The sequence below is a fragment of the Erythrolamprus reginae genome, chromosome 1 (genome assembly GCF_031021105.1).
Source record: "Erythrolamprus reginae isolate rEryReg1 chromosome 1, rEryReg1.hap1, whole genome shotgun sequence".
In the NCBI taxonomy this organism is placed as follows: Eukaryota; Metazoa; Chordata; class Lepidosauria; order Squamata; family Dipsadidae; genus Erythrolamprus; species Erythrolamprus reginae.
Genome location: NC_091950.1, coordinates 149,291,489 through 149,522,744, shown reverse-complemented (window position 1 = coordinate 149,522,744; position 231,256 = coordinate 149,291,489). Strand labels below are relative to the sequence as shown.

The 231,256-nt window shown below is 41.5% G+C and overlaps 4 protein-coding genes across 11 annotated transcripts; 3 read left to right on the top strand and 1 right to left on the bottom strand.

The window, feature by feature from the left end:
- The first annotated feature begins 26,608 nt into the window (after positions 1-26,608).
- CTDSP1 (CTD small phosphatase 1) lies at positions 26,609-69,464 on the top strand. Its single transcript, XM_070729448.1, has 7 exons — positions 26,609-27,381; positions 53,084-53,232; positions 56,439-56,540; positions 57,426-57,482; positions 62,087-62,179; positions 63,628-63,813; positions 64,488-69,464. Exons 1-7 carry the CDS (start codon positions 27,315-27,317, stop codon positions 64,614-64,616), a joined length of 783 nt encoding a protein of 260 aa, XP_070585549.1. The 5' UTR covers positions 26,609-27,314; the 3' UTR covers positions 64,617-69,464.
- Positions 69,465-83,278: 13,814 nt separating this feature from the next.
- VIL1 (villin 1) lies at positions 83,279-150,081 on the top strand. 2 transcript variants are annotated; one of them, XM_070729388.1, is made up of 22 exons: positions 83,279-83,372; positions 97,183-97,286; positions 97,385-97,522; positions 102,601-102,694; positions 109,303-109,377; positions 113,261-113,457; positions 116,758-116,866; positions 118,195-118,305; positions 121,344-121,546; positions 123,218-123,296; positions 125,212-125,310; positions 126,111-126,264; positions 127,550-127,650; positions 129,620-129,757; positions 131,776-131,934; positions 136,513-136,692; positions 137,795-137,940; positions 139,523-139,667; positions 142,026-142,214; positions 143,044-143,112; positions 145,577-145,717; positions 148,927-150,081. In XM_070729388.1, exons 3-22 carry the CDS (start codon positions 97,401-97,403, stop codon positions 149,038-149,040), a joined length of 2,625 nt encoding a protein of 874 aa, XP_070585489.1. In that variant the 5' UTR covers positions 83,279-83,372; positions 97,183-97,286; positions 97,385-97,400; the 3' UTR covers positions 149,041-150,081. The 2 variants fall into 2 exon arrangements, with proteins under 2 accessions (XP_070585489.1, XP_070585497.1); XM_070729396.1 differs by lacking the exons at positions 83,279-83,372; positions 97,183-97,286; positions 97,385-97,522; ... (1 more) ...; positions 109,303-109,377; positions 113,261-113,457 and adding an exon at positions 115,261-115,428.
- Positions 150,082-150,615: 534 nt separating this feature from the next.
- USP37 (ubiquitin specific peptidase 37) lies at positions 150,616-203,153 on the bottom strand. Of its 4 annotated transcripts, none has more exons than XM_070729348.1 (24): positions 202,856-203,153; positions 198,728-198,936; positions 196,618-196,786; positions 192,971-193,071; positions 183,300-183,475; positions 183,055-183,126; positions 182,418-182,515; positions 181,085-181,169; positions 179,717-179,872; positions 178,055-178,186; positions 176,836-176,959; positions 174,247-174,452; positions 173,197-173,314; positions 168,609-168,688; positions 167,223-167,387; positions 166,744-166,809; positions 164,537-164,675; positions 163,455-163,707; positions 162,118-162,284; positions 159,520-159,583; positions 158,189-158,304; positions 156,301-156,370; positions 155,038-155,176; positions 150,616-154,128 (listed from the first exon to the last, which is right to left on the bottom strand). In XM_070729348.1, the coding sequence occupies exons 2-24, from the start codon at positions 198,881-198,883 to the stop codon at positions 154,053-154,055; spliced, it is 2,928 nt and encodes a 975-aa protein (XP_070585449.1). In that variant the 5' UTR covers positions 198,884-198,936; positions 202,856-203,153; the 3' UTR covers positions 150,616-154,052. The 4 variants fall into 4 exon arrangements, with proteins under 4 accessions (XP_070585449.1, XP_070585466.1, XP_070585459.1 ...); XM_070729365.1 differs by having other exon boundaries at positions 159,520-159,580; XM_070729358.1 differs by having other exon boundaries at positions 202,486-202,869.
- Positions 202,867-217,879, top strand: CNOT9 (CCR4-NOT transcription complex subunit 9). 4 transcript variants are annotated; one of them, XM_070729413.1, is made up of 8 exons: positions 202,867-203,307; positions 206,482-206,661; positions 207,065-207,180; positions 207,340-207,449; positions 211,594-211,703; positions 213,501-213,599; positions 214,833-214,924; positions 216,281-217,879. In XM_070729413.1, exons 1-8 carry the CDS (start codon positions 203,284-203,286, stop codon positions 216,447-216,449), a joined length of 900 nt encoding a protein of 299 aa, XP_070585514.1. In that variant the 5' UTR covers positions 202,867-203,283; the 3' UTR covers positions 216,450-217,879. The 4 variants fall into 4 exon arrangements, with proteins under 4 accessions (XP_070585514.1, XP_070585505.1, XP_070585532.1 ...); XM_070729404.1 differs by having other exon boundaries at positions 203,191-203,307; positions 216,275-217,879; XM_070729431.1 differs by lacking the exon at positions 202,867-203,307 and adding an exon at positions 203,349-203,736.
- Positions 217,880-231,256: the final 13,377 nt, after the last annotated feature.

Genomic DNA, 231,256 nt, shown 5'->3' with positions numbered 1-231,256 from the left:
ATATTAATGGGTTTTTAATCATTTTTTATTATTGGATTATTATTGTACGCTGTCTTATTATTGCGGTTAGCTGCCCCGAGTCTCTAGAGAGGGGTGGCATACAAATCCAATAAATAAAAATAAATAAAATAAATAAATAAATTATTTGTTGAGGAGCATAACAACATTTTAAGGTTTTGTACTGAACCCACAAGGGTTAACAGGTTAGGCAAGTAGCTCAATTTTCTTTAATTGCTGTAAAAGATCAGTTCCAGATAATGATTGCAATTATTAAAGCGTTTATGGGTAAAAACATATTATTTATTTCCTATTTTAAAAAGTAATTAAGGATCATATTAAGGTACTAGAGAAGGAAGGACAATAAAAAAACTATTAATATTCAATAAATAGTGCTCCCCTAGAGCTGAGGGAGGGTAAAAATGCCCTTCCCCATCCCCCCCGGAGGCTCTCTGGACGCCAAAAACGCCCTCCCAGAGCCTGGGTGCAAGCCAAAAATCAGCTGGCCGGCATACACATTTTATTTATTTTATTTATTTATTATTTACATTTGTATGCCGCCCCTCTCCGCAGACTCGTTGGAGCTGGGCTAGGGCAACAGCTCATGTGCCAGCAGATATGGCTCCGCATGCCACCTGTGGCACCCATGCCATAGGTTCGCCATCACTGATCTAAACCATATTAAAATACATTTGATTTGGGATTAAATACAGGTAGTCCTTGACTTACAACAGTTCATTTAGTGACTACGTGTTCATTTAGAGTTAGTGGGGGGGGGGAAGTGACTTATGACCAATTTTCAGTTTCAACCTTTGCAGCATCCCTATGGTCCTGTGACAAAAATTTGGATGTTTGGCGACTGTTTCATACCATATTTATGATCTTTGCTATGCCCCAGGATCATGTGATCACTTGTTGCGATCCTTCGACAAGCAAAGTCAATTGAGAAGCCAGTTTCACTTAACAACCGTTATACTAATTTAACAGCTGCCGTGATTCACTTAATAACTGTGGCTTGAAAGATCATAAAAATGGGGCAAAATTCAAAATGTTTCACTTAGCATCAGAAATTTTGGGCTCAACTCTGGTTGTAAATCGAGGACTACCTATACTGAGTTCTACAAAAGCAGGATCGCTCCAAGTAAGTTACAACGGCACTGAAGAAAAGTTAGTTACAACTGGTTCTCATACTTGTGACCAACACAAGATTCACGTAATTGTGATATCAATGCTTGGCAACCAATCCACATTTATAATGGTTGCGGGCATGTAATTGCAATTTGCAACCTTTCCAGGTGATTTGCAAAAAGCAAAATCAATGAGGAAGTCATCAGGGAAGGACAGGAATCATGATATTGTGATCTGTTGCTTAATAATTACAGAGGGGAAAAAATTTAAAAACTAGGTACAGTTCGGTGATGTTTTGCTTAGCTGCCCTGCTTAATGACAAACTTTTCAGTCCCAAAGGTGATCATGAATCAAGGACTACCTGTACAGAAAAACCTTTTGTACTCCTTTGCAGATATTTTAACAAGAGCAGGGCTGCATCCACACCAGAGTTATCACAAAAAATAATGGCATTTATAACCATTATAACTATAACAGCCAAAGCACCAGAAGGTCAGGCAAGGAATAATGGATGGAAGCTGACCAAGGAGAGATTCAACTTGGAAATAAGGAGGAACTTTCTGATGGAGAGAGCGATCGACCAGGGGGACAGTTTGCCTGCAGAGGTTGTGAGAGCTCCAACACTTGAGACTTTCAAAGGGAGACTGGACTGCCATTTGTCCGAAATAGTGTAAGGACTCCTGCTTGAGCGGGGGCGGGGGGGGGGGTTGTTGGACTAGATGACCTACAAGGTCCCTTCCAACTCTAATAATAAATAAATAAATAAATAAACCGAAACAATCTATGTCCCACCTCTTTTTAGATATAGATTCAACCTAACCTGAGGGCATCTAAAACTTCTCTGCAAACTAAAAAAAAAGTTTTAGTCACATATTTCAAACCCAAATATTTCCAACATTTGTACAGCTGGAATAAATTAAGCATTCCATTTTCACAGCATATTCTAATTTCAGAATCTGAGAGTTCTCAGATTCAAGAGCACTAAGCTCTAGCCTTTTTCTCCCACTTAACTAAAATATGGTCTATTTGAGGACTCCGTCCAGATGCTTAAACAGCTTCAACTGCAGGAGGCTAGAAAAGTTAACAGCGCCCCCCCCCCCAATGGGATAAAAACAGATTACCCTAAGAAAGATGACATGGGCCATCGAACATTACTGGGGTTTGTTTGGGGGGTGGGCAGGCTTATGCAAATGTATCCTAGAATCAAAGGGAAAAAAAGGAAAAGGTAGATTATGGTACATTCTCCACGTACCCCAATGCTCACCCATGAAGCATGTTTTCTTTCCTTCCTTCCTTCCCTCCTTCTGTTCTGCCGGACTCTCTGGTAGGAGCCTCCCAAAAATTCAAAGGTACAAATTTCAGACACACACACACGTTTGAAAATTCAAAACAATGTTCTTTATCCCAAAATTCAAAATAAACTAAGCACTCTTTTTGTATTGCAAAGAGCACTCTTCCCAAAACAACCTGGTAGTTTGTACAAGTCCCTTATCAGTTCGTAAGTACTTAGTTTGCAGCTGTGAAGAAAGTCACAGCCCTTCTTCTTCCACAAAGTGAAACACTTTGCTCTGCTTTGGTTTCAAAGTGCTGAAAAGTCAACAAAGGCCGGATTCAGCAAGACATTCATGAAACACAAGGATCAGATAATTTTCCACAACTGTCAAACCCACACACTGCTATTTATAGCAGCAGCACTAATTACAGCAGCACCACCCAACCACAGGTGGCCTCATTTACTTTTGTAATAATCCTTTAGTTGTTGTTTCCTATGCATCACTCTATGCATGCATGGATGTGTCATTAATTCTTGTTCAGAATCCAGAGATGATACAGATGATTGATCTCCTCCTGGGCTGTCTGCCAAACTCTCCTCCTCCCTGTCATTCAGGCCTCCTTGGTCAGAGGAGACTTCATCGGCAGATACCACTGGGAGCAAAACAGGCCTGCAGCATGTGGATGTCTCCCCCACATCCACCTGCACATTCCTTGGGGCAGAAGCTGGGCCAGAGCTAACCACAACACCTTCCTTCCTTCCTTCCTTCTTTTCTTTCTTTCTTTCTCTCTATTTATTTATTTATATTTGTCAAACAATTATAGGATGATCATTTGTATAAACATAACATTAGAAAAGTAATGATAAAAAGTAATGATAAAAGACAATAAGACAGTAGGACAGGGACGGTAGGCACACCAGTGCGCTTATGCACGCCCCTTACAGACCTCTTAGAAAGGAGGAGAGGTCAATTGTAGATAATCTAAGGTTAAAGGTTTTGGAGTTAGGAGTAAAAACCACAGAATCAGGTAAGGCATGTAAAGCTAAAGTAGCATATCAGAGGAATCATGCTTCGGCCTAGTCCTTTTCCTTTTACGTTACTGTATGGACCGCCCTGGGTTCTTCCTCTTGACCTTTTCCACTGGGAAAGCATTTCATAAAAATAATCCCTACTTTTATAGCTTAAAATGCAAATACCATTCGCAACGGTCCTTTGCTGTTTGCGTCTCCCTAGACATTGAAACCGTGGGCTCTGGTTTTTTCCCCGACACAGGACAATTCTGCTGATGCAGAATCTCACACACACACACACACACACCAAAGGCCTCTGCATCCACATAGCACTACTGTTTACCCTGAAAGAGCCAGGCCATCAATGTGGGTATTGTACGGAGAGTCAGGAACTGAATGGAGAGAGAGGGAGGGAAAGAAAAGCCAGGAATTGCTAAGCATGCAAGAGCCATTGATTCGCTCTTTCGCTCACAAGCCTGGAGAGGGAAGAAAGAAGCAGTTGATGGAATGCAACCAGTTCAGAGCCCCCCCCCCCCCAATTAGTGGGAATAGGCAATGTTATGCCCTGAGAAGCTGGGAAGTTTTCACTCCAGTCCGACAAGGAAGTGGAGCAAGGAAATTCTGATTGGCTCCTTCCCAAAAGGGCTCCCTATGTAAACCCATCAGCAGGGGCTGATGTTTGCTTACTATAACCAATAAAGAGCTGAAGTCTCACTGCCCATTTCCTGCCTCTTCAGTATCTGAACTCAACATTGGCTACGAGGATGGGATACGGAAGAGGATTTGTAAACAAAGACAATCCAGCCCAGACGGAAGGAAGCGTTGGATCACCAGGCGCCAGATTCAAACCGATCAAAGAAGAAACAGCCAACTAGAGCACTATGATGTCATCCTATCAATTGATGAAGAAAATGAAACGTGGGACAATTACATAGCAAGGTTTTGCTGTTTCTGGGAGCTAATGTTTTGGTGAATCTTAGAGATAACAGGAAGAGGGACAATCGCTGCCAACCTGCCTTCCATTGAGGATCTGTATACTGCACGAGTCAAAAAGAGGGCGGGGAAAATATTTACTGACCCCTCACATCCTGGTCACAAATTGTTTCAACTCCTACCCTCAAAACGTCGCTACAGAGCACTGCACACCAAGACAACTAGACACAAGAACAGTTTTTTCCAAACGCCATCATTCTACTAAACAAATAATTCCATCAACACTGTCAGACTTTCTACTAAATCTGCACTTCTATTCTACTAGTTTTTCTCATCATTCCTATCACCCATTTCCTCCCATGTTGACTGTATGACTGTAACTTGTTGCTTATATCCTAAGATTTTTATTAATATTGCTTCTTCATTGCTTATTTGACCCCTATGACAATCATTAAGTGTTGTACCACATGATTCTTGACAAATGTATATTTTATTTTATGTACGCTGAGAGCATATGCACCAAGACAAATTCCTTGTGTGTCCAATCACACTTGGCCAATAAAAAATCTATCTATCTATCTATCTATCTATCTATCTATCTATCTATCTATCTATCTATCTATCTATCTATGTTCCTGAGCCATTGTGGGGCCCAAGGTTTTTGCTAGAGCTGTAGCATTAACAGAGCCTGAAACTATAGAAACAGTTACGTGGATGAAGCTACAGAAGGTATTCAAGTGGTTTTGCACATGACCATTGCAGGATTCCCAGGCCGTGGTGGGCAGCAGCCAGTGTAGTCAGGTGCTGCGTCCTGGTAGGAAATTCTGCGCACTCCCATGCAACATTTGGCTTCTGTGCATGTGCAGAAAGTGAAATTTCACGTGAGGACACTCATGCAAGATTTTGCTGATTTTTGCCAATTTTTTGTTTCTGCACATGCACGGAAGCAAAAATATCGGTGAAAATAACTGAAATCTCGCTCGTGCATGTCCTATCACAAGATTTTGCTTGCTGTGCATGCGCAGAAGCCAATTCTCACACCGATGGGCAAACCCCTGCAACAGCCTTGCTTTGTCTAGTTGGTGTTCATGGATTCTCTCTCCTAGTCTTCTACCTGTCTGTGTCTATTACAGTTCTTATGATGTATGTTGTAGATGGAGAAGTCAACTGTATTGTACAATCACAAAGCGAAGGATGTACCAAAGGAGGTAAGACAAGCAGCCCTTCACTGCCCCCAGAGTCTTGTGATCAACATTTGGGCCCATGGCAATTGGCATGTATTTATGAGTGTCGCAGGATCCTGGGATCATGTGATCACCATGCCCAGCTCTTTTCCCAAAAGTAAAGTCAATGGAGAATCCAGATTCACTTCGTGACTGCATAATTCACTTAACAACTGCAGTGATTCACTGAAGGAATATAATGTATCAAAACAGAATTGTAAAATATTAATTATTATGTATACAGTATAGATAAATATTAATGTCTGAGGTTGTTTGTATGTTGGTTTGTCAGTAAAATAAAATTAATTAAAAAGAAAAAAGAAAGACTGAACAGCTAGGGCCAAAAAAAAATGTAAAAATGAGGCCTTCGCCTTCCTTGTTTTTTTTAATAAATAACCCAAGATGGGGAACATAGCTAATATTGTCTTCCTCCTATTTCCTCCCAAAACAATTCCGTGAGATAGGTTGGGCTAAGAGTGAGTGACTAGCCCAAAATCACCCAGCTGGCTTTTATGCCGAAGACACACTAGAACTCACAGTCTCCCGTTTTTAAGTCTGGTGACTTTAACAAGCATTTTTAAATAAAAGGTTTGGTTTATCACATTTAAGAAACATATAAAAAAACCAAAGAGGACGAGGCAAAGATTAATAATTACTCAAGATAAGGAAATGGCAAGGCATAATGACTTCCTTGTTTCTTCTTCTTACTTTTCATCTTTTGTGAGGTCCTGTTTGCTTACAGATGTTTTTAATGCTCAACTACGTAATGTTATCAGTGTAACAGAATGAGCAAACAGATTTGTCTCACTTATATGCAGTAGTCTTTCATGCCTGTTGGTGTGGTTTGTTTTATCTTTAGAAGTTTTTGATAAGGGTATTGTTTTCTGCTTGTTTGTCTAGTGTTCATCCCTGCTTATCTGGACATAGGTTGCTGGAGAGGATGGAGGATGTACTCTAGTTTCCTTCTTGGCTTTTAAATTCTTTTTTGAATGGTGGAAATTTGATTTATTTCTATGTGTCTATTGATGGCTGATTTCTCTGGATGCCAACCCTTCCAGAAATTCCCTAACATTTTCAGATTTAGTTTGAGCTAGAATGCCCAATTTCCCAGTTGAAATTATGGTTGATTCTCACAAAACTTTCGCCAGACCCATCCTAGAATACAGGTCCATTTGTTTGAAACCCATACCGCATCTCAGACATTAACACCCTCGAGAGATACTTCACCAGAAGAGCCCTGCATTCCTCCCCCCGTAGACTTACAATCCTGGGCCTAGAAAGCTTAGAACTACGCCGCCTTAAACATGATCTAAGTATTGCCCACAAGATCATATGCTGCAACGTCCTGCCTGTCAATGACTACTTCAGCTTCAACCACAACAACATAAGAGCACATAACAGATTCAAGCTCAATATTAACCGCTCCAAACTTGACTGTAAAAAATACGACTCTAGTTGAAGCGTGGAACTCATTACCGAACTCTGTAGTATCATCCCCTAACCCCCAACATTTTGCCCTTAGACTGTCCATGGTTGACCTTTCCAGATTCCTAAGAGTTCAGTAAGGGGCGTGCATAAGTGCACTAGAGTGCCTTCCGACCCCTTGTCCTATTGTCTCTCCTATATCCCATATATCTTCTCTTCTATCCTTTTATCTTTCTTCTATTCTCTCATTGATTTATTTTATCCTATACTCTCTTCTATTCCTTCTCTAATTTTTTTCTCTTGAAGGTGTCCTCTACTACCTTCGTTGTGTATTATTGTGTATTGGACAAAGATAGATAGATAGATAGATAGATAGATAGATAGATAGATAGATAGATAGGACAAAATTCACTTGAAGACTGTCTCGCTTAGCAGCAGAAATATTGGGCTTAACAGTGGTGGTAAGTTGAGTACTACCTGTCTGCGTGGTGCACAGCTGAGCTGGTGGAACTGCCCGCTACAAGAGACAGTCGCGCAGATGAACAGCTATAGCGTGGGAATTAATCATACAGCAATTAGAGAGGTGGAGCCCCCGGGGACATAAGCAACAGCAGTCATTATGTCAGACCCAAGGGCCTGTTCTGCTCTGCCTGGAATCATAAGGAGCAGCAAAGTAATAGAAATCTTCACTCCGCTATCCAGGACCACAGACGTCGTTGTGGGTCTATTTTTAGGCCTTCTATCCTCCAGCACTTCCGGCGAGATCTGGTAATATAATACAAGAAGAAATCTATCCATGAAGTGAAGTGGGGTGGAGTAGATGCCACTGCGCGCCCTTCAGTCGAGAAACCGAGATTCTGAAAACACAGAGAGAGAGAGAGAGACAGAGGAAGGGAGAGAGAAAGAGGGGAGAGAGAGAGAGAGAGGGAGGGAGGGAGGGAGAGAGAGAGAGAGAGAGAGAGAGAGAGAGAGAGAGAGAGAGAGAGAGAGAGAGAGAGAGAGAGAGAGAGAGATGCTCGCCATGGGCGGAGCGGCGAGGTTCAAGTTCGAGAATTTGGCCCCGTGCGTCTCAAGGAAAGGGAAAGAATTTGCCACCGATCCCTTACTGTAGGACCGTCTCTATGTCCAGGCGAGCGGGAATCCAGAAAAGCGGTGCAAAGGCAGCCGGGGGGGGGGGGGGGTGTTTAGATTCTTCCTGCAGGGATTCACCAACTGCGACGCTAAATGAAGCGTCGGCAGCAAACTTAGTTAAGATTCAAGAGTCTGCACTCTTGAAAAAGGGTCATTGCAACCTTTCGCCGTTTGAAAGAATTATTTCCCTTTCTCTCCCTCTCTGCTTCTCTTCCTCTCCTTCCCCCTTCTTCCCTCTCCCTCCCCTTCCTCATCTCCTTTCCTCTCTTCCCATTTTCTCTCCATTTTTCTTCCTCTCCTTCCCCCTCCCTCTTCTCCTCTCTCCCTTTTCCTCCCTCCTTCCCCTCTGCCCCTTTCTCTTCCTCTCCTCCACCTGCTCCTTCCTCTCTTCTCCTTGTCTTTTCCTCCTTCTGTCTCTCTTCTTCTCCTTCTTCCTCCGTCTCCCTCCCCCGCACTCTCTCCACCTCTTCCTTTCCTCTCTCCCCCTCTCTCCTTTTCTCCCTATTTCCTTCTCTTTTCCTCCTGCCCTGTCTCTTCCTCTCCTTCCCCCTCTCCATCTCCTCCCCTTCCCTCTACCCCTCCCTCTCTTTCTCTACTCTCCATCTCTTTTCCTGCCTCCATCTCTCTTCTTTTCCTTCCCCCTCTCCCCCTTCTTTCTCTCTCCATCTCTTTCCCTCTCCTTCTCCCTTTCTCTCTCTCCCTTTCTGCCAACCTCCTCCAGGGCAACCTTAGATGGGTTTTTTTAACACGATTCCTTACAATGCTTCATCTTTTAAGTTGGGGGTAATCTGGGTATGCCAGCCCCAAAGGAACAAAACGTCGCAGGCTGTTACGAAGCTGCGGATTAGGCTTTTTTATTATTACTGTATTTTGTGTTTTTTTACACTCAGGGCGTCCCACTTCCACTGCTCGCCTCGCTATACCTCCTGCCCGCCCCTCCACCCGTCCCTTTCGTTTCGTCCGCGACTGCGGATCTTTCTTGAAAGACGCTCCCTTGGCCGTTTCAAGTTTCCCCTCCTCCCCTCCCCGTCTTTCCAAAAGCGCCGTTCGGTGCCTCCCAGTCCGCTGCGCCCCGGATTTGAGGGCCGCTTTCGCTGCAAAAAGCTAGCCGTTTCTGGGAGGACAGGCACCCCCGCCTCCCCTCACAACGAAGGCTCAGCAGCCAGTGACTCCCTCGTCTGTTTTCCCGCCCGTTCCTCTCGAATCTTCCCAAGTCCGGAGCGTCCACCTTCCAGGCCCAAAAGCTTGTTTATGCGAAGAATTTCTCCTCCCTTAAAAGGGCGATGGCCGCCTCGCACTAGGGACCCGCCAGAAGCTGCTTCGTGTTTGCGCGCGCACTCTCTCTCACACACACACACACACATACACACTCCCCCCCTCTCCCTCCCTCACACACAATATCTCACACAAAATATCTCTCGCAGGCACACACACACAATCTCTCTCACACAAAATATCTCACACGCTATGTATGTATGTATGTATGTATGTATGTGTGCATATATTGTATACACACACACACACACATATATATATCATATATACACAATCTCTCTCACACAAAATATTTCTCTGTCTCTCACACACACTAGAGACCTATAGATTTAGGAACGTCACAGTCCCACTTCCCAATCAAGTGCAGGTTGAACACTGCTTGATTGTAGTACCCTAGATGGCAGCGAGGCTGGAAAAAACATGGGGGGGGGGGGGGGAGAGCAAAATGTGGTTCGGCCATTTGATTTTTCACCGTAGCAACCCAGCTTAGTTACAGGCATTAGGAAAGTAATTTCCGGAGAAACAACCGCGCGTGCTTGCATTTTACTGCACGCAGACGAGTCTTTTAGGATATAAAGTTTGAGGGTGAGCAATTGCTCGTTGTTCCAAGCTGTTCCGTGAATGTGTGCCCCCCCCCCGGTTGAAAAATTGGAGAAATGTGCTTTATGTTAGAAAAATAAATAGGAATCCCATTTCGCCTTCTGTTGCCCCCAAACATCCGTCAGTGTTTGGGAGATACCAAAGATAATTCCTCAGGATAAAATTTCATAAGAGAATGCATATAATATACAGAATAGAATAGAATAGAATTCTTTATTGGCCAAGTGTGATTGGACACACAAAGAATTTGTATTTGGTGCATATGCACCAAGAAAAAGATATATTTGTCAAGAATCATGAGGCACAACACTTAATGATTGTCATAGGGGTCAAATAAGCAATCAGGAAACAATAGAAATCTTAAGGATATAAGCAACAAGTTAGTCATACAGGGAGGAGCTGGGTGATGGGAATGATGAGAAAAAACTAGTAGTAATGGTAGTGCAGACGTAGTAAATAGTTTGACAGTGTTGAGGGAATTATTTGTTTAGCATATATATACCCCAGTGTTGATGTATATCTAGGAAGGTAACTGTTCTGTGTTCAGAAACCTTGCCCAGGCTGTTAGCCATTTAACAATCAAAACATTTGACAATTTTGTAGGATGCTTTGAAAGTGGGCTGAATTAAAAACAAGTCAAGGAACAAATTTTAGTGCTACAATGTATAGTTTAGTGCTACAATGTACACCTCTGCTGTCAGGCATGGGGCAACTGAGATGTTCTTTCCCCCTGGGCCTCTACAGTTTATCCATGGTATGTCAGTATGTATGTCTGTTTTTTATAATAAGGGTTTTTAGTTGTTTTATTATTGGATTGCTACATATTGTTTTTATCACTGTTGTTAGCCACCCCGAGTCCACGGAGAGGGGCGGCATTCAAATCAATCGATAGATAGATAGATAGATAGATAGATAGATAGATAGATAGATAGATAGATAGATAGTTTAAAAGCCAAAAACTATGAGGTAGTTTTCTTCAGTGTCCAGATGCCAGCCTGCCTCTAAATATGTTACCAGGGGAACCTGTTGGGGAAAAAAACGATGTCTCAGCTTCCCACTTGTAAACACGCCAGAGTAGAGGTCTCCAACCTTGGCAACTTTAAGACCTGTGGACTGCAACTCCCAGAATTCCTCAGCCAGCTTTGCTTTGCTGGTTGGGGAATTCTGGGAGCTGAAGTCCACAAGTTTTAAAGTTCCCAAGGTTGGATACCCCATGAGAAACAGAATGAGATACTACCCGTGGGCCATGGTCTGATCCAAATGAGGACTTCTTAGATTGTTCGATTCTACTGCATTAAACTCCAAACTATACTTCTACTAATTGGGAATACAGTACAGTGGTACCTCGAGATACGAGTTTAATTCGTTCCGGACCTGGGCTCTTAAGTCGAGCAGCTCTTATCTCGAACGACTTTTCCCCATAGGAATTAATGTAAATAATTTTAATTGGTTCCAGCCCTCAAAAAACTCACAAAGTTAGTCTAAATTATGCAGAAAGACATGTTTTTAATGAAGAAATGTACATGTACATATAAATGAATAATGAAGTTTCTTTCACTTAACTTGTAAACTTTCTTAAACTTTTAAATTTACATATGTTCAACTTCTCTGCCACCCAATCCTGTAGGACAGAGGTCCCCAACCCTTTTTGCACCAGGGACCGGCTTTAAGCGATCAAGAGAGGAATGGGTGAATGAATGGACGGAGGGTGGGAAGGAAGGAAGGAAAGAGGGAAGGGACAGGAACAGAGGAAGGAAGCAAGGAAACTTATGAAAGGGGAGAGTAAGAGAGGAATGAGTGAAGGGAGGGAGGGAGGGAAGAAGGTGGGAAGGAGAAAGAAAAGAAGAAATAGAGGAAGGGAAGGTAAAAGAGAAAGAAAAAGAGCAAGAAAGAAAGAAAGGGGGAAGGGACAGGAACAGAGGAAGGAAGCAAGGAAACTTATGAAAGGGGAGAGTAAGAGAGGAATGAGTGAAGGGAGGGAGGGAAGAAGGTGGGAAGGAGAAAGAAAAGAAGAAATAGAGGAAGGGAAGGTAAAAGAGAAAGAAAAAGAGCAAGAAAGAAAGAAAGAAAGAAAGAAAGAAAGAAAGAAAGAAAGGGGGAAGGGACAGGAACAGAGGAAGGAAGCAAGGAAACTTATGAAAGGGGAGAGTAAGAGAGGAATGAGTGAAGGGAGGGAGGGAGGGAAGAAGGTGGGAAGGAGAAAGAAAAGAAGAAATAGAGGAATGGAAGGTAAAAGAGAGAAAGAAAGAAAGAAAGAAAGAAAGAAAGAAAGAAAGGGGGAAGGGACAGGAACAGAGGAAGGAAGCAAGGAAACTTATGAAAGGGGAGAGTAAGAGAGGAATGAGTGAAGGGAGGGAGGGAAGAAGGTGGGAAGGAGAAAGAAAAGAAGAAATAGAGGAAGGGAAGGTAAAAGAGAAAGAAAAAGAGCAAGAAAGAAAGAAAGAAAGAAAGGGGGAAGGGACAGGAACAGAGGAAGGAAGCAAGGAAACTTATGAAAGGGGAGAGTAAGAGAGGAATGAGTGAAGGGAGGGAGGGAGGGAAGAAGGTGGGAAGGAGAAAGAAAAGAAGAAATAGAGGAAGGGAAGGTAAAAGAGAGAAAGAAAAAGAGCAAGAAAGAAAGCTGCAAGCCCCCCCCCCCGAGCCCCCCAGGCCGGCTGCAACCTTTTAAAACACGCGCGCCGCTTCGCAGCTGTCTCCTGAAGCCGAACGCGGAAGTTAGCGTTTGGCTTCAGGAGACAGCTCCTTGGCGCTTGTATCTCGAATTTGGGCTTGTAAGTAGAACAAAAATATCTCTCCCCTCCCAGCTCTTATCTCGAGTTGCTCTTAAGTAGAGCAGCTCTTATGTCGGGGTTCCACTGTATAGTATTTGCACTCGTTTTCTGAAGGGAAAACATAACATTCTTGAAATATTGAGTCGTCCTGTTTGCTATTCAGCTTGGCTAATTGGGCTGCAAATCAGCAAAAAGTATTCAAGATCTATTGCCCTGTGCAACACCACAAATGGAACTGCCATACTGTATCTATGAGTCTATGCTACATATTTACAGAATTTTTCTCCTTCCACAATCTTAATCCTCCCTTCAAATATACCCGTAACCTTTACAGTCAGCATCTTGTGTGATTATTTCTGCCTCATCTCCCCCTCTCCCCCTCCCACCCTCCTGTTTGCTCTGTTTCTGTTCATATGTACTTGGAAATTCCTTTGGGCCAGGATTCCTCTTAAGATTTAGATGCAGTGAAGGGCTACCGAAATTTTTGCTACCACATGGTGGCCGTGGCTTATGCATTTTCTTTCAGTGCAAATTGGGTGCTCAGGGTGGAGCTCCATTTTCGCTACCCCATTGTGTCTCCCCCCTCAATCTGGGCAGTAGCCCACCCCTGTTTAGATGCTTCGTTTTCAGTAGTCCTGCTCAATTTTCGACCTGATAGTGTTCCATCTATAGCACATCTAAACATGAAAAGGAATCTTTCATTCTTTAAATCCTCTCAAACTGGAAAATAAGCTTGTGTATACAAGTAGGTAGTACTTCAAAGACTGCTCCTCCAAGTGCATAAGATACTTGCATTTGGCTAAGATGACAGAAAATATTTTGCTTTTGTATCATAGCCATGCTACTAAAACTGATTGCAAACTTAGGAAACAAAAATAGAATGTAATACACATATACACAAACACAATCCAATATCTTGGTGTCCTTTTCCTGATTCTTTTTCCTTCCTTCCTTCCTTCCTTCCTTCCTTCCTTCCTTCCTTCCTTCCCTCCTTCCTTCCTTCCCTCCCTCCCTCCCTCCTTCCTTCCTTCCTTCCTTCCTTCCTTCCTTCCTTGACATTATAGGGCACTGCACACCAGAACAACTAGACACAAGGACAGTTTTTCCCCAAAATGCCATCACTCTGCATAACAACCAAGACTATCAAATAATTTACTAAGACTGTATTACTATTCTTTTCTTCCTTACTCGTATCTATCTCTTCCTACTTATTATTACTGTATAACCATGTTGCTTGTATCTTTTTATTTGTTTCCAATTTGATAGCTTATTAGTAACCTTGACTAACACTAAGTGTTGTATCTTTTTATTCTTGGTGAATGTATTTTATTCTTCTTATATACACTGAGAGCATATACACCAAAGACAAATTCTTTGTGTATCCAATCACACTTGGCCAATAAGGAATTCTATTTCCTTCCTTCCTTCCTTCCTTCCTTCCTATTCGGTGCAATTGTCTCTAATATTTTCTTGCCTAAGCACAAGCTAGGAGGGCGGAGGCAAATGGGATTTGTGATGACACAGCCACACAAATGCTGTGGCTTACAACTTTGTGTCAGATATCATGTCACTTACTCTGTAATGGCATGTAATTTGCATAATGATGTCATCATCTGCAGGGTTTTCCCCCCCCCCTCCTTTAGGTATTTTAGGCACTGCTGCCTGCAGGGGAAAGAGAGGATAGGATTGGATCTCTGCTTGCTATTTCTTCATTATGATTTCTATGGTTCTGATCTTTTTTTTAAAAAAAATAAATATTATTAGCCACCGAGTACCGTATTTTTCAGAGTATAAGATGCACCAGAGTATAAGACGCACCTTAGTTTTGGGGGAGAAAAATTGGGAAAAGAGTCTGCTTACCAGATATTCATCTGGCTAGCATCCTTACTCTGGTCAGCTTCAGGACATTATTTTATCTCCTGGTTAGGGCTTTTAAAAAATCTTTATTTGGAGAGAGTAACAATGAAAGAACTTGCAAGCCAGTAAGAGCTGGGAATATCATTAGCACCTGGAAATAAACATTCAGCAAGTAGAGCAATGGGGGAAAAAAACCTGCAAAGACTTAGGGCTTGGAAAACATTCTTTGGAAAGAGTAACAATGAAAGAACTTGCAAGCCAGTAAGAGCTGGGAATATCATTAGCATCTGGAAAGAAACATGCAGCAAGTAGAGCAATGGGGGAAAAAAACCTGCAAAGACTTAGAGCTTGGAAAACATTCTTTGGAAAGAGTAACAATGAAAGAACTTGCAAGCCAGTAAGAGCTGGGAATATCATTAGCATCTGGAAAGAAACATGCAGCAAGTAGAGCAATGGGGGAAAAAACCCTGCAAAGACTTAGGGCTTGGAAAACATTCTTTGGAAAGAGTAACAATGAAAGAACCTGCAAGGTAAGAGCTGGTAATATTATTAGCACCTGGAAAGAAACATTCAGCAAGTAGAGCAATGGGGAAAAAAACCCTGCAAAGACTTAGGGCTTGGAAAACATTCTTTGGAAAGAGTAACAATGAAAGAACTTGCAAGCCAGTAAGAGCTGGGAAGATCATTAGCACCTGGAAAGAAACATTCAGCAAGTAGAGCAATGGAAAAAAAAAACCTGCAAAGACTTAGGGCTTGGAAAACATTCTTTGGAAAGAGTAACAATGAAAGAACTTGCAAGCCAGTAAGAGCTGGTAATATTATTAGCACCTGGAAAGAAACATTCAGCAAGTAGAGCAATGGGGAAAAAAACCCTGCAAAGACTTAGGGCTTGGAAAACATTCTTTGGAAAGAGTAACAATGAAAGAACCTGCAAGGTAAGAGCTGGTAATATTATTAGCACCTGGAAAGAAACATTCAGCAAGTAGAGCAATGGGGAAAAAAACCCTGCAAAGACTTAGGGCTTGGAAAACATTCTTTGGAAAGAGTAACAATGAAAGAACCTGCAAGCCAGTAAGAGCTGGGAAGATCGTTAGTACCTAGTCAGGGCTGGGAAAGAAAAGATTAAAAAAAAAGCTACCTTCAGAGTATAAGACACACCTGAATTTTCAGCCTCTTTTAGGGAGGAAAAAGGTGCATCTTATACTCTGAAAAATACAGTATATAGAATTTGAAGTGCTGCTTTGTTCTGAATCTGCACTGAGTGACCCAGCCCTACTCCCATGGGGAGGGCTGGATAGCCTGGTCAGTTCTCCTCCCTGCAGAACTGCTGCATGTCCAGCTAGATCTGCTAATATGACTTCTTTTAACCCTGCCTGATTTCCTTCTCATATTTTGTGTGTCTTCCTTCCTTTGAAGGAAACCAGGCAGAAGTGGTTTTGCTTCCCCATCTGTGGTTGGGGAATGCAATTATTGCACCAAGGAAAGTACAGACATTGTGTATACCCAAATGGCTCGAGGTGGGGTAGGGGTGTGTGTTAATCCTTAGCCACTTTGGCCAAGCTGGAAATGCCTCTGTCTCTTTTGACACAGAAAATCTCTGCCTCAACAGAGGACACGGAAATGACCAGCAAACAGATTGGCTGAAGTTATGCTTAGGCCACTGACCAGACTGGACTCACATATCATACCAGGCCATCATCACGTGACCACAACCACCATGACCTGGATGATGGAGAATCTCCCTAGACCAGTGATGGCAAACCTCTTTTGGTTTGTGTGCCAAAAGGGGGAGAACACGGGGGTCACCCACACCCATAAATCCATGCACCACCACCCCGTGCATGACCCCCCTCCTCCAAGCACACAATGGCATGCCTGTTTTTCGCTCTTCCCAGGCTTCAAAGCCTTTCTAGGAGACTGGGGAGGGCAAAATAGCATTATAGCATTTAGACTTATATAGCGCACAGTGCTTTACAGCCCTCTCTAAGCAGTTTGCAGAGAGTAAGCATATTGCTCCCAACAATCTGGGTCCTCATTTTACTGACCTTGGAAAGATGGAAGGCTGAGCCAACCTCAAGCCTACTGAGATCAGCAGAAATACAGTAGCTCTAACCACTGCACCACCGAGGCTCTTCTGCCCCTGGAGGCTGAAAACAGGCTACTACTAGTAGGCCCAGAAGGCCCCAAAATCAGCTGCCTAGTGCGTGCATGTGCACCAGACCTGAGTTCGCATGCCTATTGATATGGCTCCGTGTGCCACTTGTGGCACACATGCCATAAGTTCAACATCATGGCCCTAGACCATCATCTCATGCCTTTCTTGTTTGTGACGCATAGGCTCTTGTCTGGATTCAGCCACGTGATGCGGTTTCTTCAACACTCCGTGGCTTGCACTGGCTGCCGATCAGTTTCCGGTCACAATTCAAAGTGTTGGTCATGACCTTTAAAGCCCTACATGGCATTGGACCAGATTACCTCCGGAACCGCCTGCTACCGCACAAATCCCAGCGACCGATAAAGTCCCACAGAGTTGGCCTTCTCCGAATCCCGTCGACTAAACAATGTCGTTTGGCGGGCCGCAGGGGAAGAGCCTTCTCTGTGGTGGCCCCAGCCCTCTGGAACCAGCTCCCCCCAGAGATTAGAACTGCCCCCACCCTCCCTGTCTTTCGTAAAGTACTCAAGACTCATTTATACCGCCAGGCATGGGGAAGTTTACATATTCCTTCCCCCTAGGCCATTACAAGTTATGCATGGTATGTTTGTGTGTATGTTTGGTTTTATAATAAGGGTTTTTAGTTGTTTTATTAATTGGATTTCTACATGCTGTTTTTATCATTGTTGTTAGCCGCCCCAAGTCTGCGGAGAGGGGCAGCATACAAATCCAATAAATTATTATTATTATTATTATTATTATTATTATTATTATTAACTTTTATGGTTTCACTTGATGAGTGTAACCCAATGTTCTATAGGTCCTTCAACAAGCTGTGGTTGAACAAAATTTACCTCAGCAGCTCTGTATGGGAAGGGCAGAGGATGAGCTTAATCTGACAGAGTTTTTTTTCCTACAGTTTTACGTCTTTAATTTACAGCCACACTAAACTATCGAACTCCATGTACAGTGGTACCTCTACTTACAAACTTAATTTGTTCCGTGACCAGGTTCTTAAGTAGAAAGGTTTGTAAGAAGAAGCTATTTTTCCCATAGGAATCAATGTAAAAGCAAATAATGCATGTGATTGGGGAAACCACAGGGAGGGTGGAGGCCCTGTTTCCTCCCAGGAGATTCCTAGAGAGGCCCCATTGAGGCTTCTCCCCACCTTTTCTGGCCCTTTTTCCTCCCAGGAGATTCCTAGAGAGGCCCCACGGAGGCTTCTCCCCACCTTTTCTGGTCGTTTCCTCCCAGGAGATTCCTAGAGAGGCCCCACAGAGCTTCTCCCTGCCTTTTCCGGTTACAGTTTCGGGGGCTCGGGTTTCTAAGTGGAAAGTGGTTTCTGAGAAGAGGCAAAAAAAATCTTGAACACCCGGTACTTATCTAGAAAAGTTCATAAGTAGAGGCATTTGTAGGTAGAGGTACCACTGTACCTCATTCCTATTAATCAAAGGAGAAAGAGATAATTCAGAAATTTAACTACTAAGAAAACTGACAGGGTGTCCATGGACATTCTCAGTCATCCAGGTCATGGTTGTCCCAAAGGTGGGATTTTTTTTCCCAAAAGGCAACTGGATGTTCTGTTTTTTCTTTGACAATGTTTCACAACCCATCCAAGAAGCTTCTCGGATGAGAAGTGAAACGGTCTTCAAAATAAAAACAGAAAGTCCAGTTGCCTCTTTGGAAAAACAGACAGGGTATGTCCACATTCTGTGTGTCAGAAACTACAGAATGACAGATACTGTTTTCTGATGAAGACTTGTCTATTTTGTATAAAATCACATCATCATGAAATAGTACCTGCATCATAATATACATAATATGCAGTATCTGCATCATGATATACATCCATCAAATGCATAACATTCTTTTTCAGTCAGTACAACACAGGGCTTGTATTGTTGAGATAGGCAGACGTAGAAATGGACATACTGGTAAATAAAATATGAGTTAAATAATGTGTGAACTCAGGCAGTATAAGACACCTTTCCACATCAAGAGTCCGGTATTCCTTGAAAGACAATTGGGAATGAAAAAGAGGCATACAAAAAAGGACAGACTGGAGAAACCTCTTCACATCTGTGAGGGGAAATGGGAGATTCCTAAGGAAATTCCTCACATTCCAGATACTCTGGAGGCAGTGAAGAGATCTGACAAAAAGGACAAGCTCTACAGTGGGCAAATTCAGTAGCTCCTCTGATCCTTTTCTGGGTTGGAGCAAAGCTCAACTTCCAGCCTCTCTCTGTCTAGTAGATGATTTTGTGCATACGTATCCATGTGTGTTTATGCAAATGGTCCAGCAGAATCTCAGCTGCTTGACTTCAACTTGGAGCAGAGTACAAACTGACAATATTTACCTAAACATACAAGAATTATTGATGGCTGCAGAATAGCCCACTATTTGGTTAGACTGGCAGAACAAGAACTTGTGCCGTTTCTTCTTCTTCTTCTCACGATCAGTAACATGACCTTATGCATTCTTGCAGAAATAAAGCTTGATCCTTCGCCAGATCCATCCTTGAATACAGCTCATCTGCTTGGAACCCATACCACATCTCGGACATTAACACCCTCGAAAATGTCCAAAGATACTTCACCAGAAGAGCCCTTCACTCCTCCACTCGAAACAGAATACCCTACAAAACTAGACTTACAATCCTGGGCTTAGAACTATGACACCTTAAACAAGATCTAAGTATTGCCCACAAGATCATATGCTGCAACGTCCTGCCTGTCAACGACTACTTTAGCTTCAACCACAACAACACACGAGCTCACAACAGATTCAAGCTTAAGTGAACCGTTCCAAACTTGACTTCAAAAAATATGACTTTAGTAATCGAGTTGTTGAAGCATGGAACTCATTACCGGACTCCATAGTATCATCCCCTAACCCCCATCATTTTACCCTTAGACTATCCATGATTGACCTCTCCAAATTCCTAAGAGGTCAGTAAGGAGTGTGCATAAGTGCACCAGCGTGCCTTCCGTCCCCTGTCCTAATGTCTCTCTTATGTTTCCACTAGCTCCATGTATATGTACTGTATATTCCCAATGATTATTTATTCCATATTATTCCTAATGCCTTATCTTCTATTCTTTTATTGATGCATTTTACTATGATTATATCCTCTGAAACCTACATTATGTATTGAAAAAATAAATAAATAAAATAAACAAATAACTCCTAAAGGTGTACAGCGCAGGCAGTGAAGGGGTACCAAAATTTTTACTACCACGTTGTGGGTGAGGCTTATGCAGGACGCCCTGCATTTTCTTTCAACTTCTTTCAGTGCAAATTGGGTGCTCTGGGGTGGAGCTCCATTTTCGCTACCCCACTGCGTTCCCTCCCCCCATCCGGGCAGTAGCCCACCCTGCCCTGAGCGCAGGTAACAATCAGAGCTGGAATACACATTGCCAAAAGCAAAGGTTATGCTCCAATGTTGGTTTCCCGATCTTTGCTTTAACAACTTTGAAGACTATTCTACACAGAAGACCCGTGTAGCCAGAAATGCTTATGCCATCACACATCTGGAGATGTCATCGAGAGCCACGCGATATGTTAAGAATAAGCCATACAGCATGTGAGGGTAAGTTGCAGTGATGTGATTTGTGCTTCTGTGGTCAATGATTCCAGACTTTTTATGGGTCAATATGTCAGATAAACCAGAAACCTATTTCTGGTCATTTCTTGACCTGACCATAAGCAATCTAAGATTTAATCAATTAATGCCCTATTGTGTTTCCAGGATAGATGGGGTTTGTGCTGTTGAGAATGGATAGGTCATCCTGGACATTTTATCACAATTGACACCCGAATTCCCATTGCCAGGTAAGGTAGTTATTAAGTGACACCCAATTTAACCACTTGTTTTGTCATGGTTGTTGGAAGAAATGTCCACCTGGGTTCAGTTCCAAGTGGAGAGAAAGACACTGGAAGCATGGAGACTGCTTGAAAAGATGGTTTAATGGTAGGTAGGACCACCTGGTTTTACGGTCCTGGGCAAAAAAAGGGACATGGAGTGGAGAGAAGATATATAGAGCACCCACTCTTGGGCCCTGCCTTAGAGATTTTTTTCTTGTCTTCTCTTTATTAATTTTCCACTTTTTAAAAAAAAAAATACAAATATAGATACAGAAAGGTCAAAGAAAATAAATAAATAAATAAAATTAAACAAATCCAAAATATGTACAGATATAAATTTTAAAGGCACTATACATTTTATAGTAATTTGTGTCAAATATATACATTTTTCCCGATTCCTAATTTCTGTCCATTTGTAAAATCTAAGCTTTGATACATACTTTAAATTAGAAAGAAAATAAAGATAATAAATAAACATACATATTAAAACATATTCGTGTACAAGAAAAGTATCCCATTGGCTGTCAGACTCCCTTGAGGGCTGAGGTCTTAGCTAACTTTGCAGACTGTCTGTGTCCCAGGCTTGGTTGAGCCTTGCTGGGTGATATGATCTTCCCAGGTGCCATGTCATGAGATGGGTTGAGGGCTAATCCTATCATGCCCTGAGGGTCATGTCTTAATCCATGTCTCTGAGTCCTCGGAGAGGGACGGCATACAAATCAAATCAAAACAAATCAAATAAAAAAAAACAATAAATCAATAAATCAATAAATCCCATCACCCTGGAGCTGAATGAAGGGGAGCTGATTTGTCTTTAAAAACATGTTTCTCAATTTTCTCATCCACAAAAATATAATATTCTGCCTTTTTAATATTTATTCTTCTAGAAGGGGGGATGGATGCTAACCTCCTACATGGTCAAGCCAATTACTTGCAATTAACTAATTGTGTGATTGTTAAGGGAATCCAGCTTACACATTAACTTTGCTCATTGGAAGCTGTCTGGAAAGGTTGCTAATGGTGCTCACATGACCCCAGGTGGCTGCATAAATACATACCGGGTCGCCAAGTACCCAAATTACAGTCACTGGGACAAGTGACTGTAAATCACTTTTTTCAGTGCCATAAAATGGAATGGAACAGGACAGAACAGAGCAGAACAGAATAATGGGATGGGACAGGACGAGACAGAATAATGGGATGGGACGGGACGGGATAGAACAGAACAGAATAATGGGACGGGACAGAATAATGGGATGGGACGGGACGGGACGGAACAAAACAGAACAGTACAATGGGATGCGATGGGATGGGACAGGACAGGACAGGACAGAACAATGGGATGGGACAGAACAGAACAATGGGATGGAACAGAACAGAATAATGGGATGGGACGGGACAGAATAATAGGACGGGACGGAACGGGACGGAACAGAACAATAGAATAATGGGATGGGATGGGGCAGGGTGGGACAGAACAGAACAGAATATAATTTTATTGGCCACATATGGTTGGACATACAAGAAATTTGTCTTGGTGCATATGCTCTCATGTAATTCTGTAGTTTTGAATGTTTGCTAATGAATGCGCGGAAGCAAAGAAATAGCTGAAAATATGTGAAACCTCGCACGGGCAAGTGTCCTTGACTGAGATTTCACTTGCAGCCCATGCACAGAAGCCAAATGTGCCGACACATACATGTGCATGCCAGACGAGCACGCACTGGTTTCGGAGAGCGCACTGGCAGCGCCGAAGACGAGCAAACCCTTCACCGGAGGGCATCACTCAAGACACCAGTTAGCAGCTGACTGAGTTGGGAAAGGGCCCTACTGCAGAATCTCAACACATTCTGGCTGCTGCAAACGCATTCCTCTGTATCTTTATGTGTAAACTTTACGTGTAAACAATTTCAGTTTCTAGCTCAAAAGTACACCTGTGTTTATCCCTAGATATGTGAGCCAACAAATTCAGTGAGCTGTTCAGTATTTGTTACTGAAATGCGTGCTCTGGTATCAAACACATAAATGCTGTGCGACCTGCTGTCATCTGTTTTTAACAGGGTGGTGGTGGTGGAATCTTAAACTTTAGTTTAAAAACTCAAGTACAGTGTTCCCTTGACTTTCGCGGGGGATGCGTTTCAAGACCGCCCGCGAAAGTCAAATTTCCGCGAAGTAGAGATGTGGAAGTAATTACACTATTTTTGCCTATGAACAGTATCGCAGGACATCCCCTAACACTTTAAACCCCTAAATTACCATTTCCCATTCCCTTAACAACCTTTAGATTATTACTCATTATTACTGGTACTCACCATTGAAGAAGATACTTAATGATCCTGATATTCATTAACATAATTATTTATTAACAATAATTTGGCAGTGACATATGACATCACGGGCGGGAAAAACCGTGGTGTAGAAAAAACCGTGGTATAGACTTTTCACGAATGTCGGACCCATGAAAGTCAAGGGAAAACTGTACAGCTAGTAAAGTTCCTCCTGAGAAAACATCACTCACCTTCCTACGACTATTCTGCACTTGCCCCAACTATGCTAAAGAGCCTGGCAATCTCTTCCTGCCCCCTTCTCCTCCTATTCTATCCCCAGGATGTTGCTCTCAAGAGATGGCATTAAATCACACTATCTTAAGACCTTCCACCATTCTTGTAGCCCATCTTTGGACCCGTTGACAAAATTGAACAGGTCCAAAGACGGGCTACAAGAATGGTGGAAGATCTTAAGCATAAAACGTATCAGGAAAGATTTAATGAACTCAATCTGTATAGGCTGGAGGACAGAAGGAAAAGGGGGGACATGATCGAAACATTTAAATATGTTAAAGGGTTAAATAAGGTCCAGGAGGGAAGTGTTTTTAATAGGAAAGTGAACACAAGAACAAGAGGACACAATCTGAAGTTAGTTGGGGGAAAGATCAAAAGCAACATGAGAAAATATTATTTTACTGAAAGAGCAGTGGATCCTTGGAACAAACTTCCAGCAGACATGGTAGATAAATCCACAGTAACTGAATTTCAACATGCCTAGGATAAACATATATCCATCCTAAGATAAAATACAGAAAATAGTATAAGGGCAGACTAGATGGATCATGAGGTCTTTTTCTGCCGTCAGACTTCTATGTTTCTATGTTTCTTCCTTGTTCCGATGCCTGTCAAAGGCCGGCCTCCAGGTGTGTAAAATCTATTCAGCTTTGTCACTTTTTAGCTTGGAAGATGGCCAGGAGACTGGCAGTGGTTGGAAACCGGTGCAATAGAGGCCAACTTGGCAATGACACAGGTGCTGTGTTACGCCAGTGACTGTATGGTGGATCAAAGACGGACAGCTATTCAATCCTCGGAAAGGTCCTTAGGTGGACACATTTTTTTTAACTGCCAAACCAATGCATGATGCTAAAATGCCAGGTGAATTTCTGCAGACCAATTCATTTTATTCCTTGAGGGTCCCTCGCCATTTCTGGCACCCATCAAGGTCAACCTGAGCTCTGACAGTTCTTCCTGAGTAAATCACAGAAGTGTGGAAGATTGGTGAATTACTCTTTAAGGCAGTGCTTCTCAATTATTTTCTGTTATGCCCCCCCCAAAGAAGAAATAAACATTTTGCATGTGCCCCCATACCTCTCCGATCTTGGCCCCAATGGAATTTTAGTGTTAATATTTACAGTATTATTTTACTTATTAGAAGCTGCAAGAAAACTGTTGGCTGGGGAAGGCCGCTCTACCCACTTACCTGGGAGTAAGTCACACCCAACTCAGTGAAGCCTGTTTTCGGTTTGGCAGGTCTAGGCTACCATGGTTAGGGCCCTCTTTTGACACGGGGCCAGGCCAGCTTAACCAAGCTGATGTTTGGAGGTTGCCGGCCTGGACCATAAGCACTGTTTCTGCCAGGCACTCACAGTGAATGGTGTGGAAGGAGGCTTCAGGGTGCCATTCAAAGCTTTTGCCCAGCTGCAGAGGATGTTCCTCCTTGTCCAGCAGTAGCTTCACCACACTGTTCATGGCTACTGTGGCGCCTACTGAGAGTAAGAACCAACACAGCTGCCCCATCCCGCCTGACCGCCTTCTCTTCCGGGCTTGGAGCAGCGTGCAACTGGGAAACCCCCCCCCCCCCCCGTCTGGGGGAATCCATCGAGAGGGACCAAACATGTTCCCTGGGGTGTGCTCTCCCCTGGCATCACTCTGTGCCTCTCCCACAATTTGAGAAGCACTGAAGATTGCTATTCTAGAGCATTAACCCATCTGGCTGGCGAACACTTGGAAAGTCCTTTTGAAAAGGATGCTCAGGCCTTCTCAGCAGAATCTCAAACTGGTAATATTTGACAGAATGTCCAACAGACTCTCTGCTTGTTTCGAGGAAACCATCTCCACAAACGAATCCCACAAGGAAACTCCCATGTCGTCCCCCTTCCTGTCCCCCCCAAAGGAATCAAGACAAGAACAAGCTGATGGATAGAACAGAATAGAATTCTTTATTGGCCAAGTGTGATTGGATGCACAAGAAATTTGTCATTGGTGCATAGGCTCTCAGTATACGTAAAATAAAAGATACATTTGTCAAGAATCACAACACAAGGTACAACACTTAATGTTCGTCATGGGGTACAAATAAGTGATCAAGAAACAATCAATATTAATATAAATTGTAAAAATATAAGCAACAAGTTACAGACATACAGTCATAAGTGGGAGGAGATGGATGATAGGAATGATAAGAAGACTAATAGTAATAGTAATGCAATCTTAGTGAATAGTTTGACAGTGGTGAGGGAATTATTTGTTTAGCAGAGTGATGGCGTTCATGAAAAAAAACTATTCTTGTGTCTACCGTGTTTCCCCGAAAGTAAGACAGTGTCTTACTTTCTTTTTACCCCCAAAAGCCCCACTACGTCTTACTTTCGGGGTATGTCTTACATTGGAAAAAAATTGAAAGGGTCGCGTTCCCGAAGGCATCTCCCCAGAGTCCAGAAGGGCAGCCGCGGGACAGGAGCCTCGTGAGCCCTTTTCCAAGTTCAACCTCAGGGCTCCAAGCGACGTGCACGCGTGGAGCCGCAGACGCGTGTTGGGGAAGCGTGTGTCTGGAGGGAAGGAGCCGCTCTGCGCAGTTGGGCAGCCCCACCTGCCTGCCGGAAAGGAGGCGGGCGAAGGAGGGCGCAGCTCCGGCCGCTCGCCTCGGAGCCGGTCGGCCTCGCTGGCCGCTTGCCTCGGAGCCGGTCGGCCTCGCTGGCCGCTTGCAGCCGAGCCTCGGCAGGACTCGGTTGCTGGGACGAGCGCCTTCGCTGCAAGCCGCCGCCCACTCGGCTCACTTCGGACCAGCACCGTCCTTCGCTTTGTCAAGCCGGGGAAGAGGCGGTGGCGCCGCGGCGAGGCGAAGGCGAGAGGCGCGCAGGGAGCTTGGAAGCGACGTCATCGGGCTCCCCCCCGGCAATACCCCCGTGTTTCCCCGCAAGTAAGACATATGTCTTACTTTCGGGGTACGGCTTATATTAGCCGACCCCCCTGAAACCCCCGATACGTCTTACAATCGGGGGTGTCTTACTATCGGGGAAACAGGGTAGTTGTCTTGGTGTGCAGTGCTCTGTAGCGATGTTTTAAGGGTAGGAGTTGAAACAGCTTATGTCCAAAATGTGAGGGGTCAGTAAATATTTTCACGGCCCTCTTTTTGACTCGTGCATGCATATACAAGTCCTCAATGGAAGGCAGGTTGGCAGCAAATTATTATTATTATTATTATTATTATTATTATTATTATTATTATTATTATTATGCGGCTCCAGCAAACTGGGATCGCTCCGAATAAACCGACGCCATCCCTAGAGACCAGCGACGGATCGACCGATTCTAAATCTTGCCCCCCACCCCTCACCCCGACGCCCTCAAATCAGGCGAGGCGGAAAGATTCCCCCAACGGATCCAGCCACACCCTCCCACTCCGGCCTTGTGGCTTGCAGAAGGGGCTTTTGGGGGGGGGCAGAGAAAGGCAAAGAGAGTTTGGAGAGTCCGCTCGGGAGGTGGGGGGAAAGCAGATCTAAGATGAACCCAGCAAACCCCGCCGCCTTCCCCTCGTTCCGCGCCCAGAGCGACCCCAGACGCGTGTCAGGCTGGGCGTGGGGACCCCGGCCTATCGGGCGAGAGACTGAAGCGGGCAACGTCGCTTCGTTCCCGAAAACGGCCGCCGGTAGCTCGCCGTCCCGGGCGGCCTTCGGGAAGCCATTGCCCTTTTAAGGGGTAGCTTGAAACCGCGCCTGGGCTCCATGTTTGTATCAGAACCCGTGAAGAGGGAACTCCATGTTGTAACAAAGTTTTCCTTCGGCGCCGTCTTTTTTTTTCTCCCCCTCCCCCTTTTTTGTTTTTGTTTTGCTTTTTCCCCCTTTCCCACCCCGCCCTTCCCCCACCCTCTCACTTCCCTTCTTCCGTTTTTCTTTCCTTTTTATTTATTAGTTCCTTCCTTCCTTCCCCCCTCCCCCCGCTTCTCTCTCGTTCCGTTGCTGTTGTCGCTGCCGCGGGGATAGCGGCGGTGGCGGGAGAAATAATAATAATATAGATAGATACAGTATATAGATATTTGTGGAAGTCCCGGAATTTCCCGAAGCGGCGGCGACGACGGCGTCGGAGAGACAATCGGAGGCGGGAGGCGAGCTCTCTGCACGTCTGGGCTAATGGACAGCGGACCCATTATCACCCAGGTTAGCAAGGAAGAGGTGAACAGTCCTCTGCAGGAGAAAGGTAAGCGATTTTAACAAACGCCCCCCCCCCTCTTTTTCTTCCTCCCCCTCCCACGCGGGACATCGACGCCGATCCTTTGGGGGTTGGCGCGCCTAGCCTGCCCTCCTCGGGGTGGGGGTGGGGAATGCCCGGGGCGGCGTGTGTGTGGGGGTGGGGGTGGGGGGTCTACAGGTCGCCCAAAGCGGCGCTGCAAGAAGCCCCGGCGGCCCTCTCGATTCGGGTTTGACAGATCGTCTTTTTGGCCCCCCGCCCCTCGGAGAAAGAGAAGCGCTTGGGATCACCCTGCGCGCCTTCGGTTGCCAACGGCTCGAAGCGGGGCGTTTTGCAAAAAAGCCCTCAAGCTTTTCTTGTGTGTGTGTGCGCGAAAAGCTTGCAGGGTTTTCCCACAAAAAGGGGCCACCGGAGTCACTCCGAATTGAGAGTGTGGTGGGGGGAGGGAATGAGGGAGGGCAGACGGAATGTCTTTAACGCGTGTTTCTTTTGGGCTCGAAGATATTACACACAACACACACGCCCCACCCGTCCCGCCGAATTCCAGCCGTTCCCTACGGCGGGGCCCGGGCAGAACTGTCTTCAACCCGGGGCCCGTGGGATGTGACACGGTTGGCGGGCCCTGCGCCCGCGAGTGTGTGTTTGTAAATGGCGGTGGGATCCGGCAGCCTCAGGCATTTCGGAGGAAGCAAAAGTGGCGGGACCCCCTCCCGTCGTGTGTGTGGGTGGCTGGGGCAGCTAAGACATGGGCGCCACCGCTTTTGCACACGTGCGTGTAAATTTTCTCTCAGGAATGGTCGGCGAAGCGGGCGCACGTTTTCGGAACCTAACCCGTGCTCGCTTACTGTGGGGAGCTACCAAAAAGGCCTCGTTTGCCATGAGCAGGTCGCTTAATACCTCATAGTCTCTGGAAGGGCTGGTGAAGGGCCCACATTGGCCTTGACTGCATATTTAGGGTCTTTGGGCGCCTCTGCTGCCCCCACCTCAACTCCTTTGCCCCAGTGTGAGGTCCAGCAACAGGTTTTATTCAGACAGCCTTGCCTTCCTCAACCTGGTGGGTTCCAGGGATCCGATTCCCATTTCCACATCCTTGTCAGAATGGGAGTTGTAGTCTGAGCCCTCTGGAGTAGGGGAGGGTGAGACAGCTTAGTGCAAACTGCACCTTGTTGTATGCCCACTCCCCCTCATATCCTGGATGCCTCGCCCCTCCCCTCCAAATGTCTGTCAGTCACTGTAACTGGGCCGTTGGCAATGGAGGTGCCTTTCCCAGATGTTTCCAGCTGTGCATTTCCGCTTGTTGTTCCGCTTTGGAGGGATGGAAAGTAAGGTAACAGGAGGGTGGGCAGTGATTGATTGACTTTTGAATTGAGGATGGACAAAAATCTCCTGCCAGAGACTGCCTACCAGCCAGTTTTGTGCCAGGTATTATTAGTAAATCAACCAGAAGGCTCTTCTGGGTGGATGGAAGCCAGAGGCGCTGAACGGGGTGTTTTTAATTGATGTTTCAGGATTGATCTCTTAATTTGCAGGGATCCAGAGTCTCCCTGAATGGTAGGAAGGGCAGCATTCTCTCAATCTTTTGACATATCCGCCTCCCACCTGCTTTTCCTTCCAATGTGGCCCGTTTGTAGCTACCTAGAAAGGAGCCGCTAGGATGTTACGTCCAATTGTTTGCGTCCCCATTTTGAATCGTGAACAGAGGTGGCAATCTTAACAACAACAACCACAAGAGGGGGGAGGGGGGAGAGAGTGTGTGTGACCCGTGTCTTCTACTACGATTCCTCTAGGCTTTCTACACCACTTCCTGATGAACATTGAGGAAGGTGCTGGTTAGCAAGACATCTGAGGCTGTCTTCGTTTAAGAAATTCAGACCTCCTGCCCATCAGATGCTTTGACAGTGAGGCAAAGGGGAAGGAAGGGTGGTTCTTCACCGCTGAGCAGACTGGGCTTGTGAAGGAGGCATTCCTGGCCATTTGCAGCAATATGGGGAAATGTAACTGTTTGATTCTCCCTTCTCTGATTTCCACCATTTGAGCCTGGATGTGTCAGGCCAATAAAGACGGAGGGGAAGAACCACTAAGGAGGATGGAAGAAATGGAAAATGGATTTCCTTCCAACCACAGTTTGCCTGACTTTCCAGAGGGAGCCATGGTTGAGCTGGGGTCTTGGAAGCTTTCTTAATGTATGTCATTCACTGGAATATAAAATAATGCCTGGTTAGACTACAGGGTTGGAGTGGGAGAGAGTATCAGGGCTGTTGTAAGCAGAGAGGTTTGCGTCAGTTCTACTCTAGCAGCTAAAGAAACCCCACCAATCTACCTGAAAGTAGACATTGGTTACACATCTGAGTAAGCAAACCCAACCTGAGGCTTAATGAGCTGCCAAATATAGCCTGCAGACTCTTTGCAGTTCAGGAGTCCCATAAGGCCATGTATTCCAGGCCTTGCAATGATTTGGGGTGGTTAAAGAATTTGCACCTCTCAGTGGGCTGTTTTATGCTGCACTGAGCGATTGCAGAAGGATTATTGTCTATAATTGGGCAATATAAAACAAGGTTAACTTCAGAGCAACAGTCAAGCAAACAATACCCCCAATCAAGAAATTGCCGAAGAGCCATTATTAGTAAACAGCCCAACTAAAGAATTTCTAAGAGCTTTGCCTCCTCCGCCCCACCCACAAAGACAGGCAAGGCTCCAGAGTATAAACAGAACAGCAAACAGCACTCATTACTTCCTAGCACTGATGATGTTACCTAGTTTGGGTATTGAAATGTCTGCAAAAAGCCAAACAAGCACAGAATGCAGCAAGGACCTCTCATTGTCTATAATTAATGTTAATGGAATTTTCAGGGCTCAGGTTTCAGGTTGCAGGGTTTAGGCTTCAGGTTTCCATCCTCCCTGAATTCCTCGCTGTTCATCCTTAGAATCATAAGAGAGGTGGGCCCAGGGTCTTTCCTTCCATCCCATGGAAGAGTCTTGGAACAAAAACAAAACAGTAAGGTAGAAAAGGCAGAGATACAGGCAGAAAATAACCCACAGGAATGCAGAAACCTCTCAAGTTAAGTTTTAAACAGTTGCCATTTAAAAAAAATATTCTTTTCTTTCTTTCTTTCTTTCTTTCTTTCTTTCTTTCTTTCTGTCTTTCTTTCTCTCCCCTCCCCCCTCTCTCCCTCTTTCTTTCCTTCTTTCTTTCCTTCTTTCTCCCCCTCCCCCCTCTCCCTCTTTCTTTCCTTCCTTCTTTCTTTCTTTCTTTCTTTATCTCCCCTCCCCCTCTCTCCCTCTTTCTTTCTTTCTCCCCCTTGCCCCTCTTTCTCTCCCTCTTTCTATTCATCTTTCTTCCTTTCTTTACCAGGGGTCTCCTGCCTTAGCAACTTTAAGCCTGGTGAACTTCAACTCCCAGAATTCCCCAGCCAACAAAGCTGGCTGGGGAATTCTGGGAACTGAAGACCACCAGGCTTAAAGTTGCTAAGGTTGGATACTCCTGTTCTACACTATCCATCTTGCTTAAGTGACTCTGGGCAGTTTACAGGAAGTCCTCGGTTTAACAAAAGTGATTTTTGACCCAATTTTCAGACTTCGTTACAACCAATTGCAGGCACTCCCAGGGTCACATGATCAAAATTAAGATGCTTGGCAACAGGCATGTATTTCTGACGGTTGCAGTGTCGGTGCAACTTCCTGACAAGCAAAGCCAATGGGGAAGCCAGATTCACTTAACAACTATGTTACTAGCTTAAACAACTGCAGTTATTCACTTAAACAAGGCAGTTTGTAAAACAGGAGCAAAACACACTGAACAATTGTCTTGCTTAGCCATGGACATTTTGGCCTCAGTTGTAGGACTCCCTGTGCATAAATTTAACAATTGAAAGGTGAACAGGGCAATAGAAAGCCCCTGCTAGTCAGAGTAGACAATGCAGATTTGAAAGACAGCCTAATACCGAGAAATTTAGAATTCCAGAGAAAAGAGCCTTCAAAACAGAACTTAGATAAAAGATTTCAGTGACTTTCAGTGACTGGTGATTCCCATGTAGGAGAACTGGGACCTCAGGATTCATGCATAATATTAAGTAGGGTCCTTAATGAGCTTGGTTGTTTGACTTACAATATTGTCTCAAACCATTTTAGCCAGGGCGTTTTTTTTTGTTCTCGTCTCCATAAAGCTGAGCCTTTATGGTTGAATTTGTCTTTCACGTTAAGCCAGAAACAAGTGAATCACATAATGGTTTATTGCTGTACTGTGTCCATCAGGTGCACTTGGATGGCACCAGAGGAAAAAATGTGGCACACGACTTTGTCCATTCTTCTTCTCTTCTAACATTCCCCTGAAATACCTGCAGGTTCTGTTTTTAATATGTTTCCATACATGAATTGGATAATACCCAGGCTGCTTGGAGGAGGTAGGTGTTGAGTAGGAGTTTATCTGGTTAAATATTGTTTCCCCTGAAAATTGTCCTAAGTCCAATCTAAAAGGTTTATTTCGTTCTTCACAATGCTTTGTGGATTTTAGTGAGAAAAGGCTCATGTTTAAAACTCCCATTTAGTTCCTATTTCATCCCTTTTGACAGGATAACTATATCAGGGTGAAAAGAAATCGAATTCTAGCTCCCTTTCTCTATTTTGAAAGGTACTTAATCATTCTTCTCAAGCCTGTTGTGATAATTCCTTCTATAAGTTGAGCACATTCAATTCCCATGGAATTTCACTGTGGAGAGAATTTATAAGCTCTTATATAATAGAAATTGTAATAGGTCTTCGTCTGCTCTCAGTATCAGCTCTCAAAGTTCTGTTTTCTTTTTTTTAAATATAATTTATTAATTTTCAGTCTTTTTTTTATAAAAACAGTAATACAATAAATACAGTAAGTGATTCTGCCTTGTTACATCATTCTGTTTTCTGTTATAACTTACCTATAATTATTTCTTTGCATATTTATTTTTATTCCATTGTTATTTTTAGTAATAACTCTAGGCCGCAAAGATACCTGATACTCCTTCCTCCTCCTCTTTTCCTCACAACGACAGCCCTGTGAGGTGGAGTTGGGCAGAGGAAGAGTGTCTGGTTCAAAAATTGTATAATATTTATTATATTCATAAGTTATACTAATTTATTTTATAAATAACATATTAAATATAAATAATATATTTTATAAATGACATATATAATTTATTTTATAAATAACATATTTATAAAATTTATAATTATAATTTTTTATTTAATTTATAAATAGCATTTATCATTTACACTAAAAAATACTTTATTCTGCTGCTTTATAACAATTGCATACAGTCCTATAAAAGACTCAACCTGAGACTGAGCTGGGAATCGGGAAGTCTCAGATTCAAATGACTTGCAAGGTCCCTTTCAACTATACAGTGGTACCTCTACCTAAGAACGCCTCTACTTAAGAACTTTTCTAGATAAGAACCGGATGTTCAAGATTTTTTTGCCTCTACTTAAGAACCATTTTCTATTTAAGAGCCAGAGCCCAGAAAAAATTTCCAGGAAATTTGAGAGTGGCATGAAGGCCTGGCCAGTTTCTGGCCATTCCCCCTGGGTTTCTCTCTCTGTCGCAGTGTCAGGGAGGCAGCCTCACACCGGGTGTGTGGGAGGCACTTGCTCCTCCTCGCCACCTCAGAGTCCCTCTTTTTTTTTTTAAGCCTTAAAGTTTTGGATTTTATTTATTCCCCTCACCTCACCTTCTTCCTTCAGCAGCGACTGTCCTCCTCCTCCTCTTCTTCCTCCTCCTGTTCCCACCCAAACTCCGAGCTTTTATTTCTTTCCTAATGGGTTTGCAGGCATTATTTGCTTTTACATTGATTCCTATGGGAAAATTTGCTTCTACTTAAGAACGTTTCTACTTAAGAACCTGGTCACGGAACGAATTAAGTTCTTAAGTAGAGGTACCACTGTAATAATAATAATAATAATAATGATGATGATTATGATAATAGTAATAGTAAATAATAATAATAGTAGTAGTAATAGTAAATAATAATAATGATAGTAGTAGTAGTACGGTAATAGTAAAAGTAAATAATAATAATAATAATAATAATAATAATAATAATAATAATAATAAAATTAATAAATGGTCAAACTTCATCAGGAGAGCTTCCTCGGTGAACCATCTCTCTTAGTTAACCCATTTCCAACATGGAAGCTCATGATAATCGTTTACCAGAGATGACCTGCTACTGGAACGGTCAAGTGCCCTGAAGCACACACATGAACCCCCATGCGAGATTTGGCTTCTGTGCATGCGCAGCAAGTGAAATCTAATGCGAAGATGCTCGCGCAAGCGAGGTTTTGGTAATTTTTGCCGATTTTTTGTTTCTGTGCATGCACGGAAACAAAAATATCGGCAAAAATCACCAAAATCTTGCTCGTGCATACATCCTCACACAAAATTTTGCTTGCTGCACATGCCACAGAAGCCAAATCTCGCGCTGGCACGCATGCGCACCCACAGCAACCTTGGAGGGCACACCAGTAGCCCCGAAGATGGCAGGCCTTTGCTGTAGTTTATCTCTCAAGGGTAATTGCCAGGATAGCAAATGCAAGTGAAGTCATTTATACAGGCGAATGTGCCATGCTAGGATAATTGACAATTGTATTAATGTCATGAATTTAAATAAAGGCAGGATACTATAAACAGTTCATCCCCTTTGTATGTTAACGCTCAACAGAGAAATGTGTTGCTTTTCTTATTTTTTCTTATTTTTTTAGATTATAAGATGCTTCTATTTCCTTCCCCCCCCCCCCAAGAAAAAGAGGCTGGAAATGTCGTGCATCTTATACACCACGTACAGCCATTTTTGGCCTCCCGAAGCCCTGCCCTGGACTTGTTTTTTGCAAAAATGGGGTGCACAGAGGGTTTGGGAGGTTTGCAAAGTGCTTCCAGGGACTGGGGGCTGGTGTAAGGAAAAAAACACTCCAATTTTTGCAAAAAAAAAAGGGGGGGTGAAAAAATGGGCCATTGTTTTGCAAAAATGAGGGCATTTTTGCCTTCCCCCAGCCCTCAGGAGCACTCTGCAATCTTCTCAAACCCTCTGTGTGCCCCATTTTTTGTAGAAACAAGTGACAAATGGGTCAGCTTTTGCACAAAAAAAAAGGGTTTGGGAAACCTGCAGATTGGGGAAGAGGAAAACTTTTTCCCCCTTCCTTTCCTCTTTGAAATCTGGGTGCGTCTTATGGTCTGAAAAATACGTTATGATTGAAGGCTCAAAAAAAAAAGATACCCCTACTTGTGGTAGGCCAATGGTATTATGATGCAATTAAGAGCTATACCACTTAATTCTGCACCAAGCAGAAGAAGCATAAAGCAAGACTCCAAGAAAAGCTGGTTACAAAAAACTGATTTCATTTACGCTTTTTTATAGGTAATAGGAGATAAAAGTCCCAGACTTCTAAAATCTCCAGAGGAAAGCCCAAACTGCCTCAGTGGTCTTCAGGGCACAGTGAAAGTGTGGTTGGAAATAACAATAGCAACAGCCCTTGGACCTATATACCATATGTATATACCATACAAGATAGATAGATAGATAGATAGATAGATAGATAGATAGATAGATAGATAGATAGATAGATAATGCTTTGCAGCACTCTCTGGGCAGTTTACAGAGAGAAAGCATATTGCCCCCTACAATCTGGGACCTTATTTTACTGACCTTGGAAGGATGGAAGCCTAAGTGAACCTTTGGCCAGTCAGGATCAAACTCCAGGCTGTGGGCAGAATTAGTCTACAATGCTGGCATGTTGCAGTGGGAGGCATAGTTTATAAGTGTTCAGCTGGTTATATTGGGACTGAAAACTGTATCAGACGCTTGGTCCTTTTTAAAAAAGAATTTGGAAGGAGGCTTTAATGTGGGAATGAAAGATGACTGCTCCCCAAAGGTTAAACTAAATGGACATTTGTCCCTACCCTTTGCTGACCTCCTCTGCCTTCTGAGTGAGTGGGAGGCTGGTCTGCAGAGCAGAGTCCTTCAGTCCTGGCTCAGCTGGCTTAAGGTTTAGGGCAGATCAATCCATTATATTATACATACATCAGATCACTACAGTTTGTGTTCTGTGTGCAAAAATAAAAGCCTGGCTGTGAATTCAGTCTGTATGTTAAAAAGATAGGCCAGTATTGTATCTCGTATATATTTGGAGAGACAGGGTGAAGCAAGCCCTATAAACCTTACCTAACATCCATTAGCAGTAGGGGACGATTGGAGCTGCAATTCAAGTACAGCTGGAAAGCAACATGTTACCCTCCCCCCCTTGGCATAGGGCCATTTAGTGACTTCATCGCTGAAGTAAGATTTCTCGGACCTTTTAGCCACTGCAACCTCTCCGCCTTTAATTTATTGTTGGCTTATTTATTTATTTTACAGCCTGTCCCCTATTCCCAAAGTTCTTGGCAGGTTACAACCACATTAAAAATATTAAAAACAACAGCAATAAGAATAAATTCTACCCCCCCCCCCCAATTCCCCCAAGATAGATGCCAATAACAACACTTAAGTAATCTTTGGGGCTTGGTGAAATAAAACTGTCTTCAATGATCTGCTAAATGCGGCGAGAGAAAGAGTAACAATGCGTAGCAGCAGTCCAGGGAGAAAGGGAATTGTTGGGAGTCTCGGGTAGCATATATATTGAATGGATTCAATTAAAAGGACAGCTCTGGTGTCCATCTTATTGCAGCTCCTTTTTAGGTCTTGGCAGCAAAGGAGATCTGTCCAAAGCTGCTTTTGAAGGGCCAAAGCAGAAGCTGAAATTGAGCTGAAGAAGCTTCTTGGGTGAAAAGCGAAGAAAAGTTGCCTCTTGAAAAAAAGCACCTTTGGGAAAAAGCACCTGGATGACTTAGAATCTCCATAGACATCTCAGATTTGAATCTCATCCCAGTGCAAATATCAGAAGCTAGTATATATTCCCTTTATTGCCATCAATATAGAGTATGGGGATTACAGAATACTAACCTGCCTTAGCGGGCTGCTATAAAGCTTACAGAAAACAATAATTGGAACAAAATGTACTGTTCAAAGTATTATGATTAATGTCAGTGGAATGCGGTAAGTTAGAATCTGCTACGAAGCTTATTGGGTGACTTTAAGCCATTGACTGGGTTGAAACGTTATCCTAATAGTTTATTTAACAATGGTTTGTGAAATGAAGCAGAGTGGCCTTATACACCCAGAACGTCCCCATGACATAAACCAGTGATTTTCAACCTTTTTTGAGCCGCGGCACATTTTTTACATTTACAAAACCATGGGACACATTGAGGGGGGGGGGAGTAAAAAAAGTTTGGACAAAAAATTCTCTTTCTCTTCCTCCCTTTCCCTCTATTTCCCTCTCCCTCCCTCCCTCTTTTTCTCCCTTTCTTTTTTCTCTCTCTCCATCCCTTTCTCTCTCTCACCTTCCCTCTCTCTCTCTTTCTCTCTTGCTCTCTCTCTCTCATTCTCTTTCTTTTTCTTTCTTGCTTTCTTTCGCTCTCTGTCTCTCTCTCTTTCTTTCTCTCTCTTGCTTTCTTTCTCTCTCTCTTTCTCTCTCTGAGCTTCGCGGCACACCTGACCATGTCTCACGGCACACTAGTGTGCCACGGCACACTGGTTGAAAAACACTGACATAAACTATGGTTCATTCAGTGCCACAGCAGCAACATACACATGTTTGTGGTGAGTCAAAACCAATCAAATCTTGCTATAGTTTAGTATAAAATAGACAGTGTTTAATCAGTGCCACCAACAGTGAGTCCTTCGGGATTGGGCGGCATAGAAGTCAAATTGAATAAATAAATAACTGCCCAGTCATAATTTTCCTTGTGATAGAAGCAGGAGAAGGATCAAGTGGCTTCCCTCTTGCATTTGTTGTGATGGGAGTGCGCTCTGTTTGTTTAGAAATAACTCTCTTATCTTTTTGGAGCACTGCCCCAGAGACTAAATTCCAGAAAGTCACAAGTGAGGCCAGAATAGGAACTGAATTCAATTTTGTTATGCTTAAACACAATCCAAATTAAATGCAATTGATATGATTGCATTCCAGTTATATGCTTAATCATTTTCTCTTTTGTCACATTAATAATTACAATTGGATGAAAACATCTGGAGGCCTCTGGGGGATTATATGTTTTTTAATATTAGATTTGTTCTACTATAATATTGTTTTTATTATTGTTGTGAGCCGCCCCGAGTCTTCGGAGAGGGGCGGCTTACAAATCTAATAAATAATAATAATAATAATTATAATAAAGGGTGGGGGTACAACAGGGGTGAAATGCTCCTGGTTCGCTCGTGCCTGTCCGTCGTCGGAGAGCCGGTCACAGAGGCTCCGCCCACCTGCCCAGACACCCCCATTTTTTGAGTTCTTTTACCCTCTATGCATGCACAGAGCATGTGTAGAGGGTAAAATAACCCAAACGGCAGTTTCCGGAACGGTAGGTGGAGCCTCGCGCTGCTTTCACAACCAGCTCTCCGACGACTGACAGACACGAGTGAACTGGGAGCATTTATTCCCAGGGGTACAGGTTGGAAATCTCTGCACTAAGAAAACACTGGAATCTTAACTTCATTTTTCTTTTTCACTCTATATTGATAATTGTAATAAACATGTAAGCGTGCTTAATCAGACTTCTTGTGCAACTTCCTTAGTTAGATAAATTCACGGTAGGCAGTTACGTTCAACGCTGATAAATAATGGCTTAGTGTTAAGTCTGAATGTGGCCTTTATCTCAAAGAAAGAAAAAACCCAACCCTAAGACAATTCTATTGAAAGGGTTTTCGAAGCTTAGGAGGGGTGATCACTGACTTAATAGTTGCTGAGAGGAAAGTTGTGTGATCATTGTGCCCCACCTGCGGTTTGCTAGTTGGGTAATACCAGTAGGGGTAGAAAAGTAGTACAATGGTACCTCTACCTACAAACTTAATTTGTTCCGTGACCAGGTTCTTAAGTAGAAAAGTTTGTAAGAAGAAGCAATTTTCCCCATAGGAATGAATGTAAAAGCAAATAATGTGTGCGATTGGGGAAACCACAGGGAGGATGGAGGCCCTGTTTCCTCCCAGGAGATTCCTAGAGAGGCCCCACGGAGGCTTCTCCCCGCATTTTCTGGCCCTGTTTCCTCCCAGGAGATTCCTAGAGAGGCCCCACGGAGGCTTCTCCCCGCCGTTTCTGGCCCTGTTTCCTCCAAGGAGATTCCTAGAGAGGCCCCACGGAAGCTTCTCCCCGCCTTTTCTGGCCTTGTTTCCTCCCAGGAGATTCCTAGAGAGGCCCCACGGAGGCTTCTCCCCGCCTTTTCCGGCCCTGTTTCCTCCCAGGAGATTCCTAGAGAGGCCCCAGGGAGGCTTCTCCCCGCCTTTTCCAGTTACAGTTTCAGAGGCTCAGGTTTGCAAGTGGAAAATGTTTCTTGAGAAGAGGCAAAAAAATCTTGAATACCTGGTTCTTATCTAGAAAAGTTTGTAAGTAGAGGCGTTCTTATGTAGAGGTACCACTGTATTTGAATTGGACCATAAGGTCTAATTTGGGCAGTGAGATATTTTTGATTTTTACAATGCCTTTCATGCCAGCTTCAGACAAGTGACCTGCCAATGATGGTTTATCTCCCCATTACTAAACCATTTTTGCAGTTCAAGGTTTCATTAAGCCCCCTGGGGTACATGGGTGGTGAACTGTGGTTGGTTGGCTTGATGGGTTGAAAGACAGCCAGTCGTGTTGCAGTGTGAAGTGGTGATGCCGTTCTTTTCCTGAGCTCGTTCCTGCTGGTTTAGAATGCAGGCCTTGTCTTCTAAGGCAGTGTTTTTCAACCAGTGTGCCATGGCACACTAATGTGCCGCGAGACATGGTCAGGTGTGCCGTGAAGCTCAGAGAGAGAAAGAAAGCAAGAGAGAGAGAAAGAGAGAGAGAGAAAGAGAGAAAGAAAGAAAGAGCAAGAGAGAGAGAGAGAGAAAGCAAGCAAGCAAGAGAGAGAAAGAAAACAAGAGAGAGAAAGAGAACAAGAGAGAAAGAAAGCAAGAGAGAGAGCGCAAGAGAAAGAAAGAAGGAGAGAGAGAGAGAAAGAGAGGGAGGGAAGGTGGGAGAGAAAGACATAGAGGGAGAGAGAAAGAGAGCAAAAAAGAGGAAAGAAGGAAGAGAGAAAGAGGGATGGAGAGAGAGAGAGAGGAAAGAGGGAGGGAGAGAGAAATAAAGCGAAAGGGAGGAAGAGAGAGAGAGAACTTTTTTTAGCCGCCCCCCCCTCAATGTGCCCCATGGTTTTGTAAATGTAAAAAATGTGCCGCGGCTCAAAAAAGGTTGAAAATCACTGTTCTAAGGCAATCTCTGTGGCCACCCTTTTTGCATGCTCAATGAGTGCTGGTCTCATTTGTATATTCACAACTGTGACATCATTTGCCACTGCCATCCTATGTAGGAGAAATCCGTGGAGTCGGTGGCCCTGCTTGCTTGGACTTTAGCCTTCCTGGTTAAATCTGGAGTAAAGCTGAAGGAAGAACTGCAATGAGCCATTTTATTTATGAGTTGCTTTAAAGCATCTGTACTTTACTCTTTGCCCAGAAAAGCTCTAGTTGTTGCTAACAGATCAATGAAAGCAGAACAGGCTGTCCTCAAGTTTTAATCAGTACAGACACAACACACAGAATTTGAAAGGGAAGGGAAGGGACGGAAAATATTTTAATATTGTTTTCCTCTCTCTCTCTCTTTTTGCAATGACCTGCTGAAATACAGCAGGACTCTTGATATTAATACTGTACAACAGTTGGAATAGAAATTGTGCAGGCAGGGGAAGTTACAGGGCTTTTTGCTGAGCTGAACTAAGAAGTTTCCTTTGCTGGGCCTGTTGTAAAGAGGCCTGGTTACTAAATGTAGCCTTGACTAAGTGCCATTGGCAAAAGTCACTGTATACTTGGAATGTTTTATTCAAGCTGCTTGTGGCATTCTCCTTTGCAGGGACGAGAAACTATCTTCTTTGATTAGTAACAACCTCAGAGACCAGGGGTTAAATATCACTCACTTACAGCAAGAACTCCCTTAATTCTGATCTCTGTTGAGTAATTTGGGAGACACCTTGTCATTTGTTGTTGAATTCTTCTGGGCCATTCCTTTGCCGTATTTGCTATGGCTAATTTTAAACTCTTGGTTGAAGAATTCTGGGAGTTGAAATCTACAAGTCTTAAAATTGCCAAGTTTGGAAATTAGAGTACAGTGGTACCTCTACTTAAGAATGCCTCTACTTAAGAACTTTTCTAGATAAGAACCGGGTGTTCAAGATTTTTTTTGCCTCTACTTAAGAACCATTTTCTACTTAAGAACCCAAGCCTGGAAAAAATTCCCAGGAAATTTGAGAGGGGCACGAAGGCCCGGCCAGTTTCCTGCCATTCCCCCTTTAATCCTGGCCATCTCGGGGTTTTCTGGGCTGCCAGAGGAGCCTTTCGGTGGGGCTCAAGGAAGCTTTGGCAGCCCAGAGCGAATGGAGCATTTTCCTTTCTCTGGGCGCCGTCCCAGAGTCCCCCCTTTTTTTTAAGCCTTAAAGTTTTGGATTTTTTTTATTCCCCTCCCCTTCTTCCTTTGGCAGCGACTGTCATCCTCCTCTTCTTCCTCCTCCTCCTTCAAACCAAATTCCGAGCTTTTTTTCCTTTCCTTATGGGTTTGTACGCATTATTTGCTTCTACATTGATTCCTATGGGGGAAAAATGCTTCTACTTAAGAACTTTTCTACTTAAGAACCTGGTCACGGAACGAATTAAGTTCTTAAGTAGAGGTACCACTGTATTAGTGACACACACAGGTGGGTTCCTACTGTTTTGGGCTGGTAGCGGGAACTCCCCCCCCCCGCTCGCCAAACTGGGAGCAATGGCCAGCTGGTCCCACCTCTGAACTGGCTCTCTTGGCAGCACCATAGGGGCTGCCATCTTATTTTTCAATATATATTTTTTGCTTTTATGCATGCGCAGAAGCCAGGTTTTCCAGCCCTGTTTCCTCCCAGGAGCGGGAGGAAGCAAACTGGTGGCACAGATGGCAGGGGGGGGGGGGGACCCAGAGATCTGGTAGGGGTCAGAATGGCCTTGTGACACATAAGATTTTGAGATTGACCTCTGATTTCCCAGGGAAAAAGTCCACATCAGCCAGATAATGTTAGTGCAACAATATGAATTGAAAAAATCTATACTGAACTAATGTAGAATTGATGATATGAGCATTCGGAGGTCCTTGGCTGGGGCTAAGAGAGAGGTTAGAGTGATGTACCATTCACCACTGTCTGTCTTCATGGCAAATTCCTCAACCGCAGCTGGTTGAGGAATTCTGGGAGTTGAAGTCCCCAGATCTTAAAGCTGCCAAGTTTGGAGAGACTCCTGCGCTAAAGTACAGTGAGATTTTGTTTCTCATTTAGGCTGGGAAACCGGAATTGGGGCTTTTGAGCCTGATGGTTCTTGGCAAATGACAAATGTTTTAGTTTGTCTGGTAATCCGTTCAGCATTCAGTGCTTTGCCCGAGCAATTCTGTGTTTTGTATTCATGTGGAGCACCCCAGATCTCAAGTTTCTTTAAAAAAAAGGATGAATGGTTGATGAGCTGAGTCTGCTTTACTTGCTGTGCTGGTTCGGCCCACCTTGAATTTTCTTGTCTTTACCTGATGAGGTGTGTGATTTTCTTCTTGTTGCCCTTGTCAGCAAAAACAATATTTCCAGTAGAGAACTGAATCAGAAAGAGCGGACCTGAATAGGGATATGTTCCTCTTTGAACGTGTTTACAATGTGCAGCTGCCAATCAAAGTGGAGAGTGTTCCTGAAACAGTCTGCTGAAAGTCTCCAGGGTGATGGGGGAGGGTTGCCGCTGTAAGGAAGCCAATGGTTCTTGAAACCGAGGGCTCCTGGAAATTAAAAGCTTCTTGTGGTCTGAGAATGGCCTTGTTCTGTTCTCAGCTGAGATCAGTCCTTCACAGTTACTGACTCATTGGGATCTGCTTTGGATTCCTTCTCCTCACAGTGACGGCAGCTCTATCATAATGGCCCTCGATTATGGAGGGGGGATTTATTTATTTATTTATTTATTTATTATTTAGATTTGTATGCCGCCCCTCTCCGCGGACTCCAATACACAAATACATAGGAAGAAAAATAGACATGTGATAATATAAATGAGGGTGAAAGTGAACTTAGAGGAGAGGATATATGAAAGGAAGAGAATATATAAGATAGGAGGAAGAAAAAAAGACAATTGGACAGGGGACGAAAGGCACACCAGTGCACTTATGTACGCCCCTTACTGGCCTCTTAGGAACCTGGAGAGGTCAATCATGGAGAGTCTAAGGGAGAAGTGTTGGGGGTTAGGGGTTGACACAATTGAGTCCGGTAATGAGTTCCACGCTTCGATAACTCGATTGTTGAAATCATATTTTTTACAGTCAAGTTTGGAGTGGTTCGTATTAAGTTTGAATCTGTTGTGTGCTCTTGTGTTGTTGCTGTTGAAGCTGAAGTAGTCATTGACTGGTAGGATGTTGCAGCATATGATCTTGCGGGCAATACTCAAATCGTGTTTTAGGCGCCGTAGTTCTAGGCTTTCTAGGCCCAGGATTGTTAGTCTATTTTTGTAGGATATTCTGTTTTGAGTGGAGGAGTGAAGGGCTCTTCTGGTGAAATATATATTAGTGATCCCAGGCTCACTGTGAACTACTTTGGATGACCCTCGGGGACTCTTCTGCTGAAAACTGTCAGCCTTTCCTCCCATGCTGTAGTGTAAGCCCTTCAGGTGTGTATATTAGGGTTAACAAAAGAAAAGGAAACTTTTCCCTACCCACGTGTGCAATGTGGAGACATTCGTCGCTAGATTTTACAGGGGCTCTTGACTATCAAAATCCTGCCTGCCTCCCAAGAAAAAATAATAGAAAACAGGGTAGGTAGCTTACAACCTATGGTCCAGACGGGGGTTGCAACTTACCTCCACTACTGGTGCTGATGTGCGCAGGTCAGGGAGAGATTTGGCTTCTGCGCGGTGAAGGGCTACCAAAATTTTTACTACCACACTGTGGGCGTGGCTTATGCATTTTCTTTCAACATCTTTCAGTGCAAATAGGGTACTCTGGGGTAGAGCTCCATTTTTGCTACCCCACTGTGTCCCCCCTGTCTAGGCAGTAGCCCACCCCTGCTTCTGCGCATGCATAGGAAGCAAATCTCTTGAGAAGACGTGCAGTTATGTGAGATTTCGGCGTTGGTTTTTTTTTGCTTCTGCGCATGCCCAGAAGAAGAAAACTGCCAAAATCTCACGCACCTTTGTGCCCTCTTGCAAAATTATGCTAGCTGTGTATGCAGCTCCATTTTTGCTACCAGAATGCCGTTCCCCCCCCCCCGCATCCAAGTAGGAACCCAATACAGTGTTTATTTATTTATTGGATTTGTATGCTGCCCCTCCCTGGAGACTCGGGGCGGCTAACAGCAATAATAAGACAGCGTACAATAATAATCCAATACTAAAAACGATTAAAAACCCATTAATATAAAAACCAAACATACATACAGACATACCATGCATAAAATTGTAAAGGCCTAGGGAAAGAGTATCTCAAGTCCCCCATGCCTGGTGGCAGAGGTGGGTTTTAAGTAGTTCCCTCGATTTTCGCAGGTCCGAACTTTGCGAAAAGTCTATACCATGGTTTTTCAAAAAATATTATTAAAAAAATACTCTGTGGGTTTTTTGCACACCAAGGGTTTCCTGGGGCTGCCCGATGTACAATACTGTGTGTTTTAACTCTCCTCCTCCCTCCCCCCTCCACGTCAGCCATCCTGCTTCTTTAAATAAAAGCTCCGTTTCTGCCCCAGCCTTTCGATCCCACCCCTTTAATTCTTGGAGTGTTGGTACGCTCCAATTGAAGCCGAGCCTTACTGCCGCCCGCCACTGCCGGAGCGAGCACAGCAAAGCCCCCTACTTGCCACCCCATTGCCCCTGTGGGTTGTGGGGGTAAGTAAAACCAGGAATGAAGGAGGGAGGGGGTGGAAGGAAGGAAAGAAAGAAAGAAAGGGAGCATCTCTACTTTGCGGAAATTCGAATTTGGCGGGCGATCTCGGAACGCATCCCCCGCGAAAATCGAGGGAACACTGTACTGCTATGGTCATGATGGCGAATCAATGACACGCGTGCCAAAGGTAGCACGCAAAGCCCTTTCTGCTGGCACATTTGCCGTCACCCCAGGTCAGATCTCCATGGTGTTTCTTTCATGAGCTTGTGTTTACCTGTAAATGAAACAGAAGCTCATGAAAGAAAAAGATCTTACCGCAGTGCCAATGTAGGAATGCCCCACCTACCACCAGCCAGCTGGTCTTTGGGTCTCTGCTGCGCATGGACACCTTTCAATTTGGGCATACAAGCATGCGCTGTTTAGGCACTCGTTGTCTAAAAGTTTCGCTGTGACTGACCTATGGTAATGCCCTTCTCCTACTGCACTGCTGAAATTCAGCAGCAAAGTACAGAAGTTAGATCATTTGTTCCTATAAAAATAGCAAAACAAAATTCTCCCGTAAGATTGGCAGGCCTATTTTGGTTTTAACACCCCTTCAAAGAGGGAGAAAAAGGGAGAGTTGCTGCATCTTTTCGAGGCCACTACTTTTGCTTCAGAAGCTCAACGTTGTGTATTTACGGTCTGTTTCCTGCCATTTGTGTTGAGCAATATCCTTGTGGTGATTGCACAGCTGGCTGAATAAAATGTCTGATCCAGCAATCTGTATCTCTTCGTTTTCATCATAGTTGGATATTCAGATTCATAGTCAGCTCACATAGCTGGTGTTCTTCAAGAAGATAGGCAGGTTCCTACTGCAGTCGGGCCAACTTGCTTATGTGTGCCTGTGAGAATGAACAAAATGGTAATTTAATTTAATTTAATCTAATTGACTTTTAAGCCGCCCAACTGCTTGCGGACTCTGGGCGGCATACAGTAATAATGTACCTGTAATGTACCTGCAGGCATGAAATACAACTTTATGTTTATTTTGCGGTGAACACATTACCATCAAGTGAAATGGTCGCTTTGTCCCAGTCCATGAATGGGAAGGAAGTCAAGTGCTAGGCCTATCTTTGCGACTGCAGTTCCCACCAGGGCAGAGATGGGTTCCTACCGGTTCTAATTGGTTTTTTAGAACCACTAGAAAAGCAGCAATGATGTCACGAATCCAGTTCTGTTGATGCTGGTCCGTGGAGGCCACCATCTTGGATTTTGCTTCTGTGCATGTGCAGAAGCTATTTTTTGATTGCTGCAGGAGTTTGCTGAGTAAACCGGCAGCAAAACTATCCACAACCCACCCCTGCACCAGGCCCATAATGCACAGCAAGAAGCAAGGGATTTTAGGAGTGTTAATCAGCACCTTCTCGAAAGCACCAAATTGCCTTCTTCTACAGTAGATAAATCCATGGAGAAGAGTTTTATGAGACCTCGTTAAGATGGGATGTTCATGTTTCAGAATAGCATGCCACTCATTATGATGATGGGTCAACTGTAAGAAGGCCCTCCCTGTGAATGTCGACATTTTTCATTTAATTTCCAAAAGATCTACCTGTGGGTCTGACCTAGTAAAGTGACACTAAACATTTACTCTGTATCCGTGATGGCGAGCCTACAGCATGCATGCCGGAAGTGACATGCACAGCCATTGCATGCATAGGTTTCTCCTGCCGGCCAGCTGATTTTCAGCCCGTTTCCAGACTTCTGGGAGGCCTGTTTTTCGCCCTCCACGGGATCTGGAGGTTTTCCTCAACCCTCTGGGAGGACGAAAACGATCTCCGGGCTTCACGGGCCCTCCAGAGGGGGCAGGAGGAACGCTTGCACATGCGTGGGGGCAGGGGTCATGCAGGGGGCTGCACACACATGTATGGGGTGAGGTGTGGGGGGGTGTTGCATGCACATTGCATTATGGATGACGTCATGCTTTCAGCATGCAGCGAGAAAAAGATTAGCCATCACTGCTCTATATGTTCCCCTTTGACATTAGTTTTCATTAAAAAATAGTTTATTGAATATTAAAAATTAGAAAACAACAAAGGGGAAGGGAAAAGGGGAATGAGGGTACATATTGTACATAGTTGAAAAGTCAAACAGTTGAAACAACAATTGTATATCTTTAAATACCGTAATACATATAGCAGTGGTTCTTAACCTTGTTTGAGGTACCAAACCCACCAGTTTCATATGCACATTCACCGAACCCTTCTTTAGTGTCATCACGAATTTACATAATGAGTCGGGTGTGTCTTGACCTCCATGGTGGAGGCTCCGCCAAACCCCTGAGACCGACTCACCGAAACCCTAGGGTTCGATAGAACCCCAGTTAAGAACCACTGACACATAGTATAAAGTAAATAAATAAAGTAATGGAAGCAGTAAAGGGAAAGGAGTTTGTTAGGGGAGAGGGGAAGAGGGGAAAAGATGTCTGCTACCTGGCCGACATTTCGGAGATATAAGACTTTATAATTTAGTTATGTGGTGGGTGTATATGGTAAAGGGTATTAGATCAGATGCAAAATTATAGCAGTAAGTTTGGGTGTTTGTGTGCGGATGCAGATGCAAACTACATTAAAGACATTACTTTTATTGCAAGAAGGCTGGACTATGACAATCAGGTTGACAGTAACTACAAAGCTGAACAAAGAGAAGATCGTTCCTCTTCCCCGTGAGACACTGAGCAGTTCCAAGGGCCCATTTATTTATTTAGTGTATGGCAAAAGTGTTTAAGAAGCACATCACAGTTACATCCTCAATGAGCAAATATGAAGCTATTTTACCTTCTTTAAAAATTCTTTTCTAAATATATAATAGATTTTTATTGTATTTGTCTAATTGAACAAATATTCATAATTTATACATAGCTGTGCTCATTTACATATCATTTACATACCATTACATTCAAATTCAAATGTATTCTATAGACTTAGACTTTACTTCTACTTGTATTTATCTCTTCTTTTTAATTTTTTCTTTTCTCAATCTAGTCGTACCACTTCTTCTATATTGCAGAATATTCTGAATCCATTTGCCCTTTCCGTTCAATTGTTAATTTGTCCATTTCAGTGCAATCAATTTATTTTTATTACTAAACTTTCGGAGGGTATATTTTTTTTGTCTCCATTGCACAAATGCTATTCTTGCTGCTATTATTATGAATAATATAATGTACACTGGTACCTCAAGATACGAACCCCTCGTCTTACGAACAACTCGTGATACGAACCCGGGGTTCAGAAAAATTTTGCCTCTTCTTACAAACTTTTTTCAAGTTACGAACCGGCGTTCGGAGACTGCTGGGAAGCCGCGCGGCTGTTTTAAAAGGTGACAGCCGGGCGGCGGGGCTTCCCAGAAGCCTCCCGAACGCCGGTTCGTAACTCGAACAAAGTTCGTAAGAAGAGGCAAAATTTTTCTGAACCCCGGGTTCGGTTCGGGAGGTTGCTGGGAAGCCCCCCAGGCCGGCTGTGACCTTTTAAAACACCCGCGCCGCTTCCCAGCTGTCTCCTGAAGCCGAACGCCAAAGCCGAACTTCCGCGTTTTGGCTTCAGGAGACAGCTGGGAAGCGGCGCGGCTGTTTTAAAAGGTCGCAGCCGGCCTGGGGGGGTGCTGGGAAGCCCCCCAGGCCGGCTGTCACCTTTTAAAACAGCCGCGCGGCTTCCCAGCAGTCGCCGAAAGCCGTTTTTTGCGGGGGGTTTTTTGGTTGCACGGATTAATTGACTTTACATTGTTTCCTATGGGAAACAATGTTTCGTCTTACGAACCTTTCGTCTTACGAACCTCCTCCTTGCACCAATTAAGTTTGTATCATGAGGTATTACTGTATATGGTTCTTTTACTTTATTACCCTTTGAGAATTCCTAATAAAAATAACTCTGGAGTATATTCTGCCTGAAAGCCTGTATCCATCTATGAATTTTTATCCATTTATTTGTTTCCGTGCAAAACCACCATGTGTGATAGAAGGTATCTTGCTTTTGACCACATTTCCAACAATTTGGTTCAAATTTGGGTACATCTTTGCTAATCTAGCGGGTGCCATATACCATTGATAAAACATTTTGTACTGGTTCTCTTCATAGGACAGTCAGTTTGATATTTAAAGTTTGGCAACTCTGTTATTTAAGACTCTGAAGCTTCCTGTATTCTTTGTACTATCGTCTTCACAATCCACTCCACCTCTATCCATTTTTCTACTTAGTCACTCGAGTTCAGCTTTCTCAGTCCTCTTTCCTCTCCGACTTTCCAATGTCTCTTTCTAGTGTTTTTACATTCGATCCTGGTCTCCAGATTGCACAAACACTGTCCTTTCACATACCACAAATCTCCTTGATCAGACACCTCCTTCAACAGCACCTTCCTTAAACCTTCAGCTTTCCTAGTCATTTCCAAACTTTTTGCCTTTCATTATTTTTGTTCTCCTCAGTCTCCCATCCGTCTTTTGATTTAGATCATGCTTTTCATGCTCTAATTCTCTTACTGCAACAGGGATTTTGTCTTTCTCCTACTCCTTTACTTTCCTCTATTATCTTACATTATGCCACTTTCATTCTCACTTCTAGTGTCTTTTAGACCTGCTAATTTCTCAGCAACGTTATTTTAAAATAGATCTCGGCTCTTCTCTTTCAGTCACTGCTAAGTTTCTTGCCCGAGCGTTGTTCCTTTTGCCCAGTATTGTTGAAATTACTCGGTTCAGTAGTTCCAATCACTGCCCATATAGAAATCGTCACCAACGGAAATGAGCACAGTCTGCTATTTACTTTTTCACTTCCAAAACTGTTGTGGTTGTCGTGGCCTCAGGTCTGCCATGTCAAAATGACATGACAGGTCACATTCATGCCAGGTTAAAGAGGGATTCGCTCGTTCCAGCAAGCAGTTGCTTTCCACCTCACTGTCCCCAGGGTGCCCTTGAAGGGTCTTTGGACAAGAAAAGTTCAGAAGATGGAGCTCATTCTTTTCCCTCTGCGCTGCCCCGACATCGCCACCGGAAGTTCCCTATTTACAAATTAAAAGATAGACTACACCAGGGGTAGGCAAAGATGGCTCTTCTATGACGTATGGACTTCAACTCCCAGAATTCCTGAGCCAATCATGCTAGCTCAGGCATTCTGGGAGTTGAAGTCCACATGTCATAGAAGAGCCAACTTTGCCTACCCCTGGACTATACAGTCAATACAGGATGGAATTGCATGCAGAAAGTCTATCTCCAAAGCAGACAGTTTGACGTGTCGTGGAACAGGGGCCCAAACTTCACAGGACAATAAGGCAAAGTGGGTATGGCCAAGTTACACATTTGGACAGAGCAAGGATTTTCCATTTTTTCCTGAGTGTTTGCAGGGCATGGTAATGACACGATAGTCTTGGTAGTAGATGTGCTATTCTTTTCATGTGTTTTCTGCCTTCAGAGTAGCAGGATTCAGAGTCTTTGGAGATGTTCTGGTTTCTGGTAGAAGTTTAGTAATTACAAATAACTCTCATTAAATGCATCATTTCATCAAATAAGCAACTCCATTTATTTCTCTGCTCTCTTGCACTTCAACACATTCCAGACATCAATGGGTCCATTATCTCTCTTCTAGCCGCATATCTCACATTCCTTTTTCTGCTTCATTTAAACAAGATTTATTTCCTAAATACATAGCTTCAAAAAGACAGCATCTCTAACTAAATACAATACAAAATACTTTGGCTTACTTTAGCGTGGTGAAAACACCTCCATATTTCCTTTCATCAACGTTGAAACTCCACCCTTCTTCTCCACTAGCCCCCTGACGTGTCAATTACCTCACTACAATATTTAACCCATTCCTCTCCTTAATATCTTCTTCCAGACCTTTGCTCTCTACGTTTCTGAATTCTTCTGAATTTAGGATTAACCCAGGGAGCATCTGATTCTCCCTCGCTAGATCCTGAACTCACAGCCCCATCCTGTGGCTGGCCTCCCACCTGTTCTACTACCTGTAACCCCGGGCCCCCCACTACTTCATAAACACTATCTGAATCCTCAATATCTTCATCATCCTCCAACTGATCAGGAGTATGTACAACAGGAGAGGGGCAGCATAAAAATACAAACAAATTAACAAATAAATGGTTGTCTTTTGGCAACTGTACCACTGACATTTTGAGATAGGATTAAATGGAGGGGGATGTTTGTGTGTGTGAGTGTGTGTGTGTGTGTGAGAGAGAGAGAGAGACCAGGTATCATGTGCTCCTGGGACCTCTCTTACTCTAAATAAGTTCTGCTTACATCTGAACCTTGACCGTTCTTTTTAAAAATAAACAGGGTAGAATTATTTTGCAAGTGTTACTTCGAGTCTCATGAAAGCAACATCCCTTCTACCACAGAGGTATGGGTAGGACTGAGATGAACTTGCAACAAAGTGAGTTTAAAAACCCCAAATAGAACTTGTGACTCTAAAATAGGGTTACTGGGAGTGAAAATGCTCCTTTCTTGCTAGCTAGGCTTTCTGGCTATACGTTAATCTGACCTAGCATAGCCCAGGTCCAGGGCATCTCAGAGTGAAGACAATACCATGATTTAGGGCTGGGTTAGAAAGCAGGAGCCAGGCATAGCATAGCAAAGAGATGAGATAGGAAAGTGAATCTAAACTTAAAGCTTGGAAGATGATGCATGATTAAAACTGCCCTGGGGTTTTTCTAGTGTGTGACTCAGGAAAATGTGAATGGGACGGGAAGGGGAGGGAGAATGGGAGGGGGAGAACACACATATATTTTCCATTTCCATATAACAGGTGCAGACATTTGTGTGGAACTTAGGAAGTGGCGTTGACGTTTTGTTTTCCTTCCATCAAAGTATGGATTCAGTTGTCGTGGTCAGAAAATCAGAAATATCAATATTGAAAAATTCAACAGCCAAAATCAGATCCCTTCAACCTGGTCTCCTCTCACTTCAGCAGAGTCCTGAATAATCTTTCTCTCTTCCATAATTAAGCCTAGTACTTTCATACCCGCTCCCCCTGCATTCAATCATACCCACGCACACACTTGGTCTGGTACTTTTCCATTTTGGGGAAAAACTTCGTATCTTCATCAAGGATCCATCCTGCTTGATTTCTCCCCCAACCTCCTACACGCTGGTTCTGTCGAATGCATGAGCTTTTAACCCCTCAGTTCCCTGATCAGATAGCTGTGTTGGTTGGTTGGCAGGTGGTTGAAGTCCATCTGGAGAATGTCAGCCTGTGGGAAGCCTGTCTTAAGAAAAGCTGCCCATAGGGCCTTGTTTGATGTCTCCTTGATCCGCCTTTTTTCTCAAGTGAACCAGACCTATTTCGCTTGCAGAGCTGTGTATGCACTTGCGAGTTTATTTAGAAATCCATCCAACCAAATATCCTACCCAAAGCTTATCATTTTTATCTTTTCTTCCTTGCAGTGATAAATGCACTCACTCACAGAAAGGTTATATTTTTAATTGGCAGGTTATATCCCGTGTTGAAGTAGTAATTTGAAAAAAAGAATGTGTGAATCAGTATGCATCCAGGTTAAAAGCCAGCCTAGTGGGATGTTAGGTAGGAAGGTATTGGTCTAAAGCAGGGATAGGCAAAGTTGACTCTTCTATGATTTGTGGACTTCAACTCCCAGAATTCCTGAGACAATCATGCTAGCTCAGGAATTCTGGGAGTTGAAGTCATAGAAAAGCCAACTTTGCCTAGCCCTGGTCTATAGCATTCACTTAAATACAGTTTTATGTTTTTTTCCACCTTTGAGCCTCCTTTTCAGGAAATAAACTTATTTTGATCATAGGCAAATTTGTTCCATGGCAAATGTAAGCTTACATCTTCAAAATATGAGTATGTGAAGAGAAGAAAAAGCTACTGTACTGATTAAGTAAATCCTATTATAAGAACTGCCTATGTAGAATAGAATAGAATAACAGAGTTGGAAGGGACCTTGGATGTCTTCTAGACCAACCACCTGCTTAGGCAGGAAACCCTACACAACTTCAGACAAATGGTTATCCAACATCTTCTTTAAAACTTACAGTGTTGGAGCATTCACAAATTCTGGAGGCAAGTTATTCCACTGATTATGGTAATTGTTCTAATTGTCAGGAAATTTCTCCTTAGTTCTAAGTTGGTTATTTCCTTGTTCAGCTTCCACTCATTGCTTCTTGTTCTACCCTCAGGTGCTTTGGAGAATAGGTTGACTCCCTCTTCTTTTTGGCAGCCCCTGAGATATTGGAACACTGCTATCATGTCTCCCTTAATCCCCTAATTCTTCTTTTCATTAAACTAGACATACCCAGTTCCTGCAACCGTTCTTCATATGTACATGTTGATAGTTTGCAAAATATGATGTGTCCTGTATATACATATTGCATTTGAGTATGGAACTTTCCAATCTTGCAGTGAGTCAAAGATACTTTAAAGAACCGAAGCTTGAAAAGGAAGGAGGTAGATGCTTGAGTAAGGCTTTCATTATGGGCAGAGGTTGAGTAGAATACCTCTGCTTAGGGCCAACCTACTTTTGGGTAGCATGAGACAGGTGATCCAGGCAACAGATGCTGGAAGATAGCAGAAAAGTGTTGGGCTTGAGAGCTGTAAATCACACAGCCTTGTGTTCCTGAGCCAGCCTACGGTCTTCAGATGCAAGGAGAAATGTTCTCCTATCTCTGGGTTGATGGAGAATTCTTACTGCCGGGATGCTCCTTATTTTTGTCTTAGGCAGGAAAGTATATTAGATCGGAGAGCTGTGCAATTTCATTTCCACTTACTTGTCTTTTCCACCACCACTGCAGGTGTTCAGAACCAAACATCTTCCAAGAAACCCAGGAATCGCAGCATCTTCCAATCACTTTTTTGCTGCCTTTGCCATGACAACTCAGAGCCTATCCCTGTCAACAACAATGCCCCACTGCTGGTGGAAGAAAATGGTTCAGTGACCAAGGTATGTTGAACTGTCTCTTTGATTGCCGTTTTTGGGTTTTGTCCGTCTAGGATCTTACAGGATGGAACCAGTCTCTGATGCTCCTGAGAACAACATGTTTGTCCAAAGGAGCTTGTGAACAGTCTACCCCCAACCTATGACTTTCCAGATATGTGGGATTGAAACACCGTCTGTTCTATCCTGGGCCTATGCAGCTTGAGAACAAAGGAGAAATCCATGTGCTGATATTTCAAATCACTCTTTTTATATATAAAGTCTCATTTGCTACAAGCCAAATTCATGCCTGTGAGTTCACCTTGGCAGCTTCTCAGTGAGAGTAATTAAAAGAGAACAGTCTCGCGGATAGGCTGTTGCCAAAGATCAAAGCTACTTGCATTCCTTCATGAGATAAAGAGTCTACAGTTTCACAGACTTACTTTCACAGCTTCCCAGCATCTCTGCAGACAGGGCACTTTTACTCCATGGATTTTAGCAGGAAAACAACAGTTGGTAGCATAATCTGGCTAAAACCTCAAACATCACCCGACTCCATTGCAAAATGGAGAATTACCCATGCACCACCCTTAAACACCTATAGGAAGTGGTCAACAATTCCCTAGAGTTACAAACTACAGACTACTTCCTTTTCCCATACAAGTATTCTTGTCTTTTTCTTAGTCTTCTAAGCAAAGGCTCCTGATCTTCCTCCTCCTCCTCTAAGTCAGACTATACTGTTATTGGCATATCTGCCACCTCTGGTGGTCTTTCAGGTTCATTCAGGTCTGTCTCTCCTTCACTCTCACTCTCTACATCAGCTGGCAAAACCACTGGCCCAGGGTACCAAGTTGGGCCTGGCGCATCCTTCTCAGAATCTATCATTACCAGAGGTGGACAAGGAGCACTCACAGCACCGTCCTCCTAACAAGCAAAATAAATTATTGCGCATCATTGGGACTGATGAATATTGTGGTCCAAACCATTCAATAGATGCTATGTTGGAAAGGGATACGTTGGGTTTAAGAAAAAGTCCACACTCTTATTTCAGTTCACAATATTTCCACCCTTCTCAGGCCTCCAGGTAAAGTTCTCGAGCTCCTTAATCAAGGGATAAACATCCTAAGCTTCAAAATAATAAAACTCCAGGCTCTAGGTTGGAGAAGGTGTGAAAACCTCAATGGATGTCATCAGGTGACACTAAGCCTTGAGAACCAGAAAACAGCGTGAGAAATTAGAATGCCCATTGCAGACCATTCACTATGCATTAGTCACCTTCTGCAAGGCTTCAGTTGCTTTCTTGAACTTGGATCAGGAGAATTAGTTACATTCCACATAAGTGGCATATCTGCCATGCAACCCAGAGAGGTTGGAAAGAGATCTTTGAAATGCATTTGGCAGCAGGTCTCTTCACATGATCCCTTGTTGCTTAGCTGCCAATAGATAATGACAGGTGACGAGCTTGAGGGATGGGCAAGAAGAGTCATGGCGGTCTTGCCCAGCATTTCTCTGATATCCAAGCTGCAAGATGGCAATCTAGTTAGAGATTGGGTTTCATCTATATTTGAAAGAACACTCTGTAATAGAACAAGTACCCAACTGGTATTTGCACTTGACTATACAAAAAAAGTATCAAACATTAGCAACTTAATATATCCACCCACTAATTTGGAGAAAAAGATTATGACCTTATTAAGAGCCTTCCATATTTCTGACATCCCTCAAGATTTGTAGCGTGTTGCCCATGGGGGCTGGACTTCCAGAACAGTAACACACCTTCTAACCCAGGGGTGTCAAACTCACATCATCACGGTGATGTATCAAGACATATTTCCCCTTCCCTAAACTGGGAGTGGGTATGTCCAGTGGGTGACACTTTTGGCCCTCAGGCCGGGAGTTTAACAGCCCTGCTCTAATGGATAGAGATTTTTTTAAAAAAGAATGATTAAGAAGCTAAATGTGGTGCTAATGTATGAATTTCCTAGTTAATTTGGGGAGATCACGAGAGCCTTTAATTATTCAGAGCTCCTGAGCCACCAACTCCTTTTAAACTTTGACCCTCAAGCTGATTCATTTTTAGTTCATCTGAGCCTTGGTCTTCTATTGCCCTCTATTGCCCAGTTCTATAACTGCTAATGCTTATACTTGGCTTCCAAACTTCTTCCCCATTTGCACATGTAAAGCACCCATTTTAGCTACTTCATCTTCCCAGCCTATACTTTTGAGCTATGGATTCATAAAATAGGGAATGGGTTATAGCAAACAGATAGATAGATGATAGACAGCCAGACAGAAAGACAGATGATGATTAGATAGAATAGATAGATTGATGGATCAATAGATAGATCGGTAGATAGATAGATAGATAGATAGATAGATAGATAGATAGATAGATAGATAGATAGATAGATAGATAGATAGATAGATAGAAAGAAGACAGACAGATCATGATGAGACAGACGATGATTAGATAAATTAATAGATAGATAGATAGATAGATAGATAGATAGATAGATAGATAGAAGACAGACAGATCATGATGAGACAGACGATGATTAGATAAATTAATAGATAGATAGATAGATAGATAGATAGAAGACAGACAGATCATGATTAGACAGACGATGATTAGATAAATTAATAGATAGATAGATAGATAGATTTATAGATAGATAGATAGATAGATTTATAGATTAGATAGATAGATTTAAAATAGAGAGAGAGAGAGAGAGAGAGAGAGAGATTTAAAATAGAGAGAGAGAGAGAGAGAGATAGATAGATTTAAAATAGAGATAGATAGATAGATAGATAGATAGATAGATAGATAGATAGATAGATAGATAGATAGATAATAAATAGACAGACAGAATGTTGATTGGGTAGGTAGGCATGGAGAGAGAGAGGGAGAGAATCATTCCAATCCTCAGTTTTTCTATCTTGATTGTTGACTATCCTTTTAATTAATATTGTTCTATAGAGGACTAAGGACAGAGATTTTGATACCTGCCAAATATTGCTTGATGCTAATATGGGGAAGCAAACAAAAAGGAGACTGCATCCATTTTTCACAAAACACACATGCAGGACCTCTGATTGTAGAGTAATCATGTTCTTTACAGGTTAATTCCCATTGTCCCACACACCACATGTCAGAGGTTGAAATTCATTGCTTTTATATGCATCTTTTTTAATCCAGATGTGTACATGTTTCTCTTGTCTTTCTCACCCTGCAGACCACAGTCAAATACTTGCTGCCAGAAATCAAACCCCAAGATGCCAGTAAAATCTGTGTGGTGATTGACTTGGATGAGACATTAGTACATAGTTCCTTTAAGGTAAGTTCTTACACACTTTCCTTCCTTCCTTCCTTCCTTCCTTCCTTCCTTCTTTCTTTCTTTCTTTCTTTCTTCCTTATTTACTTCTTTCATTCTTTCCTTCCTTCCTTCCTTCTTTCTTTCTTTCTTTCTTTCTTTCTTTCCTTCCTTCCTTCTTTCATTCTTGTGGTGATTGACCTGGATGAGACATTAGTACATAGTTCCTTTAAAGTCAGTTCTTACATACTTTTCTTTCTTTCTTTCTTTCTTTCTTTCTTTCTTTCTTTCCTTCATTCTTTGTTTCCTTCTTTGTTTCCTTCCTTCTTTCTTTCTTTCTTTCCTTCTTTCATTCTATCTTTCCTTCCTTCCTTCCTTCCTTCTTCCTTTCTTCCTTCCTTTCTTTCTTTCTTCCTTTCTTTCTTCCTTTCTTTGTTTCCTTCTTCCTTCCTTCCTTCCTTTCTTCCTTCCTTCCTTTCTTTCCCTCTCTCCCTCCCTCCCTCTCTCTCTCCCCCTCCTCCTGCTCTGCTGATTTTCATTCCAGGCAGGTCTTTCTTCATCAGAGCAGTCTTCCCCAAACTTAGTCCCTCCAAACTATTGGAGTGGATGAAGGAAAGAGATATGTGACTTATTTGTTGGCAGAGCAAAATGAAAGCTGATGTTCTTTCAGAAACCCAGGAAGTGTTTTCAAAACCAGGGAGATGGGTAGTGGGGAGAAGTCTTCCAGAAGGTTAATTCAGTGGTGGGTTGCTCCTGATTCGACCTGGTTCTAAGAACTGGTAGCATTGGAGGCAGGGGGTTCCGCCTACCCACCCGGGACGCTTCTGCACATGTGAAGTGGTAGTAAAGGGTTTTAGAATCCACTACTGGTGTGATTCACCTTGTGCTTCCTTCCTTCCTCCTCTCTAGCCGGTGAACAATGCAGATTTCATCATCCCAGTGGAGATTGACGGGGTCATGCACCAGGTATGGAATCTATGCTGGAAAATAGGAGGAGAGAGATTTTGACCAGCCTGGATGGTCCTAGTGTAGCAAGCATATTTCACATTAAATCTGAATTGGCCATGGTTGCTAGGGGAAACCTCTTGACAGCAGCGGGAGGGGAAAGGTCCATCTGGTAGCATCAACTGTACAACATCAATTTTCATGAGATCTTCCACTGAACCCCAGCATGTTAAGAAAAATACATCTCATCATGTGAACCCCAATGGTGTGATTCAACATATGGAAATCTCCTCTATACTCCTAAACACCGGTCAGGCTGAGCTGGGATGAAGCTGAGATTGAAATCCTAAACCTCTCTCTCTATATATATATCGTGATTGCTATTCCCATTTGCAAAGGCTGCGGCTAGGTTCAAGTAATCCAGGATAGGCTGTAGGTACTGCAACCAGCCTGTTCTCGATTACTTGGCCTTGGAGGCAGCCAGCAGCATCAATCACAGTGGAGATGACAGTTATACGTGCTTGCTTTCAAAGAGGAACCTGCAGCTCTACATGCTTGGAATAGTTCTTGCATGAGATTGCATCATGAGTGGCATCATTCCATACTTTGGAGTCTGAACCATGTCAGATGGATGTTTTCTGTGCTGCGTGTTGAAATGGGGGGAATCTTCTCACTTTTGATTCGTTGTGCGAAAGGGACAAGCCGTCTTTTCCCAGCCTTTCTTTGAATTGCGGAAGATCTTCAAGGTGGAGGATGCCTTGATCTCTTATCTCTGTACTTGGTAAAAACTCAGTAAGTAAAATCAAGTGCCAGAGCAGAACTGTATTTAAAAGTACCTTGGGTTCATAGGGCAGTTAGGGCATGGGTAGGCAAAGTTGGCTCTTCTATGACTTGTGGATTTCTAAAATGATTAGGGGACATGAAACCAAGACTTACGAAGAGAGATTGCGGGAACTGGGCATGGATAGCCTAGAGAAAAGGAGGGCCAGAGGGGACATGATAGCTATATACAGGTATATGAGGGGTTGCCACAGTGAGGAGAGGGCCACTCTATTCTCCAGAGCACCAGAGGGCCGGACGAGGAACAACGGCTGGAAGCTGACCAAGGAGAGATTCAACCTAGAAGTAAGGAAGAACTTCCTGATGGTCAGAGCGATCAACCATTGGAACAACCTGCCGGCAGAGGTTGTGAACTCCCCAACTCTGGACACTTTCAAGAGGAAATTGGACTGCCACCTGGCTGGGGTACTTTAGGATTCCTGCTCAGGCAGGGGGTTGGACTTGATGACCTGCATGGTCCCTTTCAACTCTAACAATAAATAAAATAAATCATGCCAACCATGCTAGTTCAAGAATTATGGGAGTTGAAGTCCACATGTCATAGAAGAGCCAACTTTGCCTACCCCTGAGTTAGGGGCTTTGAGGTAGGAGACCATCTGCATTCAGTGTTCTGCAGGGTATCAGTCCTTTAAGGAAGACCAAAGTTATACAACAATAAAACAAACTTTTGTTTTAGGGTCTTAGTGTCAGAATCCTGCAACTCTGAATGTGCCTACTGCCCCTCCCTGCCTTTATCCTAAAGAGAACTAGGGAGGGTCCAATTCCATGTTCTAGTCAAAGGTTTCTCTTATTTGACTGTTGCCTTGGCTACAGTTCTTCCTCCTGTTCTTCAAGGTTCTTCTCACAGCTGATTATACTGAGTGAACTGTGGCAGGATGTTAGTTCTAGGCTACTGCTGCAAGAGAAGGATCATCCACACATCCCCTCTTTTAACCCAGCAGTGCCATTCTTGTTCTGATTTAGTTTCTCTAGGAAACCTTGGGGAGAGATCATCTGTCAGTTTGCAGTGAGGTGTCCTCAGCATCCTCACGATGCTCAACAGCACATTGTCCTCTCTGCTGTAACAGAGCTGTTGTGAAGTCCTAATCCAGTATCTGACGGAGGAGGGGAGGGTGTTTCAGGATCTGGATGGCAGGAACAAGCTGAAAGTAAATCCCAGAAAGCTGGATCTTCTAAAACAGTTTTGGGATTGGCTTTGGTTAGGATTGCCCTCCCTCACTTGAATAAGTCTAGAGCTTAGCAGTATTGCTTGTTACGTGTTGAGGAGTGTGCAGGGTAACTCTTGTGTTGCCAAGGATGCACAAAGGAAACATGGAGGTTGGCAGATATCCAACTGATAGCCCAGAGATACAAGTGTATAAATATTATTTACTTTGGCAAATAGCTGAGTTAAGAACAATCCTAGTCATACACAATAACATCAGTCGATACTTTCAATACTCTTATAATATTATAAGCCTCTGTCAATACATATACAATATCATAAGCCTTACTTACAAAATACATTAAACCATCATTTGAATACACTGTTCTACAACATAGTCACACAGACAAACCAGAAATAGCAGAGATTAATCAGAGAGACACAGAGAGAGAGGCTTCTGGCTCTCGCTTACAGCTAACTGCAACACTAACTCTTAAAGCTATAGTGTTACAATTCATTTAAGCATACATTGATAGTTTGTTTATATACTGCTTAAAAAAATAAAGGGAAACTCAAATAACACATCCTAGATGAGAATGAATGAAATATTCTCATTGAATACTTTGTTCTGTACAAAGTTGAATGTGCACAACAGCATGTGAAGTCGATTGTCCATCAGTGTTGCTTCCTAAGTGGACAGTTTGATTTCACAGAAGTTTGACTTACTTGGGGTTATATTGTGTTGTTTAAGTGTTCCCTTTATTTTTTTGAGCAGTGTATATTGCCAAACCCAAGCAGTTATGTACATAGTTCTGACATTGCTAAACTCATGGCTTCTGCTGGACTGAGTATCAACCCTTCAAGAAAGGCCATATCAGGAAATAAGACCCAGCAAGGAGTCCCAGAACTCTGTTTTATTGTTTACGTGGGCATAAGAACCGAATCTTCAAACCTTTCCCTCTGCCCTCTCTTATACCAGATCAAGGTGAGTTTATTATGGGCCTCTTTCTCTGGCTTTTCTCAGGCCGAGGTGTCACTTACTAGTCTTTTAATCTGATAAGGGATCTTGCATTCTTTCTTATCTCTGCCTTTCTCTCCCCAGAGGTACTGATTATCCAGGAGCAATCAGTTCCAGTGATAATTCTGAATATGATCCTGTAGAATGCTATACAAAAATGCCTGTGACTTGGGTTCCTCCAGGATTCATGTCTCCTGATGGAGCAGTAGGTGGAGGTCATGGCCAGGGGACTTTCACCCAGCTAGGCCGGTACATTTGCAACCTTTACCTGGCAGTTGTGACTCATGCTCTCTTGGCAAGACACTTTCAGAGCACTGCCACAGGTTTTCTACACGGGGATGCATTTGGAGAGGACTTGCAAACAAACATAGAGTTGGTACTGATCCCAGCGGCCAGCCTGCTAACAGGGAGACATACTACCGCTATGTGCCCAATTCAAAGATCTGCTTATAACCTATAGAATACAATTCTTTACTGGCCAAGTGTGATTACACACACAAGGAATTTGTCTTGGTGCATATGCTCTCAGTGTACATAAAAGAAAAGATACATTTGTCAAGAATCATGTGGTACAACACTTAATGATTGTCATGGGGGTCAAATAAGCAATGAGGAAACGATCAATATTAATAAAAATCTTAGGATACAAGCAACAGGTTACAGTCATACAGTCCTAAGTGGGAGGAAATGGGTGATAGGAATGATGAGAAAAAAATAATAGAAATAGAAGTGCAGACTTAGTAAAACGTTTGACAGTGTTCAGGGGATTATTTGTTTGGGAAAAAACTGTTCTTGTGTCTTCTTGTGTTGAGGGTAGGAATTGAAACAGTTTGTGTCCAGGATGCGAGGGGTCAGTAAGTATTTTCATAGCCCTCTTTCTGACTTGTGCAATATACAGGTCCTCAATGGAAGGCAGATTGGCAGCAGTTGTTTTTTCTGCATAAAGTCCTATAAGGAGCAGCTCCAGTTTGCTGTAGGGGCTACCTCCTCCAAATAACGTCTACCCATTCTGTGTGGTCTTTTAGGGATGGAGATACTTAGGATCCCTTCCCCTTGTGATGTAAGGATGACATGAACTAAAAGCAAACCATCTTCAAGATGACCCCCCCCCAAAATCACAGAAACACCTCATTGCTGGACCGACACCTAGTCTCTCTGTTGTTGGTTTTCCATTAGGGAGGGGAATCCATTTTGTTTGGGAGGGAGTGGAGAGCCACTAATTTTAGTGATTCCACCATCTTGCTTCATTGATATTTTATTCTGATCAGGTTTTATTGTTTGGGCCAGTTTTGTGAGCTATACGCAGAGCTTTATTGAATGTTAGGATATTTTATTCAATTGCTATTGTCAACCACCCAGAGTCTTGGAAGAAAGGCAGAATATACATATGCGTGATACATAAAGAAAGAAAGGAAGGAAAGAAAGAAAGAAAGAAAATCAGGCTGTTTTTCTGGGCAACCAGTTTTGCCTCTAGTCTTCAGGTAGGCTTATTCGGAGGCTGAGCACTGCCTTCTCTGACAGGAACTGTGTCCATCGGTCTGTTGGCCAAGTAGGTAGGATGCGGAGCCCCCATCTTCAGCTTGTTCCATGATCGCCTTCCATGATTTCTCTTACTCTCACCAGGTGTATGTGCTGAAGCGACCCCATGTGGATGAGTTTCTGAGGCGGATGGGTGAGCTCTTTGAATGTGTACTCTTCACTGCTAGCCTGGCAAAGGTACGAGTGTCCTCCTTCTCCTAATCATCCTACTTTCTCATGAAGTGTTCAGAGTAAATGGTCTTTAATTTGGAGAAAGTTAGCCAACAGAAAGAGAGAGTTTAGGAAGATGCTCATGGGGGCATCCTTTCTATCCAGTTGACTTCCTGACCCATTCTAAACTCAAAATTAATCCAGAAATCCTGGTTCACAGGATCCCTCTTATTTCTTACAATTTGCAGTAGAAAGCTGTTTCCACTCACTTAAACTAAGACTCCGTGATTTGGATTTTCTCTTCACCCCAGGATTTCTATGCTATTTTACTCGATGAAGAATCCTGAAACATTTCAAAGCTGAGACATTCGTTTGTACCATTTTCATCGATCCTAAAAAAGCAAATTTATTTATTTATGTATTGGATTTATATGCCGCCCCTCTCCGTGGACTCGGAGCGGCTTACAACATTGCAATAAAAATACAATCTATAAAACACTTCTAAATCCAATTAACAGCAATAATTCATTTTAAAATAGTTTAAAAAGCTAAACATTTAAAAATCAAACATTCAGAAACACACAACAGCATCCTATACATTCACTGGCCAGAGCCTGGGGTCTACTGACCCCAAGCCTGATGGCATAAATATGTTTTCAAGTGTTCTACAAGTAGATCTTGACTTAGAATCACAATTGGGTACCGGTTGCTAAGCAAGGCACTTTTTAAAGGAGTCACACCTGATTTTATGATCTTTTTGCCACAGTTGTTAAGTGGATCGGAGCAGTGGTTAAGTGAAATGTGGTCATTGAGTGAATACAGATTCCCCTGGTGACTTTGTTGTCCAGAAGTCAGCTTAGAAGGTTGCAAGTGATTATCACAGGACCCTCAGATGCTACAACAGTTGTCCCAAAGGTGCTTTTTCAAGAGGCAACTGGACTGTCTGGTTTTTCTTTGAAGACGTTTCGCTTCTCATCCAAGAAGCTTCTTCAGCTCTGACAGGAGGGTGGGGAATGGAAGGATTTATACCCCTTGCAGACAGCTGGTCATTTGCATCCTTTTAATGAATCGTTGAGGGCACCTGGAGGTTTATCTGTATTCTTCAGATATTTTATTATTATTATTATTATTTATTAGATTTGTATGCCGCCCCTCTCTGCAGACTCGTGGCAGCTCACAACAGTGATAAAACAATATACAGTAACAAATCTAATATTAAAAGTCTAAAATAACAAATCTAACATTAAAAGTCTAAAAGCCCCATTCTCTGGAGGGGAAATAATTTCCTAATCTTTATTTGCAATTTAGCCTCACAGCAGGATACAAAACTTTCAGGATTTTGACAGGAAATAAATCAATAGGATTAAATAGTGTATCCTAACACTGCACAGACACACCCCGCCACTTCCATGAGAACTTCTGGAGAATCTAGTCCAACTACCTTTCCTCACCACCTGTTGGTCCTCCAATTTTAGTATGCTGATCCGGTGGCTGATCTGCTGGACAAGTGGGGAGCCTTCCGCGCCCGGCTCTTTCGCGAGTCGTGTGTCTTCCACCGGGGGAATTACGTCAAGGACCTCAGCCGCCTGGGACGCGATCTGACACGGATCATCATTGTAGACAATTCACCGGCTTCTTATGTCTTCCACCCTGATAATGCTGTAAGTAGAAAGGGGAGCTAGCCATTTTCTAAATGGATGTGTGTGTGGCATTGGGGGGGCTTGCCCTCTGCCCTGTCTCTTGAACAGACCTGAAAATATAGGGCTGAAGAAGAAGAAGGCAAGGGGGATAGTTTTCTACTTGGTATTTGGGCCCAAGAGGTCTTTTTCGTACATTGTGCAGATGTGTGTATGTGTGTGTGATGTTGTTTTTTTAAAAATGAGAGCTAAATAGCGGAGCAATATCATATGCAATCCATAGCACTGTATAAAGAAGTGTGCTTACATGAAATAGTTGCTCCCGGTAGCCTTACTTGAATTACCGATAGCCAGAGGTGAGCTGTTAAGGTGGAACGGTGACGTGTGTTCACCTCCATGGCTCTGAGTGTTAGCGGAGTCCGGTGCAATTCTGCTACTGCAGCTGTGCAGGTAGCAGAATCGGGCGCGGAGATGCAGGTGCGCCTGTGTTTTGGTGCGCGCGGAAGCAAAAAAACATGCCAAAACATGGGTGCACCTGCATCTCTGCGCGGGATTCTGCTATCTACACAGAATTGCGCTGGACTCCGCTAACACTCAGAGTTATGGGGGCAAGCACAAATCACCATTCCACCTTAACAGCTCATCTCTGCCGATAGCCACCAGTACAGTAACCCCTTACTTCTTTTCAACCCTGGCAGGTGCCTGTGGCTTCGTGGTTTGACAACATGGCTGACACGGAGCTGCTTGACTTGCTGCCTTTCTTTGAGAGACTCAGCAAAGTGGATGATGTATATACTGTGCTAAAGCAGCACCGGACTACTAGCTAGTGACCAATGGAGGGGGCAGGGCTTTGGGCAGGGGAAGTTGGTGGGGTGCCCATTTTGGGCAGGGGAAGCCGGTGGGGTGCCCATTTTGGCTACTACCTGTTCCTTGGACCTCGACATGTAATGCAGTGCCCAGGAAACCCTGCAGGAGGCAGCAGAGAGCAATTATTCCCATGAGGCACCAGAAGAAACTTCAGCATCTGAATGTGACCTTGACCCCCAGAAAGGAAACTTCCTTGCTGCTATGGTTCACAGTTTCTCCCCTTGAATTATGGGTCGCAGAAAACGGGACCTCAGCCCCTTTGTCTTGACACACACAAAACATCAAATGTGACCAAAGCTATGATCCAATTATGGTTCTTTCCCTTCTATTCAGAACAGTTCTCCACTCGTTTGCCACCATTTTGGGGGAAAGATACACAAGTCTCTTTCCTAGGGATTCACTGCACTTGATGGTTCTAACTGTTCATGTATCTCCATTGTCCCAATTGCAGGAAAAGTGATTTCTAAAATCACTGATTGGCTAGGAAGAGCCCAGATTGAAAATATTCAAGAAAAGGTGGAGAAGAAAAGCTAAAAAGAACCAAGCAGAACTAAAGTGGTGTGGATGGGGCAGGGATGCAGAGAAGTGATAGAAAGAGGTGAGCAAGAGGTTGACTTTTTTAGTGGTCTCAGCTCCACCCTTAAAGGAGAAAATGTTCCTGTTCCATCAAAAAGCTTAGATTTTTATTTGAAATTTAAGCTGGATCTTTCACAAAGGGGCTGGGGACCATGTATAACTATTACACATAAGCTATCTCTTGGGACTAATTAGTGAGGTCAGTTTTGTCTTTTGCTCCTCTTGGAAACATCTCCCCCTCCCCTTGTGGGAAAATTCCTAAATTTCCAAACACAGTGAAGGGAGAAGAGAAAGGCTGGAAGAATTCCCAGTTTTGTTCATTCCTCCCAGAAGGGCTGGAGATGTTTAAGAGCAGAAGGGGGAGGGGGATCAGGTTTGCTTCTTCCTGCTGAGACATGGGGTGAACCAACTATGTCACCTTTACTAGCAAGAAAATAAGAGGAGTTGAAGGAGTTCCAGTCTACAAGTCCCTCTTTTTTAAAAACAATCTCTGGGAATAGATCTTTCAGGCCACTTCTGTGACTAGTTGTATTGGGGTAAGGTGGTTCATGATACGAACATTTGCTTAGGAGGAAAGGCTGAGGTTGGCATTGGGAGGCAGAGAAGGGTCTCCTTGAGATGTGAAATATTGGCTGACCAGAAAGAACATTCTATGGGAAGGACAGAATGAAGGAAAGATAGTCATCGCTAAAACACCCAAGTTGTATAATGAAGAATGTCAAATGTTCAAAGAACAGAAGGTGGGAAGCCGTGGTTCCATAATGTTACTGAGGAACATTCCTAGTTTCCTCAGCTGTTATGATCATGGTGAGGGAGACACAAGGGATCCTAAAGCAATAGCTGGAGAGCCACAGATCCCTCCCACAGCTTAAAGAAATGATTAACGATACTGTTGAATGCTTTGGGATTTGTCCTCTCTGCACCTTCTCCATATTTTGTGTCAGCCCTGGCTCCTTCAACCTTCAAGCCCCCTTTTTATCTTCTCATGACAGGGCACAGCATCAGTCAGAATTAGACTAAACAGAGAGATGAGATGTGGGAGGTGTATTCCTTAACCACTGTGGTTTGTTGTTGGGGTTTTTTTTGTCTCGCGTGCTCGGTGCCTTCAAATCCCACTGTCTCCCTAGAAATCTATAGCCTTTCTGGACTTGCGGAGTATGTGGGGGAAATTGTGCCTTTTAGAATCAACAGACTTGCTGGTATAGCATGAGGAGGAGAAAGCAGAGTTAGCGTGCCAAAAGGAGGTGTCTCCATTTCTTCTGCTTTGTCCACAGTGCTTGGTGAGGGGGGGGGGTGTTTCCCTGAGGGGATGCTTCAGCAAAACTAAGCTGACCCATCCTTGTGGTTCACAATGTTTCTTCCTATTTTCCCCCCAGTATCTTTGAAGCCTGTTTAATAGGAGAGAATTTTGATACCAAACAAAGCATTATCTTGGAACTCTGCCTGGTTATACTATTTCTGTTAATGGATTTGCCTTGGTTTCTCTCCAGTGCCATCTTAAATTTGCCTTAAAATGTTTTTGGGGATGTAAGAATTCCTTGTGCCTTTGCCTATTTCTCTCTCTTTTTTTAATTATTAAGATGCCCAAGAATCTAACTCAGGCATAGGGTACTTCAGATCTTGGTAGCTCGTTAGTAGCTCATTTTGAACTTCGCTGCTGTCTTCTTCAACATGAAGCAACAATTAAATTTATTGTTGCAACGGACCAGAAATGATTGGTGTATCTAATCACTGCTGGCTTACACCTGACCAGACAGTTCTGATTAACATACTGCTCCCTCCTACTAAGAGTGACAGGATGTTCAAAAATCTTTTGAATTGGGCATTACAACCACAGCTGTCAGATCAAGTATGTTTAAAGTTGATTATTAAATTCACTGGGTCATCTTTCAGCAATGCAAACTGCAGATTCCTTGAACAGTAGATGAACATGTTTCTTTTTATTTTCTATTTATCTCTCCCCCCCATTTAAAAAACCCGGCATTGTTCTAAAAATCTGAAGAAAGTGGAAGAAAGTTAATATAAATCAGGTCAAAGAAGAGAAGGGTTTTTTTTTTGTAATACTACTGTCATCTTCTTCCTCCCACCCTTCTGCTTCTTGTAGGTATGGCATCTATTGCTAGTACTGCATGGAAAGACCTTGTAGGTCTAAAACAGGAGTCCCCAAACTTGGCCACTTTAAGAAGTGTGGACTTCAACTCCCAGAATTCTCTAGCCAGCTAGGCTGGCTGGAGAATTCTGGGAGTTGAAGTCCACACGTCTTAAAATGGCCAAGTTTGAAGACCTCTGGTCTAAAGTCTCTCTTTAGCAATCCTTGAGAAATTGAACCTGGCAAATTTCTCAATGGCTTGCCAGATTTGCACTTCCTGGATAAATGTGCATTGAAGCACTGAAAATATGCATTGAATAACTCTCTCCAGATTTTATAGTTCCTCAAATTTATCACGGTTTTCAGTAGCGAAACTATCAATATACATTTTTAAATGTACAGTATTTCTAAAAAAAAAATTTTTGAATTTGATGTGAGGCAAAAGTAAAACACAGTGCAAAATTTTCTCTAATCATTTTGTATTATCTTTCAAAGCCAATCTATATTAACGTCAGATTGAATTAACAAGGAACTCTCTTGTGGTGTTTTAAGGCTGGTTTTTGTTGTTTTTACTACCACCAAAATCCCCGTGGGGGTCAAAATAAAATGAAATAATAAGATTATAATTTATGCAAACATGTTGGGCAGAAAACTGTCAAGAGTGAATTTTCTTTGGTGTAAACTTAGACTGCATATTTCTTTGCTGCTTCAATGGATCATCTTGATTTAAGGATGGCACCAACCTCTTCTGGCATGTATATAGTTTTTCCCATTTGGGGTAGCTAAATTTGGCCTGAACTGTATCCCCCCCCCCTTTTCCCACCCTACCTCAGTTGCCTCCCTAATGCTGTATTTGATGGTATAAATTGAGAAATTGCTTCATTCTGGCAGGACCAAGAAATTTTTTCCTTCCTTCCCTTACACCCCCAAAGAGGCCAAAGGCCAACTTGGAACCATTAGTTCCCCCAAACCAAAAGATCCCCTTTTAAAATCAATCCAAATTCTGTCTTGGGAGTTGCCCAGTACACCCCACTATGGAGGGGTGGGGGGGGTGCCTTTTTTTTTTTTTTTTACAGAATGTAGAAATAATTTTAACTGGGCATGTTTTTAGATGATATAAATATGTATACCATGTATATATGTGTGTATATATATATAATAGGCAAAAAATAGGAAAATATGGAATGGGAAAAATACAATTTTTATAGCTGTATTTTAATGCTGTTCATGGGAGATGGTAATTATTTTTGTGTGCTTTGTTGTCATTTCTGATATAAAAGGAAATGCATTGGGAATGTTTTCTGCCCATGAGTTGATACTTCTATTGAGAGAGCCTCTACTGTGTCTACCAAGTGCCTGGAACCTCCCCCTTGTCCTTCTTTGAGGCAATGGAATGAAATAATCCACACAGTATTGGTCAGGGCCAGTGTTACTAGCCACATTGGCTAAGTGCTAACATGAGACCCAGTCGATGGTCTCATTCCACAGAAAACTCTCTTTCCCCCCCCCCCATCCACATCAAATATACAGAGCCCAAAATTGTTCCGTGGTAGAGAAATGACTTCTTTCTCTTCTATTTCCCTTTTTTTCACGTTTACCCATTTCTCCACTGCTTTCTGTTCCCACCAGAGTCTAGTTCTCGTACCAACCAACCCCATCATAATCCTTCAGGTAGCAGCAAACAAACCCTCTTTAAAACAGCTGCTTGAGTGATGCTTCTCTCACTTTCTCCGTAGAATTGCCTTCCCGCATCCTGTTTCATTTCTTGTTTTAGGATGGCTAAGGTTTCAGTGCCAGCAAGCCACTTTCAACTACTTTGCTGAGATTTTGTTCCTGAGGGCCAGCTTGAGAGCTCCAAGGAGCCACACAAATCTCCATCTAGATATGCCAAGGAACTGAGATAGGTTGCCTAAACCATGTTCCTGCAGTTTTTGAGATGGCTGAATAAGATGCCACATCCACAGCTCACCTGATTCATGTTTCTATGAGTTCGCCTCATCCGTGAATGGAGAAATTGTTCCCCATTCAAGGTTTTTTTCAAGCTGTCTGTAAGACCGAAGACCACAAGACAAATCTTTTAATCATGAATGAGAGTGTGTTGATAAAATTGCCAATCGAAAGTGCCTTCTTGTGGGAGTCAAAACTGTAAAATAACCTCTGAAGAAAAAAAAAATACAAAACTGTAAAAAAAGAGTCTCTGTCTTTTTGTGTAACGGAAAGTGAAAGCTGCGTGGGTGGAGGGATTTAAAAAAGAAATCCGAGCAATTGCTTTTATTTACCGGCCTAGTTTATGTAAGGGAGTGTCTCTGGTTTTGCTTCACCTCATTTACTCATAGTAGTTTTCCTTGTCAAATAGAATAGCTGGGGGAAAAAGACATATAATGGCATGATATGCAGCTTTTTAAAAAACCGGCCTTCAAACAGACCTGTTAAATTTTTAAAGACTGAACTATTTTATTTTATTTTATTTTATTAAACCTCTCCAGGGTTTTAGAAGAGAACTCCAACTCTACTTCCTTTAGTTGTATAAATCACACAATTGCCATGTCTCTTGCTACCCATGGACATTGGGGGGGTAGCCTTTTAATAATAATAATAATAATAATAATAATAATAATAATAATAATAATAATTTATTAGATTTGTATGCCGCCCCTCTCCGAAGACTCGGGGCGGCTCACAATAACGATAAAAAAAAAATTATACTGGCAGAAATCTAATATTTAAAAAAACTAAAAACCCTATCATAATTAAAAACCAAACAGCACATACATACCAAACATAAATTATAATAAGCCTGGGGGAAAGGTGTCTCAAATCCCCCATGCCTGGTGGTATAGGTGGGTCTTAAATAGTTTACAGAAGACAAGGAGGGTGGGAGCAGTTCTAATCTCCGGGGGGAGTTGATTCACAGAGAAGGCTCTTCCCCGGGGGCCCGCCAGATGACATTGTTTAGTCGACGGGACCCGGAGAAGGCCAACTCTGTGGGACCTTATCTGCCGCTGGGATTCGTGCGGTAGCAGGCTGTTCCGGAGGTACTCTGGTCCAATGCCATGTAGGGCTTTAAAGGTCATGACTAACACTTTGAATTGTGACCGGAAACTGATTGGCAGCTCATTATGGTAAAAGGTATCCTGCCCAGTACAAATGTTGCTGCTTTTTTAAAAAAAAGCTTTTAAATACTTGTCTTCATAGGATCATTGGTCTGTTTTTTGAAGCAAATTAGAGAAAGAGGGTATGATAGATACTGGTACTCCTTGACTTACAAGAGCCTCGGTGGTGCAGTGGTTATAGTGCAGTACTACAAGCTACTTCTGCTAATCACTGGCTGGCAGCAGTTTGGCAGATCGAATCTCAGTAGGCTCAAGGTTGGCTCAGACGTCCATCCTTCCAAGGTCAGTAAAATGACCCAAATTGTTGGGGGCAATATATGCTGACTCTGTAAACTGCTTAGAGAGGGCTGTAAAGCACTATGCAGCGGTATATGAAATGCTATTGCTATTATAACTGTTCAAAGTTGCAACAGCAATAAAAAAATTGACTTATGATTGTTTTTCACACCCACAAACCTTTGAAACATCCCCATGACCACGTGATCAAACTTCAGATGCTTAAACAGCTGGTTCATACTTACAATCATTGCTGTGTTCCAAGGTTGCTTGCCAGAAAACCCTTTTGCCACCTCCTAACAAGCAGGTTCACTTAACAACCAAGTTCCTAACTTATCAACTGCAGTGAGTCACTTAACAAGTGTGTGCAAGGAAGGTCATAAAGTGGGATAAAACTCATTTAATAAATATCTCATTTAACCAAAATTTTGGGCTCGATTGTGCTCATCACTTGAGGACTACCTGTATATGATAATTTTAGGGCTTAGAAAGAGGTTCTTTTTCTGATCTAGCAGGCAAAGCCAAGCCAGAAGACCTTTTCCACTACAGTGGTACCTCATGATATGAACCCCTCGTCTTACGAACAACCCGAGATACGAACCCGGGGTTCAGAATTTTTTTGCCTCTTCTTACGAATTTTTTCCTTCTTACGAACCCGCCGCCGCCGAGAAGCCCCGCCATTTGGCTGTCACTTTTTGAAACAGCCGGGGGGCTTCTCAGCGTCCTCCTGAACCCGAATGCCAAACCCGAACTTCCGGGTTTGGCATTCGGGAGGCCGCCGAGAAGCCCCCCGGCTGTTTCAAAAGCCAGGCAGCGGCGCTTCTCGGCGGCCTCCTGAACGCCGAACCCAGAAGTTCGGCAAAGGTTCGGGTTCAGGAGGCCCCTGGGAAGCCCCGCCACCCGGCTGTCACCTTTTAAAACAGCCAGGGGGCTTCTCGGTGGCCTCCCGAACTCCGAACCTGGAAGTTTGGGTTTGGCGTTCGGGTTCAGGAGGACGCAGGGAAGCCCCCCCGGCTGTTTCAAAAGGTGACAGCCGGGCGGTGGTGTTTTTTTGCAGGGTTTTTTTTCTGTTGCACGGATTAATTGATTTTACATTGTTTCCTATGGGAAACAATGTTTCGTCTTACGAACTTTTCGTCTTATGAACCTCCCCCTGGAACCAATTAGGTTTGTAAGACGAGGTATTACTGTATTTAATTCCTGAGCTCTTTACTCAGAACCCATTGAGGGAGATATTTGCACTGCTTATGTTTTGTTTTGTTTTTAAAAAAGATAAAACAACTTGGATTGCTTGTCCTAATTGGAGAGCTGGAAATATTACAGGCAAGAGAAATCATTACCACCATTATGAACAAAAAGTCAAAGTAAGAGTGAGGAATAGGTGGGTAAACCCTATACATGTTAGAATACAAATTCCATTATTTGAAGGGTCACAGATGCCCACATCTGGATTTAAGAAATTGGACAAATTTATGGGGAGAGATTGGTTAGTGGTTTTGGCCATGAATACTGTATTCCGTATTAAGAGGGAGTATAATCCTCAAGAAGAAATACTAAGCTAAATTGGAAGGTCCTCCCAGGTGCTTGTGAGATTTTTAAACTGGGTGGACAATGTTGGAAGAAAATATTTTATTAGAACTACAGTAAGCAATCCTATGCTGTTTATGTACTTGAGATACCACAGTTCCATTAAGTTCTGGCCAGTATTACCAATGGTCAAGAATAATATTAATAACAGACCTACATCTGGAGAGCACTAGAGAGCATTAGATAGTAAAATCTTAGGTTCTCCTAGTTCCAGACTGCGAGTCCATTAATTTTATTTTTAAAAAGGAATGAAGGACCGATCTAAGGGCCTTCAGTATTGTGGACTTTTCAATAAGCTCAAAGGAGGGTAGATTTCAGTATTGTAATTTTATAATTTGGATGGTCAACAAACTGCTGTAAGTCAAGGACTACATTTATCACCCAAGAATCTGCTACTAGGATCAAAGAGATACTAAAATTTCTAGATTCTAAGAATCTGAAACGGTTCTTGGATTTTTTTAAAAAAAATATTATTATGTTGATGGTCTTTGACTGTAACAAAGGTCTATTTATTTATTGTAATTTTATAAAGGAAAGCAAGTCTCATGAACAGAATTGAACTGTACAAGAGTCCAAAAAGATAATTTCATTATTGTAAATAGTTTTGCTATTAATTGGAATGATGTTGGGGGAATCAGGCCATTTTGCACACAATAGATTCCCACCGCCCTCTCAACTATACACACTGTTCAAAAAAATAAAGGGAACACTCAAATAACACACCCTAGATCTGAATGAATGAAACATTCTCATTGAATACTGTACAAAGTTGAATGAGCTGACGACAAAATGAAATTGATTGTCAGTCATTGTTGCTTCCTAAGTGGACAGTTTGATTTCACAGAAGTTTGATTTATTTGGAGTTATGTTCTGTTGTTTAAGTGTTCCCTTTATTTTTTTTTAGCAATATAGTTTCATACCAATCTTTCATCACATATGAGGCTCCTCCTTTAAAATACCTTTGTCCTTTCTGATGCTGTTGCCATTGCACAATATATCTCACTTATCTTGCATGTAATGTACCTTGTCTGTGCTTGCAAAAGCCAACAAACTAAGCTAGAGATCAATTGCTCCCCCTCCCATGATGAACCTCTTTCCCAACTCTCTTGGAAGGTAAGTTTTAAATGATCAGAACTACAGAAGATGGCACAATCTCCTTTTTACAATGTCAGCATGGTTCAGTGGTAAATTAGGAAAAACCCAGGGGTGGGCTGCTAGCGCTTTGCAGGAGTTGGGGAAAACCTCTAGCTATGATTCTGTGCAGTTAGGAGAACCCCCAAATCCCACTCCTGGCTGGCCCTGCCTGCCCACCTCTTCCAGTTTTGGATGCAGGTGAGTGCAGGCCGCACATGGAGGCTTGGGGAGGCTGAAAAACAGGCCTATTGGAAGTTCAGAGGGCCTCCAGAGCAAGGGGAGACCATTTTCACCTTCCTAGATGCTTGAAGAAAGCCTCCAGAGCCCACAGAGGCAAAAAACAACCCCACCCCACCTGCTGTGGTGCAGGAGGCCGACTAGGCCATGGCCATGCCCACCAAGCAACCAGACAGAGAATTCCTTGCTTATCATTTTTTTAAATAAGGGGTGGCGCAGCAGGTAGAGTGCAGTACTGCAGGTCACTGAAGCTTACTGTAAATCTGCAGGTCAGCGGTTTAAATCTCATCACTGGCTCAAGGTTGACTCAGCCTTCCATCCTTCCAAAGTGGGTAAAATGAGGACCCAGATTGTGGGGGCAATATGCTGTCTCTGTTAAAAAGTGCTGTTGCTAACAGGTTGTAAGCCGCCCTGTGTCTAAGGAGAAGGGTGGCATAAACATCAAATAAATAAATAAATTTTATTTTATAAACAAACATAAAGACCAAGAATAACAAAAAGTTGAACACGTGTATCAGAAAAGCAAAGAACAAAACTAAGGGGGGGGGAAACGATACAATATAATATCAAAAATACAAATAACGTGAAGAAAAAAGCATAAAACACTGTTAATGACATTTCACTAATATTCCTTGCTAAAATTTTTGAAGCCCACCAGCAGTAGCTGCTACCGGTGCAGTAGCAAACTGCACACTTAGCGGCTGTCAGATTGTGCAATTTGTGCGACGGCTCCGATGATGGTCCTGTGGGAGCCGCCATCTTGTTTTTTAGATTTTTTTGTATTTTTTGCTTTGTGCGCATGTGCAGAAGTGAACTCTAGCGACGGGGCGTGTGTGTTTGTGTCTGAGATTTTGGAGGCTTTTTGCTTCTGTGCCTACATGGAAGCAAAAGAAATCCCCGAAATCCCATACATATTTGCGTCCCCTTGTGAGATTTCAGTGCAAAAACGCCCTGGGAACTCACACGCACACACAAGCATCAGTAGCAACAATGGCAATCCACTCCCAAAGCCCACCTCTGGGAAAACAGTATCTCTTTCTCCACTGCACTGCTCAGAGAGTCCAAGGTGGGTTATTATTCAGCCTGATTGGCATGGACTGAGTTAAAAATTAGCATAAATGTTATGTCCCGGCCCACCACTACCCTCCTTAGGTCAGTCTAAAAAACTCAGTCATAGTGTAGGGATGCTGAGTTTTCTTCTCTCCATGAGAGAGTAAATTGATTTTTGTTAATAAATGCTGTTTTTGTCTAACTGTTTCTCTCTTTTCTATTGCAGGAAGAAGAGAAAAGGAGTTTTTCTCTGAGAGCCTCTTCCCTCCGGGGTACTGCTCTCCAACTCTGCACCCCTGAGAGGCCACTGCTCTCCGGAGCACTGCCTCAACGACAGGGAAGATGCCTGAGGGGTCCCTGATGTTTGCGCTCATACCCCCCCCCTCTTCGCCGCCGCCGCCGCTCCCGTTACCGGTTTTTCCACCCGGCCATTCTGACTGGAGACATCAGCTGTTCGGCGGCCTCGCATTCGGCCGCCGATCCGTTTCAAGCTGCAGAGAAGCCGCGGCGACCGGGATTTACCTGAAAGAGGCATCAGCTGTTTGGCGCCGTGACGAGAGGCCGCCGATCTTCCAAGTGGTGAGAGGAGCCGCGAAGGCAAATAGCCTTGATCTTGTTGAGGGGGCTGCCATCGGGTCACATAGATGACCAGGGCAGGATCTGTTGTTTTGAGGGGGTGACCCACTGAGCTGCCAGCAGCAGGGCATTATGAAGCCTCAATCGCTGTGGGAAGGTTAGCTCCGCCCCCTTGGGGGACGCCATTTTGAAGCAGCAGTGGGGGCTATGAGCCAGTGAGTCAGCAAAGCTAGCACTCGACGGCAGCCATTTTTCCTCCAGGAAGGAGAGGGGCGTTACCATTTCATTATTGGAAGGCTAGTCTATTCCAACCACCTGACAGGAAGTTGGTGACTACTTCCTATAAGGGCTGAGACAGCATTTTTCTCTATTGTACATTCCAGTCCCTGGTGAATCAAATCTCTTTGGTGTTACCGGTATCGTGAGTGTTTATAATTACAATGTCTCAACAACAGATTAATCCTGCTGACTCGGCTGTCCCCTCCACTAGCAAGGGGAAGGATAAGAGCCAAAGCTCTAAATCCAAGGGGAAGTCTTCCCAATCTTGAGGGAAGGCTGAAAAGAGTGGCCTTGAGGGAGGCTGAAAAGAAGATCAAGGCCCTAGAGGCCCAGTTGGAATTAAATAAGCCAAAACAAGGTCCTAGTCCTTCTGCCACCTCTATTCCACAGCATCATCAAAGTCCATTAGCCTCTGCTGCTCCCTTTGAGGGACTACACCTCTCTGCAGCTGGGGAATTATCTCCTGACCGCCCACTGAGTGCTCCACCTCCATCGGAGGGGATTCAAAGAGCAGAATGGCCCAGACTATCCCAATCATGGTCTCAATCTGCACAGCCGCCTGCAGCCTCTTTTACCCCGACTGCAGCGGGTCTCAGGGGCCCCATGGACAAATGGCAGGCGATGTCCCCCTCACTACAGGACATGATAGCATCTGCATATTCCCAGGGCATCGCAGTGGGTGCCCAGCAACGCCCATCTCCTCTGCCAGCCCGAGCCAGTAGGCCAGACCCTTGGGCAGCTCCTGCTCCTGCTCCTTCCTTTCAGGAAGACTTGGATCCAGGAGAGATGGCCACATATGCAGAGGATGAGCTCTCAGAGGATGAGGCCAACCTACCAGATCAGCCCCCTTTAGCAGGACTGTTCAGGCACTCCTTGTTTAGAACCCTCTTGAATAAAGCCAAGGCTACACTGCTGCCAGATAATTCATCAAAGCCAGCTGGCCAAGAGGTGGGCATCATGCCAGCGGCCAGACTCATTAATGAACCACAGAGGGAATCGGAGCATATCCCTGCAGTGCCTATCTTCACAGAAAATATTAAAAAACCCTGGCAGAACCCATCAGCAGCCCTGGGTCCATCAGCTATTGACAAGAGATTTTATTCCTTTGACCCAGAGGTGGAGGACTTGCTCCAGTACCCTTCAGTGGACACTCCTGTCACATCACTGATGTCTAACGCAGTGGTACCTTCAGAGATGGCAGATGGCCTGCGTCCAGAGGATAGGAGGGCTGAGAACTTGGTCAAAAGAGTGCACCAACTTTCTGCCTGGTCCCTGAGGGCTGCCTCGGCAGCTTCCTTCTTCAATAGGGCCTCCATTTTGTGGCTCCAAGATATGCTCTCAAGACTGGGTCCAGAGGACGCCCGGCTACGCCAGGATATTAACAAACTCATTGCCACTGCTAAGTTCTCTGCAGATGCCACCCTAGCGTCTGCAAGATTTGCATCTCGGGCACTGGCCACTAATCTCTCTGCCAGGCGCTTGATTTGGCTTCGATCATGGCAGGCAGATGTGAAATTGAAATGATGCCTAGCCACTGCTCCATATCAGGGTGCTAATCTCTTTGGTGAGTCGTTAGACTCTGTCCTGATCGAGGACAGAGATAAAAGAAAGGTGTTGCCAAGGTCAGCGAGGAGACAAGATAGGCGAGGGGCTCCATATTTTCGCAGACAGCCCTTTCAGCCGGAAACATCCTCAACGTCATCCCCAGTTGCTCGGACCTATGGACAGGGGACCTATACCCAACCGTCCTATCGATCTGACAGAGGCGGCTACGGAGATAGGAACCGCCAGTTTCAGCAATCTCGCAGGTCTTACAGAGGCGGCAACAGAGGGGGATTCCGCAAGCAGAAGTGACTCCTGCCACGACCCGCCCATAGGTGGATGCCTGCGATTCTTCACCGAATTTTGGGAATCCATCTCCACCGACGCATGGGCCTTAGAGACTGTGAGGCAGGGTCTGCGGATAAACTTTTGGCAGACTCCTCCAGTCAGATTTGTTCAATGCCCCACCTTACGTCATCCACAAAAAAGATCTCTTATTCTTCGGGAGGTCCAACATCTCTTGGACATTGGGGCAATAGAACCGGTTCCGGCAGAGCAGAGAGGCAAGGGGTTCTACTCTATAGTGTTCGTAGTCCCCAAATCCTCTGGCGGATGCTGCCTAATCTTGAACCTCAAACAACTGAACATTTACATCTGGTATCAGAGGTTCAAGATGCATTCATTACAAACCATCCTGGCATCCATCTGTCATCAGTTTTGGATGACCTCCATCGATCTCAAAGAGGCATATTTGCATGTTCCGGTTCATCAGCAACACCGTCAATTTCTACGCTTTTGCCTCCAGGACCAGCACTTTCAGTACAAAGCCATGCCCTTCGGCCTGTCTTCAGCACCCAGGGCCTTCACCAAGCTCCTGGACGCATTAACAGCCAATCTCAGGTCACACTCTATACGGCTGCTAGCTTATTTAGATGACATAATCGTCCTCTCCAGAAGCCCTCAATGGGCCAACCGAGATTTGGCCCAAACGATGGACTGTGTTCAAAAGGCAGGTTTTACAATCAACCACGACAAGAGCCACTTGCACCCAACCAGGTGTCTGCGTCACCTGGGTACGACAATAGATTCTTCATCAGGCATGGTCTTTCTGTCATCAGAGAGACAGCAGAAAATATGGACACTGATACACTCGATATTACGCTGCACCAGGATTCCCCTGGCACTGCTCTCCCAATTGCTGGGAGTCTTCATTTCATGCATCAATATCGTGCCATGGGCTCGGCTACACGCCCGACCCCTACAGTGGCTTCTTCTTCCATTCCAAAGGGCCCGGCTAAGCAATTCTAAGCATCAAGTGCACCTGACCACAGCAGTTCGGCTTTCCCTTCCCTGGTGGACGTCACCTGCAATAGCCAGGGGCTCTCCCTTTTTGTTCCATCAGGAGGTGACAATCACCACAGACGCGAGTCTGTCCGGATGGGGAGCTCATTCCGGATCCCAGGTTGCTCAGGGCAGATGGTCAGCCTTAGATCTGACAGACCCCAACATCAACCTACTGGAACTACGGGCAGTTTTCAGAGCGCTGCAGACCTTTTCAGAGACTGTAGCGGACCACCATGTCCTCATACTAACAGACAATGTGGCAACAAGAGCCCACATCGATCACCAAGGGGGCACACGGTCGGACCGCCTAATGCAGGAGGCGCACGCCCTGATGTCATGGGCAGAGATTCATCTCGCCTCCATCCGTGCAGAACATATTTTTGGGGTGGACAATACGCAAGCGGACTGGCTGAGCCGCACAACAATAGACCCGGGAGAATGGTCCCTGAATCCAGAGACTTTTCAACTGATAGTCCACCGTTACGGCATTCCAGTAGTGGATCTGTTTGCTTCGCAACACAATCACCAGGTCCCACGGTTCTTCTCCCGGTTCCCAGCTCCGGGAGCCGAGCAGACCAACGCACTCCTATCACCATGGCCGGCTGGTCTCCTATACGCCTTCCCTCCGGTCAGTCTGATACACAGAGTAGTAGCCAAGATCATCGCGGAAGGAGCGGACATACTTTTGGTAGCTCCTTTCTGGCCCAGGCGCCCCTGGTTTGCCGACCTGATGGACTTATCGCTGTCTCCCCCATGGAGGATTCCGTGTCATCATCTGATTCTGTCACAAGGCTCAATAATTCACCCGTACCTTCAGTGGTGGAAGCTTGCCGTGTAGTGATTGAGGGGAACCGCTTGAGGGAAAAACAGGTTCCGGATAATGTCATCCACACCATACAAGCGGCACGACGTCCCTCAACCACCCGCATATACCAGGCGACCTGGGCAGCGTACTGCACCTTTTGTAGGACAAAGGGGATCTTACCTTCTGCCTCCTCGGTTCTTAACCTCCTGGAGTTCTTGCAGAAGGGCCTCGACAAGGGGTTGACTCCTAACACCCTTCGCAGACAGGTAGCTGCCATCGCAACTATAATCTGGCCAGACCCACTCTGCCCAGTCTCTCACCATCCTTGGGTTAAGGATTTTCTCCGAGGAGCAGCGAACCTGTCCCCACCGGTAATTCACCATTTTCCATCTTGGGACCTGCCTTTGGTCCTCCAGGCCCTCACGGCTCCTCCTTTCGAACCTTTGAGGGAGGTTTCCCTTCGCATTCTTTCTATTAAGGTGGCCTTTTTAGTGGCCATAACCTCCGCACGCAGAGTTTCCGAGCTAGCAGCTCTATCAGTGCGTTCAGACTTATGCGTTTTCCACCCGGACAGAGTGACTCTCTGCTTGGATCCTAGTTTCCTGCCTAAAATCAACACTAGGTTTCATAGGTCACAGGATATAGTTCTACCGGACTTTTGCACCCACGGCTCCCATCCATCGGCGCTCCGTTGGCATAAAGTGGATGTTCGCAGAGCAGTGAAAATATACGTTCGCCGTACAACTGCATTCAGGAGATCAGAAGCTCTCTTTGTCTCCTTCCTTCCCGCATCAATGGGGAGGAGGGTTTCGGCTAAGACTCTCAGCAGATGGATTCGTTCCTGTATCATTGAGGCATATAAGGCTAAATCAACTCCATTACTGGACAGGATTACAGCCCACTCGACCAGAAGTGCAGCCACCTCAGCGGCTTGGACCACACAAGCACCAATTGAGGACATCTGTAGAGCAGCCACTTGGGCTGCACCCACAACCTTTATCAGACATTATCGTTTGGACTCGTTTGCTTCTGCTGAGGCAGCCTTCGGGAGAAGAGAATTGCAAAGAGTTTGTGTTCCAGTACCCCTGGGCCAGCCTAACCCTCCCTAAGGTGTTGCTTGGGTATATCCCACCTTGGACTCTCTGAGCAGTGTAGTGGAGAAGGACCGTTGAACTTACCTGAACGGTCTTCTCGCTGCACTGCAAAGAGAGTCCAAACCCGCCCGGCTTTTTGCCCAGGTGCACAGTTCAGTTTAAATTCTATAGTTAAAGTTTGTTGAATAAATTTGTCTTGTTTCACTATTCCTTCGTTTTTTCTTGACTGACCTAAGGAGGGTAGTGGTGGGCGGGACATAACATTTATGCTAATTTTTAATTCAGTCCCTGCCAATCAGGCTGAATAATAACCCACTTTGGACTCTCTTCGCAGTGCAGCAAGAAGACCGTTCAGGTAAGTTCAACGGTCCTTCTGGAGAGAAATTGGACCGGTTCAAATCAATAGTCTACAATTGTATCTGTTGCTATGAGAGCTGGCCTGATGTAGTGATTAAAGCACCAGGCTAGAACAAAAACAAAAAACAACCCTGTACCCTGTTGCTACTTTAGTCCTCGGAGAGAGTCGGCATACAAATCCAATAAATAGATAGATAGATAGATAGATAGATAGATAGATAGATAGATAAATAAATAATATATGCATGCATGGCCACTACTTTAATTAAATTGAGTAATTTGTCACCGGATTTTGGGTCATCACTGAACACAGGTACTATAATTAATAATAATTTATTTGACTTGTATGCTGCCCCTTTCCGAAAACCCGGGGCGGCTCACAAAACAATAAAACAATACAGAACAAATCTAATAGTTAAAACTGTCACTAAAACCCATTATCTTAAAAACAAGCGATGCAACACAATCATACCCACTCATAACTTTAATGGTCAGAAATCTAAAAAAAAAATTTCATCCTCCCACCCCCTTTTGTTTTTTTCTTATAACACCCTGTTGGGGGTGGAGGACAGAGACGTTGGTTTCCCTTTAAAGCACAACTACAGGTCCCCAAATTAAATCACCCCTCTAAAAATGGGGATCTTCGCCCCCTCCCTCCCCATTGTATTTCTCAATGTATTCTGAAGCTTCATCTATTAATTGTTTACTCATCCATCCCTCTGTAGAGATCTAACCAGGCACCAGCGGTGTAGTAACATCAGTATTGGATTGTAAAGGTTGCTGTACTGGTAGCAGAAGTTGAGCGCATGCAGCTTTGGGTGTCTTGTGGGTGTGTCCCAGCGAGATCGCAGGAAGCAAAATCTCACGGGATATGCACGTACATGAGATTTCAGCGATTTTTTTGCTTCCGCGCAGCAAAAAGATGCTGGGATGCACCCGTGCACATGCAGAAGCGAAGCTGCGGATGTAGCACACTGGTAGCGGCGAAATCAGGAATCCACTCCTGAGTAACATGATTTTTGAATCCAGACAGAAACTATTTCCAAGCAGTTGTAGTTTGGCCACTATGGGTATCATTGGAACCAAGCCCCGTTTCATTGTAAAGAGTCATTATAGAATTTTAAGATAATTAAATGAACAGCTATAAATCTGTCTGTGTCTTATAGAAATGGCTAGTCTCTATTATTATGAAAAAGTAAAAAGTTGAGGGTAGATCTTGATGCCTTACGTTTATACTTCACCAAAGTATTCGGAACGTCAATGCCTTTTTTTTTTTTTTGCTCTTGTCTTTTCCCACTTCCCTTTTTTGATTCCCAATTTCCCTAATATTTGCTTTCGTATTCTGTTTGTATGTCAAATTATAAATTAATAAAACTATCTGAAAATGATAACGCTGTGCGTCAGCTGCTTCCTTTCTATCCATGGTTGACCTCTCCAGATTCCTAAGAGGTCAGTAAGGGGTGTACATAGGTGCACTAGAGTGCCTTCCATCCCCTGTCCTATAGTCTCTCCTATATCTCATATTTCTTCTCTACTATATCCTCTATAACAGTGGTTCTCAACCTTTCTAATGCCGCGACCCTTTAATGCAGTTCCTCGTGTTGTGGTGACCCCCAACCTTAAGTCTAGCGCCAATTCTCCCAACAGAGCTTGAAGCTGATTGGTGGGAAGGTCAGAGAGACACCCCCCCACTGTAAATGACTGATTGGTCGGATTGTAAAAATAGGTTCCAAGGCGCCAGAATAGAAGCTTTAGTTCCTAACACCATGGGAAGTTTGTCTTTTCCGATGGTCTTTGGCGACCCCTGTGAAATGGTCGTTCGACCCCCCCAATGGGGTCCCGACCACCAGGTTGAGAACCACTGCTCTATAACCTTCATTGGGTATTATTGTGTATTGGACTAAATAAATAAATAAATAAATAATAAATTAATTAATAAATTAAGAAAAGGATACTGCGAGGAGCAGCAGTATTACGTGTGGTCAGCTCAAAAACTAATACAGGTTGGTTTGCTATTATTGATGGAGTGGAAAATTGCCCCTGGCTCCAAGCAGACATTTTGGGGAGGGAGATCTTAACTGCAAGGACCCTGCGCTGTGATCCAAAATCCAGCCACAGTACAGAACCCATTTGAATCTAGTACTGAAGCCAAATGCATCTCTCTCTGTGTCTTCTATTGTGCGTTTGACCTCATCCATTCATTTGACTCAGAGGCAGCCCCTAACTCTGTTGCCTTGTTTGCTACTCAGCCTCTGATCTGTCTCTCTTTTCATCTGTTATTGTCTTGCAAGCAAGCAAACAAACACACATACAGACACACACACACACACACACACACACCCCCATACAATCCATTAATGGGCTACTGTCTTCCCTATCTGTGGCTTCACCATCTTTCAAAAAGTACTTGGTGGAATTCAGCTCATTAGAATCTAAAATGAGTGTGTGTGTGTGTGTGTGTGTTTGAGCAAAAGCGTGTTGCCTACTGGAGCAGGCATAATCCAAAGCTTGGCTACTGGCTTTCCCCCTCCCTTTTTCAGAGTTGTGTTGCTCTCTCTCTCTCACTGAGAGGCGAGCATAGCAACCAAAACCAGCAACAAACTCCAGAAAAGAATTAATATTGGGGGGCAATTTAAAACAGACATCCACAACAGCAGGTAAGTTGCAAGGCTACTTTTTGCCTTTATCTCATGCAAATGGGGGGGGGGGGGGACTGGCTTTCCCAGGTTATGGGCCTCCTCTGTACCCTTAACTACAGCTTGAGAGGCAGGTGTGGGATGTTAAACTCTGGGTTAGTTGTCATGTTCAAGGCACAAGAATAGGCCAGGTGTTTTCCTTCCACATTTCAAGCAGATTAATTGATTCATTGCAAAACTAAATTTCAGTGTAAATGGGGGGAAATTTAGGGTAAGAGGCTTTGCAGAGATGGCTACGGGCAAGTGTTGAATATGTTTCAGAAATAGGATAATAGGGGAAACAAATCAAGCATTATTAGCAGGAAAAAAATGCCAATTCAAGGAGAGAGTACATTGTAGGAGAATGACCATGTTAAGCTAGCTAGGGCACTGTTGTGAAGAAAGCAATAGATTTCTCAATGAAGTTGTGAGAGCAACTTGAAAGAAACTTTTAGTGCAGATTGAATTGCTAAAGTTGAGGTTATTCCTCTAACTCTTAATCAGGAGTTGGAAGTAAGTTACAGTACAGTATATCTCACAAAAAAGTATGCCTGGTAGTAAAAGTTGTTAGTCTGAAAGAGCTACCATTGTACAGTCACCTATTTTCAAAACTCCAAAACAAATACATAATTAATATATAATCTATATCACTGATGGTGAACCTATGGCACGGGTGTCACAGGTGGCACGCGGAGCCATATCTGCTGGCACTTGAGCTGTTGCCCTAGTTCAGCTCCAGTGTGTAAGTGTGTGCCAGTCAGTTGATCTTTGGCTTGCACAGAGGCTCTGGGAGGGCGTTTTTGGCTTCCAGAGAGCCTCCGGGGGGATGGGGAAGGGCGATTTTACCCTCCCCAAGCTCCAAGGAAGCCTTTTGAGCCTGGGGAGGGCGAAACACAGCCTACTGGGCCCACCAGAAGTTGGGAAACATGCCATTTCCAGCCTCCAGAGGGCCTCTTGGGGGTGGGGGAAGCTGTTTTCACCCTCCCTGGGCATTGAATTATGGGTGTGGGCACTCGCTCATGCACAATAGTCTGCGCACATGCTCTTTCGGCATCCGAGGGAAAAAAGGTTCACCATCACTGATCTATATAATTAATATAACCATTGTAATTATGCATGGTTTTTAGGATATTATAGATTTTGTTGCACTGTTGATTTTATTGCTGTATTTTTATTGTTGCTGTATTTATGACTATCGTTAGCCACTCTGAGTCCTTTTTGAAATGAGTGGCATATAAATACAAATAATAAATAAAGAAATCAACGTTTCAATAGGGAATAAAAACTAGAAACTTTGCAGAAACGAATAGACATCTTAGTAGAAAGAAAAGCCTTCCGTGGTTGATTTTCATGGCTAAACAGCTGTGCGGACCAGTTAAGACCAGTAATGCAGAGGGCCAACAGAAACAGCATTTTTCTGTAACCTTGAAGGTGTTGCTTGAAAGGAACACCATGTCACATCCTTACTTCATTGTTACCTGGGGACCTATTAAAGTGAACAGCTGTCCTTGCCAAATTGCCATGTTATATTTATCCGTTTATTAATTTTGGAGAGCCTTGAAACTGGCCCTTTAAGAAGAACGGAGTACATTTGAAGGTCCTTTCCATATAGAAAGACTACATCGCTTTGGAATCTGTTCATTTCTGCCAGCCAGCGTTTCAAAGGATGGGTTATAAGGACAACTTTGGAGGTTTTTGAGTTGCAAGGTGACTGATATTGCATTCGATGCAGCAGTATGTTGCTACCAGTACAGTAGAAGTTGGCGCATTGGTAGTGCATGATGCACTATGCACACAACTTTGGTTCTCTTCCATGCATGCATGTGTATCCAAGTGAATTTTTGCTTCGTGCACTTGCGCAGAAGCAAAATCTCACGAGCGGCCATGTGAGATTATGGTGATTTTTTGCTTCCGTGCATATGCAGAAGCAAAAAATCACCGAAATCTCTCTCATATGCACATCCCCTTGTGAAATTTTAACTCATTTTTGTTTCCTGCGCATGCACAGAAGCCGAAACATGCTGGTGATGCAAGTACATGTACGCAAGAGAACTGAGCTGTACGCGCAGCGTGCTAGTAGCAGGGGTAATGACAATCCACCCCTGATTGTCACCTCAACCCAGTTCCAGGATTTCCCCCTCCCTTCTAAAGGCAAAATGCTGCAGTGCCTGGACACTCTTTCTCACCTATTTCACATTGTCTCCAGGGCCATTTTTTAAGGAGCAACTGGAGTGGAAGGTTTGCTGCTCTTCCTCCACAGCTGTGGCAGAGCAGGATGTCTTAAAAAAAGGCAATGTAGTAAAGAAATAACACCTCCACCCAGTAATGGGCAGCCAAAATTTTTACTGCCACACTGTGGGTGTGACTTATTTTGTGTGTGTGGCTTAATGGTCAGGTGACTGGGTAGGAGTGGTTTGCTGGCCATGTGGGAGTGGATTGAATGATCATCATCATTCAAGTGAACTGTTAAGTCCTCGACTTACAACCTTACCAGTGTCGCTCCCTGGGGTGACAATTTGCTTCGTGTTTCCCGTGCTCTCCTTCCTGGATTGCCCACCCCTAGCTCAGGCTGGGTAGCTAGGTGAACAGGTGCTCCCAGAAGCATAAATGCTGCCAGCGCCGCTTCCACCTACGCCTTCTGCTTGCCCCTCAGGCAGGAGGTGGCCACGTGAGGGTGGAGGGGAGCCGAGCAGGAGAGAGGGAAGCTCATCTGAGGCCAGGAAGGAGGAAAGAGGAAAAAAGCGAGGAGTGCAGATGCAGCAGCAGCAGGAGGAAAAAAGGAGAGCCAAGCCGAGACCAATAATCCAGGAAGTGACAGCCGCCAATCAGCTTGAGCTGTGCACGCATCTTCATTTCCACCAGTGGAATTGCGTTCCATCCCATCCTGCCTGCTACCCACCCCTGCCTCCACCCCCACGCATGAAAGCTACTAAAACTAAATTTTTGTGCTCCCCATCTGTACAGACCAAGAGTGTGGATCTTTGTGTGCAGCTATGAACTTGTTACCAAGGTTAAAAGGTCAGAGGCCAGTGGCTGAGTGGAAATATCTAATTCTGGAATCAGCACATCCATGCAGGAGTGTCTCAGTCACACCCAGTTGTTATCTTTAATGGTTGGCACTGAGAGACAATTTCCATGCTCTTTACATTTCATTTTCCTCCAATTTCTCCAGTTCGTACACATTCGTCCAATTCAGTGATAAATGCTACAGAATATTTCTCTGTCCCAAGAAATCATGTATTTGGGGACGTCATCATGACGTCCCCCAGTGGCTTGCTACCAGTTTGGGTAAACCAGTCCGAACCAGAAGGAACCCACATCTGTGGTAGTTTATGCTATAATAAGTCAATTGGATTGAGATGGGCAGATATAGAAATTGAATACATAAATAAAATCTGCCTTGAAAGTATCAGAATATTACTTTTGGGGGCCGTAAGCTTTAGTTTGTCTCCAACCCTTCAAGTTTATTTGTTTGGAAAGCTCAGTCATCTGTCCATTTTAATGCTCTTCCTCATCTACTTTATTTACCTTTGTTTCCATTTTCCACCTGATGCAACTTTTTACCTGTATCCATGTGCACGCCTTCTCCTTAAATGCCCTCTGGTTGTACCCCAGGATAACCCACCAGAGATGCCTTTGCACAGCAGTATCTATCAACCTGAGTCTGGAAGTTTTAATAGACATTTCTACACAGCATCAAGCACAAAGTTAACTGAGAAAAAAAGTTATTCCAGAAATATAATGAGACGTAGAGGCCATTAACTATCTGGCTCTTTTCGTGCTTTAATTAACTTCTAAGCCATTGTAAAAGAAAGCAGGGAGTCCACAGGCTTCGACAGAGTCAACATCGTAAATGTTTTCTCTATTTGCTCTTTGTTTTTATTGGTGCCATAAAAGGAGGTTGATATGGGAATAAGCTTGTGGGTTAGCCACCAGAGAGCAGATCCCCATCTCTCAGTATTGGGCAGCCACTTGCCGCACTAACTGGATGGTCTTCGGTGGCCGACGCAGGCATGCATGCTCCCAACATGTGCACACATGCGCCCTCTGCGAGATTTGGCTTCTGCACCTGCGCAACAAGCCAAATCTCATGAGATTTCAGCTATTTTTGCCTATATTTTTGCTTCCGGACATGCGCAGAAACAACAAACAACAAAAATGGCTGAAATCTCATGAGCACAAGCATGCACAGAAACAAAAAAATGGTGGATTTCGGCCAGGAATCTGTCTGTCATGCCATTCCTGGGTTGAAATCTATCAGCGTGCCCAGTAATAGGCAGCCAAAACTTTTACTACCACACTGTGTGGTTTATTTTCTGGGTGTGGCTTAATGGTCATGTGACTGGGCTTGCTGGCCATGTGATCAGGTGGGAGTGGCTTGAACGATCATCATCGTTCAAGTGAACTGTTAAGTCCTCGACTTACAACCTTACCAGTGTCGCTCACTGGGGTGACAATTTGCTTCGCGTTTCCCGCACTCTCCTTCCTGGATTGCCCCCCCCACCTCAGGCTGGGTAGCTAGTCGAACGGGTGCTGCCAGAAGCATAAATTCTGCGAGTGCTGTTTCCACCCATGCCTTCTGCTTGCACCACAGGCGGGAGGTGGCTGCGGGAGGCTGGGGGGGAGCCGAGCAGGAGAGAGGGAAGCTCGTCCAAGGCCAGAAAGGAGGAAAGAGGGAAAAACCAAGGAGCGCAGATGCAGCAGCAGCAGCAGGGGGAAAAAGGAGAGCCGAGCTGAGACCAGTAATCCAATGACAGCCGCTGATCAGCTGGAGCTGCACACACATCTTCATTTCCGCCAGTGGAACTGCATTCCACCCCGTCCTGCCTGCTGCCCACCCCTGAGTGTGCTGTTCTTGGGCCATTTCCACTGGCTGGTCGATGTCCCCTCACATGGAGGGAGGTGCCCATAACTGCTCTCTCTGAAGCTAGGGTGTTCCTTGAAAATCCCAAACTATCATTTTGGCTTCCCCATTTAAAGAAATACTCAAAGAGAATTTCTCTTACTTTGCCCTTTATCTATCTATCTATCTATCTATCTATCTATCTATCTATCTATCTATCTATCTATCTATTAGATTTGTATGCCGCCCCTCTCCAAAGACTCGGGGTGGCTCACAACAACGATAAAAACAATATTATAATGGCACAAATCTAATATTAAAAATAACTAAAAACCCTATCATAATTAAAAACCAAAAAGCACATACATACCAAACATAAATTATAATGAGCCTGGGGGATAGATGTCTCAAATCCCCCATACCTGGTGGTATAGGTGGGTCTTAAATAGTTTACGGAAGACAAGGAGGGTGGGAGCAGTTCTAATCTCCGGGGGGAGTTGATTCCAGAGGGCCGGGGCTGCCACAGAGAAGGCTCTTCCCCTGGGGCCCGCCAGATGACATTGTTTAGTCGACGGGACCCGGAGAAGGCGAACTCTATGGGACCTTATCGGCCGCTGGGATTCATGCGGTAGCAGGTGGTTCCGGAGGTACTCTGGTCCAATGCCATGTAGGGCTTTAAATGTCATGACCAACACTTTAAATTGTGACCGGAAACTGATCGGCAGCCAATGCAGGCCATGGAGTGTTGTAGATACGTGGGTGAATCTGGGAAGCCCCACAATGGCTGGGAAGCCCCACGATGGCTCTTGCGGCCGCGTTCTGCAAGATCTGGAGTTTGGGACACATTTCAAAGGTAGCCCCATGTAGAGAGCATTGCAGTTTGTGATTAATAAAGAGATACAATCTAGGACTAGGGAGGCACTAATACCATTCTATAAAGCCTTAGTTAGACCACATCTTGAGTACTGCATTCAACTTTGGTCCCCATTGCATTGGCATCCTTCAGTCTTGAAAGACCATGGTATCATGCTATGGACTCACCAGAGCATGAAGCCTGGGTAGGTTAGTATATAGGATAGACTGTTACCCAAGCAGCAGATCCATGTTTCTGAAATAATCCAATGGAATGGTGAAAGACAATACAATTGGTTCGAGCTACGTCGCATGAATTTGTATGTTTTAAATTAACTATTTGTTCTGTCTGGGTCACTCCAGAAGCCAATACCAACCCAAAAAGAGAATCCAGACACACTGGTAAAAGGCAAAGGCAGTTTTATAAAATGCAAGGAAAACACAGGTAACAGAAAATGTCCTTACAAACAGGAAAATGCTATATCTTCAGATATATTCACGAAGGCCAAAAGTCCATGCAGCAATACAGAATTCTTGCTGCCAAGCCAAGGCTGTAGATAGCAGACCTATACCTCCCACGGATCTTCCAAAGCTGCTGGGCCACAAGCCAGGAACAGAGACGCCAAGAAACAAGACAGGATAACGCCACGCCAAGCTGATAACAGTCCACATGACTTAAAGGGCTTGCCTGCCTTTTAAACCCTGCTGATGAGTACTACACCCAAACCCAGCTGTTTCTACTTCAATGGTGAAAATATCTCTTTAACTGCTCCTTTCGTTGCTCTGAACGTCGCTGTCTCATGTCAATGACAGCTTGTGCGTCATCACCTAATGACTCCAAGCTACTGGCTGGGGAGAGCCCCCCCCCAGGGCTCTCATGCTGTTCTCCTTCATCCCATTCCTGATTTTCCTCTCCCCCATCCGACTGTTCAGCCCCTTCCTCTGCGCTGTCATCCTCCTCCGGGCATGGAGCCAGCAGAGACACAGCTGGTCCCTGAGCAGCCTCAGGCTGAATCACAACACTATTTATATTTTTTTATTATTATTTATTCGATTTGTATGCCACCCCTCCCCGTAGACTAGGGGCAGCTCACAACAATAACAAAGACAATGTAAGAACAAATCTAATAATTTAAAAAACACTAAAAACCCCATTATTAAAAGCAAACATACACACAAGCATACCATGTATAAACTGTATAGGCCCAGGGGAGATGTCTCAGTTTCCCCATGCCTGACGGCAGAGATGCGCTTTAGAACTTTATGAAAGGCAAGGAAGGTGGGGGCAGTTCTAATGTCCGGGGGGAGCTGGTTCCAGAGGATCGGGGCCACCACAAAGAAGGCTCTTCTCCTGGGTCTCGCCAAACGACATTGTTTAGTCGATGTATTAAATGGATCCAATTGTATTATTGTACACTGTTTTATTATTGATACATTGTGAGCCCCCCCCCAAGTCCATGGAGAGGAACGGCGTGCAAATAAATCGATCAATCAATCAATAAATAAATAATCAGAACATGGCTGTACACAGTCACAAACTGCTTCCGGGACTCTGGCTCTGGATTTTGCCTCAAGGTTTACTCCTGAAACCTTTTCCAATGACACAAGGCAATGGAAGGCTGCAGTCAGAGTTTCCCTTCTCCTAGTGGTTGACCAGGGTGTCTTTCATGTCTTGCCATGCTCTTAGCACACCACATTGCTTGCAGAGACCGCCTTCATGACCTTTGACCTATTCTAGTAGGTTTCATCCACTCATTTCACTGAAATACGTCTGCACATGCTTGGGATAGATAAATTCCTATCTTGCCGAAGGTCAATGACCTATTAGCTACTCTCAGCTTGTTTGGCCAGCCTATCAAAGCTGTTGCCCGGGGTGTGGCTGCTGTGCATGCTACAGCTACTAGGAGCCCCAGGTAAGAGCTGAGTGATAAGTGGGGACCAAAGTTGGACAAGCTGCCCTAAAAGCTGCCCTAAAATGAGCTGTTGTAAAAGAACACGGCATGCCCCTACACTAGAGGTGCTACTCCTTCCTGAGCACCCCACACTACAATGTAATCTAATGGCTAAGGTCATTCATTCATTCTCTGGCTTTTATGTAACAATTCTGTATATGAATTGAACCATAGAGTACCTGAGGACAATAGATTACTAAATTATGTGGTAGAACTAATCCACAAGGTTAGTAGAATCACTTCAGCTTATTTGATAGTTCTTCCACACAGATTTCTCTTCTGCAAAGTCTCTGTCCCTCCCTCCCTCCCCTTGGACAGAGAATACTTTGGACAGAGAATAGCTCCTTCCTTATATGTATTGATTTTCCAAAGATCATTTTTCTTCATCTCCTCTAGAATAATACAATCCAGGAAGAACGGTAACAATAGAAACATAGAAACATAGACTGACGGCAGAAAAAGACCTCATGGTCCATCTAGTCTGCTCTTATACTATTTCCTGCATTTTATCTTACAATGGATACATGTTTATCCCACGCATGTTTAAATTCAGTTACTGTGGATTTACCAACCACGTCTGCTGGAAGTTTGTTCCAAGGATCTACTACTCTTTCAGTGAAATAATATTTTCTCACGTTGCCTTTGATCTTTCCCCCAACTAACTTCAGATTGTGTCCTCTTGTTCTTGTGTTCACTTCCCTATTAAAAACACTTCCCTCCTGAACCTTATTTAACCCTTTAACATATTTAAATGTTTCGATCATGTCCCCCCTTTTCCTTCTGTCCTCCAGACTATACAGATTGAGTTCATTAAGTCTTTCCTGATACGTTTTATGCTTAAGACCTTCCACCATTATTGTAGCCCGTCTTTGGACCTGTTCAATTTTGTCAATATCTTTTTGTAGGTGAGCTCTCCAGAACTGAACACAGTATTCCAAATGTGGTCTCACCAGCGCTCTATATAAGGGGATCACAATCTCCCTCTTCCTGCTTGTTATACCTCTAGCTATGCAGCCAAGCATCCTACTTGCTTTTCCTACTGCCCGACCACACTGCTCACCCATTTTGAGACTGTCAGAAATCACTACCTCTAAATCCTTCTCTTCTGAAGTTTCTGCTAACACAGAACTGCCAATAGATTCAAGAACCGAAATGTGAATATATTATAACCTTTTGAGATAAAAGAAAAAATATGTACTCTCTCTCATGAATGCCATCGTACAGTAAATATAGATACTATACCCTGAAAGAGTATACTGTGTAAACAGGCTGTATAAAAAGTGGCAAAGGAGAATTCCTGTCTCACCCGCGATCGTTATGATTATCAGTACATTGTGGAAAATCAAATTCATAAGCTTGATAAATTTTATTTACTTCTTTATCCTATTTATGTGGCTGCCCATCTCTCAAAAATCTGACTTTGGGTGGCATACAATTAAATAAAAAGGAAATTATCTTTTTAAAAAATCCACAATTAAAACTTTATTGTTATTAAAAGGCTAAGTGAGAGCATCAGATGTTAAAAGCCACCTCATTAAATTCCCATTTCCTTCAGACTCGTAAGCCCATTGACACTTCAGGTTTTGAGAGACGTCTGAAATGACCACTAGGATGGGGCCAGTCTCACCTGGGGTGGTGGTGGGAAATGACATTCCACCGAGTGGGTGCCCACAGCAGAAAATAAAATTTTCTAAAGACAAGGCAGGGATCATTGGCATTTACATTACTAAGCATACTGGATTTACTAATCAGCACTATGATATTGAAATTTGAGGCCACAGAGAAAGTATTTGCCACCGCAGAGGTGGGTTCCTGCCGTTTTCTATAGAAATGTTCAGTTCTGGAGACCTCACCTACAAAAAGATATTGACAAGATTGAACGGGTCCAAAGACGGGCTACAAGAATGGTGGAAGGTCTTAAGCATAAAACGTATCAGGAAAGACTTAATGAACTCAATCTGTATAGTCTGGAGGACAGAAGGGAAAGGGGGGACATGATCGAAACATTTAAATATGTTAAAGGGTTAAATAAGGTTCAGGAGGGAAGTGTTTTTAATAGGAAAGTGAACACAAGAACAAGGGGACACAATCTGAAGTTAGTTGGAGGAAAGATCAAAAGCAACATGAGAAAATATTATTTTACTGAAAGAGTAGTAGATCCTTGGAACAAACTTCCAGCAGATGTGTTTGATAAATCCACAGTAACTGAATTTAAATATGCCTGGGATAAACATATATCCCTCCTAAGATAAAATACAGAAAATAGTATAAGGGCAGACTAGATCGATCATGAGGTCTTCTTCTGCCGTCAGTCTTCTATGTTTCTATGTTTCTAACTGGTAATGGGAATTTCCACCTGCTCGGCAAACCAGCAGAAATGGCCAGATGGACACGCCCCCAAACTGGCTCTTGCGGTGGCACCAGAGGTAGTGCCATCTTGTTTTTTGCTTCTGGGCATGTGCAGAAACTGTTTTTTGCTGCTGCACATGCGCAGAAGATGGGTTTTCAGCACTGTGCATGCGCGCTCACACAGTCGCGCTGCATGGTAGGAAGCAAACCGCCAGCGAGGTCAGTCCATGTGCCACTGGTCTACACAGTGTCAAGTTTCCTAAGGTTTTTATTAATATTGCTTCTTCATTGCTTATTTGACCCCTATGACAATCATTAAGTGTCGTACCACATGATTCTTGACAAATGTATATTTTATTTTATGTACGCTGAGAGCATATACACCAAGACAAATTCCTTGTGTGTCCAATCACACTTGGCCAATAAAATTCTATTCTATTCTATTCTTTTCTTTTCTATTTTGTCTCCTCCCTATGACGTTCTACTACTACCTTCAGACAAAAAGACTGAACTTTTCCCAGAGGACAATGGTTCAACCTCTTTTCTGATCTATGATTGTAATAAAAATACTTGATTTGATTTATTGTGGACTCTTGCACGCAATTAATTCTCAGAAAATCTGGACCTGTGTTTCAACTGGGAACTTTGGGCCTGCTTATCTTGTGTAACCATTTTTAAGGTAAAGGTTCCCCTTGCACATATATGCTAGTCATTCCTGACTCTAAGGGTTGGTTGCTCATCTCCGTTTCAAAGCCTGAAGAGTCAGCATTGTCCAAAGATGTCTCCGTGGTCATGTGACCAGCATGACTAAAACCCAAAGGTGCACAGAATGCTGTTACTTTCCCACCAGAGTGGCCCTTATTTTTCTACTTGCATTTTTAAATGTGCTTTTGAACTGCTAGGTTGGTAGAAGCTGGGACAAGTAACTGCCAACCTTTCTATCGACAAACGCAGTGTCTTAGCCATTGAGCCACCGCCATCTTTACTCTGGAGTAATTTTTCCACAGAATCAATCAGAGCATTCAGAAACTACAAATCGTGCAAAATTCAGCCGCACGAGGGGTTATGGGCCTCCCTAGGTAGGCACATGTCTCTCCAGCACTCTGCAGGCTGCATTGGTTGCTGGTTGGTTTCCGGACACAATTTAAAGTGTTGGTTATGACCTATAAATCCCTCCATGGCATCAGACCAGATTACTTACAGGACCGCCTCTTGCCGCATGAGTCCCAGAGACCTGTTATGTCCCACTGAGTCGGCCTTCTCCAGGTCCCATCAACTAGACCAGTGTTTTCCAACCTTGGCCACTTGAAGATATTTGGACTTCAACTCCCAGAATTCCCCAGCCCGCGAATGCGGGCTGGGGAATTCTGGGAGTTGAAGTCCAGATATCTTCAAGTGGCCAAGGTTGGGAAAAACTGAACTAGACAATGTCGTTTGGTGGGACCTAGGGGAAGAGACTTTGCTGTGGGGGCTCCAGCCCTCTGGAATCAGGTCCCCCCAGAGATTGACACTGGCCCCACCCTCTTCGTCTTATGCAAGAGTATGAAGACTTATTTATGCTGTCAGGCTTGGGGCTATTAATTACTGGCCCCTGGCCAATGAATGAAATGTATTGGCACTTCTGTGTTAGCAAAAACTTCAGAAGAGAAGGATTTAGGGGTAGTGATTTCTGCCAGTCTCAAAATGGGTGGACAGTGCGGTCAGACAGTAGGGAAAGCAAGTAGATTGCTTGCCTGCATAGCTAGAGGTATAACAAGCAGGAAGAGGGAGATTGTGATCCCGCTGTATAGATTGATAGTGAGACCACATTTGGAATACTGTGTTCAGTTCTGGAGACCTCACCTACAAAAAGATATTGATCAAATTGAACGGGTCCAAGGACGGGCTACAAAAATGGTGAAAGGTCTTAAGCATAAAACCTATCAGGAAAGACTTAATGAACTCAATCTGTATAGTATGGAGGACAGAAGGGAAAGGGGGGACATAATCGAAACATTTAAATATGTTAAAGGGTTAAATAAGGTTCAGGAGGGAAGGGTTTTTAATAGGAAAGTGAACAAAAGAACAAGGAGGCACAATCTGAGGTTAGTTGGGGGAAAGATCAGAAGCAACGTGAGAAAATATTATTTTATTATTTGAAAGAGTATTAGATGCTTGGAACAAACTTCCAGGAGACGCGGTTGGTAAATCCACAGTAACTGAATTTAAACATGCCTGGGATAAACATATATCCATCCTAAGATAAAATACAGGAAATGGTGTATGGGCAGACTAGATGGACCATGAGGTCTTTTTCTGCCATCAATCTTCTATGTTTCTATGTATGTTTGCTGTGTGAATGAGAGTGATTGATTTGTAATAATCTTGGGTTTTATATTAGTTAGTTTTAAAGTTGAATTGGATTTAAGATGTTTTCATTGTCTTTTATATGTTGTAAGGCAGGGGTCCCCAACCACCGGGCCGCGGACCAGTACCGGGCCGCGGGGCATGTTGCACCGGTCCGTGGAGTCAGCAGCTGCCAGTCCTCCTGCCGCCGCCCCTCCCTCCAGTGCTTCATCTCCCGCTGGGAAAGAGGCCTCGGGAGGCAGGTTCTGCTGGCCACAGGGCGATGGACGGGACAGAGGGGCGGGAAGGATCGGGAGGCTCAAGCCTCTTTTGGCTTCTGCCGTGGCACGCCTTTGCGTTTTTGGCTGGGGGGGGGAGGGCCGGCCTGACCCCCTCCCTCCAGCGCTTCACCTGCCGCCGGGCAAGAGGGTTTGGGAGGCAGGTTCTGCCGGCCACAGGGCGATGGCGGGGAAGAGGGGCGGGAAGGACCAGCACCCCCATGCTTAATCCCGCCCCCAACCACACCCCTTTCCGCCCCCACCGGGCCATAGAAAAATTGCCTTGCTGAAACTGGTCCCTGGTGGAAAAAACGTTGGGGACCACTGTTGTAAGGCACCCCAAGTCCTCGGAGAGGGGCAGTATATAAATTCAATAGAAACATAGAAGTCTGACGGCAGAAAAAGACAGTCTAAGTGAGTCTAATTCTCATGAATGTTCTTTCACAAAATGGTTGCCAGCCTGTCTAATCACAAAACAACCATAATGGTGAAAATATTGGACTAAACCTGGGAAGGTTCGGGTTCACATGGAAACTCACTATGTGACTTTTGGGCCAATTACTCACTCTCAACAATCTTGCAGTTATCAGTTGCAGGGATAGCCCCATATAGCGGTAAATTGTCTTGAGCTCTTAGAAGAAAAGCAGGTTGCCAATTAATAAATAATAAATAAGAGTAATATAAACTAAACAAGACAAACAGAATTATAATGCATTTAAAAAACAGAAGCATCATTTCTTTGGGGAGTATATCGCTACTATGGAGCAAATGATTTGTCTGTGGGGCAACTGACCACCTGGTTTGTTATTTCCAAATTAGCAATTTGGAAAGCAAGGACCAAGGAGGAAGAGTAAATTAAATGCAGTGAAATGATGACCAGTCAGTCTGAAGGCAACCTTTCATCTACTCAAGAACACTTAAGAAACCCAATCCACCCAAGGGTGAAATCCAGCAGGTTCTAACAGGTTCTGGAGAACCGGTAGCAGGAATTTTGAGTAGTTTGCAGAACTGGTAGCAGGAATTTTGAGTAGTTCAGAGAACCAGCAAAAACCACTTCCGGCTTGCCCCAGAGTGGGGTGGGAATGGAGATTTTGCAGTACCCTTCCCCTGCCATGTCCACCAAGCCAGGCCCACAGAAGCGGTAGTAAAAAAAATGGATTTCACCACTGCATCTGTCCATCTTTTCTGACCAGGATTGAAAAACGTGGCGGTGGGCTGTTATCAAAATCAAGTGGCAAGCAGGCTGCATTTGTTTCTCTGGCGGTCACCAGGGAGGCAAGCTTCCTCTGGAAGACAGGTGAGTAGCCCTTCGATTGCAAGCTAGATCTTACCCAGGCCAAGGACACAACTCAGGTGGATCTGCAGGGACTTTGGCTCTCCTCCTTTCCTTCCCAGGCATTCCTGCCCATATATGGCAAAGGCTGGTAGCGGCAGAGGGAAGGAAGGAGCAAAGGTCGCCCTGGCACTTCCTCTGTTCAGGCACAGTCTTTCTCCAAGGTGCTGCGTGCCCGCTAAGCAGACACCACAGCCAAGGTAAGAAGCTTGTTCTGGGGATTGTGTGATTATTTGGATTTGTACACTGTTTATATTGTTGTGAGCTGCCCCGAGTCTTCGGAGAGGGGCGGCATACAAATCTACTATATTATTATTATTATTATTATTATTATTATTATTATTATTATTATTATTATTATCTAGAGAAACAGCTCCTGGCACCGGCCTCCCTTGGCCTGATCGGGAACTGTGGGGAGTGGGACTGAGATAGGGGTTTGTTGCATTGTGCTTGCTTCAACTTGGTTTATATAACACCAACTTGTCCTTGCTCCAACTTGGTTTATATAACACCAGGGTTGCCGTGCTCTAAGATAAGGACTGAAAGCTGTGTGATTGCAGTGTGATAGTGGGAAAAAAAACCACAAGCTTTACAAACCAAACAGGAGATTTCTCTTGAGCTGCTGTCATCTCTTGAGCTTCAGTGCCGTCCTCGGTTCCCCCACCCAGGATGAGAAGCGTTAGTGGGTTCTTACTGGTGCGGGAGGCAACTGTGCACCGGTAGCAGCCGCCAGGTTGCGTAATTTGTGCAAGACCGCTTTGGTGGCAATCCTATGGGAGCTGCCATCTTTTTTCTTCAATTTTTCATATTTTTTGCTTTGTGTGCAGGCACAGATGCAAAATCTCGTGAGTGGATGCGTGTGCACATGGGGTTTGGGGGATTTTTTGCTTCCACGCATGCCTGGAAGCAAAAAACCATCAAAATCTCATCCATGCATCCCCTCGTAATATTTCAGCGCATTTTTGCTTCCTGTGAATGCGCAGAAGCAAAATCACTCCGGGGATGCGCACGTACGCAAGACAACTGAAGTGGCAGTAATAGCAATCCGTCCCTGATGAGAAACCTTTCTAAATTGATGATATCCTATAAAGCCCTTCATGGCACCAGACCAGGGTATCTACGAGACCGCCTTCTGCCGCACGAATCCCAGCGACCGGTTAGGTCCCACAGAGTGGGCCTTCTCCGGGTCCCATCAACAAAACAATGTCGCTTGGCGGGGCCCAGGGGAAAAGCCTTCTCTGTGGCGGCCCCGGCCCTCTGGAATCAGCTCCCCCCAGAGATTAGAATTGCCCCCACCCTCCTTGTCTTTCATAAGCTCCTTAAAACCCACCTCTGCCGTCAGGCATGGGGGAATTGAGATATTCTTTCCCCCTAGGCCTGTACAATTTATGCATGGTATGTTTGTTTGTATGGATGTTTAGTTTTATAATAAGGGTTTTTTAGTTGTTTTTAGTATTGGATTTACATGATGTTTGTTATTACTGTTGTTAGCCGCCCCGAGTCTACGGAGAGGGGCGGCATTCAAATCCAATAAATAAATGAATGAATGAATGAATGAATAAATAAATAAATATCCGAGTCCTCCTGCGTGACTCTTAGTTTTGTAGCAATAAAGGAGAATGTTTGTAGCTCAAGGTTGATGTAAGGGGTCTTTGGTACCCTCTGAGCTCGCTTGTTTCAGCATCAGTGCACTGATGACGTTATCTAATTTGGGTAATGTAACCTCTACAAGAAGACGAGAGAGCTTGGAAAGCACCAAGGACCCCTCTTAAATTTGTGTTAGCACAAAGGACAGCCACAAGGTCTAGCTGGAGAATCAGTGTGGATCTTTGAAGGGAAGAGTCCATTCTTCTTTTCCTATTTTTCTTCTATTCTTTCATTGATATATTTTATTCCTATATCTTCTCTTCTCTTCTTTCTTAGATATATTTTTCTATGAGTATATCCCCTATAACCTTCATTATGTATTTTACTATGTGTATACCCACTAAAACCCTCATTGTGTAATGGACAAAATCAATCAATCAATAAATAGAGTCACATTCAGGAAGGAAGGAAGAAGGTTCCCACATAGACCAGGGCTCTCCAACCCCAACAACTTGAAGACTTGTGGACTTCAACTCCCAAGCTTTGCTGGCTGAGGAATTCTGGGAGTTAAAGTCCACAAAGTCTTAAAGTTGCCAATGTTGGAGAGCCCTGCCATAGACCATAGATGTGTTGGGCCATGCTTTGGATGAAAAGGAATTGGCAGAAAAATATTTTTTTAAAAAAATTGCAGAATGAAGTGTCTCAGATCCATAACGAACCAAGTAAATGAACCTCTCTGTGGGATTATAAGGAGGTTCCTCTGATGGCTGTCATTTCAGGGAAGAGATTTGTGGGTGGGTGGGGCATGTTTTTTTGGATTGTTATGTGTGTTGCCAATGGTCTTTAGGCATCATATGAATTTCACTGTACGGGCATATTGTGTACAGTATATACATACAATGACCATAAAGTGTTTATTTATTTATTGGAGAATTAGGGAGGCTAATGAGATAATAGCTGCATTTGCTTAAATGTGCCCTATAGCAACCCACAGAGGGTTAATGGTTTGACAGATGTTGGAAAGTCAGTTCTCCAACAACAGCTGACGCTTTTTAAATCTCTCTTATCAGTCTGGCTTAAGTATACAGGTAATCTTTGACTTATGATTACAATTGAGCACAACGTTTCTGTACCTAAGTAAGACAATTATTAAGTCAGGGTTTTTTGCCCCATTTTATGACCTTTCATACTATGGTGAATCACTGCGTTTGTAAAACAATAATGTGGTTTTTAAGTGGATCTAGCTCCATTTGAAGGTTGCAAAAGGGAATCTCAGGACTCAGAAACACGGAAATTGTCATCAATGCATGCCAGTTGTTGATCGTGTGATCATAGGGATGCCGCAACAGTCATACATGTTAAGGCGTGTGCAGAATGACTCTTGAATTATCAAGGACACACACAGAGGAAATGTGGGATTCCAGCAGATAGGAGTAATTATTCATTCATACAAAAACAGATACAGTGGTACCTCTACTTATGAACTTAATTCGTTCCGTGACCAGGTTCTTAAGTAGAAAAGTTTGTAAGAAGAAGCCATTTTTCCCATAGGAATCAATGTAAAAGCAAATAATGCGTGCAATTGGGGAAACCAGAGGGAGGATGAAGGCCCTGTTTCCTCCCAGGAGATTCCTACAGAGGCCCCACGGAGGCTTCCCCCTGCCTTTTCCAATTACAGTTTCAGAGGCTTGGGTTTTTAAGTAGAAAATGGTTCTTGAGAAAAGGCAAAAAAGTCTTGAGCACCCGGTTCTTATCTAGAAAAGTTTGTAAGTAGAGGCATTCTAAGGTAGAGGTACCACTGTACATTAAAGTTCAATTAGTATTCACTTTAGAAATAGCAATTAAACAGTCTGGTCATACACATTCTATTCAGTAAATATCTCTCAATAGAATAATATTACAAGCCTGTCTTTGTCTTACATATCAAACATACATTACAGCTTTCAAATACATTTAACTAACACAGAGCTTACTACATCAGTCTCAGTGAATCAGCAGAAAGAACAGAGAGAACAGAATCATGTTTTCTGGCTCCCTCTCATGGCAATTTGCAACACTACCTCTTAAAGCTATAGTACTTCAATACATACAAGCATTCATTCTTAGCTTGTTTATATATTGCAAACCCAACTGTTTTGTACATAGTACTAACAATACAGATAAAAAACTGTCACCAATCCCTCTTTTCAGTGTCATGGCCACTAAAAAATTGGTTGTAATTCAAGGATTAAATCACCACAGCTGGTTAGCCCTACTTCTTATACTGAACCCTGCTGTAAAATTCAGCTACTTTGAGAAAAATATTTCCACGGTTTAAAACTGAAGCGATTCAGCATATTAATCTCTCCCCATTGCATTGTAAAAGACAGTCCCACCGATTCTGCTGCTGTATTCCAGAGAATATTTATTAATGTTTCCAAGAGTGAGGGAATGAGTACAGCTCAGGAGTGCTAGAGGAAAGCCCCACATGAAATTCCTGACCCCTCCAGATAATGCTGGAAGAGATTCCCATCTGAACTCATGCTGCCAGTCAACCAAGACAATATTGAATTAAATGGATCAGTAATTTGTCTTGATATAAAGAAGATTTCCGTGCTCCTCTTCCAGAATTTGGGATTCTTTTCCTCAGAAATTATCTCAAATGTACGACAACAAAAAGATAGTGTCTTCCCAGCATATTAAATCTATTTTTAAGATTTCCATGCTGAGCTTCTGTTATGATATGTGGAAACAGTGACCAGTTAGGTCCCACAGAGTGGGTCTTCTCCGGGTCCCATCAAACAAACAATGTCGCTTGGCGGGACCCAGGGGAAGAGCCTTCTCTGTGGCAGCCCCGACCCTCTGGAACCAACTCCCCCGAGATTAGAATTGCCCCCACCCTCCTTGCCTTTTGTAAGCTGCTTAAAACCCACCTCTGCCACCAGGCATGGGGGAATTGAGATACCCTTTCCCCCTAGGCCTTTACAATTTTATGCATGGTATGTCTGTATGTATGATTGGTTTTTATATAATGGGTTTTTAACTGTTTTTAGTATTGGATTATTGTTATATACAGTTTTATTACTGTTGTTAGCTGCCTCGAGTCTGCGGAGAGGGGCGGCATACAAATCCAATAAATAAATGAATGAATGAATGAATGAATAAATAAATAAATAAATAAACTGATAAAGCACATACATAAGGAAACTGGGCAAAGGTCCTGCAGCAGTACTGTGTATTAAACACATGGATAATTATATCCTAGGTTGGAATTTTTCTCCTTACTGGAAAATTCCCAAGGACACTTAGGAATGCCCAGAAACTCACAGAGTGGTTAAAGACAAAACCTTGTGTGGTCTCAGTCTCTCTTAAGATGCATGTTGACACTTCACTGAGTTCATCTACCTAATAATTAAGATCGTAATTCTCCAAAACTGGGCTTGCTAACTATTGATGCTCAAGCTGTACAGGTTTAGATCCCTAGGAAGTGTGAAGCGTTCATTTAAGGGCACAAGCTGAATGAATACAAATGTTAAGATATTCCATATTTGTCTTTGGAAAAAAAAGTTAGTTAGCAATATCCAACTAAATAGAAACAAATACTGTAGCCTGGGGCCGAGTTACATCTGGAAAGTTCAAATGTCATTTGGCACATACTATTTTTGTCCTTGACTGTTGCTAATGTTCTTTTCCATTCCCTGTCCAAATCTAGCCACAAAGGATTAGTCACCATGCCGGAACTTAATACCAAAGTCACCAAGACTCTGAACAAAACCACACCTGGACTTCAAATATGGAGAATTGAGGTGAGAATGAACACAAAAGTGCACATGGATCGATTGTCAGTAGTCCATAGAACCCATTGACAGATGTACACTTTAGAAGAAACCAACAGTTAGTGGCATTTTTATGTTCCAATATTCCACAAGTATATCCAGTGGTGGGCTTCTACGGGTACTGTCAGGAATGCAGTACTGGTAGCAAAATTTTGATATTTTTTTTTCTTTTTTCCCCTTCTGGGCTCTGGGTATGTTTTTCCTCTTGCAGTAAATGAGGTTGAATGTGTATAATTTTAGAAGAGCTGTGTGTGCGTACATGTGTGTACATACACTTTATATAGTAGATAATCAGGGGTGGGCTACTGACCGGACATGGGGGAACGCAGTGGGGTAGCGAAAATGGAGCTCCACCCCAGAACACCCAATTTGCACTGAAAGATGTTGAAACAAAATGCATAAGCCACGGCCACAGTTTGGTAGTAAACATTTTGGTAGCCCATCACTGAGTATATCACTTGTAGCTTCCCAAAGTTTAGGGCCAGCCTTAGGAAAATGTAATCTAATCTAATATTAACATCATTTTGTATCTATTTATATTGTACAGTATTTACACTGTTGCTGTAAGCCGCCTTCGGGATTGGGCGGCATAGAAGTTGAATAAATACATGAATAATAAATAAACATTAGAGAAAAAGGAATTCTTTAAAATATAAGACTGAAACAGGGGTGGGTTCCAAATTTTTTTCCCCACCACTCTGTGGGCGTAGCTTAATTTTGTGGGAGTGGCTTGCTAGCTATGTGACTGGGTGGGAGTGGCTTGAGCATCATGTGACTGGGTAGGAATGGCTTGCCGGCTATGTGACAAGGTGGGAGTGGCTTGCTGGTCATGTGACCAGATAGTTCCTTTCCAACTATATTTGTTTTTTTAAAAAAAGAATAGTACAGGTTATTTCCCACTACATACTGGCTACATTTAATAAACTCAGATTTAAAGGCTTATTTTGGCCTTATCTGTTAGGCTTTTAATCAGTAGCGTGTTGCTCTGATACTGTAAAAGACGGCACACCAGTAGCATTGCTGCACTGCATGTGCAGTTTCAGTTAGCTTGCATGTGTGTGCGCACATGCTCCAATGTGTTTTTGCTTCTGCGACTGCACAGGAAGCAAAATCTTGTGATGGGACGTGCGCGCGAGAGAGATTTCACTGATTTTTTGCTTCTGCACATGCACGGAAACAAAAACACACTGGGACATATGCGGGCAGACACACAAGTTAACCAAGGCTGCGTGCACAGCCCACCGGTAGCGGCAGTAATATTATTATTATTGTTGTTGTTTGTTTGTTTGTTGTTTGTTGTTATTTAGACTTGTATGCCGCCCTTCTCCGAGGACTCAGGGCGGCTCACAAAATACAATATAATAATAATATGCGTGCAAATGTAGTTAAAATTCTAAACTAAAATCCCCTTATATTTAAAAAAACAATGAATTAACTCAATAGGAGTTGGCCCCGATTTTAATCATGACAGCAAAAATTAATGCAAACTGGGGGGGAAATAGAAGGAACTGTTTACACTAGTTACTCAATGGCTAGTTGTTAATCTGCTAGTTTAAGAAATAATCCGGGCATATTTTATGGGAAACAATTTTGAGGAAAAAATTGAAAAAAATGTAAGTAGCCGTCAGGCAAAGGGTTAAGACTCAGCAAAGGCTTTGATGTCACCTAGAGACTGCACGACTTTTGCAGCCAGGTTATGATAGTCCTCATGGCAAACAGGAGGGGTTTTCTCTCCATTTAAAACACAGCTTTAAAGAAAGGATCCTCCTGCAAATGTAGCAGGGGGGAAAAACACGATCGACTTATCCCATCTTGTTGACCGGCACAATTATTCCAATATTTCTGGGTTCCCGCAGATGCTATTTGCATGCATGGTTTTCTAAAATAAATTGGATCTCATTTTGCGGCTAAGCAAAGCAATTAAGCTTTATTAGCCAATTCTAAGCTAGAAATGGGCATGTTGGTGAAGGCTCCCCTCCTATGAAACAGCTCTATTCAGGACCAAGAACAGCCCCTACCCTTGTGGCGGTTCATAAAAAAAATCTTTTAAAAAAACCTTATTCTGGAATGCCTTCGGAGAACAAGAATGCGACTCTGTGAATGAGCGTTGATGGACAATGAGTGCATTGTATAATGCTTGTTATTTTGCACAATGGGGACCACTGTGTTGTTTCGACAACTGGTTTTAATGATGTGCATTGTTGAAGTATAAACGGCTTAGAGCCGTCTAAAATTGAGGTAATGTGAAATTGCAGAATGGCCGGGAATGTTATTCTGTATCACTTCCTCATCAGGAAAAACCAGGAGTTTAAATTCAGTATTAGTACAAGTATTAATTTTGATAATTTTGTTAAATATTTGCTAAATACATAGAAGTAAAAGTAATGAAATATATGAGATAGGAGTTGATCTTAATATGAATGGATAAGGTCTTATTTGTTTTTTATTGTTATTAACAGATAAAATGAGGTCAGGGTTTTAGTTTCTTTAGAAAAAATGTATAAAGAGGAGGAGGCACTATGGTTTAATTTTTAAGTCCTTAGAGATACCAACTTTATTAATACTTGAAGGAATATTAATTGTGAATTTAATTAGAAGACAATTGGCTTATGCAGATGACAAAATTAGAAAGGCAGGAATGGAAGTATGATTAATATCTGAAATTTAAATAGACAGGAATTAAGAATCTGTGTTTTGATTATATATATTTATTAATGCTATGTTATTTTATTGTAACAAAAAAGAAGTATATTCTGTTGTAAGAGATTAGGTGAAGAGAAAAAATAAAAAAAACTTTTCTCGGGAAAAAAAAAAGAAAAACAGGAGTTTCAAAAGATCCTGTAAAAAAAAACATTAGGGGAATTCTCTGAAGCAGAAGGAGGGTATTTCAGAACATTACCCGACTGCAATATGGTTGAGTACACTGTGTGCACAATTATTAGGCAAGCTGTATTTTTGAGGATTGATTGTATTATTGAACAACTTCAGCGCTCTCAGTCAATCCAAAATGTTAATAAACCTCAAATCTTAATATTTAAAAAAGTAAATGTGAGGTTATGCTTTTCTTAGGAGAATATCTATGTGTTCACAATTGTTGGGCAATTATTAGGGTGCAGAATTATTATGCAACTAAATGAAAAATGAAAACATTCCCGTCTCACTCATTTATTTACACCTGCTAAAGTGAGAATACTAAAAAAAAAAAACCCTCAAAATTTAGAAATAAACATTTCTGACAGTATCAAAAACAGTATCAGTGACCAATATAGCCACCCTTCTTATCAATAACAGTCATAAGCCTCCCATGCATGGAGTCTGTCAGTTTCTTGATCTGTTGATGATCAACGTTTTGTGTAGCAACAACCACAGCCACTCAGACAATATTCAGAGAGTTGCACTGGTTTCATTCACCATAAATCTCCCGCTTAAGAAGGGCCCACAAGTTCACAAAAGGGTTTAGGTCAGTTGAGGAAGGGGGGAGGGGCATGTCATTATTTTTTCATCTTTAAGGCCTTTATTAGCTAGCGGCGCAGTGGAGTACTTTGATGCATGCAATGGAGCTTTGTCCCACATAGAAATCATTGTCTTCTTGAAAGATGCAGTTGTTTTCCCGGATCACTGTTTGATGAAAGTGACTTCTACAAACTGGTAGCAGCTTTGGGAGTTGATTTTGAGTCCATCTTCAACCTGAAAAGGTCTAACTACCTCGTCTTCAATAATACCAGCCCATGCCAGTACCCCACCTCCACCTTGCTGGCATCTGTGCCAGCTACTGATCCAACCACGGGCCTATCCATCTGGTCCATCAAGGATCACTCTAATCTCATCAATCCATAAAACCTTCGCAAAATCTGTCTTCAGATATTTCTTGGCCCAGTCTTGTTGTTTCAACTTGTGTCTTGTTCAGAAGATGTAGGATTTCAGTCTCCCTTACCCTGGCCATGTCTCTGAGCAGCTTGTATTTCTGGGCACTCTAAGTAGGTTGCAGTTCTGACATATGACAGCACTGGAGGTTAATGGATTCCTGGTAGCTTCGTGTTTGATTCTTCTCAAATCTTTGGCAGTTAAGGTGCGGTTTTGTCTCTCAGTACATTTCTTCCAACCCTCTTCACTATTTGCACCAAAATGTTTGGTGGTTCTGTGATCATGCCCCAATATCTTAGCAATTTCAAGAGTGCTGCATCCCTCTGAAAGACTTGTTACAATTTTTGATTTTGTATCTCTTTTTTAGCCCATTTTGCCTGATGAAAAGAAGCTGCCTAATAATTATGCACACCATGATGTAGGGCAGTGATGGTGAACCTATGGCACGGGTGCCACAAGTGGCACGTGGAGCCATATCTGCTGGCACACGGGCCATTGCCTTAGCTCAGCTGCAATGTGCATGTGTATGCTGGCCAGCTGATTTTTGGCTCACACAGAGGCTCTGGGATAGCATTTTTGGCTTTTGGAGAGCCTCTGGGGAGGATGGGGGAGAGCATTTTTACCCTCTCCTGGCTCCAGGAAAGCCTTTGGAGCCTGGGGAGGGCAAAACACAGCCTACTGGGCCTACCAGAAGTTGGGAAACAGGCGGTTTCTGGCCTCCAGAGCAGGGATGGGCAATTAATTTTGCCATGGGGCCACATGAGAAATTGGAATGGTTTTAGAGGGCCAGACTAATATAATTAACTCAGTTTTACCCAATACTGTAAAGACCCAGACCCCAGCCAAACCTAAACACCCAGACCTACTCTACAGACCCCTAATTGTTTGCTTTACGGCAACACGGTGCACCACAGTCACTGCGCTGGAGTGTTTGCGTGGTTTCTGTGCTCAGGCGCTCTCGGTAGGAGGTTGGGGTCCGCTCCAGTGCGAGGATGAAAGAGCTCACCGCATCTACCGGGACTCCTCTGGTTCATCAGGAAAGCAGGAACCGGAGGAGTCCTGGCAGACGCAGTGAGCTCTTTCATTCTCGCACTGGAGCGGACCCTGACCTCCGTGGACCGGTCACAGATAGCGGGCGGGTCGGTCACAGACAGCAGGCAGGCCGGGTGTGGCCCACAGACTGCCCCTTGCCCAGGTCTGCTCCAGAGGATCTCCGGGGTGTGTGGAAAGCTGTTTTTGCCCTCCCCAGGCATTGAATTATGGGTGTAGGCACTCGCGCATGTGTGATAACATACCAGCACGCTCTTTCGGCACCCGAGGGAAAAAAGGTTCACCATCACTGATATAGGGTGTTGATCTCCTTAGGCCACACCTGTCCTCATTACACAAACACACCTGATATCACCTGATATGCTTATGCCAACTAAGCATTCAAGTTTATATAGGTTGCAGCAGGTGGAAAATATGCATAAAAATGATGATATGGTAATACTCACTTGCCTAATAATTGTGCACATGGTATATATAGGACTCAAGTGAAGGACAGAAAAAGTTGTCCCAAAGGTACTTTTCAAAAGGCAACTGGCCTTTCTTGAAGGGTCTTTCTTTTCTCTTTTGAATATGCTTTACTTCTCATCGAAGAAGCTTCTTCAGTTTCTTGGATTAGAAGTGAAATGTCTTCAAGGGGAAAAAAAATACCCAAGAAAATCCAGTTGTCTTTTGGAAAGCACCTTTGGGACAAGTCTGATTGAGATGATTGAGAATCTCCATGGGCAGAAAAGATACATTTTAAAAGCCAAAGAAACTTGCTGGGACGAACAAGCAGAGCAGTAGAGAGAATATAGGCAGTCCTCAACTTATAACCAATCCTTCAGTGACCTTCCAAAGTTAACAATAGCACTGAAACAAAAGTGACTTATGACCAGTTTTTACCCTTATAATCATTTTCATGGTCATGTGATCACATTTTGGGCATTTGTCACCTGGCATGCATTTATTTTATTTATTTATTATTTATTTATTGGATTTGTATGCCGCCCCTCTCCGCAGACTCGGGGCGGCTAACAACAATGATAAAAAACAACATGTAACAATCCAATTTAATAAAACAACTAAAAACCCTTATTATAAAAACCAAACATACACACAAAACATACCATGCATAACTTGTAATGGCCTAGGGGAAGGAATATCCTAACTCCCCCATGCCTGGCGACAAAGGTGGGTCTTGAGTAATTTGCGAAAGACAAGGAGGGTGGGGGCCGTTCTAATCTCTGGGGGGAGTTGATTCCAGAGGGCCGGGGCCGCCACAGAGAAGGCTCTTCCCCTGGGGCCCACCAAACGACATTGTTTGGTCGACGGGACCCGGAGAAGGCCAACTCTGTGGGACCTTATCGGTCGCTGGGATTCGTGCAATAGAAGGCGATTCCGGATGTATTCTGGCCCAATGCCATGTAGGGCTTTAAAGGTCATTACCAACACTTTGAATTGTGACCGGAAACCGATCGGCAGCCAGTGCAGGCCGCGGAGTGTTTATGACAGTTGCATGTTCCCAGGGTCATGTGATCACCCTTTGTAACCTTCCCGCCTGGCTTCCGACAGGCAAAGTCAATGGGGAAAACCAGATTCACTTAATGGCCACATGACTCATTAAACAACTGTGTAACTTTGTCGTAAGTTCAAGTCTCCTGATTCTTTTCCCCTTTTCCTTCCAGAACATGGAAATGGTGCCCATACCACCCAAGACCTACGGGAACTTCTATGAAGGGGATGCCTATGTTGTGCTTTCGGTAAAAGGAGCTAAGAAAAGGAGAGAGGGGTGTTTCATACCCCATGAACTGTGTGTGTGTGTGGGGGGAATGAATGTTGGGGCATAAATAAGCTCACAGTGAGCAAGGTGGCTTACATAGAAGCTTGTGCACGGCTGGGAACAAATCTAAAAACGTTTGACACAGATATGCAAAGCTTGCTTTTTAAATGGGAAGTTCAACTAATCCTGTGCAGAATTAGAACAGGAGGAACATTACGTACTCTTATTACTGGTTATACATTAACACTGGCCTATCTGCCAGAGTTTATGTATAACTCTCATTAAATGGCCAGGTAGTTTTTCAAAACCACACCTATTTAGGTTCCATCTTTTGATCATTTCTTTTGGTTAAAAAATAATAATAGTTTGGTTTTCTTCTTTGTATTTTTTCTCAAAACTTGCCATGATGGATAAATATATCAATAATCAATAAATATTGATTATAATACATGCATGCATGCATGCATGCATGCATACATATATAGTTACATATTTTTGCTGATGTGACAGAAAATCAATCAAATATCTATATATCTATATATCTATATATCTATATCTACATCTATATATCTATATCTATATCTGTATCTATATCTACATCTACATCTACATCTACATCTACATCTACATCTATATATCTATATCTATATCTACATCTATATATCTATATCTATATCTACATCTATATATCTATATCTACATCTACATCTATATATCTATATCTACATCTACATCTATATATCTATATCTACATCTACATCTATATATCTATATCTATATCTACATCTACATCTATATATCTACATCTACATCTACATCTACATCTATATATCTATATCTATATCTACATCTATATATCTATATCTATATCTACATCTACATCTATATATCTACATCTACATCTACATCTATATATCTATATCTATATCTACATCTATATATCTATATCTATATCTACATCTACATCTATATATCTATATCTATATCTACATCTATATATCTATATCTATATCTACATCTACATCTATATATCTACATCTACATCTACATCTACATCTATATATCTATATCTATATCTACATCTATATATCTATATCTATATCTACATCTACATCTATATATCTATATCTATATCTACATCTACATCTACATCTATATATCTATATCTACATCTATATCTACATCTACATCTATATATCTATATCTATATCTACATCTATATATCTATATCTACATCTACATCTACATCTACATCTATATATCTATATCTATATCTATATCTACATCTACATCTATATATCTACATCTACATCTATATATCTATATCTATATTTATATCTATTATATCTATATCTATATCCATATCTATATCATCTACATCTATATCTGTATTTTGACAGAAAATCAAATACACACACACACATAGAGCCAAGGTGGCGCAGCAGGTAGAGTGCTGTACTGCAGGCCACTAAAGCTGACTATAGATCTGCAGGTCAGCGGTTCAAATCTCATCACCGGCTCAAGGTTGACTCAGCCTTCCATCCTTTCAAGGTGGGTAAAATGGGGACCCAGATTGTGGGGGCAATAGGCTGGCTCTGTTAAAAAGTGCTATTGCTAACATGTTGTAAGCCGCCCTGAGTCTAAGGAGAAGGGCGGCATTTAAAAAAAAAATCAAATAAATGATAGATAGATAGATAGATAGATAGATAGATAGATAGATAGATAGATAGATAGATAGATAGATACGCACACATACATATATATCAGGATCCCCAAGTCTTGGGCTGTAGTCCACTACTGGGCCTTGAGCCATTTGGAACAGGACCATGAAACGGGCATGGATGTGCATGCATTCTCACTTGTGCCAGTGTCGTGTAGATACTTGTGCAAGTAGTAGTAGATAATGCAAAATGTGTGAGTATATAGGTTTCACTTAAAGTCTGCACATAGGTGAGAAACTATTGAAAGCTGATGTAGGATGTATCGCAGAGAAAACTAATTAATCAAACACACCCAGTTCAAAGCTCATCTCTCTCTGGCATTAGTTTTCAGGTGTGGTAAGCACCACTCTTACTCAAAGTGGGAATAATCATTTGTCTCTGCCTAATCTTAAAAGATTATTTTTGAATCATTAGAATTAGAATTAATCAGAATTGACTATGGAATTTTGCAATGACTTCAATTAATCTACTTCAAGTACTTACAGTAAGTACAAAAAGAGCCAATACTTTGAACAGTCTAAAGTCAAGTGATAAATAAAAGGTTAATTTGTTCTCATTTATTTTAAAAGCTATTACACTTTAAATGTTCTTTAAATATTAGCTCCTCTATGCTGTTTTTGCTTATTGAAAACTGCACTGAAATCTATATTTGGCCCAAAACTATGGTGGACACCCAAAATCTATTTGTCATATTCTATTCATTCCCTCATTTTTATTATTTGTGAAATGTGAGCATATACATCTCTGCATTTATTTTCTGGATTATTATCATAATGACCCAAAATGCGGATACTAGTACAGTGAGACCTCGTCTTACAAACTTAATTGGTTCTGGGACGAGGTTTGTAAGGTGAAAAGTTTGTAAGACGAAACAATGTTTCCCATAAAAATCAATGGAAAAGTGATTAATGCGTGCAAGCCCAAAACTCACCCCTTTTGCCAGCTGAAGCGCCCGTTTTTGCACTGCTGGGATTCTCCTGAGGCTCCCCTCCATGGGAAACTCCACCTCCGGATTTCTGTGTTTTTGTGATGCTGCAGGGGAATCCCAGCAGGGGAATCCCAGCAGCACAAAAACGGGCACTTCGCTGGCAACGGAAGTCCGGAGGTGGGGTTTCCCAGCGAGGGGAGCCTCAGGAGAATCTCAGCAGCGCAAAATCACGGAAGTCCTCGAAACCCCACCTCCGGACTTCTGTGTTTTTGTGATGCTGCGATTTCACTGAGGCTCCCCTCACTGGGAAACCCCACCTCCGGACTTCTGTTGCCAGCGAAGTGCCCGTTGCTGGGATTCCCCTGCAGCATCGCAAAAACACAGAAGTCCAGAGGTGGTGTTTCCCATGGAGGGGAGCTTCAGGGGAATCCCAGGAGCACAAAAACAGGAGCTTTGTTGGCAACAGAAGTCTGGAGGCGGGGCATCCCAATGGCGGCAGCTTGGGTTTGTAAGGTGAAAATAGTTTGGAAGAAGAGGCAAAAAAATCTTAAACCCCGGGTTTGTATCTCAAAAAGTTTGTATGACGAGGGGTTTGTAAGACGAGGTATCACTATATAAGAGATGGGTAGAAACACAGAAGAAATTGAGTTAGATCAAAGCCCAAATCCTATAATACCTTTGCATATGTTACAAGTAGTATTAGGCGAACCCAACGAAGTTCGGGTTCAGCAAACTCACCCGAACTTTGCCATGAAGTTTGGGTGAGTTCGCCAAACCTGAACCCGAACCCTAACTTTACCCGAACTTTTTAAAAAGTTCAGGTTCAGGTTCGGTATGCCGAACACTGCAAAGTTCAGCACAAACCCGAACTTTGCAGGTTCGGTTCGCCCAACACTAGTTATAAGCTTACCAAGACAGCTGAGCATTAAAAAAAGAGAACTGATGGGCTTCCTTTATTGTACTACATTTTTAATTGAATGCAAATTATTTACTTTACACATTGTCTTTACATAAGGGCACGCAGTTGGGGAGTTTTGTATAACAACAGAGAAATGTAAGTGAAGTGCAACAGTGAGTTGCTATTCATAATAGTAAGCAAGCACATGTATGGCATGATTATTGTTTGTTGTTTACAGAACTGACTTTAGCATTTCAAGATTTTGAAATGAACATACATGATTTGATGTTAGCTAATATTATTTTTTCTAACTCAGACACACAAGATTCAGAACACGTTCACCTACGACATCCATTTCTGGCTGGGCAGTTCATCGTCTCAGGATGAACAAGGTGCAGCTGCCATCTACACAACACAAATGGATGAGCACCTGGGCGGAGTTGCTGTACAGCACCGTGAGACTCAAAATTATGAGAGTGACACATTTCGGAGTTACTTCAAGCAAGGTCTTGTGTACGTAAGGCTGCGTGCCATCCTTTGGGGACCAGCCTGCATAATTCTGGTTTCTTTTTCTTCACCTAAGAGTAGACCTGTCCAGCTGATCAACAGGTTGATCAACAGGTTGATTATCTTGATTAGCAACAATTGCCCAAAGTAGCTCTGCTGTGGATTTAGAAATACAGTGTTCCCTCGATTTTTGCAGGGCTGCGTTCCAAGACCACCCGCGAAAGTCGAATTTCTGCAAAGTAGAGATGCGGAAGTAAATTTTTGGATATGAACAGCATCACAAGCCTTCCCCTAACACTTTAAACCCCTAAATTACAATTTCCCATTCCCTTAACAACCATTTAGATTATTACTCACCATGTTTATTTATTAAAGTTTATTTAAAAAAATATTTATTAAAGGCGGACGAAAGTTTGGCGATGACATATGACGTCATCAGGTGGGAAAAAACCATGGTATAGGGGAAAAAACAGCGAAGTATTTTTTAATTAATATTTTTGAAAAACCATGGTATAGACTTTTCGCGAAGTTCGAACCTGCGAAAATCGAGGGAACACTGTATACAGTATGTCTATTTTTCATGTGTTGTCTATATGCAATTTCGATCTCCAATATTTGGAATTAAGAAAAACAAAACAGAACTAATTTGGATGGGTAGCCAGGGTTGTAGGGTGAAACTTCAGAGTTGGTTTAGTAGTGGGATCGTGAAGTCAAATCAATTTTGTTATGTGCTTGGAGTGATCATCCAATATATTTTTTTAAAAAATGTTTTCCAAAACAAATATAAACAAAAGATAAGGGAAGGGGATCAGGAGTGGCTACTCAAAAATAAAACATGAAATAAAATTATAGCAATTATGATTATAAACAAACTCAATGGCTTGTTATTTAAAGCAAGCTGAAAATCATAAACTTTGGAAGGCAAGAGATCACTATTTAAGCTGCCCTTATGTTTCCTGGTAAAGAATTTCAGCCGCAGAACATTTTAGCAAAAGTAGAATTAAAGGCGGTAATGGGCTGCTGCCTCCCAGGGCGGAACGCAGTGGAGGTAGTAAGGTTATACACTATTTATTGAATACTTAATAGGTTTTTTTATTGTCCTTCCATCTCTAGTATCTTAGTATGATCCTTAATTACTTTTAAAATAGGAAATAATTAAATATTTTGCAGGAAGCAAAATCTTGCAAGGGGATGCATGCATGTATGAGATTTTGGCGACTGTTGTGCTTCCACGCATGTGCAGAAGCAAAAAATCACCAAAATCTCTTTCTCTTGTGTGTCCCCTCGCAAAATTTTGGTTCCTGCACATGCACAGAAGCAAAAACACACTGGGACATGCGCACGTAAGACACCCGAAGCTGCGTGCGCAACTCAACTTTTACTACCGGTGCGGTGTCCTTTATCATTCTGGTAGGAACCCACTACTGCCTCTGTTTCTCTGAAAATACGACCTATTCAAAAAGTAAATCCTAGATTGATTTTTACATGTACTGTATGCCCAATATAAGCCCTACCCCAAAATAAGTCCCAATTAAGACTCCACTCACTCCAAGGTGCACAGGTAAAAGTTAAGCTAGAGTAAGAATTGGGTTGGTGGAGCCGCCCTAATACATATCTTCAGATATTTGCAGCCAGGCCTCGCACACCTTGGCCCAATTTCTTCTGCTGCAGCCGGCAAGGCTTTCCTGAAAGCCTCTATAGCCGATAACAGAGCTCCAGATCGATCGAAAGTTCTGTTATCAGCTACAAAGGCCTTTCCTAAAGGCCTTTCCTGAAGTCCTCTGTAGCTGATAACAGAGCTCTGGATCAATCAGGAGCTCTGTTATCAGCTATAGGGGCCCTCGGGAAAGCCTTGCTGTCTGCAGAACAAATGGGCCCAGGTGTTGCAAAGTTTGACTGCAACTATCCCAAGCCCAAGAAGTTCCTGAAAGCCCCTGGGAGCAAAATGAAGGCTGGGGGGCAATGCACGCAAGTGAGGTGAGTCAGTGGATGACATCCCCCCCATATAAGACCTGGAGCCTTTTTGGGTGGCAAAAAATATAAGACAGGATCTTATTTTGGGGGAAACACAGTAGAAATATTTGTGGATTTACAATTCTGATTTAGTTCATAGAGGGTCCAAACCCAGATATGCTTAGCCACTTTTTGTTGGATAAGTTATGCTTGATTATGTTCATACAACATGCCAAGCCATACATCATAATTTCCATTCAAACTGGCTAGGCATACACAAAAATGAGCTTTTATGACTTATATTTTTATTTAAAATATGAATATTTGGGCCTTTACTTACGGTATGTCCTATCATACGCGTTTACTCCAATAATTATTTTATAGTTTTTATAATAAGTAACCCAAGCTTAAAAATAAAAGAAATATAGCAATACAATTATTATTATTATTATTATTAATAATAATAATATTAATAATTTATTAGATTTGTATGCCGCCCCTCTCCGCAGACTCAGGGCAGCTCACAACAATAATAAACTGTGTACAATAAACAAATCTAATATTTAAAAGAAAAAATATCTAGAAACATATTATATAAAAACACACAACACAAGCATACCGTACATAAAACTATATAAGCCTGGGGGAAATATCTCAATTCCCCCATGCCTGGCAGTATAGGTGGGTCTTAAGCAATTAGGGTGGAGGCAGTTCTGATCTCTGGGGGGAGTTGGTTCCAGAGGGCTGGGGCCGCCACAGAGAAGGCTCTTCCCCTAGGGCCTGCCAGACGACATTGTTTAGTTGTCAGGACCCAGAGAAGGCCAACTCTGTGGGACTTTAATACTAAATAACAATAAGGAATCTATGAGAGAATTTTATACACAATATTATTAAATAAGAGCCAGTGTTTTAATCGTAAAAAAGGCAAAACTAACTAATTAAGGGGCATGCATAAGTGCACCATTGTGCCTTCCATCCCTATTGTCCTACTGTCCTATTGTTTTCTTTTATCATTATTTACTACTTATGTTATGCTTATACAAACTACAATCCTATATTTGTTTGACAAAATAAAATAAATAAATAAGTAAATAAATAAAAAGTGTGATGTTTATGACAAGGAGCACCTTGAAAAAAGGGCAACTGCCTGAATGGTCCAAGGATAGAAAGAGAAAGCAAGAAAAACATGAAGGCATACATGCAATTAGATAGTAAAATATTATCTGGTTATTTTACATATGACAACTGGGGAAAGGGTTTTTTTTTGTTTCCTTCTGTGGAGGGCTGTACTTATTATCACGTTGGAATTACGTCTTTTGCAGTCCACAATATGACCCTGTGTTTCTTCTGCAGCTATAAGAAGGGTGGTGTGGCCTCAGGCATGCAACATGTGGAAACCAACACGTACAATGTGCAACGGCTACTGCATGTCAAGGGGAAGAAAAATGTAGTGGCTGGAGAGGTAGGTCAGAGATCAAAGGGGAAGGGGATGGTAAGGACTAGTCTAGTGATGGCGAACCTATCGCACAAGTGCCACAGGTGGCATATGGAGCCATATCTGATGGCACGTGAGCCATTGCCCTAGCTCAAATCCAATGTTCACGTATGTGCCGGCCAGCTGATTTTTGGCTCACACAGAGGCTCTGAGAGGGTGGTTTTAGCTTCCAGAGAGTCTCCTGGGGGTTGGGGGAGGGTGTTTTTGCCCTCCACGGATCCAGGAAAGCCTTTGGAGTCTGGGGAGGGTGAAACATGAGCCTAGAGGGACCATCAGAAGTTGGAAAACAGGCTGTTTCTGGCCTCTATAGGGCCTCTGGGGGATGGGGGAAGCTGTTTTCACCCTCCCCAGGCATTAAATTATGGGTGTGGGCACTTGCACATGAGCGATAGCATGCATTCTATCTTTCAGCACCCAAGGGAAAAAATGTTCGCCATCACTGGACTAGTAGATGAGCTATTAATAGAACTCAGGCCATAGAATAACAGAGTTGGAAGGGACATTGGAGGTCTTTTAGTCCAACCCCCTGTTTTGAGCCGCTCCGAGTCTATGGAGAGGGGCGGCATACAAATCTAATAAATAATAATAATAATAATTATTATTATTATTATTATTATTATTATTATTATTATTATTATGCAGGAAAACCTACACCACTTCAGACAAATGGTTATTCGACATATTCTTAAAATCTTCCAGCATTGGAGCTTAATAAAAAATCCTGGGTTAATTATTATAATTATTATAATTGTTATAATTGTTATAATTGTTATAATTGTTATAATTGTTATAATTGTTATAATTGTTATAATTGTTATAATTGTTATAATTGTTATAATTGTTACAATTGTTACAATTATTATTATTATTATTATTATTATTATTATTATTATTATTATTATTATTCAGGAAAACCTACACCACTTCAGACAAATGGTTATTCAACATATTCTTAAAATCTTCCAGCATTTGAGCTTAATAAAAAATCCTGGGTTAATATGCCAGGTTCCTTAGATGATTTTACCATTTATAAAGATGCTAAAAAAAATCATATGTATCCCTATACACTGACATGATACAAATCTTCTATGAAATGTTTAAATTTTTTAGCTGTACTAGAACTTTTATCCTCATGACATAGCCATGCGGTCACTACTTTTGCAAATGTTGTGCTTCTGTCCTTGGTAAAGTCTTTTCCTTCTCACTGCCCCCCTGCCCCGATATCCTTTCCTGAGAATCCAGCTGTACTTCCGGTGCTTTTGTCTGCTCTCATCTCTGCTGATTGTCTTGAACAGGTGGAGATGAACTGGAACAGCTTCAATTTGGGAGATGTCTTCCTGTTGGACTTGGGGAAGCTCATCATCCAGTGGAATGGTCCTGAAAGCAACCGTTTGGAACGTCTGAAGGTGGGGAAGTTGCACTAACAGGTCAGGGGTGGACTATTGCCCAGATGGCAGAAAATGCAGTGGGGTAGCAAAATTGGAGCTCCACCCCACAGCCATAGTTCCCTCTAAGCCGAGCAGTGAGCAATCGCTCACTTAAAAATCATCATCAACTTAGAGTTTTCCAAACCTGCCCAGAAGCCGAGAGGGAAAGAGTAAGAGGGAAGGAGAGAGAGAGGAAGAGAGGAAGAGAGAGAAACAGATAGAAAAAAGAGAGGAAGGAAAAGAGAAAGAAAAAGAATGGGAGTAAGGAAGAGAGAAAGAAAACCAAAATCTAGTTTGAAACTAGCTCAACTATTTAAGTGGCATTTTGATATTGATATTGCCCTATTATGAGCTCACTGTTATAGACACACAGTACAGTATTTTATTTTGAAATTCTCTGAGGCAAAACAGGGTGGGTTTTTTATTTGTTTGTTTGTTTGTTTGTTTATTTATTTATTATTTCTGTGCCGCCCAGTCCCGAAGGGACTGCCGCTCAGACACTATACTTTTCCGCCCCCCCCCCAAAAAAAATTAGAGGGAACACTGCCCACAGCACCCAATTTGCACTGAACGATGTTGAAATAAAATGCATAAACCACAGCCACAGGGTGGTAGTAAAAAATTTGGCCGCCCTTTACTGGGTATGGCCAACACCATCGTACCAGTAGTGAAAATGGAACTGCACATGCAGCTATGCAGCTCCGGCACACATGCAAGCAAGATTTTGCTTCTGCGCATGTGCAGAAAGCAAAATCTCACAAGGGGACGCACACACACAAGATTTCAGCAATATTTTGCTTCTGTGTATGCAGAAGTAGACAGGTGGAACTGGAGAAAGCTGGGTGGAGAGACAGGGGAAAAGGAGTTTGGATTTTGAGCGCTGCACAATGAGGAAATTTGATACCTGAAATCTAAAAACAAGAACCCATATATTCAGGGGTAGACTACTGCCCAGACGTGGGGGGGACACGCAGTGGGGTAGTGAAAATGGAGCTCCACCCCAGAGCACCCAACTTGCACTGAAAGATGTCAAAATAAAATGCAGGGCGTACTGCATAACCCACATCCACAGTGTCATAGTAAAAAATTTGGTAGCTCTTCACTGCATAGAGGTAACAGAACATGCATGTTAGAAATAGAAATTGTGAGCAAATGTAACCACTACCAGTGTATCATCTACTGTATATTGTTTCATTTATATGTATTCAGATTTTTTTTATTTTTGTTATTTTGGGTTTTTGTTGTTGTTGGTTTGTTGGAATATGTTCAGGCCTGAATTCCAGCAGGTTCTCACAGGTTCTGTAGAACCGGTAACAGAAATTTTGAGTAGTTCGGAGAACCAGCAAATACCACCTCTGGCTGGCCCCAGAGTGGGGTGGGAATGGGGATTTTGCTGTATCCTTCCCCTGCCACGCCCACCAAGCTACATCATGCCCATCAAGCCACGCCCATAGAATCGTTAGTTTAAAAAATTGGATTTCACCACTGAATATGTTATTAATCACCCAGAGTCTCTATGTTGAGATGGGTGGTTGTATAAACCACTTAATGAAAAAAGGGAAACAGAACAATGGGGTAAATCTTTTTTTTTAAAAAAAGGATGCCATAGAATATTTTACTGAATCATTTTGAGAAATACTTCACTTTGGAAGCAAACAGCCACTCAGGAATAAATGTAGTTCAACGGCCATTCATAAATTCAATGCATTCACAAAGCTATTCTTTGTCATTTTTGTCCATTTTTATTCCCCCAGTATGTATTCTTAACCACAAGATATTGAAATGTCTTTTAACTCTTATGTCAATTTGCAAAAAGGAAGAAAAGAAATAGATAGAAAAGAAAGAGATGGCTGCAATATTATAAACAGTTCATTTTTCATAATTTGCACCTCCCCTTATCAACTTATCCTCGCCCACCCACTTGGTCATATTCTGGACCTAAGATTTTTCAGGACAAAAATGCCCTTTGCATTTTTGAATAAATACCATAAATAAACAGCAGAGAGTATGAAGAATACTCGGAGTATGTAATGCTACGTGTGCAGTAATATAGCTTAGCCAAATTAAAATTTTAGTGAAATGCAGTGACACAATCTAGTCACTTTGAAGCATATGCTTTCCTTGTTCTCCATATGTTAACTAGATTCGAGTTTATTTCTACACCCATGAACAGCTCAAGAAGGCCTTCACTTTGAACAACATTCTCATAATTTACTGTCTGCAGAAATTTCTGCCCTCATCTGTCCTTCTCCAAATAAAGTTGCATGAAAAAGTCATATTCACTTTCTTTCTGTAGCAGGAAATCAAATGTCAAGGAATCTACTGTAGGATTGAAGTAGCCAAATTCTCTCTCTCTCTCTCTCTCTCTCTCTCTCTCTCTCTCTCTCTCTCTCTCTCTCTCTCTTTTTCTCTCTCTCTCTCTCTCTGTGTGTGTGTGTGTGTGTGTGACACAAGCACGTAGGCTAGAGCCACAACTTAGTATTTATTTATATGTTTGTTTGTTTGATTGATTGATTTAGATGCTGCCCCTCTCCAAGGAGAAGGTATCTTACAACACATAAAAAGAAAAACAGTACAATATAGTGACCTAATCCAATTAATATAAAACTAAATATACTAATCTAAAATTGATTAAAAACCAGTCATATCCATTCAAACAGCAACCATACATGACATTCATTGGCTAGGGGGCTAGGGTCTAATTCCCCCAAGCCTGGTGACACAGGAGAGTCTTAAGACTCTTGCGGAAGGCGAGGAAGGTGGGGACAGTACGAATCTCTGGGGGGAGCTGATTCTAGAGGGCTGGAGCCCCCACAGAGAAGGCTCTTCCCCTAGGTCCTGCCAAGTGACATTGTCTAGTTGATGGCACCTGGAGAAAGCTGACTCTGTGGGACCTAACCGGTCGCTGTGGCAGAAGGCGGTCTCGTCTTATTTCTGGATCTCTTTATTGCTTCAGCATTATTCTGATTTTCTTTTGCAACTTCTGATGTTGGCTTGGATGGCGACCTTTTCCATAGGGCATGAACCTAGCCAAGGATATCCGTGACCGAGAGCGTGGTGGGCGAGCACAGGTGGCTATAGTGGATGGTGAAAATGAAGAGGCATCTCCTGCACTCATGAAGATCATGTTCTATATGCTTGGAGAGAAGAGGAACATCCAACCAGCCATTCAAGATGATGTGGTGGACCAGAAATTAAAATCCTCTCTGAAGCTCTACCAGTGAGTATTACAGTACTAGCATGCTGTGCTGGGAGCTGGAGGTAGGCAGAGATGTTGCGTGGACCATATACTGTACTTGCAGGAAAATAGGACAAAACTTTAGTGGCAAAACAGGAATGATAATTTCCTCACTATTCAAGAAAACAAAGGTTCACTGTAAAGCATTTTCACCCTTATTCTTCAGTGACATGGCATTAGCCAAACAACTCTCTACTGGATAGGGGCTGTAGTTAATGCTTTTGGGAAGATGAGGGCAGAAACATGGTCAGCGTGACTATAATACAAAGATGTCACACGATACATGCGGGTGAATCCACTGTTTGGTTCCCTTGCACCTCTACAAAATATTAGAGAATATTTACATGAATAAAATGCTATTTTAAACTTTTATGTTCCCACCTCCACGTGATGAAAGGCCACACTGCCGGTTGTGGGAAAGTGTAATTAGAGAGAAGATTTGAGGCCACAAGAAGAGGATTTGTGGGCCGGCCAATCCTGATTCATCTCCACATATAACCATGGAACCTCAAGTGATTTCAGGATCGTTACTCTAACTAGCTGAGATTCCCCCTTTGTTATTTAACAATCCTAGTACAGTGGTACCTCTACCTAAGAGCGCCTCTACTTATGAACTTTTCTAGATAAGAACCGGGTGTTCAAGATTTTTTTGCCTCTTATCGAGAACCATTTTCCACTTACAAACCCGAGCCCCCAAAACTGTAACCGGAAAAGGCAGGGAGAAGCCTCTGTGGGGCCGCTCTAGGAATCTCCTAGGAGGAAACAGGGCTGGAAAAGGCAGGGAAAAGCTTCCTTGGGGCCTCTCTAGGAATCTCCTTGGAGGAAACAGGGCCTCCACCTTCCCTGTGGTTTCCCCAATCGCACGCATTATTTGCTTTTATAATGATTCCTATGGGAAAATTGCTTCTTCTTACAAACTTTTCTACTTAAGAACCTGGTCGCGGAACGAATTAAGTTCATAAGTAGAGGTATCACTGTTTCTAAATTACAGTTCATAAAAACCATCCATGTGGTGTGGTTTATTAATGGTGGAAGGTATCTAACAGTCTTTCACTGCCTACAGCCTTCCAGAGGCATCAGTCCACTTACCTTCACCACTGGTTCGGCATTGTGACATTTTACGTGTGAACTCTTGTGCAATTTCATTTCTGCACATGCTCAGAAGGTGGATTCAGCCCAAAACACAGCTGTGGAGCTGATCAGCTGTGCTTTGGGCAGGCAGGTGTTGCCTCTACCATTGCTGGGTGCTCGGCTTTGCATGTCCAGCGTACAACCGCATCCCAGCAAGATTTTGCTTCTGCTACTTATTAACCCAATCCTCATGTTTTTGTTGTGAAGATCTTATGTTGGTTTTGTGAGCTAGCAGGGGGAAGGAGAGGGGATGGTTTTTTGTGCGAGTGGCTGGCAAGCACGAACATGCACGCACAGTTCCATTTGTGCATAAGTGTGTACACAAATGGAAGGCACACCTGCTCCCCCGAATGCTCTCGCAAGCGGTGTGTGTGTGTGTGTACGGGGACGCACACATACTCATGGACTGCTTCCACGGCCCAGTTCTGAACAGCAGATGGCCTAGTAGTGGTCTACAACCTGGGGACTGGGGATTCCTGTTGTTGGATTTATTCTGTAACAAACACTTTGCTTTCTTTCAAGTGTCTCTGATGTGGAAGGAAATCTACTTGTTCAGGAAATTGCTATCCAGCCCCTCACTCAAGACCTCCTGAAGCATGAGGTGAGAGACTTCTTTGAAATTGAGCTTGCATGTCGATGGAGGGAAGAAGCAATGAAATACCTGAGTGCCAGGGGTGAAATGCTACTGGTTGTCAGGCCCAAAGTAATTATGTGAAGTCAAAGGTTGGCCTGACACAGTTTGCTAGTGATAGAGGAAGGGGGGGGGGAGTGTGAGAGAGATATATATGCTACCACACATTACTTTCTGCAGATGCATAGTAAACGAACACAGGAAGGAATCAGGAATCCTGCACAGGATTGGTCTTCATGACTGCACTTGTGGGTGTGGGGGGGTGATGTGGGGTTTTGACCCGGATGTAATCTAAGGTAGTGTTTCCCAACCTTGGCAACTTGAAGATATTTGGACTTCATTTGCTGGCTGGGGAATTCTGGGAGTTGAAGTCCAAATATCTTCAAGTTGCCAAGGTTGGGAAACACCACCTTAGATTACATCCGGGTCAAAACCCCACTGATCTAAGGGACTCAGAGTTGGAATGATCCAAGTCGAATCCAGACTTGGCTGTTAATAAATCCTGCGCTGAGAGAAGCACAGGCATGGAAATGATTTATTTCTCAGAATGCTATTTGGTTCGCTATTTGGTATGGGCTGGTTCACTCAAACCGGTAGTAAAAATGCTCTTTAAAAGTTTTTTTAAAAAGTTTTTTAGGATTACCGGGCATAACTGATTGTCACTGATGAACCTTTAAAAAAACCCTCTTTAAAAACATTGTTTTAAAAACTACCTATTCACTGTAACTGTGACTCTGTGAAGTTCCTGCTTTGTTGCAGGGGCCATTTTGTGTGAAGTCCAGCTGCTTCTGCATTGTGTGTGAGCCAGTTGTTTAGGAGTCAGTGGTGTAACTTTTGTGTTATTTTTTGTGCAAAGTGTGATAGTTGAGTTTTGAGCGCTTTGTGGCTCCTGCAAGATACCTGTTTGTTGTTGCAGGGGTCATTTTGTGTGTTTTTGCATTGTGTGCATTGTGTATAAGAGTCAGTTGTGTAGCTTTTGTGTTACTTTCATGCAACGTGTGATAGCTTGTTTTTGAGCTCTTTGTGTGAAGTCTTTTGCATTGTGTGTGTCAGTCAATTGTGTGGCTTTTGTGTTGTTTAAGTATGAAGTGTAAAAGTTGGTTTTTTGAGCTCATCTGATCACATGACCATGACCACCAAGCCACGCCTGCCCAGTCACATGACCACCAAGCCACACCCACAGGACCAACAGGGAAAGATTTTAGATTTCACTACTGCTCAATGCCTGACTCTCATAAATGGACGCCTTCTACTGCCACCTTAATCTCAAACCGAGAAGCAAAAAGTAAATGAGTTGTCGAAGCGTGGCACTCATTACCGGACTCAATGGTGTCATCCCCAAACCCCCAACACTTTACCCTTAGATTATCCATGGTTGACCGATCCAGATTCCTAAGAGGTCAGTAAGGGGCGAGTACAAATGCACTAGAGTGCCTTCCGTCCCCTGTCCTATTGCTCTCCTATATCTCCTATTCCTTTCTTCTATTCCTCTTCTTCTATTCTTTCATTGATATGTTTTATTCTTATATCTTCTCTTCTATTCTTTCTTGGATATATTTTACTATGAGTATCTCCTCTAAACAATGTCGTCTGGCGGGACCCATAACCTTAATTATGTATTTTACTATGTATATAGATATATACCCACTAAAACCTTCATTGTGTATTGGACCAAATCAATCAATAATAAATAAATGAATGAATGAATGAATGAATGAATGAATGAATGAATGAATGAATGAATGAATGAATGAATGAATGAATGAGGGTGTACTTTTTTAAAGAGAGAATTTGACAATAATATTTGCCAGGGAAAAATGTGTTCACACAGCTGTCTCCTAATAAAAGCACCTTAAAAATGGTAACCTGCTTTGTCTGTTGTTAGGATTGCTATATCTTGGACCAAGGTGGTAGTAAGATCTTTGTGTGGAAGGGCAAACACTCCAGCAAGGAAGAGAGGCAGCAGGCTCTGTCAAGGGCCTTGGTGAGTAAAGGTGTCGTTATGTGGACAAAGCTAGGACCATAACAAAAAAATGTTTCAGGAAATGTGTCCATCCTAGGAAAATGTTTCCATTCTTGGTCTTCTACCTTTTAAAGGGGTTGCAGTTCTATTGACTCATCATCATCCATATGATTTTGACCCAAAATATTGCTATTGCAACCTGTTCTTCACATCTTTTTTTTTTTTCATTTTATAGGATTGGGTAGATATCAATAAAACAAAAAAAAGAAAATATATAACATGCAATGAAAACTTCCCCTATTCCTAATGATAGGAATTTTCACAAGAATATTCTTGGCTTGGACAGCAAATTCCAGGAAATATTAACACAGATTCTCAACAAAGAATACAAAACGCTTGTCTATAAAATGTTAAGTGAAGAACAACTACTAATGCTTACTAGAATTAACTGGACACAGTTTAAGACACAAAGGAAAATACCATTAGATGAGGATGGAAAATTGTTTAGATAAAAGATAAACTTGATTTTTCTCCCCACTAAATAAGCAAAATAATACAGTACATAAATATTTTAAAAATTGCCTTTTTCAAAAGAATATGATCCAAGGATTTTGATACTTTAATTCATTGTGGCATGATACCTAAATTATAATTCTTCAAATATTTCTTAAATACATGCTTTATTGAAAGCAATTATTTTTAAGTTTTCTTTTTAGATAATTTTACAGGAAAGCAATAAGTTCTCTTGAAAGAAACTGTTAGCTGCCTATGGAAAAGAAGAGTAGGGTTCTTATTGCGAATATTCATATTTTACATTTCAGGGTTTCATCAAAGCAAAAAACTACCCACCTACCACTAGCGTGGAGACTGAAAACGATGGCTCTGAATCAGCAGTTTTCAGGCAGCTGTTTCAGAAATGGACAGTTCACAATCAAACCACTGGCTTTGGCAAGACTCATGCAGTTGGAAAAATAGGTAAACGCTAGAGCAGAGGAGCAATTACTCAGAGGCTGGTTCTGTCAACTATGAATTCAGCCCTTCCTTACTACAGATTCTTTGCCAGCATGATTATATTGTAGCGTTCGGAATAATAGAACAATAGCTAGAGGGTGACAAACAGTAGAAAATGTATATTAAAGTACCTTCTCACATATTCCATCCATACAGTGAAAGCTGTTCCATCTTGTCGCTATCTTCTTTTCATACAAAAATCTGGGCTTGCACAAAAGAGCTGATCATTTCAAGCCTAAGGTCCAGGAGGGAAGTGTTTTTAATAGGAAAGTGAACACAAGAACAAGGGGACACAATCTGAAGTTAGTTGGGGGAAAGATCAAAAGCAACATGAGAAAATATTATTTTACTGAAAGAGTAGTAGATCCTTGGAACAAACTTCCAGCAGACGTGGTAGGTAAATCCACAGTAACTGAATTTAAACATGCCTGGGATAAACATATATCCATCCTAAGATAAAATACAGAAAATAGTATAAGGGCAGACTAGATGGACCATGAGGTCTTTTTCTGCCGTCAGTCTTCTATGTTTCTATGTTTCTAACTACTTACTTACTTACTTACTTACTTACTTACTTACTTACTTACTTACTTACTTACTTACTTATTAGATTTCTATGCTGCTCTGTTCCTCAGACTCAGGGCGGCTCACAACAAGTAATACAATAACATGTATGTATAACGAGTCGATGGAGAGGGGCGGCATATAAATTTAATAAATAATAATAATAATAATGCAGAAATCTAAATTTAAAAACATACTAAAACCTCAATAACTAGTCTCTCGGGTTCAGGCAAACAAGCATGAATTCATTCGTCAGCTGGGGCTAGATGTTGGTCTTAGCAACCCCAAGCCTGTTGGCAAAGATAGGTCCTTAGACTCTTGCAGAAGGCGGGAAGTGTGGGGGCATTGCGAATCTCTGGAGGGAGTTGGTTCCAAAGGGCTGGGGCCACCACAGAGAAGGCTCTTCCCCTACGTCCCGCCAGGTGACATTGTCTAGCTGATGGCACCTGGAGAAGGCCAACTCTGTGGGACCTGACCGGTCGCTGGGACACATGAGGCAGAAGATAGTCCCATAAGTAGTCTGGTCCGATGCCATGTCGGTCTTTATATATCATAACAAACACTTTAAATTGTGTTCTGAAACCAATCGGCAGCCAATGCAGCTCGTGGAGTGCTGGAGAGACATGAGCGTACCTCTGAAGTTGCTGAACATTACTTGTTACCTTCTCTTTTTTCCTTAAAACAGCCAAGGTGGAGCAGGTGAAGTTTGATGCCACTAGTTTGCATGCCAGGCCAGAGATGGCTGCCCAGCACAAGATGGTTGATGATGGTTCTGGAGAGACACAAGTAAGGAATATATTTGTTTTCCTAAAAAAAAACCTTCACAACTTATATAGTACAGTGGTACCTCTACCGAAGAACGTGTCTACTTAAGAATTTTTCTAGATAAGAATATGATGTTCAAGATTTTTTTGCCTCTTCTTAAGAACCATTTTTTACTTAAGAACCCAAGCCCGGAAAAATTTCCCAGGAAATTTGAGAGCAGCACAAGGGCCCAGACAGTTTCCTGCCATTCCCCCTTTAATCCCGTCCACCTCAGGTTTTTCTGGGCGCTTAAGGAGGGCTTTGGCAGTCCAGAGCGAACAAAGCATTTTCCTTTTTCTGGGCACTTGGAGAGGGAATAAACCACTTCGCTGTGGTGACTTCCTCGTGCTGCCCCCCATACACCCGGCACGAGGTTGTCTCCTGGAGCATCTGGGCGTGGAAAGGCAAAAGGGGGCGCTTTGCCCTGGCCGGATCAACTCGGCTTCAGCCAAACTGAGGAGTCATCACAGTGAAGGAAAGGCGCCAGCTACAAAGCAAGCGAGCGAGAGGAGAGGGGAGCCCTTCAGCATGGGAAGGAAGAGGAAGCAAGTAGCAGCATCACCAGCCTTTCAGTCAAAGGAGCGGGAGGTTCCCCACTCTCACCCACATGGGTTTCTCTCTCTGGCACAGTGTGTGGGAGGCAGCCTCGTGCTGGATGTATGGGAGTCGCGTGCTCTTCCTTGCCACCTCAGAGTCCCTCCTTTTTTAAAAAAAACCTTAAAATTTTCAATTTTTTAAATTCACCTCACCTTTTTCCTTCAGCAGCGACTGTCCTCCTCCTCCTCTTCTTCCTCTTCCTCCTCCCATCCAAATTCCGAGCTTTTATTTCTTTCCTAGTGGGTTTGCACGCATTATTTGCTTTTACATTGATTCCTATGGGAAAAATTGCTTCTACTTACAAACTTTTCTACTTAAGAACCTGGTCACGGAACAAATTAAGTTCTTAAGTAGAGGTACCACTGTATCTGTATCAGTGATTCAAGTAGTTGAGGAGTGGCAACATTTAGGCCATGTAGGTGCAAAGACTCACCCAGTAAGGAGAGGAAAGCATACCACTTGATAGTCTGGAATTAGCATCAGTCCATGAACCGATTGATTGCTTTGAAATAATGAATCTTTCTATGTTCCAATCTCATCAGCAAGGTTTGTTTGTACTATAAAATTAGAATCTGTTAGATTCCTTGAAGACCATTTGAAAAAAATATAATACCAAAAGGTTTTAGCTAAATAACAAACTTGCACACTAGTGTGGGAGATTATCAAACTTCTGCAGTAAGGAAGCCATTGGTTAACTTCTAAGTTCATTTATTCAATTTGCATATGTTTCAGGAGTACTTTTCCTAATCTTATGGCAGCCATCAACTATGGTACAGCAGTTGCTTATTTCCCAATATTCCTGACAGTAGAAATTTACTCTTCTGCTTTTGTCTGAAACTTTATGCAGAAACATCCATATTGAAGCATATCACTGTAGCCACAATTATTAAATTTGAGTTTGTAGACAGGCATTTTGTTTTAAATGAAAGTGGAGATCCTTCCATTTTGCACCTCTAATTAATGTATTGCTCTTTTAAAAAATAAGTACAGCAAAGTAGAAAAAAATAAGTACAGTCTTCGGAGAGGGGCGGCATACAAATCTAATAAATTATTATTATTATTATTATTATTATTATTATTATTATTATTAAATAATAAATAAACAAAATAAATAAATAAAATCATCAATTGCACACAACACTGTTCTATAACTTTATTACTCCCAATTTCCAAAATTTGATTAATTTTTCATAGTGTGAAGGATGTAATTTTTATGGTTGGGTGGGGAAATGTGAGACCTTTTGTTTCCAGTCACAGGGATCCTTCATGTTAACTTTGCCCCCATAATTGGTTATACAAAGGATCCTATTTTCTTAATAGATATCTTGCTGTAATTTTGTGCTTTCCTTCACAGGTTTGGAGAATTGAAAACTTAGAACTGGTGCCAGTGGAGGGTCGCAACCTTGGGCATTTCTACAGTGGTGATTGCTACCTTATCCTCTACAAATATTTAGTTTATAACAAGTTGCACTACATCATTTACATTTGGCAGGTGAGCATACAAAAAAGGAACAGAAAGAATGAAAATGTAGCATGGGCAGAGAGGATGTAGACTGAGAATCAAATGCCACTCAGGAAATCATTTAGAAATACAGTGTTCCCTCGATTTTCACGGGGGATGCGTTCCGAGACCGCCCGCGAAAGTCAAATTTCCGCAAAGTAGAGATGCGGAAGTAAATACACCATTTTTGGCTATGGACAGTATCAGAAGCCTTCCCTTAACACTTTAAACCCCTAAATTACCATTTCCCATTCCCTTAACAGCCATTTACTCACAATTATTACTGGTGCTCACCATTGAATAAGACACTTAGTGATCCTGATATTTATAAACATAATTATTTATTAACAATAATTTTTTTTTGTTATTTATTTGCAAAAATAATTATTTATTTTTATTTATTTATTTATTAGATTTGTATGCCGCCCCTCTCCATAGACTCAGGGTGGCTCACAACAGCAATAAAACAAGTCATGACAAATCTAATAATTTAAAATCATTTATTAGTTTGGTGATGACGTAGGACATCATAGAAAAAAACCTGCAAAGTATTTTTTAATTAATATTTTTTGAAAACTCGTGGTATAGGCGATTCACAAAGCTCGAACCCGCAAAAATCAAGGGAACACTGTAGAAATAAAATCATAGGGTGGAAGGGACCTAAAAAGGTCTTCTAGTCCAACCCTCTGCCCCAAACCAGACAAATGATTATTCAATATTTTCTTGAGAATCCTCCAATGATTGAGCACTTATGACTTCTGGAGGCAAGTTGTTCCACTGATTAATTGTTCTCCCTGTCAGGAAATTTCTCCTTGATTCTAGATATTTGATGTCACTCCCTTAAGAAAGAATCCTAACCAAATATGACTTTGGTCACTGTTCTGTCGAGCTCTCTGGTAGAATCCTCCCAAAAATGCACAGATACAATTTCAGACACACACACGTTTGAAAATTCAAAACAATGTTCTTTATACCGAAAAATGCAAATAAACAAAGCACTCTTTTTGTATAGCAAAGAGCACTTGTCTCCAAACAAATTGGTAATTTGTACAAGTCCCTTATCAGTTCTGTGATACTTAGCTTGCAGCTCTGAGGCAATTCACAGTCCTTCTTCTTTCACAAAGTGAAACACACTTTGCCCTGGTTTAGTTTCAAAGCAGGGAATAATCAGCACACAAAGGTCTAAGTCAGCAAAGCAGGCATGAAACAAAATGATCAGATAATCCTCCACAAGGGCCAAACCCACAGGCTGCTATTTATAGCAGCCTCACTAATTACCACAGCCCCACCCAACCACAGGTGGCCTCATTTTCTTTGATAATAATCTCTCAGTGGTTGCTGCCTATGCATCGCTCTCCGCATGCGTGGCTGTATCATTTAACTCTTTTTCTGAATCCAAAGAGGAGCTAGATAATTGATCTCCTTCTGAGCTGTCTGCCACACTCTCCTCCTCACTGTCACTCATGTCTTCTTGGTCAGAGGAGCCTTCATCAGTAGACTCCACCGGGGGCAAAACAGACCCGCAGCATGTGGATGTCTCCCCCACATCCACAGTCCTTGGGGCAGGAGCAGGGCCAGAAGCCAACCACAACAGTCACATGACACAAATGTAGTCCAGGAATTATTAGCAAATTCATGTCAACATGAAGCCTGAGGTTCATCAGAAATGCCCTTACCTTGGAACTGGGCTACCTAAACTCTTAGCATCCCATAGTCATCTTTAAAAGTTGAAACTGTTATTTCTAACAAGAAAGAGAACCAACACTGGAAACAATGGCAACTGTACATTAATGCAAAATGAAATTTATTTTTTTACCGTGATCTGGCACTTATCACTCAAAATGTGACCTTTTACCAAAAGAAAGTGGTGCATCTCTGCACTAAATATAAAATACGCAAGACAGTCAAGAATGATAAAGTGGCCAAGATTCCTTAATTAGAAATCCTTTGAATTCCAACTGGAAAGTTTTTTCCAGAAGAGTCCAGTGAGTTTTCTCTTTGCTTCCCAGGGCCGTCACGCCACTGCGGACGAGATTACTGCCTCTGCCTACCAAGCTGTCACTCTGGACCAAACCTATAATGGTGAGCCTGTGCAGGTTCGAGTCACCATGGGCAAGGAACCTGCCCATCTTATGGCCATTTTCAAAGGACGCATGATAGTGTATGCGGTAAGTACTTGTGGTGGTGGAATTCAAATTTTTTTCTACCTGTTATAGTTATAGTTTATTATAGTTTATTAGATTTGTATGCCGCCCCTCTCCGAAGACTCTTTGGGTGTGGCTTGGCGGGCGTGGCTGTGTGGGAGTGGCAGGGGAAGGATACTGTAAAATCTCCATTCCCTCCCTGCTCCAGAACCATATTTCAGCTGTGGCGAGGGGGACGTTTGCCCAGGTTCGCCTGGTGCACCAGTTGCGGCCCTATCTGGACCGGGACTCACTGCTCACAGTCACTCATGCCCTTATCACCTCGAGGTTCGACTACTGTAATGCTCTCTACATGGGGCTACCTTTGAAGAGTGTTCGGAAACTTCAGGTCGTGCAGAATGCAGCTGCGAGAGCAATCATGGGCTTCCCCAGGTATGCCCATGTTACTCCAACACTCTGCAGTCTGCATTGGTTGCCGATCAATTTCCGGTCACAATTCAAAGTGTTGGTTATGACCTATAAAGCCCTTCATGGCACGGGACCAGAATATCTCTGGGACCGCCTTCTGCTGCACGAATCCCAGCGACCGGTGAGGTCCCACAGAGTTGGCCTTCTCCGGGTCCCGTCGACTAAACAATGTCATTTGGTGGGTCCCATGGGAAGAGCCTTCTCTGTGGTGGCCGCAACTCTCTGGAACCAGCTCCCCCTGGAGATTAGAACTGCCCCCACCCTCCTTGTCTTCCGTAAACTCCTTAAAACCCACCTTTGCTGCCAGGCTTGGGGGAATTGAGATATCTCCCCCAGGCCTATACAATTTATGTAAGGTATGTTTGTATGTATGTCTGATTAATAATGGGGTTTTTAAAATGTTTTTAAGTTATTAGATTTGTTATGAATTTTTCTATTGCTGTTGTGAGCCGCCCCGAGTCTACGGAGAGGGGCGGTATACAAATCTAATAAAATAAATAAATAAATAAATAAATAAAATCCAGATTTCCTCCCAATCAGCTGGGATGTGGGAGGCAGAGGATAGATGGGAACAGGGCCAGTTCTCCAAACTGCTCAAAATTTCTGCTACCAGAACTGGTCAGAACCTGCTGAAGCCCACCTTTGTTAGTGGAAAGGCAGACTGCAAGATAACTTACCGGCTTTCGTTCCCTCCAATCCAATAAGGTCTAACATAGAGGTGGTGGTGGTGATCTCTAATGGGTTATCCCAGCGATTCTGTCTGAGCAATGGCATTGGGATAGAGGCATGTCTTCCTTTTCCTACTAAGCATTTTTCTAACCTCAATTGTCTCCTTCTGAACTGTGTCATTATCAGCCCTTCTATTGGGGAAGTTATTATTATTATTTATTAGATTTGTATGCCGCCCCTCTCCAAAGACTTGGGGCGGCTCACAACAGTAATAAGAAACAGTGTAACAATGGGACAAATCCAATAATAAAAAATATATAAAAACCCCAATAATTAAAAACAATACAGCACATACATACCAAACATGAAATATAAAAAGCCTGGGGGAGATATCTTAGTTCCCCCATGCCTGGCGATACAGGTGGGTCTTGAGTAACTTGCAAAACCAGGTGCTGTCGGGGGGGCTATCGGTATGTAAGGTTAAAGAGTGGGACAAAAAACTAAATTATTGGATTGAAGAAGACAAGAGACCAAGAATAAGAAAAAAGTGGTTAATTGTGAATGAAAAAGAGGGGGGATGGGGAGTTCCATGTTTGGAGCTGTATAGGGAAGCTTTTCAAATGGAAAGGTTAATGGAGTTGCAAATAGGTGAAAATAAATGGGCGAAATTGGAAAAACAGATAAACGGGATGAACAATAGAGAATTAATTTTTAGGAAGTGGAATAGGAGTGATATAGGTAAATTAATAGGCCCAATGAAAGGGACTATGGAAATTTGGAAAAAATGGCAAGGGAAAATAGGATTATATAAATCTAAACTGTCATCGCTTTATGTAATAAATAGAGAAAACGAAATTAACTTAAATAGGGTTATAGGAGAGTTGAAGGGAAGAGGGATAACTAAGATAGAACAGTTATACGAGAAGGATGGCAGGCCAAGTAGAAATCGTATAGAATGGTGGTTAGGTAAGGGAAGGTGGCTACAAATAAATGCAATATGTAAATATCTAAATGAAAGGGAGAATAAAGTAGTATTATGGCGGGAGGAGACAGGGTTAGAGAAAATAATAAGAGAAAAAAGTGAGGGGATAAAGGCGCAAGCAACTAATATATACAAACTGCTAGTGCAGTCAGATGGGGATACGATTGATGGATTGACTAAATGGTGGCAAAATGAGATATTAGTAGAGGTACAAGAAATGGAAAATATAGTAGAAGATATAAGGAAAATTAAAAATACAAGAATTAGGGAAATGAGAAGGAAAATATTACATAAGTGGTATTTCACTCCCGTTCAATTTGCACATTTTCAGCAGAATGTCAGGGGGAATTGTTGGCATGGTTGTCAAGATAAAGGAGTGTTTATGCATATGTTTTGGGAATGCCCGATAGTGCAGGAATTTTGGCAAAAAGTGAAAGAGGATATCAATAGAATGTTAAATATACAATGGACAATCACTAAGGAAATGGCAGTACTAGTAAAAATGCGATGGGAGAATTTAGAGAAATAAAAAAAGCAGCAATAGAAAGCGCTCAGGCAGTAATAGTTTTGGGTTGGAAGGATGCGACAAAATGGACAATGCAAAATTGGTATAGGTACATGGTGGACCATATTCAATTTGAAATTATGGAAAAAAGGATAAATTTGGATAATGAAACTGAGTTGGGACAGCTGATGGGACGGTGGGACAAGGTAAGACGATATATGACAAGCAGAATCCGAGACCAAGCTACAAGAAATAAACTGGAATCACTCTATAATATGTAAACAGATATATTGCTCTTGGGTTAAGTGGATTATACAAGAAATACCCCCAATTTGGTGGTGGGGAATGTGTGTATGTCGGGGTGGTGGGCACAATTCACAATTTACTACGCACTGTTTTATGTTGTGTGATTTTAAATTGTTAAAAATCAATAAAAAATATTAATTTAAAAAAAAGAGTAACTTGCAAAACACAAGGGGGGTGGGGGCCGTTCTAATCTCCGGGGGGAAGTTGGTTCCAGAGGGCTGGAGCCACCACAGAGAAGGCTCTTCCCCTGGGGCCCGCCAAACAACATTGTTTGGTCAATGGGACCCAGAGAAGGCCAACTCTGTGGGACCTTATCGGCCGCTGGGATTCGTGCAGCAGAAGGCAGTTCCAGAGGTATTCTGGTCCAATGCCATGTAGGGCTTTAAAGGTCATTACCAACACTTTGAATTGTGACCGGAATCTGATCAGCAGTCAGTGCAGACCACGGAGTGTTGTAGAAATATGGGAGAATCTGGGAAGCCAAACAATAGCTCTCGCTGCTGCATTCTGCACGATCTGAAGTTTCCGAACACTTTTCAAAGGTAGCCCCATGTAGAGTTATTTAAATTTGCTTACCATTATGGTTAATAGCGGTTTCTGGCATGTGGGATAAGTGAAAGGAGGGGTTAAGTATGGAAAAATGACAAGAGGTAAAGGATTAAGTACTTTGACTTCTTCTAAATGGATTTGGAGGGAGGGAGGGAGAGAAGAAAGGAACGGAGGGAGGGAGGTGTTCGGTCTAGACCACCCACCAATCAGAATTAAAAGTCTACACATTCACGGGATAATACTTAAAAGCTATATTGCTTACAAAACATTAGGCAAAAAACTGGTTAAATAGTTCCATCTCTAATTTAGTCCATTCTGGCAGTATTCCCAGCTTAACTGACTCTAAGATAAGAACAGGTCCTGGGCTGGAAACTAAAGCTCAGTTAGGGGAATTCCTTTGAAGTGATTCTGTCAGTCAAACAGACTTACAGTTCTCCATAGTTTTTTCAGACAACGAGATTACATGACGATAAGCTTACGTTAGAGCGATCTGCAAACAAAGTATTTCTTGAACTCTGGAGCAGCCACATGGCCATGATTTTCACAAACGTTGTTCACCATGCCCACTTCCCCCAATCCTGTTGCTTATATAGGGACAAGGCATGAAGAAGTGTTCCCTAGAGCTACTAATGCCAAGACCCCATTCTTTTCAGATATTCTTGTCCGGACATTGTCCTCCTCACTCTGGCGTCTAACATGGGCTCGTCCTCTAATTCTTCTTCCTCCTCTGACTCAGTCAATACCATAACTGGGAGTGCCACAGTCTCTAGTTGATCCTCAGTCTGTAACTCCGCATCACTCTCACTCTCGGACTCAGATGACAAGAACACTGGCCTAGAATACGAATACGCATCCATCTTCTGGTCCTCGAAATCCATGACAGATGGATGTAGATCAGCCACAACAAGAGGGAGGTTTCCAGGCAGCAAATTCCAGAGCCAAATTTATTTACTAACATATTTCTGTCAAAGGAATGTTTTGTTTTACTCCATAATATATTTTCTATTCTGAAAGAAAATGAACAAGGAAAACTTGAGATATTGTTAAGTAGAAGGTACAGTACTCAGCTTTTGTCCACATTTAGTTTTTTTAAAATTTTATTTTATTTTTCCTTCTTTCCCAGGGTGGTACTTCCCGAGCTGGCAATACAGAACCAGAACCTCCCACCCGTCTTTTCCAAGTTCATGGGACTAATGAATACAACACCAAAGCTGTGGAGGTGTCTCCCAGGGCCTGCTCCCTCAATTCCAATGATGTCTTCATCCTTAAAACCCAGAGTTGCTGTTACCTCTGGTACGGTAAGGTAGGTAATGTACCATGATGGGGAAGCTCATGCAGTAGAAATAAGCTCCGAAGCACTAATTTTAGCATTGCATGCAACACAGTAGAATTTAATGAACAAGGACATGTGTCAACCAAGGACTAAGTAAGTAGGTGGGTAGTAATTCCTAAGGCTCATGGTTTCCTAATGTTCTGCCGGCGTGTTTCAACCGCCCATAATTACAGGGTAATTAGTTCAGGAAGACACACACCACACGATAAAAGGAAAACCAAAGGTTTTTATAAACAGAAAAATAGAAACATCTCCCTTTTTAAATGTCAGAGGGATTTTCTGGTACACACAAGGCACAGGTTAAATGCAATCCAATTGCTCATCCAATAATTGGGAAATTGAGTCCAATTCTAAAGTCCAGAGCAGGGGTAGGGAACGTTGGCTCTTCTGTGACTTGTGGACTTCAACTCCCAGAATTCCTGAGCTAGCATGATTGGCTCGGGAATTCTGGGAGTTGAAGTCCACAAGTCATAGAAGAGCCAACGTTCCCTACCCCTGGTCCAGAGAGTCCACACACACAATCCTGAACAGCACAAAAGCCATGATCTTGACAAAACAATGAATCAGATAAACTGCCATGAGGCTAAAACACCAGGCTGCACTTTTATCTGTAGCACTAATTACAGCAGCCCCACCCAACCACAGGTGGCCTCATTTTCTCTTGTAATAATCCTTCAGTTGTTGTCTCCTAAGCATCACTCTACGCATGCGTGGATGTGTCATTAATTCTTGTTCAGAATCCAGGAATGATACAAATGACTGATCTCCTCCTGGGCTGTCTGCCAAACTCCCCTCTTCCCTGTCACTCATGCTTCCTTGGTCAGAGGAGGCTTCGTTGTCAGATTCCATCGGGAGCAAAACAGGCCTGCGGCATATGGATGTTTCCCCCACATCCACCTGCACATTCCTTGGGGCAGGAGCTGGGCCAGAGCTAACCACAACACCTAATAAGAGGAGGGAGACCATAACGGGCATCTAAATCTCAAGCAGGCAAGCTATGGTTTAAAAAGTAGCACCGCTCAGATCCTCCCGTGATCATTTTCACAATTTACCACATTGGTACCTTCGACAGGGCTGCAGCGGGGACGAACGAGAGATGGCCAAGAGTGTTTCCGATCTGATCTCCAGGACGGAGAAAGTTGTGGTAGCAGAAGGCCAGGAGCCTGCAACATTCTGGGTTGCACTAGGTGGGAAGACTCAGTATGCCAACAACAAAAGGTAACGTCTTCCAAGCATATCCAGAGGTGGTAATCTATAATGGGGAAGAAGCAGTGATGGGCTACCAAAACTTTTACTACCACACTGTGGGCGTGGCTTATGCATTTTGTTTCAACATCTTTCAGTGCAAATTGGGTGCTCTGGGGTGGAGCTCCAAATTTTGCTCCTGGTACTGCATTCCTGACTGTACCTGTAGGAGCCCATCACTGGGAAGAAGAGAGGAGCAATCTGCTCTAGTGTTGTGCATACAACATTTGCAGTGGTGGCTTGGTGGTTATAATGCAGTATTGCAGGCTACTTCTGCAGACAGCCAGGAGTTTGATTCTGACTAGCTTAAGGTTCACTCAGCCTACCATCCTTCCGAGGTCAGTAAAATGAGAATCTAGATTGTTGGGGGCAATATGCTGATGCTGTAAACTGCCCAGAGTGTGCTGTAAGAGCACTATAGAGTGGTCTATAAGTCTAAGTGCTATTGCTACTGCTATTTCTCAGGCTACATCGGGGTGACTGGAACTCTGGTCTATCACTACAATTCCCAACTCTTCCAGCCTATGAGGTTCATGGGATTATTATTATTATTATTTATTAGATTTGTATGCCGCCCCTCTCCGAAGACTTGGGGCGGCTCACAACAGTAATAAAAACAATATAGTAGTGGAACAAATCTAATATTTAAAAACATATAAAACCCTATCATTATTTAAAAAAACCAAACAGCACATTCATACCAAACATAAAACAAAGTATAAAAAAGCCTGGGGGATGCTGGGAGTTTTAGTTCTACACCTAAAAGACCACCATTGATCCTATCCCCACCTTAAACATTTCTGTTTAACCACATCTGTTCCTGAACTTGAGCCATAGTCTTTGTTAATAATAAAGCTAGAATTGGATACAACAACCACATACAGTATTTCATCTTCAGTCAGAATTCCAGAACACTAGTATTTCTGGCGATTACATCTACACAGTCTGTTTAAAAGCAACATCTTCAACGCCAGCCAAACAAGTGCCATGTTTTGGGCTCTTGAAACCCAGTTGGGTTTTTTAGCAAATGTCTTGTTGATGACAGGTAATTCTGTAGGAATTCAAAAAGGGAAGCAGTGTAGCAGCAGTGAAGAAGTGACCCATGGCTGTGGTCAGTTTGTAAAATTCAAGGAACAACTTGATAACCATTCTGTTTCACTCATGAAAACTTGGGCTGTGATTATGATTGAATAGGAAGAGTTTGAGCAACAATAGCAGAGAGCTCTTAATAATTTTCTGCCCTGCCACCAGTGAAGGGCTACCAATTTTTTTACTACCACACTGTGGGCGTGGCGTATGCAGGAAACCCTGCATTTTCTTTCAACGTCTTTCAGTGCAAATTGGGTGTTGTGGGGTGGAGCTCCATTTTCGCTACCCCACTGCGTCCCCCCACCCTGCCCAGGAAGTAGCCCACCCCCGCCTGCCGCTCTCTGCTCTAGATGGCACCCATTTCAATGCTGCCAAGTGGGGAAATCCTTTACCGTGTCATAATTTCCCCACCTTTGCCAGGAGGTTGTTCCAGCAGCACCAAAATTGCTTTATCGATTTTACGCAGATTGCAAGAAGAAACGATTTCGATTACACCTCGGCTCTTTGAGTGTTCCAATAAGACAGGCAGGTTCCTTGCCACGGAGCTCACCAATTTTACTCAGGATGATCTGGAACAAGATGACGTGTTCTTGCTGGATGCCTGGGACCAGGTGGGTATGAACTTGGAAGATGCAATAAATAGACATTTACCCCCCATTGTTTTTCTTCCAGCAATAATTGAATCAAAGGTGCCTCGTATTGTTGAGCAATTTGCATGCCCACCCACATCCCATCTGATCTGATTACTAATATAGCCTGTGGTAGATTGCCGTTGCCTGTGCTATATTCCCAAAGAACGTTTAGAACAAAATATTCTCTTCCTCTCACCCTTCATCACTTCCACTTTTTTTCAGTTCTCACTTCTATTTCATAATTGTCGTTCCCCGACTCTCAATTATCACAAATCAGTAGCTTGGGAAGAAAATGTTTATTGGAATTATTCTCCGGTACCAAATACCAATTCCCTCGCTGCCTTTTCCACCGTATAGCAGCAGTGGGTACCTCTGAAAACACCTGCAGCCACCTAATCCTTATTTCTCCTTTTTGGGACCCTGCGGAGATTGTCACAATCGAAATTCAGTTGCTGGTTGCCAGACCAAAGAGGCGTAATTTTCCATGGCAACATATAGTAAAATACGTGTAGTCTCTAATAGGCCCAGCACACATCATCTTTGACAAGAATTGTTGGGCTTGAAAAAAGGATCGCCTAGCCCTGTTATAGAAGTGGCAAAATATGTCTGTTTCAAATGAAATCAGTGCCCCCTTCTGCAGAAGCCAATAAAACAGCCAGAATATTAATGCAAGGACCAAGCTCTGCCTTAAATTTATGCCAACCTATATAAATAAAACTGGATCCAAAAATAAAAATGGAAAGCACTCCACTGCCAATCTAACAGGGGGGAAAAAAATCACAACTCTTAAGTATGTGGCCATTTCTAACACACACATACCCAATGGAATATATGCACCAAAGATCTTTTTCAGTAATAGATTATATATTTTCTGCTTTGCAGAACTGGTTGCAGGAATCAGTTGTTAAATTGTGCAGTTACCTGACAGATGAAGCCACCAAACAAAACAAAAATGAATCCCTTATCTATAATTGCTAAACTAAGGTTCACTGGCCAGCAGTGTTGTATATCTTGAACATGTGTGATGTTTTATTCATTCACTGGAAGATATACACAAATAAGAATCTTTAATTCTTGCTTTGACCTATTAAAGTCAGTTTGTATTTATGGTGAATGTCTAACAGGAAGAACTGTTTTATCCATTTATACTTCATTGCTTCAGAATCCTGATTTCCCCCCTAAATTTCCATTGAATAAATTTTCCCTGTGTACCTGAAGGAGGGGAAGAGACAGATAGAGCTAGTATTTCTGACTCTTTTGTAGGAAGTAATAGTAATGGTTTTACCTATTTTCCTACTTCCATTCCAGTAACACTTTCATCATTGGACTCTCTTGCCCAATGGAGTTAACTCCACTGGCACCAAGGTCCTTTATTACCACATTCTCAATTAATGTAAGCTGCCCTCCAATTTGTAACAAACATACAGTACTTGCAGCCAATGTGTTTGTTGGAAGACTTTTAACTTTTTAATTAACACCAGAAAGCCACCAGCTATATACACTTTCGCTACTAATTTGTTAAATGTGTTATATTTAGTGTTGCCAGATTCCATCTTAATTCCACAAATAATGTACAGTGGTACCTCTACTTATGAACTTAATTCGTTCTGTGACCAGGTTCTTAAGTAGAAAAGTTTGTAAGAAGAAGCAATTTTTTCCATAGGAATCAATGTAAAAGCAAATAATGGGTGTGATTGGGGAAACAACAGGGAAGGTGGAGGCCCTGTTTCCTCCCAGGAGATTCCTAGAAAGGCCCCACAGAGGCTTCTCCCCGCCTTTTCCAGCCCTGTTTCCTCCCAGGAGATTCCTAGAGAGGCCCCACGGAGGCTTCTCCCTGCCTTTTCCGGTTACAGTTTCGGAGGCTCGGGTTTGTAAGTGGAAAATGGGTCTTAAGAAGAGGCAAAAAAATCTTGAATACCTAATTCTTATCTGGAAAAGTTTGTAAGTAGAGGCATTCTTAGGCAGAGGTACCACTGTACATTCTTGCTCAGGGGGAGATGGAAATTGGGAGATGGGATGAGAGTTTTGAAAATTACCATTACTGTACCAGGTTCTGATAAAGAGCTTTTTGGTTGTTTACGTTAATACCAATTTAGCTGGTTTTTTAAAAAGTCCTCTTTTACAAGGTTCTGTCTTTACATAACTTTAATTCTACTTAATTCTGACCCAGTTTTTATGCTTACATGTGCTTATTCCTCACACCTGGATTCATTTTCAGGAGTGTAATTCTAATCCTGAAACAGTGGTCCTAGCTATATATCGTTTATCACGATAATTTTATTTGATTTATAAGCCGCCCAACTCCTGCCAGACTCTGACACATCCCCCACCCCCTAGGTTTACTTCTGGATTGGTAAAGATGCAAATGAGTCTGAGAAAGAAGCAGCAGCTGTCACTGCCCAAGAATACCTGAGGTCTCACCCAGGCAGTCGGGACCCTGACACTCCAATTGTGATTGTGAAACAAGGCAACGAACCCCCAACATTCACTGGCTGGTTTGTAGCATGGGATCCACTCAGATGGACGGTAAGTGACAAAAGGCTCTTTTTCTGACTTGGAAAGCCTGTACCATATGTGAAGAAAAGTGACATAGATAGATAGATAGATAGATAGATAGATAGATAGATAGATAGATAGATAGATAGATAGATAGATGATAGATAGATGATAGATACAGATAGATAGATAGATGATAGATATATAGATGATAGATGACAGATAGATAGATGACAGATAGATAGATAGATGACAGATAAATAGATAGATAGATAGATATAGATGATAGATAGATGATAGATAGATGACAGATAGATAGATAGATAGATAGATGATAGATAGATAGATGACAGATAGATAGATAGATAGATAGATAGATAGATAGATAGATAGATAGATAGATAGATAGAAAGAAACATAGAAGACTGACAGCAGAAAAAGACCTCATGGTCCATCTAGTCTGTCCTTATACCATTTCCTGTATTTTATCTTAGGATGGATATATGTTTATCCCAGGCATGTTTAAATTCAGTTACTGTGGATTTACCAACCACGTCTGCTGGAAGTTTGTTCCAAGGATCTACTACTCTTTCAGTAAAATAATATTGATCTTTCCCCCAACTAAGATAGATAACAGCATGTGAAATTTATTGTCCATTGATATATACATATACGGTACATAGAGAGAGTTGGGGGGTGGGAAAGAAGAAAGAACCTTCATATTCATGGAAGGAATGGCAGCTAGAGGTTCTCAGAATCTCAGGATGGACCACATTCATCTTTGAGAAAGTCTATAACATATTTTCATTGCCTAAGCTTTCAGTTATAAAGCAAAAAGCAAACTTCTGTCTCCTTGCAGGACAAGAAAACCTATGAAGAACTGAAAGCTGAACTTGCCGATGATGACAGCCTTGACCAACTCACTTCTGTAAGTACGGCTGAAAAGGCTAGCAGTAACGCAGAGTGTTAACAGCAAAATACTGTACTGCTTTCCACTGTAAAAGGAATAGGAAATCTTTCAAATTACTTCAGTGCCTGTAAAGAAGTCAAGCCTGCATTTACTTACTCCTGAAATACAATTACCTATTTTCAGTTGAGCAGAAAAAGGAATAAAGTGAAGAACTATGAACCGGATCTATTGTTAAACGCCAAGCAAAAATATTTGGACCTCAATTTGCAATAACATCTTCACATTTGGAACTTTGTCTTACAGTATACAATGAACAAGGAATGTTGGACTATTTTTTTAAAAAAAATATTATGCATAAACGTTAATGAACTAAAAACTCCTAAGAGCATATGCCTGTGGAGATTCTCAAGTCATCCAGGACATGGTTGTCCCAAAGGTGCTTTTTCAAAAGGCAACACAACTGGATTTTGTTGAAGACATTTCGCTTCTCATTCAAGAAGCTTCTTCAGTTCTGACAGTCAGTACTGAAAAGCTTCATAGATGAGAAGCAAAAGTTTTTTCAAGGAAAAACAAGAAAGAAAAAGCACATTTGGGACTCTTAAGAGCACATTATTCTACCTGGGGCATCAAATGTTATTACGTTCATATATTTGTTGATGTGCAGTTTGGAGGGGTAGTGCAAAGGTAGCAGGAAAGTCAGTGAAATGGAAGAAAAATATAAAAATCACAACTCTGACAATTGCATACAAATTTCCCATCATCTTTCATGACACCATAAACATTCAGGAGATTTATTCTTCAATTTAAAATAGTTTTTTCATGAACATTGATGATTGTCATTTAGTCACAATTAGAACTGGGCACCTTGGTTGTTAAATGAAGTGGTCACTAAGTGAAACTGCAACTGTGCTTATGCTCTAACTTCCATTTTGCTTCGCTTTACAGACTTGAGGTGGTCATCATAAGCACGGGAACTGATCATAAAGTTACTTTTTCATCACCATCGTAATTGCAGTCACTAAAAAAGGCAATTACTAAATAAGGAAACCTGTAAAAGAAATTCCAAACAAGATTCAGGCACAGAATAATTATAATTTGTTAAGGAGTCCTACTCCATGTTCCATGGCCTAGGCCACTGAGGAACAGCAATTTCGTTGTCTTAAATCTGTGACTTGTTTTCAACTAACTTTTGGCATCTGGATCCAAAAATAACCAGTTTTAAGCTTACAGGATACCTTCAAAAGTCATACAAATTGTGCATATAAAGAAAGTAAAGTATACTTACTAAGTATACTGTTTACAAAGAATAATTTTATTCATATAAAGACTGTAATAGTTACTGCAAGTTAAATTGTGTTCATACAAAGTTGTTTTTTTAATCGAACGGTAGTTATACATATTAAGGTTGCTTATAGCTTTTTCTGGAGTGTTTAATCTGTGGACATTCTTGCCTGATGCTTCAACAAGTCAGCCATCATATGTACATTCCATCTACCTTGACACCGTGCCTCCGTGACCTTAAAATCTTGGTGGAATTGCTCACCCTTCTCATCACCGACTGCACCAAGATTTTCTGGGAAGTTTAAATTTAAGTTTTATTAGATTTGTATGCCGCCCCTCTCCGAAGACTCGGGGCGGCTCACAACAACAGCAATACAATATACAAAGTACAAATCCAATATAAGTTAAAAGCAATTTAAAACCCATAAATATTAAAAAAACAATCATTACTACACAATCATACCAATCTCATATATTAGTCAGAAAAAAGTTAGCAAATTGGCTATGTAAAAATGCGATTTGATGATCATGTTACCTAATTAACTCCATTATATATATATTTGATATGGTAGAAGAAAACTAACTAGTTTTGAAACCAGCATGCCTAGTTAACTATAAAAAAAGCTCAAAAATGAAACTCAACAGAAATTGTGTTACAAATTGTTCCCCAGTGATCTACAAAAAAACTCTGAAAGGTCACAGCAATGATTTTTTTTCATTCAACTTGTAATGCATCAGGGCCTGTTAATTCATGTATTTCATCTTCTTGATCTCATTATTTACATAGTGACTCCATGCTGCTGCCACTCTTTTTTACCTTGTCATGTGTTTTTTTTTAAAATGATACTCTAATATCAGTTTCCCAACCTTGACAGTTTGAAGATATCTGGACTTCAACTCCCAGAATTCCCCAGCCAGCAAATGCTGGCTGGGGAATTCTGGGAGTTGAAGTCCAGATATCTTCAAGTTGCCAAGGTTGGGAAACACTGCTCTAAATGACACTCACAAGAAGTTCCTCAACCACAGCATATTCATTGGTCATTTGCACTGCAGTGTCCTTTTTCAACTATACAATCCTTCCTATGTACAGTCTCAGAGAGAATCAGCTTAGAAAAGCCCAGCCTGCAACTCCTTTTAAATTTAAACAAGGACAAAATGGATATGGGAATAACATTGGGGGCTTCCCCTTTTTCTATTTCAGGAAATCTTGGAAGGAAAAGAAATTTTTACTGCCAAGACAACTTTTGGCAAGATGTCATCATTCTCTACATATCCCTTGGAGAAATTGGTGAATGTAGCTGGAGAAGATCTTCCCAAGGACATAGATCCAGGCCGGAAGGAGGTGAGAGATCAAGGGGCTACAGTCAAGAGTTTCCATGGGGACAGTGAGGGTATTTCAAGAGTGGTTGATGATATTTGCTGAAAATCCAGGATGAACAAACAGTTGCTTGTTACAAAGTTGGGGACTTTCTTTAATCTGGTCTGGAGTCAAAAGCATTACTGTATTCTTGCCTCCTTCTCAAATGTTTAGCTTTAAATTTTTAACTTGAACGTTTTGGGTTTCAGACAGGTAGTCCTCGAGGTATGACCACAATTGAGCCCAAAACTTCTGTTGCTAAGTGGGACAATTAAGTGAATTCAGCCCCATTTTATAACCTTCCTTGCCACCGTTGTTTAATAAGCCTTGCTTCCTTCCATTGGCTTTGCTTGTCAGGAGGTCGCAAAGGATAATCACATGACCCTGGGACGTTGCAATCGTCATAAATATGAATCAGCCGCCAAGCCTCCAAATTTTGATCACATGACCACATGGATGGTGCAATGGTCATCAGTGTGAAAAATGGTCATGTCATTTTTCAGTGTCATCATAACTTTGAACACAATCGGAAGTTAGTTGGGGGACACAATCTGAAGTTAGTTGGGGGAAAGATCAAAAGCAACATGAGAAAATATTATTTTACTGAAAGAGTAGTAGATCCTTGGAACAAACTTCCAGCAGACGTGGTAGATAAATCCACAGTAACTGAATTTAAACATGCCTGGGATAAACATATATCCATCCTAAGATAAAATACAGAAAATAGTATAAGGGCAGACTAGATGGACCATGAGGTCTTTTTCTGCCGTCAGACTTCTATGTTTCTATGTTTGAATGGTCGTTAAATGAATTATTGTAAAGTTAAGGATTACGTATACTTTTTAAACCGATGTTGACATTTTATTGTACACCTCTCAGAGTCCCTCTTTGAGATAGGTGTAAATAGGAATAATACATAAAACAAAAAGGAATATAGGCCAACTAGAATATTCTCCCTTTAGTTTGGTGTACGTGCAAACATTTTATCTTTTTTTCCCCCACCAACTTTACACCCATACATTTATCACAATATCAACATGTTACACACATATATTTTTCCAATATATGGTAAACAGATACAATGACTTACAAACTTAATTTGTTCGGTGACCAGGTTCTTAAGTAGAAAAGTTTGTAAGAAACAGCAATTTTTCCCTAATGTAAATTTATTAACTTTTTACAATATAATTATTATGTTAAGAGATGTTATTATTCTAATTTTAGGAGGGAAAAGAAAAATCTTATCACTCATCAATCATCCATGTTCTTTTAATCTCCCACAAATTCCATTTCTTACAAATTTTCTCTTTCCCACCTCTTTATTTGACTTTTACCTTTTCTTTGTTATTGCTATATCAATAATTCCTCTTCTTCCAGATTTTTTTCCTTCCTTTTATATAAACTATTTGCACAAATCTCTTCTTAATTCCTCCTAATCTCTTCTCCCTATCACCTCTCTTAAATTGCTTCCTCTGGTACCAATTCTCCCCCCTTGCTCTTTTCACATCACTGTGAATCCCAATATAATCATCAGTTTGTTTAATATTTTCAATTCTCTTTTCATTTTTTCTTGTCACTGTAAATCCCAGTGTAATCATAGCTTGTCCATCATTTTCAATTCCTTTCCCTTTTCTTATCACTATAAATCCCAACGTTACCAGTCTGTTCTTCCTCTTCTTTTTCCTTTTAATCTGTACAGCCTTCTTGGTTTTCTTTTTCTTCATCTTTTCCCATCATTATATATAGTCTGTATAATCTACTTTCTTTTCACCCCTGGATTCTAGAAGAGTTTTTTATCTCTTCATAAAAATGTTTTAACATCTCTTTCAGTTCTTTATAGATACCCATCTCCATATTCTCCAGGTGACAATAGAGTATTTTAAAATCTATCTAGTTCCTTTGTATTTCCAATGCAAAGTCCTCTTCTTTCACCAAAACAATACACCATCAAGCAGAATAGCAAGACATGGGATGCTTTGAAGCTTTTTTCAGATTTCTAGGTATCTCTCAAGCAAGGAGAGTCCAGCTGTCAACATATTACTTTCCACAGTCTGTTGCAATATTTCTTTTAACCAGCAGATGACAATGTCGCTTCCTAAAACTTCTCTTTGCCTTTTCCCCTTTTTTCTTATTTAATGAGAAATTCCATACAGTATTTTAAATCCACTTGTACATTATAAAGTGTTTTCTTCTAATTCTTATTCTTTTCTTTTTCACTCTTTAACGCCCATCAAATCTATTTATACAAATCTCAAGATTGGGCTTTTGAGCTTATTCCTTTAAGTCTCTCTGTCGTTGCTGGATAGTCACCCAATCCACTTTAAAATCTCTTTTTTTTCCAGCTTGGAATTCCTTTTGATATTTAAATAGGCCAAACACTCACCAGCTTCAGTACTTATCCCCCTTACTCCAGCAAAAATGGTTAGATCTTGTCACCCAGGCAATCCACAATCTCTCCTTTTATCAGTCCGTTTCTGACTGTCCAGGTTAATGATGACACAGTCCTCTTCCTCAGCAGTTGGCTGAGAGGCTAGTGCTAATTCCTTGGGGGGTTTGCAAGCACACACACCTGGGTGCCGACTCCCGACAGTGCCTCTCTTTTCCACACACAGGATGTGACCTGCTACTGATTGGTTCCAGGTCTCCAAACAGCTGAGATTTGAGATTTCCCACAGAACGTGGAGGAAATCCATATCACAGGGACATTGGCCATGCCTTTTCTCCACCAAAAAAAATTGATTATGACACTTTTTTCAGTGTCATAATTTTGAACGGTCACTAAATGAACTGTTGTAAAGTCAAGGATTACCTGTACGTTTAAAACAGATGTTGACATTTTATTGTACACCACTCAGAGTCTCTCTTTGAGATAGGTGGTTCAGAAATGTGAAAAATAAATAGAAATAAAACATAATTTTTTAAAAAAAGGGAATACAGGCCAACTGATCATATTTCATTTTAGTTTGGTGTACATGTAAACATTTTATCCTTGCAGTGATTTTAATAATTCCTGGAAACACAAATTTGGTAAGTGCAGCTTACAAAGAACTATGCAAAACCATACAATAGATATGTTGCTTCCATTGTCACTCGGGGAGAGGGGGGACCCTATATTTAAAAATCTACTTCATTTTCTTGCTGTTTATAAGTCTAGCTGCCGTTTATCACATATGTACTTTTCTTCTGTTCCACAGCAATACTTGTCAGAGGAAGATTTTTTTCAGATCTTTGGAATGTCCCAACGGGATTTTGCTGCACTGCCTTCATGGAAACAAATGTCTCTGAAGAAGCAAAAGGGACTTTTCTAAATGGAAATACGCCTGTCATTATTTTCCAGCCATTTGCAGACCCTCATGTCATTTTTGATAAAAGTTTGGTAACAGAAGCATTCAGAATTTTCTACCACTTAGCTTTGCAAAGACAAAAGGGCTTCCTTTAAATATATATATAGTGCAGAGCCAGAACAGCTGCTTTAACATACTTTCCTCCAGTTATGAACCTGTCCAAAACTATGTTAAAATCATTTACTCTTTCCCCATAGCCAAGTTACAATCTGACTTAGTGACAAACTTGGCAAATGGGACTGCCCCAAGAACTTTATTGTGGAAGCAATTGGTGGATTTCCTGCCTAGTAGAAGGCAAAAAACAAAAAAACCCAAACCCACAATTTTTCTAAAAAGGAGTTTTGGCTGGGTTTTGAATGACACCCATACTATTTATCAGAACCTGACTTTGTTGGGTGACAATTTTCCAACTCCCCCTTTTTTATAGGGAACCCCTATTTGCACCACAGGACAGGTGTGCCAATCCTCCACCCACCCACAATTGCTCTTGTTCATCTCCCTTTTGCACATGATGTAGCACTCTTGCTCACTCGATCTCTCCACTGCCTCTCTTTCTCATACTCCAATGAGTCTCAATTATTTTGACCAGTCTGGGGAGACTCCCTGAGCAAACCAACTTTTCTGATCAACTGCCCCTGAAATTTTTTTTCCTACTTGGAATTTAAAGAACATTTGGGTCAAAATTTTTCAAACAAGGACATTGCAATCTTGCAACCTGGCCAGAAATGACTTAAAAGCTACTAATTTATGCTGCTTAAAAACGCTTTGTCAATAGAAGTAAATGTAACAGATCTAAGAGTATTGCCCTCCAAGTCTGCCTTAATTTGCTCTTATCTATGATCATAGCTGTCTACATGGTTATAGTCAAGAGTTTTCAACTGCCAACGAAGATGCCTCCAAAATAGTCCTTGAGGTGTCCCGTAAAACAGAAGGCATCCCAGATGGAACTACTGTTCTCTTATGAAATGTATTCCAGTACAAATAAATCTTCCTGAAAAATGATAAGTGATCCTTGTTTGTAAACAGCAAGTTCTCACAGCAGCATACAGAATTGGGCCATTCTATCACTAGGCCATTGCAAATATAATTCAAAGTTAAAATTGTTGAAACACTATACCTAGTAAATTTTGCAGAAATAGACTCAAAGTTAAAATTGTTGAAATACTATACCTAGTAAATTTTGCAGAAATAGACTCTCCTCAAAGACAAAGCAAACAGTATTGATATTTTGCAGCTTACAATAGTAATTTTACCTTTAGAGAATGACAGCTACTGAATATAAAGGACCCCCAACTGCTAATGGACACTTCCATAAAGAATTTTAGTATCTTTTTAAATATACAGCAATATCTTCTCCAACAGTTATGCACTTTTAAAACAAAGAAGAATAAATTTTAAATTAATCAAAAATGTGAAATATCTAAGCAAAATCAATGATTTTTGTAGCGCCAATTTGTGGAGGAAAAACAGCAATCAAATGGCAGTAAGGACAATAGAAAAGTAGTAAGGCACTGCATTGCTCTGGAAAGAAACATCAGATTCGGCATTAATAAAGAGCGTTTAATTTCTCAGAAATTGATCTACACATTGTTTAAAAAGAAAGAAAAAAGGAATTGTGAGGGATAGAAGAACAGGTCTGCTAAAACACAGAAAGGTGCTGCTCCACATTATGTCAAGGGATACAAAGCTATTTCCAACATACAATCAAAGCAATCTTTTCAATGCACCTGCTAGGGTAACCTTGTCATTTTTATTTACTCTCTTCCACCAAGATTTAACAAAGTAACTTCTTAAAGTAAAAGCAAAAGAGTAGGTTACTGCTGCAGGTCAACAGCAAACTTAAGAACTTTCTTTGATTTCCATTTGTGGGCTATTCTCTGTTTTGGGTTAGTTTTAAAAAGCACCCTGTTCTTTTTCAGAAACACATGGCAATCTTATTCCCAGTATATTCACTTCATGGTGAAATATTAATTCATGAAATCTTAAAATAATTACATTAACTTTTACTTAGTTGCAAGGTAAGCGGCTTCCTCTTAGCACATCTAGTAACAGAGACCCATAATGTACAGAGTTATCCTCGAATGCCGTCAAGTTCTCTGGAAGTGAAAGGGTAGCTCAGAATAGAGAAATGTCCCTGAAACTTTTGTACCTTGTCACAGATATGAATATTAGGCTTCATCCAAACAGAAGTAATGCTGCCTAATATTCTATAATTGCAGACTTTTGCATTTCATTAGAACAGTAGAGGCATAAATGCTTAGTGATTCTAAAGGGTTTTTTTTTAAGTAAGCTACCTGAGCTACCTTTTAATTGTCACGTATGTACAAGTGTTGTTTTTTTTCTTTTCAGAAGAATTTAGTTATTTAGTGCAAACATGTTATGGCTACTTCTCATATAAAAAATAAGTGCAGAAAAAGATTTGACAGATATAAGAAGAAAGAGAAGAATTTAAATTATGCTGATGTTCATCCACTACTGAATAAACCAATGGTTTAAAGATGGGCCTCATTTCAAAATCTAAAATCAGTAATCATAGAATTAAGATATCTATAGGTGTGTCATATCATGGTGTTCCAGAAACATAGTATAACTAAATCCAGTTGTTTTTTTAAGCAAACATTTTTTTTAAAATACCAGCAGCTGCAGTTCAGGTTTCCAAGAGATTTTCCAGGCTGCTGGTATAATTTATCAAAAGGAAATATGATAAAACATTTAATGAGGGTTTAAATATAATCCAGTACGGTCGGTAGTTTCAGAGTTAAATGTTAAAACTTATATTTAAAAAAATAGATGAACTGCATCACAAATTCATTGCACTGGCAGAATTTGATCTGATTTGTAAAATGCAAACCAGACAGGATCTTCATAGCAGTCACCACTTCTTACTGAATGAGAAGTATTTTCTACCAAAGGTACATAAATTTATCTCAGGCTACATACTTTTTAGATTTAGATGAAGCAAATCAGTCTTTATACACTAGGGGCAATTCTGCATTTTATTACAGAAGATAAATTATAAACTGCATATATATTACTTAATTTGGCTTCACTGTTAAGTATGGAACCAAAAACTTAACTTCGTAATTATAATGGGTTGTATAAGACCCTTCCATTTAGAGCAGGAAATGAAAACTAATACCACCTTCTGTCAGAGGGGAGAATGGGAGATTTTATTTTATTTTTCTCCTGAACCTGAGTTTGCCACCTCCTCTTATATTTAAAGGCCTCAACTCTCCAGAGGGACCACAAGCAACACTGAAGAAAAATGCCACCATTTTACATTCCATTCATAAGGAAATCTAGGATGTAGCTGGAGTTGGGCGGGGGCAGGGAAAAGACCAATTTGACTTAGTAACATTCACTTGAATGGAAGTTTAGCTATCAGTGGTATACAAATCCTCCAATTTCCCGAATTGTATTGATAACAGCTCAGATTCTGCCAAAGTTCTGAAAGATTTTTTTCATTAATAGACAGCTAGCCTTACTCTAGAATCAAGACTATCACATGCTGAGATACTCTTCTTTACAAAGAAAATCCCTTTATTCTTTGTTAAAAACACACTGAAATACCTTTGTGAACAGTACAAAATTACGACAGAAGTTAGCATATTATGCTTTGGTGCAGTGTAGTTTTTGAGAACTTTGTCTTTTGCATCAGATAACATTTACTCTGTTGATATCTTCTATATTTATGTATTTAGAATTCTGCAATACTGCCTGCAATTATTAATAATCTTAAACCTTGCAGCAACAAATAATTCTATTGTCTATGTGACTCGTGTCTATTCTCAAAGCGTAGTTTCAGAAGGTTCTAATAGTAAAAAACAGAAAAATCCCCGACAAGTAGGGATAAAATGTATCTTTCTCAAAGAAAACATTTTTTACTATGAAGCAAATCAAGGAGCATCTCAATTATTAGCAATTTAATTGCTATGAAAGTGGAAAAATGGGACAAGTTATTAACTTCCAGCACTAAAATGAGGGTTGGGCACAAATAATTTCTATATACTTTTTGCCAATATAAGCAAGTTATTCAAACACTTTTAAGTGTCTAAATTCTTCTACTGCTGCTCTGAAAAATCTTGCAAATGCTAATCATTTAAGAGGTTTGTTTTTTCCAACCGCACAAGAAGAAACTGTTATATTTCCATGTTCCTGTTACCATATTACTTGCCCACTTTCAAGCGCAATATAGTTCTGGATGCCAGTGCAGAATTGAACTATTTCAGTTTCATTTACTGATTAGCATCAGTTCAGAAATGGGGCTGCCGATAACCACCCAATGAGCGCAGCTCTGCCATGAAACACAAGAAATATAGCAAGATATATACAAATCCATGCACACTCAAGGGGAGAGGGAACTGTTCTGCAAATGACAGTACTTGGAAACTAATGCCTTCAAAACGAATAAAAACTTCAAAAAATTAAAATATACATATATGTATATATTATTTGAAATGATAAAAATGGAGGATTCTGGAGTGTTACAAAGCATAGGTGTTTAAGTCCATTTGTTTTAGCAAAAGACAGATCCTTCCATTTAACCAATCAGCCACCTGCACTTTCCAAGGCTTAGTAAGCTTATGCTTTTTTCCCCTCCTCTTCTCTTCCATAGAAAGAAAGTCAACCTATGTGTAAGATCTTCTCCATCTGTTAATAATAGGTGATCTTATAGTCTTCTCTCATACTATGCTTTTAAAAGTTTTGGAAGAAGTTTTTCAATTGTCTAGCTTGATTGTCTCCACTGCAGGTAAAAATATTTGTGTAGCTGAACAGAGAACAAAACTAAAACCAAAACAATTTTTAAAAATGTGGATAACAGAAGATTGACTGCTGAAATTCAAAGAAAGGGGTGGAATGGCCCTTTCATATCTGAAGCAGCTTGTCTTTCAACTATCCCAGAGTTCCTGGGTTTGTGTCTCCTGTGCATTAGGCAAAAGTTCTTAACTCTTTGTGCTCAGGTAAAGGGCCATTCTTCAGACTGGCTTCCCCACTTCCGTGCCAGGCAGTTGCAGGTTCTTTTCCGTTTCAAGCAATTCATCCAATATATCCCTAGAGAACAGAACACATTAGAAACCAAAGAGAATCTACAGAGAGCAGCCAAGGCATACGGCGTACCCAAGATGGCACTTAAAATAAATGTTTTAAAAGAAGAAATAGAGATTCTACACAATACAGTATAATGTAGCTGCTTATATGTTCATAGAGACGCTCATAAGGATATTTGAAAAAATTGTTTTCTGATTTAAAAACTTAAATCCTTTGTTTATCTCTTTCTCTGTTACACACCCAAACTTTTATCTCATGACTTAAAGTCTAGCTGGTCAGGCTTGGGGTGAATTCTTAAAGAATCAATGCTAAATGCCATGACTGCAATACACCATTTTGTGTGGTGGCTCCAAATTACAATTCCCTTCCATTTTTATAACTTCTGCCCACGCTTGACTAATCCCAGTTGGAGGCTCTTCTCAAGCCTAGTAGCTCTCCAGTCCCTAAAGCGTTCAAGCGTTCAAAGAATAAATCTCTTGTTTTAAGAACTATTTCTTGTTAACTGGTCTTCATTCTAATATTTTTCCACAAGACGCATAAGCTGGAAATCTGAATAAAACTCATAATTATACAGTGTAATAATAATAATAATAATAATAATAATAATAATAATAATAATTTATAATAATTTATTAGACTTGTATGCCGCCCCTCTCCAAGGTTTCAGTAATATCTTCTTTCACCATGTCTATTCAGTTATTTACACATATATATGGTAGAAGGCTATGTTATCACAATATCCTCCCTGCAACAGCTGTAAAATTCAGTTTCCTACAATTTTCATACTGAAAAAACATGCAAGAACTAGGAAATGGGATCTGGGGTGGGTGGGAGAAGAGTATTTTTCATCTTTTCATCAGTCTGGAAATGAAATAAAACATGCAAACAGTAAATAATATAAATAATATTTACATGTGCATATAGAAGAAGATATAGCCACTCCGGTCTCTATCACTCTGGACAGAGGCTTCTTGAGTTCTTGATACTGCCAGGTCATTGTATGTGAACCATGCTTGCTTGCGAATATCATATACATCACTAATATAGTGACCTTAAAAATAATGAAACAGACAAAAAGATTTCTTTATTCATTCATTCATTCATTCATTCATTCAATTCAATTCATGTGTTGTCCATCTGAATAAATAAGTTTGAGAGTCAAACTGTTTCAAAGTTTTTTTTCAAAAATTCTTGTTACAAATATAAAAAATTGAAATACACAATAGCTGAGGAAAATATCACTAGTACAGTCACTAGTACAGCAAAGGGTGGGGCCTTCACACACTTGGGGCTCCAAGTCCTTAGGGCCTTACAAAAGACCAGACATCCTAATCGCTATAGGGAGAATATTTCACAGGGAAGGTGCTACAGCAAAGAAGGCAGGCCACTTATGTTTGGGCTTCTGATATCTTTCACACAGAACTATACAGGCTAAACTATCCAATAAATGACACTCTCTGCAGAAAAATATGCTTTTATAATTTGAATGTGACTCATTTTTACTGCGCTTCAACATATTTTATATGCCAGATTTATTGATGAGTAAATAACAAATTGTTTAATGGCACCACTCACTTTGTAAAACATGTATAGAAACTGTTTTTAATAATAATATAAACATCTGCCCCAAAGAAGAGGGAGTCAAGCTATTCTCCAAAGCACCTGAGGATAGGACAAGAAGCAATGGGTAGAAACTAATCAAAGAGAGAAGCAGCTTACAACTAAACAGAAATTCCCTGACAGTTAGAACAATTAATCAGTGGAACAGCTTGCCTCAGGAAGTTGTGAATGCTCCACCACTGGAAGTTTTTAAGATGTTGGATAACCATTTGTCTGAAGTGATGTAGGGTTTCCTGCCTAAGCAGAGGGTTGGACTAGAAGACCTCCAAGGTCCTGTCCAACTCTGTTATTTCTATTCTATTCTATTCGCTAACTGTTGGTTGTTTTTTTAATAGTTTTATAGTATTTATTTAAGTTGCTCAGAGTCATGTTTTGGCAGACATATAAATACGATGAATGCACAGACAGATAGATGGACTGATGGATTAAAATCAAGCATACAAAATTAACTATTTTTATTGCATTTCTTTCTTCATCTTGAATTACCTGAAAAGGCCTACAAAACACAACATTGAAAAACAATAAGAAGGATTAAAAACACAGCCTTTTTCTTACCTGAGGAGGATCTATCTCCAATGTGACTTACGATACTAATGAGACGATATGAATTAGGAAGTTCTCCAGTCTGTGAAATAATTATACTATTAACTTTGGTTTGCTTATGGATATATCATTTAACTTTATAAGAAATCTTATAGCAAACCTAGGACACACTGGATCAAATATTATTGGGTTTCCCCGAAAATAATACATGTCTCCATAATAAGGCCAATCAGGCTTTTCAGCGCATGAACTGAAATAAGCACCCCCTCAAAATACCCCCCCCCTACTTTCCAGGGAAAAGGGGGAACAGGTTGGGGAACTGCTCTTTTTGCAGAAGCACTCTTTTGGCTGGGAGAGACAGAGACAGAGAGACAGAGACAAAAACAAAAGGAAGGAAGGAAGGAAGCTCTGAGAGGCGGGTGCACGCACAGCCCGTGGGACGGTCTCGGCTCCTCTAGGCTCTGCCTCCAGTGGTGTTTTGAAATGTGCTCCTGTCTATGAGGAAAAGGAGCTGAGCCTCGATCCCTGACTCTCTGCTTCCTTGCAGGCAGGAGCGCATTCCAAAACACCGCCAGAGGCAGAACCCAAAGAGCCAAGCCAGTTCCGGTGTGCACGCACCTCCACTCACTTGCACTCTCTCTCTCTCTCTCTCTGAGGAATGCAACAAAGCTACAAGTCCCAGCCCCCCCCCCTGTCACACCCAAATTGCCCCCCCCCTTGTGAAAAACGCATCTTACCTGGAATTCGTAATTCTGTTGCCTTCTTCAGCATTGTGTCCAGGGAAGCCCATTGTAAAAGAAAACTTCTCACGAGTTCGAGAAATTTTATTTTAAAAGAAAACTTCTCGCGAGTTTTCTTTTACAATGGGCTTCCTGGACACAGAGCTACAAGTGTCAGGTAGGATGTGCATTTAGCGGCCCAATATGACCCACCTGTCAGAAACGAGTCTCTGTGAGACTCGTCGTGCTACTGCTGTTGCCTCGTGGAGCAGGGCTGTGCAAGGCTTGTTGTGCCACTGCATGCACGAACAGCAGCACTACACTGCTGCATACCGGCACAGCCCTGAGTGGCAGAATGCCAGCTGTGCCGGTATGATGAAACTCGTGGCAGCCCTGCAGTTCTTGCATGCAACGGCACAACAAGCCTTGTAGAGTCCTGCTCCATAAGGTGGTAGTGGCGGGCCAGCTGCTTAGCTGTCGCCAAGAACAGGGAGGGAGTCAGTGGCATTGGGACATACAGCCAATGGTCATCACCTGCTGCACCCCCAAAACAATAAGCTCCAGCCCCCAACAATAAGGCCAAGGCCATATTTCAAGGGTCTAAAGAAAATAAGACCCTGTCTTATTTGGGGGGAAACATGGTAGAATAATTCATTTCAAATCTGCAGTTAACTCAAACTAGGCTTTATTTGGGGGGGGGGGGATGTTTTTTTTTAAAAAAATCAGTTAAATACAGGCAATCGTTGATTTACAACAGTTCATCCAACCCAATCACCTGCTTCTGCTAAATCAGGCTGTGTTGAAGCTAACAAGGCTCTTTGCTACAAGGAGGCAAATTGCTGGGAGACAGAGGCTGAAGGGTGGGGGCCGGCAGATGGTCAAGGTTCGGCAAACGCACAGACATTTCCACCCACTTGAGTGGGTGGGTGTCTTACACACTGAAAAATATGGTAAATTGTTTTTTGTTTACCCTGAAGCAGGGATTTGAAACTGCATTTCCAAGGGCCGACATCAACAATTCACTGTTGCTCACTGCTGGTCATCATTGAGAAAGCTTAATAAAGATGATCCAGTGTGCCCTATTATGCACACTGAACTATTCAAGCCACAAAACCTTGCTTAAGCATTTACCACCCGTTAAACATGCTAGTGTTTTCTCCCTTGGTTTCCAAGATCATCACCTCAGCATTTCTTTTCAGTTCCTCAGCTTCTGCTTCAGAGTACTCCATGTCTAGAAAATCCTCATTCCCAGAGTCATCATCAGAGCCAAGACTATCCAGGAGAGAACTGTTAAACTCTAAACAGCATGAAAAGGATACTGCATAAGATTCCTGATATTGTGCATAAAACAGAGATGACAAAACTTTACATTCCAGTGCATGATACACTGTCTCACTAGAAATGCAAAATAGTTAACCTCTCTTTATTAAAGGAAATAATCTACTATGTTAAATCTTCAGAGCCACAGCAAGCATTAAATATTCAACAGGTACAAAGTTAAGATTTTTAGAATGCAAACAGATCAGTTTATGAGGGGAAAACTTTCTTCCCAAAAATGCAGTTTTTAAATGTTTTTGCACTAACTTAAAAATTAAGATGCCACCAAAGTTACACATAAACTGATTTGCATCCATGGGGAAAAAAAGATGTATTACTGCAAGAAACAGAAAATTCATACTAAACCCTTATACAACACCTTAGCTTAAAAGAGTTTCAGTGAATTATCATAGCAAAATGCATAAAAATATTTTGAAAAAATTACCGCTCATCTCCCACTGCTATATACCTAGCCCTACTTTGGAAACATGGCTGAACTAAAATACATAACTCTTGCTAGTTTTTATAATTGCTTTAAAGAATATCTAATCTGAGAAGACTACCAGGAAATTAAATCTAGTTTATCGAAACTAATAAACCTTTTCAGTAGAAACCTCTTGTTCTCATTTTTCACAAATTAGGAATTCCAGGCAGACTTGCTTGCTTTTCTCTTGCTTAGGATTTATGAAATAGATTTGAGCATGGTAAGACATAATCAAATTGTGGTTAGAGAAATAAAGCAGATTGGAGAAGCCCCTGAAAACTGCTAGGAGTCTATATTTTGCTTGTTTACAGGGCTGTGGCACCATATCCACTTCATCCCAATGGCTAAAACGTTAACTATTTTTGTTTGTCATTTCCTTATACAACATTTGATGCCAACCAATACTTTTTCCTATTCAGTTTTATGTGGATTCATGGACATATATTACATACCACTGAAGTTGTATTTACCATTAGCTTCAAAAAAGAGAACAATTTGATCTTTTAAAATAAAAATGGTGATATTCTGGGAATATTTGGGGATTCTGTGCGTCCACCTATGTCTACTTTTCAAGCAGAGGAATGGCTATATGCTGTGTACTCAGAGACAATCACTAGAGTTTACTTGTATTGCAAAAGCAAATTTCACCCTTACTCTGAACAATTAAATTATACTTTTAAAAGATGTCTGTCTTTCTGTTGTGTATCTCACCTTGTAGACTTAATTCAGTGGCACGTTTCAGATCATCATCCTCTTTCTGCTCCCGCGCCTCCTGCTGGGGTAGAGATTGAAGCTTAGTTCTCTGAGACACTTCCTGTTTTTATAATTGCTCTATTTTTCCAACCAATACTGCACGAGGTTAGTACGCAATGCAGCAAGTCCCTAATCTCACCACATGCTCTCAGCAAGAATGTGAACTACTTCCCAACAAAGTCCAAGAACAATTTTCTCTCTCTCCATGTAGCAGCATTATGGTGTACTCAAATCTAGCTAGGTACACCATATGTTCTTGAATGAACAGTATTAGGAGAAATTGCCTTCATTTAGGGGGGAAAACCTAGAATATCAAAGGCTTGCAGGTACATCACTTCTGTAGATTTAGGTACCCATCCTCTCGCTGCTAACAATAAATGGCCAAACACATTTTAAAGTTTTTCTTCTTTCTTAACCTATTCACATATGCTCCCGTGTCCATTTTGCTTCTTTATGCATTTGTAAATATTTATAAAAGTACATACAGTATAAGAAATATTTTAAGAAACTAGTAATGACATGAAGGATATCATAGAAGGGCTACACTCTGCTGTTGTTGTTTTTTACCATACTGACAGACAGCTACCCAGTGCACAAGTGAAACCTTCCAAACTATGAAACTATGCAACTATGCCTGAAAAAGCACATTTCATATATTCATTCCCATCTTTCTTTCCAATAAAAAGTGAGGCATTGTTTTTTTCTCATACACACTTCATCCTACAATTGATCTCTCCTTAGTTATTAACTGTTCTCCGTTGTGATTGTTGATACTATTTTTTACAAACATTTCTATTCTGCCTACTCTTTTGATTTTAGGTCTCTTGTAATTTAGAATTCAATTCAACCTTTATTGTCAATCCACAACATGTGTACAAGATTGGCTGAGCCTCCATTTGTGCACTCCATCCCCCAACATCAATACATACCAATAACTCAAAGTGAAAGAAAGAAAATCCCTAACCCTAACCCAATAAATCATACTAACAACATAGAATCCTCTATACATATTACATGATAATATATCGCACCACTATGAACATGTTGCGCCGGCCCTGCAAGTCTAGAAGCAACAAACTGGTAAGATCTGATCATAAAACCTAATGAATTAAAAACAAAACTATTAAAAACTAGTAAAATACAACTCACAGCTTCAACTGGAAGTTGGACTGGAACATCCATCACTAAGCTGTGATTGTTAAGTGAATCATCACATAATGATACCCAATTTTATTTACCTTTTTCCTGGGGTCTTTAAACCTATCTGACCTGTCCCACTGATTCCCTCTCCCAAAAGCTGGTTGGGAAGGCTGCAAATGGCGATCATGTGAACCCAGGATGCTTAAAACTGCTGTAATTTAAGTGTTAGCTTTGTCTTGCTGACGATTAAGTTGCATGCTATTTCCCACCCATCCAATCTACTTTATTACAGCCTCTAGGGATTAGAGCTCAGCCTGGGAATAAATGATATAACTTATTGGTATTATTATCATATAGATTGTACTTAAAATAAGACAGAACTATGATCTATCCTAGGTGCTGAATGAGACAGGACTTATTAATATTTGTTGATTGTGATTAAATTGTTTTTATGTATATTTTTGGAGTTTTGTGCAGGTTTCAAGGGTCTTTGAGATATAGGTTAACAAAAATCTCATCCAAGGAGTAGGTTTATAGAAAAATGAAAAATAGTTTAATTATGGATATCATGTCAAAGGAGACTATAAAAACAAAACTTTCCCAAAACTATTGTTCTTAATTCTGGAACTATTTTTTCTAAGATACAATTTAGAAGAAAGGAGATTCCAACAGGGGATGGATACCTATAATAATTTAAATATGGATTCTTAAATACTAACTATTAAATGAGATGAAACCATGGACTCAAAATGGACTACTATAAGTTATATTTTCAACTGTCGAAAGATCACAGAAAGAAAAGCTATGATCTCTTCCTTCCTGGTAATAAAAATATTTTCAAAAATATGAGAAAGGCCACTAAGGAATTTATCAGAATAACTTTTGAAATATAATGACAAAATAATATAGGTAGAAACAAAATATAAGAACCATGGTGGTGCAGTGGTTAGAATACAGCTAATTCAGCTGACTGCCCATTGTCAGCAGTTCAAGTCTCAACAGCTCAAGGTCAACTCAGCCTTCCACCCTTCCAAGGTGGATAAAATGTGGACCCAAATTGTTAGAGGCAATATGCTGACTTTGTAAACCACTTAGAGGTGACTGTGAAGCAGTATACAAGCCTAAATGCTAATGCTATATAAGAAAAATATTACAGAAGAACATATCCACCTTGATAGTCTTCCTAATCCAAATTGGCTAAAGTTGGTGTTTTTTTAAAAAAAATGCATTAAATTCCGTGAAACATATCCTTGCTAAAGGATTTGTATAACAACCTTGTTCATAAAAATAGGTTTCTAGGTTTGCAATTATGAAACAAAATCATGCAGTGCCATATTATAAAGTGAGGTTACAAAGAATTATATCTCTAGAAATATGAGAATCATATATCATCACAAAAGATGCACTAGTTCTTACTTGTTCTTGGAGACTCTGAGCCAAAGCTTGTTGTAGTTCTTGTTCCTCCCTCTCCCTTTCCATATCATACTGTTGCAGCCAATCAACATCCCCCTGAGTGCCTTCTGGAGTTTTGTTTTCTTTATTTTCATCAAAATCTTTTGTTACCTTGGTCAAGTTGGCATAACCTATGGTAAAAAAAATGGTGCCTTAATTTTATTGCAGGGGTTGGGGGGGCTGCTAACTGAATTACAACTGGATAAATTAAGGATGGATAACCTTTTAATGGTAACTGCATTTAATAGGGATGTGTGTGAAGGTGGCTACATGTGAACAAGAAGTTGGAGTAGTTTTTGTATGCACATATATGTTCTCATATTAATGTTAATGTCATCCTCTCCTCATAAAAAGAGAACTATGCTGGCAGTTTTCAGCTGAAAAAGAAAGAACTTGAGAACTTCCTGCAGCCCCAGGACAACAGACTGCCTTATTCCTGGGCTAAATCTTTTTCACGCTATTCAGATCTCAAGAACAAAATGAGCATATTAGTTTGTGATCATTTCATTTTTTTTGGGGGGGGGGGAATAAGTGGAGAGAGGAAAGAATTGCTTTTGGTACTTATTTACTGTTTTCCGATTAAGTCATTTTGTGTAATTTAAGCACTGAAATACATACCAAAATATGATTGAAATCAGTATGTGAAATTTATCTCCCATTTTTGCTCTTGCCTTTCAAAATTGTGACTAAAGACTTTTAAAAGGCATCCCTACAGTAAAAAAGACAGTTTTGCTTCATTTTCCAATTTTAGTTGAATATTATTGACAATTATGAATTGTATAATGAAATATGCCAAGCATATTTCAATCTTTTTTAAAATGCAATTTAATACAAATAATTTTACAATAATAAAAATAGACTCAAAATAATGTCTATTGGTAGCACAGCTCTTGCTTTTTTCCTTTCCCCAAATAAAGATGGTATTAAGATATAATAGTTCAGGAAGGTGGACCATCTCCATTCCAACTCTTAATACCTACCTTGCAGCTCTAAAACTGAGCTGAAATTAAAAGCACTAAAATAAGATGCCCACCCAATAGAATTTCAGAGGGATGATTTTGAGCCTTTTAAAAAAAGGATTAAAATAAAAGTGGGAATGGGAGTGAGTTTGGAATTCTCTTGATTTCCATCCTACTATTCTCAACCTCCAAAATAACAATAAATGAATAAAAACCAAAATGAAACTGTCCATTCTATAATGCCACCAAGTCAACAGATGGCTTTTGTAACCTACTGGAGAGTCAGAAATATGAAGAGGAGAACAGCTTAGTTGCTCACAACCCCTTTTCTTCCCCTCTTACCAGACTCTGCAGTAGCTTTGGGTTTATCAGTGTCCTTAAGTTCAATATTATCTGGCAACTCTTGCATCTCATCATCTTCAAAGCCAGTATCAGGACTATTTGTTGGCTTGTCTTCATCATGGCTTGACACCGATGCTTCATGTTTACTAATCTCTAGGACAGCTGCTAGAAGTTCGTCTTCACTCATTGTTTCTGGCCCACTATTTACTGACTCTGGGGACTTGGGATTTTCTGTTCTACTTTTCTTTGAGCTCTGCAAATAAATAAAAGGCAAAACTCACTGGGATTCATTCTCTCTCAGGATACTACACCAATCACCACAATAAAATGAAGATAAAAATGAAATGAAATAGACATTCTGAACATATAATCGTAATTCAACACTGTTTTGATGTACAGTGTTGTCCTGACATCACCAGAGAAAAGTCTGCCTTTGAGTGCTGAAGATAAGCTACATTAAACAGATAAATAATCAAAAATTTCAGCTCAGCTCCTCTTAAGAATATGCTTATTTGCCTGCCATATCAGTTGCTGCCACTAGAGGCTACTTTTGAAAGTTAAAAACAATACTGTAGTCTTCTATTTATTCATGAGTTATGTTCCAGACAGTGTCTGTAGGTGTGATTTGTTTGCAAGTACAACAAAAACAAATTTAAAATATGTGCAGTGAACGGGTAGCATGCCAATGGGCTTTGGGTGATGGCAGGTTGATTTCTGGAATACTGCATACATATGCAGCAAGCTGGAAGCTGACTCTTTCCTGACTTTTCCCACTATTGCAGAGGGTTACTGGACCATCAGGTTTTACTGCAAAGCTATTGCTTGTCTGGAAAGAGAGCTGTGCTACACCTGGCTGCAACTCCAACTTATAGACTGCTGGGGATCAGGAGAGGATAGGAGGGGATGTCACATATGTATAACAGTGCAAGAGAACCTGACTGTTTCCTGCCTTCCCTCATGTGGGCTGATTTATTTGTATTGGCAAAAGCTGGTAACACAAAAGTTTGTTACTAATTATCTAATTGCCATAAAAAAGTTATGTGAACACCATACATTATTCTTCTACCCAGTTCTTTTCTTACTTTCTCAAGCTCCTCTTGCTGCTGTTCCCTGCTCTGGAAATCACACTGTTTCTGCGTGTTTGCAACAGTACGTTTTATTGGTTCTTCTTCACTGTCTGAATCCAAAGAATTTAAACATTTATTTTTGAATGAGTATTTTCTGAAAAAGAAACAAAAATTTTAATTCCACCATTCCAAAAAAACCTTCTAATGATGCTGATTAATATCAGCTTCCAAAAACATTCACAGAAAAGCTAAGCAGATGGCAAACTACAATCCCAGGAATATAGTATAAAGATTTATTCAAAGACTAATCTTCCAAAAAATCTATTCAAAACACTCTCTCAATCTAACATTTAGAAATTCTTTACAACACAAATTATTATTGTTATTTTAGACTCTGATTTGTTATTATATATTATCATTGCTGTAAGCCGCCCCGAGTCTACGGAGAGGGGCGGCATACAAATCTAATCTAATCTAATCTAATAAATAAAAAAACAAACAAATATAATAATAATAATAATAATAATAATAATAATAATAATAATAATAATAATATTCTTGAGTTTCTTGAGCAGACCAAATTAACTGATGTAAATTTGGAGTCAAACTTTGTTTTGTTTTACAAAAAAAGGGCATTTTAATAGGTCAATATATATAAATTGGGGGGAGGAAGGGAGTGTACATATAACGTAATTTAATGTAATTATAATATAATATAACGCCATATCATATCATAACATAGCACAACATAATGTAGAATGTCTCATGTAAAACTTTATTTCATAGTAGAATATGCAATGCTCTCATTAAATATTTAATGTATTTTAAAATATTAATATTGTATTCACTATGTTTTTTTCAGTTTTGGTAAAACAAACATACAGTGATCCCTCGATTAGCACGGTCTCGATTAGCGCGAAACGCTGCAACGCGGTTTTTCAAAAAATATTAATTAAAAAATAATTAATAATAAAATAATCAAAATAATAATCAGTCTTCTATGTTTCTATGTTTCTATAAGTCCGCGCTAGTTCTCTCTCTCTTTCTCTCCCTGTTGCCGGCGTGGTATATGAGAGAGAAAGAGAGAGGCAGAGGTCGGGCGCATTACCGGGAGGTGGAGGCGGCGTGGGGACGCTGGGTGCCGGGGACACCGAGGAGGGGGTGGACGTGGCCTCTCAGCTGCAGAGCCGAACAAGGGCGGAGGCAACGGCGGAGTCCGGCGCTGGGGCCATGCGGGGCCGCTCATCCAGGGGGGCGTGGACTGGCAAGTCGCCCTCCTTTCTCTTTCTTTCTCTCTCTTATACCACACCGGTAACAGGGAGAGAAAGAGAGAGAGCGGAGGGCACCTTGCCGGTCCACGCCCCCCTAGATGAGCGGCTCCGCATGGCCCCAGCGCCGCCCAGGCAAAGGGGAAACCCCAAGATCGCTTGCCGCTTGCCGTATTGCAGCGAAGGAGGCGAAGCAAGGCTCCAAGCTGCAATACGGCAAGCGGCAAGCGGCAAGCGATCTTGGGGTTTCCCCTTTGCCTGGGCGGCGGGAAGACCAAGGGAAGGTTCCTTCAGCCGCCCAACACCTGATCCGCTCCGCAGCGCGGCAGCAGCGAGGAGCCGAAGATGGGGTTTCCCCTTTGCCTTTACCCCATCTTCGGCTCCTCGCTGCTTCCGCGCTGCGGAGCAGATCAGCTGTTGGGCAGCTGAAGGAACCTTCCCTTGGTCTTCCCCGCCGCCCACACGCAAACTCCACCATCTGCGCATGTGCGGCCATGAAAAAAAAATGGCGCGCATGCGTAGATGGTGTTTTTTACTTCCGCACCACTATAACGCGGAAATCGATTAGCGCGGGAGGTCTTGGAACGTAACCCCCGCGCTAATCGAGAGATCACTGTACTCCCATAAAGCCAGCATGTGTTCTATCCAGAATAATTAGTGCCTTAACAGTTCATTAGTAAAGGCACATGAGCAGAAGTGTCCCACACACAGGCACACAAGCCGGTTGCAAACTAATTTAGAACCCACTACAAGACTACAGGCAGTCCTCACTTAATGACCTCGCTTAATTCAGCAACCAACCAACCAAGTAGCCAACCAAGTAACAAAAGTCAATGTTAACAATATAAAATAATCTACCAAAATTTTCTAAAATACAGAGCAAATATTTAGTGCAAAATCAATTTCTAAAGACTTGGTCTTTTTTTCCAAATACTTCAAAGTCATGCTACTCACCGACAAGGTGTAGAAGTCAATACAGAGCAGGAATTCACCATCTGGGAGACTTTTAATGGCCGAGAACTGATTTAAAAGAAAAGTAGCATTTATTTCAGAAAATTATCACATATAGCCATTTTAATGGGGATCCAAGTTCATACTACAGTGTTAAGAAACTATGAGCAACAGTCTTTGAATTAACTGTCACTGCTGGCAAAAAAATTATGGAAACCTTTAACATCTGAGTTCTCTACAATCTTGTTTCATAGATCAGAATCACATCATCTCACTTTTTCCATCAGGCACCGCTTAATCTTAATAATTTAGAAAAATCTAGATTCTCTAGACTTTCCCCCCATTATTTCAGGGGCGATATCTGAATATAAATTGTATCTACTGTATTCAAAGACCGCTAAACAAAGATCAATTAAAATTTCACTGTAACAAAAATAAACCATTCTATAAACATTATTACTAGAACAAGTGGAAGAACTCACATGACCGATTGCGCACTCCATCCAAGATTAAGGGGGGGCCTTGTGCTTTCTGTGCAGTGTGACTGCAGAGTCAAAAATCTTGGAATAACTACTTGCTGCCCTACTTTGTGGTTGAGGGAGAGCACCACATTGAAACTGTAGCGTTTCAGATGAAGTATTAAAACCCTTTAAGAGACAAGAAGGAAATGTATAGATTGTTTACTATGTAGAAACAACTATTCTCTTAAGTAATACATAAAAACTAGAGGCCTGTCAGTTCCTTATAAAATTATACACTTTTAACTTTTAAATGCTGGAGTTTTTCTTGTTCCAAAGTATGGAATCAGAGCGAAATTTCATCCTACCTCCAGCCACAAGCAGAGGAAGGTAATTTCCTTCCTTTTGAAATGTTCCCTCATTCTAGAACAATCCCCTCCTCACTATTCCAGAGTCCGAGAACTCTCTAGAGCAAGGGCATCAAACTCGCAGCCTGGATGTGCTGGCCATGCCCACCCCCAGTTTAGCAAAGGGGGAGGGGTGGAATCATGATATGTCACTTGACCACCTGACGATTCAAGTTTGACACTCCTGCCCTAAATTCAAGTTTTGACACTCCTGCCCTAGAGCAAGTAGTGGGGAATGAGGAATCTGCAGAAGGAACAGGAACTTACCAAAATCTTTACAACTACAGGAAATAGATTTGGGGTCCAACCTATCATTTTACACCTAGAATCATTTTAAATGTTTCTGCTGCTTTGCCAGTTTTTAACAAAAAGAATTTTGCTTTTATAAGATTTGATGGAAGCATTGTCCTAATTTCCAAGAATGACACTGTTCAAAATTTAAATTCATGTAATTCAGAATGGTGGAAGGTCTTAAGCATAAAACGTATCAGGAAAGACTTAATGAACTCAATCTGTATAGTCTGGAGGACAGAAGGAAAAGGGGGGACATGATCGAAACATTTAAATATATTAAAGGGTTAAATAAGGTCCAGGAGGGAAGTGTTTTTAATAGGAAAGTGAACAGAAGAACAAGGGGACACAATCTGAAGTTAGTTGGGGGAAAGATCAAAAGCAACATGAGAAAATATTATTTTACTGAAAGAGTAGTAGATCCTTGGAACAAACTTCCAGCAGATGTGGTAGATAAATCCACAGTAACTGAATTTAAACATGCCTGAGATAAACATATATCCATCCTAAGATAAAATACAGAAAATAGTATAAGGGCAGACTAGATGGACCATGAGGTCTTTTTCTGCCGTCAGACTTCTATGTTTCTATGTTTCTAGTTATTTTAGGACCAATATCATGCACTTGTTTGTGCCCTAAATATTTTTATCTCATAGATTCTAAAAGTTGCCAGTATTTTGGTATAACTTTTGTACCAAGTTTGTATACCTACCTGGGAAACCGACTGAATTTGTGTGTAACAAGAGCAGATTTTCCACTACACTTCTCACAGGAGTATTCTATTTCTTCTGCCTAAGAGATACAATATATGCAAGATTTGTAATCTGAGAAAAAAAATTCTTTAAAATAGTTTTCTTTTCCTGTTTTCGTATTCCTCCCTCCAAACAATTGCATCTACAGTGATCCCCCGGTTATTGCGTCCCCAACCATTGCGAACAGGGTAATTTGCGATTTTTGAACCCGGAAGTCAAAACACCATCTACGCATGCGTGCCCTTTTTCTATGGGCACGCATGCGTAGATGGGGCCCGGCAGATCAGCTGCTGGGCGGCTTCCCTGGGTCTTCCCCCTCTTGCTGGCGGGAGGGCGAGCAGCGGGCATCAGCAAGGAGTTTCCCCACCGCCCACGCAAACTCCTCGCTGCCGCCCGCCTTTCGCCCGCCCACGCCGTTCATTCTCGCCGCTTTCGAGCTGAGTCCTGAAGCGAATTCGCTCCAGGACTCAGCTCGAAAGCGCCGAGAGCCAGCGTGGACAAGCCGTTCGCTGGCGCTGGCTATCGGCGCTTTTGAGCTGAGTCCGGAAGCGAATTCGCTCCCGGACTCAGCTCGAAAGCGCCGAGAGCCAGCGTGGACAAGCCGTTCGTTGGCGCTGGCTATCGGCGCTTTTGAGCTGAGTCCGGAAGCGAATTCGCTCCCGGACTCAGCTCGAAAGCGCCGAGAGCCAGCGTGGACAAGCCGTTCGTTGGCGCTGGCTATCGGCGCTTTTGAGCTGAGTCCGGAAGCGAATTCGCTCCCGGACTCAGCTCGAAAGCGCCGAGAGCCAGCGTGGACAAGCCGTTCGTTGGCGCTGGCTATCGGCGCTTTTGAGCTGAGTCCGGAAGCGAATTCGCTCCCGGACTCAGCTCGAAAGCGTCGAGAGCCAGCGCCCCCCGGACCCCCAACCCGGGTTTGGGGGGCTGCTAGGAAGCCCCCCATGCCGGCGGCAAACAGCCGCGCCGCCCCCAATCTTCGGCTCCTCGCTAGCGCTGTGGGAGTAAAAACACCATCTGCACATGCGCAGATGGTGTTTTTACTTCCGCAGCGCTACTTCGCAAAAACCCGCTCGTTGCGGGGGGTCCTGGAACGGAACCCTCGCAACGAGCGGGGGATCACTGTATTTACACCTGATAGAAAATCTTTCATTACATCAAATATCCATTAAAAAAATATAGAGAATAAGACATTGTAAAAGAACCAGAACCTCTGAGTAATTTGTTTTTGAGATTAATACAGTTAAAAGTTGGCCCAAAAGTTACATAGAGAATTAATGTACAGAGAATTAATACCTTCAGGATTTTTTTTACCATAAAAGATTCTCCCCACCCACCCCATTCCCAAAAAAGGCCATGGAGAAACTTGAAACAAGCTCATGTAACTCAATTCTTCATATTTTCACAAGATCGCTCTTCAACATGGGCTCAGGTTGCTGCTGCTTAATGCCAGGTCGGTGGTAAATAAAGCTCTCCTCATCCGGGATTTGATCCTGGATGAGGAGGCCGACCTGGCATGTATTACTGAAACCTGGCTGGGCCCGGAGGGAGGTGTTCCTCTCTCTGAAATCTGCCCAGCCGGGTTTCAGATATGGCATCAACCTCGACCCCAGGGAAGGGGGGGAGGAGTGGCTATTATAGCCAGAGAGAGCCTTTGCCTGCGTGGACTCATTGCTCCGGAAATTGCGGGTTGCGAGTCTCTCTTGCTGAAGTTGGACTTAGGGGTTCAGGTGGGCTTATTTCTCACGTACCTGCCTCCCAGCTGCGTGTCAAAAGCCCTGCCTGTGCTACTCGAGGAGGTAGCCGGGTTGGCGGTGGAGTTCCCCGGACTTATTGTCCTGGGGGACTTCAACCTGCCGTCACTCGGCGAAACCTCTTGGTTGGCACAGGAGTTCATGGCCACCATGACAGCCATGGACCTGACTCAAGTAGTACAGGGTCCAACTCACGAGGGAGGGCACGCACCTGACATGGTATTCCTTTCCGAGCAACTGAGTAATGGTCTGAGACTAAGGGGCTTAGATGCGTTGCCTTTGTCATGGTCAGACCATTTCCTTCTACGGCTTGACTTCCTGGCTCCAATCCTTCCCCGCAGGGAGGCGGAACCAATTAAGATGTTCCGCCCCAGACGCCTGATGGACCCTGAGGGCTTTCAGACGGCGCTTGGGGTTATACCAGAGGCACTTGTCCACAGTTCGGCAGAGTCTCTTGTGGAAGCCTGGAACAAGGCCGCAGCGGAGGCTCTTGACCGGATTGCGCCTTTGCGACCTCTCCGAGGCGCTAGACCCCGTAGAGCTCCATGGTTCAACGAGGAGCTCCGGGAGTTGAAACGCCAGAAGAGACGTCTAGAGAAGCGATGGAGGAAGAGTAGGTCTGAATCCGACCGAACACTTGTAAGAGCTTTTATTAAGACTTACAAAGTGGCGCTCAAGGCGGCAAGATGCGCGTACCATGCCGCCTTGATTGCATCAGCGGAATCCCGCCTGGCCGCTCTGTTTAGGGTGACCCGCTCCCTTCTTAACCAGGGGGGAGTTGGGGAGCCCTTGCAGAGTAGTGCCGAGGATTTTAACATGTTTTTCGCTGATAAAGTCGCTCGGATCCGGGCCGACCTCGACTCCAATTGTGAAACAGAGTCGACTGACAACGAGTCAGTCGAGGTGACTGGGGCACGTACTTGTCCACCTGTCTGGGAAGAGTTTGATCTGGTGACACCTGATGAAGTGGACAAGGCCATTGGAGCTGTGAGTTCTGCCACCTGTTTACTGGATCCGTGTCCCTCCTGGTTGGTTTCGGCCAGGAGATTACCAACGCTTCCTTGGGGAGGGGAGTTTTTCCATCACTCTATAAAGAAGCGCTCGTGCGCCCCCTCCTCAAGAAGCCCTCCCTGGACCCAGCTGTGCTTAACTACTATCGTCCAGTCTCCAACCTTCCCTTTATGGGGAAGGTTGTTGAGAAGGTGGTGGCACTCCAGCTCCAGCGGTCCTTGGAAGAAGCCGATTATCTAGGTCCCCAGCAGTCGGGTTTCAGGCCCGGTTACAGCACGGAAACCGCTTTGGTCGCATTGATGGATGATCTCTGGCGGGCCCGGGACAGGGGTTTATCCTCTGTCCTGGTGCTCCTTGACCTCTCAGCGGCTTTCGATACCATCGACCATGGTATCCTTCTGCACCGGCTGGAGGGGTTGGGGGTGGGAGGCACTGTCCTTCAGTGGTTCTCCTCCTACCTCTCTGGCCGGTCGCAGTCGGTGTTAGTGGGGGGTCAGAGGTCGACTCCTAGGTTTCTCCCTTGTGGGGTGCCTCAGGGGTCGGTCCTCTCCCCCTTGCTATTCAACATCAACATGAAACCGCTGGGCGAGATCATCCAAGGACATGGGGTGAGGTATCATCAATATGCGGATGATACCCAGCTTTACATCTGCACCCCATGCCCAGTCAACGAAGCGGTGGAAGTGATGTGCCGGTGCCTGGAGGCTGTTGGGGCCTGGATGGGTGTCAACAGACTCAAGCTCAACCCGGATAAGACGGAGTGGCTGTGGGTCCTGCCTCCCAAGGACAACTCCATCTGTCCGTCCATCACCCTGGGGGGGGGAATTATTGACCCCCTCAGAGAGGGTCCGCAACTTGGGCGTCCTCCTCGATCCACAGCTCACATTAGAAAAACATCTCTCAGCTGTGGCGAGGGGGGCGTTTGCCCAGGTTCGCCTGGTGCACCAGTTGCGGCCCTATCTGGACCGGGACTCATTGCTCACAGTCACTCATGCCCTCATCACCTCGAGGTTCGACTACTGTAATGCTCTCTACATGGGGCTACCTTTGAAAAGTGTTCGGAAACTTCAGATCGTGCAGAATGCAGCTGCGAGAGCAGTCATGGGCTTACCTAGGTATGCCCATGTTTCACCATCACTCCGCAGTCTGCATTGGCTGCCGATCAGTTTCCGGTCACTATTCAAAGTGTTGGTTATGACCTTTAAAGCCCTTCATGGCATTGGACCAGAATATCTCCGAGACCGCCTCCTGCCGCACGAATCCCAGCGACCGATTAGGTCCCACAGAGTGGGCCTTCTCCGGGTCCCGTCAACTAAACAATGTCGGTTGGCGGGCCCCAGGGGAAGAGCCTTCTCTGTGGCGGCACCGGCCCTCTGGAACCAACTCCCCCCGGAGATTAGAACTGCCCCTACTCTTCCTGCCTTCCGTAAACTCCTTAAAACCCACCTTTGCCGTCAGGCATGGGGTAACTGAAACATCTTCCCCTGGGCATGTTTAATTTACATATGGTATGCTTGTGTGTATGTCTGTTAGTATATGGGGTCTTTTTTAAATCTTTAATATTTTAAATTGTCAGATTATTTATGATTTGTTTCCACGTGTTGTGAGCCGCCCCGAGTCTTCGGAGAGGGGCGGCATACAAATCTAAGTAATAAATAAATAAATAAATTTATTTGTATTCCATTTTCAATTTTAAAAAATATACAGTACAAATAATATTCAGAAAACATTTACAAAAATAAATAAAATTTAAGATATAATAACGTATAGAAGGATTTGTGTTGTATACCCGGAAAAAGAGATCCAAAGAATCTTGGATTGATCGAGAAGGAAGCAGCTTTTTCCTTCGTGGCAAGTCAATGGAAAGATCATTAAATTGTTCCCGCTTGATGACAGTTTCACCACACCTGCAGGGAAAAGTTTTACCTCATTTAGCTTACCACATTTTTAATACCATACGCAGATAACATTTTAGCACAAGTTAGAATGCAACACCTTTTAATCCAGCTGATTCATTTTTTATATATATTTGTCTCTTTTCAAAATACTTTTCCAGATGCTCTGGAAGTTCCCATAACTTTCTGTAACAGATTTTTGGAGATGGATAGGGGAAGGCTAAAAAAAGAACAGCCAAAATGGTTCGCATACTTCTTTAATGTGAAAGCATTTGCTGAAATGAAAAGCTGTGCCATAAGAGGAATGGCACTACTGGATTCCTCACAAGAGTTTAAGTGTTCTTAAATAAGAAGTATACAATATTAAAATACTGACTGTAGCTCTTTCCCTGAACAACGCAATCTCTGTGTTGGCATCTGTTTTCTCCCAGATGTTTCTGAATTACAAATCCCAAGATGTCATTAATTGCAAGCTGAGGTTCAAAGCCAATGGTTGCAAACACTTGTCTAGATCAGTGTTTCCCAACCTTGGCAACTTGAAGATATTTGGAACTTCAACTCCCAAAATTCTCCAGCCAGTAAATGCTGGCTGGGGAATTCTGGGAGTTGAAGTCCAGATAGCTTCAAGTTGCCAAGGTTAGGAAACACTGGTCTAGATAAATTAAAATATGCCCACTTTTAATTATTTTCAATATCTTTGAGAAAATATATAGGGCCTCCTGAATTTCAACTAAAGCAGGGATTTGAATATATTTATCTATATATTTTTTTCCAAGTTATGCTAGCAGTGCCAGTGAATGATGCTTAGTTACATTAGAATCAACCACTACTTAAATGGCTTGAGAAGCCAGGCCTTGTGTATATTAACATCCAACTCAATGAGAATGATATGAGGAAAGGAAACAGACAGGAATGTGAAAAAAATAATATCGTTAAAGACTTACATTTTACATATGATTGAATGTTGAACTTCAAATTCTAGATTTGCAATTACTGGACATGTATAAACTTTAGTGGCTGAAAAGTCATCAGATATGCGTCCAGACAAGTTGTCTTCAGTAGAAATAGGCTCACTCTTCCACGTTTTGTTCAGTTTTTCCATGTCCTCCTTCAACTGATCCAAGCACTGGCTTAAGAATTCATGAGCATCCTAAAATCATCAGTATGTTTCTTAAAAGTCCAGCTTTAACATTCCCTCAACATATTTATACATAGTATAATTTCAATAGTATAGTATAAATTATTTAAAGCTGGTTCAATATACTGGAACCACTGCAGGTAGTCCTCATTTAGTGACCACAATTGGGACCATTAAATAAACAGTAGCTAAGTAAAACACCTCAATTTTATGATCTTATTTCAGTTTTCCTTTGCTTTAAAAACTTATGAAATCATAAATTTGAGAATTGGTTACAAAATTACTTTTTTCATAGCTGTATGACTATGAACATTTGCTTAGCAAGGCAACTGCTAAATGAGAATTGCCTCTAATTCAACTAAAATTGGCAACATTGCGATTCATTGTAAATAATCATTACAATAGTGAAAATTGGTGAATTTCCTGTACTTATTCATGTTTCATAATCATATCATTTTCTTTAAATTATATACTGACGTTTTTCTTCTTCAAATGGCATTATGGAGGTCAATAAGGAAACCTATTACTCAAGTTGTGCCAAAATGTTATGTACCTTATATCAGGGATCCCCAACCCTTGCTCCATGAACCGGCACTGGGCCGTGGTATGCCAGCAACTGAGCCATGCAAACCAGCAAAGCCTCATCCACAGGATGCAGGCATGTGAAACCATGCCCCCCCTCCAGTCTGTAGAAAAATCTCTCTCCTTGGAACTGGTTCCTGGTGTCCCAAAGGTGGGAGGGAGCGACGCTGCCTTATATGAACATCAGCTATAATAAATATTAGCCACAGTTCTGTCTTGGAGGAAAAGCTGCAGGTATACAGTGAAGATTCCATAGAGGAGAGATAATTAATAGTTTACCACTTAACAGCTAAAAACCATGTTTGTTCAGACCTTCTGAGTTAGCTTTTTAACCTCCTGATACATTTCTTTACAAATTCAATGTAGCAGCAGTAAGGTCAGCACAACTGAGAATGAAATAACTGCATGTATACATCAATAGGTTTCGGGCTATCTTAGAAGGTCTAAACAAACAATAGTTTTCAATATTATAATGGTTAATTGATACAGAATTTGTACCCCATGGGACCTTCATTTGTATAACCATCCAGTCTTCTCCTTCCTACTCCCTCCATGTATTTAAATCCTAGATCAGTTAAGTCACTCACACATCAGTTGAAGCTCATCAAAGTTGATGCTGAGTGATAAATTGCATTACTCTTAAAAACTGCTATCAGACCCCAATTTTGAATTACATCTAATACACTGATTATGTTACCTAGTTTGGGTAATGAAACCTGTGCAAGAAAACAACCAAGCTTAGAGAGCACCAAGGATCTCCTCATATCAATCTTGAGCTACAAATATTCTCCTTTATTGGCACAGCTCTCTTCCGACAATGTTTATAGGAGGGAAATTCTAATAATTTTTTCTGAAATTTATTTTGATGAATGTCTTAACTTTTCTGTTTATACAGTGCTAGAGTAATACACTTGGCTGAAAAAAAGATTAATAAGACAATCAACTAATTGGTCACATTTATAACAGATAATATGGGTAACTATTTTATTATTCTAATTTCATAGCTACACGTGAGCTTTCCAAGAAACATTTATATCAAAAATCAAACTCTAACAGCATCTAACATCTGTATTTTTTCTGTCTCTTTTACCAAATAAGATTACTTTAGTTTGGGGTACTTTTATGAAACAGCTTTTATATAAATTTTATGTAACAAGTGAAAAAGCTCATAAAATAGCTCAAACTACTGACAACAGTTACTTCAACAGTTACTGTCTGGTTTGGTGCTGCAACCCAACAGGACCGACACAGACTTCAGAGGATAATCAGAATTGCAGAAAAAACAATTGCTGCCAATCTGCCTTCCATTGAGGACCTGTATACTGCACGAGTCAAAAAGAGGGCGGGTAAAATATTTACTGACCCCTCACATCCTGGACACAAATTGTTTCAACTCCTACCCTCAAAACGTCGCTACAGAGCACTGCACACCAAGACAACTAGACACAAGAACAGTTTTTTCCCGAACGCCATCACTCTACTAAACAAATAATTCCCTCAACACTGTCAGACTTTCTACTAAATCTGCACTTCTATTCTACTAGTTTTTCTCATCATTCCTATCACCCATTTCCTCCCATGTTGACTGTATGACTGTAACTTGTTGCGTATATTCTAAGATTTTTATTAATATTGCTTCTTCATTGCTTATTTGACCCCTATGACAATCATTAAGTGTTGTACCACATGATTCTTGACAAATGTATATTTTATTTCATGTACGTTGAGAGCATATGCACCAAGACAAATTCCTTGTGTGTCCAATCACACTTGGCCAATAAAAATTCTATTCTATTCAATGTATGATACTTACATTTTGCATATAGCCAGAGAATCTCTCTGCTGTAGCTGAAATTGAATTTTTCACCTTCTTGAGTAGTTCTTTCTTTACTTCAGGGCTACATGAATCTTTTTTAGCAAGTAAATTGGTAAATCGTCTAGAAAAAACACATGACAGTGTTTTGACATTAAAAAGCCTGTTGGGGTTACCAGATATGTGGCAATTTTGTCATGTTCTCTGTCTGACCAGCAGGGCATTAAAATTAAATATTGTGGCTTTTGAAGTTATATACAAGCTGTCTGTTCCTGAGTACTTTTATCCCATATTCCTTAATGAATGCTAACCACAAGTTAACAAGTTCAGCTTTGTGACTTTAATTAGTTGATTAATTAGTTGGGAAACAGGCCATTATCCAACCTCCAGAGAGCTTCTTGGGGGGGGGGGGGAGCTGTTTTTGCCTTCTCTAGGCATTGAATTATGGGTGTGGGTATTCGCGCCTGCATGATAGCATGCACGCACGATCTTTCGGCACTCAAGGGAAAAAAGGTTTGCCATCACTGAGCTAGAGTATGGAAATATTTGGAAAACTGAAAACAAGTAATTAATTAATTAATTAATTAATTAATTAGATTTGTATGCTGCCCCTCTCCGTAGACTCATTTTGTATCTTATTTTGCCACCATTTAGTCAATCCTTGGATAACATCCCCATCTGACTTCACTAACACCTTATATATATTGCTTGCTTGCACCTTAGTATCCTCAGTTTTTTCTCTTATTATTTTCTCTAACTCTATCTCCTCCCTAAACTATCAAAAAGCAGCAGGGATTTCACAACAAAGCAAACTGATTTCAGGAAATCTAACATTTTCCTTTTGCAGCATTATTAAAAATGTTTTAAAAGCTGAAATAGAAACATCTCTTTTCAAAAATTTGACAATACTAAATGATAAACATTCTTGCATTTTCATCTTATTTTGAACCTCTATTTTATTTGTGAAGCTGGATTACCGGTATATGCTGGATTACCAGCATAGAAATCCAATCAATCAATCAACCAATCAATCAATCAATAAACAAATAAATAAACAAAAGAAATATATTTCTATTTACTTTTACAATTGTCAAATTATATTTCTAGGAAGGACAGTGTACATCTATACATTTTAACAAAGTTATAAATTGCATAAATCATTTGGTTGCTTGAGATGATATTCATAAAAAAAATATTTATTCCTAAAGGTGATGCTTACCTGATCAACGCATTGAGTGGAACTTTTTTCCATGGGATACTTTGCTTCAAAAGATCATTAGCAAATGATTGAATTGAAAATAAAGACTGTAAAATAGCATTCATGTAACATGTGTTTCCTAAATTTGTAAATCTGTGAAGAACAAGACATTATGATCAAATTAAAATACTGGCAGCATAAATATGATTTGCTACGCAGATTATATCATGCCTTCTTAAAAATCTATAATGGGCTATCTAAACAAAACAGTAGGCTAAACAACACACTGAGAAAATGTTAACTAAACTTTTCCTTTAAGACACAGCTGAGTGGTCCCTGGGACCAAAGACCATAGAATAGTGTAGGTCCTCCAGTCAATCTCTAGATGAATACAATACTGTCAGCAGCAAAGCGGCACTGGGAGAAGCAGAAAAGAGATATTCTGGAATAGACCTTGGAACAGCAAGGTCTAAAATTCTCACATTGCTCACCCAGAACATGGAGAAAGAGGCACAGCAGGAAGATACAGAATGGGGAAACTAAATAGCAAAGAGCAAATAAAGTGAGGAAGCAGGAAAATATATCTGACATTGACCAGTGGTCATTACCTAGCTGTCCTAATTATACATATTTACACTTATTTATTGATATGTTTTAGAAATAAAAAAGGATCTCATTTGAGAAGATATTATGATTCTAGCACTGTATTTGTGCATAAGCATTATCCTTGCCTACTCATTATCTTAGGAAACCATAATACTACGGTTTATACTAGTAGTGGGTTCCTACCGGAATGGTAAAGGACACCGCATCGGTAGCAAAAGTTGAGCTGTGTGCGCAGCTTTAGGTCTCTGGTCTGTGCACGTCCCAACGTATTTTTGCTTCTGCGCATGAAGCAAAATCTCATGAGGGGACGCACATGAGAGATTTCAGTGATTTTTTGCTTCTGTGCATGCGCAAAGCACAAAAAATTGCCGAAATCTCACACGTGCGTCCCTTGATGAGGTTTTACTTCCTGTGCATGCGCAATAACAAAAACATGCTGCAATGCACTCACGCGCATGCCAGAGACCCAAAGCTGTGCACACAGCACAACGGTAGCAGCAGTAAGTACAATCCGCCCCTGGTTTATACAGAATAAGGAGGAAAGCAAAAAGTACTTTCTGAAAATAAAGTGCTATAAAATAAAGAAAATAAAGTGCTATACAGTGTTCCCTCGATTTTCGCGGGTTCAAACTTCGCGAAAAGTCTATGCCACGGTTTTTCAAAAATATTAATTAAAAAATACTTTGCGGTTTTCCCCCCTATACCACGGTTTTTCCTGCCCGATGACATCATATATCATCACCAAACTTTCGTCCACATTTAATAAATATTTTTTAAAATAAACTTTAATAAAGAAACATGGTGAGTAATAATCTAAATGGTTGCTAAGGGAATGGGAAATTGCAATTTAGGAGTTTAAAGTGTTAAGGGAAGGCTTGTGATACTGTCCATAGCCAAAAATAGTGTATTTACTTCCGCATCTCTACTTCGCGGAAATTCGACTTTCGCGGGCGGTCTCGGAACGCAACCCCCACAAAAAGTGAGGGAACACTGTAAATGCTGAGAAAGCTGAAGTGAGTTTCTATTTCCTCAGTAATTAACTACATAAAAAGAGATGCTGAATATACAACAACCAACCCTTGTAACTGCTGCTGTGGGTGAGTGGTAAGGGGAACTCGAGGCTTGTTCCATCCCGTGTAATCCTGATTAGATCTCAGTCTTTTGACAGAAAGAGGGGCTGGTTGAGACAGAAAACCTAAGCTTCTTTTGGCTGAAGGATTCAATACATTAGACCTATAAAATAAGAAGGATAAAACCCGTTTCAAAAATGACAAAATTTATTACAATTATGGTTAGATTGTGTGGTTAGATAAGCAAACATGAAATATCAAATAGTGACACTATTTTGAATTCAGTATTGCTCACATTCAGTATTCCACACATAAAGGAGACACAGATTTTTCAAATATGCTCAAGTAAGCACTAATAATATTATAAGGACAAGTTTTTAAATCTGATATTAAATGTATATATATAAATAAATAACACAGTTTGGATTGAATCTAGCAAGGTGGAATAGCTGTTTGTGCAGCAATTGCCAAATTCTCTGTTAGGTGCATCTGTATCTCTGGATGGGACAATATTCTTCCTGAATGAACAGGTCTATGACTTGGAAGTCGTGGATTCCAGCCACTGTTAAACACATCGCTAGATGCTTTGGTGTTTGTTTAGCTTCTGCCCTTCCTGAAGCAAAAGAATAGGGTGACAATGTTGTATAACCCGTAACCACTAAACTGTAGAAGAGACTGCTTTTGAACCTCATATGGAAGATGCAATTGGTACAAAATGAAACTGTCCCTGCTGGGGAGCAGAGGGAAGAGTTGCCTCAGATAAGTGACACTGGTGTAAATGCTGCATCTGTTATCAATAGGTTTCCAAAATTAATTCAACATGCTGGTTTTAATCTTTAAAGCTCTACATGGCTTGGCACCAAAATTTCTTTGAGGCAGTCTTCTGATAGGACTTACTTATTCTCTATGCTCATTTCAGGGGGGAAGCTGAGGATACCACATAGCAATAACTAGTTAAATGGTTCCTGGCAGATCTAAATATCTATAAAGCTTTCTTCAAATTGTTCTCAATTCCTGACATCTATTTAAAGCTAACCATGCTGTTTTGACAGACCCAATGCAGAAAAGATATGCTATTGTGTTTTCCAGTTTGGCCAACAACCTTCATTATCTCCTTAAGGGATACTAGGCCAACATTACTTAGCCCTTGCTAGCACTTGCTGAGACTGCATATCTGTAGCTAGTCTTTTACACAATACTTGGAATGGCTTCTAATGTCCTAACCTAATTAAATCAGCTCACTTCTTGGCACAAAGAAATGAAAGATAATTTAGTTTGGCATGACTATCTTTCACAGAAAACATGGATTCTTTGATGAATACATCATTCCTATGATAAAGCATTTTAAAGGTGAATAGTTATTTTTGGTACCTACCTGTCCAAATTAGAATTACTAGCTGAATAATCCTTTGTGGAAGATCTGCTTCCATAAAATGAAGATGACTGTAAAGGCAAAACCCCTGGAAAAGACACATGCAAAACGTTTTGTAAAAACTGAGACCAACAATATCTCTTACACACAAATATTTAGTAATTCAATTAAGATTCAGAATCAGAATATATCAACTTCTATCAGAAGCCTGATATGTCTCTTGAAATTCTGAACTGAGTGCATTTGCTAAGAAAAGCAGAGAGTTCTCAACGAAACAGAAATACTAGAAATTTATTTTGCAAATACCTTATTTCTCAAAATTTTATTCCCTGGCCACTAGTATCCTTCTATTAATTATCATGTTACAATTCATCTTTATTATTAAATATCACTGGGATATTTATTTCCAGAAGCAGGATGATATCAATACTATCATATTGATCATATTCTGAGATATAAGAAATGCATTAAGTATTTTACCTGCAACATTTTTAAAACCTGTCTAAGGCAGAACATTCATATCATATAAATAATATAGAGTCCTCAGAGAGGAGCTGCATATAAATCCAATAAAGAAATACATAAACAAATAAGTATGATACAGTATGTTTTTTTTCCAAACTTGATTCATGGAATCTCAGAGTTCTGTAAATACTTGATGAGATTTCATGAGAAACTATGGGGGAAAAGGTTTAACTGAGCAGAGCTCATTTTAATTGACAGAACTTTGCCTCCGAATCACGGATTCTGAAAATATATTTTCTAAAGTAATAGGTTATGTGGCCTGAAAAAGTTTGAAAATCTCTGTGCTAGATAGACCTGGGAACACTTTTCTAATTTGGAAGCTGAAGTTAAATAACAAAGGCATGCTCTCTTCAACTTGCATCATTTATTAAGCACTTATTCTGTGATTTCATTTTCTATAAAATGGCTAATTTGTCTTGATTTTAAATGAAAGTATTATACAGCATGAAAAAACATTACAACTGAATCCTCCTACGTTTCTATTTTAATATAGAATGTCTGATTCAGGATGAAGGTAGGGAACTTTACTAAGACCATTTCTTACTAAAATTGAGAAACAAAAACAATTTGCCATTGATATGAATCAATTTGCTCTGTTGTTGTTGTTAAAATTATTATAATTAATATGCCATCTGATTTCCAGTGACCTTTGGTGCTTCTAAAGGAAAAAAGCTGATTTGCACCTCTATATTTTGAACTAATGTATATGATTACATTTTAATTTCTGCCAATTTTATAATTAGCAAATTAAATCCAAAATAATTCTTAGAAAACTAACTAAGCACTGTCAAAAACAATGCCATTTCTTTACCTGATATCCTGTTTTCCTCAGCCTGTTTCAAATTCATCTGCTTCTCTCTACTGCTGTGTAAAAATTTTCTTGATGGATCAGTCATGGCTTTGTTATTGCTATAGACAAATACATACGATCTTAATTGCATTTTTTGTAAAACACTATACTATTTCAACTTGCTATACTAATTCTTCAGCTTACATTTATCCGCAGTCACCAAATGGTTCCTTAAAACGTTTAATCCTACTAGAAAAATACACCCAAACACTACTTCAATATAAATCTGCCTCTTTCAAACATTTAATTTAATTAGGACAGAATGGGAAAGCTCAGCTTTTTATCCTCTCATCTCCTTCATAGACAGACTTTGGGTTGTGTACAAATATGAAAACATAAAACTACGTATAACATATAAAAATAAGTAAATATAGTTAAAATTAAATATTAAAGTTAATTAAAAGGCAAGGTAGAGCCTTCAGGGTGCTAACCAACCCTACGCTTCTATGCTCCCAAGCAAAACGTCAGCTTTAACTGACACATTGATGTACACAGAAAATGTACATGCACCCACCCATACACACACACTCAATCCATAACTAAAATAGCTAATAGTAAAACAAACAGAACTTAATCAAAATAAAAACAAAAAACACACCTTGATGAATCATTTTCTTTAGGATAATCTTCATTCATCTCAACCGCGGGGGATGTCCTTTTCCTCCTTTCACTATTTCATAAAGGAAAAATAAACATTTGTTCACACACAAGGAAAGAACCCCTATCCACTTCATGCTTATCAAATTATATGTACCTGAAAAGCTATTTATTAATACACCTTTTCAACCTATTCCTATTTCTATCATGAATATTGAAGTCAGGTTGCCTTCAAAGTTTTCATACCGATTTTCTAATAATCCATTTCTGTGAGGTGTGGACGCAGCAGTAGCTGAAATATTAATTCTGTTGAAAGACATTCCAGTTACTGGAGAATTCTTAATTGATGCTCTTCCTGGGGTGACCAATACTTTACGAAATGGAGCTTCATCTTTATTTTCTGAAATCACTCTTCTAGGAGTCTAAAAAAATCAAGGAGAAAATGTTAAGATCAGTTGAAACATAGTAATGGTGTGCAAAATACTTCGAAATGAATTATTTTAAATTTGGGGTGCCCATTTTTAATCTCATAGTTTTAAAAAGTGACAAAAATATTTCAAGAAGAGTGAAGAACATTCTGAAAATTAAGCATCTGATCATTCTAATTTGAAATGTTTTGCATGCTCCTACAACATATAATCATAACTCATATCAGAAAGGAAAAACCAGGATTAGTGGAAGGCATTATCCAGTAAATAATACAGAGATTATTTGCATGAATCAGGGATTTGTTACATAGTTTCTTCAACATTTATCTCATTTATCTCTCATTTTCATCTGAACACAGTAAAAATAGTTGCTTAGTACTATACAAAATAAAAAGGCTTAATTAATGTACCTCTCTGTAATTTAAAGAGAGGCTCAGCTCTTTCTCTACTAGTTAAAGCAATAAGACTACTAACATGTCTTCATGTCCAGAAAAACACCTTTCTGTTAAGTTCAATACAAACGGTAGCCCCTGGAATGTTAAATAGAATTTAATTAGCTAGCATTTGGTGGAAAACTGCTATAAATCCCAGAGCTAGACTAGACTAGGAAATTTAAAAAGTACTCCCCGGGAAAGTAATGGAAATTCACTTACATGCTGCTGCAACAAAACAATATGGTCACCAGGAGTAATAAATATTTTTACCCTCCTAATAAATATGCTGAGACTTTTGAATTGACCAATACCAGAGCCTGAGATGATCGGTGTCTCGGTGACTCTCTCTACCTATCTCCCTCCCATTCCCATAATCTTTAACCAAGCAAAACAGCACATCACAGCGCAATAATATTTCAACTTACAGAATGTGTCCAAAATCCAGGAACGACTTCTCTGGAATTATAGCAAACTTCATTTTAAAAAATTGTTGTGCTGTTGTTGTGTTATGCAATTCAACGGACTATTTTTCAAGATAGATACATCTCAGAATGTATCTTAACTTTTTCTTAGTGAAGTCAGTATATGAGAAGTTCTGTCAATATTGGGCACTGAGGAATTTGGCAAGGAATTATCTTTGAAAGCATGGTTCATGGGTTATCTAGTACACTATTAAAATACTATTTGTCTTGTGTCAACTTTCTCTGTTATATTGCTGGCTCTTTGTTGATTCACCTGATTTGATTCTAGTGATCAAGTTCATTCAACTCACTGTGATCCTACAGTGTGTTATTTTTGCCATGTTATAACTGTCCATTCCGTATTTCCTTATTTGAAATCTGTTTCTAACCTTGATCTATTTGCCCACCTCACTAGACAAAGATCTTCCCTCTCAATAATGTCCAATCATTTTAGTGATCCTGAAACCAATGATTTTTACAAACAAACCAGAAAGTCACCCATATGAATAACTGTGCTAAACTTTAAGAAAATGATGAAAACTAGTTACAGTAATTTTGTCTTCAATTTAGACTCTCCATTATTATTATTAAATTTGCCTATTTGGTTGTTTCTAGCTTAACACTGCTCTGTAATATGCAAACAGATAGCTGTGGCATTTTGCTCTAACTTAAAACTGTGTGTATGCAATTATACTTTGAAATTATCAAGAAAATAGGCGTTGATTGCTTACCTGAACGCCTCTTCTCGTACGGTGAGTGGGTACAGCAGTCACATGGGTTGCTCCTGTCCAATCCGTTGGAACTGAGCCTAGTATTAAAAAAGACTGCTGGATCCGCCCCTTCCCCAGAATTCGCGAATCCGTAGACTAGGCTCAGTAGTGAAGCTCTTTAATGTTCAACTCTCATGTGTTATAAGAAATTAGAATAGAAGGTAAAGAAGACCACACAAGGGAGGGAAGTGACTGCTGTACCCACTCACCGTACGAGAAGAGGCGTTCAGGTAAGCAATCAACGCCTATTCTCCGTACTGAAGGAGTGGGTCCAGCAGTCACATGGGACATACCCAAGAGATAGGTCCCTAGGGTGGGAGTACATTGCTATCGTGAGAGATAACGGATTGGAGTACTCTTCTTCCGAAGGCAGCGTCTGCTGATGCGTACGAATCAATCTTGTAGTGTTTTATAAAGGAATTTGGCGAGGCCCAAGTGGCTGCTTTGCAGACTTCTTCCAACGGAGCCTGAGTCGCCCAAGCGGCAGATGTGGCAGCACTTCTGGTGGAATGCGCTGTAATATTCCTTGGAATGGAGAGGGAAGCTGTCTCGTAGGCCTTTGAGATGGCCCCTCTGATCCAACGACCTATTACTGTGGAAGACACTCTGGATCCCAAGGATCTGGGATGGTAGGCTATGAAGAGTGCTTCAGATCTCCGGATGGATCTTGTGCGTTGGATATAAATCTTTAGCGCTCTAGTGAGATCTAGAGTGTGCCATCTAATCGCCAGGGGATGCTCTCGTTGGAGACAGAAAGAAGGTAAAACGATATCCTGAGATCTGTGGAACATGGAACTGACCTTGGGTAGAAAGGTGGGGTCCAGCCGCAGAACCACCTTATCCTGATGAAACTGACAGAGGTCCTGTCTGATAGAAAGGGCTGCCAACTCAGATATGCGTCGGGCGGAAGTAATCGCCACCAGGAATGCTACCTTGAAGGATAGGTACCTGAGGGACGCAGAGTTCAGGGGTTCGTAAGGTGCTTGAGTAAGAGAGTGGAGAACCCGTGGCAAGTCCCAGGTTGGATATCTGTGGATTTTAGAAGGCCTGAGATTGGCCACTCCTCTTAGAAATTCTTGGATTTCTGGAAGGGAGCGTAGGGGCTGCCTGCGAGGCCCCGCCAAGACGGAAGAGATAGCGGCCAGATGGCGGCGGATGGTGCTGGTAGAGAGACCTTGGTGAAAACCTTTCATAAGGAAGGCGATTAACCTGTGTATGGGAAGACACAGGGGGGATAAGCCCTCCTGCGAGCACCACTGATGAAATTTGGACCAAGTATGGTCGTAGATCCGATTGGTAGACCCCCTTCTAGATTTCAGAATGATTTCCACTGTGTCTGGGTCATACCCTCGCAGGTCTAAGTCCCTCCGGATAACAGCCAGGCGGTGAGGTGGAACCACTCTGGATCCGGATGGAAGGAGGCCCCCTGCCGCAACATATCCTCCGAAGCGGGGAGTCGCCAGGGGTCCTGGACGGACAGTTGTTGAAGGTCCGCGAACCAGGGTCTGCGAGGCCAGTGAGGGGCAATCAGGATTACACGTGCTTTCTCCAGGAGGATTTTGTTGATCACGTCTGGCAGAATTGGAATTGGAGGGAAGGCATACAGTAGGCCTGGAGGCCAAGGACTCCTGAGGGCATTGACTGCCTCCGCTCCCGGAGACGGGAACCTGGAGATGAAGCGGGGAAGCTGGGTATTGTCTCTGGTCGCGAATAGATCCAACACTGGATGGCCGAACCTGAGGCAGATTTGGTGGAACAGTGACTGATGGAGATTCCACTCGCCTGGATCTATGGTGGCTCGTGAGAGCCAGTCCGCTTGGACGTTGAGGCTCCCCGAGATGTGATCGGCTAGAAGCGATTGGAGATTTTTCTCTGCCCAAAGACCCAACTTCAGGGCCTCCCTCATGAGGGCCTTGGATCTTGTGCCTCCCTGTCTGCAAATATGGCTTTTGGTGGCTATATTGTCGGTGAGAATCAGCACATGTTGGTTGGATATGTGAGGTTGGAATTGCTTTAGAGCTAGAGACACGGCTCTTAATTCTAGCCAATTGATGGGCTTGGAAGCCTCCTCCGGTGACCATGTGCCCTGAGCTAAAAGACCTTGGGCGTGGGCTCCCCAGCCCGAGAGGCTGGCATCTGTGGTGACTACAAACTGGTCGGGACACCGGAAGGGGGATCCCTTGTCTAGGGCTGGAGAAGTCCACCACTTGAGGGATCTGCGAACCGTCGGTGGGATGGTGATGCGTCGGTTCGAGTTGCTGTGGCCTGATCTCTGAAATGGTAATAGTAGCCATTGAAGTTCCCTGGCGTGAAGGCGGGCCCAGGGAACAATACCAATACATGACACCATCTTACCCAAAAGGGAGGATAGGGTGACAATGGAGGCCGATTGCTGGGGCAGGATGCGAGCAATGAGATCCAAAATGCTGCGTTTTCTCTCATTGGAGAGAAAAACCTGGGATATTTCGGAATTAATGATAGTCCCCAGATGCAGGATGGAAGTGGATGGATCAAGATGACTCTTGTTAAGGTTTATGGAAAAACCATGGTTCTGTAGAACCGACATGGTAGAGGAGAGGTCTGCAGCTACACCAGCTCTGGAATTACCATGAATTAAAATGTCATCTAAATAACATAAAATATGAATGGGAGAGGCCCGGATATGAGCCGCCAAGGATCCCAAGAGTTTAGTGAAAACCCTGGGAGCTGAGGAGAGCCCAAAAGGCATAGCCCTATACTGAAAATGCCTGCCTTGAAAGGCAAAGCGCAGAAATCTCCTATGGACCTTGGCAATGGGGATATGGAGGTAGGCCTCAGTGAGATCTAGAGACACCATAAAGTCTCCTCGATGAAGAGCTGATAAAATGGAAGATAGGGAGTGCATTTTGAATTTTCTATATTTAATGAAGCGGTTTAATTTCTTTAGGTCCAAGATGGCTCTCCAGCCTCCAGAAGTCTTAGGGACCATGAAGAGGATGGAATAGAAGCCTAAACCTCTCTGGAGAGAGGGGACCGGTTGAATAGCTCTAATAGTCAACAAATGAGAAATAGCCTCCTCCATTCGAATACGAGATGGAGAGGAACTGGGAGAGGGACAAGAAATAAAACGGTTAGGGGGAGAAGAAATAAACTCTAACCTTAGGCCCCTTTCCACTGTGTCAATGACCCAGGGGTCCTTACAAGAGCGGTGCCAGGCGGAAGAGAACCAGGCTAGGCGACCGCCTATAGGCAGGTGAGAAAACTTACCATCTGGTTCTTTTGGAAGTTCTGGTAGTAGAGGATCCTCTCTGATAGCGGGACCCTCTGCCCCTGGTGGTTCTAGCTTGGGATCGAAAGCGAGGGGAATACTGACCTGGGCTCTTGTGAAATGCGAAGCTTTGATCCTGCTGACGCCCGGTGCGCCGAAAGGACTGCGGTTTCGGGGCCTTCTTGGTGGTAGGTCCCAAGACCTTTTTCTTGTCTGCGTTTTCCGTAAGGAGAGGGTCCAGAAGATCTCCGAAGAGGAGGTTACGTTTCAGTGGACCCATAGCTAACTGCCATTTCTGTCTTACCCCCGCCTGCCAAGGGCGGAGCCATAGAAGCCTTCTGGCCGTTGTGGAGGCTGCTACTGATCTGGCTGCAAATCTGGAAGATTGGAGAGTAGCATCTGCTATATATTGGGCAGCTGCGAAAATTTTGTTGAAATCCTGTTGGCCCCGTAAGTCATCTGGAGGCAGGTGTAGTTGGAGCTGACGAAGCCATAAGAGCATAGCTCTGGAAAAGAAGGATGCCGCTGCAGCACTCTTAATGGCCCATGAGTCTGCAAGGAGACTTCTTTTGAGCATTTGTTCAAGTCGTTTGTCCTCTGGCCGGAGGACCTCCTCTGCCTCGCCAGGCATGGCAGCCGTTGAGTGGAGCGTCTTCACTGGTTCATCTGGCCTGGGACATGTTAGGAGTTCCTCATAGGAGGGGGAGAGCTTGTAGAGCTTCTTGTCCTTGGGAGTGGGAGTGAAGCCTATGGTTGGGTGGTCCCACTGTTTAAGCAAGGCATCCTTAAACAACTTGGGCATAGGAATTACCTCATTGTCTTCCTGTTCCTCCATGAAGTAAGGAAGATTTTCCTCTGGGGGGTCTGTGGAAGGAGTAGCTTGCTTCTCTTGCCCGGCTAGCCCCGTGGATACTCTAGCTTTTAGCAGGAGAGATTTGAAAAGCTGCGAAGGGAAAATAGCAGCTGGGGCTGGAATCTTAATCTGAGATTCCTCATCCTCCGACAGACGCTGAAAGGGGTCATCATCCTCTTCTGCATCCACGTCCTCATCCTCTTCCTGAGAGGAGTCAGAGACCTCCATGACTGGGGCTCTGTAGGAAGGAGAAGAACTCACGGGACGGGAGGAGCGAGGGGGAGGATGAGACAGAGGAGGTACATTTAAAGATGAGAGTCTAGCATCAATAGTGTTAGTCAGAATAGTCAAGATAGACTGAAACTCCGGTGGCAAGGAAGAAATATCAGCCGGAAAAGCCTGAGGATCCCTGAGGCCCTGAACAGGTTCTGGCTGGGGGAAATCCTCGGTAATATCTGGCTCCTCTGGACCTAAACCCCATAGGTTAGGTTGGGGTGGATTTAGGTTTGGCTCATCCAGGGATAGCACAGGTACCCCAGAGGGAGGCAGGTTAGAGGCCTCCGGGGGGGTAGGGTTGATATGCACTTGGGCCTGCACCTTAAAACGTTTGGCTGATTTATCATGTATTTTTTGTAGGGCTAGGTCCCTTCTCTTCTCAGCCCTAGTGGGCTTGGCTAAAGACTGAGAGCCTGAGGAAGAGGAGGAAGAGGCCTGGGGAAGCTCAGAAGGATTACCAGTAGGCCTAACCTCTTTGGAACCTTTGGTAGTGCCTCTCTTGGGAAGGGAAGCCATAGTCTGAGCAATTACAGAAGACAAGGCTTGAGCCAAAAAATAGGGGAGAGAAGAATTATTTTGTGGAATTCCCAAGAGGATAGGTGACCCTGCTCCTAGGCCCAGGAGCAGCTGCGCCTTAAGAGGCAATCCTGGGCGATACCAAGAGTTCTTGTCCTTAAGTGCAGCGTGGCAGGCCTCACTAACTTAACTTTAAGAAAAACCAAGGCACACTGGTTGGAGGCCACTTCCGTGGAGAATAGGCCCGAGGGAACTCAAAGCGACGACTCCAGGGTCAGGCGGCGGGCTGTAGGCACTAATGGCCGACCCCTTAGGGCAGAACCGAAAGTGCAACTTACTGGGCGTCAGAGCCTTGGCGCCAAAATAACTGCTCCGTTATTTGCAATAGGAGCGACTAAGCCCGGGAGACAAAACAAGTCCCACACCGCGGGAGGTAAATAGCCCTTAATTAGTTGAAAAAAATAAAGCTTGCTCACGGCAGGACCTCCAAGGCCGGAGTTAACAAACCGGCCGCGGCTACAGCACGAAGGGAAAAACCGCAAATGGCTGAGCCGCTAACTTCTCCCCCAACTCAAAGCCCTGTAGGGCTGAGAAAAAAAACTGCCGGCAAGCTGAGTAATGGAAAAATCTTACTTGCTATTGAAGAGAGATCGAAGGGAAGGTGTTTTATCGAGAGGAACGAGCATTCACACACATCCGAGGATGCGAACTGAGCGAATTCTGGGGAAGGGGCGGATCCAGCAGTCTTTTTTAATACTAGGCTCAGTTCCAACGGATTGGACAGGAGCAACCCATGTGACTGCTGGACCCACTCCTTCAGTACGGAGAATGACAACAGAATAGGTCCGCTGTTCTATTCCAAACACTGTTGTGCTGATATTCTTAAGTCTATAAATTCTATTCTCATCATTTTCAGTTTCCCCAATAAATTTACCCATCCAACTGAATTATTTCTTAATACTGTCTTATTTTCCACTTTTCGTTTAGTAGTAAACACTACTTCCTTTTTTCTCCATTTTTTCTATCTTTAGTTGAAAATATTTGAGTCATGATTTTCATTACTGAACCAGTTTTATTCACGCTACAATAAATAAACTGGAATTAAGAATTTATCCATAAAACCTGAGTCACTGGAAAGCTTTTTGGAGAACTAAATGTTCTTCCAAGGCTGTTTAAGTGCTTAGCTAAATAGAATTGCATAATGTTAGAAGCCCCTTCTGATGGGCTTGAATATTGTATGTGCATAAAAACAAAAACTAAATGTGATTGAAGAACGTTACTTTAAACAAGGGAGGGAGCTGCTTTAATCTTATTCTACTGTACTCTTTCTACATTTGTTTACTAAATTCTTACTCTGTAAACTGAAAAAAAAGATCAAAATGTAATTTTCTAAAATTCTTGCATAAAACTTACTGTTCGTGTCTAGACAAGACATAAATGCTGGAATTCAATCACAATAAACTTCCAACTCCTAACCTGGATTAGGCCATATGAGCTTCAGACTCAGAAGCAACAAAATTCTGTAAGAACAGTGGTCTAAAACGGAACACTGGAATTACTCTCAGTGTTCCTTCTCCTTGGAGATGGATTTACCTCCTAAAGTTACCCCACCCTTCATTTACATTGATGAAGTACTTATTTCCAGTCTCAACTATTAAAGGAAGGAGGTCTTTCCCCATCATGAGGGATAATCAGTTACAAAAATGTTGAAAAACTTTTGAAAACATATTCTCTGTAGCATCCTAAACTGATCTGAAACTCAGGAAGGGAATAGATATATCAAACACAACAGGAAAGAATCTATATTTTTTCTGTAGAAACTAAATTTCCTAACTGCTTCCTTTTGTTCTTCCTATGTCCAACAAAAGCAACATTAAACATGATCTTCTTCTTGTGAAACTATATCCTGTAAAAAGAATATACATTATGCTGAGGAGAAAAAAGACCTCACAATTCTGGGGCAGTTAATATAGCAGTGTCTTCCTTTGCATTATGCTTCTCCAAAAGCTGCGAACAAAATGAAAAGTGTCTGAGAAATATGGTGGACTGACATAAAAAAAATCTGTGACACTCCTGAGCTGCACCAGGAAGACTACTACAACCAAGCAATGCAAAAAAAGTCAAATAAAAAAGCACTGAAATTAATAAAGCTTCTGCAGTTTCTCCCTTGTGCCTCCACTGTGTTTTCAGAAGACATCAACATTGGCAGGATTGAGATGGAGATGAAAATTAAATATATTATTAAATTTAACTGTAAGAAGCTTATTAGCATTAATGGTAAAATAATTGTAATACTAAAAAAGCTTGTTAAGAGTTACTCTATCTTGAAACTATTCTTTAGAGATCTAACAGTGCCCTCTTGTTTATGAGTGCATGAATAACCAATAAGCTGTGGAATAATAGACTTAGCATGCAAATCTTTATCTGGATCTAGGTACTCTTTCTGTAACAAATTTTACAACTATATAGATGCTTCCTTAATTTGGCCCCATTCTTCTTTTTCTAGGGATATAAAACCTACGGTTCCCAAGAGGTACAAATGGAAGCTGCTCTTAGAAGTTACACACAGAGATTATAATTGTCATGTTATCAATAGCCTTACTGCCATAAAATGAATTTTGTCACTATTTCCCAATTTATTTTAAGAATGCTTTTGCTTCTGAAAATGAATCAGGAGGGAATTTCAAATATTGATTATTGAAGAAAGAATAGAGGTATCTAATTTGCTGTTTTCATCACTGAAATCTGAGGGAAGTATATGAATTAAATGCACAAAATATTATTTGGAGGAGTGCTGTCCTCTAGCTCACTTACACAAATCCAATTCACGTTGTTCAAAAAAAAACCATAGCTCCAGTGCTTCTGACTGATACATCAAACTGTAAGTACACAAAAAAGACAAAGGATTAAAAAGAAAAGGGAGAAAATATACCTGGCCTTCAATGGAAGGTAACTGTCTGTTAGAATCCTTCTGCATGGCTCTGTTGCTTAAAACTCCTCCAAAACTGCCAGATCCATAAGATAATTTCACAGCTAAAAACAAATCATAGTTCCATATAAATTTTACACACGTCATTTATATACACAGTATACCATTTATATACCATACTTCTTTCCCCGTAACACTAGAATCATTGAGAAAATACACAAACTTACATATTGATGCTGCTCATAAAAATAATATTATTCAAAGTCACCTTTATAGTTTTAAAATTAATTAATTCCCTTTTTGCCCCTATGGGAAACATTCATCTTCCTTAATCTTGGTTCTGAGGCCTGGGAGTTTGAAGGGTGCACTGTGTTATGTAGCTTCCCTTTCTCCCATATGTTCCTCCAGACTGTTCAGTTTCTGCTGTTGGGAGTACACCTTGCATAGTTCTTTGGGGAACAAATAATTTATCTTCACGGCCTCTGCTTCTCTGGTGTATCTCCTTAGCCTTGTAGGCACTCCTGATGGCTTGTATTTAGCAATTAAGTGATGCCATGTCATCCTTTCACAGTGCCTGTAGACTGTTAAGGGCTGAATGGGGAGCAACAGATTGAAAGTAAACCTTGGCAAGACTAAGTGGCTCTGGATTTGGATCCATTGGCTCAAGGAAAATTGCCATCTTTGGTTTTGGATGGGTGGCACTGTGTATAATCTATGAGTTCTCCTGGACTCACGACTCCTACTAAAAGAGCAGGTGGCAGTCGTAGTCAGGAGGGCCTTTGCACTACTGCTGGTTGTGCACCAGTTGGTCCTTTCCTGGACCAACAATCCCTACTCAGTCACTCATGACCTAGTCACTTCCTGTCTTGGCTATAGTAATGCACTCTCCATGGGGCTGTTCTTGAAGAGCATCTGGAAGCGCCAGTTGGTGCAAAATGCAGCAGCCCACATAGTTTTGTGCAAACCCGAATGTGCACATATATCTCCTGCATAAGCTGCATTGGCTACCAATTTGCTTCAAGGTACAATTCAAGTTGCTTTTTGTTACTTTTAAAGCCCTTCATGGCTTGAGACCAGGTTATGAGGGACCATCTCTTGCCGGTCACATCTACCTCACCTATCATAGCTGGGAGGTAGCGAATGCTGTGGGTCCCATCCCCTAGAGATCCCCTAGAGATATACCTGGTGGGAACCAGAAGAAGGGCCTTCTCCATTGTGGCTCCCTTTTCTGGAACACCATTCCCCCCGAGATTAGAATGGCACCCACTCTAACACTCTTCCGGAAGGCCTGGGGAACCCGGGGGTGGATGAAGCCTATAAAATGGTGATTTTATTATATTAATCTATTTGATTCTTTTTTTATTCATTCTATTGTTTTATATTCTGTAAGCACCCTGAGTTGCAATGTGCTTTTAGGTGGCAATATAAATTCAATAAATAAGTAATTCTGTAGGGTTCCAGATGAAGTCAGGCCATCGCAATCTCTCAGTAGCTGAATCTTATTTTTAATCTTCCTACCTTTCTGTAATTCCACCAGCTAACTAATCTTTCTCTAGTTTCCTTGAACTTAACCTCTAAACCTCATTTTCCAGCGGTGGTGGGTGGTAGGGGCATGTGTCACTATTTTTCTTGCTTATGTAGCAAAAAATCTCCAGGGTTATAGAAACTGTAGCATACACCAGTTCACTGGCTTGAGTTAACGTAATAGTATGGATTGCAGCACACTATCTGATGGTACGTCTTTATCGATTCTTGACAACCAGTTTCAAGAATTGACTGTAGCTCATTTTTTCAAGCTTTTATGGCTTATATCAACTGCTGTGTTCAGCCATTGATGGAATGGTAGTGATGTTCCAGCTTCAGATGCTGACTACAATACATATTTGAATGTTGACAAAGTTGTGCTCTCAGCTCTTCTTGAGTCTGAGATGACAAATGTAGTTGGTCTATCTCAAGCTGCGAGAAAAGCTTCCTCTTCACTATGTTGAAACATTGGGTAATTAGCTGTTTTCAGTTAATATCTTTTTCCCATTCAGTTTTCTCACATTCCATATGTACGCTCCCATTAAATGTATTGTTGCAGTAGCAAGTCTATCAGTTCTAGACTCTCGTCTCATCCATGCATGGTTTGTTCCAGTAGCCCACTTATGGTCACATTGTCCTCGTTCCTCAGTATCTGACATGGATCTTGTTAATCCAAAGCAACAGGCAGGCATGACTCTCCTAATTTGTGCCACTTTCATATTTGAGATAAGCAGTAAAGTGTTGGGAAGTCTTTGCCCAGGGATCCAAAGTGGCAACCTAGGTCACTAGCAGGCACTTGAACCCTCACTTGCTACATCAAAGGCAGTGCTCTAACCGCTATACCAGACCTGGGCAAGATGCGGCCCGGGGGCCGGATGCAGCCTGCCCACTGTCTGTGACCGGCGTGTGGAGGTCATTTGCAACCTGCGCGCACGCACATGAGCCGCAGGCAAAAACCAAAAGCCGCGCGGTGTAGTCGGTCAGCCTCGCCACTTGCACACAGAAGCAAAAAGCGAAAAAGCGGCAGTCGCGTCGTGCCTGTTGCTTGGCTGACAGTACTGCCTACACCAGAGCTCTCGCCTCGCCCTCTCCACCTTTCCCGTAAGTTGACTTAACCTTCTTTGGGAATTCACGGCAGAGCCTCTCCCACCCCCAGTGGGGGGAAATCAGGTTGGGGAGCAGGGAGAGAATTGGAAGACTGAGAATTGGAAGGAAGGAGGAAGGGAAGGAAGGAAGGAGAGAAGGGAGGGAGGGAAGGAAGGGGAGGGAGGAGAAATGGAGGGAGGAAGGAGAAATGGTATTACTCTGGAAATATAAAACTATTAAATATGAATCTCTCTCCCCTTTTATGGAAAGCAAACAAGTTCCTTGGTAGATAAAAATAGAAGTAGAAAGAAACTAAACAACTTTAGGATTTTTTTAAAAAAAATGAAATAATCAGGTAGCATTACATGGATTGGATGAACTTTAACTTAAAATTGGATAAAGGAACTTTACAGGATCATAATGTTTCATAATTTGGAATTATAGGGAAGTGATAATGACCAAATGATTTCAGCTTTTTTCATTTAGCATCTGTTACCAGCATATGTATGCTATATACCAGGGGTGAGCAATTAATTTATAATTATAATATAATATATAATATAATATATAACTTTTCTAAATAAGAACTGGGTGTTCAAGATATAATATATAATATATAATTATATATAATTATATATAATGTATATAATGTATAATATATTATATATTATAACATACAATTATAATTTATAATCATAATTATAATTAACTCAGTTCTACCCAATAATAAACAGTATTGGGTAGAACTGAGTTAATTATATTAGTACGGCCCTCTAAAACCATCCCAATTTCTCATGCGGCCCTGTGGCAAAATTAATTGCCCACCCCTGCGCTCTACTATCCAAATACTTCATCAAATCCTGATGCCCACCCCACCCCCTGCCTCGTGCCATATAATTCTTCCTATTCAAAAAGTGAACTCCTACTCATGCCGAGGAAGCCTAAAAGAGTTTAAACAAGGTTCCAATTGCCCCCATTAAAAATCAAATCCGCCCCCCCCCATGGGGCATGGGTCCCACAATGGGAACGACTGTACTCACCTCTCTGAATATTGTTTTGAATAGCTTCCAGATACAGCTTCATTTCATTAGCATCTTTCTGTGGTATTTTATCAAGAGTCAAAACACTAGAATCTGTCAGTGATATCGTCAAGCAAAACAATTTCCCTTTACTTGATCGTACAGCTACATTTTTTATATTATGGTTCAGCTAGAAAGAAAATACATGAAAATATGATCATGTACATGTATTAAAAACATAGAAGACTGACGACAGAAAAAGACCTCATGGTCCATCTACTCTGCCCTTATACTATTTTCTGTATTTTATCTTAGGATGGATATATTTTTATCCCAGGAATGTTTAAAATCAGTTAATGTGGATTTACCAACCACATCTGCTAGAAGTTTGTTCCAAGCATCTACTACTCTTTCAGTAAAATAATATTTTCTCATATTGCTTCTGATCTTTCCCCCAACTAACCTCAGATTTGCTCCCTTGTTCTTGTGTTCACTCTCCTATTAAAAACACTTCAAACCATAATTCCCATTCTTGGTCTCTTTTTTAAAAGTTTAATAGAGGAGTTAATATTTTTTAAAAAACAAACTGGATATTCCTTAAGTTAAACATAAAACAACTATAGAGACAAATAAAAGAAACTGTGCTCTAAAAGGCAGAGAAGGTCAATGCAACTGTTAACTCATTTTATACATTTAATAAAAAATTAACAAATATAACATTTTTTTCTTTAATACACAAATCCACTAAACAAACACAACTGAATAATTCCCAATGTACCATATTTTTCGGAGTATAAGAAGCACCTAGATTTTAGAGGAAAACAAGGAAAAAAGTATTCTGAACCAAATGGTGTAGTAATATATTATTTAATAAAATACTAGTGTAGCAAAATACTTTTTACAACCATGTATACTTTTTGCAAACTTTAAATTTGACAGATTTAAGACTTGTGGACTTCAACTCCCAGAATTCCTCCTCCAATCATGATAGTTCAGGAATGGGAGTTGAAGTCCACAAGTCTCAAACTTGCTAAGTTTTAAGACCCTTGCACCCCTAACCATTAACCCAGGGATCTTCAAACTTGACAGCTTTAAGACTAGTGGACTTCAACTCCCAGAATTCCTCCTCCAGTCAAGCTAGAAGAGGTAATTAGAAGGAAAATAACACCACCAACACCCCATTTTTACAAAAAAAAACAGGCTGTGGTTTTTTGCAAAAATGGGATGGGCAAAGAGAGCTCCTGGGAGCTGGCAAAATGCTGTTTTTGTGAAAAATTGCCCGTTTTTAAACCCACCCACCCTTTTTTTTTTTTTTTTTTTGCAAAAATGGGATGGGCAAAGGATCTAGGAGGCCTGCAGAGTTCCTGGGGGCTGGGGGGTGGCAAATATGCCATTTAAAAAAAAATGGACTGGGTTTCACTTGTTTTTTCAGAAAAATTGGGGCAATTTTGCCTTCTCCCAGTCTCCAGGATCTTTCTGCAGGCTTCCCAGACCCTTCGCCCACCCCATTTTGATGAAAAAATGGGTGAAAAAATGGGAGAAAAATGGCCTGTTTTTCCCCCAGCACCAAGGAGTTCTCCAGGATTCCCAAACCCTCTGTCCACTGCAGTTTTGTGAAAAACAGCCCCATGTTTCGCAACAATGAGACATGGGGGCGTGGCTTCGGGAGGCCAAAAATGGCTGTGTTCGGTACATAAGCGCACCAATATTTCTACCCTCTTTTAGGGGGGAAAAGATGCATCTTATACTCTGAAAAATAGGGTAATAACGTCAGTATTCTGAAAAATGGAAATGAATCTGAGGAAAATTTAAGTGACAGTCAAATGAATTTTAAAAAGAAAGCTATCGTAAACCAATAGCACTTGGACTTACCGTATATATCGCTTTACAGTCCTAAGCAGTTTACAGAGTTAGTATATTGCCCCCAACAATTTTGGTCCTCATTTTACCCACCTTGGAAAGGCTGAGTCAATCTTGAGCATGGTGAGATTCGAACCACCAAATTGTATGCACCCGACAGTCAGCAGAAGTAGCTTGCAGTATTGCACTCTAACCAGTGTGCAATGGTCGCTCATAAAGACCCAAATAATAAAATACTTCAAACAAAAAGGCCCCTGAAAATCACACTCACCGGAAACGTTTTTGGAATTCCTCCAGCATTGTAATGAACTATCAAAATCACTTTGCTCCCTTTATCCACAATTTCAAAAGTTCCTTCTTTCCACTTTGTAGTCCCGGTTTGTATGCTCCGCATGCGAACAGACCCATGTAATTTCAATGGAGTCATGTTTTTATATATAAATATTTTATGAAAATAATGAAGATTACACTTTAACACACCTGTTTAAAACAATAAATTTTAAGAAGTGGATTACTATGGTTTACATCTATTTCAAAACTTGGCAGTAAATTTAAAATAAAAAAGTTTGTACATTAACTTTCTAAAATGTAACTACCCCAACCCAAAATGCAACCTTACCAGTATTTGTTTCATTGGTAAGCAGCCTGTGCTTGCTTATTAGTGAAACAAATACGATTGATATAATTAATTCTACATTACATTTGGGAGAGCAATGACCCATAAATCCCAAACTATTCCAGAATATTAAAGGACAGGGGAAAGTGCATTGGACAAAAATATTGAATGTTGACAAGTTATCACAATTATAGTAGAGCAGAAATAAATCAGATATATTTTGATGAATTACTCAACTTCCAAGCATAATTGAATTAGATGAAGTGACCAAAGAAGGCAACAGATTTTCTAAAGAAATTTAGGAATATGTCTCATGTGAATGTATATATATATTGAATATTGTAGGAATGGTTTACTAAAAATTAGCAGTGCTATAAGTAGTGTATTATTTATTTATTTATTTATTGGATTTGTATGCCGCCCCTCCCCTATAAACAAATCACACAATACTGTATTCAATGTGTTTAAGCTGACTAGAATCATGCTTAATTTTTCAATATACTAAATTTAAACCTTTATTGCAAAGTGGCTTTTATTCTTAACAGTTTAAATAATTAGAAAACAGATACACAAATTTTAATGCATCTACATTTTAAACATAACGGATTTCTATTGCATATTTTAAAAGAGAATAAAACTCCCCATTTTTAAGTTATACTCTTCTACAAAACAAGTATGAAATCTTCCATATGCATGTTGGGAAACAATGTGTCACAAAGGACAAAAAGTTACAAAGTGAATTTTCAGATAACTAGTTAATCTTCATTGTTGAGATATGTATAGGTTCAAAGAGATACAAATACAAAAAGATGTCAACAAATGCTAGGGGTATCCTTGTGACCATTTTTCTTAATTCTTTCAACCCACCTACCCGCAATGACCCATTGTAGTTGGGAACATTTACAATAAATATCGGGGAGAAAAATCTTAACACATGAACTAACAGTACAAAAATCAAATGGAAGTCCCTGGTTTACAATGGCAATCAGGATACAAATTTCTAGGCATTTCTTAGGCAAAACTGCATGTGACCACACTGCTTAGCGACAGCAGTTTCAATAGCCTCAACTTAGGTTAGGACAGCACTGTAAGTAAGCGAGGACCTTATGCTTCTCCTGTCCTGCTATCTTTGCTTCAATTTCCCCAACCCACATATCTCCCACCAGCATCTCTGCCCTTTTGGCTGCTCTACACTCTGCCAATTATCCCTGCAACCCTTCACTGATCTTTGCCACTTCCTTCCTGCTTCTGGTCTGGAATGCAGAGCAGGCAAATGTGGAGTCCTGGGATGTGTATGGTAAGCACAATAGGGTGTTGGGGTTTTGAGTGGCAAGGGAGCTTGCCATACCTAGCCAAACGAAGAGGAAACAAGAGTTCTACATCACAAAGTAAGGCATGAGAGTTGATGGCGACTCCAGTCAAAGATGAAGGCTATATGAAGGTACTGTTTGAGGTGGTAGCAAAACCAGGGAAAACAGGAATGCAGCGTAGTCTGCAGTTTCTGTTGGAAGGCTCCTAGAAAACCAATCTGCAGGCTTCAGCAAGGGTAAAGGAAAGCCCATTACTAGCAGAACTTACTCAGACTCTCAGCTCAGCCCAGTCTGCAAAGCTTTGCAAAGGGCAGCAGCTTCCAGTGCTTTAGAGCATTCTGGTAGACGCTGCTGGTAACTCCTAAGGCTCACTGGACTTACCTTCATTTTTTTAGCACCATTGTAATTTTGGATGGTAACTGAAAGAATTGTCACATGTTGAAGACTACCTGTATAAACCAAATATTGACTGGCAGAATAAAATTTCATCTAAACTAAGATAAAAACGGAGTTCATTCCCTGGGTATTCATTTTCTTCTCAGCAAGCAAGTGTATCTAATGCTTGAAAGGCAGCTTCAAAAGTTTCAAGGCAACCAGCAAATGAACACAAGACACCTACAACCAGGATGTGCATTTTCTATGCTGCCCAATTTTAAAAGTTTTGAAACAGTTTATCATAGACAAGTATTATCTATATGAAGAAGCTTTTCCTTCAGCTCCATTTTCACACCAAAGAAATCAGTCTTATTTGCTTCAATTCTACATGTCATGTTTCTGCTAGAGGTATAATGGCAAAGTCAATATGTCATCAATTACCCTGGCGGTCAACCTGTGAAGCATTTTGTGTATAGGATATGGAGCCTTTGTTGGAGAAAATGAAAGATAAATTAAAGTTTAGATTTCAATCTGGAACAGCAAAATGTCAGATGGGGTAATGAAGAGAGAAAAATAACAGCTCCGGAAGAAGGAAGAGGGGCAGTTCATTTAGTGAATGTTTGAAATATGGCACTGAAAAAAGTGGCTTAGGACCATTTTTCACACTTACAACTGTTGCACCATCCCCATGGTCGTGGGATCAACTTTTGGATGCTTGGCCACCAGTTTACATTTATGACATTTGCAATGTCGTGGGTGGGGTGTGTGTCACATGATCCCCTTGTGTGACCTTCTGAGCAGCAAAGTCAAACTGGGAAGCCAGATTCACTTAGCAATTAAGCAGCGGCAGCAATTTCATTCGCACCCATGGCAAGAAAGGACGTTAAAAACGGGGCAACCAACATCCACTTTAACAACCGCTTACGTTCACGATTGTGGCCGTGAGATGATGACCATCTGTATACCAACGGCTGGGAAAAGGTGCAGCAAGCCCCATTTCATCGCAATTCTCTGGACACCCCCCCCCCCCATTAAGATGCACCCCGCCAGGGAGTGCAAGACAGAACAAGAAGAGGGGCAGACTGGTTAAGATAAGGGCAGAACAAGATATGGCTGTTTTGAACAATGGATAAACATGCATAATTGATGACCCGGATTGTGGGGGCAATATGTGGCTCTGTTAAAAAGTGCTATTGCTAACATGTTTTAAGCCGCCCTGAGTCTAAGGAGAAGAGCGGCATTAAAAAATTGAATTTTAAAAAAATATACATTGGAAGGAAGATGCACATTGGTTTTGTATGTGAGAAAGTGGAGGAAAAAAATTTAAAAACTTTTTTTTGGGGGGGAAACAAGATGTACCCCGCTGCCTTGACAGCAACCTAACTGGTAAGAGTACACAAGCATTTTTTTCGATACACCAGTTGCTGTTGTGTTGCGGGGGCGAGGGGGGGTAGAACGTCTAGACTTCCCAGGTGTAAGAAAACCACACAAGAGGTTGGATTTGGCCCCCGTTGGCGACAGCTACAAGTGAAGGAGGGTTAAGCTGTGGAGACTCCAGCGTGACACGCCAGTCCAGCAGCAGCCCCCTACCCCCACCCTCGACAGTCCCTTGCGGTGTCCCTCTCATCCAATTCACCTTTTGAATTTGCCCCCCCTCCCGCACTTCAGACCCCGGGCTAATTCAATAGGAATGGCGGAGGCGGCACTTTATCCCTCCCCTCCACTTACCTTCTCCAGCCTCTCTTTGTATCAACACCGTCGCCTGTCTTCTTCCGTCCGGGGTGGTGCTTGGTGAGGGGGGGGTCTTTCTCTCTGCCGCCCCCCACTCTCCGTGAACCGCCCCTCCTATTTTTCTACCTCACGGCGCGGGTCCCAGCCCAGCTTTCGCCGGACCCCCGAAAGCGGAGGAAGCGCCTCAGAACCTCCCCCCTCCCTTTTCGTTTTGTGGAGGGGGAAAAAACCCTGGGCAGCTGGCGGGAACCAGATGAGCCGTGCGAACGTCCTTCTGACGCAAAGACGCGCGTGAAGAAGAACAGTGGGGGGGAAAAGAAACAATCGCGGGAGAAATAAAAATGAGGGAGAACCCCCCTCTCCTTACGTCATCACGGCGACGGCCGGCTGCCTTTTCCCGCCGCAAGACCTCCACGCGGATGACGGCAGGAACAACTTTCCCCGAGACTACAGGAGTACTGTAGTACTTTAGTTCGCGGGGCCGAGTGACGACGCTCCCGCGCTCGGCGTTATGCGCACGCGCAGGGGGCAGGAGGAGGACTCGGGCTCCTTTTTTAATTTTTTTAAACCTTCCCTTCCCCACCTTGCGCGGTTTTTGAAAGAGTGGCTTCGAAGCGAGCCACGACGCATGCGTTCCGCTCCCCCCACTTCCCCTCGGCCCAAGCAGAGGTCAGAGGTCACGGCGGTTGGCAGGAGCGGGGCCGAGAGGAAGAGGCGGTGGCTTGAGCTCGGATCCATGATGGCGGCGGCGGCTGAAGTTGAAGCGGCCTCCTGAGCTCCAAAGAAGTCCCGACCATGCACAGTTTGGCCACGGCTGCGGTAAGGCCCGAGCTAGGCCCGAGGAGGTTGTGCCTATTAAAGACAACGAGAGAGGCCTGTTTGTGGAGCGAGGGGAGCCGGTCATTCCTCTCATGGGAGGAGGATGAGCTTAAGGGAGAAGGGGGCTCCGAGTCGCCCGGGGTTTGCTTTTTTTCCCGCCAAATGCCCCGGATAAGAAATGCTCATCGTTTCCTGCGCCCTCAGCTCCCATGATCCAGGAGCTGAACTTGTCTTCGGGAAACGAGAGTTATCTGCGGGATTGCAGCGACCTGGTGATGACTGCGTGCAATTTCCATATGCTACACTGGGCGGGGTTGTGATTGGCGGTACATAACGCTGGCACGTGTGAACGTGGCCTCCAGAGATTAGTGATTTGGAGAAAGCTTTTAAGCGCTGGGCGGGTAGACCCTAGGTAAAGTTCTGGCGATGGTAGGTTTAATTATCTGCAATCATTTAGAATTATCTGCATTCGTGTGCCTTTTAATTTCAGGCATTAAAAGTTTTTCGGGAAGTACTGTTTTGGGAGCCTGATTAGGGTTGCATGAAAATAAGTGGAATGATTTTTTAAAATTCTAAGATGTGTGTGTGTAGATTGTGAATTCTTTTTTTCCCCCCTGTGTATAATATTTTGAGCGTCGTTGCGACATTTTGGCAAAATCACATTTGCATCTTCAGACGGAAGTTATTGGCTTTGTGTTGCTTTGAGTATGGTTTATAAATAAACCATACTCAAAGCAAGCACCAAGCCAATAACTTTAGCCTGAAGTTGGGGAATGTGAGTTCATCAAAACGTCTCAAAGACACTCAAAATAGTACATAGGGAAAAAACCAAGCTCACAGCAATCTACATATATGTGAAAATCTATGAAAACAAATATATATATATGAGGTAATGGCAGTCAGTTGTATTAGGTATTCTACCAGCTACTTCGCAGTAACGTGGAAGTTGAACTAAATAAAAGTATTTGAATAGTTGTGAAAACCAAGATGCCATTTCTCTGTTAAAACCTGCAGTGGTAATTGCTTTTCTTAGATTGAGGATTCTAGATTCCCTTCCATTGAAGGCCTGTAAACTACACTAGTCAAAAAGAGGGCAGTGAAAATATTTACTAACTTCTTGTATCCTGGACATACTGTTTGAAAAAAGAATCACGTTTACTGCACTTGTATCAAGGGTGCAGTGCAGAAATCACAGGCTGCCTGCAAACAATTGAGGAGATTGTTTTTCAATCCTTATATGAAGAGACACCAAAAGAGAATCTGCTCTTTCTAATGGTGCTAAATTGAAGAGGATTGAAGCTGTCCCACAGGATCAAACAGGGCATCAAAGATAGCCAAAATTTGGCAGAAACCCATTAAGTACCAAATTTGAACTCTTATATTTTTTCAACAACTTGAAGGAAAGTGCTGCAAATTGGAAGTCTTCATTGCAGCTGTGTACTTAGTACACCTGCCAAAAATCAACCTGAAAGGCCAAGTAGTTTTGAAACTACAGCAGCCTGAAGATTGCTGTAAATTCATTTTTCAGGATGTTTTTTTCAAAGTTTGAGCCTGAACCATGCAAAAAGTAAGAAGACTAGGTACATGTGGTTTTGCCATAAAGCCTTACAAGGCATGCAGGTTCTCCAAATATCTCCAACATACTACTGAAACTGCCGCGTTTACAGCTTCTAGAAGTTGGTCCAAAATGCCATTTTTGCCGACTCAGCATTTTGCAAACTTTATTTGAGGTCTCTTAGAACTAAAATTTTGCACATCATAGTTTTATATCATAAAGAAACTCTGTGACAAATTTCATCAAAATCTGAGATGGCAAGGTGGGGATGATCTTTAAAATTGGTCCATTTCACACGGGATGACTCAATACTATATTGTAAAACATGGGTGTCATATTGGTGGCCTGTGGGGTGGATGCGCCATGCGCAGGCCATGCCTACCCCCAACTCTGTGAAGGGGGAAAAGTAGCAATGGCGAGTTTGACACCCATGTTATAGAACATGATGTTAGGAAAGGAGATACCCCTGAATGTAATTACAATGTTCCCTCGATTTTCGCGGGTTCGAACTTCGCGAAAAGTCTATACCACGGTTTTTCAAAAATATTAATTAAAAAATACTTCACGGGTTTTTTCCCTATACCACGGTTTTTCCCACCCGATGACATCATATGTCATCGCCAAACTTTCATCTGCCTTTAATAAATATTTTTTTTAATAAACTTTAATAAATAAACATGGTGAGTAATAATCTGAATGGTTGCTAAGGGAATGGAAAATTGCAATTTAGTGGTTTAAAGTGTTAAGGGAAGGCTTGTGATACTGTCCATAGCCAAAAATAGTGTATTTACTTCCGCATCTCTACTTCGCGGAAATTCGACTTGCGGCCGGTCTCAGAACGCATCCCCCGCAAAAAGCGAGGGAACACTGTAACACTTTACTACAACTCTCCCTGACTTTCTATTCTTGTAAATATGTTTGCTTTCTTCATGTCTGTAAGCTGGTTAATACATTGTCTTTTGTTCTACTTTGAAAATTGTCACTTTATTTTTCAGGATCTTGAACCTCTTCAACATGTTTTCTGTACTGGTCACTCATTTTTTATTGCCCTTATTATCACCCATTCTTTCATGAGTCTATATCTTGTTTTCCACAAATACTTTCAAGTATGCTGTCCCAAGGTTTTCACGTTGCTTCTGACATACCATAACATACCATTCCATCTCTCTTTTCTGTCCTGTATTCCTGAGACTGTCAGCTTTTTTTTCTTTCTTCTTTTTAACTGGGAACTCACTATTGAACTTCAAGTCATACTGTGTTCTGACCTATTTCTGATAGTGTGTGCTAGAGTATCCAATCACTAATCAAATTCAGCTTATGACATTTGAGGTTAGAAACAAAATGTTTTAAGGTGTCCACCTTAACACATTCACTTTTGTTCCTTTCCCATCTTGGTTCGTTTGAGCTAATTAAGGGATTTATTGATTGGTGAGCTCCACAGAGTAAGATGCATCTTTGCGTAATGGGATTGTGCTACTAGCCTTTAAAGGGGCGGTGGTCTTCTACTTTCTGAAGAAAGCCACTTAATTTGCTGCTTGCCCTGTTTCAGTTAAAATATTAATTACCTGACCTTGATCACAATTAAAAAAATTCATTAAGTATGTTCTCTTTTTTTAAAGCCGGTGCCAACGGCACTTGCACAGGTTGATCGAGAGAAGATTTACCAGTGGATTAATGAACTATCCAGTCCCGAAACTCGTGAGAATGCACTATTGGAGCTGAGTAAAAAGCGAGAGTCTGTCCCTGATCTTGCCCCAATGTTATGGCACTCATTTGGCACAATTGCAGCTCTGTTACAAGTAGGTTAAATGCAATTTTTAATTGAAATAGCTTATCCACCTATCTTAAAAGCAACTTGTTTTGTGCATACCTAGATGCTCTTAAGTTACTCATACTACAACTTTATACTTCAACTGAGAAATAGAAAACATGATAATATAATGACAGTTGCTTTGAACCAAGTCCCAAAGCTAGTTATAAAGAATTTGCGATATCCCAATCAAAACTATAGTCGTCTCCAAATTCAGAATTCTTGTAATTGCTATATTTTATGTCTTCATCTTTCTTTTAAATGATTTGCTTTGTCTAATCAGTATATGAACATAACAATTCTTTCTATCAATGGTTCATAACTAATTAGTGGGGTATTCGGTAATGCTTCAGCAAGAAATATTTTCACACTAGTGTTTTTCTTTTTCATAGGAAATTGTAAATATCTACCCATCTATAAATCCACCAACTTTGACAGCTCATCAATCTAACAGAGTATGCAATGCTCTGGCACTTTTGCAATGTGTTGCATCACATCCAGAAACCAGGTATACTGTACATGCTTTGCGTATTGACATTGTGGGAATAGTAATCATTAGCTAATAAAAGTATCTTAATGTTTAAATAGTTATGTTAACGTAAGTTATGATAAAAGTTATCTCTTCCTGATTGTTATTTTGTCAAATGCATTTTTCCTTCATGTCTAGGTCAGCTTTCCTTGCTGCACATATCCCTCTCTTCTTGTATCCCTTCTTGCACACTGTCAGCAAGACTCGTCCCTTTGAATATCTGCGACTCACAAGTCTTGGAGTAATTGGTGAGCTGCTTTTTATGCTACCTATAATAAATTGTTGCTTTTGAGAAATGAAGAGTGATCTAGATTCATCAATAAAAAGTATAGAAAAGCATTGTATTAATTCAGGTGAGAATTTTCAGAAATTTGGCTTCAGAATTACAAAACTAGGTGGAATTGTATGACAGATTGTCGGTGTTAGACCTTCCACATGGGCAGTGCATTGTAGAAGTAGCAGTCACCATATATCTGTAGGGCAAACATGTTGAGAAAAGCTATCCTAAAATGGTCTGTGCCACCAGATTTCTGACATTTTGCACATATGTCAGCAAAACTAGGAAGTGAATTTAGGGGATCCAGCTTAAATCCACATGTATGCCCCACTGCTACATTTTTTAGTTATTCTTTCTAAGTCCAGATAATTTATTTTACAAATTAATTAATGTAAAATGGAAGTCCCCAAGATATTAAAGGAACTGATATATGAGGTGCACAAAACAATGGAAACACCTTGAAAAATCATCAAAATATCTTTTAATATAGAAACATAGAAACATAGAAACCTGACGGCAGAAAAAGACCTCATGGTCCATCTAGTCTGCCCTTATACTATTTTCTGTATTTTATCTTAGGATGGATATATGTTTATCCCAGGCATGTTTAAATTCAGTTACTGTGGATTTATCTACCACATCTGCTGGAAGTTTGTTCCAAGGATCTACTACTCTTTCAGTAAAATAATATTTTCTCATGTTGCTTTTGATCTTTCCCCCAACTAACTTCAGATTGTGTCCCCTTGTTCTTGTGTTCACTTTCCTATTAAAAACACTTCCCTCCTGGACCTTATTTAACCCTTTAATATATTTAAATGTTTCGATCATGTCCCCCCTTTTCCTTCTGTCCTCCAGACTATACAGATTGAGTTCATTAAGTCTTTCCTGATACGTTTTATGCTTAAGACCTTCCACCATTCTTGTAGCCCGTCTTTGGACCCGTTCAATTTTGTCAATATCTTTTTGTAGGTGAGGTCTCCAGAACTGAACACAGTATTCCAAATGTGGTCTCACCAGCATTCTATATAGTGGGATCATAATCTCCCTCAATATGGTGTGGTCCACCTTTTGTGGCAAATACAGCCTCAATTCTCCGAGGTATTGATTCATACAAATTGTGAATTGTTTCCAAAGGAATTTCAGTTAAAGCACTCTCCAGTTCTTTTAGAGATAATGGTGGTGGAAATCATCGTCTTACTTGAATCTCTAAAATCAACCATAAATGTTCAATAATATTGAGGTTTGGTGATTGTGGTGGCCAGATGAGATGCTGAACTTCATTAGAATGTTCATCGTGCCATTCTTTAACAATTCTTGCTCTATGGATTGGTGCATTATCATCTTGAAAGTTGGCATCCCCCTCTGGAAACAGTTCTTGAACCATAGGATGAATTTGGTCGGCCAAAATTCCTAAATAGTGATGACTGTTAATTCTTCCATGAAGGGAAATCATTGGCCCGGCGGATTTCCAAGAAATAGCACCCCAGATCATCACTGAACCCCGCCATGTTTGATGGTTGGGAGAAGGCAGTCTGGATGAAATGATTCCTTTGGCTGTCTCCAAACGTAAACACGGCTGGAGGTCGGAAAAAGGGTAAACGATGATTCGTCAGAGAAAATCACATTTTGCCACTGCTCGAGGGACCATTTCTGGTGGTTTCTACACCACTCTAAACGTTTTGAAACATTTGTCTTTGAGAGCAGAGGTTTTCTAATTGCAGCTCTTCCTTGGAATCCAGATTTGTGGAGCTCCCTGCAGTGATTTTAGGAGCTACGGTCTTGCGATCCGCTCTAACAATTCACTTTAGAGTCCGACGGTCTCTCTCAAACAACTTCGACTTTCAACCAGACCTGTGCTTGGCTGAGGCCATTTTCCCTTCTCTTTCAAAAGCAGTCATTACTTTTGAGACATTACCTCTTGAAACACCAAACTTTTGGGCACTTTCTGTTACACTAGCGCCTGCCATTCAAGCACCAACAATTTGGCCTCTTTGAAAGTCTGAGAGTCCTGCCATTTCTAGAAGGTTATAACCAATTTCCTTAAAATTTCTTTTTTTTAAAAAAAGGTAGTTTAAAAAAACATCAAATAACAGATTTTTTTTTAAAAAAACATTAAATTATGTCAAGTTTTGATTGATTTGAACATGTTCAAACATTATGCCAAAAAGTCAAGTGTTTCTGTTTTTTTGTCCACTCTCATAACTTTGCTTTTATTTTTTGTGGTTTAAATGTGCCTATAGGTCCCATTGGCAATTTTGACCAAAAAAAAATCCCCTTTAAAAAGTGATTTGATTCATCTGAAGTTTCCCATAGGATATAAGTTCCCTCTCATTAGTGTGGCTTTCTCCAAAAGCCTCATGATGCAAACACTGTCGAAATCCTGATTGGATTTAAGACAGATATTTTTCAACCAACCCTCAGGAACCAAAGGGAGTTATTTTGGTTATATACTGTACACTATTTCCCCCAAAATAAAATAAGCCCAATCAGAATTTTGAATGCATGGCAATAAGGGCAAGCACTTTAATTCAGGGTTCAAAAAATATATAAGACAGGGTCTTATTATCGAGGAAACACTGTAGTGTCTGGCAACCTATTGTAAGTGGAAGGGATTGCCAGGGGCCCAGATTACAATAGTGGCTGAGGGTGATAAAAAAGCCATAATTTCAGGCATGTGTCATGAGTCCCTTTGTTTAACATCATAATTTCAAAAAGTTGCTCATTAAGCAAGGACCACCTGTACCATCTATTATTATTTTTATGATCAATCTTTAATAAGATAATGAAAGATTTTTGTACCAAATGGAGTTCCATATTGACTCATCAAAATCAAATCACAAGTTCATTTTTATGCTCTGGCTTAAGAAACTAGAGCCTGTAGCAGAGCCAAAGAGAGCAACGCATCTTGGTTGCGGAATGAGACAACTCACTGCTGCTGACTTGCCATGACAAACTCGCCATGGCCAACTAGCCGTGGAACAAATATTTTAACTTTTGTCATTCACATTTCATTCTGTCCCTTCTTTCTTTAATGATTCTATTCTACAATTTCTTCAGTATTGATGTAACTTGTCCCACAGCGAGTTGTCCCTTGGTGAGTTGGCTGTGGTTTGTTGGCTGCAGTGAGTTGACTGTGGCAAGTTGTCATAAACCCTCCTGGTTGCTGCGTATCAGCAGCATCCTTACTGGGAGGTCAGCACTATCCGATGGCTGCCATGCGCCTTGGCCTGTGATCTGCTAGCTGTTCTCAAGGTTGCAGAAGAGAGGCAGGAAGGTTGATGGCCCCTTGAATAGCCTCTTGTATCTGATGTAAGAGTTTTATGTAGTATTTAAAAGGGTCCTTTGATTTGTAAATAATGTGATGTTACAATGTTTCAAATGTTTTTTATAGTCCAGATCAGGCATATCCAACCTGTGACCCTGAACAGCTAGTAATATAGCCTCACAAGGTAATAAAAATATTTAAAAATAAAGGAAGTTTGTTATTTATATAAGTTAACTATATTACATATCTATATGTGGCCCAGTACAATTCATCTTCACTCCATTCACTCCATGCAAGCCAAAAGGTTGGACGATCATGGTCTGGATTGTTAAGTTTGAGTATGCTTAAGAAGAAATTATGACATATATTGTTTGAAACATGGTTTAATTTTCTGGTAATTTTTTTCAATGGACTAGATTCAAAGGAGAAAAAATATTTCATCAGAAATCAAGTGTCTAGTTCTACAAATATTTTCCGTAATCCTCTCCATTCATTTAAAATTTGGTTTATGAAAGAATGAATCGTATCAAGATGCTGTTAGTCATAAACTTCTATATAGTACATTTTAGATTTGTGACAGCAGTCATTTATTTATTACAACCATGGATGATTTTGGTTTGATACATTTAATTTGTATCATAAATCAACAATTCTGATTAAGGTAGACATTGTTTAATTAATTGAAAATTACCAAAGTAACACTTGAGCACATTTAGTTGAAATTAGTGATTCTACCATCTTTCCTTTAATAAGTTATAATTTACCAATTTTCTTTTAGCTATGTTCAGATCAACTTTATTAGATTTTTGTCAAACTCTGAAATGTTATCTGGTCTTTCTCTGTTTTAAAGGGGCTCTTGTGAAAACAGATGAACAAGAAGTTATCAATTTCCTACTAACAACTGAAATTATCCCTTTGTGTTTGCGCATCATGGAGTCTGGCAGTGAGCTTTCCAAAACGGTATTGCTTTCATTGTTAATGAAATTATTCCAGCTTCATGGTTGCTCTTTTTCTTGCCTGAGCATCTTATTTGTAGATATGGCCAAAGTTAGCAAGTTAGTTATTTTGAGAAGAGACTGCATATGTACCTGTTCAAAATTGTCATTAATTGTCTGATAGTGAATTTTTAAAAATAGTACTGGTTTTAATTCTTTGACTGTGTGTTTTTCCATTCAAATTATTGATATTCTAGTGAAAAATAAGTTTAGCAAGCTATTTTTTCCTCAATAAAGTGATTGAAGATGTGCCTTTCAAATTGTCATGATGCCCTGCTTCATTGAAAAAACACTGCTTTGAAAACAAAGCAAAATCATAGATGGCTGTTCCATCTTTCATTTTAAAGTAGTTTTATACTTATTCTTGCTATATGTAAATCTTAAATTATTGTGGTAGCACCACTCTTCCCCCTCTGTTGAGGGAAGGGTGTTCAAAGAATCCATCTATGTTACAATTGAACCAGGAGTGGGTTCTAACTTACCTCGCTGCTGGTTCGCTTCCTCCTGCGCCATGTGGCTTCTCCTCATTGGTACAGTACTAAAAATCCCTCCCCCCACCAAGCCAAAAGCAAGATGGCGCGTGTTCAGTGCCAGAAACTCAGCTTCACATGTGCAGAAGGAACACACACACACACACACAAAAAAAGATGGCAGCATTCATGGTCTGGCACTGACAGAATCGGCTCCATGACATCACCAGTGGTTTGGTATCGGTTCAGACGAACTGGTCCAAACTGGGATGAACCCACCTCTGAATTGAATGCTCAACAGATGGGGAGGAATAAGACACAGCCCTTTGAGCAGTTCCAAGATTCCACAACCAATTATACCTAGATTCAGCTGACCCCAAGCGACAGATAAACTCCCAACTGGCCCCAACATCTCCGGGAGATAGTGCTAAAGACCAGATGACTGCAAAGAAATACAATCCTTTCATTCACACACACACACCACACCACCAAACGTTTCAGAACCTATACTTCCATCCCTCCACCATCAGAACTGATGAAGCTTCTTAGATGAGAAGCAAACATTTTTTTCTTCCTCCTTGATGAAAATCAGACCAGTTTCCTTTTGAAAAAACACCTTTGAGATTACTGGATCCATACTTTGGGTTGTATGTGAAAGAATGGTATAGTTTCTAGAAGCTGCATTACAGTCTCAGTTTAGAGTCCTGAGAGTGGTGGTTCCATGGGTGTTCCTATGATTTGTTCTCATGTTGATACATGAAACTGAAAGTAAGCAGTGAGACAGAGTTTGATGAGGTCCACAATTCTGGATATTTCAGTCTTAGTGTATTTGAAGTATATTTAGTTGGATATGTTGTGTAGTATTGTTGCCATGGATTCATTTGATAGTTCTGGGACTATGGATGTAAAGTCTGCTGTATATATCTGTACATTTGGAATTGTTTACCTCTTACTGACTTATTAATTATATTTATGCACCGTCCAAGTCCTAAACAACTTGGGTTGCTTACAATTAAAAATCCAACATGTAACAAACATGGTCAACATCTTACAGCTTGATGATTGATAGTATTTTAAGGAGAGAGTTGCAATAATATTCTTTTCTCATCTAGTCTTTTTACTGTGTTTTATGTGGATTGGATTCAGTTTTACTGTATGTAATTCTGAATTCACAGATTTAAATATTTAAGTATTTGGTTTTGGTAATTTGATCAAGATACTAAAATTTGCCTTAGTCCTGTGTCATTTTCAACTCAAGCACTTGCTCAGTCATATTCTTTTCTGTCTTTCAGGTTGCTACTTTTATTCTACAAAAGATCCTATTAGATGATACGGGATTGGCATACATCTGTCAGACTTACGAGCGATTTTCTCATGTTGCAATGATACTGGTAGGCTGCTCTGTTTATAAAAACTTAATAGCTCCAGATAGGATCCTGGTTATTATGGTCAAAGCTTTGCATAGGATGGAGCCAGATTTTTTGTAGCATCATTCCCCTTGAGGTTCCACTATGCTGGACAGGGTGGATCGTTCTAGGTCTCTTCGATTGAATGACATCTGCAGGACCTAGGACAGTGATAACTAACCTTTTCCTTGTTGCGTGCTGAAAGGGCGCGTGTGTGTGTGACAACGTGCGTGTGTGCATGCCGGCACCCATAATGCAATGTACCTGTGACACCACCACTCCACATGTGGACATGACTGCCCCCTCCTGTGCTCCTCCCGCCCCTTCTAGAGAGGAAAGCCTCTGGAGCCTGGGGAGAGTGAAAACCAGGCTTCCCGGAAGTCCAGAAATGGGCCCATTTTGGCCTTCTGGAGTTCAGGGGCGGCTGTTTTCATCTTCCCAGAGGCTTGAGGAAAGTCTCCGGAGCCTGGCGATGCAGCCCGCCATCTGCGCATGCTCAGCAGATGCCTGAGAATCAGCTGAGAGGCGTATGCACAGTGGAGCTGAGCTAGACAGTGGCTCACGTGCCTGCAGAGAGGGTTCTGCATGCCACCTGTAGCATGCATGCCATAAGTTCGCCATCATGGACTTAAGAGGTGCACTTTCTCTATAGATGTCTCTGCCCTGTGGAATACCCTCCCCTCTAAGGTCCAGCAGCTCTCCAACTTGAAGGCCTTGAAAATCTAGCTGTTCCCCCAAGAGTCAAGCTTAGGGCCAGGCTAAATCTCTATAAATGTGCATTTTAATATAAAATTGTTTGAGGACACTGGGGGTTATCTTTCATTTTTTATGTGTTCACTTCTGTTTTGGGGGAGTTGTCTTGGGTTACTATGCATACAATGGACTACTTATGTCCTTCAAATAAAATAAAAAAAATTCTATATACATACCGCAGTAGGTGTAACATTTTGCACAGTAATATAAGAAAACAACTTCTTTCACTTACAAGTTATTGAGATGCATTTTGTGTTTGGGGAGGCTGCACTAAGGGAGGCTCGTCAAATCTCATTGTACACCTGTTGTGCATTGACAATAAAGGTTTGAATTGAATTGAAAAGCTGTTTTGTTACCTGAAAAGGCTTTATGTTGAATTGAGCACTTGACGGTAAAAACATTGACGGATGAGTAGGAGGAAGTCAATATATTTGCTCACTATTCTTGTTTTCTGTTTCAACCTAGGGTAAGATGGTCTTGCAACTTTCCAAGGAGCCTTCTGCCAGGCTGCTGAAACATGTGGTCCGTTGCTACCTTCGCCTTTCCGATAATCCAAGGTAGACATCTTAAAAGTTTCTAGGGGTATTTTGGTTAGGTATAGAGAGGTGTTACACTTGGAACTAGTCATAGTTGCAGTTTAAAGTGGTAGGTAGTAATCCAGTTCATGTTCTAACTGCTGGTTCACTTCCTCCCATGCCATGAGGGAACGCTGTGTGGGCCCAGTGGCAAAACCCCCCCCCCCCCAAATAATAATAATAATAATAATAATAATAAAGCTGAAAACAAAATGGCAATGCATGCGCAGTGTCAGAAACTCAACCCAGGGAAAAATTCTCCCTCAAAGAAAAAATCTTTTAAAAAAGATGGCGGCACTCAAGGACTGGCACTGACTGAACTGATTCTATGACATCATCGTGATGTCACCAGCGATTTGCTACCTGTTCAGGTGAACCAGGAGAAGCTCACCTCTGATCAAGTTCCTTTCCATAATGCTGAGCATCTTTCAAGTGAAAACTTCCCTCCAAAATAAGTACTATTACTTGAGAGTCTGGATGTATTCTTAGGCTTCCTCACGGTGATACTACACAGCAGCAATCAAATTGTTTAAACAGGTGAAATGAATGCAGCACTGACTGAACCTGTGATCATAAAATTCCAAGATCAGGAGATGGTTTTTTATGAGCAACAAGAGCCAAAGGAAACTTGCAAAAATTGTTATCTTTTTCTAAATCACCTCCGGAAAACAAGGTTAATGCATGGCTATCTTGTAGGAAGTGCTGTGTTGTCATCTTTTCATTCAAAACTAGTATTTACTGATCCAGGGCTATCAATGGATCTAGCCTTTTACAGAATCCAGGTGCATTTCTACAATTATTTAGTCAAGTAACAGTCATGGTTAACAATTAATATCATCCAGTGGTTCTCAACCTTTCTAATGCTGTGACCCCTTAATACATTTCCTCATGTTGTGGTGACCCCCAACCATAAGTCTAGCGCCAATTCTCCCAACAGAACTTTAAGCTGATTGGTAGGAAGGTCAGAGGGACACCCCTATTGTAAACGCCTGATCGGTCAGATTGTAAAAATATATTCCAAGGCACCAGAATAATTAGTTAGTGTTAGTTCCTAACACCATGGGAAATTTGTCTTTTCCCATGGTCTTAGGCGACCCTTGTGAAATGGTCGTTCGACCCCCAGGTTGAGAACCGCTGATCTAGATGTTAATATACAGCATTCCAGGGAATGTGGGAGGACAGGAGAAGGATGCAGGGCATAGAGGTGCAATGTTATGCCTTGGTCTGTCTTTTTCTTACATGAAGGACAGTAATTGTATACTGAGGTGAGGGGCACGCTCCCCTCTTGTCCCTGTGAGTTTATTTGTTGGCCCCCCTTTTTCTTGTCTCTTGATGTAGGGCACGGGAAGCCCTCAGGCAGTGCCTTCCTGATCAGCTGAAAGACACCACCTTTGCCCAAGTTCTGAAGGACGACACCACTACCAAGCGTTGGCTGGCCCAGCTGGTCAAGAATCTCCAGGAAGGCCAAGTCACCGACCCCAGGGGTATCCCCCTTCCTCCACAGTGACAGCCAAGGAGGTGGCAGAACCCAGGAGGAAACAGCTCAGGTTTACAGAGAGCCAGGAACCAATGACCTCTTCCAAATCCTGTCAGGCATGCGTGGACAGCTCACTAGACTGTCGGTAGTCACTTGGACTGCAGGCCCTTTCTATAGCAACTTCTCACCATGTCTTTGAGGATTATGACACCAGCAAACACAGTCGGGACAGACAAGCCTATATGAAGGTGTGGGCTTCATTGCAATGATCAGTTGAACACTGAGCTGGGCACTGCCTGCCCGGTTCAGTCAAGCCGGCTTGGAAAAGTGTTTCCCGGTTTTCTTGTGGTTCACTGTTTACATGTAAGTTCAATAAATGTTGATCTGGTCATTTGACCCTCTTTAGGAATACCTTTGGAGCTGCATCTAGCTGTAAACAGGGAGGCCTCTTTGTTTCTTCCTGCCTAAAAATGGCATTTTCCTAAGAGTCCCCTGATTTGTTTTTGTTTTTTCGATTCAATAGGGTTGGCCATCGTGACTGGGGTTCTCTTATCTCTTAGGGAGACAGAGGAGACAATAACATATCCTCAGCTTCCTAAAGTATTGTTCCTAGCACATACAAAAGCAATGATTTCCCCCCCTATCATATTCTTTTGGCCATTAAATAGAAGAGTTTTAACTCTGTGACTGCAATTGAAATGGTATCAAATGTTTCATGGACCCACATATTTTAACTCTAGTCTGGAGTCCATAATACCACAAGAGGAATAGTGTTCCTTTAACACTCAGACACTATTGGAAAGAAAAGATTGTAGGGCTGCTATGGTCTTTTGTTACAGTTAACGCCTCTGTTTAATCTAGATTTAATTCCAGGATGAATAAAACAGAGGGACCAAGAGCTACTTCAAGCATTTCAATAAACATTTGCAAGCATTTCAGTCTTATAGACAAGGCTGCAAAGTGCAAGGGCTCTCATGCTCTTTTTCTTTCTTTGCTGTAGGTCTTCACTTTGTGCCCCAGTTTGTAGGTGCCTGCCACAGCTGAGGAAGCCATTAAACAGTCTGCAGAGGCAGCCTTTCCCCTGTTCTAAATGGGAGTAGCAAACAAAAAATAAAATAAAATAAAAGAGGGAATTTAGAGAGAGGGAACCTTCCAGGCTCTTACGTCAGTTGCACAGCACCCACGAGCGGGTGATGTGTACGCCTTTGACCTTAGCTAATGCTGCTGCTTGGGTGGGAACCCATTTTCCTTTTCCACATTCCCATTTTCTTTCCTCCTGCTTCGCCAAATGGCTGGCCAGGCTAAGCCAAGAGTGTAAAGCTTTCTGTCTCCTACATAGGTTGCTTTTGCTCTTACAGCAACTCCCTGTTTTCAAACAGCCTTGATTTTCATCCCTGCCTTGAGTGGACTTTACCAACTGCTTCTGTTTTGTAACTTGAATAAAAAATAAGCCAAATCAATCCTGACCCTCTTTGATTCAAGATAAGGATTGGGAGGAGATGGTTGGGTTAGCAGAAATTTGTAATATGTATATATTAATGTAGCATGTTTACTCTTAATGCCACTCAGGAGCAATACTTTATTTCTCTTCAGATGAGAGAAGCCAGATATTTTGGGGGTGGACGGGTGTGAGTGACACATCCCTCAAAGTTAAGATGAAAGAAATGTTAGTATTTTAGAATAGAGGGCGGGGGGGGGGCCCAGATCTGGGAGGGGGAAGGGATTATAGTTGTAATTAACATAAACCAATGAAATCAAGTTAATGTATTATATTTAGCAGTTCAACAAGGTTTTAGCCAGACATAGTTCAAGAATACGTTTTCATCCATATTGCATAGCAGTTGATACTTTTGACCGTCATGCCAAACTAAGCTATATGACCTGGAACATATTTACATCGAGACCTTGGGTTATGATGACAGTTGGGACTGGGATTGCCACTTCTAAATCATGCGGTTGTTAAAGTATGACAGTCAGATGACTGCATAGCTTAGCAACAGCAGTCTTAGTTGCCAGGATAACCCCCCAAGATCCAGAGTTGTTAAGCAGGAAGATTTGGGAGTCCCAGGTAAGGGAGCTAAGAAAGTGTTCTGTATGCGCAAGCCAGTGGAGGGAGCAGGCAGACTTAGGTGGCTAGGAAACACAGTGGGTAGGCTGGTTAGAGCCATAGGCAAGGTCTGGAGGACCGTCAAGTCTTGCGGGGTGGCACTGGGAAGCATGGGTGGGCTGATGAACACACCGTGGGGCTCCTGGGGGTGTGGGTGTGGAATGAAGCAACTTGTGATCTTCCCTGCTGTCTTCCCCATTGGCTTGGCTTGGGGAAAACTGTCTGTGAAAGTTGCAAATGGTGATCACATCGTCTCACTGCAATCATTTGGTGCTGCAGTAATTTTGAATGGCCTCTGAATGACTGCTCATAGGGGAAGAACTACAGTACCTATATTTTTGAGAGGCACGGATGATGGATTAATAATCCAATTGACTTTTACATCCAAAGCTGTAGGTTCTAATGGCCATAGCTCTATTAAATTCTTTAATAGAGCTAGATTTCGTTTAAATCATTTTTGTCTCTGTTTTCCTCATTTCCACATATGTACTGTAGTTAGTTTATTTGGAATGTCAGATATTTGAAAGGGCCCAATTTTGCACCAAGACTACAACGGGATTCTTCCTTGCCTAGCTTGTAATAGGTTATTTCCTTCCCTCACCCATGTTTTTCCAGGCTAAAATGTCAGAAACCTATTAGGTCCTTGCTGCTATTGGTTTAAACAGGATGAGCTTATTTGGGAATGGAGGCTTTAGAGGGAAAAAAGAGCAATTAACCATATGGCCAGATAGAAAATGGGAGCTCACAGCCACCTGCCTCCCAGCATGCCAAATTAGTGCTTTTTAAAAATTTATTTTGCTCCCAAAAGAGCTCTTGTGGCTAAATGGGTGAGAGCTGGCTGTTGTCTGTGTTTTGCAAGCAGATAAGCAGGGGTGAATGTGTGCATGTGCATTCATTTGTTTCATTCTCCCCCCAGCCACCCCCAATGACTGCCAATACCACTGGAGTTTAGAGAAATTCAAAAGCCTCCAGGAGCTTGTTGGCTTGTGTTGTTTTATATGAACATTGATTTCCAAGTATATTCTGTCCTTGTTATCTTGCTACGAAGAAATTAGAGAATTTTCCTTTTTTTAATTTTAATTTATTTATCTGGAAACCAGCAGCAATCTGCTTTACAAGTAGATCTACTGAGAAAGAAGAATATAATGCACATTTAAAGATTTCACGGGTCCTTTTTTAAAATAGTTTTTTATTAGTTTATAATATAGCATACAAAAAAAATACAAAAGTAAACAGAGAAAAATGAGGGAAAGAAAAAGAGAAAAAAGGCCCAGACTTCTGATTCCCTTTGGTGCAGTAGATTAAGGCATTAACATCAAACCTTAACTTTTATTATTTTACCACAAGACCATAAATAGTTAAAAGCATGAGCTACATTCCCATTATTTCTATTGGAATATTTTTTTCCACCCAAGTATGTTCTTAGCCAAACATTTTTCAATTGATTTTACAACGTTACCTATTTTGCAACTTCGGAGGGAAAAAAAGGGAATATAGCTTCTTATCTTACATTTCCATTGATTCCTATGGCTGGAATATTCAAACAAAACTGAAACACTGAAGTTGGCATTTTTCTCCAATAACAAAATATCAACTTTGATAGGGCTGCTTTGAATTAAAATACAGGTAGTACTCAACTTATGACCACAAATTGAGCTGAAAATTTATGTTGTCAAGGGAGACATTTGTTAAATGAGTTTCCCCCCCATTTTATGACCTTTCTTGACACATTTGTTAAGTGAATCACGTTGGTTAAATCAGTGACATTGTTTTTAAGTGGATCCCCCACTGACTTTGCTTGTCAGAAGATTGCAAAAGAGATCCCATGACTCCTGCAACTGTCATAAAAGTGAGTCAGTTGTCAAGCATCTGAATGTAAATCATGTGATGTGGGACTGTCACTACGGTCCTACGTATGAAAAAGGGTCATAAGTCACTTTTTTCAGTACCTTTGTAAATTCAATCAGTCATTAAACGAACTGTTGTAACTTGAGGACTGTTCTGTACACCCAAAAAACGTCAGCCCATATTCTTGAATTTAATGTTCACAAAGCCAGATTCCTGTCACTTTAATATAGTTATATCTACCATAGAAGTTTATTGGTGTAATAGAACATTATGCTCTGGCCAAAAAATAAGTGATATTTATTTTCTAGTAATTAAGGCAACAGGCTAGAAACCAAGAGACACTGAATTCTAATCCTGCCTTCGGTACCATCCCCCTGGATGACTTTGGGCCAGTCAGTTCCTGCATGCCATAGGAAACAGACAATGGCAAACCATTTCTGAAAACATTGGCAAGAAAGCTGCAGGGACTTGTCCAATTGGTGGTGACGAGTCAACACTAACTTCTAAGGCACACAAAGAAATAATATTTTAAAGCAGTTACCGTAATCATTGATACATTAAAATACAGGGTATTTCAACCCGATTCCAAAGTTCTTACAAATTACAAACATTATCCCTGTCAATATTTGTATCTATTAAAAAGGCAGCGAGTTTATCATCATCCCAAAACATCTTTTATGTTGATAGTAATTTAAGAATTTTACATGCTAGTAATGCCACAAGGGGGAAAGAAAGAGAAATCAAAAGATATATTTAATTGGCTATGTTGCCATTTCGCGTTTTTAGACAATCCAAATTTTTCTTGCAATTACAAAGTTTAAAATATGCCTAAAACAGGGGTCTCCAACTTTGGCAACTTTTAAGACGTGGACTTCATCTCCCAGAATTCCTCAGCCAGCAACGCAAAGTTGGCTGAGGAATTCTGAGAGCTGAAGTTCACAAATCTTAAAGTTGCCAAGGTTGGAGACTCCTAGCCTACAGTATATGAATATTTTTAAACTTTTTTTTTTTTACAAATATGTCCCGCTCTTTTCAGATCCCAGAGTATTCATTTATATGACTCAATAGTGTATTTGTACTTCCATCTTAATAAATGGTGTAAATAAGGTAGAATCTTGACTTAAAGAGGGGGCCAAGCTCCAACATATTTTACATAACTCTCTAATAATGTCCATAATGATTGCGCACTTCTAGGTGGAATTCAAGATGCTAATACTTAGTTGTAAAGTCCTTACACCTTGGTGGGCTTCTCTATTGCTGACCCTTTGGAGCAGAATCTCCCTGAGATTCAGTTGTTATCCATCCTGTCTGCCTTTCAAAAGCCATTATAGGCCCAAATCTTTCCAAGTACTGGGCTTTGGATCAGGAAATGAAGTGATTCTATTGCCTGATTTTTTTCCCCCCTGGCACATTAGTCCTTTTTTTTTGCTTTTTATTGCTTAATGTGTCATTTTGGATTATCCTAATTGATATTTATTGATGAACTGTATGTATACCATTCTGAATCGTGTGTCAAGAGGGCAACTATATAAACCAAAATTTTTAAAGAATTCAAACATCAAGTGGGATCCCAATTTTTACAGATTTCCATAGATATCCTACAGAAAGTAAAGAATTAATTAACTAAAATGAAAATATAGTAAACTGCTATACATTACCTACGGTATGTATTTTGTATAGAACATCCATTATCCAAAATCACCACTGTCAATTCCAGATTTTCTAAAAGGATCTGAAATATAATTTTTTTTAAAAAAAATCTGGTCTCTGTTTTTTCTCCCTTTTATAAAGCTAAATTGTTCCAAATGGATAATAAAAGCTTCTATATTTGTCTACCAAGATAATTGTAAAACTTTAGGACCAACATTTAACAAAAAAAATTGGCAATAGCTCATACATCTTAATCCTTACTAGCCTTCAAAACCATGTTTATACAAACCTCATGGAAGGAAGATGGAAAAATGTATTTGAAAAAGAATAAACCAATAACAAAGGACCAAAAAACATTTTATGTACTATTCAAAAGAATAAACCATAAAGACCCTAGTTTTTTCTTGTTTTCTTAAATTGAAAATCTTACCTTGAAGAAATGTAGCAAGATATATAACTTGGCCATATGTAAACTTGAAATACATTTTAAAAAATAAATTTGAATGTGTGTGTGTGTGAACTTTGATTCTGTATCATCAAGTTATGAAAGAATTATTTAACAAAACAAGTAATATACTTATCCTGTGCATCATTAATAATAGAAATATGTATTGCTTCTTTCAGTATCAAATATTCTCCATTGCTTCTGTGTCCCTTCTGTTTAAAGGGAATTACGTTCCAATTCTGTACTGTATAACAATGTCCACACTTCCTTGAATTTTTTCCTTGAATGTGTGCTACGATATGAGCACAGGAATATGCCTTAAAAGTAGTATTCCAAACAGCTATTGCATTTATGGATTTTTCATTAAAAATACTGATATATATAATCTGGTTTCATCTGTTTTGTGAAAATGTGGGTCGGACCTTTGAGGTAGGCAAGGCCAAAGGCAGGCACGGTGGCGATTCCTGGAATGCTCTGAATTGTTGTAAGAATAAACAGAACTTTAAAAGCCTATTGCTTTCTGCCCCACCTTATACCAAACAAGAGCAAGAATTATTCAGAACTTCCCCCATTTTCCTCTTCTCTGGACTGAATGATCTTTCCTGACAGTCCCCCGTAGAGCGGACATTTGCTCGATCCCTCCCCTCCCTGGAAGCCAAGTCTACATTTCTTCACAGAGGGGAATCTTTTCATAATAATGTATTTAGATACTATCTTGAAAAAATATACATTTTTTTCTTACAATAATTTATATTGTAATTAAAACATGATCAGACAATTTAATAGAACCAGGGACTGATCAACTAAGGAACATACCAAAAAATAACCTATTAAAAATAATAATAAAAACAAGAGATGAGGATTTTCTTTATATTCTTGCTGTGAAGGTTTAAAATGCTGTTTTAATTGAACAACGTAGAAACCTTGAGAATTAAATTTATCTGAACAGCATTTGCTTACTCTCTGTAAACCGCTTGGAGATGGCTGTAAAGCACTGAAGCTGTGTATAAGTCTAAATCCTTATGCTTATTTGGGAGGATGGTGGAGTTATATATGTGTATATAAACCATTCTTAACTTTTGTTTAAAATCTCCATCCTTGATCCACAAGGACTGAAAGTTCCTTCTTAAGATTCTGAATCTTGATTTGGAAAATCCTAAACTCTGTGTGCAGAGTTATTTGTGAACTGTTTTCCTTTCTGAGAAGGGAAATTCTTGTTTGACATTTGTGGAATAGAGGTAGCTTTTAAATAGTGATAGTTTGGTGATAAACTTTTGAAATATTTTTAATTGAGTATGCCGTGGATCTTCTGTCCTAAGATGAATACAGTGTTTTCTCGATTTTCGCGGGGAATGCGTTCCGAGACCACCCGCGAAAGTCAAATTTCCACGAAGTAGAGATGTGGAAGTAAATACACCATTTTTGGCTATGGACAGTATCATAAGCCATCCCTTAACACTTTAAACCCCTAAATTACCATTTCCCATTCCCTTAACAACAATTTACTCACCATTATTACTGATACTCACCATTGAATATGACACTTAGTGATCCTGATATTTATAAACATAATTATTTATTAACAATAATTTTTTTTTTGTTATTGATTTGCAAAAATTATTAGTTTGGCGATGACGTATGACATCATCAGGCGGGGAAAAACGTATATTAAAAAACCCTTGAAGTATTTTTTAATTAATATTTTTTGAAAAACTATTCGCGAAGTTTGAACCCGCGAAAATCGAGGGAACACTGTATATCCCATGCTACTATTGCAGGAACAGACATTGTGAGAAGAGGGCTTGCTTCTCTAAGTCCAGGGAAGTTGCAGCTATGAAAATGTATGCCTTTTAGTAATATTTGCTAGCTGGAAAAGATGCTATCAGACTCCTGATTTATTGGGGAATGGTTGGAATCTCTTTGGATCTTTGGTGCTATCAAACTCCTTCTGATTTATTGGGGGAATGATTGGAATCTCTTTGGATCTCTCCTGCATGCAGCTGGCTGGCTATTCTGGGCTCAAAATAGCAATGAAACATTGCTTAGTTAATGCAACAAAAGTGGGTGCTGCCAAAAGCATCAATCAACACAATTCATCTGACGTGATGAAGCCTAAGGCTTCTATGGATCACGGGGAGAGGAGGAGGGTGGAGAGTGACCTTATATCCACTACATCTTGATGTTTTCAATGTTCTATATACTGCATCTCTTAGCCAGCTAGAGAAAATAATGTGTATTCTATCCATATGTGTACTGTCCATCAGAATTGTTTCCTGTCTGTTGATGGAAACAAAACTTGAATGGACTCTCATTTCTCAGCTGTTTTGTTTTATATTGTTTTGTTTACAGTAAGGGTGATCTGAGTCCATTTTTCTGTTCATGTCAAGACCATGAGTCCAGTACCAAAATAAATTATTTTTAAGTTTATGGTCAGTCATACAAAGGACATGGGGAAAAGGAATCCTCAATCTGAGTATTGTATTGGCAGTTCTGTGTTAGCAAAAACTTCAGAAGAGAAGGATTTAGGGGTAGTGATTTCTGACAGTCCCAAAATGGGTGAACAGTGCGGTCAGGCGTTAGGGAAAGCAAGTAGGATGCTTGGCTGCATAGCTAGAGGTATAACAAGCAGGAAGAGGGAGATTATGATCCCGCTATATAGAGCGCTGGTGAGACCACATTTGGAATACTGTGTTCAGTTCTGGAGACCCTCACCTACAAAAAGATATTAACAAAATTGAACGGGTCCAAAGACGGGCTACAAGAATGGTGGAAGGTCTTAAGCATAAAATGTATCAGGAAAGACTTAATGAACTCAATCTGTATAGTCTGGAGGACAGAAGGAAAAGGGGGGACATGATCAAAACATTTAAATATGTTAAAGGGTTAAATAAGGTCCAGGAGGGAAGTGTTTTTAATAGGAAAGTGAACACAAGAACAAGGGGACACAATCCGAAGTTAGTTGGGGGAAAGATCAAAAGCAACGTGAGAAAATATTATTTTACTGAAAGAGTAGTAGATGCTTGCAACAAACTTCCAGCAGACATGGTTGGTAAATCCACAGTAACTGAATTTAAACATGCCTGGGATAAACATATATCCATCCTAAGATAAAATACAGAAAGTAGTATAAGGGCAGACTAGATAGACCATGAGGTCTTTTTCTGCCGTCAGTCTTCTACGTTTCTATGTTTCTATGTTAGTAACATTCCCAAGGTGAAATACACCTCCCATTGCAGTACAAGCTATATGTTACATAAACAAAAAGATTCAGCTGTCAAAGCAGATTATTGGTTAAGACAGATGTTAAGCGAATCCATATCTGAATACAGAGGAAACCATGGTAAGATAAACATGAGTATTATATTTTAGAAAAATAAACATTAAGAAGGTTGTTATCACTGCTGTACTGCTGCTGTTTATACCAGGCTTCAGTATGTATTTCACTATTTTCGGTGCTTAAGTCTCACCAAGCAAACACAAATTTCTTTATTGTCCTACAACAGATTTCCATTTTTCCCCCACAAATTGCTAACTGAATTCTAAAATCAAAGTACTTTGTTAGAGACATAAGGAAGATCTATTCTTGTACCGCAGCATGATTGTTCCCTTGGCATTATTTTTAATTAAAAATTAATGAACACAAGTTTTTAGTTTGGATTTATCATATACCTGGGGGAATCACTCCCTGTCCTAATGTTGAGTGAGTCAATGTTGCTTGCATTTTATTTGCTCTTTGATTTTAAAACGTTTTCTAATCCCAGTAGATACGCTTGGAACCTATTCTAGCTATTGAGTTGGTGTTGTCTCCATCCATAATTGAATTAGTAAAAAAAAAGTACATTAGCAGATAATTTTCTTTCCCTTACTGATTCCTTTCATGCTGTACTGCATTCAGTTTGAAGTTTCTCAGTCTTGGCAACTTTAATATGGATGGACTTCAACCCCCAGAATTTCCCAGTCATTCCCCCAGCTGGGGAATTCTGGGAGTTGAAAAGCACATGTTGTAAAATTGTCAAGGCCCCCATATTGTCTAATTCTGATTAGTCACTTTGAGGTGATAACAATTCTGGAACTTGAAGTCAACATGCCCTAAAGTTGCCATTGTCTCCATATTGTCTAACTCTGCTTAATCATTTTGGGATGGGTTTTTGATAGTGATGGGCGAACCCAACGGTGCTTGGGTTCTGCAAGTTCGGACGAACTTCACACAAAGTTCGGCTGAACCCGAACGGTCCGTGGCACCAAAGCTCCACCCCGGAATCCCATTGTTTTTTATTTTAACGGATTTTTAATTTTTATTTATTTTTATTTTTACGAAAAAGGACGCCGCAGCAGCGCTGCAAGCAAAGGGAGGTCCTTTCACGTAAAAATTTTTTTAAAAAATTTTTTACATGAAAAGACTTCCCTTTGAAGGAGCTGGGGAATCCCTCCCATGAATTCAGGAAGTGATCACCTTGGTGTCCTTAGCAACCTGCCGGTATACGTGATGTCAAAGCTCCGCCCCCGGAATCTCTTCATGGGAGGGATTCCCCAGCTCCTTTTGTGCCTCCCTCCCAGCCTCCCGACCCGCCGACAGCTCCCTGGTGTTCACCTTCCGCCACCGCCACCGCCACCTGGCTCCTCCTCCTCTTCTCAGCAGATGACAACCGGGCAGTGGCTTTCGCAGTGTTCGGCACGAACGCCGAACCGAAGCACGAATTTTTTTAAAAATCGGGTTCAGGTCCGGCATGCCGAACACCACAAGATTTGGTACGGACCCGAATTGTACAGATTCAATTCGCCCAACACTATTCTTTTGGACTAATCCTGCTTCTTTTTAAATTAAAAGTTTCCTCATAGATGGGGCAGAAAGCTCCCCCTTGTTTGAACTACCATCTGACAAATTAAAATAAGAAGTGGCCGCAATGGAAGAATACTTCAAAGGCCAAAATAATTTTTTTTGTATAAAATCCCAAATCCCAACACATTTTGTAACTCTCCTTTCTCAAGAGTATTTTAAAATCAAACTAGGTTATAAAATGCTGCCTGCATAAAATATTCATATCTAGCTAAAATGTGATAAGACTAACAGTCAGCACAATGCATTATTTGAATCTACAACAAGACATACATATTTTTAAATGAATAATACTGTACTTTATAATTGCACTTATTTATTTGTATGAATTGTAAATAGAGGTGTAGGGCTGAGTGTAATTTGTAACTCATGTCGTATCACTGAATAACAATGTTTGGTTCCCAACAGCAGTTTCATCCTCTGTCATCCTTTCAGCATTCAAGAGTAGAAATTGATGGCTTCAAATAAACCAGTCATTACATTTTTGACATTAAAAAAATAAATATATAAAGAGACATTGATTTAAACTTACAGTCCTTCTAGTTCAGTGTTTCCCAACCTTGGCAACTTGAAGATATTTGGACTTCAACTCCCAGAATTCCCCAGCCAGCATTCGCTGGCTGGGGGATTCTGGGAGTTGAAGTCCAAATATCTTCAAGTTGCCAAGGTTGGGAAACACTGTTCTAGTTATCACACAGTATATGCTGGCTGGGGAATTCTGGGAGTTGAAGTCCAATTTGCCAAGGTTGGGAAACACTGGTATATGCTACCGGACTTTTACTCCCACAGATCTTATGATTTATTCAAGACTAGCTGAGGTAAACCAGGTTCAAAACAAAATCCTCACCTTTTATCCACTACACATTCTGTTGTCTGTTTATTCTAGATTTTCTAAAAATCCTGTTTATTTTCCTACCCCGAGAAGACATCCATTCATATGTTTATAATTCTCATATAATTCAAATATTATCTTTTTGTACATTATTTTAACATTTATGTATGTATGTTTTTTATACTGGGGTTCCTTGCTTTTTAGATTTTTTAAATGTACTATTGTTATTTTAGATTCTAATTTATTTATTTATTCATTCATTCATTCATTCATTCAATGTTTATGCCGCCCTTATCCTTAGACTCAGGGTGGCTTACAACATGTTAGCAATAGCACTTTTTAACAGAGCTAGGCTATTGCCCCCAAAATCCGGGTCCTCATTTTACCCACCTCGGAAGGATGGAAGGCTGAGTCAACTTTGAGCCGGTGATGAGATTTGAACCGCTGACCTTCAGATCTATAGTCAGCTTCAGTGGCCTGCAGTACAGCACTCTATCTGCTGCGCCACCCCAGCTCCATATTATTAGATTTGTCATTATGTATTGCTTTTATCACTGTTGTGAGCCGCCCCGAGTCTACAGAGAGAGACGGCATACAAATCTAATAAATAATAATAATAATAATAATAATAATAATAATAATAATAATTTATGTTTTAAATCAGCTGCTGTCTGGTAAGCTGCATCCAGTCTCTCAAGACATTCAAAGAGGCAGGCACATGTATTTTCAGGTATAAAGAACTTTAAATGTCTTTGACCTCATCATTCAAGATCCATTCACTCAGCCCTCTGAGTTCTTATTTCTTATAAACACATGCTCAGCCTACTGCTAATAATTGCTTTCACTCTCCATGTGACATCTATTACAATTGTTCACTCAAAACTGTGTGAGATAACTGTGGGTTTCTTTTAATACAGGGTTTTATAGTTTTAGATTATATTCGGCTTCTTTTTATTGTTTTGTATCTTTTTGTATTTCTATTTATATTATTATTGTAAGCCGCCCTGAATCCTTCGGGATTGGGTGGCATAGAAGTCAAAATAAATAAATAAATAAACAAACAAACAAACAAACAAACAAATAAACAAATAAATAATAAATAATAAATAATAAATAATAAATAAATAACAATAAATAAATAATAATAATAAATAAATAAATTTAGTTTCCCCAACATATTATTTCATTTGTATTGAGTCACTTAGAAAAACTAATTTTGGCTCACCTATAGCACTTAGATCAGTGTTTCCCAACCTTGGCAACTTGAATATATTTGGACTTCAACTCCCAGAATGTTGGCTAGGGAATTCCGGGAGTTGAAGTCCAGATATCTTCAAGTTGCCAAGGTTTGGAAACACTGACTTAGATTATATACTGCTTCAAAGTGCTTTACAGCCCTCTCTAAGCAGTTTGTTGAGTCAGGCTATTGCCCCCAGCCATTTGGGTCCTCATTTTATCAATCTCGGAAGGATGGAAGGCTGAGTCAACCTTGAACCAGTCAGGGTTAAATTGCTGGCAGTGGTGAATGCAAAGTTGGCCTGAAAGACTGCATTCTAACCACTGAGCCTCCACAAAAGAGCTACAGTATTTCCATTTCCAAAGGATCTACAGCCCTCTGAAATCTGAGAACCTATTCATCCATTTCTTTACAGTGATATTATTATTATTAGATTTTTGATCCACCTTTATTACCTTATTTTATAAGTAATTCAAGTTGGCAAACATGCCTATTTTGCCCTGTTTTCCACCCAAAGTCCTCAAGATTAGATGATAATTATATTTTGGGCGTTGTTTTATTGCCAAGACATACTTATGCGAATTGGGTGGACATCCATATATTTCCTAAACAAAAACTTTTAAATCTTTGGAGAAACATTTAATATCTCAATTAAATAAGCTGAACTAAAATAAACTACATAAAATGCCCAGCCAGCAAATTGAGATGAAGCTGATGAAAAAGGGTTCTACAAGAAAACAATTTATGAGTCAAAGAGGGAGCAATAATGGAATATATCTTATTTTAAACACTTAAGTCTTTAACCAAAAAACCGAATTTTTGATTTAAAGTACAAGAAACGTTCTAATCAATTTGATGTATACAGATAGAAAAACTGCTTGCTTTGGTTTAGGAACGAAAATTTGTCAGGTATGAACAACCTGACCCACACATGTAGAGTTCTATCTAACCATTTTATTGTTTAATGCCTATTTCACAGGAATCTACTTAACTGATAGTCTTCACCTGGGAAAGATTTAGATAAGGTCCATAGGCATTGAAGGTGTTGATGAGGTGACAGGCTTTGCCCTCTTGTGTTTACATAAGGAGTCTAGGCTAAGTCCCCTCTTGAACCCTGCTCCTGTCTGTGATAGTTGCTCTCCAACAAAATCTTATAAATGTACTTCATAGTATTTCCAAAAGTCTTCTTTATTTACTCAGTCATAATAAAATAATTATTAAAGAACCCTCCTCCTGTCTGGGACAGTTGCTCTCCAACAAAATCTTATTAATGTACTTCCTAGTATGATAGAATAAGATGAGTAAAGTTTCTTGACTTCCTTATATAAGCCCTTTGTAATATTACAAAAAGATCCAAACATACCATTTCCAAAAGTCTTCTTTATTTACTCAGTCATAATAAAAGAATACAGTATCTCTGGGACCGCCTTCTGCCGCACGAATCCCAGCGACCGATTAGGTCCCACAGAGTTGGCCTTCTCCGGGTCCTGTCGACTAAACAATGTCGGTTTATATATTTAGGGGAAAAGTGTTCTCTGTGGTGACCCCGGCCCTCTGGAATCAACTCCCTCCAGAGATTCGAATAGCCCCCACCCTCCTCGCCTTCCGTAAAATGTTGAAAACTCACCTCTGTCGCCAGGCGTGGGGATAATCACCCCCTCTTGTTATGTTTTCGACCCCTACTGTATGATGGATTTGGTTGAATGTGTATGATTGTGTAGTTGGGGATTTTATTATAATATTGGCTATGCTATAAATGTTTTATATTGCTTTTAATTTTTATTATTGGATTTGTAATGCATTGTATTATTATCATGTTGTGAGCCGCCCCGAGTCTTTGGAGAGGGGCAGCATACAAATCTAATTAATAATAATAATAAT

Excerpts from the sequence above, each read along its gene's own strand:
- VIL1 (XM_070729388.1), top strand. The coding sequence starts at position 97,401 with ATGGCAAAGGCTGGTAGCGGCAGAGGGAAGGAAGGAGCAAAGGTCGCC. Across the intron at positions 97,523-102,600 it reads AAGCAGACACCACAGCCAAG|CCACAAAGGATTAGTCACCA; the intron begins GTAAGAAGCTTG and ends GTCCAAATCTAG. Across the intron at positions 123,297-125,211 it reads AAGACCTCCTGAAGCATGAG|GATTGCTATATCTTGGACCA; the intron begins GTGAGAGACTTC and ends GTCTGTTGTTAG.
- USP37 (XM_070729348.1), bottom strand. The coding sequence starts at position 198,883 with ATGACTCCATTGAAATTACATGGGTCTGTTCGCATGCGGAGCATACAA. Across the intron at positions 181,170-182,417 it reads TGAGGAAAACAGGATATCAG|GGGTTTTGCCTTTACAGTCA; the intron begins GTAAAGAAATGG and ends TGTCTTTTCCAG. Across the intron at positions 163,708-164,536 it reads AGCAAGAGGAGCTTGAGAAA|AGCTCAAAGAAAAGTAGAAC; the intron begins GTAAGAAAAGAA and ends ATTTATTTGCAG.
- CTDSP1 (XM_070729448.1), top strand. The coding sequence starts at position 27,315 with ATGGACAGCGGACCCATTATCACCCAGGTTAGCAAGGAAGAGGTGAAC. Across the intron at positions 53,233-56,438 it reads AAAATGGTTCAGTGACCAAG|ACCACAGTCAAATACTTGCT; the intron begins GTATGTTGAACT and ends CTCACCCTGCAG. Across the intron at positions 62,180-63,627 it reads TCACTGCTAGCCTGGCAAAG|TATGCTGATCCGGTGGCTGA; the intron begins GTACGAGTGTCC and ends CTCCAATTTTAG.
- CNOT9 (XM_070729404.1), top strand. The coding sequence starts at position 203,284 with ATGCACAGTTTGGCCACGGCTGCG. Across the intron at positions 211,704-213,500 it reads GCAGTGAGCTTTCCAAAACG|GTTGCTACTTTTATTCTACA; the intron begins GTATTGCTTTCA and ends TCTGTCTTTCAG. Across the intron at positions 213,600-214,832 it reads CTCATGTTGCAATGATACTG|GGTAAGATGGTCTTGCAACT; the intron begins GTAGGCTGCTCT and ends GTTTCAACCTAG.